The 279,922-nt window shown below is 47.0% G+C and overlaps 2 protein-coding genes across 5 annotated transcripts; both read right to left on the minus strand.

Moving 5' to 3' along the window:
• Nucleotides 1-29,797: 29,797 nt before the first annotated feature.
• Nucleotides 29,798-61,528, minus strand: OLFM1 (olfactomedin 1). 3 transcript variants are annotated; one of them, XM_079324163.1, is made up of 6 exons: nucleotides 60,983-61,526; nucleotides 49,164-49,313; nucleotides 43,601-43,756; nucleotides 41,101-41,320; nucleotides 35,214-35,320; nucleotides 29,798-31,703 (listed from the first exon to the last, which is right to left on the minus strand). In XM_079324163.1, exons 1-6 carry the CDS (start codon nucleotides 61,046-61,048, stop codon nucleotides 31,029-31,031), a joined length of 1,374 nt encoding a protein of 457 aa, XP_079180289.1. In that variant the 5' UTR covers nucleotides 61,049-61,526; the 3' UTR covers nucleotides 29,798-31,028. The 3 variants fall into 3 exon arrangements, with proteins under 3 accessions (XP_079180289.1, XP_079180288.1, XP_079180290.1); XM_079324162.1 differs by lacking the exon at nucleotides 60,983-61,526 and adding an exon at nucleotides 51,077-51,587; XM_079324164.1 differs by lacking the exons at nucleotides 29,798-31,703; nucleotides 35,214-35,320; nucleotides 41,101-41,320 and adding an exon at nucleotides 41,519-41,905 and having other exon boundaries at nucleotides 60,983-61,528.
• A 41,000-nt stretch (nucleotides 61,529-102,528) lies between these two features.
• On the minus strand, nucleotides 102,529-223,317 carry COL5A1 (collagen type V alpha 1 chain). Of its 2 annotated transcripts, none has more exons than XM_079323889.1 (66): nucleotides 223,152-223,317; nucleotides 197,998-198,165; nucleotides 193,261-193,474; nucleotides 192,228-192,390; nucleotides 170,807-170,938; nucleotides 169,295-169,441; nucleotides 167,951-168,199; nucleotides 165,737-165,889; nucleotides 165,405-165,461; nucleotides 161,598-161,639; nucleotides 161,326-161,388; nucleotides 157,872-157,946; nucleotides 157,108-157,200; nucleotides 154,308-154,364; nucleotides 153,324-153,377; nucleotides 152,865-152,918; nucleotides 151,478-151,531; nucleotides 150,502-150,555; nucleotides 149,961-150,014; nucleotides 148,949-148,993; nucleotides 146,512-146,565; nucleotides 145,231-145,275; nucleotides 144,528-144,581; nucleotides 143,691-143,735; nucleotides 142,793-142,846; nucleotides 140,267-140,311; nucleotides 139,267-139,320; nucleotides 139,014-139,058; nucleotides 138,312-138,365; nucleotides 137,717-137,824; nucleotides 137,373-137,426; nucleotides 135,719-135,772; nucleotides 132,128-132,172; nucleotides 131,880-131,933; nucleotides 131,083-131,127; nucleotides 130,391-130,444; nucleotides 129,832-129,885; nucleotides 127,927-127,980; nucleotides 126,287-126,394; nucleotides 125,540-125,629; nucleotides 125,407-125,460; nucleotides 124,717-124,824; nucleotides 123,454-123,561; nucleotides 122,923-122,976; nucleotides 122,203-122,256; nucleotides 121,949-122,056; nucleotides 121,802-121,855; nucleotides 121,612-121,719; nucleotides 121,459-121,512; nucleotides 121,042-121,149; nucleotides 119,722-119,775; nucleotides 119,521-119,574; nucleotides 119,303-119,356; nucleotides 118,803-118,856; nucleotides 118,060-118,167; nucleotides 117,617-117,670; nucleotides 117,466-117,519; nucleotides 116,957-117,064; nucleotides 116,454-116,507; nucleotides 115,828-115,863; nucleotides 115,040-115,093; nucleotides 114,440-114,698; nucleotides 114,024-114,136; nucleotides 112,043-112,111; nucleotides 107,617-107,850; nucleotides 102,529-104,897 (listed from the first exon to the last, which is right to left on the minus strand). In XM_079323889.1, exons 1-66 carry the CDS (start codon nucleotides 223,249-223,251, stop codon nucleotides 104,751-104,753), a joined length of 5,514 nt encoding a protein of 1,837 aa, XP_079180015.1. In that variant the 5' UTR covers nucleotides 223,252-223,317; the 3' UTR covers nucleotides 102,529-104,750. The 2 variants fall into 2 exon arrangements, with proteins under 2 accessions (XP_079180015.1, XP_079180014.1); XM_079323888.1 differs by lacking the exon at nucleotides 112,043-112,111 and adding an exon at nucleotides 112,167-112,235.
• Nucleotides 223,318-279,922: the final 56,605 nt, after the last annotated feature.

Below are 279,922 nucleotides of genomic sequence, written 5' to 3' on the forward strand. Positions count from 1 at the left end.
AAGCCAGGCACAGGGATGATGAAATCCTTGAGGTCCACCCTCAGCAGGAAGGTGCTGATGGAGGGAAATATTATTTTTCAATATTAAACCAATCTGGAAGTGACTCAGAATCCGGTGACAGTGGCTAATTGAATCAACCAGCTCCAAATCATTTCACCTTTGGAATAAGAAAATGCACTAGTGGGGAAAAAAAAAATCACAAAAGAAATGTTCCAGGGCGCCTGAAATCTGGTTTTGGGGTATTTTTACATCCCATCCTCTGAGATGTTATGACACAATGGCAAAATGTGAAAACACAGGGATTTTCTGAGAGATAAAAAATTGAAATTTTGCTCACTCCTCAGCAGGCGTGAGCTCAATGTTATGAAGGAGGTTTTAAAGCCGTGGAGAAGGTGATGAAAGAATATTAATGATATTCTTAGATGAGCAGTAAAATACACTGATGCTGCTAATAAATTGTAGCTGCTTCCGTGGCCCTTGGGATTTGGGATGGATACAAGCTGATCTGAGAGATAATTTTGGTTGTGCTTTGCTGAAACGGGGGTGGAGGAGAAAGGTTAAAATTGGGGACAGTGGCTGGGAGGACAGAAGGAAACCTGGAGTGATTCATCACCTTAGAACAAAGCAGCCCAGGAGTGAAAGGACCATTAGAAACAGAGCTAAAACCTCCAAATTATTCATCAGTCCCCAAGCTGGGCCTGCTTTTTATCTTGCAAATAAGATGTCAGATCCCAGGAGCCTTAATTCAGTCCCTGCTTCCCCAATTTGGTGGCCCATCCATAACGATTTGCTGTTAAATACCCCACATTCACAAATTCCTCCTTTTATTGGCTTCATTTGAAACCATCCTGGCCATCTTTTCCCGTGCCAGGAGATATGACAGAGCCCTTCCACGGAGAGAATTGACTATAAAAGGTGCTAATAAAGGAATCAATCTAACATTATAGCACATATTTAGAATTAATTCTACCTATTCCCCCCCACCCCCCACCTTGAGCAAGAGATGGCACCTAATAAAAGCAGGAATTATCTGGAAAGGTGCAGCCCTTGATTTAAAAACTGATGTGTGGCAGGGTAATGGGATTAAAAATGAATTGCCATTCCTAATGGTTTCCCACAGCATCCATCTCTCTGCCAGGGCTTCCCAAACAACACAGCCTGAAATTATTCTGGCTTGTTTTAAGACTCTTCCTAATGATGCACGGAATGAATCTCTGCGATTTGGCAACGTCATTTTGGAGTTGAATATCAGCTCTTTTTTAATTTATTTTTATTTTTATTTGTGTGTGTGTGTTGATGGCACACAAGGGGTTCTTCACTTTGCAGTGAATAAAATAAAGTGAATTATTGCAGGTTTTGTTGCTCTGTCACCATCAGCACCCCAGCTTGGTGGGTTCTAAAGTAGCTCTGATTGGGAAATGGGTTTTTTTTTCCCCTTGCTGAGGGCTAGGTGCAGGTTCCTCAGCAAATGGATATTCCCAGTTTTTTCAGCCTGCTGCACACCCTGACAATCCTATTTAAATGTAGCCCTGACCCCTCCCTGTTCCTCACAGGGATGCTGGCTGAGGCAGCACATTAAAACATTTTTTTCCTTTATTTCCCCGAAGTTTTCCATATCCCAAGGGAAACAAAAACCAAGGATGCTTTGCTATTCCCTGGCACATCTCTGGGATTCTTTGTGGTGCCACCACCATCCCTGGCACGGGGGCAGCTCTGCCTCAGCTCCCTGGCACAGATGCCTCAAAAAAGGTGTGGAAGGAGAGACACCACAAATAAACTCGTGGCTTTCCCTTTTTTCCCTGCAGGGGGGTTTATTCCCAGCCTGTGGGTGCCCATACAGGTGTCACAATGTCCTCATCTCCCAAAGAGGTGCCACAAATCACATCCAGAACCAATGCAGCATTCCCAGTCCTGGGTGCAGCCTGGGATTCCTCTGATTTTCAAGCACCATCCCTCAAGGTACCAGAGACATTAAAGAGCTGCTTTCATTTCCCATCTTCTGAGGGGTTTATTAATAAACACTGTGGGTAAATATCCTCCATGCAATTATGACAAACACCTTGAAGGTACAGTGTCCTTTTAAACAAACATTAGATGCCTTATTAAATCCAAATTAAAAGCTCACTGAGGGCCACTCATTGACAAAAAGCTGTTTCCCAGAGTAATGAGCAGGTCACCTCGCCCGGGGATTTCTGCCCGACCTTGGCTCCTGAGGGACAGCAGAATGCACCAAAAGCTGGGCTGATGAATGGCTCTGGCAAAATGCTCTTGACCTTAGGAGACACTCCAAAGTGATGAACACTTAATGATGAAAAGGCTTCAGCCAGAGGTTTGTTTTAATTCCTGGCCGGAACGTGCAATTTTCCGGCTGCAGGTGGAGGAGGGAGGGATGGAGAGGGGAGGGTGGATGTCAGTGTTGGACAAAACTGGTTTGACAGCATCGCTGGAAGGATGTGGGGGATGTGCAGGGCTTCCCTCAGCCCCCCTAAATCCAGGACAGATGGAAGAACTGGGCTTTTCCTTGGGGTCTTTGGGGGTGCCACTCCTAACACCCCCCACCCTCCTGGGCTCACAGCGAGAGGAATGTTGGATTTGTCTTTACAAATGAGCTGCTGGTAGATAAAACCAACACTCAGAGATAAAAGAAACAATGGGAGGGATTCCACTGATGGATGAGTGGAAAAAGATGTTTGCCTTTACAAACAAACTGTAAGTTTGCTGAGAAATGAAATTGGATATTGGAAGATGAAAGAAGCAATGGGGAAAAACTATGAATTCTATAAGAATTAAAAATTAAAAGGGAGGTTGTACATTAAAGGGGAATCTCAGGTGCTTGGGAAGTCTGTGCCTCTCAAATATCTCAGTCAGTATCTCAAGTATCTCAGTGGGGAAAGAGAGAGGGAAATTGGGATAAAATGGAGGCTGCATCCTCCAAAAATTGGAGAGATCCCAGGGCAATGCCCCATGGCCTCTCCCTTTATTCAAATAAAGCAAAGAGGATTCTTCTGTCTCCTTTTTGGACATAAACCTCAGGTGTTTGTGGATTAATTTTCCTGACAACAGCATCCTCTGGGTTTTTATCTTCCAGCCCTTCCTGTCCAAGGGGATGCCAGCTGCAGCCCCACATCCCCTCATCCCTCTGAGTTCTGCCTCTCCTGATCCCTTCTCCCCAAAATTCCAGCACGAGCCCAGGTGTCAGGGACAGCCCAGCCCCTCCTCTGCCCCTGAAGCCTTTGCTTTCCTCCCTTCTGAAGGCAATAAAGGTAATGAGAGGAATGATGGTGCCATCTGCTCCCTGCTCTGACAGGGCCATTTGTTTGTGACTCTGTCACACACATCCCCTGGGCAGCCCTGCAGTTTCACTGCCTTTTCCCTGGCACTCTCAGGAAGGTGGGAGAAGAAGCCTCAAGGTGCATCCCTGCACTTGGAGGGGCACAGGAGAGGATTTTTCTGAGCTGGAGATCAGACAAGCCTTGGCTCAGAACACCTTCAGGGTTTGGAGCCAGGCTGAGACCAGCCAGGGATTCTGTGGACCCCAAAAACATGTCAGGGTGGTGACAATAATGACATCACTGGGGTGGCCAGAAAAAGATGTGGAGATTTCACTTTCCAAATTGAAAGGATGAAAAAAAAATAAACAAGAATTAAAGGAAGGGAGAGGATGGTTTCAGTCACCAGGATGTTGACCTCTGAGGATTGGCTGGGAAATCAGTTGAGGAGGTTAAAAAAGGGAAAAATAAATATTTATCTGGAAAATTCACTTGGAATCACATATCAAATCCCCACTGAGGCTTGAGCAAGACTTGCCAGCAGAGCTGCAGGTCCCTGTGAGGCTGAGCTTGGTGACAATGGCAATTTGTGTGTCCAGAGCATTTTATATCAAAGTGCCCATCAGAAAATGACACCAGAAATTCCCCCTGGAATGAAAACCTGCACTCCTGACCCTTGGGCAGCCTCTGGTGCTGGGGGTGTCACCTCAGGGACTGGTTGATGCTGGTGTGACCCTCTGAGAGAGCCACCAGCAGCTCCCCATCCCTCTCTCCAAGGAGAGGAGAGAGATTTTTTCCCTGAGTGCAGAAGATGTATTGTTTCAATCTAAATCACAGCAAACACTCACATGGCCTGGGCTCCAGAGGGATTCTCCTGCTCTTTCTTTTTTTTTTTTTTTTTCTTTTTTTTCTCACCAACTAATTACATTTAAACAAATTCTCACTCTTGAGCTTGTTGGGAAGTGTCAGCTCCTGTTTTTGTCATCTGGCCTCTCTCTGGCTGAGCTTGCCTGGCACTTCCATTAACCTTTCAGGGCATTTTGCTTATGAAACAGCTGAACAAATGAACAATGTGCCACTTGGCCTGGAGTTTCAGTCCAGCTGCTACTTAATTGGCCTGTGGCCTGAGTTTTAAAGTGGCCCAGCCTCCATCCTGCAGGTTCCTCTCTGCCCTCACCACAGAGATAACCCCAAAGAAAGATAAGATGCAGCACAGATAAAATATGAAGGGCTCCATCCCTGTGGATGTTGATAAAATTAATCTCCTACACTTGCAGTGAGAGGCAGAGCTTCACCTTACCCCAAGGCATTGCTCTTTTGTCATGGGCAAAGTGAAGCTGCCAAGTTTTTTGGGGATATTTCATACTTCTGAACTGGAGGATTCTGACTAAAAAGCTTCAGTGAAGACCTTGAGCATCTCAAAAGAGAGAACAGGAGGGCAAGAGAGAAGGAAATGGCTCCAGAGTCACAGGAGGCTGGAAAGACCTTGAAAAATTACTGAGCTCATTTCCCAACCCTCCAGGCAAGATCAGTTCACCAAACCCTCTCCTGACAGAGCTTTATCTGATCTCACCCCCACAATTTCCTGCTGATACTTTTATCCCATGATTTCTTGCTACAAGAGCAGTGAAATCGTAAAATATAAACTATTGAAGGCTCTTTCTCTCTGAGGAAAACACGAACATCCAGAATTATCTTTGCTTCTATAGAAGAATCTCCGTGACACATATTATCTGCTAATGGGCCATCTTTAAACCAGCTGGGCAATCATCTTTGTCTTTCCCCAGCCCATCCTCCCTCCAGGAGATATCTCCTGTTCATGGCCATTGAGTCCCAGTGCATGACTGATAAAATTCCATCATCCCACTGGGAGATGCTCCAGCCAGGGGAGGAGCCAAGCCTTTCCTACCCAGATAAAAACTGAGATTTTGGACACCAAGGAACCTTCTTTCCACTGGATTCCAGAGGAAAGCCAGACCCTTCCACATCATCCTTGGAGCTTCAGAGGAAACTGCACCTTCTCCAGGAGCACTGCTCCAGCTGAGCCACATCTGCCCCTGCAGGAGGATGCAGCACCATGGAATGGGACTGTGCCACCACCCTGACTGACTGACGGGTGTCAGCTTGGATTCTGACTCTGGCAGGGTTTGGGATTGTTCTTTGTAATACTGCATTTCTATTTTAATTTTCCTAGTAAAGAACTGTTATTCCTAACTCCCATCTCTTTGGCTGAGAGCCCCTTAATTTCAAAACGATAGTAATTTGAAGGGAGGGGGTTTACATTCTCCATTTCAAAGAGAGTCTTCTGCCATTCTTAGCAGACACCTATCCTTCAAATCAGGACAGCCCCTCATCCTGCTCACTGCTTTCTTCCACCCCTTCCTAATCCTGCTCCCTGCCTTGCATGCTCTTGGCTGATTTTATATAAGGAGAGAGGGACAGAACTGACAACCCCAAAAGAGGGGCTTAAGCCTTGGAGCAAACCTGGAGGTCACCTAAATCTTCATTTCAGCTGCCCAAAATCTGCAAGAGCTACGTTTGTCCTGCTGTGCTTAAGGCACAACCCCTGCTGTTAATGGCTCATGACCTTCCTGCAATTCCTGGTGGCAAAAAAAAAAAAAAAAAAAAAAAGAAAAAGGAAATCTCACAGGGAGAAGGAGCTGACTCCTGATTTTGTTCCTGCAGGTGGGAAACCTTATCCCTGAGAGCTGGAGCTGGGCAGCATCAGTGCTTTGTACCTGGAGGAGAGGGGATGGAGCTGCAGGAAAGGAAGGATAAAGCTGCACAGTGGGAATTGCTGACTGTAAGGCTGAGCTCAGCAGTGCCCTGACCCACCCCTGACCCTGGCAGGGATGCTCCCAAAACCTTTTCCCCCCAGATTCAGCCATCCAGTGCCAGGCACAGAAGGATGAGCTAGAAGTGATCTACTCCAGCAAGATCTGGAGGCAGACTTGTGGCCAGAATCCAGAGTTTTATTAATATCCCAGGCTGGGGGATGGGAAAATTGTTCCTCCCTCAGTACAGAAAGTGCTGAGAGGAGGAACATTTCAGTTCCAGCCTCCAGGATCCTGCTGCCACAGGGGTTCCTTGGGGGTGTTTGCAGGTCAGGCTGTTGTGGTTGGACATCTCTGTGAAAATCTTTTTTCCTCCTTGACATGGGGAGGGGGACAGAGAGGAAAGGGAACTTTGTTGTTTGCTCAATAATTTGTTTTTAATCCCGGCTGGAGGAGACACCAATCTCTGGGACAGCAAATTCTCCAGCCAGAATTGAGGAAGGGCAAATTCAGGCTGGTTTGGGGAGGTTGAGGATTCTGCCATCCCTGTTCTGCCCACAGGGACATCACAGGTTGTCCTTTTCAGAGATTTCATCCCCAAAACCTCTCAGTCCAGAGCAGTGACCAAGTTGGGCATCTGAGCTTTGTCCACAGCAAACATCACACCCAGTTTGCTGGGAATTTGTCTTAGGGCAGCCAAGAACCTCTCTAAAAAATCCTAGAAGCGAAACTACTTAAAAGGAGGAATGTGGGGATCATCCTACATTAACAGCAGTGGAGAGTGCAATCACAGATCTCAAATTCTTTATTTTTAAGTCTTTTTCTTTAACCTTTTCTTTTTCACAGGTGTTGGAGGGAAGGCTCTGCACTGTCACAGATGACATCATTAATTTGGATTTCAGAGAGCCTCCAGGAAGATCTCTGCTGTCAGCTCTACTATTTTAATTTTATTTATTTTTTTATTTTAGCTACTAGACAAGCTAAGGAGATTTAGAAAAGCCCTGAGGGCATGGCAGGAGGACAGACCCTGCAAGATGAAGAGTTTGGCAGCCAGCTTGGGATGGGTGAGCTCACGTGCCTCTCATACAGAGAGAACTCAGCCCTGCTGTGTCTCCAAGGAGCAGAAATCAGCCTGACACTGGGAGCAGGATCCATCCTCTGGGAAAAGTCACCCATTCAGCTTTCCCTGATCTTTCCCTCTCTGATGATCCCATCCAGCTTTTCCTGGTCCTTCCCTCTCTGCTCATCCCATATCCAGCTTTTCCTGGTCTTTCCCTCTATGCTCAACCCAGATCCAGCTTTCCTTGATCTTTCCCTCTCTGCTCACCCCATTCCAGCTTTCCCTCATCCTTCCTACCTTCTCACCCATATCCAGCTTTCCCTGATCCTTCTGCTCACCCCATCCTCATCCTTTCCTCTCTGTTCACCCCATATCCAGCTCTCCCTCATCTTTCCCTCTCTACTCACCCCATATCCAGCTTTTCCTGGTCCTTCCCTCTCTGCTCACCCCATATCCAGCTTTCCCTGATCCCTCTGCTCACCCCATATCCACCTTTCCCTGAGCCCTCCCTGTCTCCTCCACCACCCTGCAGGTCTCCAGGCACTTTCCAGATTTGTCTCTTCCTTCTACACTGCCCCAAGATGATTCAGCCCCCTGGTCTTTATTCAGAGCCACTTCTGGCAGTGGCTGGGTTATTTATTTCCTCCTGTCCCCAAAGAATTGCTCCTCTGCTGTCTCCTCTGACAGGGTTAAGCCTTTTCCTCTGTGAAATAAAGGAGCCTCTTTTCCTGTCCTGGGAAAATAACACTGATGGCACCAGGAAAAAGTGGCAGTAGATCAGATCAAGCCATAATACACAGAACTTAAAATGGGCTGCAAGTGAGGGAAAAGCTGCCAGAATTCAAGGAGCACTTGGACAAGGCTCCCAGGCACAAGGGATGATTTTTAAGGTGTTGTGTGCAGGGCCAGGGGTTGGATTTGATGATTCTTGTTGGTCCCTTCCAGCTCAGAACAGTCCATGATTCTAAACAAAGCCAGGAGTTGGCTTCAAAAACACCAACAAAACAGCAAATTACATCCACAACCGTGTGGTCAGACCTGCCAGATCAGGGATTTCATTTTAAAATCAGGCAAGGCTGAGGGGGAGAAGAGAGTCCATGGGAAAAATGAGTGTGGTGATTCTCTGGGATCTCAGGAAAATCTCACAAAAAAAATCCCACAGTGAGCAATCCAAAATGAGCACTGTGATGCTCCAGTACAAACCAGTTTGGTTCCACAGGAGCACAAATCATCCATCACCTGCTCCTCAGAGCATCAGCTTCTGTACCAGAGCACCAGTACAGACCAGTAGTTTGCCAAAAAATATTGCCCAGTTTGAATCCTTCTCCTTTGGAATAATCCCATAGCTGGGTCCTGACACTGCTGTTAAATGCTCTGGAAAGCAGCACTACTAAAAACAAAATACAAAAGCCAAGAGAGAGACTAGGAGAAAAATGTGCAAGAACAGTCTATTAATACCTGCCTGCAGTGCCAATGTCTTTAATCAGCACTAACAATCCCTCACTGTCAGCAGCATTTCCATTCACCCTCTAATTTTAAATAATTATTATAATAAAGATTCTATTACCAAATGCTGGAAACAGCGTCCTTGTCACTAAAACTGTACCTGGTAATTGAAAAACAAACCAGCAGAGGATCTATCAAGCACACACCCCAAAGAAAAAGAGAATTAAGTGCTGCAGAGCCCTTTGCTTGCCATAACCCATGAGGGGTTTTCATTCCACATCCTGGGAATGCAGGGAAAGGTCTGGGAAGACCCAAAGGGGCAGAAAATATTCCAGGGAAATGAGGTTTGTGTCAATATTGTTCTGCTGGAAGCAAACATCTGGCAGGGGGATTGGCCTTGGCTCCTGTGGGTGGAAAATCTCACACCCACATCAGCACCAGCCACATCCCAGAGTGTTTTCTGCATTGATTTTTTTATTTTTTTCCATCTTGTGCAGGAAAATCCTGGAATCACAGGCTGCTTTGGATTGGAAGGGAGCTTAAAAATCATCCAGTTCCACCCCCTGCCATGGGGACACCTCCCACTATCCCACATCCAACCTGGGACACTGGGGCTGCAAATTCCCTCTAAACAATCCTGCAAACCTCAAAGAAATCCTACCAAAAATTCCTTTTCCTTTGAAGCCAGTGCAGCTCCAAGGTTCCTGTGCTGGAATCTCCACTGCAGGACTCTAATTAAGCCATGCAGGAAGAGAAACCATTATCTGGCCAGCCAATTAATCAATTCCCCAATTAGGCAGCCCATTGATGAGTGTGGAGGGAGTTGTGCAGCCCAGGGAAGTGCAGGAGGAGCTCCAGGCCTGCAGTGCTCCATCCTCAGGGCAGCAGCTCTGGGAGAATGTTGCTTTACCTGGGAAAAGGAATATTTTACAATCCTAAAAACAGGCAGAGCTGAAGTGGAAGGAGTGGTTTGCCTCTCCCCCTGTTCCAAGAAGCCTGGATGGAAAATTAATCCGATTAAATGCACAAAAACTCTTCTCTGGTATAAATGTAAATAATTAAAAACTAGAAAAAAAGATCAGAGGAAAGAGAGCAGTGGCTGAAATTTGCTCTCTGCAGGAAAACACTGGCACAGAGTGCCCAGAGCAGCTGTTCTGGATCCCTGGCAATGTCCAAGGGACAATGGGAGGTGTCCCTGCCATGGCACTGGAGTCCCTTCCAACCCAAACACTTGTGCAAAAAAAAAAAAAAAATTCATTAAAAATAACAACAGAGCCACATTTCCAACCACTACCAACTTCCCCTCACAGCATAGCAATATCCACCCTATGTAAAAAAACTTAATTCCCTTCCTTTGGAGCAGCTCTGGAGAGACAAATTTCCCTTTAAAAGAGAAAGATTTTGGGGGAAGAACCCAGAAATCTCAGCTCAGTTCCTTTTTCATAAGAGCTGCTCTTCATGTGCCACCAGCTGCTTCTCTTCTGCCTTTTTACTGTCCTTGAAAGTGGAAGCTTCTTGCTTTGGGTTGAAATTTATTATTGATAATAAAATAAATAAGCAATCATTGCAAAAAGCCCTAAAACACTTTCATGCTTAATTTAAATGCACCAATATAACATTTGGAATAATCTCATGAATAGATGCAGGGACTAAGATCACATAAAACAACATCAGCAAATTATCCAGTTGCCAACACAACTTCCTGATAATAAAAGGCAGCTCAGGACAATTTACCATTGTTTAACCAAATTTATTTATCTCCACATAATGGCAGCACAGCCCTGGGGGAAGCAGCTGGGGGGAAATAATTGGGAGTTGATTTATTTTGTATTTGTTGACTTGAAATTGGAAGAGAAAATAAAAAAGGTGGAATATTTTGCAGGAAAAAAAAAATAATTCCAGGATAATTAAATCTCTTTGGAGGAAAGCAGTTTACTGCTTCAAGGTGCCCAACTGGTTGGGGAGCCAATATTCCCATTCCCCCCAATGGAAAAATCAATTCTTTTCTTCAATAAATCCATAGTTGCTGCTGAAAATCACCAATTTTTATGGGAAGGCTATTTCCCTGTGAAAATGCCAACTCGATGTGGAAATAACAGAGCCAACCCTGCTAGTGAGGAGTTTGAAAAGGTTAAAGAAAATCTGAAAGATGTTTGGGAAACACAGGGAACAGAAAATGTGTCATTCCAGAAGCTGGAACACCTGGAATTTTCCTTCCTTGTTGTGGAAGAGAACTGGTGGTAGGCTTGGCAGGAAAACAAAATATTTGGGGGGGAAGAACAAAAAAAAAAAAAAGCTCAGAATTTATCAGAGATTTGTGTGTTCCCACAACTGGAAGGGAAGCAGAGGAAAGGCTGGGTTAAGGCAGGTTTGGAGCTTTGGAATCCTTTGGTGTCCCAGATTTTGGGAGGATAGAAGGTGCCAGAGGGTCACCAAGGCAAAGTCTCACCTGGGAGCTCCCAAATCCTGCACACACCTTGGTGTTGAACCAAATTCCTCAGGCAGAGTCCAGGATCACTTCAGGATATTTTTTTTTTTCTAGACCCAGACTAGCTTTAGGCTGAGCAAGAAGTCCCAGCAAAGCAGAAGGCAAAGCAAGGTGCAAACAGCAGAGGAAAATGGAAATATGACCTGGAAATTTGGGATTAGAGTTTCTCCTGAGCTCCTTCTCCTCTGTCCTTGAATCTGGAGGTGACATTGAAAGACAAGGTGACACTGCCAAAAAAACCAGGGCAGGACAATCCCTCTCCCACCTGGGACACCTGGGCTCTCCCAAACCCCTCCAGGATTCCCAAAATCCCCACGTGCACAACCAAGGAGGACTTTGGGAGAAGCATTTTGCTTCCCACACCAAAATGAATCATCTTAAAACTCTAAATTTCTTTTAAATCACACTTGAACCTCAAAATATTTTGCTAGAGATTGCTCACACCGAGATTCCAACCCAGAGGGAAGTTTCTTTCCCCAAAATTCCTGCCCTTCCCTCCATCCCACATCCCAGGTGAGGAGCAGAGGAATTCTCTCCAAGCACTTCACCTCCCTGCAGCATCACCCAGCCCTGCCTCGAGGAGCTCCAAGCTGTAAATATTTATTGTTTTCCCTCCTTTTGTGACCCATTTAACATCTTCACACATCAGAACAGTTTATTTTATGTCACCTCCCGGTAGCCACTGGCCACCTCCAGCAAACACACCCCGAGATTTCTCTTTGTGCTGCAAATTGTGCTGCCCTTGCCTGCAGCAGGAACAAGGAGCCAAATTCTCCCGAGGATTCCCCACCCCGCACGTGAAAATTGAAATTTCTTTGCATTTCCTTGCACGTGAAAATTGAAATTTCTTTGCATTTCCTTGTGTTACATCCAACTTCAGCTCGTCCTTGGGCAGAAATGGGAAGGAGCATCTCATGGCCAGGCTGAAATGGCAATTAAGGACTTAATTTGTTGATGGTTTCTCACATTGCTGGGGAGTAATTAATGCACTAGATGGACCCAGGGGCATTGGCAGTGTCCTGTGCCCCCCGGGGAAGGTCTGAGCCAGGAGACATCGATTGCTCAGCACAGTCCTTGCAGAGAGGATTGCAGCATCCCAAGGTGGAAATCTCATTACAACTCCTTCCTTTGTCCCACATCAACGCCAAATCCACAGGGAAACAGTTTCCTCTGCTTCTGTGCTTTAATTAAGAGTGTAACAACAATCTATTTAAATGAAGTTACAGCCATACTGCAGAGCTCTGCTCCACTTCCACAGCCAGTGCTGGGAGTTCCCACCTCTCTACACTTTATTGAGTGTGAAAGCGCCAAAAAAAAATGGGGGAATAAAGGATGTATTTGCTAGCAAACCGTGCCATCTGTCAGCCTGGCCACTTTTGCTGGAGGGTGGGTGTCCATCAGGCCGGGCCAGCAGCTCCTCCTGCTCCTGCCCAGTTGGTGTTTGTGCTCCCCAGCCCATGCAGCAGTTACAGATGGTCTGGCTCTTCAATATTTTATCAGCCTCTGCCACCACTGAAAATCCCCAAAGCAGCTTCATTTCTGCTTCCCTCAATCTACTGGAACGGAAAGTTTACCCAGAGTGATTTTTTCAGCCAAGATGACTCAAGCCAGAGTCCTCAACTGAACTCACCTCACTCTGCAGCAGCAGAGCCATCCTGAGCTCTCTCTACCTTCAAACAGAGATGGGATGAAAGGATTCTGCTCTCAGAGGGCTCAGCTGAGCTCAGCTCATCCCTGCCAGTGCCTGGCCACAGCCGTGGAGCTGCTGAAGCTCTGCCAAAATTCCTCATGCCAAAAATCCTCATTCCCACAGCCCAGCAAGGACAGCAGTGGTCCAGGGAGGATCAGTGACCTCGCTGGCAGTCTCACTCCAAAGTGTCCTAGAGAGCCCCTGGAAAAGCAGCAGCCTCAGGGAAAACACAGCCCTGCAGCTACTGCCTGATCCTCTGTCCTGAGCAAGAGGTAAAATGTTCATAATTAACCACATTGAAAGGGAAAGCAACTTTAATATCCAGGCTGGGTTTAGCCAAGGGAAGCTGGCACTGCAGGTGTGGAATCGCAGCATCATTTAGGCTGGAAAAGACTTCTAAAGTCACTGAGTCCAACCAGTAAACCACATCCTGAAGAGCCACATCCATGGGATTTTTGGGAAGGATGGAATTCACTTCCTTGTGAATCCCAAGGATTCCAGCACTTCCCTGGGCACCTGCTCCAAACCTGGGTGAACTGAGAACTCAACAGTTTTTTCCTCAGAGGAGATGCTCAGACAAACACGGGAGTTACACAGCACCACTAAACTCACCTTGATTCATCTCAGCCTGACTTTAGTGAGCCCGGCTTTTCCTTGCTGGTGCTGTCACCACCTGGTGTGTCCCTCCTTAGTGACTAAGGCACACCCAAACTGGAATGCCACCACTCCAAGGGAATTGTGGAGGGATGTGCTCACTCCAGATTTCCTCTGCCAGCTCACAAACTGAATAAAAATGTCCCAAATTTGTTCCCAGGCAGCTTCCTGGCCAAAATCCCACCAGGAGGAAGGTGCTGCTCACCCGGGGGGAATTCAGGTTTGGGGCACCTGGAAGCCAATTATCCCTTTCCTCATTTCTCAATTCATTTTCACTTGTTTCTCCTGCTAATCCCTGGGACTTTCAGTTCAATTAGCACCCTCTCCTCAAGGGATGAGGAACAAGCCTGGGCAGATTTAACCCTTCCCAAGGCAGAGGAGATGGGATGGAACCCCAGGCAAGGAAATGTCCTCTGCCCTGGCTCTGGGGACACTCATGGCATTGCTGCCATGAACTTCCAGCTGGCATTCCCTGCTCAAGGAACACTGATTTTCTTACAGATTTAATCCCCCAGCTGACAGGAGCAATTACCTGCTCTGCTTTGTCAGATTTGTGTTATGGCAAACAGAGGTTTTGATCCAGGAGCTGGGGAATTGCTGCACCATCCAGATTTTCCTGAGATGACTGGAAAAGAAAGGAATTTTTTTGGTTTTTTGTTTTTTCTTTTTATTTAATTTCTTAAAATGTATTTTGGTTTAAGGTTCTGCATCGTTGCTGCTGATAAATGGTAATTCAGTCACCTCCCATAACTCAATTTCCTGCAACAATTATCCCCTATCTTGGGAAACAGGAAAAAGATTGTTTGGGAAAACAGTAATTCTTAGAAATGCTTGGATTCCTACCTAGGGCACCCCAAATCACCTAAACTGTAGAGGTAATTTACATAAATGTACCTATACAACACTTTTGTCTCTTCAGCTGGATGTTAAACTGACCAGAGCCACAAACACAGCACAAAGCAGCAGAATTCCCTGGTTCTCCTTCCAGCTCCTGGATATTTCCATTTATTTGTGTATTTGCAAAGTCTCCAGTGCTGATGTTTCCACTGGCTCCCAAGGGAATTAACTGAGATCCCCTGGGCAGGCTCAGCAATCCCCATTACCATCCCAGAGCAGCTCCACTCATCAGATTTTCCCTGGAATAATCATCCAGAATCTAGAACTGCTCAAAGAGTGGGTGACATGGCCCAAGAGAAATAAAAATAAAATTCCCCAGCTGGAGATGCAGCAGTGTGGCTGAATTTCTCCAAGCTGTATTATAATCCTCCATCAGAGTTTCTAATGATGATCCCAGTGCTGGCTGGGTTTGCACTCCTGGAATATATTAATGTCAGCTGCTCTGCCCCATTCCAGGCATTAAAAGCCCTGCTGGATTTGAGCTGTAATCCTTGAAAAGTGTAATCCAAGCAGGACTGGTACATGTGTGCATAACTGGCCAAAAAATCAGATTAAAGCAGCAGCATCTGCCTGGGAGCAGCCCTTGGAATTCCTGTGCTGCTCAGTGCAAGGAAATGAAACCATGCACTGCTTTAATTTTCATTCCTAACACAAATCCTCGTTTCTCATCTTCTCCCTGAGTTTTGGGGAGGATTACAGGGAAGGATTTGGGTTTTCTCCCCCTTCCCAGCACAGATACTCACTCACTCACTCTCCTGGGATTGCTCTGCAGGGTGACACAGAGGATCCACACGAGTCTCCCTCCTCAGCCCTGCTCTCCTGGAATAATACAGTGAAATCCAGCAAAAATCAGGGATTGTTTTCTTGGTACCCCCACACTGCTGCCAGGATTTGGGCTGGCAGCAGGAAGGACACAGGAGAGGCAGCAGGACCAGCAGAACAGCTTTCAATTATCACGAGCCCCAGCCCTGGGGATGAAAATAGCATCACCCTGCCGTGCTGCAGGGGCTGCCAGCTTCCCAAAGCTCTGCTCTGCCTCTCCTGCCTCATCCAAACCACCTTGGAAACAGGGATGAGAGAGGACAAACTCCTGGGAGCAGGAGGAGCAGGATGAATTTGAGCTGCAGGATCTGGACAGTCCAGAGAAGGTGGAGGAATTCACCCAGAGAATGGGGAGCTCACCTGGGCAGTGACAGGGATTGTGAACCTGCTGCAGGTTTTGCTTTTCCCAGGTTAGAGGTGCTGAGCTGGAGCCCTGCAGTGAGGCTGGATGGTCTGAGTGACAGTGAGTGGGACCAGGAGCCATCTGCACATCCTCATCACAATGCTCCTTGCTTTTCCCCCTGCTCCTCCCAGCACCCTCATTTGCAATTTTTGCCGTGTTTCTCCTCTGACAAACTCCTGGGAGCAGAAGGAACAGGATGAATTGGAGCTGCTGGATCTGGGCAGCCCAGAGCACATGGAGGAATTCACCCAGAGAATGGGGAGCTCACCTGGGCAGTGACAGGGATTATGAACCTGCTGCAGGTTTTGCTCTCCCAGCCCTGCAGGGAGGCTGCTGGGTGGTCTGAGTGTCCCCAACCCCATCCCCTGTCACTAAAAGTGGAACCAGGACCCATCTGCACATCCTCATCACAATGCTCCTTGCTTTTCCCCCTGCTCCTCCCAGCACCCTCATTTGCAATTTTTGCAGTGTTTCTGCTCTGCCTCCCTGGCCCATAAATCACATCACCAAGAGAGTCAAGCTGGGCTGACAGGAGACATCAGCAATAAGTCAGACAAGGGAAGAGATACCATGGCAGCAGCAAACAGGAGAGGGCTGCAATAATAGCATCTATTTTATTTATCTTGCCATCTCAAAGTTCTCACTGTCTGTGTCTCAGTGCTCTGTGCCAGGGGACAGCAGGGACAGCTGAAGGTAATAAGAGCTGACCTGAGCTGTTGTGGAGAGCTTAAAAAAAAAAAAAAAAAAAAGAAGACAACCAAGAAAGAACCCAAAATATTCTCACTAACACAATTGTGCTCTTGCTGCCTTGTTTTTCTGAGATCTGCTGGATCTGTCCCTCCTTTTGGGTTGGGATTTTGTGATTAACACCTGGGATGGGGTTATTGTTGGTTCCCTGTTACACCTGGTGCTGTTTGCACAGTTCAAGAGGGTGTGAAATGCCACCAGCACCATCAGGAGTGCCTGGGACTGGTTTTGGCAGGGAAAAACCCCCTCCCAAAATGCCATGAGATAAACACCAGGCTCCCAAAGCTTCCTGGAAAGATGCTCCATGTGTTGACCTGGCCATACTCATCCTACTCACTGCCCTTCCCCAGGCTGTGCTGCTGTTTTGGCAAAGTGGGACAGGACCTTCTAAATATAAACCTTTCCTAATGGCTGTGTGGGGGGTGAAAAATCTCCTGGATCCATTTATCTTTCCCAGGGAGCACCGTGGGGATTTCATAATTAAACTGTGCACATCCAGTTGCTATGGAGCTTTTCCCAGTGCCTGTATCCATCAGCCAGAGGAAAATGGGTCAGTGAAGCTCTCTGCACTCACCAGGTCCCAAATCTGGTTCCTGCCTTGCAGAACAGGCTCTGAGCTGCTGGTGTTGGTGTTGGTTTGCACCAGATGCTGAGCCAGGACCTGCCAGGGGCATTTTGGAGTTTTTAAATTCATTCCTGAACAGTGGCCAAGCCCTTGGGAATCTCCACCAGGTCACAGCAATGGCTTTGTAAGGACATGTTGGAAAATTTGGTTTAATTTTTCATTCCTTCAGCAGAGTCAGCCCCAACCTGAAAAAAAAAAAAAATATAGGAGAACAACACCCAGCCTTGTGAACCAGAACAAGCTGGTTGCTGTTTCTGTCTTTCCTTTTCTAGCCATAAAATTCCAATTTTAGCCAATTTCTTCCTGCAGGTTGTCTATCCCTACTCACCTTAATTTTCTGTGAAAAGCACTCAGAGCTCTGCCCCTGTGACTGATCCTTTGGGACACCTGGCATGGCAAACAAAATACAGCCAAACCACTTCCTTCCAACTGCTCTGGGGGATACATTTTGTGCATTTCTTGGCCACCTTTAAGGAGGTTTAAATAAAAGGTCAGAGCAGCTGCATCCTCTGTGGATCCCAAAGAGGAAAAGACAGCAGAGCAGCTGTCCTCAAGGTGGGCTTGACCTTATCAGATGGAGGAAATGTAGGACAAAATTAAATAAAAAAACATTGCTGGTGCAATTAGGCAGCTGCTTCTGATGCTGGGAGTGTGACAATTCCTGCATAGCCAGCATGGGATTGGGCTGGAGCAACATCCCCCCTAAAAAAGCAGCAGGGGGTGTGCATAGATTATGGATTTAATTAATTAATTTAATTAATAAATTCCCAGCCCACCATTTGGAGCGGCCAGAGGGAGAGCTGATTATTTTTATTATTATTATTATTATACTCACTTGCAAGAACTTTGAGATCTTCTCACTTTTAATCAGTCCAACTCATGGAGATAATTTGTGCTTTGCTGCCTCAATAAGAAAAGATCCTTGGCAAAAAAAAAATCATCCTGCTTGAATTCTCTGCCCTCAGCAAGGGACAGTCACCTCCTCCTGGGCAAGGGCAGCAGGGTGGGCAAGAATTATTCCCATTATTCCTGGGGTTAGAAAAGATCTTAAAAATCATCTCCTGTCCCTGGGAAGGGACACCTCCTGTGATTTTTCCTGCTGTCACCCTCGAGGCACCATAAAAAAAAACCTCAGGGCACCGAGGGATTTCTTTGCTCACAAACACCCAAAGCTCCTGGCCAAGGTGGTGATTTCTCAGCCTCGTTATGCCATCAAAATTAATTGCACAAACACAACAAAGGCTCCTCTCTGCACGTTAACAGCGAGGGCTGGAGGAGGGAAAATAAAATAAAATAACAATGAACGTGTTTATGGGAACCACTTCCATGGGGACACTCGTGCAGAGAAAACTCAGGAAAACTCAGCTGAAAAATCTGAAAAAACTGGAACAGAGGGATGTGCAGGAGGAACCCCCAGAGCTGCCCCACCAAGATGGGGATTTCAGGGAAAAAAAACCAAATAATTCCCAATTCCCACTGTGGACTGTGCAGGGTCTCACCCTTTTCTGAGCCAAATGAAAGGGCTTTAATGAGGTTAATTAGCAGACAGAGCCGGTGCTGTCCCGCAGCTGCCTGCACATCAGCCTGGCCATCAGTGCAGCAATTAGAGCAGCAGGTAATTGCTCCCTGTTTTTCTTGGTCTTGCTGTTGTTTTTCTCTCTCGCCCAAAATAGGGTTACACACCCCACACACCCTTGGATGGAGTTGGGAATTGAACTCTGCTGGGAATATTTGGAGGGTTATCAAAGTCTTGGTGTGCCTGAGACTCAGCTGAACTGAAGGGAAAGAGGAAATTACTGAATTTTGATGTAAAAAACTAATACTGCAGCAGAAAAAACTATTAAAAAAATCTCATTCTTTGATATTTCTAAACAAAAGGATGGTCCCAGAGGTGAGCTGCAGCCCTGGCAGAGAGAGGAAAAGCACATTGTGCATTTCTGAGATTTTCCAGTGCTGTTCTGTGCTCCCGAGGTTGTACCTTGTACGTTTATTTATCCACGGGTGACTTAATGAGATGTTCTGTTGTCTCCAGTGGCAGGAAGATGAATCAGCACTCTCTGTACACATGCAAGGTCTCTGTCAGGACCAGCTCCTCCAAAACTCCCATTCCCAACCTTCCAAAAAAACCCTGGCAGGTGAAGGGGGCTGTGTTTGCCCTGCCCTGAAGCTCCCAGAGCTTTGATAACACAACCAGGGAGGTTAAAAGCAAAGGCAACGCTTTAAAGGGCAAAGAAATCCTGAGGAATGACCCCATTCCCAGGAATGATCCCATTTCCAGGAAGGATGGGCTCACTCAGGGCAGCACAAATGGAACTGCTCCTGCCTCTCCCTCTCTCCCACCATAAATCACCTGGAGTTTGTGTTGCTCCAACTTGTCAGGCACAGGAGGCAAAAAGAGCTGATGGAAAGGATTTCTGTGATTAACTGTTTTTTGTTGGTTTTTTTTCTTGCCTCTGGTGGTTGTCCCCAGTCTTGTTCACCACCCCAAATCCCGTGGGATTGCTCTCACCTTCCAGTCCAAGCCAGGTGTCCTGATGGCTGATGGAGAGCTGAAGTGATTTATCCAACCTCCTTTTAACAGACCCACACCAGCAGCTGCAAATCTGGGGTTTAGTGGGGATGTCACCACCTGCTCACCAACCTCACCCAGATCACAGCAAAGCCACCCAAAGGACCTGGGCAGGAGGAGCCTGGGGACACTGGAGCTCTGGGAGGGGCTGATCTGCCCCAAACAGGATTTGGGGGTGGTCCCACCCCCCCTGGAGCAGCCACAGCTGTGTCAGTGCAGCTGCTATGAAGGACCCTGATTCATACATTGATTTTTGCTGATTTTCCCCACCAGCAGAACATTGCTGTTTTATACTCCAAACCCACTCAGTCATGTTCAAAGCAACACAAGACTGAATTCCAAAGTTTTACACATTTTTTCCCCCCCTCCCAGTGTCTGGCTTCATTTTCCACCAATGTTTTCACACAACACTGCCAACAATGTATTATGAAGCAAAGCCTGGCGGTGTCAGCCAGATGTCTGCATTCCAGCACTTCCATTTGCAACCAGCAATTCATCCTGGCTGCTGGAAAAGCTCTGCTGGAGAGTGGAGCAGGTGCTGATGCCCAGGGGAGGATGCAGGATGAGGCTTCACTCAGATTTTTGCTCTGGCAGATGGGGAGTGGGCTGCAGCATTCATTATTTGATTGCCACCTATTCCTGGCAGCCTCAGCATCTTCTGCTCCACCAGGAGCTGTTTGGGGTGGGTTGGATGTGTGAGTGGGAGGTTTTATCAGGTGCTTTTTCGCCCCTCAGCTCGGTGATTATGCAAGAGGAGGAGGAGGAGGAGCTGCAGCTTTGGCTGGAGCTCTGTCCTGCAGGGCTGGTGGGAGGGTCTCGACCTCTGGTGCCAAATCTGGAGCTCTCAGGCTCCTACTTCATCTTAAAAAAGCAAGCAGCTAATAGTTAAAAAGGTTATTTATTACAAAGCACATTAGTCTCACAAGGCAACGGCACAAAACAATGGCAAATGCAGTGGCAATAAGTGAATGGCTAAAAGCAAAAACTCTCCCCAGTAGAAACTCTTATACAGGATTTTTCCAACAAGCTCAGACACAAACTCAGACCACCACTCCTTAATCTATTAGAATTCCAGTTTCTTAGCACACCAGGTTATGTATAGAACTACTCATACACTCCATCTTGTTCTATCTAAAAAATGTCAGCAATATTCTTGCTATAGCTCTGTTATGTCTAAGTCCTGTCTACAGCTGTGGGCCTGGAGCCTCTTGCTGAAGATATCAGTGAGTTTGAACCTTCACTAGAACTGGAACTGCTACTGTGGCATTTGAAACCTTTCACTTACTAAAAGCATCAGAGCTCACCCTAAAATTACTGACTTACTTCTACTTAAATGTCACCTTTATGTGTGAGTGGCTTAATGCACTTGAACCCATCCACAGGCTTTAATTCAACCCCTGCACTCTGATTTCTCTGTGAAGAATCCAGAGAGATCCCTGACTCACTGACTCCAACAGGTTGAAGGGCTCTTGGTGACATTCCCCAGGGTGAGGTGACAATTCACCCTGCTCCCATCTCCTTCAGCTCAGTGCTCCTCCAAAAGCAGTTTTATTTGAGGGTTTGGAGTCTCTCAGCACCTGTTTTTTTTCCATGAGAAATGATGGATGTGTAACTGTATGAGGCTGTAGAGTGATGAATGGTCACAGTAATATGACCCCTCTTGCATGGTGCAAGAAAGAGCAATTTATTGAAGAAAACCATGGCTTTAAATAAAAGAGATAATGCAAAACAAAATAGAAAAGACTCACTGGTCAGAAAAACAACACCCCTTGTGCCAGGCTTTCTCACAGATCCAGCAGGTGTTTAGGTTTTATTATAATTCTTTATGTTTATATTAGAGAAAGGTCCCTAGCTGAGCCTGAGAAAGTTAGACTAGAAAAATCCTCAAGATTTTTCCCTGTGGAACAGCCACGTGGATGAGTGAGGAAAACCAGGCTGCTCCTGCTGCCCACTGAATTCTGCTTTAAACAGCTTTCCTCAACAGCCCCCTGCCAGAGCTACAGCCATTGCCAGGGCAGAAGGGAAATATCCTGAAGTGTGGATATCCCAAAGGTGTGGAGAGCAGCCCACACTTCAGCACAGGAGTGAATTCAGTGGCAATGAGGCTTCCCAGGACTGGGTGTCTCCCACATTCCCAAGCCCTGCTGTTCCATGGAGCTGATGGAATTTGCCCAGCTCCCAGTCCCAGGAACAGGAGTCACAGCAAACTCCCCCCTCCACCTGCTGCTGTTATTGCTTCCACAACAGGGACAATTTGATTTCTTGGAGCTTTTTTTTTTTTTTTTAATTTCCCAGTGTTTTCCTCAGTGTTGTCTCATTACTGCTCTGCTCTCTGACCACATCACATTTCCAGTTGCTCTGCTGTGATGATAACACACCCTGACCCCAAAATAAAACCAAAAAAGAGGGGAAAGAGGAAGGGATGGAAGTGCAAGTGTGATGTTAGCTCCAAAATCCCATTATCTTGGCTTTTCCTGGGAAATCAGCATGTGCAAACTCGACTCTGTTTGTCTGGGGTGTGATACCTGCATGCAGGTAGGAAATTTTGGGATTTCCAAAAATAATCGGTGACCTCCCAGCTGTGCCTGTGAGGGGCTGTGTGCCCAGAATGAGGGGGATGGATTTCCCAGAGAGAGGGGGGATGGATTTCCCAGAACTGAGATGGATTTCCCAGAATTGAAATGGATTTCCCACACCAGAGACCTTTGCTGCTCAAAGTATCCACCCTAGGACACCCTAAAGCAGAGCCAGCACAGGCTTGTAAAGGCTCCAGGATTTTTATTCCAGTTCATAAAAGAAAAATGGGATTTTTTTATCCCTCCACACAGCACAGTAATACATAAAAAGCAGGGGAAACCAGCTGGACTTGAAGTTTGAAGGGTGCTTGCAGAGAGGCCATGGGGTCTAAAGAGAGGTTACCTGCCTAAAATGTGAAATGTAGGGCAAAAGCTCCACAGAACTGTTGGAGTATTTTAGGATACAAAATGCAAAATGATAACATGACCAGATGCTCTGCAAGAGCAATGTCAGTGAACAACAGAGACACCAAATCATTAAACTTATTAGATACTGGAAGACAACAGAGATTAATTTCAGCACTTAATTAGAATCCCTCTCATCTCCCCCTTCATCCCTATTTTCCTTCCCTGGCTTGTCCACATGTGTTTCCAGGGAGCATCCTTCAGGGAAGGGGGAGGTGTGAGATATGCCAATGTTTATTTTAACAGCTCCTTTTTTAGGGCTCTGCTGTGAACATGCTCCTCCTGTTGCTATGGGATGAAGTGATCCAAGTCCTTTTCTCCCTTCCATGTCCAGGCAGTTCTTGTTCCTCATGTTTTTTGGGGGTGTTCTCACGGAGTGTCCTTCTTTTCCTTCGTTAGGAAGGAGGTAATTAATGACCCACCACAGTTTGATTTCCCCATCCTGTTTTCATGCAGCTGGGCTGAGCCTGGCTGAGCTGAGCTTGGTTGAGCCTGGCTGAGCTGAGCTGAGCTGGACAGGGCTTGGAGCAACCTGGGCAAGGGAAAAGTGTCTGGGGTGGAAGGAGATGATTTGCTGATTTTTTCCACCAGCAGAACCAGTCCCTTGCTGTTTTATACTCCAAACCCACTTGGTCATGTTCAAAGCAACACAAGACTGAAATCCAAAGTTTTCCACTATTTTTTTTTTCCCCTTTCCAGTGTCTGGCTTCATTTTTCATCAACGTTTTCATTTAACATTGCCAACCTTCAAACCCAAACCAACCCAGGAATCCACAAACCCAAATCCAACCCAAATCAGGAGTTTCTGTGATTCTTGAGGACTCCTGTGAGGCTCCAGGTGGGTGCTTGACCTGGCAGAGCACCTACAACACCTCTCAGAACACCCCCAAAAACCTTTCCTGGCAATCCCAGTATCCACACTTCATTTATTATTTAAATAAACCATGTTAGAGCTCTGGTGGCCTCATTCCAGCAGCAGCCTCTGCTTCCAGCAGAGCATTTCAGCTGCTCACACAGCCCATTAGACACCACCACCCCCAGGACAAATTTCCTGCTGACCCTTCACTGGTTGCTTTGCCTCGGGTTTTCTCCCATCTGCTCCAGCTGCACAGGGCTGGAACATTTCCCTGCTCTTTATCCCAGCTCTGTGCATGCCTGGGGAGGGGCTCCAGCCCTGGCTCCCCCCTGGGAGGAGTGGGGATGTGAACATCTGGCAGCATCTCTCATTATGGTAACGCACTAACGAGGGTTGGTAATTAAACGGCTGACAGGTTTGTTGGTTTTTTTTGGTTTTTTTTTTTTTTTTTTTCCTGTGCAAAAATCCCCTCTGGTTTATTGAGTTTTCCAAAGCAAGTGTTGATGATGGGATCTGGGCACGGAGTCCTGTTGGTTCAGAGGGCAGTGCTGGGAATGCAGGAAACAGCTACAAAACCACCCCAAACCATCCCAAACACCTGCAAAACTACCACACTGCACTGCCACACCCAGTTTTTAACAATGGCCCATTAACAGGAGATATCTCCCACAGGGACAAGAGTCACTGCCACACCCAGTTTTTAACAATGGCCCATTAACAGGAGATATCTCCTACAGGGATAAGAGTCACTGACACACCCAGTTTTAACAATGGCCCATTAACAGGAGATATCTCCCACAGTGACAAGAGTCACTGCCACACCCAGTTTTAAACAATGGCCCATTAACAGGAGATATCTCCTGGAGGGAGGATGGGCTGTGGGAAAGATAAAGATGATTGCCCCAGCTCGTTTAAAGATGGCCCATTAGCAGAGAATATGTGCCAGGAGATCAGGGTCACTGCCACACCTGGTTTAACAGATGGGGACAGAATCCACATTGCTGGGCACATCCTGGATTGCAGCCCAAGACAGATGGGAATGGGATTCTGCTCAGGCCACGGAGAGCAGGAGCTCAAACACTCACTCAGAGTGACAGGACCCTGGTGCAGCATGACTGGTGAATGTCAAATTGTCACAGATGGCAGATTTGTGTTTCCTGTCCCCAAGGTCTCTGGTGCTGGGGGCCCATGGTGCTGCTCTGCCTGCAGACTCCTTTTCTCAGCTCAGAAAGTGCCAAAATGAGATAAATGGGGAAATTCTTCTCGAGGTGGGGAGGTTCTCTAAAAGCCAGGTCAGAAAGGCAGAAGGAGGGTGGGAGAAAGCTCAGCTGCCAAAACTGGGAGGATGCTGTAGGGAACAAACCTGTGGGGATGGTGCTGAGCCCCTGTGGGGTTCCAGCTGCTCTGGGATGCTGCTCCCTGTCCCACCCCTGCTCCTCAGGGTCACTTCTGCCTCCTCTCCAAGGACACCAAAGCCACCAAGCCATCAGTGACCACAGCTGCATGCCCAGGCAATTCCTTATGCAATCCCTCCTCTTTTCATTCCTTTTTTTTTTTTTGTTTAATTTGACAGATTTGCTTCAAAACCAGCGTGGGAATACAAATGACATGTTCAATCCAGATCAGCTCCTGGTTTTACAACATCCCAGAGAAGATAAATGTATCAGCACAAGTGCTGAGAACAAAAGCCCAGCTCAGGTTGTGGCTCCTGGGGCTGTCACACCCCAAAAACACTCCTCCCGTGTCCTCCTGTGCTGGTTACACAACAGCTGTGGATTTCTTCTTCCTGGCTCTGTTTTTCAGGAGGAAGAAGTCGTTTGGGGTGAGTTCAACCCCTGAGGGCTGGTGCCTGTTCTGCTGCATCCCTCCTTTACCCTCAGGATGTGATGGGAGCGTGGCCATCCCTTCCAAAATGTTTGGGAGGTTTGCAGCACATCCCTTCATCCCTCTCCACGTCAGCAGAGCCACTGCTGCTCCCCTGCCCTGCACATTTTAGGAACAGCTCATCCCTGGGCTTGTCAAGTAGTCACTCACCTCTCCAAATTTTTGGCCATCACAATAAATCTGTCCATGGACCCATCTGTGCTTTGCAGGAGACTGAATTTTCCTCCTGTGTTTCCTCCAGCTCCCAGTTTGTGTGATCCATTGAATATAATCCATGCCCAGCTGGCTTTTATTTATTCCTGATGATCCTGAGGCTGCAGAAACTGAGGGTCTCAGGACCTGTCAGCAGGCAGGAGCACATCCAAGGTAAATTAATATAGAGGGGGATGTGTACATTTGTTTTTACAGTGCTGTAAAAGTGGAGTTATTAGGAAATCAGCCTCTAATTGCCCTCTTAATGATTCTAACTCCTCTGCACTCATTCAGAGTCATCTCTATTGTATCAGGTATGAAAAGAGCAGCCTCATTGACATGGTTTATGGCTTTATTAAAACCTGGGGTTTCATATAAATAACGAGCAGCTCCTCAGTTGTATTTCCCCAGTGAAGGAGATGTGTGTGTTGGTGTGGGTCCAAGGCCATTTGTAAACACAAAGTATTAAAAGGCTCAACAATTCTCAAAAAAAAGTTTTAATTGGAAACTCAACAAATTGCTTCTCGAGTTCTTAATGCTCCAATATGGAGCTCTTCGATAATGAGCAGCTAATTAAGGGGCCAGGATTCAGTTTTTTATGATAACTGTCTCCATATGGGCTCAGCACTCGCTGCTTGCAGGACTAATGAAGGTCAGGGAAGTAGCAGCAAAGGAAGAAAGGGAAATTTTTAGCTCTCGGAGTTGTGATGATGCTAAACACCAGCCAGGGTTTGTGCCTGGCTTCCAGGGCAGCTGCTGAGTGATTTAATCCTGGGACAGGCTGGGGGGCATTGCACAGCTCCTGGAAATGCATTTCACTGCCCAAAGATGAGTTTCACAGCCCTGAGTTGCATTTCACTGCCCAAAACTGTATTTCACAGCTCCAAGATGGGTTTTACAGCCCTGAGCTGCGTTTCACAGCCCAAAGATACATTTCAAAACCCAAAGATGCATTTCAAAACCCAAAGTTGTATTTTGCAGCCCAAAGCTGCATTTCACTGCCCAAAGATGGGTTTTAGAGCCCTGAGCTGCATTTCACTGCTCAAAGCTGCATTTCACAGCCCCAGGACTGAATTTCCCAGCCCAGAGCTGGGCAGGATCCCCTGGGATGGGCTCCAGGGAAGGGGGATGGGTCAGAGCCAAGGGCAGGGGAGGATCATGGCTTGGTGAAGTGCAGGAATGAGAGCAAATCCCACCAGGTGCCCCCTTCATCCCAGGGCAGGAGTGCCCCAGCTGGAGGGCACTGGTCCCTCTGGCTCAGGATGAAGGCAAAATTAAATCATGGAATGGTTTGGGTTGGATGGGACCTTATAGAGCATCTCATCCCACACCTCCCACTGTCCCAGGGTGTTCCAGCACCCATCCAACCTGGCCTTGGACACTTCAGGGATCCAGGGGCAGCCACAGATTTCCTGGGTACCTGTGCCAGGGCCTCCCCACCCTCACAGGAAAAAATTATCCAAATATCTCATGTAAATCTCCCTTATTTCAGTTTAAGCCATTCATAAAAACTCCCTTTCCATCAAATCTGCCCCAGTTATGGACTCTGCTGGTGGGGCTGGGAGCAGCTTGGCCTCTGCAGATTCCCAAGCCCAGAGCTTCCCAAGGAACACCTGGGCAAATGTGAACAGCACAAAAACACACACAGAACTGTGGTCAGATGCTCCTCTGAGGCAGCTCACTCACTCCCAGGACTAAATTTGGACCAACAAGCCTCGTGCATCAAATAATTAAGTCACAGGCTATAGAAAGCAATCCTCTGGGACATTCTTGTCTTTGAGTGGCTCATCCACTTCCAATCTAATCCATACCATTAAGTGCATGGCCATATGGCATCCATTTATAGAATATTGCACTACAGGCAAATAGGACAAAGGTACACCCCTCAAAGCTCTTCTCTCATCTCATTAACTTTGGGTACATGTTACACAGGAGCTGCTCTGGCTCTGCTGTGTTCAAGGACATTTTGTGCTCTGGAGCCTTTGTCTTAAATGAATTGTACTCGGAAAATTAGAATCTAAATGTAGCCGTGCCCTAAAGCAAACAGCATTATTTTGCCTTTCTGTAATTTGATTTATTTTTGCAGATCGATGTTTTGAAGCAGGTGTGTTCTTTTGTCCTCAGCTCCTGTCCAATGCCCACGCTGGCTGTGGGGAATTTGGCACAGGATGTTTGTGGTGGGGCAGGGGGCCTGGGTGGGCTCTGCAGGGTTCAGTGGTGCCCTGCCACGTGCTGTGCTCTGCTCAAAACCTCTCCCCAAAACTGGACACTTTGGCTGGGACAAGCTCTTCAAAACCTGCAGAGGTCTTGCTGTAAGATGTGAGGTCCCATTTCCCTCTGCTGTGAGGTTTGGGGTCCCATTTCTCTCTGTGTTAGATTTGGGGTCCTGTCTTTCTCTGGCGTCAGGTTTGGGCTCCCATCTCTCTCTGTATGAGATTTGGGGTCCCATCTCTCCCTGGTATGAAGTTTGGGGTCCCAACTCTCTCTCTGTGAGGTTTGGGGTCCCATCTCTCCCTGGTGTAAGATTTGGGGTCCTATCTCTCCATGGCATATGGTTTGGGGTCCCATCTCTCTCTGTGTGAGATTGGGGGTCCCATCTCTCTAAGTCTTGGAGAGGAACTACCTCCTCATTAAACATGTTCTAGGATGGAGGACACAAGGCCTGGCTGCTGGGACAATAACCCACACCAAAAAGCAATCCAGCACGTGGTACAGCCAGGGTTCCCACACACTTTTCCACCCTGAGGCCCTGGAGGAGCTGGGCAGGAGCAGCTCCAGTGCAAAGCCCAGCCCTGGTGCCATCATCAGCCTCTGTCCCATGGGTTGCAGCACCCCTGGATCCAGCCTAACCCTGTAATAACAGTGTGCTGCCCTACAATGAGTTTGCACTGAAGAAATAATTAAATAGAAATGGCTGCAGGTGCCTTTCTGCTTTTTTGGCTTAACAGATTTCTCCTGCACATCGAGGATCAATACTGCTGCCAATTACACGATGGGGTCTCCAGGTCCCCTTTTTGAGCATCTTTGAGGGAAAACCACTGCTAAATAACAAAGTTCTCCACAAACCTGGCAGTCCAGAGAGCTGGAATTGCAGAGTGCAGCAGAGGAATGAGTCCTCAGAGAGCTGTCCCCATTCTGCATCCAGCCAAGGCTTCAGCGAGAGCAGCAGTGCTGACACAGGGCAGCCTCAGCCCCTGCAACATCTTCACAGGGAGGGAGGATTGCTCGGTGCTTGTGGTTTAATCCAGCCCTGAGAAACCACATTACACTGTTTTGTTGTTTTCCTTTTCCCTCCTCCTGCTGGAGAGCCCAGCAGGGAGCTGCTGCAAAGGCTGAGAGGTTGAAATCCATTTGTGCAGCTTGCGGCAAACAGCGATTGCTGATATTCAATTTCCTGACCTTGGTGATCCCTGCTCCTTCCCAGGGCCCTAAACCATCCATCTGCTGAGCCCAAAGGCTCAGCCTCACTGGGCCACTTGCCTGAAAAATTGGCATTCCTGGTGGTGCTAAATATGGCCAGTCTGTGGGGGAAGAGGCAACAAAGCCCCAGTGCCACCCCAGCGAGCCCTTTGCAGCTGGCACAGGGACTGTGCCCCAGCTGCCCCTGAGATCCAGCTCAGGGGGCTCCCTGGATGGCTGGGAAAGGTGCTGTCCCTTCACCCAGAGCTGGCTGGAGGGGGAATTGCTCAATATTGTTCTTCTGGGGGTGCAGGGGAGAGATGGGACCCCCCATTTTAGAGTAGAGAGAGATAGGACCTCAAATTTCACAGAGAGAGAGATGGGACCCCAAATTTCACAGCAGAGAGAGATGGGACCTTAAATATCACACAGAGAGAGAGATGGGATCCCAAATCTCACACCTGAGGGAAACAGGACCTCACATCTCACTCCAAAGAGAGATGGGACTCCAAATTTCACACCAGAGGGAGATGGGCATCCTGTGAGGGTCAACCAACAGGGTTGATGGTGCTGGTGCCCAGCCCCCAGCAGTGGCACTTTAGAACAGTCACTCTTTACAACAAGTTAAATAAAGGAGATTTTTACCTGCACAAGCCTGTAGCACACTCAGGGTGGGGACAATTCCAAGAACCCAAGAAGGAATGGGATCCAGTTGTCCAAAGCAGTGTCTGCAGCTCCAGTAAAGGTGGCACAGGGTGAGATTTCCTCCTGTTGTGGCACCAACACCAGGCACTGTCAGTCCCTGAGGGGTGGCTGGACCCTGCCCACAGCAGGATTTTATCTCCTGCTCCAGATGAAAATGGGTAGGGAATCCCCACAGAGCTGAGAGCCAACCCTCCACCCTCCCAGCCCCAGATACACATCAGGGAATATTCCCTGGAAGGAAATTCGAGATGGCTGCTCAGCTTTTACCCCCCAAAATTCCTGTTCTTCCCCCTGCACTCCCTCACTCACACAGAGAGAAGAAACAAACAAAGCAGCGAAGTCTCCTAATAGTTTTATTGTTCCTTAGATAACTGTGGATAGTACAAAGTTTTCCTCTTAAAAAAAAAATTTAATTACCTTCACACTTCCATAAACAACGCTTCCCATGGGAATCTGCTGCCACAGAATCTCCATGGAAGTGATTTCCAACCACCATAATTCTATGCAGATAGTATAACAGTAAGAGAATATTCCTGTAATTATCAACATGAACTTGGTTACCTGTGTATAAGGGTGAACACTGACCTTTTTATTTATTTTTTTTTGCCTTTTTAGAAACGAAAAAACCATCATTTATTAAATCCAAACTACATCATTGCATTTACAACATTCATTGCATAAACTGGACATACAAAGTTTTGCCACCTCTGGTAAATAACAGACATACATTATACAATATAGTTGCTGAATACATAAGTTCAAACAATATGGGTACAACAACTTGTTCATAATACATACTTAAACCATCGTGTTTAATAAGTTACTAAGACACAGATCCATGAGCTACTTCGGGTCTCAGCACAGTTAATCTAAGTGACAAGAACACAGTTGAGAGAGACAGTAGCTGCAATGGAAGGCAAAGAAAACTAACCTGTGATAGGTCTTGTTGAGACAGCCAGAGCTCCTCACGGGTCAGCTTTTCCTGCTTTTCCTGCTTTTCCTGCTTTTTCTGCTTTTCCTTTCCACACATCCATCACAGCTGCCCGTGACGCCGGGGGGAATGTCCATGCAACCCACACACGGAGGAGAGCGAGGCTCCCGAGGGTGAACTTCCAACAGTCATTGCCTTACTGCTTGAGGATGTTCTCTAGGTTTGCTATCGGAACAGAAACAAAACAAAACCCCAAACTGAAGTGGTTCTCTGAGTGCAGTTCCAGCTGCAGGTACGCGGTTACTCGTGAGTCTATAACACAGGGCCAGACTTCTAGAAATGTAGAGGTAATGCTGATCTGTCAGGTTTATGCTGAATAATCCTCCATGACGTTGGTCTTGATTTTGGCAGCTGTTTGTACGTTTATTTATTTAAAGTATGTTTTTAAAGTGTGTTTTTAAAGTATGTTTCTTTATTAGCGTTTTTTTTTTAAATTAGTTTCTCCCTTTTTTCGCCTTTCAATTACTTATACATTTTTTTAAATTTTCACATTTATTTATTTATTTATTTGTTTGTTTTTTTTTTTTTTTTTGTTTTCTCCCTCCCCAAACCCAAGTTCCTAACCAAAAAACCGGGCTACAACTCATCGGAGCGGATGACGTGGAAGAGGGTGACGTTGTACAGGATTTGATGCCCGTTGTTCCAGGCGTAGAGAGCCCGATCCTTGGGGTTGTAGTCCAACATGGAGATGTGGGAGTACTTGTTCTGGAAGGGGATGTCAATGTACTCGTAGGTGGAGGCGTTGGTCTGGTAGGCATAGTGCACCTTGGTGCCGCCCGAGTAGCCGTTGGTGACGTAGAGCGTGCCGCAGATGATGAAGGCTTCACCAGCGCTGCGTTTGGGGTAGCTGGTGTTCCAGGTCTGCAGGCTCTGCAGTGTGTTGGGGTCCAGCTTGCTGATGACGATGTTGCCAGCGTTCTGGTTGGTGGCATAGACGGCCCAGAGCCCGTTCTCATCCACCATGAGGTCGATGTCCGAGTGGCCGCCCCAGGCGTAGTGGTACATGTTGTTGTAGCCGGCGTAGTCCAGGCTGCGCGTCTTGAGGATGGTCTCCGTTTTCAAGTCGAACCTGATGATGATGTGGCTTTGGTATTTGTTGAAGTAGATGGAGCCGTTGTAGACGACCTGGCCCGTGCCCGACCACGGGTGGGGGAGGCGGTGGGAGGTGAAGTTGTCGGTGTTCATGAAATCTGCCATGGATTTGTACTCGCGCACGAAGCGGTTGTTGTGGTAGCTGTCCATGTACCAGACCTGTGCCACACAAACACAGCGGGGTCAGGGATCGCCTCAGGGACTGGGCTGGGACAGAAATCCACAGCCAGGGATCATGGAATTGTCATAAAATGGTTTGGAATTGAGATTGAAACTCTTGATAGCCAGGGATCATGGAATTGTCATAAAATGGTTTGGAATGGAACTTAAAACTCTTGATCACCTTGAGAACAGGGCTGGGACAGAAATCCACAGCCAGGGACTGTGAAATTGTCATTAAATGGTTTGGAATGGTGTGTGATACTCTTGGTCACCTTGAGAACAGGGCTGGGACAGAAATCCACAGCCAGGGACTGTGAAATTGTCATTAAATGGTTTGGAATGGTGTGTGATACTCTTGGCCACCTCAAGAACAGGGCTGGGACAGAAATCCACAGCCAGGGACTGTGAAATCATCATTAAATGGTTTGGAATTGAGATTAAAACTCTTGATAGTCAGGGATCGTGCAATTGTCATAAAATTGTTTGGAATGGTCTTGGTCACCTCAAGAACTGGGCAGGGAGAGAAATCCACAGCCAGGGATCATGGAATTGTCATAAAATGGTTTGGAATGGTGTGTGAAACTCTTGGTCATCTCAAGAACACAGCTGGGAGAGAAATCTGCAGCCAGGGATCGTGGAATCATCATAAAATGGTTTGGAATGGAGCTTAAGACTCATCCCTGCCAAGGACACCTTCCACCAGACCAGGCTGCTCCAAATCCCGTCCAACCTGGCCTTGAATCCAGCCTGCATCTGTCACCTACATCCAGAAATAACCCGAATTTCTGAGCCCCCCAAATCAGCCAAGAAATCCAGGGAACAGCAAAGCTTTCCCTGGGGGATAACCTGCTATCTCCTTGGCTTTAGTGCTCCCCAGGGAGTGCTGGTGGCTGGCACCACCCTCCCTTCCCCAGGGCAATTAGCAGCTTTTCCCTGGCTAAACCCAGCATTTTCTGTGGCTGCTGCTTTTTGCTTCCCCCGGTAGCACTCAGTAAATTACAGCAGCTGCTGTGCACAACTCCATTAATTTGGAATGCAGGAGCGAGGGATGCAATCACTCATTGTCAGGCAAATTCAGGCAAAAAGTCCATATTGGTTTAAAAATCATACTCTGCTGCATCAAAAGCTTAAAGCGAGGCTGCTGAAATATAAGAGGCAAAGACATCTAAATCTTGCTCTGGGTAGGTTGGGGAGAGATTTTAGATCATCATTTAAGTGCCAGTTCGCTGGGGACACTGTCTAGACTCCTTAAAAAAAAAAATAGCTTTTGTTATATGAAACCAATTCCGAGGCAAATGACCAAGCTGTGCAGTTAATATCCACAAGAAATATCCAGCCAGCCACTGACATTCTGGATGCAGTTGCTGCCTGAAAATGAGAGAGCTACTTTCTGTAAGAGCCATTTAGGAAGGAGAAAAGGTAAATTTAGGAAGGAGAAAAAGTAAATTTAGGAAGGAGAAAAGGTAAATTTAGGAAGGAGAAAAGGTAAATTTAGCAAGAGGGAAGCCTTTAAGGCTGCAGATTTGGGTGATGTATTGCAGATTTCTTCTGCAAACCCCTTGCAAAATCTGACAGCTCTGTGTCTGGAGTGTGATCATCAGTCTTTGAGAAGGGCAGCCCAACATTTGCCTGCTGCCTTGGGGAAGTCAATTGGGGTTTCCAAAAACTTTGCAGGGAATTTCAGCCTTGCAGCATTACCTCCCTGCAAAGCCTGCAGAGGTGGGGAAAAAGGTTCTGACCCTCAGCCCCCAACCTTGGTGGGCTTGGGGTTGGCTGCAAAAGCACCAGAGAACACCCAGAGCTGGAAATGAAATTTCAGCTGGACCAGTTGGGGAAGTTGTAGGGGAAAAAAATCATCCCAAATATGACTCTGTCTTTGCTGCTCCCATTTCATTATCCGGTATTAAAAATTCAACATGCAAATGTGTTGTGCTCAGTTTTTAAAGCCCAGCAGTGTCACCAGGCAGGGGCTGCAGGAACCTGGAGCATTCCAAGCTCTGGAAAAGCAGAGATTGATGGATGAGCAATGTCCCATCACAGCAGCTGGCTCTGAACAGCCTCCTCCTGTCCATGCACAGCAAGCCCAGCTCTCAGCATCCCACAGGAGTCACAAATCTCCCCCAGCTGTGTTCCATGGTTTCATGACATGAACAAATGATCACAAGAACACCAAACACCTCCTGGGGCTCGGGGACAGGGGCTGGGATGATGAACTGCTCCTCTCTCTGTCCTCACTCTGCTGAGCAGCCAGTGAAGTTCACTTAATGGTGTGTTCCTAATAAAATTCCCAGCAGGTTTTATATATTAAATACACAGAGAGGCTTGGGAAGCTCCAGCTCCAGTTTGCAGCCTACTTGTACAACAAAAATACACTGCAGAAAAAGGCATGGCTAAAAAAAAAATCAAAAAATAGCAGTTTAAGACAAAACTCTCTGAAGACATGGGAGGATCTGTAGCATCTGAAGCACCAGCTTCAGCTGAAAATCATCTTAGTGCCAAGGGAAGCAGCAAACACAGCCTGAAAGGGACAATTCTGTCCCCTCTCTTGAGCAAAATGAGATGTGATGTGGGCAAAACCTTCCCATCTCACCTCTAAGCAAGATTTTATTTGGGCTGGAGGTGAAATTTTGCTTAATAACTGTGAAATATGAAGGTGTTGAATTGGGGAACCAGTGCCAACCACTTGGCTGCAGGAGGGAATGAGCCCAACAACTCAAGTCACCTCCAAAGAAACCACCCAGGGGTGACTTCTCCAGAGCATCCCTTGTCCTCTCTGAGCTCCAGAGCTGATGCCAGGGCACAGATCCCAAAATAGGTGCCCTGATCCAGCCCTTGCTGGTGCCTTTATCCTTTGAAGGATGCTGCATGCAGAAGGGAATTACAGGCAGCCAAGCTTTGTGCTTTTCGTTTTGTTTTGCTGCCTGCAAATCCTCGGCAAACACTCGAGATATTTTCCATTCCATCAGTCATGGGGAGCTGGGATTGATTTTCAGCCAGTTATTGGCCTCCTACCTCCTCAGGATCAAAATTGAATGGTCTGAATGGAAAAAAAAAAAAGACCAAAACAAAGCAAAACAAATCTCTCTCTGGCTGCAGTCAGTTAATTCCTCACAACAATGAAGGTGGAGGATGGAGGGCAAATGCAGGCAGATGAAATTATCAGAGGTGCTGGCAGCACAAGAGCAGCAGGGAGCAGCACCATGGATCCCTCTGCTCAGCCCCAGCTCCCTCCTGCCTGCAAAACACAGATTAGAAACCCAATACTTGTTTTGTTTTTTTTTTTTCATTTTCCACACAGACCTCGTGGTGATAATTGTGAGCCTCTGCTGCAGTGAGTTTCACCTGGCCAGGGAAGGGACCAGGGCAGGGGCTGCTGAGCTTCTCCTCATCCTCCTCATCCTCCCTGGGATGCTCAGCCCTGTGGGATGGGTGAAGACATTCCCCAGGTTCCCCGGGATGAGCATCCACTGTCCTCAGCCATCAGGGGTGATGCTGTCACACTCTTACCTTGTTCTCTCCCTCAGGAGCCAGGGGATCCGTCATCCACGATCCAAAGCGGGACCCAGAGGTTTTAATTGTGATCGGGTCACTGATTCCCGTCAGCTTCCCGCAGGCTGGAAAAGAGGGGAAGGCTGGTGAGCACCACGAGTCCCATCCACCCCTCTGTGCCCACCCTCTGCCCTGCTGAGGGTTGGTTTAATTACAGGCAACCAGCTCAGGAACAAGTGTCGGGTGCTTGTGTTTGTCTCACACCTCTTAATGACAATTGTCCTCATCGCTGTCCCCAAGAAAAGGAGCTTTGCTGAGCTGTGAAAGGCACAGAATTGAGAATGAGAGCTGCAGCCAGGTGGAGGAAGGAGCTGAAAGAGCTGCTCTGATCCAGCCAAGACAAAAGAGCAGCCCTGGCTACCCCAGCCCTGCTGGAAACCTGCGTTTGTTACAGGTTTATGCAGAGGAGAAAAAAGAGGAAGGTGGAAAATAGTACACAATATAAACCTCCTCCCCGCAAAGATCATTTCCCAGCTGCTTCCCCTGTTCACTGATGGAGCCTACAGCTCTGGGACTGGAAGCCAAAGGCAGCAGGATGAAGGTGGGAGCATCCCGAGCATCCCTCAGGAGCTGCCCCGGGAATCCTGCCCAGCTCAGGGATGGGCAGGGGCAGAGCCAGCTCTGGGCTCATAACCCGCTCAGTTCAGGGAGCCTTGCTGGGTTTTCAAGCCCTAAACATGAGGGGAAGCAGCAGCAGCTCTCCTCCTGCTCATTTGCCAGCCCTGGCTCTGTCCCCCATGGATTTGGGATGCTGCAGCCACATCCAAGCTCCTTTTCCCAACAATATCCCCGAGTTTCAGCAAAGCTGCTGCTCTGATTCCCTACCTCACCAAGGTTTGGATGTGTGTGCAGTGAGGAGGGACAGGGAGGAGATGAAGGTGCCTCAGGAGGGATTTGGGATGGTGGGGACGTGCTCTTGGGCAGGGAGAGCTCATTTAGAACCCAGACACACCCAGGGCAGAGGCAGTGGGGGACAGCCAGCATCTGAAGCTCAGGAGGTGTTTCCTGAGTTCTTTTTGGTGTGGGAGCCTCTGGCAGGCTGGGGAAGGGGAAGGTGGCAGTGCTGGGGTGGAGAAGCTGCTCTGGAGCTGCACTGCAGAACCACCAGGGCTGGGCTGCAGGTGGGAGCCCCTGCAGGTGCTGCTGGAACACGGGGAGAGCTCTGCCAGCTCAGGACAAGGACAGCCTGCTCCACATTACCAAGTAAAATCATGGGGTGGTTTGTTATTAGGGACCATTAAAGGTCGTTTGGTCCAGCCCCCTGCAATGAGCAGTGATGTCTTCAACCAGATCAGGTTGCTCAGAGCTCTGTCCAACCTGACCTTCATAGAATCATGGATTTTACACCCTGAGCATTTCAACTCTGCAATCCCTCTCAGTTCTCTCTCTCCCTGGCCTGTTCTCACTTGCATTTTAATTCCTTATCAGACACATCCACCAGCCTCAGCTCTGAGCTGTGGCCAGAGGGATCCCCTTAGCCCAGGGCAGGGAATAGAGGAAGATATTCCTGATGCGCAGCAGCAGGACATGCCCAAGGGCACCATCAGTGCCCCCACAGCAGACAAAGAGAAATGCCACCAAAAAGCAGAGCTCTCCTGAGACACAAGCACAGGAATTTGCCCTGCTGCACCCCAAACCTCTCAGCTCAGAGGGAGAGCAGAGCACTGGAAAAGAGATGCAAAGGGTTAAAATAACAAATGTTAATGTCTTGCAGGGGTCCAGATTTCCCCTAATCCCAGATCTGCTCAGTGCTGTCTTCCATTATCACAGCCCTACATTGTTGTCACTTTATCTCTTCCTCCCATTTCCCTGGAGAGGAGCGTGGTATAAAAGCTCATTGATTGAAAAAAAAACACAGTTAAAAAAAAAAAAAAAAAAGCAGAAGCAGCTGATAAGGGTAAACTAGTGTTGTTTGCAACATCTCCTACACGTTTAGCTAGAGGCACACACAGCCCAGCTCCTCAGCAGTGCAGGAGAGCTGTTCCTACACCCTGTTCTCTCTCCTGCTGTAAACCCATCCCAAGCCTCAGCTGCTGGGGAATTTAACACAGGTTTTTAAGATCCCCAGTTAGTTTTGCTGGGTTTGCCACGGACAGCTGCAGCCCCTGGGATCCTCACCCACCTGAGGAGATCCACAGCACCCTTGGAATATCAGCAGCTGAGCCTTTTGCAAACCCCTCCTCTGGTTGGGATGGCAGGAGTATGGGATGTTGTGGGAATTCCAGGGACAATTGTGCCACAGAAAAGCACATCCTGGTGCTCACCCAGGACTCCAGGACAGGACAAAACTGTGAGGAGCAGATTTTTGGGCCTCACAGAGGAGCTGCTTTCACTCCTCTTTGCCCAGCACTATTCAGGTCCTTTTTCCTGGACACAGATCAGCCTCTTCCCCAGTGTCCCTCCATCCCTCTGTCCTGCACTCTGCCACAAAATGCATCCCCACACAGCCCCTTCCTTCACTGCAGCAAGAATTTTCCAGCAGGGAAGTGAAAGCCCTGCCAGGATGGCACCACCTCCGCTCCAGAGCCGGATGCTGCCCACAGCTCCTGCTTGGAGCTGCCAGCAGATTCCCCACAGCCACAGGCACAGGGCACCAGCTCCTGCTGGGCTCTGAGCCCTGCTGCTAGGGCCTTTCCCTGCTCTGGCTTCCCAGCAAACCAAGGGCTGATCCTCCATCCCAAACCAGCAAGACAAGGATTGATCCTCCATCCCAATCCAACAAAACACAAGGGCTGATCCTCCATCCCAATCCAGCAAGACAATGATTGATCCTCCATCCCAATCTAGCAAGACAATGATTGATCCCTCATCCCAATCCAGCAAGACAATGATTGATCCTCCATCCCAGTCCAGCAACCCAATGATTGATCCCTCATCCCAATCCAGCAAACCAAAGATTGATCCTCCATCCCAGTCCAGCAACCCAATGATTGATCCCTGCATCCCAATCCAGCAAATCAAGGATTGATCCTTCATCCCAATCCAGCAAACCAAGGATTAATCCCCCATCCCAATCCAGCAACCCAATGATTGATCCTCCATCCCAATCCAGCAACCCAATGATTGATCCCTCATCCCAATCAAACATTGCCCCGGTACCTCCAGAGCAGGGATGGGGCTGGATTTTGCCTCTGTTGCCCCAAACCATCAGGGATGTGGCTCCATCCTCATTCCCACACCAGGATTTTTCCCAAGGAAATCTTGTCCTGCCTGAGTTAAATTCCTCCTTAATCCAAGGAGTGACAACCCCTGCACTTCCTCTTAGGAACATTAATGCAAAAGCTAAAATCCCTGTATAAATAGGGATCTTTAGGAGTGTAAACAGAAACTCAGATTGGAGCTGCCATCATTGATTTTTTTTTTTCCCCTCCACACACATGCCAGGGTCAGGAAGTGTTTTCACTATTGATCCATCAATAATGCTTAGGAAACCCAAAATGCAAAGCAGGGCCTGGTTAAGGAAAATGCTGCTGCACTGACAAGGTTCAGTTTCCTGAGAGCAGAACTGGTGGGAATGTGGCACATCCCTCCCTCCCTCCCCTTGGCCTGTGCCTGTTGCAGCAGCTCCCTGGCCCTGTTTGGGGCACACACACACTGCAGGGCAGCAGCAAATCCCAGCTAAAACCTTCTCCTTGAGACATCAGTGAGCCCAGCTGAGCAGAAAACCTGCAGCAGGGTGAAATCCTCAGCAATCAGGACCTCATTGTGTGGCAGCAAAGCATTTGTAAGGCTGTTACCTGAATTTAACTCAATTAGCAACCATTTCCAGTGGCTGGCACGACAGAGAGATAAACAGCATTGGAAATTCAATCCCTGCTGTTTCTTTTAAGTGACCAAATAAATCACCATCCTGAGTGAGCAGCAAATCCTCTGGGATGAGCTTCTGGGAGGCACAGAATCCAACTCTGTGAGACCCAGGGCTGCTGCAAAAGAGCTGCCCTGACTCCAGAGTGACAGCAAGGGCAGGAAGAAGCCAAAAAGCCCAACTAAAGATTCAAAAAGTTAAAAAAAAAACACCCAAAAGCTTCTAGACAAGGTTACCTGCAAGAGCTCAGCATCCCTACCTGCCTCATTCTTACCTGGGCCACTGGTCCTGAGTGGGAGGGGATTGAATGAGCAGAAAGGGTTAATTTTATTTTTTTGGAGCCCTGTATGGTTTGGGAGCTACTCCTTAAAGCCTGCCCAGGGTCAGTGGGAGGATTCTGGGGGCCAGGATGGCTTTGTTTAAAGAACTGTCCCCAAGTTTAAAGTCCCAAATCCCAGTTCCTGCTGCTGCTCCCTGTCCCTGTGACCCACAGCTGCTCCACATCCTCAGGGGATGGGCTGAAGGCTCTGAGAACACCATGGCACCTTCTCCTCCTGGATCAGAAGATCACAGCTGCCCTTGCTGGGATGTGGGGCTGCCAGGAGGTCTCTGTGTGCCCTTGGTCCACCCCACCCTCCTGGGGGTTTGCTCTCCTTTCTCATCTTTCCTTCTAATCTGTTCATCCCTCCTCATCTTCCCACTGCACGGTGCCCACCTGATAAAACTCCAGCAATTAGGGATTAAATCATTCCAGCCCTGCTCATCCCTGTCCCCATTAGGCTTTAGGGGGAAGGAGGGCAAGGTCAGAACTTGCCTCCACGCCCAACCCTGTGACCATCATGGGGTGAGGGTAGGGACAGCAGAAAGGGGTAGAAAACCCAGCCTGTCCTGCTCTCAAACCAGCCCTGGGGCACCAGCACTTGTTAATTAATGAGAAATCAAACTCTGATCTCTCATGGCCAGGGGGGTTTTACCTGTCCCAAGGGCACCTTGGTGCCTGACTTCAAATACTCTGAGCATCCACATTTAAATGGGAATTTTGCTGTCTGAGTGAGATGGAACCAGAGGATGGAAATACAGAGGGAATGGAGGGGAGGAGGCTGCTCAGAGTGTGGAGGCATCTACAAACAGGCAAAAGCAACCCCAGCAGCAGAGCCAAGAGAGAAACAAAACATTACCTTGCCAAGGATATAAAGTGCTCAGAAGAGATCTGATCCTCCATGAAGTTACCTGAGAGTGTAATTTCGTATGTGCTACCAAAATAGACTGCAGAGCAGTTAATGTGTTTGGATTATCTAAATGGCGTGGCAAGGAAGTCAATAATGGAAGGAGAAATTAAATCAAGTCAGAGCTGGCCCAACAAATGGTGCAGAGAGTCCTTGCAGCTGTGGAAGGCAGCGCTCTCCTCCTTCCCCTGAGTTTGGGGTTGCACGTTGGGTTTGGCGACAGCTGAGCCTCCCCACAACAGCCCCACGAGTTCTCAGGCAATTCCACATCTCTGGCCGAGGTCAGAGATGAATCCCTGGTGGTTTGGCAGCAGCCTGGTGGGAATGGCTCCCTGCTCCCTGGGGAGTGGGACAGGGAGGATCCGCGCGCCAGCTCCGTCATGCTCTGCTCCGGGGGCATTGGCAAGATGCAAAAATAAAAAAAAAAAAAAAACCAAAAAAACCACGAGGGGAAACCGAGGCACAGCCCCACACCCCCCACCACGAGCAGAGCCCTTTGCTGACGGGCCAGGTCCAGGGATGCAGAAGCAAAAGGGGGAGTGCAAGTGCTGGCTTTGCATAAGCCTGAGCTGCCACTTATGCAAGCGCCGGGCGGGGCGGCATCCTGAAGCGCTCACACCACGAGCAGCATCGCCCCTGCCAGCATCCCTGGGCAGGATACAGCCAGGAGAGATGCTGCTGGTGGCTGAACTCTTGGCAGGATGGCCCCTGGCTGTGTGGAGCTCATCCCTCGAGGCACCAGATGTCCAGCGGGGCATCTCTGCCTCCGGCCGGGATGCGTGCGCTGGAGCCACCAGGGTGGTTCTGAGCCTACCTAATTTTTGCATGCATGCACGAAGCCTTTCTTCAAGATTTGACACTCTGTTCTGAAGCTCTTCGTAGTCATAGGCGCCAATCTCCTCCTGGAGTTCGTTTAGAACTGACGTCAGATTCTGGACCTCCTCTTTAAACTGCAATACCAATTTGGCATCGGCTTTGTACTCTTCCAACACTGGTATCAAAGGCCTAAGTTCCTCCATTTTCGCTTTTATTGCCTGCAAGGTTAAAATAAGCTCGGTTCAGTGCTATGCGTGCAAAAATCTGCAACACTCTGCCTTGACCTGGGTGCTTCCTATGGGAGCGAAATGTTCACATTTCCCACAATTATTAGCATTAAAATTAGCTCAATTAATAGTTTTGGTCCGAATGATGTCTTGGCAAGAACATATTAAACAGGCTGCAGAACACCAAAATATTTGGGAAAGGCCTTTATTTGTCATTTTTAGAATGCAACATCTTAGGGTTACATGCTTCAGATCACATACACAAAGAGTTGTTGTTTGTTTTTTTTTTTTTCTTTTTTTTTCTTTCAAAAAAAAAAATAAAAGAAAGTAAAGATATATATGCATTGACAAGGGTTTCAAACTATTCATGAAATGCATCTACAATTGCATGCAAAGGAAGATCTCGGTTGTGTGGTTCAAGGTTCCTTAGTGAGATATGGTGCTAATTTGGAAAATAATAAAAATAAAATCAATGCATGGTGCAAAATGCTCTGTGGCCCTCTTTTCATGGTTACATGGGAGTGAACTGCTTCTTCAGTCACTGCAGCATTGAAAAAACTTGCTTTTTAGTTAGCCCTGTAAGCAAGAAAATGAAATACTGTTGAGGATCTAGCTCACTAACCTGCCTTATATAGATAGCCATTCATAGACAAATACTCTTTGCACTAAAGAGAGAAAAAAACCAACACAAGAGCTCCAAAGCACTCACAGTTTAATGCTGGCATTAGCAGGAACAAAATGCTGTGGCTGTTCTTTCAAATGCTGCTTTGGCAGCAAATTAGACAAAAAAATTCCTCACTGGTTTCAAGCACGGAACAGAAAAATTCATTATCAGATGGATTTTGCACAAATGATTTTTTTTTCTTTTTTTCTTTTTTTAATTTTTTTTTTCTTTTGGTTTTTATTTTTTTGCTCATTTAAAGGTTCAGAATGCAGCATTTTGTTGCAGATGCTTTGCTCCAGCAGTTAATGAGTAGACATTAATATGCATGCACCTACCCGTTAATGAAGTGTTAGAACACCCAAAATCCCTGGTGCTGCTCAAATTACAGTGGCCAAGCTCCAGCACCCAGGGCTGGCACATCTGCCTCTGTCCTGAAGTTTTTTTGGGGCTGAACAGGATCAGAAATTCCTCCTCAGCCTCCATCCCATCCATCCCCTCCTATTTAATCCATGAGTTATTTTTTTCCCCTCCTCTGTTTGCATGTGGGGCAATGCTTTAATTTTATTTCATTTTAACTTCCTTGGCAGGCAATGGGGAGAGTTGAACTCATCAGAATGGTGGGGGGACAATAATAAATGAGATAAGGAAATAATTAAATAAAAGAAACTCATGTTCAAGTCTTTCCAACCAGACTGCAGAGCTAAATTTAGGGTCCTGCAGTAACTGGAGATGGGGAGCGGAGGAGGTGGAGTTGGTGAAAAGTTTTAAGAACCATCTTCCCAGCTTTTTATGAGATAATCATGGTATTTCAGTATTTAGCATTTAAAAAATCTGCTTTAAAATACCAGCTGCCTGCAATGAGGGTGGGGATCAGCTGGGTGGCTGCTCAGAAAAATCCCCAAATTCCACCAGAAATCTTTTCAGTTTGATTTTTTATATCCATTAACTCACAGAACTGCTAAAAATTGAAGATCCCAGCATTGCTCAGAACATCTTTTTGGCAATTTAATTCACCCTTAAGCAAATTCCTGAGGGTTTGGCCACTGCTCCCAGTGCCAGCTGCATCCCAGGGGCTGCAGCTCCACTCCCCCTCTGCCCAGCACCAGACACCACACAAAACCCATCAGAAGGTGCTGCCTCTGCTGCCAGCACCCAAAATTGGGCAAAACCCTGGAGATGTGCAGTGGACAGCAGTAATAATTGTAATTTTGGGGGGTTTTTTTGTTTGTTTTTTTGTCAGGGGGATGGTGTTTGATTGATGAATCCTTTCTCCCAGGGGAGATGTGGTTTGGTGCCTGTGGTTTGCCACCAGCTGCAGGAATGGGAAGGGAGCCCCAGTTCCTGGGTTTTCCCCAGAAATGGGTGCTGGGATGGCCACAGAGAGGAACACACCTCACCCCCTGATGGGATCACCCTGCACTGCCCTACTGAGGGCACCCAAGTGGGTGTGGGGACACAAATTTGTGCTTTCACCCTATAACAAGATGCAGGATATGCCAGGAAAGACCCCACAGCTCTTCCCCTGAAGGGCACCAAGGCCACAATGCCCTTCCCATCCCAAAAATTCCCTGGCTCAGCTCCTGGAGCAGTTTGGAATTCACACCTACCTTAAACTGCCTTGCCAGGTGCTGCTTGTGGCTTTCTTCCACTTGCTTAAATTTGGATTCCAGTCCCCTCATCTGGTTTTCCATCTTCTCCACGTACTGTAGGTCTCTCTGAGTCCTCCTGTCCAACACCTCTATCGACTGGGACATGTTTTGCACCTGCCAAACGAGAAGGGACTCATTAAGAAGGTGCTGCCAGCTGTGAGCAGCCCCCCTTGCATCCCAAGGCTGACCTTTTCCACACACTCAGCACAGCTAAAGGGCAATCAGCCCATGCATTATTTACTGCTTCATCAACAGCAGCTCCCAGGTTACAACCCTGTGCTCTAAAACATGGCAAAAATGGTTTCATAAACACTTTTTTTTTTTCCTCTCTGCTGAAAAAATCAGCAATCCGACATGGAAATGAGGGGTGTAGTTGGGGTTAAAATGCGTTTCTCAGGCTGGGCTCTCTGCCAGTGGCATGGGGACAGCTCAGAGGTGACAGCAGCACACCTGGCTGGGAGGAAAAGCTTCAGCACAGGTGCACATTTCCATCTCCTCATGAGTGCAAACCTCATTCCCTGCCACCAGAACTTCCTTATCCACCCAAACAGCACCTGCCACAACAAACCCAGGGCAGGGAGGGCATCCTGGAGCCAGGGAGGGCATCCTGGAGCTGGGGAGGATATCCTGGTACCAGGGACAGCATCCTGGAGCTGGGGAGGGTATACTAGAGCTGGGGAGGGTATCCTGAAGCCAGGAAGGGTATCCTGGAGTCTGGGAAGGTATCTGGAGCTGGGGAAGACATCCTGCAGTTGGAAAGGGTATTCTGGAGCTGGGGAGGGCACCCTGGAACTGGGGAGGGTATCCTGGAGCTAGGGAAGTTATTCAGGAGCTGGGGAGGTTATTCATGAGCAGGGGAGGTTATTCATGAGCAGGGGAGATTATTCTGGAGCAGGGGAGATTATTCTGGAGCAGGGGAGGCTTTTCTGGAGCTAGGGAAATTATTCAGGAGCTGGGGAGGTTATTCTGGAGCAGGGGAGGTTATTCAGGAGATGGGGAGGTTATTCTGGAGCAGGGGAGGTTATTCAGGAGTTGGGGAGGGTATCCTGGAGCTGGGGAGGTTATTCAGGAGATGGGGAGATTATTCTGGAGCAGGGGAGATTATTCTGGAGCTGGGGAGGTTATTCATGAGCAGGGGAGGTTATTCTGGAGCAGGGAGGGCACTCTGGAGCCCCAGGGATGGTTGGCACCCCAGCAGTGCCCTCCTGCCCAGGAGGTTGAGCTGCCAGAGCTGCTCCCAGCCCGAGCCCATCTGCCTGGAGCAGGGAGTGATGCAAGGAGCTTGGCTGGGCTCACAGTGAGAAAAGGAGCTGGAGGTGTGAGGAGGGGAGGGGAACACTGGCGAGGCCTGACCTGATTTTGAAGGTTGGCTGCCATGTGATTGATGAAGACATCCCCTCCTGTTTGCAGGGAGAGGGGGAGCAGAGCCCTGAGTCAGAGCTCAGCACTGAGCTGTGTCCCAGCCTTCTTGTCCCACGGGGGGATGTGACAGGCTCAGCCCACGGCTCCTGTCACCCCCCAGCAGTGCCACCACCCTGCTGACGTCCCTGGGGAAGGTGAGTCAGGCTCCTGCCTGCTGCTGCTGCCTGGCTCCAGATCAGCCTGCCCACAGCTCACAGCACTGGGCCAAACCTCAGCCAGCTCTGTCCCCAAATGTCACAGCCCCTCCTGTCTGTGTCCTCACCACAGCCAAGCTGGAACGGGGATGGCAGGGAGGGAGGGAGGGAGGGAGGATTCCAGGAAAGATTCCAGGAGGAAGGGAGGGAGGATTCCAGGATTCCAGGAAGGAAGGAAGGAGTGGTGCAGGTGCCACATTTCCCCTGGCAAATCCCAGTGTGAGGATCTGGGACTTACCTGGAGTGGCAGAGTGAGGGCATGGCAGGACACCTGTGCCACAAATGCCAACTGTGGCAGCTCCAGCTTGGAAAAAACATCCAAAAGCCCCCTGCTCATGCAGGATGGCACTGAAACTATCACAGGGATCTACTAAAAATGTATGGATGACCTGTATGGCAAAGGCCAGCAGGCTTTGGAGTGTTCTGTACAGCTGCTCCTCAGCAAAGGTGAAGCTGTTTGCAGTCTCTGAGCCTCAGCACCACCCTGACCCCTTCCAGGACCTGCTCAGGGAGGTGTGAGGAGCAGGGAAGTGCGAGGAGCAGGGAAGTGCAGAACAAGCTTTGGAGGAGAAAAGAGCAAACCTGAGCTCAGCCTGGTCAGCTCCCATTAAGCTGTGCCTCCCGCAGGGAATATGAGCTCTCAGTGGGTGTTAAATCACCTGGGCTGGATGTGGAGGAGTTTGAAGCCCTCTCTGTGCCCTGAGGCAGGAGAAGGGAAGCTTTAGACAAGCCTGACTGGGCTGCCAAGCTCCTTTTATCCCAGTTCTCCAGCCTATCCTTGGAGTGGAGCAGAATTGTTCCAAGGAGCAGACAGAGGGATGACTCGCAGGGCTCCTGCAAAATTAATCCCATTTATTCCACTAGCGCCTAACCCCTGCTGCAAATAATCAGGAAAGAGCATTTCTGTGATGACAGATCAATATCTGAGTCTGCTGAGTGGGATTTTGGGGGGCTCTTTCTCGGGGGGTGGGGAGGGAGAGATGCTCTGCTCTCTCAGCATCTCGCCCTCAAACACCTCTGCAATGTTTCTGCTCCTCCCTGAAGCAGAGGAAAATAACCTCCTCACGTGCCTCTGCACAGAGATGCCTAAAATTAGCTGCTGTGCTATTCTGGGGTGGATTTTACAAGCCCAGAGTGGGTATTTGTTGCCTGTGCTGTTTTCCATCAGGCAAGATCCGGGCCAGATTTGTAGGGAATGAGTGTGAGATCCCTGACAGCCCCTGTGCTCCAGCAGCTGAGGATCTGCTTGTTTTCCCTCATTAGCATATTATGCCCTTGATCCAGCAGAAGTGCTTTGGCACATGATTAGGTTTCAATGAGCCTGTTGGAGCTCAGGCTGAAGCATGTTCAGAAGTGCTCTAATGAACTCAGGCCCAAGGATAGTGCCTCTGAAATTCCCTCAGCTCCATCCATCAGCTGCAGCCCTCAAACATTGCCTGGAAATGCCTTTTCTGCCTCCTCTCTCAGCCTGAAACCTCATTTTCACTGAGATAATGTGAGACAGATACCTGTGGCTGTCTGGGGGAAAAGAGTTATTTTTAGCAGTTGAAATAGGAAATTAATACAAATGAAGCTTGCAGTGCTGCTCTTGTCATCCTGTTTGACGAGTTGATTCACAATTAAAGCAGAGTAGCAGGGAGTCAGTATTGGCCTGGTGACCTCAGTGAGGTTTTTAGGGTCAAATCTATGGTTTAAACCCTGCTCAAGCTTCCCTGTGGGTCAGCTTTTCCTGTTCTGAGCCCAGCTTGGGGAACTGCACAAAGGTGATGCAGCAAAAGCAAGAGGAATCTTGAGGGAGATTTTCAAGGGGAAAAAATCAGCAGAGAAATGGACTCAGCTGATGGTTCAGGGTGTGAAAAGTTCATCAGATAAGGTTTGCAGGAGGCACTGAGATGTCCCCCTATACACACCTGGGAGCGACCATCAGAGGAAGAAAAATAAAAATAAATTAAATCTGGAAATCAGCACTGGCTGAGAGGAAGGATTGGCAGGAAACCAGAAACAGTTTCACCATCAGAGGAGGAAGTTGTCCCTGATAACAGGGCCAGGACAAATAAACAAATAAATCAAACTCTGTCTGGAGATCAAACATAATGTGATGAGGAGCAGGGCTGAGGTGATGTCTTGGTTTGGGTGCAGTCCAAGCTCTGCACTCAGCACCTGCCACATGTAAGGCTGGAAGGACTCAGTGCAGCCAAGGATGAGCTCAGAGAGCCAAACCTGGGCTGAACACTCTGTGCAGCCCTGCCTGCCCTCCCTCTCCTCCTCCACCTGCCAGGATCCCCACCCAGACCCTCATCCTCACCAACTCAGCATGGATGGATGGCACCTCTGAACAACAAAATTCCAAAATCTCCTGCATGGAGATTTTCCCTGAAGATGCTGTAATTGCTTTGTGTGCACATCTCATCATTTCCATAGGTGAATTCCACACCTTGGAAAATCCAAGCTCAATTCCCTCCTTGACACATTGTGCTGCTTCCTCTGCTGCCAGGCAGAAAGCAGGAGCTGCAATTTTTTTTTCCCCCCCATCACAAAGCCAGGGTTAGAATGCCAACTGAGGGAAGGAGGTTTTCAGGGTTGAAATCCTTCCTGGGAAGCTTTGGAAGCTCTGCTCTGCAGTTGTTTTCACCTCCAGGGATTATGAGTTCAGCCTCCATCAAGCTCAGATGTCTGGCACTAATCCTTATTTTGGGGTTTTTCATATAGGTTAGCGTGGGAGTGAGATGCAGCCAGATTAGCAGGCAGGTAACATATCCCACAACACATGCCCAGAAATCCTGCTCCTCCCTCACTTTTTACCCATTGGCAGCCAGAGAGCTGCATTAAAAAAAAAAAAAACCAAAAAACCCACTGAGCATTTCCACCCTCCTGATGTTATCCCAGCTCTTCCATTCCCAACTCCTGCCCATCAGCAGAGGGCACTGGGTCAAATCCTGATTTTTAGAGTGGATGGAGAGTTCTGAGCTGTTCATAAATCCTGCTGCATCTCAGGAGCAAATGCACCCAGGGCATTATTGCTGTGAGAAAGAAAACTTGAGTTGGGATTATTTTTAGCAGCTTCTGACAACCCAAAGAATTGTTTTAGGGCTGAATGTTTCCTGGCTGGCTTTATTGTCCTCAGCACATGGGGAAATCAGTAAAGTGGAGGTTTAATATTGTTAGAGGGAATTAATACAGCAGCTTCCCCCAAAGCAGCAGGATGAAAATTCTTTTGTCATGCACGGCACAGGCCAATATAGCATTAGGGGATGGGGTTTAATTATATATCCAGCACAGGAGCCAGCTCATATTTGCAAGAGGAGAGCACAATTTCACATGAAACAGCATTTCTTCACTGAAATCTATTATCTGGAAAATTTCTTGTTATTGGGGATGTTTCCCTAATGAGATTCTTTGATCTTTTTGGACAGCAGACTATTAAAAACTAATCAAGAGGATGTCAACGTTAGGAAGAAAACCACTGAGTGTCATCTCTGTGCTACCTGCTGGTGACAGCTTGCAGGGTTTTTACTTGACCTTTTTAATGCCACCTTTCCTAGCAAAGCTTGGCTTTGGGCTTTTAATTCTCTCTCCTGTTGCTGAGTCTCCTTTGAAACCGCTTGTGCCAACGCAATGAAAAAAGGGGGATTTTTAAATTTTATTTTTTTAGATTTTTTTTTTTTTTTCAGAGATATGGTTCAATATTGGTGCTTTGATCTCAGCAGTTTTCCCTCGACCTTAGGGCAGCTTTTCCTCTCAGAAAACACTTAAGAGATTTCTCCTCCTGCCTGCAGCTGCACACACAGGGACAACTACAGCATGGCAAAGCCACCCCAAGGGGTCTTCCCTTAAAAACCAAGGCTCAGCTCAGTTTTTTACCCCACCAAACCAAACCATTTCTGCCAGAAGGGGCCAGGAATTACCTTTTCTAGGAGTTGTCTCAGCTGCTTTGTCCTGGCATCACGCGAGCACATCGTCTGCTGAGGTGCCACCACTGTGCATATACAACGTCCCTCGCTGTCCTGGGCAGAGCTGTACACCTGCCAGCTTTCCTCTGGGTTGGTAGGCAACACCTAATTAACACAGGGAAAGATGGGTTAATTAAACAGCCTGGCAGGGCTGTGGCAGGTGAAGGAGTGCAGGGAGCAGGATGGACGTGGCAGAGCTGTGCTGGAGGCTCCTCCGAGGGCACAGCTGGAAAAAAATTCACTTGGAATGTGAAAATATGGATGGGGGATGAATCAAAGAAAGGTCTGAAAGGGAGAGCAAGGGCTGAAAAGGTGAAGGTAACACAAGTGGGGAAGTGTGGGCACGTGGAAAGGCAGAATTGTGAGAATTCCGGGTGCTGAGCACATCGGGGCAGGGACTCCGAGCCCTGCTGTGGTGACAGAGAGCTTGGAGTGTCCTTAACATGGGGACAGGGACGTGCCCGAGCCCCCGGGGAGGGAACAGGCTCCTGCTGGGGGCTGAGCACTGCTCCGTGCCCCGGAGCTGAGTGCACGGACACCCCTTTCCACCCCTTTTCTGAGCCACAATTCCCCCATTTCCCTGTCAGATCCCCCGGGCACCAGGAGCTCCCCAAACAGCCACTTCCCTCCGTTCAGTTCAGAATTCCAGCAGGGATGGGATGCGGTCCAGGGCAGCACATCCCCCTCGGGTCCCCCGTGCTCTCCAAACCCCTCCGCTCTTAATTTTCCTTTGATCTCACAGCATAATCCATTATTTAATCCCAACCCAGCCTCGGAGCACTTTGAAGGTGTCCCCAAGCAGAAGTGGAAATGTTCTTTCCACCGCCTCACTCCAGAACAAATCACCTTGCAAATGCCCACGTTGACAGACATGCCCAGGCAAACGCGCAATTGGATTCCCTGGCTAAACCAACCGGGGGGGAAAAAAAATAGTAATAAATGGATCTCATAAACCCTGACAACGTGGAAAAAAAAATAAATAAATGCCAGCTTCATTCACTCAGCAGCACAAGCACTACACGGAACAGTCTAAGAGCAGAGCTGCAGCAGAGCTCCGTCAGAAGCGTGCAGCCTGCTGGAGAAAGGTGCCCGATTTTCCAGCTCAGGGCAGACAAACAGACGGACTGGAATGAATTTCCGAGCCCCCCCGCGGAGCAGGGACAGGGGGTGTCCAGCCCCACACACGGCGATTTCCCGGCTCCATCCCCATCGCAGCGAGGGCGGCTCGGGAGGGAGCGCAGCGCAGGAACCTCCCGGGACCCGCACCCGCTCTCCCCGCGGCTTCGGAGCGGCCACCAGGGAAACTTTGCATCCCTGTGGCTACGGAGGGGTACCCGAGTCTCCCCCAGGCACGAACGAGGGGAGGGGAGAGGGAGAGATGCACCCTGCCAGCACCCCCTGTCCCCATCCCCGCCGCATCCCCGCTCCCGCAGCACCGCGGGGACACTCGGCGCGATGTCCCCGAGGGGCGGCGATCCTGCGGCTCCGGCAGCGGGGACCCTGCTGGCCACGGGGACAACTGGGCGAGGAGAGGGGGGACAGGGGGGCGGGGAGGGACAGGGCGGCGGCGGGGAGCGACCGCGGGGATGCTCCGGAAACCTGGGATGTTCCGGGAGCTTGAGATGCTCCGGGATGCGGGGATGCTCCGGGAGCTTGAGATGCTCCGGGATGCGGGGATGCTCTGAGATGCGGGGATGATCCGGGATGCGGAGATACTCCAGGAACCTGGGATGCTCCGAGACTGGGATGCTCCTGGACCCGGGGATGCTTCAGGAACCTGGGATGCTCCTGGATGTTCCGGGATGCGGGGATGCTCCGGGATGCTCCGGGCATCCCTCCCCGTGCCCCGCCGCCCCTCCCGCACTTACTCCCGTGCTGCGGTCCAAGGTGCCGCCCGTGGCCGCCGTGAGTTTGGTGGTGTTGAGCCCCACGAGGGAGGGCAGCGTCTGCGACATCCAGTTGGTGATCATGGCCATGGTGCTGAGGACGACTCCAATCTTGAGTAAAGGCACAGACATGTCTGCGGGGGGGGGGCGGCAGGCACCCTTCATTCTGCACCGGCGCCGGGCTCCATGCCGCTGGGTTCGGGCTGCGCCAGCCGCCCGGCCGCCGCCGCCGCTCGCCGCCGGCCCATCCTCCTCCTCCTCCTCCTCCTCCTCCTCCTCTTCCTCCTCCCTGCCGCCCTGCCCGGCGCTGTGCCCGCTGTGCCCGAACCGAAGCGGGTCCCTCGCCCGCCGCCGCCGGGCGCGCCCCAGCCGGAGCGAGCGGCTGCAGGAGGCGGCACCGGAGAGGGGCGGGGAGCGCCCAACCCAGCCGGGGACACTGCGGTGGGCGAGAGAGGGAGAGGGAGGGGACAGCGGAGTGCGGGGAGGGAGGTTTGGGGATGGGGGGAGCGCAGGGAGGGGAGGGAGGGAGGGGAGGAAAGGTTTGGGGAGAAGAGAGTGGGAGGAGTGGTTTGGGGAAAGGGGAGTGGAGGGATGGAAGGAAGGAGAGATACGGGGAGAAAAGATTGGTGGAGAAAAGATTTGGAGAGATAAGGTCTCCAAATAAAAGATCTTGGGCGTAAAAGATCTCGGGAAAGAGGAGTGAAGGGAAGAAGAGAAGGAGAAATTATGAGGAGAAAAGATTTGGGGACAGGGAAGTGGAGGGAAGGAGAGGAAAGCAAAAGATGTGGGGAGAAAAGATTTGGGGAGAAAAGGTTTGTGGAGAGGGGGAAGAAGTGGGGATAAAAGGTTTCTGGAGAAGCGGTTTGGGGAGAGGTAAAAGAATTAGGGAGAAAAGATTTGGGGTGAAAGAAAAGAATTGGAGAGAGGGAGAGAGACTGAGCAGAGGCGTGGGAAAGGGAGAGAGAGGTTTGGGGACAGAGAAGAAGATTTGAGGAGATGAATTGGGTGGGGGAGAGGAATGAGGAGAGGGGGGGAAATTGTAGAAGGAAGTGGAAGGGGTTTGGGGAGGTGGAAGGGATTTTGGGGAGGTAATGTAAAGAATTTTGAGGATGTTGAAAGATTTTGGGGGGTGTAAGGGATTTTGTGGGGTGTAAGGTATTTTGGGGAGGTTGAAGGATTTTGGGGGGCGCGGCTCCCCCGCTGCGGGGCTGTGTCGCCCTCTGGCGGCTGCAGGCAGTGCTGCGGGCCAGGAGCGCTCGGTGACCGCGGGGACACGAAGGGGACAGGACGGGGACAGAGCGGGGAGAGAGCGGGGATAGAGCGGGGATAGAGCGGGGACAGAGCGGGGAGAGAGCGGGGATAGAGCGGGGATAGAACGGGGATAGAACGGGGATAGAACGGGGACAAAGCGGGGAGAGAGCGGGGATAGAGCGGGGATGGAGCGGGGATGGAGCGGGGACAAAGCGGGGAGAGAGCGGGGATAGAGCGGGGATGGAGCGGGGATAGAGCGGGGATGGAGCGGGGATGGAGCGGGGATGGAGCGGGGATGGAGCGGGGATAGAACGGGGACAAAGCGGGGAGAGAGCGGGGATAGAGCGGGGATGGAGCGGGGATACAGCGGGGATGGAGCGGGGACAGAGAGGGGATAGAGCGGGGACACAGTGGTGACACAGCGGGGACACAGCGGGGACACAGCGGGGATAGAGCGGGGACAGGACGGGAACAGGACAGGGACACGGCGGTGACACAGCGGCCGTGCCGGGACCAAGCCGCCGGAGCAGTTCACACGGTGCCACCCGCACTCCTCCCGCACAGAGCCGGGGGTGGGGACCCCTGAGTGTCCCCGGTGGTCGCCAGGTCCCAGCGGGCTGTCAGAGCATCCCCCACACCCCATTGTCACCTCCTGCCACCACCGCAGCCCCTCAGCACGGAGCTGCCAGCCCTGCCCGCCCTGTCCCTGCTCCCGCCTCATCCCCAGCGCAGGGATTCCCTGCCCAGGGATGCAAAGGACACACAGTCTGTCCAGCCAGCCTGGGATGTCACTCAAGTGTCCCCAAGATATTTGCAGAACTGCCCCGGTGATTTCAGAGCCAAAATCTCAGACCAGCAGAACTCCACAGCGTGGAGCTCCATGTGCAAAGCGAGGCAGGAATGGATCCCCTGTCCCTCTCCAGGGGACAGCAGTGCCACCCCCGGCTCTGTGGCACAGCCTCGACTGCTCCAGGCCTGGCCCTGGAGCCACCACAGTCCCACTGCAGTCAGCCCAGCCCCAAAGTTGAGCCCTCCAGAGCTGCTGTCCCCATGCTGAGGAGGCTTTGTTGCCCCAAAACCTTGATCCACCAGTGCCTGCTCACCTCCAGCACCCAGGTGATGTGCAGAGCACATCCCAGCAGGAAACCCCAAAATGCAAAACCTGCTGAGCTGGTCTGTCCCACCTCCTTATCCCTCACTGGGGGTGTGGGATCCTCCCAGCACAGCCAGGCTGGGCAGGGGGAGCAGGAGCAGCACAGCCCAGAGGAGCTGCTCCTGCAGGGATCTCTGAAATAAAGCACATTCAGCAGCTCCAGCAGGTGGAGAAGTGGAGATGAGTTTGAGCAGGAGCGCTGCTGCCAGGTCAGATCCTGTCCCTGTGACAAACCCCTGGCAGCTGAAATCCCATCCCTCCCCTTGCTTCCCATCCCTCCCCTTGCTTCCCATCCCTGCCACCCTGCCCAGCTCCAATCCAACTGCTGGAGTCAGGAGGTGAACCCTGCTGCCCTCAGGATCCCACATTTTGTCCTGTTTGGGATTGCACAAACTGCTCCCACTGTGTGGAATCAGCTTCTCCCAGCCCAGGCATCCAAATTCCTTCCTCAGCAAAACTGCAGGGGGGGATCTGTGGGGTCAGCACCCAGCTGCTGCTTCAGGATCAGGGCAGGAACAGAAAAACCTTGGATGGCTTCCATATTTTAGGACAAATCCCAGCTCCCTGCTCTCCCAGGTGCTTCTGCTGTGCTCAGCATCAAACAACAAACTCCCCAGTGCTGCACTTAAACCATCCCAAGGTTCATTTGGGAATGGAGTTTGTCAGTGGAGTTTATCCCTCATATTTATCTCCTCCAGACACATACATGGGAATCAGCCCTATGGATGCTTCACTATTTAAATAAGAATCTCTCCTGTGCCTTGTTCTGGATTTGGTGGGATGAAAAAACATCACTCCTGTGCCTTGCCCTGCATCCCACCTGGGCTAAAAGCTCATTTCCCAGTGGTGCATGCAGGTGATTTCATTCACATTCCCTGCCAGTGCTTTGCCCATGATTAAAGCTCCAAAGAGCAAAGCACAGAGAGAGGAGCAGCAGCCACAGGTCCCTGCTAAGGGGGGCCCATTACTGGGAATTTTTCCCAGGGTTTGTGCAGGGGGAGGGAGGCAGAGCTGCTCTGTTTCCCTGGAGAAAACCCCTTCATGTCAGTTGAAAGAGGAGCTGTACCTGTAATAATGGGGGGAAAAGAGAATTCCTGGGGGATTTTCTTTCTTTCTTTTCTCCTGCCTTCAGTGTTTCTGAAAGAATCAAAAGCAGCACTTTGGGTGTTTTTTTTTTTTTTTTTTTTTTTTTTTTTTTTTTTTTTTGTTGCTGCCAAGATTAAGGGAGTTAAGGAAAGGACATCAAAACCTCCTTCCAGACCTTTTTAAAAAAAATCTTGATGCATTAAGAACCTACCAGGAGCTGGGAGGGTCACAACCCTTCCCCAAGGCACGACCATGGAAGCTGAACCCATCCCAGCTGCTACAAAAAAGAGATCTGATGGGAAAAGAGGCTCCCAGGAGCTGCTGTTTCCCTTTTTTTGGGGAGCAGTTTGTGCTTGCTGGTGTGTGATGAGGTGCATGGGGCAGGAAAATGACTTTTGTCACTCAGTGCTTGACACAGGTGATGTGCCAGCACAGAAACTCTGCCTCACCCTCATCATCTGCCTGGTTTTAAAAGCCCAGCGTGGTTAAAAAATAAATAAACTGACAAAAAAATCCAATGTATTTCATGTGGGACACCTGCCTTTGCTGCTGCTGGAGCACAGCACAGAAACCAGCATGAAACCAGTCAGGAGGAAACTCTGCTGGCCCTGTCTGACCTGAGGCATTCCCTGATGGGGCTTCCCAGAGCACAGCTGGTCCTCAAAAACAAAAACTGGATACTGGTCCTTAAAATGAAAAACTGGGTACTGGTCCTCAAAAAGAAAAACTGGGTACTGGTCCTTAAAAAGAAAAACTGGATATTGGTCCTTAAAAAGAAAAACTGGATACTGGTCCTTAAAAAGAAAAACTGGATATTGGTCCTTAAAAAGAAAAACTGGATACTGGTCCTCAAAAAGAAAAATCCTTAAAAATCACCACATCTGCAGGAAGCCCTGAACTGGTGGAGCTCACTTTTCTCCAGGTCACTTGGGGGTTTCTGCACAAAAAAACCCCTCCTGCTGTCACTTTTTGTTGTCCCACAAGAGCAGGGGGTGTCCCCCCAAAAAAAGAGAGGTTCCAAGATTGTCCCCTCCATTCCTCTCCTACAAAAACAAACAAAAAAAAAAAACCTGCTCGAGGAACAAAAGACCTTTTATTATTATTTTTTTTTTCTTTTGCATTCAGGTGTTCCTAGCAGAGAAAGGGAGATAAAAAGCAGAGAACAGGGTCTTCCAAAAGAGCTGCTGGGTGGGAAATTCCTCTGCTGGGAGGGGACAGCGCAGAATTCCGTGCCAAAGGAGGGTCGGGGTGACAATCCCCGGGTGGCAGCGCGGGGACACGGCGGTCACTGTCTCCCTCTCCTGGCTGGCTCCGAGAAGAGGTGCCCGAGCCCCTCCTGCTCCCGAGTTTTGCTGGGGATGATGCCCAGGGATCCCAAACAGGGAATTTGCTCCTGGCTGAATGGTGGGAGATGCTCCAAACCACACCCGGCTGGGTTTAACAGCCCAAACCTCGCTGGTGACACCTGAGGTGACACCTGAGGTGACACCAGCACAGGAGGGTCCCATGAGCTCAGTCCCAGGGATTTGGGGATTTAAGTGTTGCTCTGTGGGGTGTGACAGCCCAAATCCTGCTTTTGTCAGCTTCTCCTCTCCATCCTGGCAAGCTGTGGGATGGGCTGGACACTTTGGGGTCTGGCTGTGGAATTTCAGGAATCCTCCCCAAAAGCTTGGGTTGAGATTTCCCTCCCTGATGGAGGGGTTCTGCACACTCCAGGGACTCTTCCCATCCCTCCTGCATCCCTGAGTGATGCCAGGGATGCACACAGGAGAGCTGTGGGGAGGAGAGAACCCCAAAAATCCCCTAAAAACCAGTCTGAAACCCTGCCTAAAACCCTGGTACCACACAGCTCCTGTGGCTGCTGATGCTCAAGGCTGAGCCCACTCTGTGCCCAGAACCAGTCCAGAACTGGACTCTGCTCTGGGCAGAAGGAGATTTCCCATCCCTCTCTCAACAAACCCTCCCTTGCAAAAAACCCCTAAAATTCCTGCAGCCTGTCCTGGGGGAGCAAACGCTTTGTACCCATCCCCTCTGGGCACAGCACAGCCTCCTGCTGCCCCTCAGAAGATCACAGCAAGAAATGGCACTGAGATTCCTTCAGTTTTGGGTCACAATTCCAAATATTCCGAGGTTTTTGCCTGGTTTTTGTCACTTTTTTGCCACCACCACTTGCACAAACCTCACTCCAGGAGATGGATGCTGTCACATCATGGAGCAAGTTTTCCTCTCACCATGAAAAGGCAGAAAATAACAGTGAAGGGAGGAAGGAAAGTGGCAATTTAAGAGCTCAAAGAGTGGCCAGGATGAAGGGGATCACTGTCAGCTCCTGGTAAAGCTCTGTGTGAAAATTTGGGCTGACTCCAGAGACATTTTGGGATCAGGCAGCTCAAGGTGATCTGGAAAAAGATCTCCCAGCTCTGGACACTGCCTAGTCCTGTATGAAAAACACTCTGAAACCTCTCCTTTCCTCTGGGAGGAAGAACTCTGGAAGGAAACATCCCCTTCATGGGGCTTCAGGTGCCAAAATCTGTGTTTGGCTAAAGCTACTCTGTCATTAAGCCCAGGATTTCCAAGCAAAGCCTCTTCAAACCAGCCCAGGTTCCGCAGGTTCCTGGTTTTGGATGCTCTGGTGGGGATGAGGATTATTATTTTTTTTTTTTTTGGCACATTTCCCTGGGTCAGGCACACACCTCCATTGCCAGGGTGACAGAATTGCTTTGTGTGCTGCTTTCTAGCAAACACAGCTTTGCTCCTGACCAGTATTGTTCCCCTGTCATCCTTCCAGCATGGGGAGGGTGGGCTGGGAACAGGACTGGGGTACTGAGCAGGAAAAAAGGGTCCTGAGCAGAGAAAAGGGGATCCTGGGCAGGGAAAAGGGTTATGAGCAGGGAAAAGGGGTCTTGAGCAGGGAAAAAGGGTCTTGAGCAGGGAGAAGGGTCTTGAGTAGAGAAAAAGGGTCCTGAGAAGGGAAAAAGGGTCAGGACTCCAGCTGGAAGTGGGAGCAGGGCTCAGCTCCAGGGGACCAGTGACAACCAACAGCTACTGTCCACAAAAACAGGAAAATCAGGATTTCCAGCTGCTCCTGCCCCACATTTGGGATTTGCTGGCACCAAGGCACATCTCTGAGTCTCTGTTTCTGCAAGCCCACCTTCCCCTGCCTGACTGAGCCATCCTCTCAGGTATCCCAAAAAAATCCCAGATGGGCACCCCTGGGCTGTCCCAGCTTTGTTGGCAGCTCCAGCGCAGCAGAGCAAAGGTGACAATTCCCTCTCCCAGCTCCAGAAGGAGCTTTCCCCTCTGCCAGCACCTCTGTTTAATTCCCTCTGATAGTAATTACTTTTGTATTACGTATGGTGCTAATACTGATTACAAGGACTGATAACTCCAGCAATAAATACAACCCAGGGCTGGAAATTACCTCTTTTTTTTATTGGCTGGAGCTGAAGTTAGTGAGATGAGACACAAATTGGTTTATGAGACAGCTGCCTCCTGTTCCAGGCTGCAGATTTGCAGCTTAATCCTGCCCCTTTTCCACGTGTCTCCCTGGCAGGGGAAGGAAGAGCCTGGGCACCAAATTGGGCACTGGGAAGTTCTCCATGGGCAGAAGGAGCTGGGCTGGGCATCACTGAGCCCTGGCAGGGCTCTCCCTTCCCCTGCAAACAGGGGACTTAAGGTTCTTTTAGGAAAATCAATGGGGAAATTAATAGATTTTTTTTTTTTAATCCTCTTGCAGAAGCCCTAAATGTTTCAGACCCACCTGCTCCAGGAAGGTGTTGCTTCCTGTGTGGTTCCCAAAATTACTGGTGGGGTTGGAGGGGGGTGGATGTGGGAGCACCAGAGCTCCTGAGGAAACTTTGAGGAGGTTTTCACTGAAAAACCCAGCAAAAGGCCCAGAGGACAGATAGACAGACAGACAGACAGACAGACAGACAGCAGCCCCTCTCTGCTGACAGTCCTGGCTGTCCCACAGCAGCCCCAAGCTCTGCCCTCCTGGCAGAACCCCCAGAGCAGAACTGGCTCTGCCCCTCCATGGGCAGCAGGAGAGCTGCCCTGGGTGTCCCCAAAAACAGGACAGGGACAGGAGCCCCCACACTTCCCCAGGAAGACCCAGTCCAGGGCTCAGTGCCCAGCCAGAGCCAAGGGCTGCACCCCGGGGTGCCAGAGCACCTCTGCCCCATCCCAGCACCCCAAACCCTGCCCCAAAACCAGGGTTTGGCTCTGACCCGTGCAGAGCTGGGGCAAGGCACGAAGCAACTCAGGGAGAGAAAATCCCAGAGCCCTGTGCAGGTCCAGCCCTGCCCTTGGGGGACAGCACGAAGAACTGGGGGGGTTCAGGGGCAGGTGAGACCACCCCCACCTCAGCCAGGTGCCCTCAGCATCCTTCCTCCCTCCCGGGGGAACCGAGGATGCTGCAGCACCCACACCTGGCAGACAGCTCCCCCAGCCCCCTGCTGACCCCCAGCCCCATTTCACAGCCAGCTCTGTCCCCATCCTGCCTTCCCTGGGAGCTGTCACTGCAGCCAGGGAGAGGAGGGCACAGCAGCACCTGCACCGGCAGGGACAGCTGCACAAATCAGATCCCCTGCTCCCAAATCAACATCCCCTGCTGCCCAAATCAGATTCCCTGCTCCCAAATCAGCATCCCCTGCACCCCAAAGCAGCATCCCCCTATCCCCAAAGCAGCATTCCCCGCTGCCCACCCCTCCCCGGGCAGGGGGCTGTGCGGCGCCCGGGAGGGGCTCCCCAGAGCCGGGAGCAGCGATCCGGGCAGGGGACGCAGCCCGGAGCACTCGGAGCTGGGCGGTGCCCGGCGGATTTGGGGATTGCATCTGGCAGCTGTGCCGTGGGAATGAGCAACTCTGCAGTGCCAGGAGAGCCAGCAGGGCAGGGCAGGAGCAGGAGCGGGAGCAGGAGCAGGAGCAGGAGCAGGGCCACCTGCCCAGGTGGGCACTGCAGCACTGAGAGCGGCCCCAGCAGGGCGGCTCAGCTAAGCCAGGCTTTAGCAGGGGCTCAGGGCTCTGCCCCGTGCCCACCCCACCCAAAGTTGCTGCCAAAGTTGAGGTGCTGCAGCCCCAGAGGGAGCAGCACATTTGCTTTTCCTTTGTTCTCTCCTTACTTTACGTTGGAAAACCCTCCCAGAACGGAGCAATGCTGGCAAGGCCGAGCAGGGGGTGCCAGCAGCCAGCTGTGTGCAGCTGCAGGGACACTGAGGTGACATCCCCAGCATCCCCTGGCACTGTGGCCACCACCAGCCCTGCCCTGCTGGTCCTGGCTCTTTGTCCAGCGCGGCGCATGCGCCGCCTCAGCATCCTCACACACAATGGGCTTCTCCTTCCTCCCCACCATCCTCATCCTCGCCTTCACCTCCCAGCTTCCCTCCCCCCCTTTCCCAGCCCCTCATTCCTGATCTGCTTTTGGAGCAGCTCTCTGCTCCCTTGCTGGGGGCAGCAGGAATCCTCCAAAAAGGCTCCAGCGGCTCCAACTTCAGCACCAGGGCAGTGATAGCCAGAGCTTTGTCACTGGAGAAAGGGAGAAATGATCTCCATAGAGCATCCAGGATGAGAGCCCAGCTGCTAATTGCTCCTACACTAAGAAGCCTCCATTCCCCTCCTATTTATAGCTGCTTTTTCTTTCTTTCCTTTTTTTTTTTTTTTGTGTGCTTCCAGTCAGCACCACGATTAACCCCACAATCTAGAGCATCCTTTTGCAATTACTTTTTTTCTTCCTTTCCTCAGCGATTGGTGAAAAAAAAGCCAAAAAACCCAACAAAAGACAATCCACCCTGCCTGCTTTTCCCCAGCCAGCCTCAAGAAGTCAAATGGAGTTTTAATTCCACTTGCAAGAGATGGTTTTTGGGTGCCTCCTTTCCTCCCCCCACGACTCACTCAGCACAGGGGCTGGGACGGGAAAGCAAAGCATGAAAATCCAGCCAAAAAAAAAAAAAAAAAAAAAAAAAAATCAGGTGGAGTGGAGAGAAGGGGGAGAAATAAGCTGCTCCCGTCTCCCAGCAGGCTGTCACAGATGGAAACATCAAGGGACATTTAAATGTCACCCCGAAGCAGCACAGCTACCCCCACACGAGCAGCAGCAGGGACAACACTCACACCCGGGACAGCAGCTCCCAACTCGGGCCAGCCCCAAACCCCCAGGTGTGACCAGGAGAGGTGTCCCCAACACCCACCCCAACTTCCCCAGCCATCCCGGGGGTCCCCCCACCCCAGGTGACGCCCAGGTGATGCCCAGGTGGGGCTGGCACAGGTGATGGCCGGAGGAAGGGGCTCGGCAGGTGCAGCATCCCAGATTCCCACGCTGCTCTGGAGCTTTAGCAGAAAATGGCGTTGGGGAGAAAAGGGAGAGGAGGAGGAGGAGGAGTGGGGGAAAGGAAGATCTGGACCTACTTGGGTGAGTTCTGTGCCCATCAGGATGAGGAAGAAGAGGGTCAGCAGCTTGCTTGCCGGTTGCATCTCTCGCAGCCCGTTCTAGGCAGCTCGCATACAGATCACCGCCGGGCGAGCCTCCCCCGCGCCGTGCCCGAGCCTCGCTGCCTCCTCGCTCCTTTAGTCTTGTTAATATTTTAATTTATGTATAAAAAAAAAAAAATTAAAAAAAAAAAAAAAGGCAACAAAACGCTACGGGAAAAAAAAAAAAAAATCAATGAAAGCAAAACAAAATAAACCCCAGCCTGATTTTGCGGGTGGCTCTCAGCACCCTCGGGAAGCGATGCCAGAAATCTGCTCAGCAGAGCCTTCACTTTGCATATTTATTGGGATCCCAGTTTCTCTCCTCTGCTCTCGGTGCTGGCTGTCTGGTAATTTATTTAATTTTTTTTTTTTTTTTTTTTTTTTTAATGGCTCCCCTGCTCCAAAGACATCAGCGAAGAGAAATTTCAGCGGAGCACGCAGTGATTATCTCTGCTATTGCCAAAAGTTTGCCTGGAAAAGGGGGGTGATGGGGAGAGGACAGGGGATTTAAAAAAAAAAAAAAAAAAAAAAAAAAGAAAAAGAAAGGAATTGGTAGGGCTGGCTACTAGCAGGGGATGGCTGTGGAACAGGATGTGACATCAAGTGAGGCGGGGGAAATTTAACTAAACACGGCAAAGGGAGAGGGGGAAAAGCAGGAGCGGGAGCGTGGGATGCTGCGGGGACCCCGCGGGGAGCAGGGGGTTAAAACCAGCCTGAACCCCTTCCTTAATTCCTGCCTTTAACCCTTCCTTAATCCCTTCCTTAACCCCATCCTTAATCCCATCCTTAACCCCCTCCTTGTGCTCCCCCGATCTCCAAGGACCCCCCTGGTGCCCTCTGCTCCCCCCAAACCCCAAAACCCATACCCCAAACCCCAAACCCAGCCCCAGGGGAGGCTCTGAGCTCCATCCTCTGCCAGGCTCAGCTCCAAAGGAATTGCAGGCAGCAGGAGGATGTGGGAATCCTTTTTTCTCACAGCATCCTCTCTGCAGGTGCCCCAGGGATGCAGGCTCAGGTTCTTCCCCTCTTTTCTCTCTAAATCTCCTTCCAAACCCCAGTTTCATTCAGGACCTCATAAATATTATGGGATATTTTAGTGTGTGGTGCTGCAAGTGAAAAGCATCACCCCCCCCCCCCCCCCCCCCCACTTGCTCCAGAGATCATCTCTTGGTGATTATTTAATAACACAACAGAAATTCCTTGGTCACTCTTAGCAGAGGGCCCCAGCAGAGGATTTTCCTCCTTGATTTCTCCAGGTTTCTTCACCCTGAGCCCTTGGAAGAGGAGCAGGGTCTGTGTGGGGATGAGCTGATGCTTTCCAGATTCTGGGATCAGCAGAATTCAGCAAGAACTGGAACATTTTCAGCGTTGTGACTGAGCCTCAGTGGGGACAAAAGCTGAGAACAAACTGGGAAAAGCTTTCTGTTTCCATCAGCAGATATTTAAGGGAAAGTTGTCCCAGTGCTCCTAGGAAGGGTTTAGCAGTTCAGAATCATCCCATCCCCTTCTCAGCCATAAAAGCTGAGGGTTTTTAAAAAAAGCATCAAACTCCTCTTGACTTTATCAAGAGCAGCACAACGAGGCCAAAAGCATCAGTGGAGCTCCAGGGTTTGAACTCCTCCTCCCCTGGCACCTCAGGAGGTGTTGGATTGCCACAGGCACCACCTTCCCCCTGGCAGGGATCACAGCAGGGCCAAAAAAAAACCCCCAAATTCAGAGGGAGGAGGAGGAGCAGCAAGTTCCCCATGGCTCTGGGGGAATTTCACTGTTTAAAGGACCTTCAAAAGCAGCTCCTCATCAACCCTGGGCCACAGGGCTGATGCAGCTCAGGTGCAGCTGGAGCTCCCAGGGCTTAAAATAGCTTGGAGAGAGGCAGAACCCAGCAATGAGAGCTCCTTTCACACAAAAATGTTCAGCAAACCAGCTCAACTTCACCTGGAAAGTTGCTGTGCCCATAGAGGGTGATTTAAAAGAAGAAGAAACCCCAGCTTGTTTTACACAGACAAGATTCTGAAATGGATTTTTCCCAAGGCACCAAAGGGAAATCTCTTTTTTCCCCTCCTCCTTTGGTTTTATACACATCCAGTTTTATTGACCTTCCTGGCTTGGGCAAAGCATCAGCCCTGCAATTGGTTTAATTTAATCTTCTTTTGAAGTATTTCTGAATTAGTATCCACAGCCTCATTATTGAGCTGGGAGAGGGGGAGGCCCTGCATGGTCCCTGCCCCAGGGAGCTCCACTCCCAGGACAGAAATCAGAGAAACCAAGAGAAATAAAAGGAAAAAGAAAAAAAAAAATCACCCAGTGGGAACACAGCTCACAGATCTTTTGATTCCCATGGTGTCTTTCTGAGACTTTGAAAAACACCTCCTCGAAATTTGGAAGGAGTTCAAGGTCTGGAGAACCTCTGCCCATGGAGTGCTACTGAAGAGGCTCCAGTTTTTCCTTGGGAAAAGGGAGGGCTGGGAGGAGGCTGCCTGAGGGAAGCTTTTTGTACATGAAAGCTCTTTCATCTTCTTTTAAAAAAAAAAAAAAGGCAAAGCAAGAGTCCACAATTTGGAGTAGAAATAGGGCCTGGTATGGGTTTTAGTTTTTTAATTTTTTTTTTCCTTCAGGAGAGGAAAACCAGGCAGTGAAATAACTCAGCTGAAGGCACAGTGCCCTCTGCACCAGTTAAACCAGAGCCCTGCCCAGAGCAGCATCCCTGCTCCTCCAGAAATGAGAGGAGAGGGTTTTATCCATGAAATTCCTGCTGTGTGATGGAGGAGAGGAGAGAAAACCACATCTGCTTCCTCTTCTTGATGGATAGCATGAGATGGAAACCAGGACTGGGCTCTCCAGATCCTGCTGTCCTCTGGAGCAGCTGCCAGGGATGGACAGCAGGGGATGGCAGAGAAGGACAGGGGACATCAGGGGACATCAGGATGTGGCAGGGGACATCAGGGGATGGCAGAGAAGGGCAAAGCTGCCTCAGGATCCACCCATACCCTGAAATTCAGCAATTTCAGCTGATTTCAGGCAAATTCCATGGATTTATCACCTTCTCTTAGGACCTGATCTCTTGGTTTGGAGTCAAAGTCACCTCCATGCATTTTCACCCAGTCCCTCAGCACTGGGAATTCAAACTGCCCCAAAGGGCAGAGGGGATGAAAAGCAAAGTTCATACACAGATCTGGAAACATGGGAAGGTTTTTGGTTTTTTTTTTAAAGCCAACATCTCTCATTCTTTGCAGCTCTTCACCTCCCTGCTCAGGAGTGAGCTGAGGAGCAGACACTGCCAGACTTCAATTCATCCACAAAAGCTTCAGGGAGAGCAGGTCAGGATCCAGGAGTGTGCACAAGGAATGGTAAAAGGAAAACAGAGGAAACAGGAGAGACAAAGAGCAGGGAAAGAGCTGGAGAAAACAGAACTGAAGGAGGGGGAAAAACCAAACCCTGCCCAGAGCTGTCTCTGTTTGCTGCACTGAAACTCAGAGTGGCTGCTGGGGGGGATGGTGAATGGGACAGCCTTGGTGACACCCAGACTTGGGGACACACAGGTGTGGTGACAAGATTGGGCGAAATCCAGCCTTGGTGACATCCAGATTTGGTGACAACAAGTTTGGGTGAAATCCAGCCTTGGTGACATCCAGATTTGGTGACAAGATTGGGTGACACTCAGTTTTGGTGACACCCAGTCTTGGTGACATCCAGATTTGGTGATACCCAGATTTGGTGACACCCATCCATGGTGACATCCAGCCATGGTGACACCCAAATTTGGTGACACCCAGATTTGGTGAAACCCAGTCTTGGTGACACCCAAATTTGGTGATGTCCAGCCTTGATGACAACCAGGTTGGGTGACACCCAGATTTGATGACAACTAGATTGGGTGACACCCAGATTTGGTGAAATCCAGATTGGGTGACACTAAGATTTGGTAACACCCAGCCTTGGTGACACCCAGATTTGGTGACACCCAGATTTGGTGACAATCAGATTTGGTGAAATCCAGATTGGGTGACACCCAGCCTTGGTGACACCCAGATTTGGTGACATCCAGCCCTGGCACTGCAGCCAAGCATTTCTGGGAATCCCAAATTTCTGGGAATGCTGAATCCTTTCCCTTTGCCACAGAAGCCTCAGCCACCCCCTGCTCCCAGCAGGGACAGATTTGTCACACTCCTCCCCCTGTCATCTCCCTCAAATTCCCTTTTTTTGTGCACACAGATCCTCCCTTGTGTCCCAGTGCCATCCCAGCCCTTCCCAGGTGCATCCTGCATTTCCAGATGGTTTCACAGCCAGTTCCACCAGCCCTGCTGTGTTTCCCTTTGCTTCCTGCTGCACTTGTGCTTCTCCCCCTCATCAAATGCTTCAGTCCGAGCCTCACAGCTGGAAATCTTGTTTTTGCTGCTTCTGAAGAGCAGAACTCCTCTTTTCCTGGGCTTTTCATTATCCAAATAATTCAAAAGCAAAAGAGATAAACCCCCACACCAGGCAGACCTGACCTGTCTGAGGCAGCTCCTCTACAAACATCCCCTCCCAGCCCGGCACTTTAAGTTGGTTTTTTTGCCCATTGGAAAGGAAATTAATTCCACGTTAGCAGCTCTTAAAGGGTTTGCATCTTCCCAGCAGCCCTGAAGGAACACGGGGATCATCATCACCACCACAAACTCTGCTTCCCTAACAGCACCACCAGCGAATTCCCCGTGTTTTGGGAGGGAATCCACACATTTTTTTTGTATTTATAAATGGGGTCAAGGAGGATCAGAACCACCAGCAGAACCCCAGAGAGCCCAGAGCCACCCAGGGAATTTGGGCTGTGCACCTCAGCTCCCCTGATCTCTTCTAAAATAGCATCTCTTTTGTTTGGGAGAGATTTCAGTGAGGGAAAAAAAAAAAAAAAAAAAAAAAAAAAAAAAAAAGAGGTGGGAAAGGGGACACACGAGTGGTTTAGCAGAATTTACCTCTTTATTTGTGGTGCACAGATAAGAGGCTGAGAGCTTGCTGAGCTCTCTGAGTTTCCATGGTATTTCTGGAGGGCAGCTCTTGGGTGCAAAGCAGGATTTGCTGCCACCTCAGAGATTTTCCAAGTAGTGGAAAGGTGCAAAAAAGCCACAGCTTAAAAAGAAAATTAAATATATATATATATGACCAATAATTCCTGGATTTTGGCTCAGAGGGAAGAAAGTGCAGAGAGCAGCCTCTGTTGATGAAAACCCAAGTTTGCCCTGGTTTGGGTTCAGCTTTTCAGCCACCTGCTGAGAACTTTGGAGTAAATCTCAGCCTTTCCCAGGGCCCAGATTGCAGATTGGACCATATAGCCCGAAATGTTTTTATTTAATTTGAGTCCACATTATGCTGCCTGCATATGGTGACACACACATTTCATTTTATGGAGCAGATGCTGCTTTGCTGTTGAGGATGTAATATACTGAGTACATCAAGCATCGTTTGGGCTGGGGGAACTGCAGTGTTTTTTAACTCTGATTAGCCTTAATTTGAAACCTGATTTCCTGAGGAAATGAAGCCTGTGACATCCCACTCTGGATGCTTGCCCATGGATGCTGGGTGTCCATTTGCCTGGCCATCATTCTCCTATATTTTTTTTTTCAGAGTTCCAGGGTCTGTTTCAACAGAATGGGGGAAAATCCACTATTTTTCCCTCCCCAAATAATTTCATGTGGGAGATTAATTTATAACACAAATTCATGAGTCCAGGGAAAACTGAGCTGACCCAGCACTTACCCCTAAACCACTCCTGGAAAATGAAAGAGATAAGGGTAGGAAGCACCAAAAATCAGCCAGGCTGCATTCTGCTCTACCCAAGGACAAAACCCATCTCAGTTTTAATTACAAAGTCCAGGAGGGATTTCAGCTTTGCTGACCTCCCTGCTGGCTCATCCTCTGCTTCCCACTCCATTCCCCAGACTCCAGTGATGATGCTGCTCCCAGGCAATCCCAAATCCTGGCATTTGTTGTTTACCCCCAGTCCTGCCCCCACACACAGATTGCAGGGAATCAGCAGAGCTCTGCCAGGAGCCAGCAGGGCACAGCTGGGCTGGAACAAATATTGGGAGCAGAATTCCTGCAGCTGGTGCTGCTGGGGCTCTGCACTCCCCTGAAGCTTCACAGCCAAAAATCTGGAGAGAAGAGGCAGCAGCCATCCCCCAGCTGGCACCAGCCACTTTTTAAAGTCACCAGCCATGGTGGCATCTTCACAGACCAACAGAGCTTGGGGCAAGCTCTTAAAATCTCAAGTTTTGGGAAGATTTTTGTGGCAAAAGCCACCCCAGGGTGATGCCAACAGCTCTGCCCAGCTCCAGATTCATGAACTCTGCTGGGATCCAGTACCAAAAATGGCCATAAACAGCACTTAGTGATGCATAATATATGAAAATGGCTCATGCTGAGCTTTTAGATGGAGAAGGGTTTTTTTTCCCCCCCTCTTAATACTATTATAACATTCTCCTGCAGCCATGGAAGCACTGTCATAAATATTTAAAAGGAGGTTGAAAAGACCCAGCCTGTGAGGTTTGAATATTTATGGCCACCAAACCCTTGACCTTTAGATTTAGGGTGCAGCATACATAAACCAGCCTTATTTAACTGTACACCACAGGTCACCTGGGGATCAAATCTGAGCTGAAACCTTGGAAGCATTTAGCACTTTTAAGGTTTCTAGTGGTAAACAGAGTGCCATAAATAGGGAATTCAGGCAGGGAGAGGAGGGGTGGGCAAGGCTGGAGCTCCCAAGGCACAAATTCCCCACGAGCCTCAATTTTTCACCATCTACAGCAGAGTGAAAAACAACGAGATAAATGAACAAAAGCTGGCTGAGGTGGAAAATGCAGAGAAAAATGAAATAACAGGAATCACTCGGTTTTGGGGTTTCCTCCAGCCAGTTCTGCTGCTGTGGATTTGTCCCACCACGGTGCTGGGTGCCTGTCTCAGCTTGGTGTGCTCAGCCAAACCCTCAGCTCCTTCATTCAGGATTTTCCAGCAGCCCTGGTGCTGCTGAATGCTTCAATCAGAGCCAATCAGAGATTTTCAGCATCCCTGTGCTTCCCAGCTGGTGTGGAGTTGTTATTTGTCCCATTTTTATTTGGGAGAATTATGACTCACGCTCGGTGCTGTCGAGTTAAAGCCTCACGTTCCCTCTGCTCATCATCCTCAAAACCTCAGTCTGAAACAGAGCTGATCCCACCCTGGATGGGATAAAAATGGGAATCTCACTCCTCTGCACCCCAGAAAATTGCCAGATTCACAAAGTGGGTGATGCTGGGGCTGGGAGGACAAAGGAGCTGCTGTGAGCCAGGGCTGGGCTGACACAGATCCATGAGCATCCAGGAGTTTGGGCTGTTTGTTTGGTTAGGGAAAGGCAGGAGCCTCTCAGAAGCTCCAAAGCTCTTCAGATCTATTTGCAGTCAGGAATTTGAAAGGCTCCTCTGAGGCATTTGCATATTTAAAAATAAGAGGGAGGCGAGGAGATGAAAGGGAGGAGCTGGTGCAAGGCAAGGGCTGCCCTGCAGACCCCACAAAGGTGAAATCCCATCACCCTACAGAAAAACGCAAAATCTCTGGATTTTTAATCCATTTTACTCACTTTTGACCTTCTCCTGCCCCTTTTTAAATTTTTCCTCCAGATTTTGGTTGTTTTTCCTCCCGGAGCATGCAGCAGGGCTGGCAGTGCAGGTGTGAGTGGTGGGATTTTGGCAGCTCCTGCTTTATCTCCAATCTGTGTGTGGGACAGCCAGGGATGAGCAGGGAGCAAAGTCCAGAGCTGGTCACAGCTCCATTTGGACTTTCACTCTGAACTCAGGGACACCTGACAGTGATGTCACCTGCAGCTGAATTTTTGTGTGTTTTGTTTTGCCCTCTTTCCAATTTTCCCACCCAGCCAGCAGCCAGGGACAATCAAAGGGGCAAATGGGCTTTTTAGGGCTTTGCTGCTGCTGAGATTTTCCATGCCTGGATTAATTACAGTGCTAACCACTGTCTACCAGGTGCCTGTCACAAATTATCAGTGGGAGCAGGACAGAGCTTTCCTGACATTCCCAGTTTCCCTCTCTGGAGCTGCTCCTGCTGCTCCATTAGCTGGAAAATAAACAAACCCAGAGCCAAGCTGGCTGTGTGCCTGCTGCTGGGAACCTGCTGGAAAAGGAGGAAGATCCAATATTGCAATTAATAGGTCCACTGGGGTGGTGGAAGAAGTGTCTGCAATGGGCTCAGTGCTGCTTTTCAGAGCCAGCCAAGAGCTGCTGGGGATGATCCCAAACTCAGTCCAGACCCACCAGGATGTGAATTTTTCCTGCTGTTAACATCCTCCCAGGGCTGCTGACAGCTCAGGGGGAAGCAGGGACAGCTGGCTCCACTCTCCCCATCTCATTTCCTCGTGAGAAGCTTTTGCCATCCCAAACCCAGAATGAAAATCCCTTGATGTGCACAACCAGGTTGCACCTTTGGGTGCTGAAAGAATGGAACCTTTCACTTGGGGCTTTCAATCCAACCCCAAGGGGTTGGGTTTTTTGGTTTTTTTTTTTGGTTTTTTTTTTTTTTTTTTTTTAGGAAATAACCTCAGAATCCCTCTCCAGCTCAGATGGTGCCAGGGCTCCTGGGGGTACAGCTGGCACAGAGGTGAAATCTCCTTGTCCTTGTTTCCCCAGGAAATTCCTGCCTGCCAAAGCAGCCAGCCATGGTTCCTGCAGCCTGGGGAGCCACAAACATGGACTGGAATGATGAGGTTTGTGTGGAAATAATCAGGAGATGCCCAGATGGGAAAAGCTGTGTGGATCATTAAAGGATTTAGGGGTGTGAGAAGGATTAATGCAGGAGGTGCTGTAGGATGTAAAGAAACAAGTTCTGACTTTTGGGGGATTCAAATTGTTGAGGTCCAGCTCTAATTTGGGGTGGAAAAGGCAAAGAGAACAAATGAATATGTGGAACCAGAGGTGCTGATGTCCCCAAGGGACCTGTCCCTCTCCTGCTGCTTTTAGGAGCCTCTTCAATGAACTTTGAGGAGGGAAATGTTTCCTCAGAGCCTCCCAAGCTGTGCCTGGGAGAATTTGGGAATGTTCTCATCATTCCCTGTTGTGTTCAGCAGTCCTGGGTCCTGTACAGGATTTCTTGTGCTGGTTTGGCATTGAAGGCAACCTGAAGTGGAGGGAACACTCAGAAGTTTTTCCATGAGAACTTCCTCTGTGAGTTAATTGGAGATTGATATAGTAATTGACAGCCTAGAACTTTATTTTCTTCTTGGAAAAAAATCCCTGCAGCCACACAAGAAAAAACTCCTCTCCCTGAAGCAAAGTGAAAAAAAAAACTTAAGTAAAAAACTGGCTGAAGTGTCTCTGTATGTTGTTGTTAAGAAAATGTGGGAGGTGGGAGTGAAGAAATAGTGGCCTGAAAATCTTATCCTGAATTTCTTATTTTCTCCGTGTTGTTAATAAAATTTTTCTTTGTACCCTTTTGAGTTTTAAGCCTGCCTTGTTTTTGCTCCTAATCCATCTCACAACAGAAATTGAGTATATTAAAATTGGCAAACCTAAACTAAACCAAAACAGAGCTGCTGCTGTTTATGGTGCAATCATCACTTCAAACAATCTCCTTTTCCTCTTCTCATTGCTCACCAATAACCCAAAAGAAGCAATAAAAAATCCAGCCTGAGTGGGACAAATAATTCCATCAATGATGGTTTATCCCTGGGAGCAATTTTCATGGGAGCATCACAATTTCTCTACAGTGTCTGAGGAGGGGGAACAGCCCAAAACAACCCCCAGGGTGGCACCTGAAGAGTTTCCAGAGTTTCCAGAGCAATCCCAGCCAAGCCACCTGCCAAAACCTCTCCAGTTTTTCACTGGGCCTGCTTCCCTTCCCCATCCTCAGGGAGAATAAAGAGCTGAGGCCACAAAGGGAGCTAAACTGTTTCCACTGCCTCAAAGGCACTGCGAAGAGCCCTGCTTTTTAAAAATTAAATGCTTGCATCCAGTTGTATTTGCACTGAGCAATGTCCTCATCCCATGCAATCACTTCAAATCACTGTTTTTCAAATCCTCTGGGGCATCTGCAGTGAGCAGAGGGCCCAGGTCAAACATGAACCTCCTGGCTGGTTTGGGAATGGCTGTGGCAGTGCTACCATTGCATTAATGAAGAGTGGAAACCACAGACAATTGTTAAATAACGGCAGGGGGGAGAAGCAGGAGGAGGATTTTCCACCCTCTCTCCACATTTGCAGAAATGTGTGTCAGTGCTGGGGCTCACCAGCTTGGAGGACATGAGCTTCCCATCCAAATATTGCTTCTTGCTGCTCCCCAGAGATTTTTAGGGAAATTTGTAAAGCCTGGACTCAGCTTGCCTTTGGAAGGCAAATGGGAATATTTTTAGCTATTAAAAAAAAAAAAATCAAAAATAGGCAAGGAGAAGGTGGAGGGAGGCAGGTTGCTGTGGATGCTCCCTGCAGGGCTGGGATGGAGGGGACAGGCTCTGCTGTCTGTCACCCTCTCCCAAAAGCACAGGGACGTGTCTTGGTGTGTCACTCACCCTTCAGACTGCACAGGGTGAAATCCCAGCCCTGGGAGGGTTTTCTCAGCTCCACAGAACGTGCTGCTATGGCATTAATGCCAGAGGGAGGCAGGCTGGGGAGCTGGCCATATGGCTTGGCTGCAGTTGTGGGTTTTTCCTGCTGCCTCCCTTTCCTCTCCATCTGTCCCAAGAGGCAGTGGCCTCTCCTTTGCACAGCCCTGCACTGAAGAATTCCTGGATTTGCCATTCCATCAGCTCCTTTCCCTTGCAGGCTGGGGCTGGCTGGTCCTGGGTCACTCCATGGTTATTTAGCAGCTGGGGAAGTGTCAGATATCCCAACCAGAGCAGGACACAGCTCCTGCCCAGGATCTCCTGTGCTGGACAAGCCCCCACTGCTAATCCACAGGCAAAAAGTTCCTGGATCAGCAATGATTTGGGGGTTATTCTCTGATTTTCATGCAAAATATTTATATTTCTTATCCATTTCACCCTTGATTGCTACTGCTTGTCCTTGTAGAATTTTGGCACTGACCTGTCCAGCTGAAATCTCTATTTACTGCAGATGGCTTGAAACCCCAACCCAGCTTCCTGCCCCACTCCTGAAAACACAAACCAGGAGGTGCAAGGCAGAATTATTACCCCAGTTATCATTTTCCTGAATTTTGCAGAATTATTGCAATCATGGAATGGTTTGGGTTGGAAGGGACCTTAAAAAATCCTTGTTCCAACCCCTGCCATGGGCATGGATACTTCCCACTATCCCAGGCTGCTCCAAATTCTGTCCAGCCTGGTCTTGGACACTTCCAGGGATCCAGGGGCAGCCACAGATTCCCTGGGCACTTGTACCAGGGCTTGCCCACCCTCCCAGGGAAGGGAAACATCCTCATGATGTCCCTCCCTGCAGTTTCCCCATGGGCAGAGATGTCTTGGGACCCCAAAATTACTGGTCCATGATGGAGATATTGGCTTGGCCACCAAGTTTGGGGTGGTTAGAGCTGCACCAGGGCAGCAGCTTCTCATTCTCAATCCTCATTTTCCAATCAGCCCCACACCAGGAGCCCCTCACTTTGTGTCAATTAAGGGGATGCAGGCAGGGAGGGCATGGCCCATTTTCTATGGGGTTGTCCATAAAAAAAAAACAAACAAAAAAACCCAAGATATTGGAAAAGCTCTGTTTAATTCAGAGAGCTCAGGTGAAAACAAAAGTCCTGCTCAAATCTCCTTGCCTTGCTCCTCACCCCTGCATCCCTGGAGCTCTGCTAATCCTTTCCATCACCATCCATTTCCCTGAACAAGATGGATTGGTGGCTTAGGAAGGAGGGGAAGGGCTCCCTCAGGAGCTGCCAAAGGCAGTGCTTTTGCTGCTGCAGCCCTTGCTGACTAAAGCTCCTGCACACTTGTTCCCTGCTCTGAAGCCTGATGGAATGTGCTGGCACCTGGGCTGTGATTTGACTTCCCTAATTTTCTCCATCACCAAAAACCCCACAGCAAACCCCATTTGTTCCTCTGAGCTCAGTATGGAACAAATCCCTCCCCATCCCTGCCAGGCTCCCAAGTTCTCCTCCTCCTCCTCTCCAGGCTGACATTTGCAAATCTCTTCATTTCCAGCCCATCCCTGATTTGCTGAGGTGTTTTTTATTTAAACCAGGCTGGGGTGAAGCAGACACACATTTCATTTTCCAGCTGCACCTTTGGGTTTTGGTGTTTCTGTGCTGGAATCAGCTGAGGCCTGCAGAGGGATTCTGCAGAGGACAACAGGTCCAAGCAATAAAAAAAAAAGTTGTTTTTTTTTCAGGAGGACAAACCCTATTGAAAACTGAGATTTTCAAATAAATATGGGGTTGGGTAAATCTGGGCAATAGCACAGGGTGAGCTTGGGATGTTGGAAATAATCAATGATCAGTTGATTGCTGCTCCTCTAGCACCTGAGAAAAGGAATAACAGCACAAAATTCTGTTTTCTCTGCTGGCATCAGTGGCTTTGAAACTCCATTACCCCTCCTCTGCCTGGGAATTTGTTTTAGGGATGTTTTAACTTTGGTTGATGCTAACTTGAGTGATTCCATCCCTTCCAGAGAAGGAAGCACAGAGCCAAGCAGAAGGGGAGTACAGGGGTTAATAAAAGCAGCAGCAATGAAATGTTTGAAATGTTTGATAAGGAACTGTTCCTTGCTCCCAGGCTTGCAGCTCCCCTTATTTTCTCCTTCTTTGAAAGATCTTGGAGCGGTGAGGATTTGAAATACATCCATATAATGCAGCTTCAGACAGCAAACAGGATTAAAAGCTGGCTCCAGAAAAGGAAAAGAAGTCAGATTACTTGTCAAAATTAAATTTGCCTTTGGATGCCATTACTTTCTACATTAAAAAGCTCTGGGGATTAGAAGATAAAAGAGCTAAATCCAATCTGGAGACAGGCTCAGAGGAAAATGTCAGCCAGCCAGTAATCCAGGCTCTGTGCTCTAATAGGATCTTCCTGGAGTCAAAGAAAGTGAGAATAATTATTTAATTCCATTTTTGGAGCCTGGCTTCTTTATGGACCTGGCTCAGCAGCTGTGAATCAACTGGTGGCACAGAATTCCCAGCTCCAGGAGCAGCTTCCTTCTCCCCCTCTGTGCCAAGTGGGATTTGTGTCACTCAGGGATGGGTTTAATCGGACAAGCAAGGTTCCAAGTGGGTCATTTGGGTGTAATTCCCCATCAGAGCACATGGCCACCAGGAAAAGTCCTCTTTTGAGCATTTAAGGGTGATCAATAAACAAAAAAGTAATTTATGCTGGGCACCAAGACGCCGTTCACAGATTTTTGGAACCATAAACCCCAACACCTTCCTCTCCCAAACCCCCAGAGGAAGAGCCTCTCCCAGCAGATCCCCCTTTATCTCTTGGAGATGACAAAATTACATCCTGCCCCAAATATCCCAGCACCTCCACACCTGTCACCATGGATGCAGAGCTCTGGCATGTGTTGGACTGCAATACAGGATGTGTCCAGCAATGTGGATTCTGTCCCCATCTGTTAAACCAGGTGTGGCAGTGACCCTGATCTCCTGGCACATATTCTCTGCTAATGGGCCATCTTTAAACCAGCTGGACAATCATCTTTATCTTTCCACAGCCCATCCTCCCTCCAGGAGATATCTCCTGTTCATGGCCAGTGAGTCCCAGTGCATGACTGATAAAATTCCATCATCCCACTGGGAGATGCTCCAGCCAGGGCAGGAGCCAAGCCTTTCCTACCCAGATAAAAACTGAGATTTTGGACACCAAGGCACCTTCTTTCCACTGTAATCCAGAGGAAAACCAGACCTTTCCACATCATCCCTGGACCTTCAGAGGAAACTGCACCTTCTCCAGGAGCACTGCTCCAGCTGAACCACATCTGCCCCTGCAGGAGGATGCAGCCACCATTGAATGGGACTGTGCCACCACCCTGACTGACTGACGGGTGTCAGCTTGGATTCTGACTCTGGCAGGGTTTGGGATTGTTCTTTGTAATATTGTATTTCTATTTAATTTTCCTAGTAAATAACTGTTATTCCTAATTCCCATATCTTTGCCTGAGAGCCCCTTAATTTCAAAATTATAATAATTTGGAGGGAGGGGATTTACATTTTCCATTTCAAAGAGAAGCTCCTGCATTTGTTGGCACCTGTCCTTCAAACCAAGACACCAGCAGATCCCCCTCCATCTCTTGGAGATGCCAAAATTACATCCTGCCCCAAATATCCCAGCACCTCCACGCTGTCACCATGGTTGCAGAGCTCTGGCAGCCACGCCTGGCCTGACTCAGAGGATGAGTTCATCCTCCAGCGTGGTGCAGGAGCCACGAGACACTCTGTGCCATCTGATGGAGCCCTGCCAACCCCCTGCCTCCACCTGAGAGAGCTATCCTGCCAACCTGCATGGAAATGAGTGATGGAGAGACACCCAAAATGTCAGGGCTGAGGGAACATCCACGAACAGGAGAGCAGGAATGGGATGTGCTGCCTTCAGTGAGGTGATCCAGGCAGTTCAGAGTGAAGGTGGAGTTGAAAATGGGGATTTTTAATAGCAGGTGGCTCTGGAGGGCTCAAAGTTGCGCACTGGGGTTCAGCTGGGTGTCAAGCTGCAGGTGTAGAATTATTTATCCAAAGAAACTGTTCTGTTCCCAAAAAAGAGATAGAAAATTGCCTTGGGAAGAAGCCATAGGATTCTGACAAGCAGGAAAAAAAAACACCAACAAACAAACAAAACATTTAAGAAACCCCAATGAGTTTGGGGCTGGAAATGCTGGCTCCTGACAGCTTGGAGGTGATGCAGAAGGCAAATAAATCAAACAGGATGAAAAAAAATTGCTTGTCACCAAATTGTCACCAATGCTGGCACCCAGAAGCAGGACCTGGTCACAGGAGTCACTCCCTGCTTTTCCTTCTCCTTCTGCAGCATCTCAGACATCTGAGCCTGGGGGAAGGTGTGAATTTATCCAGAGAAAAGGGCAGTGAGGGGAAAAACGGCAGCAAAAGCAGACAAGTGGAGGCACTGGAGGGTTCTGGAGCTGGCAGAGTGGCCTTGGGGACAGAGGGTGACAGGGGCTGTGCCAGCCCTGCCCTTCCTGCCTTGGCACAGGGGACCAGCCCTTCAGGCCTGATGCATTGCCTGTTTTAATTAAACAGGCTGGAGGGAAATATAACATTTTTCTTCAGTAATTCATCCCCATGGCTTCCCTATTTTGTCATTTTAATTAAAACCAACCCCAGCCAGAGTTTGGATGTTTGCAGCCATGGGTATTAAATCAAGCCAAAGCCTTGGGGTTTGGACCCTCTTTTGCATTTTCTTGGCTTTTTACAGCAAAAAACCAACAGGTTCTGTGTGAAAAAAGTGACCCAGAGACATCTGGCTTTGCCAGGAGGAGTTTTCCCAATTTGTTGAGCTCCTGCTGGATTTGCTCATTGGGTGGGAGAGGCAGCCAGGTCCAGGATCTGATGGGGAATTTGGGAAGAAGCAGCTCCTGGGAATTTGCTGATGGAGACAGGACCAGCACTGCCCTACCAGCTCCTCCCAGGTTTCTTTAGGATGGAGAGCAGTAGTGGGGATGTGACACCCCAAAACTCAGCCTCAGGAACTGCTGAATTTTTTAACCACAAGTCTGGGCTCCATTTTGCTTTGGAGAATTGTCAATTCTATACTATTATTATTATTATTATTATTATTATTAATAATAATAATAATAATAATAATAATAATAATAATAATAATAATAATAATTAATACTACTAAAAATAATATTAGAAGTAAATCCAATGCTAACCCTCATCTCACATACACAGAGGAAAAAATCCATCCCAACCTTAAAATACAGAGGGCAAAGGAATTTTATTCCATGCCCTGGGCACATGAATTCAGTCCCATCTCCAGCCAGCCATTCCCTCCTTCCCACCTGGAATTTTCCTCAATACCTCTCCTGAATTTTCCTTTTTTCAAGGTTAAATAATCTGCCAAAGCTGCTTTGATCCCTAGTAGGGTTTATATTGTGATTTATGAGGTGTTCAGTGTTTTTTTTTTAAACCCACAGCTTCAAGGCTGGGCTGTTACCTGGGAATCACACGTTTCACTTAAAAAAAAAAAAGCTTTTCATGTTGACCTTTAGTGGAAAAACATGAGCAGTGCCACAGCTAATGGCTCAGAAACAAAGAGAAGAAGGAAAGGGAAAGGAATCCAAGAAGAATTTGTGAAATTTGATTTTTTTTTCTCATAATTACAAGTTTTCCCTGTGCCTGATTCCGAGTGTTCCTGAGGAGAAGCACAGTCCGAGGAATGGGGGGAGGAAAAGGGAAGCAGCAGCAATTCCAACCACCTGAGCAGCAGCAGATGGACACAACCAGGAGGAAGTCTTGCAGGATGAGTCAAAATTGAGATTTGCACGAAGAAGAACTGTTCTTTCCAAAAAACACAAAACCCCCACGAGCCCAGAGATGCTGTCAGCAAGTCCCTGGGATCGTGTCAACCTCACACCCAGGGAAATGGGAGCCTGAGAATCAGGGAAGCACCAGCTCAGGGCTCTTTGCTGCTCTGCTGGATGCCAAGATTGCCAGGAAAATGCAAAATCTCTGGATTTTAAAATCCATTTTAGTCACTCTTGGCTTTCTCCTGCCCCTTTTTTTTAAATTTTTCCCCTCCAGATTTTTGTCAGCAAAGCAAAAGCAGGAATGCTGAAGTTGAGGAACAGAGGGAGGGATGCAGCCCCAGGAATGCTGTGGTGGCAAGGAAATAATGAAAATTCCCTAAAATTCCCTGCCCTGACCTCAAAGCTCATGCCCATCAGCACAGCTTTATAGGAAAGTGCTGTAGGAGAGCTCCAGAAAGGCTGGAGAATAAATTAAATATAAATCATCCAAATCCCCTGGAAAAAACAAATCAATCTCGTTTGCACATCTCCCCCACAATCTCAAAATCTGGGAGAAAATTCTTCAGATTTCCTATTTTTCTTGCTGTCTGCTCTCACAGGTTGTTGTGGTTAAACCCCCAGCAGCTGGTGCTGGGTTTGAGGGGGAGCAAGGAAAAGATTTATGGATGCTCTTCTCCTTGGAGGAGATAAAACTGGATTGGAAGCCCTAGACTGAGGCACTTTGGGATGGGAAGCGTTTGTGAGATTTCCTCCTAATCACTGTCAGTGCTTTATCAACTTCCAAATTGAACCTGGCTCATGGTCAGGAAATCTTTGGTCAGAAGTGGATGAGGTCTAAATGGACCAGAGCCAGCTGGGGAAGGGCTCTGGAGCCCAGTGTGGGTTTAAAATTAAAATATTGACTGAATTAGTCTGACCTGGAGACATTCAAGGTTCCCATGGCAGGGAGTGGGGCTGGATGAGTTTTAAATCCTTTCAATCCCCAACTATTCTGTGACTCCATGAAAGGGAGGTTTGAGATAAATGTTTCATCAGCAAAGCCACTTTTGAAAAAAGGAGGATTAGAGGTGAAAGCTCAAGGCTCTGGGCACATCACCCTCCCAATTTAAATTTAACCCCCAGCAGCACATGGGGATGTTTACCCATCACTTCCCTCAGAGGGAATATTTCCAAGCCATGAATCAAAAATGATGCTGCAGGATCAGCTTTCCTGGCCTGGAGGGGAGGAAGAATCCTACAAACTCTGAGCCATCCATCCTCACCAGTGCTGGGGCAGAGCCTGCTCCTCATGAAGCTTAAGCTGAAGCCAAGGAAGTTGTACAAATGTAAAAGAGAGGGGAAAAAAAAAAACCCTAAACACAACAGGAAAACAGCAGGCCTTGTGCTTTTAAACCTTGCCTGCAGAATGGATATTAAATATTACAGATAATTTCTCACCTGCTCTCAGCAACACTGAGTGCAGCACCTGCTGGGTTTCATGTTTAGGCCCAGGAATCTGGGAATCCCAGGAAAATAGATTGGAAAACATAGATTTATATATGTTAAATAAGATAGATATCACAGCAAACCCTCTGTGTGTTGGCACAGCCTGTGGGACCCCTGTAAGGAGGAGCAGGAGGATCCTTTACTGATTTATGAATGGGGACTTTATCCACAGAGCTTGACTGCTCTTTATCAGCCTGGATCTGGCAGCTCTGGGAGGGATTTGGAAGCAGCAAATCATTTACTACAGTGCCTCTAAAAAGTGACCTAAATAAACCTTGAGCAATCAGCTGCTCCTTGGTCACTGCTTCCCTCAGCTCTTTGCTCCTGGCAGGATTTTATCTGCAGTTGTGGGAGCACTTGTCCCATTTCACTGCAGCTTGCTGATGGCGAAATCCCATTTTATATTTTTTTCCTCCTCTGAACACCAGGAGAAAGGGAGGTGCAGCATTTCCAGGGATTTGAGGAGAGGAAATGCTGTGCACTCATCCTTGTGCACACACAGCTGGAATTTGCTGGATCCCTTTTCCCAAGCCTGGCTGTGGGCTTCAAGGTGTTAATCAGCATTTCAAGCTGATTTTTCCCTCTGAGAGCTGAGCCAGGGGGTGACAAGCAGCAAATGCCTCCTGTCCCCCCAAGCTGGTGGTGCCCTGTGCCATGGGTTAGGATTCCATGGTTAGACTGGCTCAGCTGTTCTTGAGTGTCCCGGTTTGAAGGACAGGTGTGACAATAAAGGCAGGAGCTTCTCTTTAAAATGGAGAATGTAAACCCCTCATGCACTGGGACTCAATGGCCATGAACAGGAGATATCTCCTGGAGGGAGGATGGGCTGTGGAAAGGTAAAGATGATTGCCCCAGCTGGTTTGAAGATGGCCCATTAGCAGATAATATGTGCCAGGAGATCAGATCACTGCCCCACCCAGTTTAAAACAATGGCCCATTAACAGAAGATATCTCCCACAGGGATAAGAGTCACTGCCACACCCAGTTTTAAACAATGGCCCATGAACAGGAGATATCTCCTGGAGGGAGGATGGGCTGTGGAAAGATAAAGATGATTGCCCCAGCTGGTTTAAAGATGGCCCATTAGCAGAGAATATGTGCCATGGAGATCAGGGTCACTGCCCCACATGGTTTAACAGATGGGGACAGAATCCACATTTCTGGCCACATCCTGTATTGCAACCCAAGGCTCTGAGCTTTGTGAGACATGGCTGAAATCACAAAGAACTTTGCCAGCAGCTTTATTTGACTCCTAGTGGGTTTGATCAGAGCTCTCCTACCTCCTGTTTGGGTCTGATCTCACATTGAGGGGTTCCTGTGGTGCAGGAGTTTCCTATCCTGGAATCTGAGCAGGATATGGGGCCATGGAGCAGGAGGGTCTGTATAACCCCTTTTTTGGGGAGGACTTTCCCACCCAACACATCTTCTCTGACCCATTTCCTCACCTGATGAGGAGCAGTGCAATGGAAAACCCCCTGTGACAAACAGATTTTCCCCAGGAACCCCATAAAGGACTCAGAAAGGACCTTTATGGCTTCATAAAGCACTTTGCTAACGACGTGCTTCACCACTGCTAAATCTACTGGAATCATTTCACTTTGGAACTCAGAACTTTCCACATTCAGCCTGAAGGGAAAAGGGAAAAAAAAAATAAAAAAAGGAGTGCTGACATTTGCAAAATACATCTCAACCCATATTAGATGGTGTTAATTAAAATGACTTACTGGGTAATGAGCTACTTAAAAAAAAAAAATAAAAAAAAAAAAAAAGAAAGAAAAGAAAAAGGGAAATCAATGAGAGTCTGTGCTCAGTGAAAATCCCAGTACCAGGGAATGCACAGAGCCCCTCTCCTGCCCTGCCCACCCCATGTTCCTCACCCTGTGATCAAGGAGAGGTCACAGGACACCAAAAAGCAAAGCACAGAACAAGCAGTGAGAATGAAAATTCACTTTCATCCCCCAAAAATGAACCTTTCAGGTGAGTGAATTGTAGAGCACATTAACAACGGGGGAAACATTTTATGGCAGAACTGCAGGGAAAAGGAATTACATAAACTGATATGTAACCACCTCTGCAAACCAGGGAATTTCTGTGTTTTATTGTGAGACAGAGCTTGGCTGGGCATCTCAGAGCATTTTGCTCCAAAATTCATGTAAACATCTGTCTTGGTTTAAGTGCTTCCTTAACACCAGGCTTAACTGAGCAGGAGCTTATTTCAGCAAATGCACTACAAGGTTTCTGCCTGCTAAAGCTCTTATTAAGTGTCAGAAGAAAATGGGCAAAAACTCGCTGGGAAAAGGAGCCTGGCTGCCAGCAGTGGAGAAAAGTGGCCTTTATTCATCTCCTGCATTCAGCCAAGCAGCCATAAAAGCTCTGTGCTTCCCCCAGCCCTGCCCTGGAGGACAATCTGCAGAGATAGAGGGGAAGTTGAGTCTCACAGCCCAAATCCATGCAGTTTGTCATAAATAACAGAAATGGCTTTTTTTTTTTCTTTTTTTCTTCTTTTTTTTTTTTTTTAATGGGTTCTCTTGAGACCTTCAACCTGGGGAAAGGGAGCTGCAGCTCCAGCTCAGCTGGGCTGAGCAGAGGCTCCCAAAAGTCATAAATTTGGTTTAATTCCCTCTCAGTTTGAGCTGGGCTTTGCAGCAATGCTGCAGAACCACAAGTTTGTATTTCCAGCCTTGCTTACTAAATCCTTACACTCATTCTAAACATTTTAACTGGTTTTCTAAAACCCAACCTGAAAATGCATTTTTTCTCCTCTCCAGCCCTCACCACCCTCCGTGTGTTCAGACCCACCACGGAGCCAACACACCTCTCAAATATTGGAATAAATCAATTATTGCTGCCCAAGGATCCAGCAGCCTCCCCCACCTCCTCCCCCTGTTCTCTCCTCCCCAGCTGTGCACAAAGGGAGCCAAAAGCAGCAGGAGGTTAAACAGGGAGAGGGAAGAGCATCTTCTGTTCTGTGCCCAGGGAGAGAGCTCTCCTCCCATCCCTCCTGCCCATTATCCTGCCATCAGCACTAAGCACAGCTGTGGTGGCAGTGGAAAAGTGGGGCTGGATAAGAATTCAAAGGGCAGAATTCCTGCTTGGCACCAGCAGCAAGGCTGGCACAGGGCACAGAGTTATTCCTGCCTGGTGGAGTGCTGGGGTCACTGAGTCAGGGGTCTGAATTCTTCACAGAGAAATCAGAGTGCAGGGGTTGAATTAAAGCCTGTGGATGGGTTCAAGTGCATTAAGCCACTCACACATAAAGGTGACATTTCAGTAAAAGTAAATCAGTAATTTTAGGGTGAGTTCTGATGCTTTTAGTAAGTGAAAGGTTTCAAATGCCACAGTAGCAGTTCCAGTTCTAGTGAAGGTTCAAACTCACTGATATCTTCAGTAGAGGCTCCAGACCCACAGCTGTAGACAGGACAGAGACATAATAGAGCTATAGCAAGAATATTGCTGACATTTCTTAGATAGAACAAGATGGAGTGTATGAGTAGTTCTATACATAACCTGGGTGTGCTAAGAAACTGGGATTCTAAAATTCTAACAGGTTAAGGAGTGGTGGTCTGAGCTTGTGTCTGAGCTTGTTGGGAAAATCCTGTATAAGAGTTTCTACTGGGGAGAGTTTCTGCTTTTAGCCACTGCATTTGCCATTTCTTTTTGCTATTGCCTGTTGAGACTGATGTGCTTTGTAATAAATAACCTTTTAAACTATTAGCTGCTTTGCTTATTTAAGAAAACCCAATGAAATAGGAGCCAAGAGCTCCAGACTTGGTGCCTTAGAGCACCAGAGGTTTGAGTATCTCACAGTGGACACTCCAATAATTGGGAAAAGCTGTCAGGGATGGGATGAAGGCCACAGTATCCAAAAAGCCAAAGGAGAAGCTTCCATTTATTCCTGCTCCTCACTGATTTTCTTTTTTTTTTTTTGTCCAAAAATTTAACAAAACCCAATTCTCTATCCCCCAAAGAGCTGGGCACCAGTGCAGAGAGCACAACAGAAGATTTTGCCACCATGGGGTAAAGAACATCCTTTATTTCTAATAAATTTGGCAGGACTCCCTTTAGTAAAAAAGGAAATAAAAAGTGGCTTTGTCATTAAAAAAAAAAAAAAAAAAAAAAAAAAAAAGTGGGGGTTTAAGGAAATCTTCAACAGAGATAGAGAAGCCAGAAGAATCTGTTGCCTTCAGAAAAAACTTATCAGCATTTTGTCAGAAACCTGATTTCCCTCTTTCTTCATAAATTACAGAAGATGGGGGAAAGCAGGAATAAATGATGAATGAAGTACCTTAATTAAATACTAAAAAAAGGGAAGAAAAGAGGGACTTGGGGCACTGTATTTCAATTCAGTCTCTGGCAGGATTTCACAAGCCTGAGGATAATATTTTACTCTCATTTTGTGTTATAAATGAAGAGCTGCACTGGCAATCTTCACCCCCTGATAGAGAGGAGAGGTGGGAGAGTGGAAAACTTTGGAAAAAACACCTCTGAGGGGCCATTTGGGGGAAAAATCTTAAAAAAATGAGTTCTCTTGAGTTCCCAAAGCTGTGGGAGCTGTGAGTGCTCCCCTGGGTGGGATTTTCCTGGGAGCTGAAAATCAGGAAAATTCCATCACCCCAGGAGAAAATTGTGCCTTTGGACCAGAACCAGAGGTTGTGAGATGAAACATCAGGGAAAGGGGAATTTTTATCTTCATTTTTGCATCTCAGAAGGTGAACCCTCATTTTTGGGTGGGTTTGATTCCTCATCACAAGCTCAACCATTCTCCTCCTTCCCTGGCCAAGCTGGAGAAGCTGTTCCCATCTCAGTTTGAGGTTTTCTCCTCTGCCCTCATTATTTTGGACCTTTAGGTCTTAATTCCCATATCTTTGCCCAAAAAAAAATTTAATTTAAAAATTATAATAACAATAATAAAAAAAGAAGTTTGCATTCTCCATTAAAAAAAAAAAAAATCCTTTATTGGGAAACACCTTCAAATCAAAACAGGAAGATCCTGCAGGATAATTCAGGTTTATTAATACAGAAGGGAGGGCAGGGACCCCTTGAACCCCAGCAGGAAGAATTTGGGATAATTCCTTGGATCCTCCACCCAGTGGGGTTTTCCTGGGAGCTGAAAATCAGGGAAATTCTGTTTTTCAGCCCAGGAAAAAAAGAAGTTCCATGGACCAAAAGCAGAGTTTGAAACATCAGGGACCATCCCAGCTCCAGCATCAATATTAATCTGCTCATTAACAGAGCCCTGAGAAGTCAGGCCCAGGGAGAGGGGGAGGGAAAAAAAAAAAAAAAAAAAAAAGGATGGAATCAGCAAACCAATCCATCCTGGAGATTTTTAGGTTTTTGATTATGGATTTCTTTCTTCCACCCTGACTCAGCCAGAGCAGGGAGGGGGGTGAGACCTGTGCAGTTCAACAAATCAATTGATGAATTTTTCTCCCTGACATTCAGGGTCTGAGTGCTGGGCTAATCGTAAAAAAGGCACTGCCAGAGGATTTTAATAAATCCCTTTAATTAAGTGATATGTTTTAGAATTAAATTATGATGAAAACCATAAATCCTTTCCCAACAAATGGAGTTCAGTGTGCACAGAAGGAAAAGGGCATTCCTCTTCCCTCCTGCTGTTTTTTCCACCCCTTAATACAACAGGATTCAAACAATTCATTATCAAACAATGCAGGAAGCTGGGCCATTTATCACCCTGCAATCCTGGCTTTTAAATTAGTGGGATTTAGCCTTGCACTAACTAATCCTGTGCCAGCAGAATGGTTTGAAATTTATTTTTATTTTTTTTTTTACCATCTCACCTGGAGAGGTAATTCCCCACAACTGAGGCTGGGGTAGGGCTAAAAACACCTTGGAATGGAGGTGGGACAGAGCAGGAAGAATTAGAAAAAAAAATCAGTTTAATCAACCTGGAGAAATCAAACTGTGGGGAAGAAATGAGAGGAGAGAGAGGAAACTCCTTGGTCCAAACTGGGGGTTTCAGGAGGTGGGAAATGAGAATTCCAGGAGGAAAAAAAAAAAGTTTGGCTGTGCTGTTCTGGCCTGTTCCTCAATTCCTGCTTTATCCTGGACATTGCACTCAAAAGGAAACTTTGAGCCAGGGCAGCGGAGAGCATGAATTGCATAAAAAAAATTTTGGGAAGAAAAAAAAAAAACAAAAAAAACAACAAAAAACAAACAACCCAAACCACACACACAGCCCTTGCACAAAGCTTTCCCTGCTCCAGGGGCTGCTTTATCCATCACTTTATCCATCACTTTATCCATCACACTCGGGGCTGGGAAGCCAGAGCTGCCTCAATGCAGCACAAAAAGTCAATAAACGACGAGGGAAACTTAACAGCAGGAGCAGTCAGAGGCTCTTTGTTCACATATTTACCTTTCCCCACCACCATTAGAGCCTCTGCATAAATAGAAATGTTCATTTTCCCTCCCTCCTCCCCTGGGATGGAGCTGCAAACAGCTCAGGGTCCCCGGCTGCTGTCGTGCCCTCCTCCAACAAGGCTGATGGTAATCTCAGGAAGAAAGAAAATATAAAAAAAAAACCCACAAAAAACCCCGAAATCCCCCGTTAAAATCGCTGCTGAAGGTTGCAAACAAGGTGAGAAAAACTCACACCAATGAAATAATGGGGTACTGAGAAAATTGAGGCTCATAAGAGCAAATTCCTCAGCATGAACTCTGCAGGAGGAGCAGGGCTCTGCTGCTATTTCTTTTTTGCCACACTCCCTGCTTCCTTCCACTGGTAAAATTTACCCCCAAACCAAGCACTGTACAGCCACCACGATTTTTCTCATGAATCTTCACTAGTCAGGGATGTTGATAAATTCACAGAAACTGCTCGTGTTCACTAAAGAAAAATCCCAACCTCATTATTCTAATTAATTTTTTAAAACCTAAACCTCGTTCAGCTTTTTATTTTTATTTTTTTCCCTTCATTTTCCAAATGCTACCAGCACTAAACCTCCTGGCTTAGCTGCACCTGCCTCCCTGAGCATCCTCAGCTTGGAAAGGAGCACAAACCCAGCAGCTGATGGGTTTTTATGGGGGCAAAGCAACGACGAGCCTCACCTGAAAAAAACCTGATTTTGTACCAGATGTGTCTGAATAAACTCTCTCCAGTTTGGGGAATCATATAAATTTGAGTGCTTTACAAATTGATTTTTATTTTGCTTTTGCTTTATTTTGTCACAGCATCACCTCTTCCAGAGCAGGGGCATTTACATTTGTCACCTTTTTATTGCCAGCAACCCCTTGATCCCAGATTTCTGCTTCTGGCAACATAAAAAATACCTACAGGGAATCACAAGGTGAGACCAAGAGCAACAGGAGCTGCTGTTCTCCTGCTCCTCTGTGAAACCAAAGGTCATAAATCTCCCAGTTAAAATTCTCTTGATTGATGAAACACAACTTATTGCTGGTAAAACACCCTTGTTTTCAATAATTAATATACAAGATACCTCGAAGAAAGGCAGAGATCTGGCGTGGGGGGAAGGTGCAATTATTGTTTCATTAAAGATTGATTACATGAGCGGCCAGTCATTTGAATAATGGCTCTGCTGACACCTGAAATGGAATGATAAATGAGGCTTGGGCCACTGGATGCTCAGGTTGGCTCTGCAATGCCAGCGAGAAGCAGCAGCAAAAGGTCACTTGAAATATTAAAGAGCTGAAGATCAAGTAACTGTGAATAAGGTCAAACAGAGTGTTACGGCGACGGGAGAGGAATTAATTGAATGATAATTGTCCTGCGTTTATGCACTCGTTTTTATTTCACTTCTTTTTTGGTGGGAGAGAAAGGCAAAGGAACTTCAGGAATTCGGGGGGTTTGGAAGAAGGTCCAACCTTCCCAGCCCAGGGCTCTGCAGGAGGAGAAAGAGCCCTGAGTTTTCTGGAGGAGAGAAGGATCCTGAATTTTCTGGAGGAGAGAAGGATCCTGAATTTTCTGCAGGAGAGAAGAATCCTGAATTTTCTGCAGGAGGAGAAGGAGCTTTAGGTTTTCTGGAGGAGAGAAGTATCCTGAATTTTCTGGAGGAGAGAAGGAGCTTTAAGTTTTCTGCAGGAGAGAAGGATCCTGAATTTTCTGCAGAAGGAGAAGGCGCTCTGGTTGTTCTGCTGGAGGAGAAAGATCCCTGGATATTCTGCAGGAGAGAAGAATCCTGGATTTCCTGCAGAAGGGAAAGGAACCCTGGATTTTCTGCAGGAAAGAAGGATCCCTGGGTGTTCTGCAGAAAAATGAGCCCTGGGTGTTCTGTTGGAGGAGAAGGATCCTGGATTTCCTGCAGAAGGATCCTGGGTTTTCTGCAGAAGGAACCCTGGGTTTTCTGCAGAAGAAGGAGCTTTGGGTTTTCTGCAGAAGGATCGTGGGTTTTCTTCCTGCCCATCCCCACCCCTGCAGCTCCCAAGGACACAGGGAAGGGAAGCAGAGAGGGGGAGCAGGTTTGGGACAGAAAGCAGCTCCCAGTTCAGCTGAGGTGAGGGATGCTCTGTTCAGGTGCTGAGGGCTCCTGTGGCACCCAGGGCACTCCCTGAGCCCCTAAAACACCCCTGGGTGCTGCTGTGTGGGGGTGAAAGCACAAACCCCATCCCACAGCTTGTGTGAGACATCCCCTGTTTCCCACAACAAGGGTCATCCTGCAGCCAGCAGTTTGCCAGGCAGGAGTTACAGTTAAGAAGGAACAAACACTGCTGGAAGTAAATGCCTTAATTATATAATGATGGTTTTGCCTCGACTGCAGCACTGAGGAGACCCTCTTCTATCAAAGTCAATTAAAGGCTTGCTACTCTCCTAAAGCCCAGCAATAAAACAAGAGCTGTACATATCCATTAAGCTGCAGTAGACATCCATTAAACTGGCTTTTGCTGCTGCAGCTCATTTACTGCCAGGTTTGCTCTCATTTCTGTGGTTTTACCCTGGTGTAACAGCAGACACTTGGCAGGCTGAGCCCAGCTGATTTACTCCAGCCCAGTGCAGATCCAGACGTGGTTACAAAGGGGGTGAGAGTGATGCTCCCATCTTAAAGACCTGCAAATAATCCTTGTGCATCAATAAACCCTGGAGATTCAGGCTGAGCAGCCTGGGCTGCTCTGAACACACACACACACATCTGTGTGAGACTCTTGGAGGGAATTTCTCCTGGAGATGGGAATGTTTTCTCCCTCAGAAAGTTTGGGAGGAAGAGGAGCTGTGTGTGCAGTTCCTCCTGTGCCCCTGGGTGCTGGGAGGGGAGCTGGAGGTGATGCTGAGGGTGGCAATGAGCTGGGTCAGCTGCTCTGAGTTAAATTCCCTCTGGAAAAGCAGCTCCATTCCCAAATCCCTAGCTGGGAAACTCCAGACCCTCATCTGCACTCAGTTGTTAAACTAAATCACTTAAAAATGTATTTTTTTTTCTCTTTTATCACACTTGGCTGGAAGTTCCCTTGGAAGGGGAGCAAGTGTGGGGCTGAGTTTCTCCTCAGTGTTTTATCAGACACCAGGAACTTCCCTGGATCTCACTCTGCTCTCAGCCAACCTTTCAAAGATCAACCTCCACAAAGGCATTTGGAGCTTCCCTGCTGCACTCAGATTAAAATCCACTCTCACTCCCAACCCACAGAGCTCCAGTGGTGCCCTGGGAAACAGAAAATCTCTGTTCTCTCCTGTGGGCTCAGGTTTTTCCCCACAGGGAAGAAGCTGCTGTGGCAGACACAGCTCAGCCACCAGCCAGGGATGCTGCAGACACTGAAATTTCACTTTTCCTGATTAGTGTTGGTATTTCAAAGAGCTCTTGGGGAATGTGCCTGAGCAGTGCAAGACAAGGTGTTGAAATCATCAGCACTTTAAAGGTGCCTTTGCTCCCCTCAGATTTCCTTCAGAAGAAGTCTCACAGCATTTTTCATGAAAGGAGCTGGAGATTACAGGGAAGTGGTGAAAAGGCAGGAGAGGGACTGGAGAAGGCAGTGCTGGGCTGTGGGCAGAGCACAGGGGGTGCCAGGGGAGCAGGGGACAATCCCTGCACCTCTGGGGATGGCCCAGTGGTTTTCATGTCAAACTGAGCAAACAGGAGGAAGAATTCTACTCCAGACCCCAAAGCATCTGTCCCTTTATCCCATCACACAGGAGGAAGAATCCCATCCCAGAAGACTCCAAGATATCTGTCCTTTTGTCCCTCTTTCCCATCAAACAAGAGGAAAAATCCCACCCCAGCAGACCCCAAAACATCTGTCCCTTGTCCCTCTTTCCCATCAAACAAGAGGAAAAATCCTACCCCAGCAGACCCTAGAATGTCTGTCCCTTTGTCCCCTTGTCCCCTTGTCCCTCTGTCCACCCCCAGCTCCCTGTGCCTCATTCCAGGGATGCCCAGGAAGGAATTCCTGAGTGGAATCATCTCCCCTCACTCCTGCAGGATGTGTTTGTTCTGTTTTTTGGGGTTTGTGACTCTCCTTTTGCCTTGGCCACAGCTGGGAGCACAGAGCTGGAATGTCAGAGAGCCTGAGATGAGCAGGGCTGGAATGGGAAAGGAAAAAGGAAAAGGGAAAAGGGAAAAGGGAAAAGGGAAAAGGGAAAAGGGAAAAGGGAAAAGGGAAAAGGGAAAGGGAAAAGGGAAAAGGGAAAAGGGAAAAGGGAAAAGGGAAAAAGGGAAAAGGGAAAAGGGAAAGGGAAAAAAGGAAAGGAAAAGGGAAAAGGGAAAAGAGGAAAAGGGAAAGAGGGAAAAGGAAAAGGGGAAAAAGGGGAAAAGTGAAAAGGGAAAGGAAAGGAAAGGAAAGGAAAGGAAAGGAAAGAAAGGAAAGGAAAGGAAAGGAAAGGAAAGGAAAGGAAAGGAAAGGAAGGAAAGGAAAGGAAAGGAAAGGAAGGAAAGGAAAGAAGGAAAGGGAAAGGAAAGGAAAGGAAAGGAGAAAGGAAAGGAAAAGGAAGAAGGAAGGAAAAGGAAAGGAAAGGGAAAGGGAAAGGAAAGGTCAGCACACCCTTGGCTGTCAATGTGGCTCTGCAGAAAGAAAACTAATTAAGACTCCAGGCTCCACAGCCAGGAATGCAAATCCTTACATCTGTCCCTGGGCCTTCATTATCCACCTTGGAGAGCTTCTTCAGAAAAAGGGGAAAACCAGCCCATATCCAGCCTAATTGGCTTAATTTCTCTAACTGCCTTCCCCCCTGAGATCTATTTCTAAAACAATTTCCACTGTTCTTTCAATATCCTCTTCTTATCTCCTTATCATCATCTCATTCATCCCAATTTGGAAAGAGGCCCAATAAAAGAACAAAAAAAACCCCTGAGTTTCTTTTGTTTTATGCAGCACATGATGTGAATTTCCCAGCAGCAAAATTTTAGGGTCTCCTCCTAATCAATCCTTGATTTCTTTTATTCCTGACTAGGAATTAAAATTATATTTTCGAGGCAGGAGATGAATAACAACAGCAGCAGTTCGTGGTGGAATCTTCTCCATTTAAAAATTGAGACAGGCTATTTTCGTAAAGCAAAAGTTCAGCTTCAAAAATTTACTCACACACAGAAGGTCTGAGCCACCTCTCCCATCTGTCTCCAAACCCTCCCAAACCCTCCCAAACCCATGGGCTTCACAAAGGGTTTGAGCCATTTTCCTTCTCAGTTTGGCCTTTAATAATTAAAGAGAAAAGAAGGAAAAAAAAATTTAAAAATAGAGGTGAGAGCTCTGAGATTTACCTCCCCCAATAAAAGCTGTGTACACAGTGATTTACAGAGCTCTGCTGGCTGGAGCAGAGAAATGTGTGCCCCTGGTTGATTTATGAACCCACCTGGCATTTGCAGAATCCTTGAGCAGCAAACTCTGGGGTCAGTAACTGTGGCACAGCCCAAGCCCAGCACTTTGCTTGTCTTGATTTCCCCTTTATTTCCCTTTTATTTCCCTTTTATTTGCCTTTTATTTGCCTTTTAAAAACCACATTACCACCAAAGCAGAGCAAGGACACTCCAGGGCCGTGGGCACAGGGGTGGCTGTGAAGCTGCAGGTCCCTGATGGTGGATTTGGGGTGGATTTCATGGCCTGAAAACCATCAAAGGCAAATTTTTATTTTGGCTATTTCAGCTTCCCAGGGTGAATCCTCTGTGGATGCAGATTCTGAGATGGGAACTGCTGGATGATGCCAGAAAGATGATGCTACAGGTGCCTGAATTCCTTTTAAAATTCTGGTCTAAAATTAAATTAAAGGATTCATTTTTTTCTCTCTCTATTTATTAAAAACAAAACCAGCCATTTTCAGGTGTCCCCTTGAACTGGAGCCCTTCAATTCTTCAGCTTCTGAATGTTTTTGGTCCCATCTCTCTGAGGAGACAGCAAACAACCCCCAGGATGTGATTCCTGTACCAAAAATGATTTAATTTTTAATTTTTTAATTGACCCCACAGTGTTTCCACAGCCTTTCTGTACAGGAGCCCACACTGGGAGTGTCACCCTGGTAAATGAGAGTGAGGGAAAGGATAATTCAGGAGCTGGGAAAAAACCCCAAATTTCTTTTCCTCTCTGTGCTGCTGACCAGGATCTCCATTCCCTGAAAATTCACCTTTTCCTGAAGCTGGAACCACAACAAATTCCAGCATTTAAAACATTGATTTTTCCTGGAATAATTTCATTTGCAATCCATCCCAACCAGCTGAGCACTGCAATACTCTCTCCCTCTGGCTTTTTTTTTTTTTCCCCTTTTTCCACCTCATTCCCAAAACCCAGAGCACTATCCCTAAGTGCTGGAATATATTTAGCCAGCCTAAAAGCCATGGAATAAATGAGTCAGCAGCAGCCAAGCTCAGTAATGAGAGAACTCTGAGCAAACTCTGTGCCACAGTTAAACTCTGAAATATCAGCCCATCCTGCTGCTCCCTCTCCTAAAAAAACATTCCCAAAAAACAAATTTTCCTCAGGAGTGCTCAGGCGTGGGGACAGATGGAGGAAAAGCAACTCCATGGGGTGGAACTCCACCATCCCTGCCAGGGAAACTCAGGGGAATTCAGGGGAATTCAGGAAAATTCGGGGGAACTCAGGAAAACTCAGGGGAACTCAGGAAAATTCAGAAAACTCAGGGAAGGTCAGGGGAACTCAGGAAAACTCAGGGGAAATCAGAAAATTCAGGAAAATTCAGAGGAACTCAGGGAATTCAGGGAAATTCAGGGGAACTCAGGGAAATTCAGGAAAATTCAGGGGAACTCAGGAAAACTCAGGGAAATTCAGGGAAATTCCTCTAAATCCCTGGAATTCCTGTCTGTGGAACAATCCATCACTTTGCAGCTCCAGGCCCAGAAGAATCTGCATTTTGATTTCTTTCACTGCCAGCATGTCTTCATTATTTGGTGGATTTTATTTTCCCATACACAAACACAACAGGGTAAAATCTCAGCAGGGATAATAGATGCTCCATAGGTGCCAAAAATAAAATACCAGCAGATTCTAGACAGGAAACTAAAGGTGTTGAAAAACTTTCCCAACTCTCGTGCTCCTTGGAGAAGTTCTGCTCCTTCCTCCTCTCCAAACTCCAGGCATGAAAATGCATTTTTTGCTTTTTTTTCCCCCCCAGTATTTCAGTGCTGAAAACTCCAGTTATTAACCAAGGGTGTGCACTGGGGCAGAGAAGATCTATTCCCTCAGCCTGGGAGAAAAAATCACTCTGGATAAAATTGATTCCTTTGCTCCTTGAAGTCTTTTATTTCACACAGCTGGCTCTTCCAGCTTTTCCTGCAGAAAAGCAAGACACTGAGGGTGATGATGTTTCATTTCTGCTCTCTCCTCTCTTTGCCACAGGCTCAGAAATCTCTCCTGAAATGCAACACTGCTCATAAAGGGCAGAGCTGAAGCTCCATGAATCCAGCATCATCCTGCCTTGCCGGGGCTTGGAAAGCTCCAACATTTCATTTTCCTGCTGTGATTTATGGCACAGAGTGGGGGGGAAATGCCCTGCTTGGGTTATTTTGGAGGAAGGTGATGGGTTTTTGAAAAATGAAAACTGCTCTGACCCAGCAACAACAAATGGGGAGGCCCCACACAGGGAGAAAGGGTGTGGAAACTTCTTCACAAAGTTTCTCATTGGTGATGAGGAAAAAAATACTGATCTTGCCTTGATTGCCTGTCAAGGCAAAATGATTCCAATCTTGGGTGAGCAGATATTTGCAAGGCTGCTTGTGTGGTATTTAAACAGATGGGCAGAGGATCCATCACTCTGTGAAGCAATGAAGCAGGACAGAGGTTAGAAAAGCAGCTACAACCCCAAAAGCTGGGCATGAAAAAAGACTTGGAATTTTTAATTTTTTTTTTTTTTTTCCCACATTTTTTTGGAGGAGGCTGGAGCCTCTGAGCATCACCTCTAGGAGAAAGCTGTTCTGTGCAAGCAGGGAGGATGTGAGATGTAGGCGGGGAGCACAGGGACATCAGAGCTTAAGATTAAGAAATAAACCACAATATTAAGACGTGTAGAAATATGTTTGTCTCTCAACAAGCCTGAGCAATCCTGACTGATTAATAGACACCTGGGGTGGCATTACCTCTGCTCCAGGAATTCTGGCTCTGGAAATGTGGGATTGGGGGTGCTTGGGCCTCTGCCTGCACCCCAACATCCCCAAAAGAACCTGATCCCAAATGAAAACTCTGCATCCCAGAAGGAAATCCACAGATCTGATCCTGCACCTCCAGCTGGGAGGAGCCCAGGAATTGCTTTCATGGATTGCAGTCCAAAAGCAACTCCAACCCTCAATAAATCACCTGCCCAGCCCCTCTGAATCTCACCACTCAAAGGCAGCAATAGCCAAGGATTGATTTTTACAGCCAGCTGAAAAATTTCCCTCCAAGCATCTCTTTTAGGAGTAATGGCTTTTTTAACAGTATGGATACCTGGCAAAGTTGCTCGTTTGAAAAAGTTTCTCAAGCAGAAAAGAGTAATTTCTGAAGATTTCTGGAATTTTGGGTATTGAATATTTCTGTTCATAGGGTTTTCTCCCTGGAGAAAAGGATCAAATATATTTTACCCCCCGTTGAGTTTTTTCAGGTGTTAGTTATGTTTAGTTTTTTCCATGTGTTAAAGGGCATCCCCAGCATTACCTGACACAGAAAAAAATCTCTGGTGCCAACAATCCAGGCTTGAAATAATTATGGGAAAAGAGAACAGGGCTTGGAGAGGGTGATAGATTGGGATCCAGTCATGCCTTTGGTCCCTTTATCCACCTTGAACTCCTCATGCTCTTGATGGGATCACTCCAAATTCCTCCCAGCAGCTCTTCCAGGCTCCCTTTCCTGCCCCTATTTCCAGCCCAGAGCTGCTGCAATAAATGATGACACTCACTCCATAGTGAGATTCCCACTTCCCCTCACCCTTCATTGGATTTTTCAGCCTGGATTCCTCAGCTCCTCATTCCTCCAGCTCATTTACACCATCTCAGCTGCAACAAATGGGTACTTTATTATCTGCAACTGGCCCTGCCAGAGGACTGGGGTTGTTCTTGTGCTGGCTCTGAGCTCTGGTGTTTTGTTGTTTTTTTTTTTCCCTCTCTGAATGATATTTTCAAGCTCTTCCCCGGGTGAGTAGAGAGAGAGAGAGAGAACATTTGTTATTGATAGAATTTCCATTTAAATTGAGGATGTTGCTCAGTGCAACACGTGTTCAACCAAACTCTTTCCTCCTCAGCGAAAACAGCAAATTATATGAAGGAGAAAAAGAAAATAATGCTGGGAAGAGGAGAGGGAGGGGTGAAAGGGAGAAATCACAAAAGCTGCTGTGAAATCCAGCTGGAAACACGCCTGTAATGAGACATCTCGATCTTAATAAGGCAAAGCTTGGGTTCCACACCCAGCTTTGTGCAGCTGCTTCCCCTGACAGCTCCTTTCTGTGCTCGCCAATCCCATTAACTCTGCAAAACGAGAGACAAAACAACCTGAAATCTCGGGCTTTTAAAAAATCAACAGGGATTCAGCCCTGTGGAAGGTGCTGGATGAGCCCCAGCAAAGCCTTTTCCAAAGTGGGGAATGGCTCTGTGGCACTGCTGTTTTCAGGTGGGTTTGGTTTGAGCCACAAAGGGCTGGGAAATTAAAGGGAGGGATCCCAAAACAATTGGAAAATCCATCCTGATGGAACCTGGGGGTTCTCCCCATCCCTGGGCAGCAGGAGGGGAGATCTGGAGCAGGGAGAGGAGGAGGAATTGAGGCTCCTCCATGATTTCCACCAGCTCTGGGGTGATGCTGATTGAGAGGATCCTTGTGTGAAAAAGCAAGCTTGGATTTTCCTCAAGCTGCTCAAGGAAAACATGAGGAAAATAATTAAAACAATGATTAAGCAGGTGCTGGATGTGTGAGACACGTGATGTTTTCAAATCATGTTTACCAGGGGTGTCACTTTCCTTGCACCAATGAAATCACTTCTATCCTCAGTTCCATGACCTAATCTATATAAGTGTAATTTAACACCTGTTAAATCTGTAAGAAAACCTAAACCAAAAAGTGTTTCCTTCTCTAACCAATAAATCTTTTCTATTTTTTTTACACAAACTCTTTTCTTTAAAGCCATGGCTTTCTTCAATAAATACTCTAGTGCCATGTCACTGTGTCCTATGCAGTAACCCCTTTCAGTGAAGAAACCTTTCCTAATTCCCAGTCTAAGCCATTTCTGGCACCACTCAAGGCCATTTCCTCTCCCTGAGCCAAATTTATCTCAGCAGACTGAGGTCAGCAGTGGAACTGGTGACCTGGAGATGTTCCTGCTCCTGGATAACAGGGAGAGATTCTCCAAGTCATGGAAAAGAGAGTCAAGAGGTGCAAGGACCTGGTGGGGTTCATCTCCAGTGCTCTCAGGTGTTTTTCTATTTCTAATCAGACAAAAAACCCCAAAACTCTTAAAAATAAAGTTTTGCAGCGAGCCAGTCACATCTTCTCTGTTTGCTGTCACATCTCTGCTCCAGGAGGATCCAGAGGGCACATCCATGCCAGGCCAAATCCCATCATCCCAGCAAGGAGGAACAGTCATAGAAAACACATTAATCTCTAGAAAAAACATAATTCATCTTCATCTGCTCCAACAATGCCCCCAGCATGGACCAGGCTGTCTCCAGCTGGGGACAGCACAGGGACATTGAGCCCCTCTGCTGCTTTCTAGGATTAAAGTGCTGAGCCATCCTCTGCCCCAGGAAGCCCAGGATCCACCAAAAAATGTGGGTTTTTTGCTGTTTGTAGGGTCACCCCCAAGCCTAAACCTCAGGTGTGAAGGAATGGGTTCCATATTGCCCACCAATGGTTGCTACGGGGGAAAAAATAATAAATTTATCACCCCTTGCAAGAGCTGGTAAAAGAAAGATAGAAAAGGAAAGAGAGAAGGAAAAGGAATAAGAAAAAAGAAATAAAAAAAATCCAACTCTCAGAATGATTCTGCCTGAGCTGCACAGGAATATTATTTATGGTCCAAAAAGCCCCAGAAGCATCTGAATGTAAAGCAGAATCACATCATTGATAACAGTGTGCCCTGATCAGAGGGAAAAGACATCTGAGCAGGGGAGGCAGGGCAATGGCACATTTTCAGCCAGCTGGAGAAATTGCAAAGGGATTTTAATTCTGAGGATGCTGAAGAAAATTGCAGATGAGGTTCTATGAGAATAAATAGTGTCTGGTCATAGATCAGCACAACTTGATTTTCTCCCCGAGTGCCACGGTATCAATCTTGGGAAGGGAGGGAAGGGGAAAAATCAAGGTGACAATGAATTATTCCTCAAACCTTCCTCCTTAAAACAAACCCTTGCACTCTTGCTGGGCAAACTGGCATTGCTGGAAGGAGCCTGAAATGCAGATCAGGAGAGGAATGGGGGAGGTGGAAAGAATATTTATATACAATAAATATTTAATCCTGCTCATGTGTTTCCTCCTGAAGAAACTCATAGCAGGGATTAATTTGTGCATTATCTCCCCGCTCCACTGGTGCCCTTCAGCAAGGTTAATCTTTGCCTGATGCAAGTTGAGAATTAAATCCGTGGTGGTGGGACAACTTCCTGTGGGGTTGGATTGATTTCTTGCTTTTCCCCACCCAAAAATGATGGATGTGTTTGGAAGCCATGAACGCTGCCTTGTGGAGCAGATAATTCCTGAATTCCTCCTTCCTTCTCCCCTCTCTCCCTGCTGTGTGTCTTAATCAATGCCTCGAGTCTGGCAGGTTTTTGATTTCTGTTTCAACAGGGTCTTGGATTGATCTGCTGGAAGGGGAAATCCTAAAAGGGGACAATTTTGTGGTTTTTTTTTAGCTGCTGCTCCCTCCTGAAATTCAGCATCATGCTGGAACCAGGTGGAGTCCAACTTTCAGCTCTGGGGGAGGTGGGAGCTGAAGGGAGGCGATTTCCCAGCCCAGTTTTCTCATCTGGGATCCCCCAGGAAACCTTTGGATGTGAATTTGTGCTGCAATCTCAAAGAGATCAGACTCTCCACCACACCTGGGATGTGTGAGAGCACCTGTGGCAGAACCCAGCAGCTCCTGGTCCCTGCTCAGCTGAACAGGTGAAGTTTTAAACTTCAAAAGGCACAATCAGGGTATTTTCCCCCTCTGGACCCCCCAGGCAATGGCACAACCACAGGAATTCCCTTCCCTGGGCAGCATCCATCTCCTCTTGGCCCTGGGATATTCCCAAATAATCAGCACCAGCACGATGCTCTCCTGACTTGGTACTATTTTGGCACCTTGGAATGTTCATGGAGTCAGAGAATCCTGGAATGGTTTGGGTTGGAACTCATCCAGTGCCACCCCTACCATGGGCAGGGACACCTTGACTATCCCAGCTTGTTCCAAACCCCATCCAACCTGGCCTTGGACACTCCCAGGGATGTGACAAAAAAAAAAAAAAAATCCCTGAGCTGAGAAAACAGAGAAAACACAAAAATCTGCCAGCTGAGAACAGCCGGAAAATAATTTTTAAAAATTAATAATAATAATAATAAAAAAGAATCCAAGCACGGCACAGGAAATTTTCCACAAAGACCAACATCTCATTGTCAAATTAACATATTAATAATTAGGCAGGATGAGAACATGTTGTCCCAGGGCTGTGCAGCAGCAGTTCCTGGGGTGCTCTGAGTGTGACAGCTTTACAAGATGTAATTTCAATGCTCCAGTGCTCCCCTCCTTCTGCATCTGTGAAAGAACAAGCTGGCTCCTCTCTGAAGGAGAGTTTCCTGTGCTTGATTTCTTTGGGGTGTTTGTTTTTGAGGAAAGCCTGTTGATATGAGTGGGAATTGGGAGGTTTTGTTGGAGGGAAGCAGTGGAGTGTCTCTGGAGAAAATCATTTTGCTGCCACGATGGCCCAGGATGGGGAAAATCTGCAAGCAGAGAAGTTACAAGGGATAAATGAATAAATGAAATGGCAATAGGTGCTGTTAATAAAAGTACAGCACACTGAGCTCCTCCTGCTCTCAATAAAAACCAAAATGGGTTTTTAGAGCAACAGCCCCAAATCCAGCACTTCAAGAAGATGCTGGAGATCCCCTTGATGTGAAGGATTGGATTCCCCAGAGCTGGAAGTGCTGAGGGAAGGATGAATTAAGAGTCAATTATTTCCCAGGCTGTTTTTGGGTCACTGCACAATGGCAGAAGAGCAGCCCTGCCTAAACAACCCCTGGCAGATGTTGGGAACATTAGCCCAGCTTGGCCTCAAAGGTTGCTTTTGCCTTAAAGAAAAGCACATAGTTAGAAAATAAAAATGCAGGAAAAATCCAGATTATGCAGGGATACAATAATTGATGGATAATTATGATAAATCCTTGCTTCTGCTCATGACAGAGGGACTCTGGGCTTGTGGTGCCAAGTGACCCAGGCAGCGTTCTGCTGTCCTTTTAAAAATATATATTAAAAATGTGGGAATTGTGTGGCTAGAAAGCCAGAGCAGGGAATTTGCAGAGGCACAGCTCCTGGGCAAGGTGTGAAGAGAGGGGACACATTTGACTTGCACTGCCTCAGCTTTTCTGGGCACTCTGTAGATTAATTTACAGGTGGTGCTGAACTGCCAGAGGCACCTCCAGCTCACTTGTTTTTTTCACAGGAAGACATGAGAGGGTTTTTTGTGCTTTTTTCTTTTTTTCTTTTTTTCCTTTTCCCAGAGCTGTGGGTCAGATCAATTCAACTCTTTGCTTGAGACATTAATAAAAATGAACCCAAGTCAAATCCAGCCTGGCTGGGAGAAGATGCAGGACAAAAAGCAGCTGAAGGACAAGAATAGCTCCAGCTCCTTTGAATGCTGTGAGAGCCTCACTCTACACAACAATTTGCATATTTTCTCCATGCTAATTCATGCACAATCCTCTCCCTCCTCATTCCATCCTCCCACTTGGTCCTGCTGCTTCTGTCTCTCCAGCAGAGCTCTGGTGGCACTAAGGATTCTCAATCCTTTGTATAAAACATTCACAACTTCTCTTCTTATTTACCAAAACTCACCTAGACAGGGAGGGGATGCCCAGGATCTAAATTTAATCAGTGCCAACGCTCCCTTTTTGGCCATTTTTATTTTTACCAGACTGTTGCAAACACAGGATTTAAAGAGTTGGGGGAGGAACATCTCCTGGAGATCCCAACCAGAGTTGTGACATCTTGTGGAGAGCAGAAGCTGCCATCCCAGAGTGACCCTGAACTGCATCCTGGTTCCCTTTCCCAGCTCCCAGCAGGAACTGGGATGTGCTGGTCCCTGCTGGTCAAAGCAGGGCTGTGTTTGGTGAGAGACTCTTGGCTCTGTTCTCTATCCCACTCCAGCAAATCATGTAGGATGAGCTTTTTTAGGGACAGCCAGGGCTCCACCAGTTAGATCACAAAATTATTTAGGTTGAAAAAGATCTGAAGATGATTGAGTGCAAGTGGAGCAAGCCAAGGGAATGCAAAATAAAAAAGGAGAGTCACAGAGCAGCTGGGCCTCTTCCTCCAGAACAGGGCTGAAAACCAAACCAAAGAACAATTCCCATGTCACAGGCACACAGCAAATCCCACAGCAGCTGCTGGTTTACCCCTGGGAGCAGCAGGAAGCACATGGACACATCCTCGTGCCTGGGTCAGCTCAGGGAACTGCACAGGGAAAACTCTGCAGGTTGCACCAGGGCAGAAACCCCAGCTCAGAGCAGAAATCCCAGAACAGGGCAGAAATGCCAGAACAGAGCAGAAACCCCAGCTCAGGGCAGAAACCCCAGAACAGAGCAGAAACCCCAGAACAGAGCAGAAACCCCAGAACAGAGCAGAAACCCCAGCCCAGAGCAGAAATCCCAGCCCAGGGCAGAAACCCCAGCTCAGGGCAGAAACCCCAGCTCAGGGCAGAAATCCCAGAACAGGGCAGAAATGCCAGAACAGGGCAGAAATGCCAGAACAGGGCAGAAATGCCAGAACAGAGCAGAAATCCCAGCTCAGGGCAGAAATCCCAGCTCAGGACAGAAACCCCAGCCCAGAGCAGAAATCCCAGCTCAGGGCAGAAATCCCAGCCCAGAGCAGAAATCCCAGCTCAGGGCAGAAATCCCAGCCCAGGACATTTGAAATAAAACCCCACACAGTGGGTAAGGCAGAGCAGCAGTCCCAATCCCTGCAGCCTCCCCTCCCCTGATTTAAATCTGTGCAAACCTCACTGGGATCAGCTGTCCTTGGAAATTCCCATTCCCTGGGCTGGGTGCTGCTCTGATCCCCCCCAGCTGCTGAGCTTGGTGATTTTCATCCTCCCTTTGCTGCATCCCAAATTTTTGGCTCCTGGTCCTGCCCTTGTGGGATCCCTGAGGTGGAAAGGAGCTGCTGCTGGAATTTGGGATAGCATCCCCATCCTCACCCCATAACTGAGCAGTTTTGGGTGCTCACACTCTGTCTCAATAATCTGCTGCTCTTTCTGTGGCTCTTCCAAAAAATCCTCTCAGTATTTCACCTGCTGCAGTTACAGCTTTGGAGCTGGAGCACAAAATCATGGACTTTGTTCTACAGAAAGAGGTGAAAGATCTGCCATGGCTCCTGTGCCAGAAACAGTCAGATCCCTCCTCAGATCTCTGTTTTTCCCTAATAACAGATCAAAGCTTCCCTCAGCACAGAGGCATTTGCCTGCAAGCAGCAGTGATTGAGTGCAAATCACAACTGGGCTCACCTGAAGCACGATCAAGGTCCAAGTGAAGCTTTTCCAGCCAAGTTTTAAGTAAATAAACTTATTTTGCCCACGTTTTCTTCCTGCAGCTCTGTATTTCTGGGTCCAGCTGGGTGAAGATTTGGCCATAATACCCAAGATTCCCAAAACTACTCCTAGGAGTTAATGACAGATGAAATGAGTGAAGATTAAACGATTTCAAGTCCAGCTTGGACGGGCTTTGGAGCACCCTGGACTGTGGAAGGACCTGGATGATCTTTAATTTCCCTTCCAACCCAATCAGTGACTTTGGCTCCTTCTCTGGACACTTTTTAGCAAAGAACAAAGATCATCAAAGATCTTCTGCAGCCAAAGGATGAAAGGCAGAAACTTTTGGGACACAGAGCTTGGCTTGGTCACGGCAGAGCCTCGTGCAGAGCTGGGCTTGTGGCACCTGACCCACCTGCAGTGCTCCAAACGTCACCTGCTGGAGCTCCAACATCTCCTGGAGCTGCAAATCCAGCAGAAATTGTTTGGAGAAGTCCATGAGAACCAGAGTGAACAGATCCAGATTTGTGCAATTCCCCACAGTGAATTCCAGAGGATCCTGGAGTGAAACCTGCAGGGGAGGAGAGGATGAGCAAAGTGTTCCCTCCACACAACAGGCACCAAGAACAGGAATTTGGGCATTGAGAAACTCACCAAGAAGCTGGAAATTTTTTTTTTTTTCCTGAATTTGTCTTGGGATGAGAAGATCAGCAAGAGAAAAGCTCGTCTGGTGATGCTGTTGCTGCTGTGGAGAAGGTGAAGAGCTGGTGACCACACAATGTTCTCCTCCACATCCCAGCCACAAAAAAACAGGTTGGATTTTTGCACAGGAATTCCTCACTGAGAAAAAAACAAACAAACAAAGAAAAAATCAATGAAAATATTCCAGGCCTGGAAATTATCCACATGATATGTTTGGATTGTATTTTACAGTATTTTTTACCTTTTAAGCACTTCCACTGCTCCTCTGATGAACTTTCCAGGCTCCACAGGGCAGGAGGGTCCTGGGGAAATCCTGCTGCAATCAACTCCAAGACGAGATTCACATCATGGGCGTTTAGGTGGAAACAGTAACCTTGATTTATTGAAAAAAAAAAATCTATTACATTTATTCCTTTATTACACAGGTTTAAAAATATTTAAAATAAGCTCTTATGGGCATTACACTTAAATTTTATGACATGTTTATTGGACTTTGAAGAAATGTACAATATGGCATTTGACACTATATTTTAAAAAGGGCCTTATGTACTAGAAGTCGGGTTGTTTTTTTTTTTTTCCATAGGTTTTATTTTTCTCATCAACATTTGTTCAAGTCAATATATATTAAGGGAAGGAGGGAAAATAAAATTACACAAAAAGAAAGTCTGCAAATACAAGTAGTAATTTTATTGCAATATACCGTAGCTAAGTGGTCTGGGGGGGATCAGAACAGTTTGGAGCTCAGTACAATTACAACACTGTGGAATTCACAGAGGAAATTTTTATTCTCTTTCTTTTTTTTTTTTTTTTTTTTTTTTCTTTAAGCAGAGAAATCAAAAGGAAAAAAAAAAAAAAAAAAAAAAAAAAAAAAAAAATAAAGCTCCCTTGATGAGAAAATTGAGAACAGAATCCCATGACCTGGGCAGACACAGAGGTGTGGACAAATATCAGGATATGGCTTTGCTGGGATGTGCAACCTTTCCTGCCCTTCCTGCTGTTGCCACGGTGACTGAGAAGCTGAATTCTTTATTTCTTATCCTAAATTCCTTTTCACTGCTCTGCTGCTGGAGTCTGCAGTTTTTAGGGTAGCACCTTTTGGGGTTTTTTTTTTATTCCTTTAAGTGGGAGAGAGCAGGGGAGGAGAAAGGAGAGGGATGGACATGGCATTGCTGCTCCCTCCCTTCCTCGGATGCTGCTGCTCTCAATTCAGGCAGGAGGGGGGAAAAGACACCATATATAGGTTTTTTTTTCACAGTAAATGTGATGTCTTTTCCTTCTTGGTGAAAAATCCCCCTTGAGCTGAACGCTCCAGGCCAAAGAATAATAATAGTAATAATAATAATTAAAAAAAAAAAAAACCACCCCACCTTGCAACAATTATTTTCCAGCTGAGAGACCTGAAGAAGGAAAACGGGCAAGGAGGAAAAATAAATGGTAAAAGAAGAGGGTGTGAGCCGTGGAAGGAATTTAAAAAAAGCAGGAAGAGTAGGAAAATTGCAAATTGCTGGGTGGGCAGAGATCCCCACGGCTTCAGGACACCCAACATCTACATAAATTAGCACCACAAATGTGCAGCCACTGAGGACAATCTGCTCTGCTTCCCACTGGGAAAAGGCATGGATAACCTTGGGAAAACCAAAAAATAAGAATTAAAAAAAAAAAAAACAAAACAGTTATAAGGACATTTAATGTTTTTTTTCTGCATGGGCCCATCCAAGGAAGGACAGGAAGAGGAGTTGGACAGGAGAGATAAGAAGGTGCCATGCATTTATCAGCAGCCAAAATCTGCCTGAATGTGCCTAAAAAGCCAAGTGAGAGATTGGCCAGTGGCAGGGTATCCCCAGTGTTGTGTCAAAGTTATCAGATAGCACCACAGAGATATGTAAAAATAACTATAAAAAGCACCTTTTTTTCCTTCTTATTTTTTTATATATATATTTAAATATATTTTTTTTATTCTTGATATTCAGAGAGGACAATTGGATTTCCCCTGCCACTGGGAATGGATTCAGGTTTAATTCTTATAATTTTAAAGGAATGCTGAAAGAAAAAAAAAAAAAAAAAAAAGAAGAATGAATTTAAAATGAGCAAGTAGATGAAAAGGCAGAGGCTCAATACAGATCATGCTTTTAGATCAGGGGATTTGTAGGAAATTTGTTAAAAAGTGGCTTTAATTTCCTCATTTTGAATGGAATCACTCCAAAAGGCATCTGTGGCTCATCCCGGGGGTCATTCCAAGGACTCCAGATCCCAGTTTGGGACTGGGAAGAGGCAGAAGTGGGGACAGGAGCTGCTGTCTTCATTCCCAGCTGGAAGCTTGGCTGGGATGGGGTGGCTTTAATACAGACAAGGTCACTTGCATGGTTTGAAGGCAGAAACATTCCAACATTTCAAATAAAAACACGACACAAATATTTACTCACAAACATACAAAAATAGAAGCACCTTTAAGACACTGGCAAAGAGATGCCCAGTGTGACCTTGAGTCAGCACTTTGGAAAACGTGGAATGAGGCAAACTCAGTGGAGGAAACACGGAAAATTCTGGAATTGGCTGTGGCATCTCCATGCTGGAGCTGATCCAGACCTTGTGGAAGGCAACAAAACCTCCAAGGAGCTTCAGATCCAGGATTGCTGGGACTTCAATGAGGATTTTCAAGTTTTTTCCATTTTTTTTTTAATTTCCTTAGGAACAAATGCTTCCTGGCGAGAAGAAGAAGAAGAGGAGGAAGAAAGGAGGAGTTTGCTGGAGGTGGGCTCAGCTTGGTGGCAGCAGGGACAGGGCCAGGTCTCCGTGTGTGGCTGCTGGTCATGAGATTCCATATCCATCCTGGGAATGGCTGAGGGGGCACAGAGGGGCTGGGACACAACAAAATAGGTGGGGAGAGGGGGAAAAAAAAAACAATAACCCATCGCTGTCCAGTTTCAGACCGTGCACGTGACGAGGAATTCTTTTTTTTCTCCGTTTTTTTTTCTTTTTTCTCTTTTTTTGTTTTTAATTAAATGGCGCAATGAGGTTACGAGGTTGCTCATTTGGAGACTAGGTTCAGGTGGCTCTTTTAGCCCAGGAAGCAAGCTGGTCCCACCTCGAATCCAAATTTCTGTGCTGCTTCTCCGAAGTCATTGAACATGATGTCGACTATGGGGACCTGCTCCACTTTGGGCGTGTTGATTTCCAGGATGGTTTTCTGGTAGCCTTTCCTTGCCTGGAATAAGGGATGGAATAATGAGGATGCCTCCAAAAAAACATCAGCACAACTGAATAATCACCACTCTGCTGGGAACAGAGTGTTGATTTTTGCCAGGAATTTTTGGACCCAAATCCGAGTCACCACCACCTAAACAAATTCATTTGTAGGTTTAATCCATGTGCCTTCAGGTGACCACTGAAAAACACTCCAGACGTTGGAGCAGAAGCAGATCATGACACTCTAACTCTGCTCCAGCACATTTCCAAGCTGGAATGGGAGCCTGGAGAAAATGTGGCTGTGGAAGGGTTGTTTTCCCTCCTCCAGGACCTGCCTGGCTTGTTGAGCAAATGGGAGCAATTTAATTTGAATATATTAGTGAAAAGATCACATTGAAAGTTTGATGGAATTCACAAGGTGCTGCTGTCTTTTTATCATGCCTGGTGGCCACAAAGTTCTTTCCAAAATATAAATAATTATTAGAGGAGCAGAAGTGCCCCCCAAGGGCGTACAAAGCTGCACAAACAAGACAATTTATGGAGCAGCTTTGGGCTCTGCCTTTCCCTGTGATTTGTGTGGTTCAGAAGAACAGGCTGGAGAAAAAGGGCTGAAAGTTCAGGAAAAACATATTGAAATTATGGGAAGAACATCAACCCTGGAGCTCCTCTGGCTTCAGCAGCCTCTCCACTACAGCAGGACCTCTGTGTGGGGCAGCCCAACCTCAAATCCAGAGTAGGGCTCAGTCCTGGAATCACTTAGGATGGGAAAGACCTTTAGGATCATCGAGTCCAACCATGAACCCAGCAATTGGATGGGTTGTAGCACTCACTCCCCAAAAAAGAAGCAAAAGCACCTCTAAACTCCTGGTGGAATTCTCTAAGTTCCTAATGGCCATTTTATGGGGTCTGAGAGTCAGGCTAAAATCATCTTTAATGTAGAGAATCTATTCTAAACTCCAAACTCCTTTAATCAACAGATGAATCTCAGATATCCTGCCTGTGCTTTGGGCACCACCATCTGCCAGGGCAGCACATTAATCCAATTTATCTGCCCAAAAGGTAAAGGTTTTCAAGAGGCTCATCCACTTAAAAAGTGTAACTCATGGTCCTTCAGCAACCCTGAGATTCAGAAGGGGAAGGGAGGGGAAGGCCCTTTTCCCCCAAGGATGTTTTGTCAGCAGGAGACAAGAAAAACTTGAGGATAGACTTGGATAGACTTCTCCTGAGTGTTTCCAGAAGGGGGCTGGATGACCTTTCCCTCCCCAGAAATGTGTTAAAAGTTTTAATCTGATTTTCCTCATTGCTCCATCAGTAAAAATTCTGTCTGTGCCAGAACAGAAGCATTTCAATCTCAAATTACATGAGGAGTTTTTTCTGTCAAACATCTCAATCTTTCTGTCCCGTGGGCTCCAAGTGCTGCAGTTCCAGAGGGTGGGAATTATGCATGTTTTTACACCAGCAAGCTGGGGCCCAAAATAAACACAGACAGCACCTGCTTTGCCAAATTTTTATCTCCTGAGGGCAGAATTTTCAGAGTTTAAACCCAAATCAAGCATCCAAGAGGAATTAGATGAAAAGGGAGGATGTGAGACACCTTTGGAAATCGTGGCTGTGCTTGTACAACCCATGAGCAGCACAGCCCAGAACCTTCCTGGGCTGCAAGAACAAAAATTCCAACCAAACCCTTCCTGCTTTGCCTCTGAGAATTTCTGACAGCAGTTTAAAAGATTCTTATCAAACCCTGCACATTTCCCACCCGACCGGGCGCCATCGCTCGCCTCTCCCCTCGCGAGGAATTGGGCAAGAGCAAAAGCAGGGAGGCTTTTAAAAGCAGCATTTTTAGGCAGATAAATTGGATTAATCAGATTAATTTGACTCCTGAAGGTGTTGCAGCTTCCTTTGACTTCGAGTAGGATCAGGGATTGCCATGGAATAATTTCTTTCCAACTTAGCAAGGTGATGTCTCCCATGTTCAGGACAACCACGAAGCACTGGAAATTTGGGGGTGATCTGCTCTGGGGAAGATGGTGCTGGCCAATCAGGGGAGGGGACAGAGGTGTCCCCAAAGTGTCCCTGTCCTAGGTTACAACGTAAAGATATGCCCAGATATGTAATCTATCACCATCTGAAACCAGGTGGGGCAGTGATCCTTATCTCTGTGGGAGATATCTCCTGTTAATGGGCCATCTGTTAAAAACCAGGAGGGGCAGTGATCTTTATCTTTTCCATGATCCACCCTTCCTCCAGGAGATATCTCCTGTTAATGGGCCAGTTGTTAAAAACCAGATAAAACAGTCATCTTTATCTTCCCACAGCCCATCCTCTCTCCATGAGATATCTCCTGTTAATGGTCATTGAGTCCCAGTGCATGACTGATAAAATTCCAAAATCCCACTGGGAGATGCTCCAGCCAGGGGAGGAGCCAAGCCTTTCTTACCCAGATAAAAACTGAGATTTGGAACAGCAAGGCACCTTCTTTCCACTGGATTTCAGAGGACAAGAACTACCAGACCTTTCTACAGGATCACTTCAACAAAACCACTTCATCTGGACTGCTACCACCACCCTAACTAACAGGATGTCAGGTTGCATTCTGACTCTGCCAGTAGTTTTTCTTTAGTACTACTGCATATATTTTATTTTCCACTTTTTTCCTATTAAACTGTCCTTCTGACTTTGGTCTCACTGGTTTTGCTTTCAAACCATTGCAGTCCCCAGGGCCAGGAGTGCCCACGTACCGCGCAGCCATCGAGGGCAGCTCGGATGTAGGGGTTGTTGTCGTAGGACATCTCCTCATCATTGGAGCCCAGGAAACGGATGGCCTTGTCATAGCTGTTGGTGGTGGCATCGTGCCAGGCCACTGACTGGTAGCAGTTGTAGGTGATGTTCTGGCGAGCAGAGGCGCTCAGCAGCCGCAGGAAGGTCATCTGCACCACCCCGATGGGGTTCCCGTCCGAGTCCACGTACGAGAGCTGCGAGAGGGGCAGAGGGGACAACTGGGCAGTGAGGGACAGGGAAACACAGCCAGGGGCTCTGGGGGACACCAGTGTCACCACAGCACTGCTCCTGAGCTAGGGACACCAGTGTCACCAGAACACACTGCTCCTGAGCTGGGGGACACCAGTGTCACCACAGCACTGCTCCTGAGCTAGGGACACCAGTGTCACCACAGGAACTGCTCCTGAGCTGGGGGACACCAGTGCCACCAGCACACACTGCTCCTGAGCTGTGGGACACCAGTGCCACCAGCACACACTGCTCCTGAGCTGGGGGACACCAGTGCCACCAGCACACACTGCTCCTGAGCTGGGGGACACCGATGTCACCACAGACACTTCTCTGCTCACCCAGGAACTTTTTCTTCTCCTGCAATATGGGGTGAGGGTGGGAGCAAAAAATTAAATCTAAGGAGGGCAGGAAAATCAAAATAATAAAAGGCAAGAGGATTTCAGCCCGGGTTGCAAGAGGGTGGAAATTTGGCAATATGTCGCAAGTTTAAGCCAATATTGAACATATTTCTCCAGCTTTTGGATATGAGAGAAGGTGAATTTCTGTGAGGGTTCAGGGCTTTATTTTCCTGCCCTGACAAATTTCTGACTGCTGGGAGTATTTTGTTCTGCACGCCCTGGGGTATTCCCCATTCGTTTTTTTGGGCACTAAACCCTGGAGTTTGAAGCAATCTTTGCACTGCCTCTGCAAATCCTGGTCCTGCTGGTGAGGACTGGAGGCTGCTCTGATTGGAAAAGCTCTGCTCAGGTAAAGGGAAAATAGATTTGCTGCCCTGCTGTGAACACAGATTGTGAATCCCAGTCTTGCACACTGAGATTTGCTCCATTCTGCCCACCAGGCTCCTTGTTCTCCCATGCAGGAGAATATATTCCTACAAAAAAAAAAATTATTGAAACCCAATCCCAGGACTTGGGGGATTCAGGACTTTGTGGGACTTTCACAACCCACAAAATGAGTTTTTGCAGGTATGAACTGACTGTGCTTGAGATGGCACCTCCAAAATACTGCCCTGGATGGACTGAGGGTTCCTTTAGAAACAATCAGGAGAAAAACACAGACACCCAACCAGTGTGGATTTCCTCCAGGTACCACGAACCCTTGAGCTGTGGTGCAGGCTGCAAACAGTAGAAGAGATTCATAACCACAATAAATCATTGAATTAAAAGAGATAATCCAAATAAATAAAGATACCAACCGGTTGTCAGGATGCTGCTGCACTGTCCTCCTGAGAGTTAAATGTGACTGACCAGGAGAGAGCCACGCATGCCAGGAGGAGCTACCAGAAAACCACCAGCACGTGGAAGGAAGGGGACAAAAAATGCCAAGAGCTTGTCACACACCTGGTGTGGCACAACTGATCTGCAGGGCCTTCTCTTATTTGGTTTTATTTCAAAGCAGTGCTTGCTTTGCAGCCTGGCTGCCTTTTAAGGGGTGTTTTGTTGATCAGTGTGCAGATTTTGCGAAGCTCTGGCCCAGTTTTGCAACTGGAGCCACTGGGAGCTGGTTTTGTGCACAATGTTGGCTCAATTTTGGAAAATCCAATCCTTTCCTCTTTTCTCTGTGCTGGCAGGGGCCTTATGGCTGGGATGGATGATGGGATGGGATGGATGATGGGATGGGATGGATGATGGGATGGGATAGATGATGGGATGGGATGGATGGCAGACCTCGTTAGAGCTGTTGGGAATTGTGTGTAACAAACACAGAAGGGAAGCAGAGAAAACATCTACAAGCCTCTTATCCCTCAGAACACAGAGGAAAGGTAAGGAATTGGCTCCAAGTGCTCTGCAGCATTGATTAATGATTGTGTGGGAGCATCAAATCCAGCTGGTTTGGTTGTATTTCATATTTACTGCATCCCTCTTATTCAGGTGTCTGCAGAAGAATAGCAGCATCTGCCCAGCTGTGCAATCCCAGGATTTATAGGGGCAGCACTGCAAATCTTCCCCTCAGCTTTGGGGTTCCCTCAGGGTTCAGCCCCTCAAGACAGCAGGACCTTCTCCATGGAATGACAAGAGCAGAGTTACACCCAGAGGGGAGCTCAAACTCCTCTTGATTTTGCCCATCCACACACAAATTTCAGCTGATTTTGGATTCATCAGGCAAATATCTCCTCAATGGTTCCAAGCACTGACCGAGGCAAAATCAGAGCTAATCTTAAAATAAATAAAAACTAAATAAAACTTTCATGGCCCATGTGTTAGATTGTTTTGTGTTTTGCTTAGGTAGGTCTTCCACATACTGGTGGCTTTTTTTAAATGTTTCCAAATAGAAAAAGCAGGACAGGTAAAAAAAAAAAATACAAAAAAAGCAAGAAAACGACAACACAAAAAGATGGAACAAAGAGCTCCAAATAGCACCAGAAATGTTTTTATCTAAAAAAGAATAAGCCCTAAGCTCTAGGCTGGCAACTGAGCCTCTAACAGAGCTGGGAAAAGAGCAGCAGGGGAGATGGAGAAGTGGAGGTACTTGGAACGTGAACTGATGAAGTGCTCTGTAATTAAGCTATGAGTAGCTGCCCTCCAAGGAGCCAGGAGGCTGAAGCCTTGGCTTTGCAGCCTGGTTTGATGGTGCAGAGAAGCCCCAGCAGACGTGTCCTCCTCGAGGGCAGAGCCAGAGCAAAACGTGTTTTAGTGGCGATGGAATGCGGCAAACGTGGGAAACAACGCAGGGCCTTGGGTTGTTTGCCCTTTAAGGTGGAAGTTGGGGCACTGCAAGGTCCCCCTGCCCTGGAGAGGGGACAACTCAGTGGGACATAGCAGAGCATCTCCTGCCCCTGGGCAGGTTTTTTGTCCATGGAATGTTTGCCTGTTCCCATATTCTCCTGGTTTGGCTGAGCTCGTTACGTGCATCCTGTTAATTCTGCAGGAATGATGCACCAAGGGGACATTGTGACATCCCTGCCCAGGACTGGTCATTGTGGGAATGATCCCACAATGTGGATGTCCTAGTACAAGACAAGAAACCAGAGCCTTGCCTGGTTTATGCCTTGTTGGCATCAACTTGTTTGACCTTAAAACAGCTTTTCCCCCATGAAAAAATCCTTAATTGTGACTCAGTCAAATTCCTTTCCACTAGGCTGGGCTGGAAATGTTCCTTTAAATAAATGACTTTGGTTCTTCCAAGCTCTGAGGTCAGCATGGGAGTCCCCATTTTGATTCATTTCCATATGGGAAACAAAATCCTCTGGGAAAACCTGTCCTGGAGATGCCAGGGATGTGCAGCTCCTGGGTGACAGCACCGTGCCCAGCTCTGGGCTGGAGCATCATTAGGGGGATCTCTTGGGTAAGGCTGCACTGCTGGGGGACAGCAACGTGGGGACATCCAAAAATGGGCACTGAGGAGGAGACAGCACCAGCTCTCCTGTGGGATGGAGCATTCCCTGTGGGATGGAGCATTTGCTGTGGGATGGAGAACTCCCTGTGGGATGGAGCATTTGCTGTGGGATGGAGAACTCCCTGTGGGATGGAGCATTCCCTGTGGGATGGAGAACTCCCTGTGGGATGGAGAACTCCCTGTGGGATGCAGAACTCCCTGTGGGATGCAGAATTCCCTGTGGGATGCAAAACTCCCTGTGGGATGCAGAACTCCCTGTGGAGTGGAGCATTCCCTATGGGATGCAGAATTCCCTGTGGGATGCAGAATTCCCTGTGGAATGCAGAACTCCCTGTGGAGTGGAGCATTCCCTGTGGGATACAGAACTCCCTGTGGGATGGAACATTCCCTATGGGATGGAACATTCCCTGTGGGATACAGAACTCCCTGTGGGATACAGAACTCCCTGTGGGATGGAGCATTCCTTGTGGGATGCAGAATTCCCTATGGGATGCAGCACTCCCTGTGTGGGATGCAGAACTCCCTGTATGGGATGCACAGCTCCTGCAGGGCTCTGTGACACTAAACCTGCCCCAGGGTCCCCCAGGACCCCACTGTGTCCCCTTCTAACACCAAGTAAAGCTCAGCTCCCACACTCCCAGTCAGGCAGACTGGAATAAAGCACTCCAGTGGCTTTGGGGGGGGGGTCTCTGTCAAAATTCCACCTTAAACATTGCCATGTGCCTGGCAGGGGGGTTAGTCCAGCATGCAAAGGGCAGCAGTGTGGCCATACCAAAGCAGGTGACAAGCTCTGATTCAAGGCCAGGGTTAGCCACTTACCAAGGACCCCCGCTTGTATTGACTATACCATGTGGAAGGCTGCTCTTTGGGCCAACGAGCCATTTTACTCTGTAAAATATGACAGGGGGTTAAAGGAAACTGCAAGCACCAGGATGTTTCTTACCAGTTTACCCCGCTTGAATTCACTGAACCACGAGCCTGGGTTTTCCTTGGGCCAGGAAGTAATTCTAGCCTAGTTTGTGGACGGCAAGGAGGGAAGAGAGAAAGAAAAAAAAAAATCAAAATTAAAAACTACTTTCATTCCAGAGTCTGTATGTCTTATTGAAACTGTCCAATTTGCTTTAATTTTTTTTTTTTTTTTTTAGTCTTTATACAATAGTAATGAGAGCAGAAGGTGGCTGTGAAGCAGAGGAGGAGTGATGCTGCTCTGGCACCAGCCTTTGCTAAGGGATATCTCTGCCTCCAAGGAACTTGGGATGCAAATCCAGCAGTGGCAGGAAAATTCAAAGGAAAGACAGAGAGGGAAGAAGGAAGAGGTGCATGGATCTTCATGTGGAGGGCAGTGCTGCTGCTGGAGAAGCCTGGTGCCTCTCTAATGCCAAATCCAGGTGCTGTGGGGCTGGGAAAGGAGGTGATTAAGGAAAAACCTCTGCCTGCCTGCTGTGTTTGAGGTGCTGGACACACAGGATGGAGCTCCAGGTACCCAGAGTGACATTCCTGCACAAGGAATCAGAGCATCCTTAAGGCAGCCCCAGCTCAGCAGCTGAAGCAGTTTTTTTTGAGCACAAGGAAGGAGTGTGGCTGCTCCCTCAGCCTCCCACAACACCCTCATTTGTGCTGGAAATCTCACCAAAAGCAACAGCCCAGCTGCAGGTGCCTGGGGATTGTCCTTCCCTTTGCACAGCAAACCCCAGGTTTGTGCTGGGGGAGGGATGAGCTGAGAGGAGCCTGAAACTCTGCTGTGGCTCACCACAAACCCACTGAGTCACCATCAGGGCTGGGGTGGTGGCTGCTTGCATCCCTCTGGATGGGAGAAGCTTTTTCCTTATGGATTCCAGCATGGAATTTGTATTTGAGGAGTGCTGCAGCTCCACAGAGCCCCTCACTGAACCAGCACAGCAGGAGCTCAAGCCCCTGCAAGATCATGGCCAGACTCTGCTTTTGGAGCTGTCAAATTTTGAGGAAAAACACAGCACACTGATGCAAAGGAAGAGGAAATCCATCTCCTCTTTAAACAGCCCCAAGAAAAACTCAGGGAGGATTTATGTGGAGTGTGATTTGTCCAGTGCTGACACACATTTCTGGTAGATGAAATGCAGCAGGAGAATGGCTCAGCTTTGTCACAGCTGGAGCACAACTGTGACACTGGCACAGCTCCCCCAGGCTGAATTGTTGTGTTTCTGCTTGGCCAGTGCCACAGCTGGTCCCCAGGCAGCAGGAAGAGCAGCTCTGGAAAACAGAGTGCAGGGATACAGGACAAAAATGATGGGTATGGCTGAGCTAAGAGCATCATTACACAAATAACTTCATCAACCTTGAGCTCTCAGCCTGCTTGCAATCATTTAGGATCATTTACCCACAAGGAACAGCAGGAAAAAATGACAGGAGGTAAATATTTATCTGCTCTGCTTGCAGATACAGGGAGGGGAGGGGAATCAGTGGTGCTTGGGCATGCAGGCAGTGGAGCAGGGCTGTGGGAGGGAATGAGTTAAACAGAGCTCCCAATTCCTGCACCAACACTCACCCCTGCTTTGGACAGCAAAGTTTAAAAAATTTAAGATATTAGCATTTTTTTATGCCTGGGAAATCATTAGTGTTTGTCCCAAAATGCAGTTTAAATCTGATTTTCTCTTTGTCAACATATTCCATGTTATTTTAAAAGGTAATGTTGTGTGACAAAGGAACAGTCTGGATCTCTGATCCTGTTCAATCCTCCTGAAATTGGCTTTTTATGAATATCCATATCAGGAACCCATCTATCACCAGGATAGAGGGGAAAGCAAAGGTGGTGTGGACTTACCCCTTCAGATTTCTTATCAGGGAAGATGCAGGTCTCTCCTCCAGCTGTGAAATTACAGTAAACTTTGAAAGAGTCCCTGGAACACCCTTGGTTGGGATCAACCCAGTATTCACCTGGATGAGGGGAGAGAAGGGAAGAAAGGATCAGGTCAGAGGGCACTTCAGCCACCTCCTCACCTGTCTCACCTCTCATGGGTTATTATTTATCTGCAGTTTTCAAAACTGCTCATGTTCTGGTGCCAGCTGAAGAAAATTTTTTCATCCCTTACACCCATTTTTAGAACTGAACATTTCAGCTGGAAGGGCTGTCCAATGACATCCAGCCCAGCTCTACACATTCCTTCTCCACCATGGACTCCCCAAATTCCTCATTTCTGCACCCAAAACCCCCCAAATTCCCTCTCTCCCAGGACACACCATCTGGGAAATCAGGGTGGCAGAGCTGCAGGTCCTTGCAGGTGCGTGCTGGGTTGTGCTGAGTGCCCAAGGGATGTTTCATCTGCTCAATTTCCAGTTTCAAGGAATTCAAGGAGCCAAAAATCTCCTCCATGCCATCAGCATAGTCCATGTAGTTGTCAGCATTGCCATCATCCAGCAGCTGGCTGGCATCAATGTTCCTCCTGGTCCTCTTGGCAGCCTGGATGGGCAGGGGCTGGATGACTTCTCCAGGAGGACCCTGATTTTTTGGGGGGAAAAAAGGACACAATTTCTCATTCCATTGGAAAAAAAAAACAGGAGAGATGGACAAAGCAGCAACATCCCAAAATACACTTTGGGCATGGAGAACACTCATGGATGGTGCTGAGAAAACATCTGGATTTAACATTTTTTCCATCTCTTCCCATTTATAATTCCTTCCTTCCCATCGTGCTTTCTCCCCCAGTGTCTCCAAGAGATCCCAACCCATTGCTAGCATTGGCAAGGAATCTTTGCCCAGAGATTTTTCTGCTTCCCCAAATTCCAGCACCCACAAAGTCTGAACCTCATTTCATGCTTCATCTCATGAGTTTTACTTACAGGAGGTCCTGGAGGCCCAGGAAGACCTGATTCACCCTTTGGACCTGTGGGACCCTGGATGGAAAAACAAGGGAAAAATCAGGAGTCACTTCAAAGAATTCACCTGGTATTTCTGTCACACCCCAAACATTATTTTAACTAAGCCTGAAACTTCATTTTTGTCCCTTCAGGCACACAAAAGGAGTCTCCCTGTACCCACATCCCAAGAAAATGGTATTTTTGACTATTTTGGGTGTTTTGGTAAAGATCGAACACCTGGAGTTACAGTCAGATTTTTCTTATGCTTCCTACAGAATGCATAAAATGCATAAAATCTTTAACTCTCTGAACCAATCCAACCGTTTTGCAAGTCAAATAAAATCTTCAAATTAATAAAACATCAAATTCTGGATGGCAAAAAGACTCTAAGAAGTTGCCCAAAAGAGGAATTTTTAGCTGCCTGCTCAGCAGGTCTGCACCACAAAATTCCAGAGTTTCATTTCTCACTGAGTTCTTCACTTTCCAGCTTCCCACCTCCTGCTTTTCTCAGGTTATTTTTAATCCCCTCCACTCTCCAGCAGCAGCTTTTCTCCTCAGGACTAAGCACTGGATTGTGATCTCTGCTGCTCTGCTCTTCAGGGAAGTGCAGTGGTGGCACAGAAACCTTCCCCAATTATCATTCTTGGGAAGGCAGAGTTCGTTAAGCCCTCTCTGCTAATTGCACTCATTGTACTGATGAGGGGAGTCTCAGTGTTCCTACACTCAATAAAAACCCCTCAGCCCCTTCCTTGAGCTGTGCCCATACTCACTGATGAGCCTTTAGCACCTTTGGGACCAGGTGGACCCTGTGGAGAGACAAATACAAAAAGGAGTCAGCTCTTTTCCAAGCAGAGAACTCAGTAAGGGAATTAAAAAGAAATTTGCTCCCTTTCTGTTTCCATTTTCCCCATCCACTTGAGCTGGGTGTTGTTTTTATTTGCCAAGAGATAAAAAGGTTTTGTGGCAGAGCTCCACACTCTGCCCCAGCGGGGACTGGGAAAACTGCTGGAATGTGGGGCTGATCCCAGCTCTGTGTTCAGGACACTCAGCTGGGCACCCCAGGGTGCAGAACGAGGCCTTTGAGCACCCAAAAAAGTGATAAAAATCACCAAAATGGCCAAGGAATTCCTGTAGGATTGTGGATATTCCAAAAGAAAGGGGGAGAGAAACAGGGTGGGAGAATTTCCCTGTTCCCATCTCCCACATCATTTCCAGATCCTTCCACTGGGAGGGATAATGGGATGGGAACTCCTGGAATTCATCCAGCTGAAAAAAAAAACAAACCCAACATCTTCCTACAGCCAGGGCTGTGCTGGGAATTCCTGGGAGCACCAGAGTGGCTCCTGAGAGCCTGTGCAGCTCCCAGGGAATTCCAAGGTCAGGGATTGTCACCTACCGGCAATCCTGGGGGTCCTGGAGGTCCAATGGGTCCAGAAGGACCTGTGATACCCTAAAAAATAACAGCAAAATAAAATTGATCTGCAATTCTGGCCTAAAATGACACACCCAATCCATGCTCACAGGTGATCACTCAGTTTTGGAGGATTCCAGTCCAATCTGGAGCTTTACCTGGTTTTTAGAGCATGGACAAGGGATTCCTATCTCATTTAGGTTCACACTTTTAAAAACCAGCCCTTGAGATGAATATTTAATGGCATCATCCTTATTCAACTCTTGCATACATCCCTTGAGAATCTGCTTCCCACTAAAATGGCTCATTTTGGAGCAGATCCATATTTCACACATAGAATAAACCACATGAATACAGAAAATATCCTTCACAAACTGCCAAGAATCTCCTGCCCATCTCTGCTGTGCTGCACCTCCTCGAGGGTGCAGTGCTCCAAAGCACATTCCCAGGAAGGAATCTGATGGGATTTTATTTTATGGAATATTTACCTGCTCTCCTTTGGGTCCTGCTGAGCCCTGGGGGCCTGGCAGACCTCTGTCACCTTTTTCTCCCTGTTCTCCTGGTGGCCCAATAAGACCAATTAAACCTGGGTGACCCTGGGGGAAAACAGCAGATGTTAATTAGGATTTTTGACAGAAAAGAGCAAAGATATTTCTAGATCCAACCCCAAATATCTGAGTGAGGTGAGAGGAGTTTGTAGCAATCCCTGACATGTGGAAGGGGCAGAGTGGAGCAAAATGGGAGATTTTTACAGCAGAACATGCTGCAAACACAGAAAGAAGCTCTGCACTGGAGCAGCTGCTCATTCCCTGGGGTTAGATAAATATATATATGACAGAAATGTTTATAGGGTGGAGAATCACCCCAAAAATGGGCCAGGGTGCTGCAGCTCCCCTCTAAAGCTGTCACTGGGACTGGTGACAGTACCCAGGACCCCCCTGCAGTGTCCCCACACCCCAGCAGGGACCAGGCAATGGGATCCTGGGTGGATTCTCACCTTCTCTCCTTTAGGACCAGAGTCTCCTTTCAGACCAGGCAAACCAGGAGGGCCCTTTGGGACACAGGAGGGAAACAAAAGAGGGAATGAATTCATGTCACACTCATTCATCCAGTGCAGAAACTCCTGGAATTGGATGTTCTGGACATACCATTGGGCCTGGAGGACCATCTGGGCCAGGGGATCCTGGGAGACCTTGTTCACCCTGGGAAAAAAAAAAATACAATTCCCTCATTCCCAGTGACAGCAGTGCTCCCAGCTGGGAATATTCTGATTATTCACCTGTGCCAGGGAATGTTAGTCCTGGCTTTTCACAGATGGCAAAAGCAAAAGGATTTATGTTCCTTCCATGCTCAAATCTCTCCTGGAAAAGGGACTTTGAGGGTCAAGGAAAATCATTCCTGGAGAGTGGCTGAAGAACCAAGACTCAAATGAAACATGTGGGAGATGATATTCACCATTCCATTATTGCCATGAAATAATTTTTATCTGCTGTCAGGCATTCCAGCATGGACAGAGCACTGGGAAAAGACATTTTCCAAGCAGGTGGGATACAGGAACAAACCTGAGCTTTCCCAAACTGGGAATACTCACAACTGGACCAGGGATCCCACGGAGGCCATCAGGGCCAGGCTTCCCTGGAGCACCTTGGGGACCAATGGGCCCAGTCTTCCCTGGAGGTCCTTCCAAACCAGCTTCCCCCTGGATGAAGAGGCAGGGTGTTGGATTTGTGCTGGGACATCAGATGATTTTGTGGGATGGTGCCAGGATGTCATGGAGTGGATGCAGATCCATGCAAAGCACATGAAACTTTCTGCTCCTTGATTTTCCTGCTGCTCCCTCCATCTCATTCTCCAAACTCCTTCAGTTTCCAGGAGATTGCAATTCCTTGCCTGAATTCCAGCAGGAACCACCCTTTGGCTCTGAGCTCTCCTGGGACACCCATCCTCCCTCCCCTGTGCTGCCACAACAGGATCTGTAATTTCCAATCCCATCTCCATTTCCCCAGCACTCCCACCCAACCAATTAATGCCATGTCTGCCCTGGGAAAGGACACGGGGCTGTGCACACCCCATTATTTACAACACATTAAATTGCCAAATATAGCACTTGGATGTTTCAAACGAAGGAAAACATTCCCATGACCTTACCAAGCCCTAATTATCTCCACAGAGCTTGTTAAGGGCTGAAACATAAACTCAGATTTGAGGCCAGTGGCTCCAAACTTGGGCTAATTTGTTGTAACACGCAGCAAAATCAACTCCCTGCCTTGGCAGAGGGAGATGCTCTTGGCATAGCAAGGACATAGCACAAGTGAAACTCCACTCAGCTCTCACCTTGGCTCCTTTCTCTCCTTGCCTTCCTTCAGGACCAGCTGGACCAGGAGGGCCCTAAAGAAAGCCCAGAATAGATGGAAAACACAATTAGATCCTGCTGATCTGCAACGGTCCATTGGAATTAGCAAAATGATGCTGCAGCCCCAGGGAAGGAGACAAAATGGAGACAAATATCCCTAAAAAGCTTTTTAAATTAGCTCCTTGCTAAATGAATCCCTGGGTTCTGCCAGCAAGGCAGGAAGAGCAGGAAAATCCTCATCCTTGGATTTTCTTTGGGCTGTTAACATCTTTAAAAAAAAAAAAAAAATCCATGGGATTTGCCTGGCAGCTTCCCATCAATTTCCAACGGCTGTGGATGGTGCATAATTTTATTTTTTTTTAATTATCACATATTTTGTACAGTATTTACACAGCATTTATTGCAGGCTTAGTAACAATATGAGTTTTTAAAAAGTTAATAGAAATGCATTTGGGAAAATCTTCCTAAATAACCAACTCACCCTTTTTCCAGGGGGTCCAGAGGGGCCTGGCTCTCCTGTGGGCCCAGGGGAACCCTGCAGGGAGAGAGGGGAGGGGAAAGAGCCATGAGTGCCCATGGATGGATGGATGGATAACATCATCAGTGGGCAATTCCCACTGAGAAATTCCAGAGGGAATGAGGGGCTGACACAGAGCCATGAGCATTGTGGGGACAGCTCCCATCTCTCCAGGTACTCACAGTCTGTCCAGGTTCACCATCATCACCTTTGTCACCAGGGGGACCATCTTGACCCTAAAAAGCAGGGGAAAAGGAACAAGGAGATGTTTTTAGGGTGTTTTGATCTGAGCAGAGGAAGTTCCAAGGGAGCTGCTGGGAATGAGCAGCACAGTTGGGTTCCACCACAGCAGGAGGAGGAAGATCTGTGAGACCAACACTTACAGCTGGGCCAGGCTCTCCAGGAGGACCAGGGTCACCAGGGAAACCAACTGGACCCTGCAAAGAGACAAGAATATTCCCAAGTCAGAGATGCTGCACCTGGAGAGCACCACTGACACCACGGGGAGTAAAATCCCAATTTCTACAATCACAACCCATCTTTGCATTTTGGTGTTTCCACCCTGCCCTGTTGCATTTTAGGCTATAGGTGAGCAGCAAAAAGGATAATGCAACATGATTCCTCATGCAATGGAGAAGCAGAAAGAAGGTTTTATTTAAAGAAACACTGCACTTTCTAGGGTAGTTTGTGCAAAAGAAAGTAGAAAAGACTCATTGGTCCAGGAAGGCAAAACCTCTTTGAAAACATCCTTTGTGCAAAATATCACCAGCCCTCACACACCTTGCAGGTGCACAATCATTGTGATAATTTATCCTTGTGAAGGCTGAGAAGGGCAAGGCTTCAAGGCTGCTTTTCCCCTGGTTCCCAGGACCATCCAACAACACTGACCCAGCCAGTCCAGATCTGCATCCTGACTCCCAAAACTCCAAAGGCAATGCTGGGACTTCCATCCCAGTTTTTTTCAGAAATCCTTCAGCTGGGTGACAGCAGCTTTGGGAATGTGCAAATTGGAAGGTTTTTGCTTTTGCAAATGTGTGACATTTTGCACAGGAGGAGCCTCTCAGAGCATTTAATGACTGAAACATTTCACCATTCTTCCCCATACAATGTCTGTCGGGTGCTTCACATGATTCCAGGAGCAGCCTGCAACCCATCACAGATATCCCAAATCCCATCTGTTAGGGATGACTAAACCCCTCTGCCTCCTCTGCTTCTTCGTGCCCATCTTGTCTTATCTCATCATAAAATTCAGGCATCAGAGGAGCCTGCAAGATAAACCCTGTACAACAGTCCCCTGGAAAAATCAGCAGAGCTCCACTGGCTTCACCAGAGCTGTAGAAATTAGCAGCAGCAGGGAGTTGGGTGTGCAGGTACAGCTCCCAAATCCAAGAAATCTCCTTGATCCTGTTTTGGAAGCTCTGCTCTAATGAAGAAGATCTTGTAAAGCCATAAACACAAAGTGACCCCAATGCAGCTCCTCTCCATGGGGTGAGATTCCTGACAGCCTGAAAAAAGCACTGAAAATTCCAGTATTTCTGGGAAATATTGGGTCTTTCCCTCATCAGCATCCTAAAGAAGGACTAAGATCATGGATCACCAGAGGAGCAATTCCATGGTTAGGAAACTATTTTAAATTTTCACAGATACCTCTGGGAATATCTTTTCATGCTATCAAGGCAAGGAGAGATGGAGGGGGTACTTACAGGGCTGCCTTTGGGGCCATCATCACCTGGTGGACCTTTGGGGCCAGGTGGACCAGCAGCACCAGAGGGACCTGCTTCCCCCTTTTCACCTCTTTCACCTTTAGGGCCCTGTAAAGGGAAAAAAAACCCCCTTTTATTATCCAGGGAAAAAAACCACCCTACTGATCTGTAATTATCCTTTAATCAATTCTGAGCAAGAAGCTCTATTTGTGTCTCCAAACACAAGGACATGATTTAACAGTCCCTTCCCACAAGGGCTGAGTGGTGTTCATGGTGTTCAGCCGTGGGTAGCCCAGCTTTGGTGACTAAACGTGATCCTATAAATACCCAGGAACGTGGCAATGTGTCATCAATACCCAAATCCAGGGCAGGGCTGCTTCAGTCCCTGCAGTGCCATCCACATCCCAGCACACTCACCGGCAGGCCAACCTCACCAGGGAGACCAGGCTCACCAGATTCCCCAGGTTCACCCTGCACAGGGAAAAAGAAGATGGAAATATTCACATTTCTGCAGTTTTCTGTTGGCACAGCAAAGCCACTGCACGAGTGCTGCAGCAAACTCTGCTTTACCTTCTCTCCTACTGCTCCAGGATTTCCTATTCCCCCAGGAGGACCCTGTGGACCATCTGCTCCTGGTGGCCCAGATGGACCTCTGGGTCCTGGTGGGCCTGGTGGACCCTGAGAGGAAAGGAGGACAAATTTCAGATGGGTTTCTCAGAGCAATGTCAGCAAGGAAAAAAGCAATATGGAAGCCCCTTACCATCTGCCCAACGTCACCTGTTTCTCCCTTCTCCCCAGGTGGTCCAGGCAGGCCCTGTGGAGGTGCAGGGGGTGAATTTTAGCTGTGAAATCTCAGGTCAGCCCCAGCTCTCATCACCCCAAACCCTCCCTGGATGCTGTGAATTACCTGCAAGCCTACAGGGCCAGGGGGACCAGGGAAACCTCGGGGTCCTTCATCACCTTTCTGACCAAAGAGCCCTTGCTGGCCTCGGGGCCCAGGCTCTCCATCAGCTCCCTGCAAGGAAAGGCTCTGATCAGCCCAGGACAGATGTGGGGTCACACAAACCCCATCCCAGCACCCCCTGTACTAGGCAGGAATCATTCCAGTGGTTTTTGGGGGGAAAAATAAAAGGATTTCTGCTAATAGTGGGTGATACTCACAGCTGGGCCAGGCTGACCAATTGGACCCTGGGGACCTGTGGGGCCTGGGGGACCCTGTGCAAAAAATAAATGTCAGTGTTAGGAGCAGAGTGATAAATTCACCTGGAAGAGGTGAATTCCTTCAACATACTCTCCACTAAAATTGCATTAATTCCCAAAAGAGGGGTGGAGTCAGGTCTCCCTGGACACCCCAGCACTCCTCAGCCCTGGTGCCAGTGTGGAGCAGACAATCCAAACACATTTTTGTGCAGCAAAGCCATGTCAGCACTCAGCCCTAACTCCTGGGTACCTCACATTCCTCAGGCTCTGGGCAGTGCATAAAGGGTGTGGAACTGGAATTACCACAGAATTACAGGATGGTTTGGGTTGGAAGGGACCTTTAAAAATCTCCTGGTCCACCCCTCTGTTATGAGCAAAGTCATCTCCAACTAAATCACAGAGGGAACTTCAGCCAAAGACCCAACTCTGATGACAGCACTGCCCATGTTTCACAGATATTTCCATGCTAAGTGGGTGATGTGGAAATATCTCAGTGTTCCTGGGAGATGGAGGCTCCCACTTGAGCCTCTCACTCTTTATTTTTTTAAATCATGTGGGTATCTGATGAAGCAGAGATGAATCAACATTAGAAAATGATATAAATTTCATTTCTATTTCCAGCAAGTCACACCATGAGCCACATTGCAGAGCAGCAGCTCCAGCAGAGTCCCTTCCACTCACCTGCTCCCCTTTGTCACCTTTGCTGCCCTTCTGTCCAGGCTCCCCAATCTCACCCTGCCAGGAACAAAGGGACAACATTAATCCCTCACCACTTCCACATCCCAACATCAGCCCTGTGTGTCTGCACCCTCATCACAAATCCACAGTGGGCTGGATCATTCCAGAGATTTGGCCACTCCAGGTCCAACCAAACCCTTTTCCATCCCACAGCTCCTCAGCTTGCAGACCCTTTGAGCAGCCATGAGGGGTTTGTCCCAGCTGATATTTCCTGGGAATCCTCCACTCCTGAGGGGCTTAATGAGAGAGGGAGTTAATTTGGAGAGGCTGGGCATTTGTGGGCTACCTGCTACAGGTTTGGGGCAGGCAAAATGGATTTCAGGGAATTTTGTGGCTGGAAGAGCACACAGAGCTCCATCTGCTGCTGCTCATCCCATGGGACTGTGAGTTCCATAAAAATCCTCCAGCAGCACGTCCCACCCAACTGTGGGATGCAAACATCACCCAGTTCCCTGGCAGAGGAGCTGTCCCCACCTTGTCTCCATCCTCTCCAGGAGGTCCCACAGGACCTGCTGGGCCTGGCAGTCCCACGGGGCCCTGGATGCCATCCCGGCCAGCTGGTCCCTGGGGACCCTTCTCCCCCTGGAAGCACAAAAACAGGCAGGTCACACCCAGAGATCCCCAACCCAGCCATCCCAGCCCTTTCAGGTTTTATTCACTCCTGGCTGGATGGGCAGGAAAAGCAAAGCCTGTTCCAGCTGATAGTTCATCTGTGCTCCTTGTCTGAAATGAGACAAAACTTCTGTCTTGAGGGATAATGAAAAGAACAAACAAATGTAAGCACTGAATACCCAGATCACAGCTGCAATTTCACTGCTACAGCAACATAATCTGATTTCATCTGAACCCTCTGCCATCTCTGTCTGGATGACAAACAAGACCCCAAGTAATTTTTACTCCCACGAGGCAGTTTTTGCTGATTCTGGTCCTGGCTGTCCCAGCACTCTGCTGCTCCCTCCCTGGCTGACCCCCAACTAAGGGGGGTTCTCAGGAGCCCCATCTTGAGATTCTGGACAAATAAAACCACCTGAAGTAAATAAAACAATCTCTGTGTCAACATCTTCTTGTACTCCTTTGAGCAGGAGCCTCCAATCAAATTTGTTTGTTTACAGGAACTGAACAGTGAATATTTTCCAGTTTCCTCATCCATAATTGAATTGCATCTGAATCCTGGGTTCTCTCCTCTAAATAAATTAGATGCCACATAAATTTCCTATTCATCCCTGCCCTGACACATTGTGTAGATACTCAGCAGGACAGATGTTCCTAAAACTGATTCACCAGGAAATTCTCACCTCTGGATTCCTGCTGGAGTTTCTAACAAAGCAGCAAGTGTGGCTGATAAACACTCCTGCTATCAATCAACCACCACCAGAGTGGTGGCATCACCAAAGCCACCTCTGGCTGGTTTTGCTGATGGGGCTGGCTCAGTTCTCTGCCCACAGACCTTTGGCTTTGTCACCAGGAGGTGACACAGGCTGTGTGTCACCTTTTCACCTCTTGCTATCTCCTTGCTTGGGGTCACAGCCATGCTTGATAACAGAGGTGCCACCACTGGGGCACTGAGCAGCTGATATTCAATGGTTTGATGTGCTCAGGATGAGAAAATTCCTTTCTAATCAAATTCTGAATTGAATTCCTTATTTTTTATCGTTTGAATCTCCCTGAGGACTGCTTCCATGCTCAGCTCACATCTCCAGCTGTCCCACAACTGTTCATCCTCCTGCTGGTACTTACTGGAGCTCCCTTTTCACCTGCAGGTCCTGGAGGTCCCTGGGGGCCAGGTCTCCCTGGCAATCCTATGGGGCCAGCTGATCCTGCAGGGCCACGCTCCCCAGGAGAGCCCTGTTGGGAGGAGGAGCAGGAAAAGAGAATTAATTGCAGTATCAAGCTTCACCATGCCCAGACAGAGAGAAATCCAAGCTCTTCATCCATCATTTGATGGGATAACTGCCACGTGAAGAGTTGGTACCATCAGCCTAAGGGGCTCTGCAGATTATTATTTTTTTTTAAATTAAAATCCATGGAAGGGCTGGATTCTTCTCTGGATGGTGCAGAGAGCTCAGTTCCTGGGGACACATAAACATCCTGGAACAAGAGCAAGAGCCACTTGCCAGCCAGCAGGGAGCCTTGGATGATGGATGTTTCCTTCCAGAAGAGCAGCCCTGAGCAGGGAACTCAAGTGGAGACAACTTCCAGAGGGAAAGCAGGTGGATTAGAAACAAAATCCTGCATGTCCTGAACCCTGCCTGTCACAGCTGACCCCACAAAATGACTGAGCTGTTCCACCAGTGGCTTGTAAAGAAAAGGAACATCCAGGGGAATGGGATTAAAAGAACAGCAGGAAAATGGGGTAAAACCTGGAGCTGTGACTAACCCAGGCCTGGCTTGGAAATAAATGGTGCCTGCAAGGACAGGGATACTCACAGCTGGGCCTGGAGGGCCTGGGGGACCTTCATTGCCTTTCAGCCCTGGAGAGCCCTGCAGGAGGAAAACAAAGTTACTGGGGGAAGAGGGAAAGGGGGGAATTCTCAGCCAGGGGAGGTGGCGCTGTACTCACGATGGGACCAGGGAGGCCGCGCTCCCCGGGGAAGCCGCGCAGCCCGGGGGGCCCGTCCTTGCCCGGGAGGCCGGCGGGGCCAGGGTCCCCCTGCAGGGACAGGACAGGACAGGGCTGAGATCTGCAGGGCACAGGAGCCCCAGCCCGTCCCTCAGCCCCGAGAGACTCCATTTCTGTTCTGAGTCATCCCATGGAGTCCCAGCCCTCAGCCCCGAGAGACTCCATTTCTGTTCTGGACCATCCCATGGAGTCCCAGCCCTCAGCTTCCAGAGCCTCCATTTCTGTTCTGAGCCATCCATTGGAATCCCAGCCCTCAGCCCCGAGAACCTCCATTTCTGTTCTGGACCATCCCATGGAGTCCCAGCCCTCAGCTTCCAGAGCCTCCATTTCTTCTCTGAGCCATCCCATGGAATCCCAGCCCTCAGCTTCCAGAGCCTCCATTTCTTCTCTGGACCATTCCATGGAGTCCCAGCCCATCCCCTCACCCTCCAGAGACTCCATTATTTCTCTGGACCATCCCATGGAGTACCAGCTCATCCCTCACCCTCCAGAACCTCAATTTCTCTCCTGAATCATCCTATGGAGTCCCAGCCCATCCCTCAGCCTCCAGAACCACCATTTCTTTTCTGGACCATCCTATGGAGTCCCAGCACATCCCTCAGCCTCCAGAACCCCCATTTCTCTTCTGGACCATCCTCTCCATCCCCAGGGAGGAAGGCAGTGAGGAGGGTGGATTCCAGTCCCTACCTTGGTCCCTTCTTTTCCAGTGAGGCCAGGAAGGCCTTGTTCACCTGGGGGCCCTGGAGGGCCTGGGTGGCCCCGCTCGCCCATGGGTCCAGTCTCACCAGTTGGACCCTGGAAAAAAAACAGTCCAAGGAAATGGGGTGAGTATTGGCAAAACAACTGAGGAATCAAAAAGTGCAGGGTGTCAACTGAGTTTTTGGGGTGTCATGGGATGGAAGAGGTGCCTTTCAGTGCCACCAGCAATCCCTGCAGAGATTCCCCCTCTGATGTCTCCAACACCTTGTTCTGGAAGTGGCCAACATCACCCTGGAGGCACTGGGAACCTCTGGGGGAGAGCAAATTTCACCCAGATGAGTTGTTAACACTCCCACTATTTGCTTAGCTTTCCCTTTTTAATTGAAAACTTCCTAAGCACTCTCCAACCCTGCTGATTCCTGCATGAATAATGCATGAGGCTCACACTCCCTGCAATTAGCGCTGCCTCTGTGCCCTCCCAGGGCACTCAGGGTGACACCAGTGCCACCCAGGGCTCCCCAGAGACTCGTTTTTAGGACAAAATCCACATGTACAAAACCCACCACGTCCCTGCCCCTTGGTGGCTTTGGGGACAGCGCTGTAACTCATGTCCTGCAGCAGCCACACATCTGAGCCCAGCAAAGCCACACCAAATTGCCACCGATCCTAATTTGCACTTGAGAAGACAGACACAGCCATCAGGGAATTGCCCCTAATCAGGGAATTTACAAATCAGGGACTTAATGCTGTCATTAAAGAGGACAAATTAATTACTTTCTAATTACAGGCTCGACCCTAAGCCAGTCCTGCTCAGTGTGGGCTCACTGAAAGCTGGGCTTGTTCCCACATTGCACAGAGTTCTGGAAATGTTCTGCCAGGGCTGGGCTGGTTCACTTCCAGTCCCACTTCAGATGAGAGAGGGATGATTTTCCTCACACTGACACAGAAGAGCACTCTGGCATCACATTTGCTCTGCCCTGACCACCAGCAGCTGCACAGCCCTTGGAGATCTCATTTAACTCCCTTCTGCTTAAGGGTTGTGCTTCCAGCTGCTTTGTGCTTTTTAGCTGGGGTTTTTAGTGTTTTTTATCTACTTTTCATTTATTTTTTATCTATTTTTACTATTTAATTTTTGTGGGTTTTTTATCTGGTTTGTGCTCTCTAGCTGGGTTTTTTAGTATTTTTTATTTCTTTTTATCTATTTTTTAGTGGTTTTTATCTGGTTTGTGCTCTTTAGTTGCTTTGTGGTTTTCAGCTAGTTTGTGATTTTTAGCTAACCTGTGCTTTTTAGTTGGTTTGTTCTTTTCATCCATTTTGTTCTTTTTAGCTGCCTTGTGCTTTTTTTTTTTTTTTTTTTTTTTGCTGGTTTCTCACCCTACACCAGTTTTACACCACGGTGGTTGTGCTGAGTTCACAGGAACCACCACATTTATATTTGTCTAAACCCCATCCCAACCCTTCAGCAAGGTGAGCTGGGGCCATGGAGGGGATTTCACACCTGCCTCAGGAATTTCAAAACCACCTGACAAGGCTTTGCCTTCCCTGGAAAAGGAGTCCCTGCTGCACAAGCAGCTCCAGTTGAACCAGTGAAGACCAGTTGCAGATGTGGGTGAGCATTTGCTCCTTACCTGAGGGCCCACAACACCAGGGGGGCCTGGAGGGCCAGTCTTGCCTTGGAAACCCTGTTAGAGAAAGGGAAAAGACAAAAAGGTGACATTTCTGCCAAGGACTCCTCTGTGAGGGTCACACTGCCACCTGCTTGGTGACACCCCTGGCCAAGGTGGGCACTCGAAGGAAAAGGAAATAAGAAATCAAACAGAAAGTGGGAAAAATGCATTTATACATTTATAAAGGGTGAAACAGAGGAAGAAGAAGGGATTCTTAAAGCTCAGTTTGGATGGAGCTGTTTATATATATATCTATAAAAATCTGTTACACTCATAAAACCATAGAGCAAAAGGCAATTAAAAATACCATTAATGGCTATTAAAAATCAGTGTACAATTCTCAAAAGCTATTCCCCTTATCCTGCTCCCTGTTCTGCTGCTGCTTTAGGCTCAGCTCCCAGAAGCTCAAGGGGCTGAGTGAAGCTTTATCTCCTCCATCAACATTTGCTGAAAGGAGCCACAGCCCTGCTTGTCTCCAAAGGCTGATGAGCAGGGAAGTCTCCATGACAGCTCCTTCCAATGGCATTTTGAAGAGTGACAACAGAGGAACTCTCAATTGTTTGGCTCTCTGAGGCTACTCTTTAAAAAGCACATTAATTAGGGTTGTTACTCCAGCCTGCTGACAAGCTTGAGGAATGGCATTTAGGGCACAGGGGCTATTTTCTGCTTGCCACAAAAGAGGATCAGATAAATCCCATGCCAACGCTAGCCTGTCATGTTTAAATAACTCCTCCATGCTATTCTGGCTGCCTGCAGATCAGAAAATATCCTGTCACTGATGGGGAAATGGTAAAAGATCCTTGGGAAATGAAGGCACAATTTAAACTCTTATCACAGACAAATATTTAGAGCATTTCTGTGCAGGGCTTTCCTTATTAACCTGAAGGAAGGGGTTTCCTTTTGTACTCTTGGAGCTTTGGGCACAGAGGTTTTAAAATCTATCATGGATTTTTTTCAGAGCCAATCTTTGCAAATCTAATATGGCCAAATATCTCAGCATGCCTCTGCTGCTGAATGGGAACTTCAATAAAGGGAAGTGTTTGACACAGAGATTTCAATCTTGCAAGAAGATACACTGCACTGACCAGGCTGCTGATGTAGAAAGAGCTTTTAATTCATTTTTATGCTCCTCTCCTTGCTTTTTGGCACTGTGAGGGGAAAGAGAATCAGTAAAGGGACTTCTGCTGCCTGGGTCTGCAGGGGAAGTGATCTCTGCAAGGTTAACAAAAATTCTGTTTCCTGGGAGAGGCAAATTGAGGAGGGATATTAGGGAGAGCTTTTAGACCCCAAAATAATTAAAAGACCATTCTCCATTCATTCCTGCAGACTTGATGCTTTTGATTGCAGGCTCAGAAGCTGATGACAGCAGATACTGTCAAAGTTCCCACCTTGGCTGGAGGTGTCCTTGGATGTCATGGAAAACTCAAGGAAGACTCAATGTCAGTCAGGTTCTGACAGGTGAAATCTCATCACCTTTAAGTTAATCCTGACCTGAGGACTTGGCTCAAAAACACCTCCAACCCCTTGTTTTAAAATCAACCTTATGGTGTGTAAATAAATATCTGTGCTGGGCTGAGCAATGTTTGCACTGCCTTGCTTAGCAAATGCCAGGCAAGTTAATTAAATTGTGTGGTAAATCGAGGGGATAAAAATACTTAATGTGCAAAACCTTTTTAATGCTCATTTGCTGGGGAAGGCAGTGGGGGAAAATGGGTTTCCCACAGATTCCCCCTGAGCAGCTGGAGGGACACAGACTCAAACAACCCAAAGGTGGGGCTGCACCTCCCCAGGAGCACAGCAGGGCTTAGACAAACCAAAAGGAGGCTCTGGAGTAATGACCAGCCCAAGATTTTTTTGGCTACTTACAGTTTCTCCTCTCTGTCCAGGGTGCCCAGGCAATCCATCCTTCCCAGGAGGACCCTGTGGCAGAAAGGGGGAGAAGCAGCATCACCAAGGGCTCGGTGATAAAACTGTGACAAGCAGCTCCCAGCTGTTTCACAGGGACATGGAGCTGCAGAACCCTAAAAGCTGCACCCCTATCCTTCCCACACACCCCCCCCAAAGGATTTCTCTTACAGGAGTTGCTCACCACACCCAGAAAATCACTCCCAAACCATTTCTGAGGTTCCCCCCCAGGGTACAACTGCAGAGACAGCAGTGTTGTGCTGTCCTCCACGTCCACAGAGGGAAAATAAAACACTGAACAACCACAAAAGATCCCAGAGATCTTGAGTCAGTAGGAAATGAACATTTATAATCAGCTGCAATTTGCTTGGCTATTTAAAAATCTGAGACCATCGGGTTGTTATCAGCATGTCTCAGTAATGCCTTTTATTGGAATGTCACCACTTGTCAGGGAATCAGCTCAGGGTGGGTGGGAAAGACTGGATTATTCCTTTGGATGTTTTAGGTTTGAGTTACTTACAGGGGGGCCTTTTGGTCCAGGAAATCCAGTTGGTCCTTGAGGTCCTGGTGGACCCTGAGATGAAAGACAAAGCAGAGAACTCAGTTAAGGAACCTGGAGCACTTGATATGAAAACTTAGCCCTGAGTGAGCAGCAGGTAAGCACAAAGGTGTGGAAAGCCAAATGCTGGGTGATTGTGGAGAAAAAAATTACAAACAGAACAAAACCCAGTGAGGGAAAAGAAAAGCAGAAATTGAGGTTAAAATCATGAAAGTCCCATTGTTTCAGGATTTCCCACCTGACTGTGGTCTGGAGAAAGCAGCAGGAGGTCCTAGAGAACCACATTCTCCAGAAATTCCTGAAATTCTGGCTGCCTGCAGTCACCCAGGGGTGACTTCTCTCTTCTCCCACAAGTGATGCTTCCACAGGACACCCAAAATCCCTGAGCCTTCCCTGGAGAGCTCAGGCAGCACCTAAAGGCTGGAGGTGGCTTAGGGGGGACCTTTCCCCACACCAGCACCTTTCACCTTGGATTTCTAACCAGATTTTTTTTTTTTTTTCCTTTTGCTGAGCTGCATCCTGGCTCCTCTCTGCTAACAGTGCACCCAGGAGGATCCTCCTTGCCAAAAACTCCTCAAAACTTCAGCCCTGCAACCCCAGCTCCTCTGCCAGAGCCCTGGACTGAGTCCTGCTTCACCCTCAGCTCATCTTACCCTTTCTCCAGGAGGACCAGGGGGGCCATCACCACCAGAGTTGCCCTTTTAGGAAGAAGAAAAATGAGAAAGCTTTTAAAAAAAAAATACCCAAATCAGCACCACAGCTTCAGATGGCACCAAGCCCACGGTGACACCAAGCCCAGCAACTCCCCCAGCCCTCTCTAATAATAACAATTCTGTGGCAGGAGCAGCAGCCAGTGACAAATGAGCAGCTGCTTGTTCCCCCCACATCCCATCATAAAAATCCAGGGGAGACTGAGATATTTCCACCACACTGTGGCCTCCCTCAGAGAGATAAATGTCACCCCTAAAGAAGAGGGATTTATCAAAAATTCCTGCCAACACAAAGCCCAGACTTTTGTTTTTAGACTTGGTGCAGGGTGGTGACAACATCTCCCAACCAAAGCTTTGCTTCTATCAATGCTCAGGTAATCTGAATTGGCTGGGTGAAAAATCCCAAATTTTGCCTGGTGGCCAATCCTGGCTCAGCCAGGTTCTGGGGACCAAGAGCATCACATCCCCTGACTCACAGCACAGCCTGAGGGCTCTGAGGGGGGTTAAACTCAATTTAAACCCCAAATTGAGGGGTTGGGGAGGTTTAGGGGCTGTAGGTTGTGCTGATGTCAGAGCTCTGCTGGCTCCTGGGTCAGCAATTTACAGAACCTGGGAACAAATTCTGCAGTTGGATCAGGAACCCCTGAGCTGGGAATGAACCTCAGGAGGGTTCAGCTTTCCAAATCCAACAGAAAAGGAAAGGAGGGACATCAGACCCCAAAGGCTCCCCCAAGCCTTACCTTTGGGCCAGGTTTCCCAGTGCTTCCCCTGGGGCCTCTTTCCCCACGTGGACCCTTGAAAAGACACAAAAAGTGACATTTGAGCTAAGTGAGGTCAACAAATCATCCCAGGAAAAGTCATCAGAAAGTTCTAAAAAAGATTTTAAGCGGTGAGACCCTTCCCAGTGAGGACACAAAGCACATCCCAGTTTCCCTTTGGCCAGGACAGGGTTTGGAGAGGCACAAGGATGAAGAATTTGGCTCGTTACCGTTGGACCACGCTGTCCCCTCGGACCTGGTTTGCCAGGAGTGCCCTGGAATGGAAAAGGAGAAGGGATTAGGGAGCAGAGCCTGGCACACACAAACTGCCTCAGAACCTCTCTGCTTCTCCTCTGCAAGAGGAAAAGTCAGCAGCAGGTTCACATCCATCTCCTGATTCTTGTATTTATCTGAATTTATAGCACTTGGGCAGGTCTGGATAGTGAACCCAACACCCAGACAACATCTCTGAGGGAATGAATCTCTTCAGGAGCAGCATCCAAAGTCCTTTAAAAGCCCAAAATGCTTTCCAAGGTGAGGCCACCCCCTCAGACCATGCAGAATTCCAAAAACCCAGCCAAAAACTCTTCAGCTCTGCCACCCCAACACCTGCAATCCCTTTTTTCCTCACTGATGCTGATGTGGGGCAAGATCCTCACCCAGCTGCTCCCACTGTGGGATATGGAAGGTGTGAGAGCAGATTCCAGCTCCTTCCTGCACACAGGCCCTAAATAATTCCAAAACTTCCCTAACTGGGAGCTAAACAAGGAATTCCAGGTGTTGTTTGGCAGCAGCTCCTGAGATCTGAGATCTGGGATTAATCCTGCCATGGAAAAGGCACAACCTGCTGGACCTAAACCTGCCAGTGCTTTAAGCTGAGCCTGAAAGAAAAGGAATGGCCTAAAAGGAAAGGAATGGCCTAAAAGAAAAAGAATGGCCTAAAAGCCCAGTTTTTGGTCAAAAAAACCACAGAGAGGTTTGACTTTTCCCCTTGGTTCCATTAATGGCACCAAGCACCTGAGAAAGGGAAAAAAATGAAGCCTCAATTCCCATGGAAGGAACACTGGGTGCTTAAAATATCCTTTTGCCATTTTGTGCCCCAAATCCATCACCTCTCTGTGCTGCCTGCTCAGCTCTGACACTCATTAACCAGCAGAACATAAAACAGGAGCTGGAAAAAAAACTTCACCATCAACTTTCTTCCAGCTGCTAAAATTAGCCCTGCTGAATCTTCCTTGTTCTGCAGCTCCATTTATTAAAGCCTGCTGGCATTTTATTTTTTTTTAATTAATTACAAAATTCACTTTAAAGTACTCCAGCTGGTTTTTGTTTTTTTTTTTTTTTTTTGGAGCTCTGGGAGGTTAAATTGGGAGGAGGGAGTACTGCCTCCCCTCAGGTAGACCCCACACTTCTCTTCTTCTCCCTAAATTCTATTTTTAAGCCAAATTTCCCCCCTTTCTTACTGCTGTCATTAATCATGCATTCAGTGTACGGTTGCAAAGAATTTATATTCCCTGTAAATATACACAGACCTATATTTTTCCAAACAAGGATTTTGACATGAAGCCAGCAAAATTCAAGATTATTTTTGAGGCACACCAAGGAACAGTTGGATTTGGGGATCTCTACACCCCCTCCCCAGGCTCTGTCAGATTGGGCAAGCAGACAGAAAATAACCCTTAAAATAAGATTTATGATTAATATTTAACTATTGATTTTTGTGGTTTGGGATGTTCAGCACTAAAATCCAGCTGCCTGTGCAGGTCCTGCCCTTCCACCTTTGATTTTTCCCTTTTTTTTAATTATTTAAGAATTTGGGAAGACTCTTCGTGTTCCATTTTGGGAGAGAAATGTGAAATTTGCATTATTTTAGCCCCATAAACCAGGGAATTGAAGAGCAAAATGGGGATATTGTAATAAAGAAAAGACAAACAAATGATTTGGGGCTGTTGTAGCTGCAAATTGAGTTATTGTCCAATGAACTGGAGGAAAAAAAATCCTGGAAATTTTCTTTTTTGACTCCATGTGAACACACTCATAAACTCAACAAATTGAGTGGCCTTAGGAGAAGCAGAGGGGGATTTATCAAGCCTGACTCAATGAGGCTTAAATTAAGATGAGGACTGGAGCAGAGTGACCCCAGCTCAGCCTATAATTCTGTGTATAATTGCTTTTCTCTTATTTCAAATAGGATACTTGGGAGAAAAAAAAAAAAAATATATATATATATATATATTTATATATATATATATGGATAGCAAAGCTGTTAGTGAAAAAATCAGTATTTCTGCTACTTTTAAATTTCCAAGCTGAGCTCCTGTTTCTAATGGAAAGATTTGCCCCTGAAAATCTCTCTCTGTACTGATAAAGTGAATGCAGCTTGATGAACTGGGTATAAAATGGTAGAAATGATCTAATCACCTACTGAAAATGAAAAAAAAAAAAAAAAATTGGAATTACCATGAAATAATTCAATGTTTGAAAGGTGAAAAAACCCTTTTTTAATTCCTCAACTGAAGAAATGTGAGGCATGCCAAGGGTGTAACTAAATATCCTCACTACAGGCACAAAGCTCATTTGGGATACAAGTGAGCAAAATGCTGATTTTTTTTTTGTTGTTGTCTTTTCTTCTTTTCTCATGGTTTGGTTCCCATCAGATCTGCTCCCTCCCCAGTCCCTTTCAGGGATTGATGCCAAAATTTCAACCTAAACTACCTCAGGGTTGTTCCTGGTACCTTCTCCACTCCCTGGAAGGTTTTCCATCCCATGGATGGATTTGGGATTTAATTCCATCCCAGAATAAAATCATTAATGCTGTGCAGGGATTCAAACAGCACATCCCCCCCCCCCTTGCTGTTCTACACCCCAAAAAAATCCAGCCCAGGGATTTTATTTTATTTTATTTTATTTCATTTTATTTTCATGCTGGATATTTGATAAGGAGGGGGCAAATTCCAAGCTGAATTTCCTGGCCTCCCCCCTCCTGCCCAGTCAGAGCAGAGGGAAGGGTGAGGATGAGGATTTGTAGCTCCAAATGAAATGAAATCATAAAAAAAAAGGGAGGGTGGATAGGAGACTTAAATTGCAGTGGCAGGATATTAATGCAGTGCAAAGTGATTTATATTTGCTGGGCTCCTCTCAAAGCTGCCTGTTAGAAGTCATTTCTATTTAAATGAGAGTAAAAAAGAAACTAATTCCACTTGCTGTCCTCACTCCCCCTTCTTGTCACTGTGACCCGAGCTGGTGCAGAAAATGACTTTGTTTGTACTCTGAATCCTTTAATTTGAGCTTGTTCTGCAGCAGATAAAAAATAAATCAGTATATTTAGAACAATCCCTATTCTGAGAGGAGGCTGTGGAGGTGGAGTGAGAGGCACAGACAAGGCTGGGGGATGGAACCCCCTGATTTTTCAGGGTTTCTCTGAATTTTGAGCAGCTTATTAAAAGCACTGAGAGTGTTCTCAGCCATGCATTTAGAATTTCAAGTCAGGTGAAAGATGGTTCTGGCTGCTTCTGAGCAGGCTCAGCCATCTCTAATAATTACTGTTAATTAAAGAGCTCTTTGTGCCCTGAGCAAAGTCTGACAGTGCAGGAAGGATTCAGCTTCAGAGAAACCTCTTAAAATATCCTGGGGGGGGGGGGGGGGGGGGGGGGAATTCTCAGGGTTTAATTGGGAATCTGCTGCTCCCCAAGTCCTGCAGCAAGAACCCCATCCTGGGATGAGAATTTTTGGGCAACCCCTAAGTGAAAAAACCTATGGAGCATCAGGAATGATCCCCATATCTCTTTGGAGAGAAACAAATGGCTGGAAGCAGCTCTTACCCGAGTGCCCTTCTCCCCGTTGGCTCCTGGAAATCCTGGGAAGCCGATGGAGCCCTTGGGGGGAGCAAACAGAGAGGGAGAGGCTCAGGACACAGCAGGGACAGCACTGGAGTGACCCAGAGCTCCCACCCTGTGCCTGGAACCTCCCCAGAACAACAGCAAAACCTGATGTGACCTCAGAAATTCAATTTTCTCCAAATACAACACCAAAAAACCCCAAAATCCAAAGCTCATTAGCAGTCACTGCAAAGCCCCAAGTCCGTGGTTGTGATGGAAGCCCAGGCAGGATTTGGGATTTTAGCTCCTGTGGTGCACATGAACATTGAACTTGTTCTTTTCTGATGTCACAGCCTGGAGAATTGCTGCTGCTGCTTTTAAAATATGGATTAGTTAAAAAAAAAAGCAAAAAACCCGCCCCTCCCAATCTTACTCCAGATATAAAATGCAAATTAAAAAATAAACCAGCCCCACCACGAGCAGGAAACAATCTCTTGCAGATAATTATGTCTCCAGAATGAAACAAGGCTGGGTTGATTCTTTTTTTTTTTTTTTTAAGCAGTGAACATGAATAATAAAACACGATTCTTACAAAAAAGTTAACAAAAACAGAAGTTCCCAAAGCCTCCAGGGCATGTGAAAGCTGGGCTGGAGCCTAAATCTATGGATGGAATTCACAGTTTTAATTTAAAAAAAAAACAAAAAAGCCTTGAAAATGCCCTGAGGTGGGCGTGGAGAGAAGCTACAAAGGCTGTTTGCAAATATGCAAATGGCAAGTTTCTTTTCATTTCAGGGAGACCCTGAGTCATGAGCTTTTCTCTTTAATTAATGAGATAATTCTTGATAAAACCCTAAAGCAAGGAGAAGGGTTGGAATGCCTGGGAGGAGCTCCCAGGGAGCCTCCCTGGCTCCATCCCTGCCCATCCAGCCCTTCCCCAGCTCTTCCCTCCACTCTGGGACCCGAGCCATGCACAAGCAGCCCTGAGTTCCCCCAGCTCGGGCCTGGCAGCTCTTTGTGTCCATCCCTATTTTTGTCCTGCCTGAGGGGGAAGGAGGAGCTCATCCCATAAGTGGGGGCTGAGCTGGGCTGTGTCCCTGGGCTGCCCATCCAATCCTAAACCTCCTCATTCCATCCTAAACCTCCTCATTCCATCCCAAACCTCCCCATCCCATCCCAACCCGTCCCATTGCATCTTATCCCAAACTCCCTCATCCCATTGAAACCTCCCCATCCCATCCCAAACCTTTTAATCCCATCCCAAACCTCCTCATTCCATTCCATTCCATTCCATTCCATCCCATCCCATCCCATCCCATCCCATCCCATCCCATCCCATCCCATCCCATCCCATCCCATCCCATCCCATCCCATCCCATCCCATCCCATCCCATCCCATCCCTATTTAATCTCATCTCATCTGTTTCCATCCTCTCACATTCAATCATCTTCCATCCCATCCCAAACTCCCCATTCCATCAAAAACTCCTAATCACATCCCAAACTTCTCCATCCCATCCAATCCCAAACCTCCTCATCCCATTTCAAACCTCTTCATCCCATATCATCCCTTATCATCCCAAACTCCCTCATCCCATTGAAACCTCCCCATCCCATCCCAAACTTCCCCATCCCATTATCCCATTATCCCATCATCACCTTGGGTCCCTGCCTGCCCGGGTATCCTGGCAGTCCTGGCACTCCGAGTTTTCCCTGGAACACAAGGAGAGCTGAGTCAGCACTGTGGGAACCAGTTAGGAATACTTGGGGGGTTTTATTTTAATTAGATTACAGTTTTATTGAAATTTATTTAAATTCAACTTTCAATTGATTTTTTTTTTCTTTCTGTACCCAAATAACCCCAAAAAGAGCAAAGCCTCCATGTGGCTGCCCTAAACCCACCTCCCCTCACACAAACCCCCCACATCTCCTCTTCACCCCTCTGCCCTAGAACTGCCCCAAACCTGTGGGCTTTGGTGGAAAACACAGAATTCCCTGCTCACCTTCTCTCCTGCAGGCCCCAGAGGACCTGGGTCTCCATTGGGGCCAGAACGACCTTTGGGACCTTCAGGTCCATCCTCACCCCGAGGGCCAGGAGGGCCAATTTCCCCCTGTTAATTACAAGAGAAGTGTTAATTAGACAGGCAGCTCCCAGATCCTGTTCCATGGTGTTGCTCTGGGGAAAGCTGGGCTTCACCAGGAGAGATTCAGGGGAGATTAAATTGTGGGGTGTGAGAAAACACTGGGGTTTTATCCCCACTAAATCCAGGTGTTATCCCATCCACGCTGGGAATATCTGCACAAAACCAGCCCTCATTAGCTGTCATTGCTAATTAACCCTTTCACCTTCCTCCCACTTCCTAAATTGTGGCTGGATGTGCAAAGGGAGCCCTGGGAAGTGTTTGATTGAGGGCTGAGCTGGGTAACTGCAGGATAATTACGGGAATTATTGGCAAATTGGAGCTGTTGACACAGATTGTGGCACTGCCAGCTCCACTCTGTCCCACAGGGGAGCAGGAGATGGTTCCATGTTGGGAATAACCTAATCCTGGCTCAGCAGGAGCTGCAGGATTGATCCCACACATCCCAGACTCTCACCCGGTCTCCTTTGATGCCCATGTCACCCTTGAAGCCAGGGAAACCATCTTCACCCTAAATTAGGAAGGAAAGAAATCACCCAAAGTGTAGAGATGGAAAAAAAAAGAATTAAAGTTTGTCAAGCCTCATTTGTCCAGGAAGGACAAGCTGAACTCCATGCATTGCCTTCTCCAAGTCCTTCCCAAGAATGGAAACCCACCCAAAATCCCCAAAAATCTCCTAAAAGAGCCCCCAAAAGTGCCCTGCACCCCATCCTGGCTGCAAGCCAGCATCACAAACAGACTCAATGTGAACAACAAGGCTTTGGCAGCACTGGGAACCAATTATTTCTGAAGCAGAAAAGGTTTTATTCTCGTGAAGGAGGTTTTTACACCTGGCTCCCAGGCAGCCTCCAGGACACTGCAATGTTTCCTTCAGCCAGGAAGGTTTAATTGCAGTTTAATCAATAATGCATCTCATCCTACAGCTATTCCCTGAGAGGCAGTGAAGACACTTCCCAGAAAGTTTTAAAATTTGGGAGATCCCCAAGCTAAAACTGCTGGATTTGCTGCTGAATTGGAATGAAGGAAAGGAGCTCAGTCCCTCATTTTTTCCCCCAAGAAAAACCCCTTGTGCAGGAAAAAAACTTCCCAGGGGAGATCCTGTGGATCCAGCTACAAAAATGCTCAGAAATTGCAGGAAAACAACCCAAAGTGAACTCACCTTTTCCCCCTTGGTGCCTTTCAACCCACGAACTCCATCTGCTCCCTTGAGAGAGAAACCAAGATGTCACCAGGGTATGGATAAAGTTTAGAGTGAAGAAATTAAAAATCATAATCCCCATGGATCAAATGCTGGCCCAAGATGAGCAGGTGGTCACTGAGGTGGCCCTGAGTGGACTTTTGTGTCCCCCAGCAATTTCCAGCACAGGGTGGAGAATTCCAGAGATGTGGACACTGCTCCTGCACCTCCTTACCTTGACTCCACGAGGTCCTGGATAACCAATGGGGCCCTGAGGACCTGGGGGACCCTGAGGGGATGAAATGCAAACAAGAAAAACACATCAAAAACCAACCCAAAGGTAAAGTGATGAGCAGAGGGTGTGGAAAATAAATTTCCTGTTTCCCACATGGGATAGGAATGGCAGCAGCCACCTGAAACCACCCAAAACAACCCAAAACAACCCAAAATAATCCAAAATAACCCAAAACAGCTCAGGGAGCTGCAGGAGCATCACCTTCAGCAGGTGTGGTGGGCTGAGCTGATGGAAAAATCCACCCAGCAGGAAAAGGAGGATGAGGAGGGTCAGGATGGCAAAAACTTGTGAGGAAAAGGGATTTCTACAGCTGGGATGATTTGTGGTTTGGGTTGAAGAACAGCAGGGAGGAAGAACATGGTGATCACGGGAGGGATCACCCCCAAACCATTTTCATTTCTCCAGGGGCAAGGTTGGAATTTTCAGCCTCCTGTGACACCAGTGGGACAAATCCAGCTGTGCTTGTGTCCAGCAGCACCAGCATTCCTGGGTGTCCACCCAAGAGCTCTGAGCAGAGGCTTTTGACAAGTGCAGTGTTTTTGGAGAGCCTGGAATGCAGCTGGCAAATCTCCTGGACAGATGGACCAGTGCATAATTCAAGGGCTTTGGCCTCTGGCAATAATCTCAAATATATTGTTAAAAGGGATTTGGAGGGGGAGGAGGGGGGAAAATCTCTTTTCTACATCCCCTGTGCCACAAAGGATCATTATTTGTGTCTGCCAAGAGCAAACTCCCCTTCCCAGGTTGTCCTGGCTGGTTTGTGGAGCACTGTTGGCCAGGAGAGCTGGGAGGAGCTCAGGAGAGAGAGCCAGAGATCAAACCTGGACTCAGCTCTCACATTTCAGCTGGGTTTGCTTCTGAGCACCCCCCTGCCCCACAGCCCTGACCCAGCTGCTCTGAGCCTGCTCTTGGTGCAGCTGAGGGTTTTTTGGACACTTACCTGACTGCCCTTCTCTCCAGGAGGACCTTCCTTGCCAGGATGACCCTATGGATAAAAGAGACAAAGAAAAGAGAATTTGAGCACACTGAATGCTTCGGTAGCTGTGATTTATTTGATCAGCTGCTCCCCAGGAAGCTCCTACTGACACATGTGACCCCCCCAAAACCACCTTGCTTTTCCCAAAGGGAAGATTTAGATCCTTGGTGTTTTTCTACTTGATTATTTCTAATTTTTCCCCTTCAGCACCTCCCAGCAGAGCAGCACAAAACATTCTGGAAAATTCTCTGCCAGCAGAACACCTGGGAGAGTTCAGCAGGAAAGCAGCAGATAAGAAAACAGATAAAAACCCTGATGGCAGGAAACTTGTGAAGGTCACAAGATGCCCAGGCTGGTCAGAGCCCCTCATTAAGTTCCTAATTCCTGGAGTCCAGCAGCAGATCCCATGACAAGTGCCCAGCTAACCTGCCCCCCTGCTGGCCAGAATTCCTCTCAGGATTTGATGCTGAATAATTCCCCATCCCAGAGTTTTACACGTGTTCTCATCACCAGCCTTTAGAGCCTTTTGCTGGGGTCACTCCAGCAAAAATCAAAGTGTGAATTGCCTCAGATAGAGTTGGGAGGGTCAGTGAGAAAGTGGTTTTGAGTGGATCCAAAATGGAGCTGGGATGGAAAAGAACTTTTGGCTTGGCAATATTTACAATATCAGTGACCCCTAAAAGGACACTCAGTGCACCCCCAGGGACTTGTGGTTTTTAAGGTTGATGGAAGCACATACAGCTGCTCTAAAGCCATTCTGCACTCACTGGTGTCTTCACTGAACTCTCTCCTTCAAAAACACAATTTTCTACCACTATAACAAAGAAAATGAAGAGCATTTCCCACCATCAGTTTGAGAAGAAAATGTCAGACAAGCCAGACTCCCTAAACCAATCTGATTTAATAAAGGAACAAAATGACAGCTGTCATTCCTACATCAGCAAAACGGGGGAGAAAACCCAAATCTCACTTTATCCCTGTGATTTTAATGGCACCAAGAGCAGCAGGGCACAAAGATCCATAAATCCACTCCAGGATGAACCTGCAGCAGGATTTCAAAACTCTGGTGGACCCTGCACTAAACCATCCCCATTTCCACCGTGCCCATCTCCCTGGCTGCTCCTGAGATCCCAAATTGATGAGCAGCTCTCACAGAGAGACCCTCAGGGATTTTTCAAGACTGATTTCTATAAATAAAACACTTTTTTTTTTTTTTTTTTGTCCTTGGAAAGAGCAACCCAAACCCTCAAACTCTGCCCACCTGTGGGAAAGGTCCCTGTTTTTGCACAGCCACCCTGCACATTTTGCAGGCTGCTTAAAAAGAGAGTTTCTCCAGCAGAGCCTCCCCGGAGGCTGCTGCAGGAATTTCACATCAAAACCTACAGATTTAGAGATGTTCTGGGCTTTGCTGGAGCTGCTCTGTTGACTCAGCTAACAATTGTGTGGATGTTCCAAGTGCCCTCTGTAGGAATGATAATCCCAGGCTGGGAAATGCAATTTTTCTTTTCCCTTTTTCTTTCTCTGCATTTGCAGAATGAAACAATTTTGTGGGTTTTTTTTTTTTTTTGTTACTCTTAAATGAAAGTCTCACAATGAGATTGGGTTGAAAGGCTGGTGATTTTTTATTTTTTAATTATTTTTTTATTTGAGGCTGATTTCTACAGCGAGGAGCAAATGATGTTTAAAGTGGAATTAGAGAGGGGGAAGCTGCGAGAATGGAACATTGACAGGTAATCTCCTCCTGCTCTTATCACCTCTGTGCAGCAGGATAAACACACCCAGGATCCATCCCTGCCTCGGGAGATCAGAACACAGGAGGGGGAAGAGAAGCTGAAGAGATGGGGAGAAGCACCCAGGGTGAGCAAAGCTGTGATGGAACTTCCCAAACTCATCCCAGCCTGCAAGGAGGGTGAACTCACCCTGCAGGATGTCATTTTCCCATATCAAACTTTAAAAAAAAATATTAAACTATCTTTTCTTCCATATTAAACTCTCTTTATCACCATTCTAAACTCTATTTCCATATTAAACCACTTTTATCCCAACTCATGACTTTTCTTGCTTTTACCTTTCCCATTCCCTCTCTTTGAGTTGTCAAGGGCTCAAATCCCAACCTGGGCTCCCCTTTCCAAGCCCAGGGTTTATCCCAGGGTGGGTGGATGCAGGAAAAGCTCAGCAGGGAAAAAGGACAGTGCAGGATGTTGGGTTTTTTCCATATTAACCTTTTTATTTCATATTAAACTTTAGTTTTCATATTAAACTATCCACTCTTCCATTCTAAACGGTCTTTATTTCCATTCTAAACTCTCTTTATTTCCATATTAGCACCTTTATCTCAAGCTTCCCTTACTTTTACCTTTCCCATTCCCTCTCTTTGAGCTGTCAGGGGCTCAGATCCCAACCTGGGCTCTCCTTTCCAAGCCCAGGGTTCATCCCAGGGTGGGTGGATGCAGGAAAAGCCCAGCAGGGAAAAAGGACAGCAGCACTTACCGGGGGTCCATCAGCACCAGGCATGCCAGGCAGACCAGGTTTGCCCAGGGGGCCCTAAAAAAATACAGAAAAATCAATCAGAGCATCAGAGATTTCCAGCCACATTTCATTTTCCAAAAGAAAAACTTCTCCCCTTTTAAATCCTGCTGGTTCCAGAGCTCTTGGAGGAAATTTCTCCTCCACTAAGTCCTGCTGGTTCAAGAACTCTTGGGGGAAACTTTTCCTTTAAATCCTGCTGGTTCCAGAGCTCTTGGAGGAAATTTTTCTTTTAAATCCTGCTGGTTCCAGAGGTCTTGGGAGAAATTTCTCCCTCTTTAAATCCTGCTGGTTCTAGAACTTTTGGGGGAATTTTCTCCTCCTCTAAATCCTGCTGGTTCCAGAGATCTTGGAGAAAATTTCTCCTTTAAATCCTGCTGATCCCAACTCTTGGGAGACATTTCTCCCCCTTTAAATCCTGTTGGTTCCAGAGCTCTTGGAGGAAACTTTTCCTTTAAATCCTGCAGGTTCCAGCTCTTGGGGGAAATTTCTCTCCCCTTTAAATCCTGCTGGTCCAAGGCCAGAAAATCAGAGGCAGAGGGAAGGGATCCATGGGCTCTTCCCATTATCATCCCACTCAGACTCCCAAAACCCACAGCAAAAGAAGATTTTTCAATCCTCTCCTCATGTTTTACCATAAGCTGCCTTCAAAATGTTTCTCCTCAGAGGGGAAATGAATGCAAATATGCTGAATTAGAGGCAAACCAAGCTGGCTTGATCTCCCCTCAGTCTGGAATGAGAGGCATTAGACTTGCATGGCCACAGCTGCAAACAGATGTTGCACATGGGGCAAAGGAGCAGCTGAAAGAGCAAAAAATGCAAATCCATGGCTAAGGGAGGCCAGAGCTGAATTTCAACTCACTTTTTCTCCTGGGGGACCGATGGCGCCTTGTGGACCTGGAAGACCCTGTGAAAAGTAAAAAAAATAAAAAATAAAAATTAAGGTTATTAAGGAGCAAGTTATTCCTTCCAAATGCATCTTGGCTGGGTGGTATTATTTCCCCAGCTCCATTCATTCCTAAAATATTTTGTGAGGGGCAATGAAAAGTCCAGAGGGGCTGTGGGAAGGATGGAAACAGGGATGCTCTGAGGAGCAGGATTCCCTGAGAGCCATGGGAAAAACCCGATTTCTGTTTTGTCCCCCTGGAACTGGATATTGGGGTGTTAAACAACACCCAGGTTGTGCCTAGAAAAGAGAATTTCTGGAGCTGCTCTGGCAGGTGGGAACTGGGGGATCCCACACTGGGAGTCTTTGCAGGAAGATTTTGGACACATCTTTGCTCCCTTTATTTTATTTTATTTTTATTAGCCTCTTGATCATGCTGCAAAGCATATTTGCCTTAATACCCCTTACAAAGGAAGTTTGCAACGTGCATTTGGAGTTTGTAGGTGTGGAAAACCCAAAGTTTGAATGTCTTGGACTGATTTGCTGAGTTGGCTGGGGTGAAAGCTCAGCCTAAATGGGTTTTCATCACTCAGCCCTGCCCTTGCACACACTGTTGTATTAAAAACTGCAGGTTTAAGCCCTTCTGCAGAAAAACTGAGCTCTGGCTCTTAGTTAAAGAGATCTTACAAGTTTGGGAGTGTAAATAAATTGAAGTTTAAGAGGGCAAAGAAATGTTTCCTCGAGCCAGATCTCTCAAAATGCTGCTCCCATTTCTGGTGCTGAGCTCTCCCCCTTCCCCAGGTTTGTTCTTACCTGAGCCCCTGGGTTCCCCTGCTGTCCTGGGGGTCCTGGCTCACCCTGGGGGCCCTGGGAGGAGAAAAAGGAGGGGAGAAGGTGGGAAAGGTGGGAAGGAGCTGGAAGCACAATTCATGTTTTCCTCCAGCTGTATCCCTGGATTCCCAGTGCCTGGATCCTCCCACAGCTCCCTGAACCCTCTCCCAGTGACCAGGAGCTCCTGGAACAGCTTTTCCCACTGGGAAAAGGAAGGGGAGAAGCGACTCCAAGGCACACCAAGGATTTCCAGTGCAAAGGAGCTGAGCAAGGCTCAAACACCAGCTGGTTCCCTTTTATTCTCCAGGGAATCCCAAACTCCCATCCCAATCCCATCCCAATCCCATCCCATCCCATCCCAATCCCAATCCCATCCCATCCACCTGAGGCTCAGAAAGGTTTTTCCCCTCTCAGTTAAATTCCTCTATTTTGACATTCATTAGCCCAGCATGCACCTCGAGGAAAATGTTTCATCTTTCATGGAGAAATAATGCTTAATTCCATCAGAAATTACAATAAATTAACATCCATTTGCTGCAGGAAGATGTTCCTGGTGTTTTTCATGGGCTTTGATAGGAATCTAGACCAGGCTAAAAAGCAATTAGCAAATGCAATCTAACAGAATTTCATATTTTTCCCTATAGAAAACCTGAACTGTCTGTAAACATCTGCAGGGAGAACTTACCACATTCCCTTTGGGACCTGTTTGTCCATCCATGCCAGCCACACCCTTTGAAAGGATTTAAAAAACACAGCAGTAAGAAAATATCACATTATTTCACACCAAAATTGCCATAAAAATAATTTAAAAATCAAGAAGCCCTTTGGACTGCATGGAAAAGGAATAATTTCCTACAGGTGTCTGGTAAAGCAACTAATTCCATGAATCCAGGTGAATTTTTAAAAGTTATTTCAGAGGGAAAAACACTGTTTAATCTGCCTGGGAGGCACAATCAGCACCAGGCTGAGGAAATCCTGGCTCCACAGGGAGCAGGGAGGGAATGGCAAAGGAAAACAGGGAAAAATACCTGGTGCAGGTGACAGAGCTGTGCTGCTTGGGCCAAAACAAAAATCAGCTGGGGTCAAACACTCCTGAGTACTTTGGAGATTCCCCCTGCCACCTTTTCAGATTCATGGAATTGTTCAGCTTGGAAAATAACTCCAAAATCTAAATAAACCTAAATAATGCAGGCACAGATTTTATTCCTTGGATTTTAACAAATCCAGGGATGGGGACTCCACCATTCCTTGATTTTTTTTCCAGGTAGAAGTTTTTCCTAATACCCACCCCTAAACCTCCCCTGGCACAACTTTTCCTCTCATCCTGTCACTTGTTACTTGTGAAAAGAGACTGATCCCCCTGGCCACAGCCTCCTGCCAGGGATTTGTGGAGAATAAGATTTCCCTGAGCCTCCTTTGCTCCAGGATAATCTTTTGCTGTGGGAGATGAGACAGCTTGGGAGCAAATCCTGAATTCAATCCCTCCTCATTAAATTCCAGCAGCACCAGGAGCTCACTGCAAAGTTGTCTTCACATCCCAGGAGGGGGTGAAAGGCCACAAAATGTTCCCCATTAAACACTGACCCCTTTAGCTGTGGGGTTGTGTTTTTAAGGTCTGGGGTTCCAGAGAGCAGGGACAGCTCCTGCATCAGCACTTGCAGGGATGGGATCTGAATAAAATCCCTCAGCTCTGGGCTGGAATATGAAGGAGCTGCTCCAGAGCCCTGAGGCAGCAGTTAATAGCAAAGGCTCTGTGTTAATAACTCTCATTCCTCCCTTCCAGCCCTTGTATTTACTCAGGTGGGGCAAATCTGCTGCTGTGCATGGACGTGACACCACTGAGAAAGGGGCAGAAGGCAGAGACTGAGCCAGGATTTCTTTTTGGGATCTTTGCATCGCCCAGATGTGGCAAATTGCACAGCTGGGTGATCTGGAATGGCTGAGGGGGTTTTTGTCTGGAGCTCACCGGTGGCCCTGGGGGTCCTGGGGGTCCCTTAGGGCCCAGAAGTCCTCGGGGTCCCTGTGGGGGGAGAAAACAGGGTGAGAATTCCCATTTCAGGATGAGCAGGGTCTGAAAGGACCTTGCAGGTGCTGCAGCAGCTTCCCTGAGTCACAATCTGTGACAGAAATCCTGTGGGCACAAACCCTCCAGTTATAAACCTAAATAATGGCACAGACATTGGAACAGATTCCCCTGTTACATTTTGGATACAGGAGCAGCAGAAAGGATAATGCAGCATAATTCCTTGTGCAAGGGAGAAACAGAAAGAGCTTTATTTAAAGCACTTATACAGGGCAGTTTGTGCAAAACAAAATGGAAAAGACTTATTGGTCCAAGAAGGCAACACCTCTTTGAAAACATGCTTTGTGCAAAATATCACTCACACAGCTCTAACCACCCTGCACAATCATTGTGATAATTTCTTGTCCTTGTGAAGGTTGAGAACCCCAAGGTTTCAACCAGCAGTGTCCTAACAACATGAACCAACTTTTCTCCTAAATTAATTTAATCCTATTCCTGGGTTCCCCTGTAACCCACACTCTTTGCAGCCTCACCATTCCAGCTGGGAAGTTCTGAAGGTTGACACCAATGGATCATCCCAAAAATCCCTCCAGACTGAGATTTTATCATGGACAATCCACACAACTCAGCAAGGCTGGGAAAGCTTTCCATAAATGAACATTTTTAAAGGCATTGGGTTCTCCAGCATTAACATTCTGCTCTCCTGGTGTTTTCCATCCATTCCTGCCTTTCTCACCAGATTTAACCTTGCATTGGGAATTGAGGGATGGGAGCATCACATCAAATAAGGAAAACGCAGCAGAATTTGTGTTCCAGCAAAGGGAATTTTTGGAAATCCCAACCCAGCCCCTCCTGGAGTTTTCAGGAAAATTTGGAGGGGAAGGAAAGGGATGAGCACTCACTGAGAGCTCAGCTTTTAATCACAGCCCCTTCCTGAAATGAGGGGAACACTGGGAATTTGTATGGATGGAGCTCCTTCCCTGCCATGGAGGAAAGAAAATCGTTCTTGATTGATGGGCAGTTTTATCTGTCAGCCCAAATATTCCACAGCCTCCTTTTTATGATGCAGAGAGGGCTGAGGAATTAAAATGAAATGGTGCAGGGTGGAAGAGGTGACATTAATGAAATGTCTTGTCTTGGAGGTCGTGGGGATTCAAATCCTACAACAAATGTGCAGTTTCCAGCAAAAACTGGATGAATCCAAGGGTCTGTCCTGGGCTAAAGCCCTGCATGAATCCAGAGCTGAAACTCCACTGGGGAGGGCAACTGGAAGGAAATGGAGCAGGATAAAAAGGAAAATCAATTTTGAAGTCCCACCACTGGTTCCAGCCACGTTTGGAATGATCTTTTGGCTGAGAGGAAAAAAGACAAACCCCCAGCTTTAGGCTGTGTGTATTTATAGCAAAATTCCCTGTAATGCAACTGAATCCTTCATCCTTTATCCCAGAGATTTTCACTCGTGCTGCTGAAATAAAAATCAACTTCCCTGCTGTGTTCCCCTCATTTAAGCTCCTCTTTTGTTGCTGTGCTACCTGAGCACATAAATGCTTTAAAGAAGTTAATAAGCCATAAGTTATTGCTTGGACATGTGCTAAGGAGATAGCTGAGTTGATTAATCTTTCCCAGAAGTTAATCAGACATCTTGTCTATAATTTAGTTCCAGTGAGTCTGTAAATGCCAACCCTTCCCTCTCTCCCATGAACTGTGTCCAGCAATTCCCATCAATTAATCTCAGGCCACCACACTGGGCCCTAGCACAACAAAATCAGGGATTTTTGAAAGAAATGATAGATAATGTTCTTTTCATAACAAAGGAAATGCATTCAGCAGCCAACAACTGCACCACACACGAGCAGAGTTTGCCAATAAAGTGAAAAATACTCAGTATTAGGAGGAAAAATGTGTTGGGTTTTTTTTTTTTTTTTCAGATTATTTAATTGACTGCCCAGCTGTCTATTTTTATTTTTTAGTGGGGTTCTTCTTGAAAGCACTTCTTTGGTTTGGTCCAAAGAATTTGTCCAACACCACTGAGATCTGGAAGTCCCAGCTCCTCAGGTGACATTAATCTAAGTTTTACATTTACAGTTATGATTTTTTTCTAAGCAAGCAAAATCAACAAGAATTTTTTTTTCTCATTTAAAAAAAATTCAAACAAACAAACATAAGAACTCCCACCTTTGTGGGAGTGAAATTAAGTGAAAATTATGAATGAAAATAAGCAATTAAAGTTGTTCCAGCAGAGCCACTCTCAAATTGTTCATGTAGAGATTCAAGTTGAGTTCAATCCCTGCAGGATCTCAGGGCAAAACTGCCCCAGAGATCCCTAAAAACACTTTTTCCATCCCAAATCCATCCTGAGAAGGAGGAAGGGGATACTCACAGGTTCTCCAGGAAGACCTCTGGGTCCAACTTCTCCATCATCTCCCTGGGCAACAGCAGAGACAAAAAAACAAAAACAAAAACAAAACAAAAAGCCAGTTTTAATTCAGTCACCTCATAATTCTGTTGTTTTTTAAATAATATTCACATAGAAAAGCAGCTTCCCTGGAGGACTGACAGGGTTTTTGTGCCTGAGGAAGACCATGACTAAAACTGAGTTTACCAGGGACTAAAAGTGACTGAGGATGCTTCAGAATTCCTGCAGATGTTTAGAAAAAGGGATTTTGCCAGCAGACAAGGGGTTGTAGACAAGAACCCCAAGATTTGACACCAAACTGAAATGAAGGAGGGGTGGGAATGTGATTTCTCCTCAGCTAAACCAGGAGCAGCCAAAGGGTGATTCTTCATCTCCCAAATCCTGCTGGACACCCCAAAACCCCAAAATTAGCAAATGCTGTTTTTCCTGAGTTGCTTTTAAACCACCCCAAACCTGAGGCTCCCTCTTAGGAACCAACCCCAGCACCGAACCCTTGGAAACCTTTCTGAGCTGATCAATCCCTGCTCTTATCAAATCCTGCCCTCCCAGTTCCCAATCCCAAAACCTGGAATTGTTTCTTTTTTCCACTTTGGCTCCTTGGGCTGAACCCACAGCATTTTCCAGCTCTCCCCTAAAACCAGATCACTTAGTCTGATCTTTGTGATCACTTAGTCTGGGCTTTGCTAAACACCTTCCATTACTGACTGGAGGTAAAATTAGCAATTTAATCTTTGATTGCTGCCTCTGTCGGGAATTTCTGCTCCCCAATCCTCTGGATTTCACATAACCAGAAGTGATAATTTGCTCACTGAGAGGAAGAACGTTTTTCTTTTGTGCTATTTTTTTTTTTCTCCAATCTCCTTGCCCTGCTTCCCTCCCAGGCAAGGCTCAAGGACTGGGAGCCTCTGCCTGATGCTGCATCTGCTTCTTGTTTCCAGGGGTTCCTTTGGAATTCCCAATCCCCAAACAGACTTACCCTCTCCCCATCCTCTCCAGGAGCACCAGGGGGGCCGTGGGGGCCTGGCTCACCCTGAAAAAAAGGGCAGAAAACGTTTCAGAGAAGGTGAAAAACACTCTGGCAATGGAAACCACCAGGGAATGGTGATGAACCAAGGCATGGCTTTAATTTTTCTGTCTGTGCTGCTCCAGGGGAGGGGAGGGACACCCAACCTACAATATAAACAGATTTCCCCCCCATTTTTTAATTATAAAGCAAAGAGTTTGAACCCAAGGTAATTTCAAGCAATTCCCACCCCTAACTGCACTGTCCAACAGCAGGTTTTGCCTCTTGCTTTGTTTTTTGTTTTGTATTGAGGTCATTTCTGCCTCCCCATTCTGATTTGGAGCAGCCCCAGAAGGATTTTTTAGAGGGATTTTGTAGCTCCCTGTGGGATGTGAGTGCTGGGACATCCCACAGGCTCTTAGGGAGCCTCATCCTCTGCTGAGCATCACCCCAGCCCCTCCTTCCACCTCCTCCTTTCAGGGATCCATCCCTCCAGAATTGGGGCAGAACTTACCCTGTTTCCCTTCTCGCCAGGCAAACCAGCCAAGCCATCAAAGCCTCGGTCACCCTGAAAGCAAAACCAGTTTAAAACACATTTCCAGCTGGATTTGAGCACCTTTCCCATTTATTTCCTTCCTGTGCCAAGCAGGTTTTGTCCCTTCAGCCTTCACCTTCCATCAGACCAGAAGTTATAGATTAAAACAAAGAAAAACCCAAAACACACCTCCAAGTCATTTGGGATTAAAGTCTTCCCTCTTCCCCCAGTTTGAAATGTTTTTCCATGTGGATTTCAGAGTTTCTCTGGGTTTTTTCACCTCCCTTCTAGGTAGGTTCTCCTAACCCAATGATTTATTTTGTTTTAATTCTGTGGAATTATGGACTGCAATGACCCCACACCTGCCAACAGAGCCCCTGAGCTTTCCCACCACCCCATAGACCCTTTGTAACCCTCCAAGGAAAGAAATACAGATAAATAAATTCTGGACAATATCTTAATGCAACTAGGACAGGAAATTTGTTCCCTAAATGCCTCAGCTGCTTGGAGAAGAAAGAGGACACAGAGGGGTTGCAATCCTGGGTGAGTCCCAGTGCCCAGAGTGCATTAAAATTCCTCACCACTCCTCCATTTCCAAGAGGTGTTTTTTTGGTGGTTCTACTCTAGAGGCTTTCCAGCCACTCATTCATGTTTGTTTTTTGTAATTGGGATTCTAAAGTATTTGTTCTACAACTGCAGCAGATTTCATCCAGCAATTTTAAAAAGCGGCATTAAAAAAAAAAAAAAAAGACAGGAAAAGAGAAGAAAAAAATTGTTCTTCTGCCTTCCAGGAGTGTTTTTAACTTCTCTCTCAACTTCCATGAGCTCACAGGAGCCTCTGCACCACTTCACAATCTCCTCCAGGCAAACTGGGCTCCTTCTCCATGTGTCCCTCAGCTCATTCCTGCTAAAAAGAAGGTGCAGATTCCCCAAATCTGTAAAAATCTGGCTCTACCTTTGGTCCTGTCTGGCCTGGCATTCCCCGGGCACCGTCACTGCCAGCTCGTCCCTGCAACAGAGAGCAGCAAAGTCACATCCAAAGGGCCTGAGACAGGGTTTAGTTAAGCCAGGGTGAGGGTTTATTTAAATCAGGCATCCTTGAAATCCCTGCTCTGTGTTTGAAGCAACATCCTGGGGGTGATGAGAGGTGGGAGATAAATGGCAGCAAAGCCACTTCAGGGCATTGGGGCATGACTGTTGGTTTTTATGGGGAAAAAAAGATCTCCCAGCACATTTCCAGAGATGTCAGTGGGGATGGCTGCAAATGGAAATGAGAGTTTTTCTGGGACAAGGAAGGCACAAGTGGGTCACACACAAGATTTGCTCCTTCCTCCCTCTGGCAAGTCGAATTATGGTGAGGGTGGTGTGGGATAAAAATCAGGATTTGGGATGGAAACAGGATTTACAGCTGATCCATTCTTGGGATTCTCCTTACACACTGCCAGGAGTGGGGACTCCAAGGCAGTTCAAAGCTACAACCCCAACAGCAGGGAGCCAAAAAACCCTGGGATAAAAGAGAGGGATGAGCAGCCTTGAATTCCCCCACACTGCTCAGATTTGAACTCCCATTCTCATCTGTATCCCAAATTTTAATTCCCATCCTTGTGTCGTCCCAAATTTTAACTCCTATCCTGTTTGTCTTGTCTCAGTTTTCAGCTCCCATCCTCATTTCTGTCCTCCCAAATTTTAACTCTCCTCCTCATTTGTGTCCTCCCAGATTTCAACTCCCATTCTCATTTGTGTCCCACATTTTAACTCCCATCCTGATTTCTGTCCTCCCAAATTTTAACTCCCATCTTTGTGTCCTCCCAGATTTCAACTCCCATCCTTGTGCCCTCCCAAATTTTAACTCCCACCCTTCTGTCCTCTTAGATTTTAACTCTCATCCTTGTGCCCTTCCAGATTTAACTCCTATCCTGATTTGTATTTTCCCAGTTTCCAGCTCCCATCCTGTTTTTTTCCTCCCAGTTTCCAGCTCCCATCCTGGTTTTTTCCTCCCAGTTTCCAGCTCCCATCCTGGTTGTATTTTCCCAGTTTCCAGCTCCCATCCTGGTTGCATTTTCCCAGTTTCCAGCTCCCATCCTGGTCTGTATTTTCCCAGTTTCCAGCTCCCATCCTGGTTGCATTTTCCCAGTTTCCAGCTCCCATCCTGGTCTGTATTTTCCCAGTTTCCAGCTCCCATCCTGGTTGTATTTTCCCAGTTTCCAGCTCCCATCCTGGCTGTCTCCTGGCCTGCAGCCATCCCTTGTGCAATGCCCTTGGTGCTGGGGGATTGTTTGGCAGGGACAGTTTCCAGCAGAAGTGCAGCTCCTGCTGCCCAGTACAGCTGCCAGGACACTCACCCTGCGGCCTGGCTTCCCTGCTGGACCAGGAGGACCTTGGATGCCTCGTGGACCCTGCAAGGAATCAGGGAGAGAGGAAGAAATGTCACCTCAAGGGACCACGAGCTGAGCCAGAGATCCCACAAATCATAAATCATTCCCTTGCCACCAGAAAATGGGAGCTTTCCCTTAATGGGGGATTTAAGGCTTGGAAGAGCAATATCCTGAGCATTTCTCCACACTTAAAATTATCATTTATGTCCAGGACTCCTCCATGGGTGTTTTTCCAGTTTTACTCTGCTGGTTTAAAACCACATCCAGAGCCTACATTTGGATATTTGGGAGACATTTCCATGTCAAAAACCTTCCCACACCTTCCTGCTCCCAGCTGGCTCAGGGTGATCCCATCCCTGCTGCTTCCCAGCAGGCAGGACTGGCTGCTCCACTCTGGTTCTGCAGCTCCCCCAGTTCCACACTCACCTGAGGTCCCATTTCTCCAGCTTCTCCCTTCAGTCCTCCACTGCCCGGGGGTCCCTTTGGACAGAGAAGAGGATTTGTTGTACTTTTCCTCAAGAGGGAATATTCCACATTAAGGAAAAGCCATTCATGGATCCAGAGCCCACAGGGAGCTGGATCCGCTGGGTGGGCTCCATCCTCACCATCTCCATGCTCAGCAATTCCATCACTACCAGTTCCATCCTCACCATCTCCGTCATTTCCCATCTCCATCCTCCCCAGTTCCAGCACTCCATCCTCCCCACAATTCCATCCCCCAATTCCATCCCCCAATTCCATCTCCCCAATTTCATCTCCTCAATTCCATCCCCCAATTCCATCCTCCAATTACATCACTCCCCAATTCCATCCCCCCAATTCCATCTCTCCCAATTCCATTCCCCAATTCCTTCCCTCAATCCCATCCCACAATTCCATCACCCCCCAATTCCACCCCCCAATTCCATTGCCCTGATTCCATCCCCCAATTCCATCACTCCCCAATTCCATCCCCCAATTCCATCACTCCCCAATTCCATTCCCCAATTCCACCCCCCAATTCCATCACTCCCCAATTCCATCCCCCCAATTCCATCTCTCCCAATTCCATTCCCCAATTCCATCACTCACCAATTCCACCCCCCAATTCCATTGCCCTGATTCCATCCCCTAATTCCATCACTCCCCAATTCCACCCCCAATTCCATCACTCCCCAATTCCATCCCCCTGATTCCACCCCCCAATTCCATCTCTCCCAATTCCACCCCACTGATTCTACCCCCCAATTTCATCACTCCCCAATTCCATCCCACTGATTCCACCCCCCAATTCCATCACTCCCCAATTCCATCCCCCTGATTCCACCCCCAATTCCATCACTCCCCAATTCCACCCCCCAATTCCACCCCCCAATTCCATCCCCCCGATTCCACCCCCCAATTCCCCCCATTCCCCCTTTCCCCACTCACCATGGGGCCTGGTCTCCCTGTCAGTCCCATGGGTCCTGCAGGTCCCCTCAGTGCCAGCTGCAGCACAAGCACAAACATTTGCTGTCACTTTGTGGCTGCACTGGGACAGAGCCACCCCTGTGCCACCAGCTGTCCCCACACCCTGGCAGCAATGTCCCCATCCCCAGGGAATTCCAGATTCCAAAATTCCCCTTGCCCAGCTTTGCTGTGGATTTGCCCATGGAATGAGATGGGCTTCGAGTTCCCAACCCAAACCATTCTGTAATTCCATGAAATTCCATGTGGACTATCCACAAATATTTATGACCCCACTTCAGCTCAGGAGAAATATTTTTTTCTTTATTGTCGTGGTGGATCAATTTGAGAGGAATTTTCTCCTTTTTTTTTTTTTTTTGGTGACTACTTAACATCCCCCAAACTCATCTCCAATTCCAGCTGAACACAGGGGGCTTTTAGCTCCATAATTAAAGAGTTGTGTTAACCATGCATCAACCCACTAATTTCCATGGTGGGAAATGGAGCTGGGCCATGCTTTAAAACATCCCTCAGACAATTTGTTCCCTCGTGACAATCCAACACTTCCAAAGAGTTGTAATTATCTGTGTACTCCAGTAATTAAAATCTACCCAGTGATTGAGCTTGGAATGGCAGGAATATTGCACAACTGCTGGGTTCTGTGGCATCTTTTTACAACACCCCATTAAAAGGGAGATGCTCTGAACCACTGCTGGCTGCAGCAACACTCAGTGCTTAATGAAAGCCAAATTTTAAGGGGATAAATCAACCTAATAATGCAATTAACAGCAGTGATAATGAGAAAAACAAACCCACAAAAGGAAAAGGTTATTCTTGCTGCAGGACCCTGTTTTATAATCCTGTCATATGCTGTAGTTCCTCACAAAAATGATTTTTTTTTTCCTTCTTTCTGCATCATGGTTTTCAGCTCAAATGTTGAAGTTCACAAATAAATTCATTTTTGTTCTTTCTAGAAATATTCAACTTTTCATCCACAGTCCAGAAGTTACCCAGGATTTATTTGGATTCATTTTTTTTCCCCCCCAAACCTGAAAATTTAGATTAAAAAGGGACTTTGAACTTTATATTTTGGCAAATCACAATTTTCAGCAGACAGAAGGAAAATAAAAAGAGAAAAGAGCAAAAGCAGAGAGTTGGAGAAAGCAGATGCTTGTCATGAAACGTTGATCAGGTCAAAGCCCTTATTTCCCAGGAAAATAAAATGCTGATGGAAAAATGCTGGGCAGGCTGGAAATTAAGACTGACAAGGTAACACCAGGAACATAATCCAGGATATTATTGGCAGCACAAGGTTAATGGACAGGAAAATGCAGTGGCTGGGGGGATCAGGACTCTGCCTGAATCTGTAAAAAATCCAATTTCTTCAGAAAAAGCAGAAAAAATTCCCAGCTCAGGAATGAAAAAACCCAACAGGGGCAGGTCCCACCCATGGAGGGACATCCCAATGGATTTTATCCCATCTAAGAGTGAAATAAATTGGATTTTTAGCTTATTTTAGCCCAAAAAAATTCTGTGTTAAAATCTGCAAGCAGCTCAGAGTGACAAATCAGCTCCATCCACACACTGTTGAGGTTCTGGGAGCTGGGAACAGCTTCCATCTGTGACATAAGTTTCATTATTAGGATTTTCTGGGGGGAGAACTGTACAAAAATAAGAAAATGTTTTGAGCACAGCCCCCAGCTGCTCATAGGGACCCTCAAAATACAAATATACCAAAGGCAGCAGGTCTGCAGGAAATTAAACCCAGCTTTGCATCAGCTGGAGCCTTGCTGGCTGGTAATAAAAACCCAAATTGTGCAGGTGCAATCCCATGGCAGGTGAGAGGTGCCACCATCAGCACTGGGGAGATGTGGGAATTCAGAGGATCACAGAATCAAAAAATAACAGAATCACAGAATCATAGAATAACATGAAATCACAGAATCACAGAATCATAGAATAACACAGAATAACAGAATCACAGAATCATAGAATCATAGAATAACATAGAATCACAGAATTCACAGAATCACAGAATCACAGAATCACAGAAACACAGAATAACACAGAATCAGAGAATCTAAGAATAACATAGAATCACAGAATCACAGGATCACAGAATAACATAAAATCACAGAAGCACAGAAACACAGAATCACAGAATCAAAGAATAACACAGAATAACAGGATTACAGGATTACAGAATCACAGAATCACAGAATAACAGAATCACAGAATAACACAGAATAACAGGATCACAGGATTACAGGATCACAGAATCACAGAATAACAGAATCACAGAATAACACAGAATAACAGGATCACAGGATCACAGGATTACAGAATCACAGGATCACAGAATCACAGAATTTTGGGTTGGAAGAGATCTCCAAGATCAGAGTCCAACCCATGCCCCAACACCTCAATTAAACCATGGCACTGAGTGCCACATCCAATCTTTTTTAAACACACCCAGGGACGGTGGCTCCCCCACCTCCCTGGGCAGACCATCCCATCACCCTTCATCCATTTATCACTCTTTATCTCCCATTTTTCTCAGTCCTGCTCCTGCCTGGCCACTGTCCAGCCTGTTACAGGGAGTTATTGTGGCCCAACAAGCAGCACTCAGCACTTGCATTTACCCAACTCCATCCCACCCAGCTCTCTCTGCAGGGCTCTCCTCCCTTCCAGCACATCCACAGGCACTCCCAGCTCAGTGTGGTCTGCAGCTTTGCTCATGAGGCTCAGAGGGGTTTGTCCTGCTTGCCCAGGTGGCAGCACTCACCCTGGCCTGCTGCAGGATGGCCTGGGCTTGTGCCTCCTGGGCTGACACCATGGGTCCTTTGGAGCCAGCGTCGCCTCCGCCGCTGAAGCGGAACTGGTGGGAACAAGGTGGACAAAGCAGGTCAGGGCTTCTGTCCCAGCCCTCAGCAGCCTGAGCAGCTCCATTCAGCAGGGATGAATGCCCCAAATCCATCCCAGCACACCCCTTTCACCCCACTGCCCTCCCTCGGGTCACCCAGCCCGGGGCCACCAGCAGCGCTGCCAGCTCGGGCTGGGGAACAATGGGGGATTGTGGCCTTGGGACCTCACACATCAATTCAGCGCCAGCAGGGCTCTCCCAGGCTGGCATCCCTGTTATCCCAGGCTGGCATCCCCTGCTCTCCCAGGCTGGCATCCCCTGTTATCCCAGGGCTGGCATCTCCTGTTATCTTAGGGCTGGCATCCCCTGTTATCCCAGGCTGGCATCCCTGTTATCCCAGGCTGGCATCCCTGCTCCCAGGCTGGCATCCCCTGTTATCCCAGGACTGGCATCCCCTGCTCTCTCAGGCTGGCATTCCCTGCTCTCCCAAAGCTGGCATCCCCTGTTTTCCCAGAGCTGGAACCACCGAGATCCATTTGTTATCCAAGGAAAACACGTCCTTGGGGTAAAGGAGATGGGAAATTCCTGCAAGAAGAGGCATTAAACAGCAGCAAAGCCCAGAAATCTGACTCATTTCAATATTTTTTTAATTTAAATTTTTTTTTAAATTTAATTTTTGTACTCACAGGCAACATCAGCATTGTCCCTGGTGGTCCTGGCAATCCATCTGCCCCTGGGAGACCTGGGCGTCCAGGTGGGCCCTGAAAGGAGAAGAAATTCAAATAAACATCTCAAATGTCCTTTGGTTCTGTCCACACATTAACAGCTGTGGTTATGAACAGGGATTGAGTTTGTGGGTATCCCATTTTTTTCTTAAATTAAAATCTTAATTCCCTCCTCTTCCATCCTGCCCTGCTATTTCCAAAACTGCAATTTTGGGCTGAGAAATCAAAATCCCTGCAATGCTCCAAGTTCACAGAACAAATATTTAGGTGGGATCTGTTAAAACCTATTAAAAAAACCCACCCAAAAATAGATGAAACTTCCTAACTCAGGATCAGTGAGAGAGAAATGGAGGAAAATAAATTCATTCCAAGGCCAAGAAAAGCCCCCAGTGCTCCTTTTGTGGGATTGAGGACTTGGCTACTCCTTTAGCTAGGAAACACCAAGATTAAATCAATTTATGGCAAGCAATGAACATTTTTGTAGTTCTAGATCTCCCCAACCTGCCTGCAGCCAGTTCAGACCCCAGGAGAAAAATGGAAATACAAAATTCTGCTACATATATAGCATATAAATATTAGAAATATATGTATTGTATAATAAATACATATAATTTATATATAATAAATATAATATACATAATATATAATATATAAAAATACATTATATATAGCATATAAATATAAAATATATTTAAAATATAATGAATACTAATATAATATAATATAATATAATATAATATAATATAATATAATATAATATAATATAATATAATATAATAATATGTTTTATATTATAAACTTCCTTTTTTCTCTTCTTCTCCTCCTTTAACTCCAGCCCTGCCCATGATGGAGCAGAGCTGAGCTGCTTTATCTCTCTGACAAGTGATACAATAATTTTACCCACAAATGCATCTTTTTCTTTCTGCCTGGGTGTGGGAAATCTTTTCCTGGTGGAATGGACCAGCAGGGGGTGGGGAGGGCACCAAGGAGGAAAAATCAAACCCATAAAACACTTTGGAAATTTAAATTGATGAATGCCTGGAAAAAAAAAATGCAGCTCTGGGTGCAAATGCGGGATTTGCTGAGATCAGGGATGGGAATTTCACTTTGATTTTGGGCTGAGAGCAAAGCCTGGGGAATATTTCCATGGAATGGCTCAGTGGAGTGGGAGCAGAAACCCACAGTGCTGAGACTTCAAATTCACCAAGTGTCTCCCTCTCCCTGCTTATTTTACAGCCCTGGTCAGAAAAATTACATAATAGGGAGATGTATCTTGTAGTTTTGGGGGTCTCCTAGTTAAGGTGTTTGGGAAAAGCAGCACCCTGGAAGAATTCTGAAGCCAAATAAGGATTTTTATTTCTATTTCTTGAAGGATGTTGCATTTCTGAGGTGAAATTTGCTCCTCAGGGGAGCAAATTCCTTTGGGATTTGTGACTGGGTGGTTTTGGAAGGTGAAGATATTTTGTGATGAGCCCCCCAGACACCCAAATTTCCAAACAAGCACTGTGGAGCTGCAGTTGGCTCTAATGCTGCAGTTTATTCCCTTCACAACAACACATTTTCCCACTTCCTTCCTGCCAGTCTGGAGCAGCTCTGTGCCATATTTCCTTCTTCCCACTGCTCCAGGAAAGCTGCCTGAGTCACCCCAAAGCATCCTGAGCCCCCACAGCCAGGCTGCTCCTCAGATCTCCTGAAATAAATAAATCTCTTTATTTTTTCATCCTGGATGAACCAGGGCTGAATGAGTGCTGGCCAATATTAACAGAGATGACTGTTGTTGGGCTGTTAATTCATTGCACCTGCCTGATAGCAGATTAAAAAAAAAAAATCTCTTTATCAGATGCAGAGGGAATGTTCCTCACTCTGCACGGGGGGAAGGGTCATGTAAATTCATGAGCCACACTCTCAGGGTTAATAATAAACAAATTAAGAGAGGAGCTGCTCTAATTGAAAAGGAGGGTTTAAATGCAGTTGCAGCTCCTGGCTGTGTGAGTTCATCACTTTTCTGAGTCCCCTGTGCTGTGTTACACTCTGTGCTGAAATGCAAATTATTCCTTTGACTGGAGCAGCACTGAGGACAGAGTGTCTGCTGCTGCTCTTGGCTCTGCAGCTCCAGAGGAGCTGGGCCAGCAAAGATCTGCATCTGCCTGGACAAATGACAGCAGAGAGTGCCCAGGGCCAGCACCCAGCCTGGCAGGAGAGCAGCAGAGAGGGAGAGCTGGCATCACACAGGCTCAGCACTGAGACAGGGGAGAGTGCACAGCAGCACCCTGGAAAAATCCAGAAGCCAAATAAAGATTTTATTTCACCCTGGGCCATTCAGAGATGCCCAGCTCACCCACCCTCAGTGAGTTGAGGCTGCTGGGGCAGCAGTGCAGAGCCACAAGGGTTAAGCCAGGCTCAGGGGCTGTGGGCTGAGGCTGGATTGATTCTGAGCTGGCAGGCAGCAATCGATGGAGCACGGGCAGGGCTCTGCTCCTCAGTCATGTCACAGCCACCTGAAATGTTATTGCTGCTCCACCAGTGAGCTCAGCCAGGGCAGGGTCCTGCCAGGGACAGCAGCAGCCACAGGGCTCCAGCCCAGGCCCCAGGGAGCAAAGAACCTGAGCTAAAAGAGATGCCTGTGATCTCAGCAGCTCCCAAAACACAGATCACTGCAGGTGACCCTGAGAGAACAGCAGGGCTCAGGTGGGATTTGGGGCCACCATCCCCAAAAACACTGCCTTTGAGGAGACATCCCAAAACTGGAGGCTCTTCACAAAGCAGAGGCTGCCAGGGACAAAACTGATTTACAGCAGCATCCAAAGCTGAGTTATGGCACTGCTAAAAACACAAATCAGCTGGGACAGAGCAACAACCCACCCAGGGAAAAGGTGAAGTGCTGAACAGGAGCTCCTTTCCCTCTGGCAGAGCCTGGGACATGGAAAAGCCACAGGGAAGGACCCTGGTGACACCCCAGGACCATCCTGGGCCAAAACAAAGCCAAATTCTCTGCCAGGACTCACAGCAGCAGCAGGAATGGGGGTGTAGAATCCCAGCTGAACCCTGATTTCCCTGTGCTGATGATTCCCTGTGTGTTTGTCCCTCCTGTTTTCCCAGTGTCACACTGGGAGGAGCAGCCAGAGGGCACAGGCAGAGAGCAGAGGGGTTGCATGTTTTTATATTAGGTTTAATATTGGTTTTAATTTGGAAAATGGCTTCATGTATTTGAGTAATGAGGCTGCTCCTCAACTCTTTTATCCCTGGATGAAAAGCTCTGCCCTCTATCCCAACATGAACTCCTTTAGGAATTGCTCTCACAGGATTTTAACAGGATTTTAATAGGATTTTAAGGCTCCAGAGATAACCCACAGCCCCACTCTGCCCACCCAAACCCACCCAAAACTCCAGCAAAAATGAGAAAACCACCACTCACCCTCTCCCCAGGGTCACCCATTAAACCCACAGGTCCTGTTGGTCCTGGAGGTCCTGGAAGGCCCTGGCAGTAAAAACAAAAGAGGAAAAAAATATGAAAATGAGTTATTATTTGTAGCAGATTTCTACAAGGAGCAGGAAAAGATTTTGAGCTCTCTGTTTATTTTTACACCAGAAAATCCACCCCAAAGCTCTCTCTGTTCACGTGTGTGGCAGATGGGAGCAACAGAGCCCAGCATCCCCCATCTGGAGCAGGGGGAAAATTCCACTTACTGCTGGGCCTTCAGGACCAGGGGGACCTTCCACCAGCATTCCCTGGGCAGGAGGAAGGAAAAAAAGTGATTAGACACATCCTCAAAGTCATTTGGAGCACAGGGAAAAGCCCAGTGCTTGGTCTGTGCTTAAATATTTCAGCTCTTGTTGTTGCATGGAGACATCTCAGAGCTGGAGGGTTTCCACTCCCTCTGGATGACTTCTCCCAGATCATGGAAAAACCAATTAATATATTTAATATATTTAATTGAATGTATTTAAACCCCACAGAACAGCCCTTACTCGCAGCACAGTATCACCTTCCCCACCACAACCTTGTCCCTTTTGCTCAGGCAAAAAGCAAAAATTCTGGATTTTGTTCAGCCTTGATGGTGCTGGAGCTTGAGGAAAAAGCTTTTCCCAGCTCTAAAAAGCTTAAGAAGAAGTTAGCAATCAAATTGCAAGGTGGTTTTTAAATTATTTTATTTTCTTTTTTCCAGAGTGCACACAGTGATTTCCTCTGTGAATGTAGGAAATCACTGTGTGGGAAAAATTCTGGGATATTGTTACTCCAGCCTCTTCAGTCTAAATATTTTGTCATCACTTTAGATCAGATCTATCATGCAGTCAGGAAAATTAAAGTTTGGGAGGTTTTTTTTCCCCCTCCTTCATGAGTATGTAAGAAACCTCCTAATCCACCTGGGAAATGCTTTCCTGAAGGTGTCAGGATAATATTTTAGGAGGAGCTCTGTCCCTTTTATGTCTGGATCAGAAATAAAACAGCAGCCAGGCTGAGTCAGCAATTCCCAGCTCACCTGTGGCAAACAGGGACATTTTTCCTAAGGGATGAAATTTTATAAAAATCAGTGCATGAGCAGTTGGTTCCTGTGGGAGAAGCTGTGCAGGGGCTGCTTTGGGGTCACCCTAAACAATTCTCAGGCTCTGGTGCCAAAAAACCTCAGCTGACCCCACTCCAGCAGAGCTGAACGAATTTGAAATGTCTGCAGGAAAATCCAGGCATTCCTACCCCAAAAAACCACACTCCCCCTAAGCCCAGAGCAGCAAAAATAACCTAAATCAGCCTGTCCATGAGCCAGCCCTGCTTCCTGCAGGGTTTCTGCACCAAAAAAATGCGTGGCCAGCTCTATTTTCTGCTTTTCCTGGTGTCCACACTCATTAATCACCACGGAATTTCAAATCCCAGGGAGGATCTGGCTCCCACTCCAGCTGGATGTGAGAGGGGAATTTGCTCTGGAGCTCCTCAGCAGGAGGAACCCAGGCCATGGGTTCATCCCTGGCAGGTTCAGCCATGGAAATGTTTTACTGGTGGGGATTGGGAGTGAATTCCTGCAAGCTGCAGGGAAATCCCAGCACATGGACACCCCAAAATCCATCCTTGTTGAGATCCCAGCACATGGACACTCCAAAATCTGTTCTTGTTGAGATCCCAGCACATGGACACCCCAAAATTCCTCCTTGTTGAGCTCCCAGCACATGAATACCCTAAAATCCATCCTTGTTGATATCTCTGCATATAGACACCCCAAAATCCATCCTTATTGAGATCTCAACATATGAATACCCCAAAATTCCTCCTTGTTGGGATTCCAGCACATGAATACCCTAAAATCCATCCTTGTTGATATCTCTGCATATGGACACCCTAAAATCCATCCTCCCTGAGATCCCAGCACATGAATACCCCAAAATCCATCCCAGCACATGGATACCCCAAAATCCATCCCAGCACATGGATACCCCGAAATCCTTGTTGAGCTCCCAGCACATGGACACCCCAAAATCCATCCTTTCTGGGACCAGTGATGGCCCATTCTGGTGTGCCAGGTTCTCAAACAGGGATTAATCAGAGTGCAGAGAGCCCCAGCCCACAGAGGAGGTTTTTGGGTTGCTGCTGTGAGCCCCAAGAGCTCTGCTCCTCCCCAGGGGAAGGGTCAGGGATAATTGGCCCATTTGGGATGTGAACATCCTGGGCATGTTCCCATATTTATCTGCTGGTTTGTGTCAGCTCTGGCCTTGGGGACATCTGGAGATTGTCCTTGGCAAGAAAGCTCCTGTGTTTCATCAATGGAAACGTGGGAGGGTTTTAGGGACAGCACCAGTGGGGTGACCCCACTGAAGGGGACAAGCCAACCATGGATTTGGGATTGTCCCAGGAGAAAACAGGGCAAGGCTTCTGCTTCAGGCACCACCCCCAAGTGAAGCCAACATCCCAAAACCAGCCCCAAAATCCTGTTCCACTTCAGAGGTGCTGAGCAAACCCTCCCTAAAGGTGAGAATCAGGGTCCTTCTAAAAGGACTGAGGGGATATTTGGGATCCTGCATCCCTCCTTCCATCCCTCCTGCCCCTGCCCTGCTCTGCTGCCTCCAGCAAGTGTCAGCACAGAGCAAGGATTGAAGGACAGCTGGGTTTGAAAAGGAAGGAGTAAAAACCCAGCAGAATCCAACTTTCTGCTTGGGTTTTGTTTCCCTTCTCCACTCCCATCAGAAACTAAAAAAAAAAAAAAAATAAATTAAAAATAAAGTGCTAAAGAGCACAGCAAATCCGAATTTCCCTGCTCAGGAGGAGCTGCACGGAAAAGGACAAGGCAGCATTTGGTCTTGTTTACTTTCTGGCAAAAGCCATCCATGCTCCAGTGTTTTGAAATAGCAAAGGCTGCCAAATTCTTTCTGGATGATTAAACTTAACTATTTTGTTCTCTTTGTAGCTTTTCAAGCTGGGTTTCTGCCATCATCTTCGTGGGGTTTGGCTGCCCCCCTTCCCTTCCCACCCCTGTGATAAGGAAATCGTTGGCTCCTCCTTTTGTTTGCAGAGTGAGAGACCCAGAAAGGAAGAGAAGGAAGGAAAGGTCAGAAATGGTTTTTTTTTAAGGGTTTTAATTGGAGTTTTGAAGCTTTGCTACTGCACCCCGGCTTGTGCCTGGCTCCCCTCCCTACCAGCCACAGAAATTTCAGGTGGAAGAGGAAAAGGAGGAGAAATTAAAAGGGAAATGATGGTCTCAGAGTGATGGGAAGGGTTGGGTGCTGTGCTGGCCCTCTGCCAAGGAAAATGAGGTTAATGGAGCTGGGGGTGTGCAGAGAGCAGCTCAGGGACAAGGATCCCCAATTCCAGCCTGGGGAGATGCAGGAATGGGGGTACCTGGGCATCCTGGCTCACAGAGAGGGAGAAAATTGGGAATTAACCAAAAGCATCTTGTTCTGTCACAGGAACCCTGAGCCAGCCCCAGCCATCCCCACCATGAGGATCCTTCCCAGCTCAGGGTGCTGGGCTGGGCACCCACAGCTTTTGCAGGATGCAGGGGGCACAGACAGCTTGGGATTGTCCTTTAGATGGAAAACAACCTCAAAATCAGGCCAGAAATGTAAAGGGAAGCTCCACCCTGAGGAGGACACAAAAGGAAAATCTGGTGGTACTGTGGAGATGGTGCACAACTGTGGATTTATTTTATATCCCTTTGGTGGCCCAGTTAATGCCAGCCCAAATCTGGGAGTTCAGGGCAGGGTCTGACCTGGATGCTCCAGGGGCATCCCCAAACTCCTGAGGGATGGTTTCTGCCCCTGCTTAATGCTTCAGCCTTTATTTTGCTAAATGAGAGATTTCATGGAAATTCTTGCACTTCCTTCGTGATTTAGGTCGCTCCTTGAAGCTTTAAAAAAAATTTGTTTAATTACAGTGTTTTAGATTAAATGAAGCAAGGGATTCTTTCATGGGAATTTCCCTCCCAGCTGTCCCACTGAGAATAAACTCTCTACACCTTTTTCCATGGTGGGGAAAAACCCAACAAAACCCCAAATTCAGGTGCTCCTTACCGGCTCAATAATGGCAGGTTCCCCCTTCTGCCCCTTCTCACCACGGGGGCCACCAATCTGTGGGACACAGGGAGACACAAAGCCAGGCAGTCAGAGAGGACATTGCCACCACTACCACCATCATCATCATCATCACCATCACCATCATCATCATCACCAATCCCACCAGGATCTGGAGATCCTGCCCCAATTCCTGCAACAAACACCCAGAGCAGCTCCTCCTTGTTTAAGCACAAATTACAATGGGTGAATCCTTGGTTTTTTTGCATTAATTCTGTTCTAAATCACATTTTGAAGCAGAATTCTGCTGGATGGAGCAGAAAGTCTCTCACCCCTCCATAGACAGTGTCCTGGTTGGCTGGCATGCCTGGGCCAATGTCAGGAGAGGCTGTCCTGTCATAATAATTGTCATAATAATTCCCATCATACTCCTTTATGGTTTCCTCAGTGAAATCTTTATCCAGGTCGTCCCCTCCTTGAGCAGCCTGGAGAGAAAAGAGCAGCAATGGGTCAGGAATTCTCTCCCAGCACGCTGGAATATTAAAGTGTTGTTATATTAAGGGGGGTGAATTTTTGCACAATGAGGATGCTTTATAATAATAGTGACAAGGGAAAAACCTGGGAAAAAGTTAAATTCTGGAATTTTTAAAGTTTTCATTGGCTTCTCCAACAGCAGGAAAACAGATGGGAGAAGCTTCATGTCAAAATATACACCCTGGATTTCTTTGCTGATCCCCAATAAAACAATGAGAGTGGAAAATTTGGAGTGAGAAGAAAACACAGCACAACTCTCGTGTCAGGAGGATCCTGCAAACTCCAAATGCCTGAGGAAGGATGTAATGGAAGCTCCAAGCTGCAAATCCTCCTCATCTCTCACAGCCTTGGTGCTGGAGCTCTGCATTATCAAGGCCAAGGAGCCCCACATCCATTCCCAGATTTCAGATGCACCAAACCCACAATGTGTCACTGCCAGTGTCCAACTGCAGCAGGAAATGTGGAAAAACCCGAGTTCACTTCTGTGGAAACCTCCTGTTTGTTTAGTCTGGGATCCAGCCTGTGCCTGGGCTCGTCCCAGGAGCAGGAGCTGTTACAAATCTGCTGCCTCAGTCCCTGAATCCTCCCTGAGAACTTTCAGAGCACAGCAAGGACATCCAGACAGGGCTCAGAATTTCCTTGCTGCTCTCCCAGCAGCCTGGCAGGCACAGCCCCTCGCTCTGAGCAGCCCTGCAAAGAACAACATGTGCTGCTGAGATTGATTGGGGTTCTTTCTTGTCCAGGTAATGACCAAAATAGTCCAGAAATTGAATTATTTCCAGTGCTTCCTGGAGAAATAGCTCCTCACTACTACAAATTCAAAGGCACTTCTGTGCCATCACTATATCCAGGCTTTTTTTCTGTGCCAGAAGTGCTCAGAAATTATAAACATGAGCATCTGGGTCTAAATTCAGGAGGTTTTAAACTAAGTCTAAGGCTAAAACTAAGGCAATCACCTTCTCTTACCTCTGCAAACACCAACTGGCCTTGGCAGAAATTACAGTTTGGCAATTATTCCATTAGAAAACTTGGAAAAGTCAGGGTTATTTTTCCTTTGGGCTGGTTCAAATGGATCTGTTGTTATCACACCTCCCCCTTTTATCCTGGCTGAAATATTCCACCTGGTTTTGCACTTTAAAACCTCAAAACCCAAATCTAAAAAATCTCATCCGGCTCTAAGTGTTTGGGGATAACAGCAAATGGCATGGAATGAATATCAAAAATGTCTGGTTTGACATTTTAATTGAGGTCCTCAGGTCTATTTGCATGGAAAGATGATATTTGGAATAAATGGGCAGTTCCCAGCCTTAACTTTCCTTCTCTATTTTCAATAACTGGGCAAGTCTTAAGCACAGGAGAGTCTTGAGTACAACATTTCAGCTGGAGGATGTTGAAGTGTGGGGAGGTAAAAGTTAAAATATTCCAACAGAAAAAGCTGTGGGGTCTGGGCTGATCCCAGTTCTGAGCAGATCCATGCACAGAATAAAGAGGTTCACACCAGGTGGATGCAGCAGTTTTGGAATCAAGGCTTTGTCCCAGTGTTGAAATGTTTAAAAAATAAAAAAAAACAACAAAAAAAAAAAAAAACCCTGAAAAAATTGAAGATGCTTTTCAGTGGAAATGGCAAAATGAAAAATATTGATGTTCTCCAGCAAATCAACATTTTAAGGATTTATATTAATAACTTTAGGATAAAAGGCTTTTGCTGAGATTTTAACAGCAATCCTCATTTCTCTTTTTTGTCAGACTTCACCCGAGGAAATGCAGATGTCAATATGAGCAGCTTTTTCCAGGGGAATAATCCTTAACCAAATTCTAAATAACTGCATTCCCCACCCTGAAAAATCTGGAGTGAAAACATTTTACAAGAAACTTCCTCTGCCTGCAGCTGCCTGAACCACTTATGGATTTACCATCTGGCTGCTCCCGTCTCCTTTGCTTCCAGGGCTATGAAACAGCAGAATTAATTAAAAAAAAATAAGGAAAAATTAAAATTAATGAATTGAAATTACATCAGTCTCGTTGTAGGTGACGACAGTGCTCGTGGGGAGTTCAGCTTCCACTGCATTTTCAGTGAGGCCACCCTGGGGATCAATTTCCTCGTTGTAGTTGAGATCCTCGTAGGGCATGGGGGTGAAATATTCCTCGTTGATGGTCTCGTAGTTGTACTCATCAACCAGGGGATCATCCACTGCTCCGTCCTCCTTGGGCTGCTTCCCGGGGTTCCCTCTCTCAGGGGGTGCAGTGGGAGCTGGATAATCCTGTGGGAAATATAACATGATCAGAGAAACAAAAACGTTCTGTATCATCCTCTCCTTTGATAAGGGTTCATCAATGTCTTGGGTTGCAATACAAGATGTGTCCAAAAGTTTGTATTCTATCACCCTCTGTTAAACCAGGTGGGGCAGTGACCCTGATCTCCTGGCACATATTCTCTGCTAATGGGCCATCTTTAAACCAGCTGGGCAATCATCTTTATCTTCCCACAGCCCATCCTCCCTCCAGGAGATATCTCCTGTTAATGGGCCATTGTTAAAAACTGGGTGTGACAGTGAATCTTATCCCTCCAGGAGATATCTCCTGTTAATGGGCCATTGTTTAAACAGGGTGTGGCAGTGACTCTTATCCCTGTGGGAGATATCTCCTGTTAATGGGCCATTGTTTAAAACTGGGTGTGGCAGTGATCTTTATCTCCTGGCACACATTATCTGCTAATGGGCCATCTTCAAACCAGCTGGGGCAATCATCTTCATCTTTCCACAGCCCATCCTCCCTCCAGGAGATATCTCCTGTTCATGGCCATTGAGTCCCAGTGCATGACTGATAAAATTCCATCATCCCACTGGGAGATGCTCCAGCCAGGGCAGGAGCCAAGCCTTTCCTACCCAGATAAAAACTGACATTTTGGACACCAAGGCACCTTCTTTCCACTGGATTCCAGAGGAAAGCCAGACCCTTCCACATCATCCCTGGAGCTTCAGAGGAAACTGCACCTTCTCCAGGAGCACTGCTCCAGCTGAACCACATCTGCCCCTGCAGGAGGATGCAGCCACCATGGAATGGGACTGTGCCACCACCCTGACTGACTGACGGGTGTCAGCTTGGATTCTGACTCTGGCAGGGTTTGGGACTGTTCTTTGTAATACTGCATTTCTATTTTAATTTTCCTAGTGAAGAACTGTTATTCCTAATTTCCATCTCTTTGGCTGAGAGCCCCTTAATTTCAAAATTATAATAATTTGGAGGGAGTGGTTTACATTCTCCATTTCAAAGAGAGGCTCCTGCCTTTCTTAGCAGACTCCTGTCCTCCAAACCAGGACAATCACCTTCACCCCTGCCAGAACCTGCCTCAGTACCTGCTTGGTTTCAGGTCTCTCTCCAGCAGCCACCTCAGGAGGGCTGGGTTTAGTGGTGGGGGTCTCTGGTTTGACAGCTTCATCCACATCCTCGTAGTAGGGGTACTCATAGTAGTAAGTGTCACCTTCTCCTTCCCCATCTGTGTACTGCAAGGAGAGAAGAAGTGTTGGAACACTGGAAACAGAGAGTTTGGAATTTTCTGACTCCAAAAGGAACACTGCTTTCAACATAAGACCATAGAGAAGACTTCCAAAATTGAGTGATATAACTAAAATCACTGGTCTGGAGTTTAAATACAAGTGTGTGCTATCACATGGTGAAGAGTTTGGGGTTTTGGAATACTCCTGCACTAACAGCATCTCTGTGACTTCCCACACACCCCCATCCTGCAGGCAGGAGGGCTTGGAAAAGCAGATCCTCACATCCTTTTCCACATGGAATCAGTCATTGTTCAGCAAGAAACCCAAAGAGAGGCGCTGGTTCCAGCCGGGCACAGCCCTGCTCCTCCCTGGCAGGAGCTGCTCCTACATGGAGCAACACAGCCTCGGGACAAGCCAGCTCTTGTTGGCTTCAAAATAGAGGAGTTTTATTTTCCTGCTGCCCCAGATTTCCACCAAAGTGCTGTTTTATTTGTCTTATTTATTGTTTCTGCAGAAGCGCTGGCGGTGCTTCCCTGGGGCTGCTCCTAACGGTGAGCATTGCAAAGCCCTGCTTAGGGGCTGGATTAATTTAATCCCAAAGATAAACTGGGAGGGCTGATGGCATTACTGGTTCATGGGGATTCCCTGACCCTGCAGGTTTGAAAGCAAATCAGCCCAAGAGAGCAGCTCTGGATGCCAGACAGCAATTGGGAACTGGGACCTCTTTAAAAAGGGCAAAATTTGGGTGATGGTCATTAAAAATCAGCCACACCCAGACATTTATGACTGGGCAGCAAACACACAAATGCATCCCCAGCCTTTTTTATTGTGTTTCCTTGCTTTAAAGAAAAGGCCTGGGGTGAGCTCTTCATATAAAAATTATTGGGCACAGCAGCCCTGAGGGATGACTCCGGAGCTCATTTAATTTCTGCCAAAATGAAATTCAAAGCAAATCCAGGGGAAAAATGGTTCTCCCCCCTTTAACACCTGTTGTTTTACAGAATATGGAGAAAGAACTGTTTAATCCTTTTACAAGTCCAACAGTATAACTTGAAATTTAGGAACAGGTGCTGGTCTGGACAGGATTGGAGCTGCCTGGAAGGTCAATAATCCACACTTGGCTCACATTGTCTCTCCCGTGTTTCTGAGCTCCACAAGGATGTTCCTCTCAGTCTTTGGAAATGGGAGGAGCTCAGAAAGAAGGGGAAACTCCCAAGAACCTGCAAATCCTGAAAACAAGCTCAGTCTTGGATGTTGGAGATGAGGAAATGGAGCGGGGATGCTGAGCAGGAGGAAGGAGCCATGTGTTTGCAAGGGTGACACAGACCCAAATTTTGGTGATTATGGCCCAAAGCAGCCCGAGAGACTCACGTATTCATCCTGGTTGGGGTCCTGGGACTGGGGGGAGTCGGGGATGGCCGTGTCACAGTCGGGGCTGTAGTGCTCACAGTACTCCAGGGCTGCCCGTGGGTCCGCCACGATCAGGAGCTGCTGGATGTCACCCTGCAGGGAGGGGAGCACACAGGGTCAGGGGTGGCTGCAGACACCATCCCAAGGCTGGGATCAAAGGAGGAAACACAAAGAAACGAAAAGCAAAATGCTCCAGGGCCACCACCCTAGTGTGGGTGCATTCCCTGCCAAGGGAAAAAACTCCATGTTCAGGGAGCAGCTGCTCCTCTTGGGCTGCTCCACGAGGTGTGAACCCACAGAGCTTCCCCTCCAGCCCCAAATCCAACTCCCCAAAAGACAAATCACCCAGTGCAGCAGCACTGACAACCCCAAACAAGGAAGGTGCAGGAGAAAGGAGAGAAAAGAGCTTTGAACCCCCCAAATCAGCAATAAAACAACTCCTTTCCACTTGGTCCTGTGCAGAGCTGCAGAGTCACCCTGTCCAGTCCCAAAAACTGCTTATTGCCCTCAAAACTTCTCCCATCCCACCAGCTGGTCCCATATCACCCCCACCCCTTTTTTTACATCTTGCCTCACCTCAACATTCCACCTGCAACAGACACAACGAGAGGTTGGAAATGATAAACCCAGAAAAAGAACCAAAGGGAGGCTTTTTTTTGGACTAAAAACCAGGTGCAGAGGAAGCTCATTAGGCAGCAGGGCTGGTTAATGGAGCAGCTGCTCCCTGAAGCCCGAAGGTCAGAGCAGAAATTGCTCTTGAGTTTCCTAAAGAGCCACCACGCCGCTCGACCACGATGCCAAAATCCAGTTCATTCAGCAGACAGTTACATAAGGCTTTACTACTTGGATGCTTACAGATGATGCTTTAATTAGAGGAGAGAAAATAAAAAAATTCTTATTTATAATACCAGACAAACATGGCTAAAGCATCAGGGGGAAAAGTAGGAGCGTTACAGCAAAGCTGGGAGGATGATTTGGGCAGTAATAGGAACCTGAAGCTCCAAAGGGAGCCTGGCCAGACTGGCAAAGAGCCCTGTGGAAAAGGATATTTTTGAAATTATGGGCCAAATCTGCCTTGGTGTTGTTGGATCATGGATATGTCCCACTGACTTCCCCCCAAAAAAAGGGAAAGCTGCTCCCATTTTGGGCAGAGACCCACTGGGGAAGGGTTGGCACATCAGCTCTGGGGGGAAGGAGCAGCTCAGAGCAGCCTGGAGCTCCCCCCTCCAGCCCCAGGTTGTCTCTTCCCTCCCTGCAGCAGCTCAGGAACATCTGGGCACCTCTCAGACCTACCCCAGCCACCCTTCAAGGAGCACTCACTGAGCTCATTAGTCATTGTTTCCAGTGAATAACTTTTACAAAATTAACAGGAACGTCTGCAAAGTGAGTTTGAATTTTCCATTTTTAAAACGAGAAACATCTTCCCTTTCCTTTCCCTTTTCTTCTTTTTTTTTTTTTTTAATATAAATCTAATCCTGCCATTACTATTCCAGCTTTTTCTTTTGCAATGTAACCACCAAAACTGGGCTTAGAGTAGTGGGAAAATAAAAAAAAATCAGAGTTTTTTTGCCTTGTAGAATATTTCCCTTTTCCAAGCAGCTCTGGCTGTCACCTGCCCATGGGACCTGGACCATGGTGGGACTTCCAGGACACCCCAGGGGTGTTATGGGGTTATTCAGGCCATAAATCATAACCATCCCTGTCTCCAAAGGCACTCCAGAGCTCCTTTGGAATCCCCTCCAGCAGGGAATACCCAACCTGGCCAAGGTTGATGTGAAAACCCTTCCAGCTGCTATTTCTGCCCTCCCTGACACCTCAGCTAAGCCATTTGTGCCCTTCTCTCCCTCAGGTGCTTAAATCTCCCTGTTTTCCATGGGAAGTGCCTGGAATTGTTGGGATAAGCTGAAAGAAGCCAGGCCCAGAGCAGAGCTGGGACTTGTCTCCAAGAGGCAGGGGAGGCTGAAAAAGCTTTTTCTCCCTGATAAGGTTGGATTTACACCTCGTGGAGAGCTGATAGGCTGCATCCCATAAGTGACCAGGGCTGGAACTGTGTTTCCTCAAGGAAGAGATAAAGCAAGGAAAGGAATCTTGGCTAAACGCAGTGCCAAAGGTTAAGCAGAAGAGAATTTGCTAAAGCTGGGTTTGTTTTTAGTCTCAGCTGATGGCAGCTCATGGGGAGAAAACCTTGATCCCACCCTGCTTCACTGTAGGAGCTTGGGCATCCTCAGCCTTGGAGAAGATGGGGAATAAAAAATCTGCAAATTCCTGGAGCCAGAGCAGAAAAAAATGAACCTCAAAATTCAAAGAAAAAAAAAAAAAAATGAACACAGCAAAGGACAGCGTGGGCCCCATGGTTTCTGCTGAGTGAGAGGGGGAGGCTGAGCAGGGGAAGCTTCCTGCTCATTCTGGGTCAAGAACTTGGGAAAATCAGTGAGTAATTGAATAAATTTGGGCTGTGGGGAGCACCAGGAAAAAGCATCAGAGAGCTCAGCAGCTCCACCAGCACTGCTGGGTCCCCTTTCCTTTTCAAACCCAACCAACCACCCTGCCCAAAGTTCATCCTTGTCTCCTTCCAGCATGCAAAACCCAGTTTGCCAAATGAAAAATAAAAATTTGAATTTGGGATGAATGAGAGCAGCCAAGCTCAGAGGCAGGAGCTGAGCAGCTCAGCAGAGAGGGAAGGAGAAAAGTTCATTCCATTCATCTTTGTTTCATACCCAGCACTGGGGGATACCCCGTGCTAACACTTGTAAAAAGCAGACAGGAGTAAAAACCTTGTTAGCAAGATTCCCACTCAATTGACCTCATCCCTCAGCAGCAAACAATCAAATGGGCTAATTTAGGCTGCAATAAAAAAGCCCCACTATCTGCACCTCACAAAAGCTGCACAAAGCTCTGCTGTCAAGAGCCCCATTTCTGGGATTTAAAAAGCCAAACTTTAAATAGAGCAAACCACACTGGGAGGTTCAGAGTCTTTTGTGTCCTCTCCAGTGTGCTGCTGCTAATAAATCCTGCCCAGGGATCCTGGCTGCCACAGAGGAGCCAGCCCTGCTCCTCTCCCTCCCTCAACTGTCCCTATTTTGGTCCCAAACCACCCCAAAAATCCCTTTCCCACCTGGATTTTTGCAGCACTGTTAATCTAAAACAAGGTTTTTCCAAGAGAGACAACTTAAAAATGCACCAGTGAAGTGGTTTAAAGAGCTGAGCAGCCAAATAAAAGATGTATTTTCAAGTATTGAGTTATTTCAGACAGAAATGCTCTGGTGTTGTTTTGTAGAAGTCACCAGCAGCATCCTGCAGCCACCCACACAATGGGTAAAACTCTTTTTTGGCCTGGCAATGAGTTGGGCACAAGCTTCAAGTAAATTCTGCAGTGACTTAGTAGCACCCAGAGGCTGAGCTCAGTTGTGTTTTGCCTGTTTAACCAAAAAAAAATGAAGCAGAGAATAAAAAAAGTCAATTTTTTTTGCCTGCAAATAACCACGATTTCATACATTAAGGGAGGCAGTGCTTAAAAAAGGGGATAAATCACATTTTGGCCTTTATTCCTAAAACTCCTGGTGAAGAGGAGGAGGCAGGACAGCACATTTCTGAGCAGGGCTGTGAGTTGAGAGGGTTTCATTTGCTCCAGCAGACAGATGGAAGTGAGAACTGTCAGGACCAGTCAGGCTCTGCCTGACATTTATGGTAAAGCCATTTATGCCTGATGACTCATTTGCTTTATGGATTAAGTTCCATCAAAGCCAGTTTAGCTCAACTCCCCAGCCAGCTCCCAGACAAGGCTGGAAAAGCTCTTTCTGGAGCATTTTTTAGCACTTATTCTACACTCGTGTAAAAAATGTCACATCACTTCCAATGACATCAGCTTCAGGAACTCGGAGGAATCGTTGTGGTTCAGTGAAAAAAAAAAAACAAAAAAAAACCAGCTGGAGAGGAGGATCAGAGTGACTTCATCTGGCACTGGCAGCAGCTCCCTAAATCCTGGGATTTTTCAGGGCTCTCACTGATCATTAATTGGAGTCTGGTTAGGGCATCACCCCAAAAGTCTGAGATTCAGCATCCCTAAGAGTAAATCCTGCTGGATGTGCTTTTGGAAACTCCTGCATTGAAACTGGACAGACACAGACCCAGGGTGTGCAATGGGAACAGAAAATCTTCACAATTATTGGGAATCACTGGGATTTTATCCTGACAAACCTGGCTCCACAACCCCAAACCCAGCCAGAGGCTGAAGAGGTGCAAAGGTTCAGTGCAGCTCTGGGATGAAGTGGAAGCTCAGCCTTCAAAAACCCCAAATCCCTGTCCTGGAGCCAGCCTGGCAGCCCTCAGATGTTCCACTTGATAAATCCTCTCACCAGCCCTTCCATGGATTCTCACTGCTGTGCCCACAGGAATCACCACAGCCCCAGTCCTGCTGCATGGAAACCCAAAAATCAGAGATGCTGGAGGTGCTCAGAGCATCCTTTGAGCACAGCAGCTCCCGAAGAGCAGCAAAACTGCAGCAATGGGGTCAAAAAAAGACTCATCACCCCCCCAGTCCCACAGCAGCACAAAGTGGGAAGGCAGTTGTTGAAAGTTTGGCTAAATAGCAATAAATAATAATAAATAAAAGCTTGGCTCCCACACAGCTGTGACTCAGGACAAGTTCCTGGTGGTTTGGTTAAACCCAGCTGGATGCTGATGTGTCCCCATCCTGCTCTAGGGGCTGCAGGGTTGGATGGGGCTGCTCTGGAGTTACCCAAAACCAGCTCCTGTGCTTTGGGCACTCAGAGAGGAGCCTCTGCCCAACCCTCTTTGAAAAAAAAAACAAACAAAAAACAGGTTTAATTAAGCAGAGCAAGGAGAGAAGTGTCACCAGAATGAAATGTGGCTCCAAACCATCTGGAGGGCTGGGGAAATTTTCTCTTTTTTCACTCTGTGTGGGGACTCCAAGGAACCCTCAGCCCCAGGTCAGCCAGAGACTGAACCTCAGATGCTGAGACTGAGCTTGCAGAGCACAGACACAGCAATTATCACAGCCCACGAGCCTCCTCCCCTGACCACAGCAGAGGGGCAAGCAGCCCTCTGACTGCTAATTAACCTCTCTGCTAATTCCTCAACCTTTCTATTTTACAATCCCAGGGCAGAAGCCAATTTCCCATCATGTGAGGATCTGTGGTCTCGCTGCTCCTGGATCTGCAGCAGATTTGATTTAGGATTTTTTGCTGGATTTTACATTACATTGCAAGGGGGGACTGTGGTCCCCTCCTTGTCCCCTCCCCTGAACCCTGGGACTTCTCTGTGCTGTCCCCAACACAACAGCAAATCCTATTTCCTCCACCCAAAACTTCTGGATCCTTGGATCAGCAACCTTGTGGCTGTTGTTTAAAATTAAATCAAGACTCATGCCTTAAAATTAAGAGTTTTTTTGGAGCAAGGAGCTGCTTGCAGAGCCCACAGAAGGTCTGTGTGTGTGTGAGCTATCCCAAATCCAGTTTGGAGCAGTTTAGCAAGGACTCCTCAGTACAAGGGAAGGACAAGCCATTCCCTCAGAGGGGAACAAAAGCCAGATGGCTTTGCTAATTCTGGAAAACAATCCTGAAGAAGCTCTGTGGCTCTGCCAACACCCAAATACCAGTCAAGGACTCCAAGGCAGGGCAGGAGGCTCCACACAAGGTTCATTTGCAGGTGGACACTTCCCACCCCAATCCCAGAGTGAATAAACCTGCCCTAAAGCAAACACTCCCCAGCAGGCACAACCTCTGAGCAGCTGTGGAGCCACAGCTGATGCCAAAGTTCCTTTTCTTTGTGAGCTCAGAGCTCATTTCCCCAAGTTATCACCCCCAGGGTTCACCACAGTGTGGATTATTTACATGGCAGTGCTTCCCACCCTCAATGGGGGAAAGATTTCCTTGCCTTCCCAAGTTTGTCAGAGCAATTAATCACCAAATCCTCACCACATCATCACCAAATCCTGCCAAACCCTCTGCTCTCTGCAGTGCCCTGTGATACCTCTGAATTCCCCCTTTCCTCATGACCAGACTCAAATGGGCATTTAATGATTTAATTATTTAATGATTTAATGATGGAGCATTTAATGATTTAATAAAGGGGCAAAAGCTGCAGACTGCCCTTCCCTCCACCTGAGCTCTCCATCCTTTCAGACAGACATCAAATCACCCCTTGGAAGGTCCCCAAAATCCCTGGGGCTGCTCCAGGCTCTGCATTTCACCTTCCTCAGCTTTTCCTGCCTGCCTGAGGGGCTGGGATGAGCATTGCTCCCCCAGGAAATCCACCTTCACCAAAAGAATGGAAAAATTCACCAAAAGAGTGGGGGAAAGCCCAGCTTAGTCAAATTAGCAATGAGACATTTAATTAAAATCCAGGAATTTGGGGACATGGGGCAGAGAGCAAAACAATCCTTGAGGCAGCTCAGAAAACAGGGGGTGCTGGCAGAGGCACAGAAAGCTGCAAACCATAAAAAAAAAACAAAACAAAAAGCCCAGGAAGCTGCAAAACTACTAAGGATTTATTACAAGGTCATGCTGGCACTGCATTTTTCCAGGTTTTTTTGGTTTTCCAAGGTGGGAAAGACACTGTGGGAAGGGCAGAGCATCTCTCAGCACCCTGCCTGGCACAGTGGGACAGAGGCACAGCTGGGATTTCCTGGGGAAAATGGGAAGGTTGAAGGTAGAAAAGCACAAGGTTTGAGTGCCCTGTCCCTTCATGCCAGGCCAGGCAGCTCCAGCTGCGCCCTGACTCATGTCTGGGGCTCCAAACCACCAGACATGGGCTGTGTGCTCCCCTTCAGAGCACAAAAGTGTATTTTTTAAATGTTTTTTTTAAGTGTTTGCTGCAGGGAATTCCAGCAGAGAGCAGGACCCACCCTGAGGAAAAATGATTCTGTGGCTTCTGGTTTTGCTCTTGCCTGACATCACCAGTGGTGGCATCACCACTGCAGCCCAAATCTTGGCAACATTTGGGTTTTCACTTCACTTTCCCTGCTCTGCCAGGCCCTTCTTGAAACTGGGTTTGTCTGTATTTTTCCTCCCAGACCCCACAAGCTCCTCTGTGAGATGGGGAGGCACAGCCAGAGAAAAGCCAAGCAGTGGGGACTGCAGGAAAGGGGAAAAACAGCCAAGGTGCCTTTAAAATATAATAAAAGCTGCTAAAAACACCCAGAGAGAGATATCCTTAAATCAACAACCTGCTCAGCCACTCTGCTTGGCTATTTTTATATATTTCTGTCTGTTGAACAAACCACAATTTATCTCCCGGGGTTTTTGGGTGCAAAACAATCAGTTCTGGCCACAGAAAGCAGGATGGGGCTGAATGGATTCTGCAGCCCCAGTCTGGAAGGGTGGGTGGACTGGGACAGGGCTGCTGGGACAAAAGGCTGCTTTATTTTCCCTCTTTCTCTCCATCCTGGCCAAGCACAGGCAAAAAAAAATCATATGAGAGGCAAAAATAATACCAGAGGTTTCTGCAGCTCTTTTTGCAAAAAGGGGGGAAAAAAATAATGGCACAGTTTAAGTTTTTAAAGTGCAAAGAATAGAAAGAAAGGAAAGAAGAAGCCCCTGACAGTCCCACTTCTCTCCACCCCAATAAAGAGAGAACATCACAATGGGGAGATGAAACTCGAGAGCAAAGTCACTCTTTATAATTGCAAAACGAGCGTTTTTCAAGTTTTCTTTTTCAATTGTGTGCTCTGAGCAGATGCTCTGAGCTCCCCCCTGCAGATCAGGAGCACTTGTGAAGAGGCAGGAACCTGAAGCACAGGTTTTTATTAAGCTGCAGGTCAAATTTCATCCCTCTGAAGGGAAGATTTTCTCCCCAAAGCAGCAGCTGCATGGTGGGTGAGCCCTCAGAGGTTTCAGAAATATCCCTGCCTGGCTGCTGATAACCCTGGGATATCCCAGAGCTGATTTTGGGGCTCTAAATAAGGCAAAACCTGCCAGGTTTGGGTCATTCTGGAAGATTTCTGTCACTCCTGCAGGACAGGAGTCAGCAGAGGTTCTCATTGCCCTGGGATGGAAATCTTGCACTGGATCTAATTTGGATCCAATGCAGCCATGCCACAAACATGAAGGAATAAATCTGAAGGAATTTAATAAATATATATAATATATATTATATATGTAATATATATAATATATTGTATTTATTTTATATATATTATATATAATATATAGTATATATCATATATATTATATGTATGTGTATAATATATAATGTATGTAATATATAATGCATAATATATAATGTATGTAATTTATAATATATAATATGATATATATAATATATCATATATAAAGTATAATATATAAAATTATATAAAAATAAAATTTTATATATACTATATATATATATATATATATAAATAAAATATATATATACAAATACAATGGAAGGAATAAATCCTCTTCTGGCTTAGTTTGGAGCTGCTGGGCAAGGTGTGCCTTCAATTTTAGGAGGAGAAAAAGAAAAAAAAAGGTAAAAAACCAAAAAACTGCCTGCAGAAAACCCTCCCAGAGTGACTCAGGTTTTGTTGGCTGCTCCCACGAACTCACCAAAATTCTGACCTGGTGTCCCCCTGTCCAGTTTTGGCTGAAAAGGAGGAAAGTGGGTTCTGAGAAGAGCTGGGAGGAGAGGAAAGCAGCTCTGGAGTGTGCTTGGCACAGCCAGGGAATTGGGAATTCCAGCAGAAAAATGGGAATTCCAGCAGAAAATTGGGAATTCCAGCAGAAAATTGGGATGTTGAGGTCATACCTGGGCTGGGTTCTCCTGTGTGGGGCTTTAATGGGGTCTCCAGTCCCCACCAATTCATTTTTTATCCCCCACAAGTTGCTCAGGATCTCTCCCTACAAGGATCCTACTCAGAGGAAAGATTTGGAGTAAATCTGTTGTAAGCATTTCCTACAGGGAAACACCTCCACCAAAGGAACAACTCTCTGTATTTACAAACTCTCCATCCCAAAATATTCACCTTGTTGGCACCAGAAATCTCATGGAGTGATTTAATCTGAAGGTTTAAACCAGCCATGAGGAAACTCTCTCCTCTCATGGGTTCATTTGGATAACTCTGCATTTTTTTGGCTGCTTCCCCCCCCCAAAAAAAAATCAAGCCCTGGGTGATCCCTTCATGCAGCTGCAGGTGTTTTGTCTGTCCCAATAATTCTCCCATCTGATGGTTGATTTCAATCACTCCTGACAGGGAAAAGAGGCTCAGGATAATTAAACTGCTATAAATGTCATGGAAACAGACAGCTCAGGAAAAGAAATCATCCCAGAGCATTGTCTGTGGTGAGCTCTCATCTGATCAGATCCAAACATCTCTTTAATGTCCCCACCACCCCTCTCATGTCCCCACCAGAGGCTGAGACACAAATTAGAAGGAATTTAGGTCTGAGTGATCCCAGAGCATCTCTGAGCTCCCCAATCCCCACAGCAGCTGGAAAAAAATCAGCTGAGGCACCACAAAATGAGCAGGTTTCCTTTTCCCAAAAAAAAACCAAAACCCAAAACCCAACATTCTCCTCAATTTTCCAGCCCCAAGACAGATGGAGGAGGAAAAGGAGTCTGAGCTAAGATTCCAGAGGGATTTTGGGAGCAGACCCCAAAGGTTTGTGGATACCTGTCAGCAGCTCCACCTCCAACACACTTGGAGCCATCCCTGCCCCTCCAAACACTCCTTGCAGTTATTTTTTTTCCCCTCTCCATGACCACACAGCAGCCTGTGTGATCACTCTGTGATTTTTGCCTTCAAACTCCTCATTTGGTGGCTCCAAATCAGCATTTCTGTCCTTCTGCACCCAAATTACAGCCCTAAAAATAGAGAGGCTCCTCAATCACCATGTGCTGTGCTGGCACTGCTGGACACCCAGAACCTTCTGAGCAGCTGCTTTTTCCTTCTCCTCCTCCAGAGGATAAATTCCTGCTGCAAATCCAAAAGATAACTTTGAAAGGGATCCTTGAAAAGCTGCTCAAATATGAGTTTTCAGGTATTTTTAAATCAAGGCACCCTTTATCTGTTTATAATATTAATCCTACTTCCTAAGAGGGAGTTTATAGCAAGAGATCCCTCAAAACCCCCAAAACTATCCTCAGGTATTTCTCCAGAATCCAAACTTTTTTTTTTTTTCTCCTTTTTTTAAAAATTATTCTCTATTCCAGAGCTTTCACAAAGCCACCAGTGTGAAAAACTCCCTCAGCAGCAGTTTTTCCAGCAGTTCCTTCCCATTATTTTCCAACAGGAGCTGATTTGGCTCAGGTACATTCACAGGGACTGGTTTTGTTCCCTAATTGAAGCATCAAGTCAGATTATGCTTCTGAAGCAGCAAATGAGACTATTCACTAAAAAAAAAAAAAAAAAAAAAAAAAAAAAAATTTAAAAAAAAAATCTCTTTATCCTTGCTCAAAACCTTTGCTTGCCTGGATATGTTTGTGCAGGATAACTCAGGGAGCACCTAAAAATGGGATTTTTTTGCAATTTTAGCCTCATTTTGACAGTCAGAAAAAGAAATTTCCATGCAGGGACAAAGCAATGGGACAGGGTGACATGGTGGTGCTGTCCCCAAGAGTGTCCCATTGTCCCAAGGCTCAATCCCATGGACAGCATCCCAAAATCCTCATTTAGACCCTCTGGAAAGCTGCATTAAATCATGGCCTGCACATTGTGGGAAGAATTTATATAAAGGGGGAGAGGGTCAGCCTGACCTTGGTGGAAGGTCCAGCGTGGAAATTTCATATAAAAAAAAAGAAAAAGAAAAGAAAAATCCCACAAAAGCCCATCCCAGGGCTGTGGGAACTGAATGGGGCAAATGAATGGGTGGCATTGTGTGCCCTGCTGTGCCAGCCCTGGAACTGGCACTGAAAAATGCTGGGATGGGCACAGGATGGGGCCAGGAGCAGTTCTGAAAGAATCCCCTGGTTGTGTGAGGGGTACCCCGAATACACTCAATGCTCCACAGCCTCTAAAAGAGATTTTTTCTCCGTTTTCCTCATTAGGAATCCCTGGGAAAAAAAAAACCAAACCCTTTTTCCCCTGTCCTCCACTGCTCTCTGAGCACCAGGTAGCCCAAGCTGGGCTGTGCCACCACCCTGCTGTCCCTTGTCCCCATGCTCAGCCCAACAGTGCCCTCTCAGCAAAATGAGTTTTTTTCCCTGCAGAGGAGCCACAGCCTCCAAAAACTCCTCACAATCCCGAATTTGAGGCTGCCCATCCTTCACTTTGCTGCTCCAAATTCCAAATTTTTTTCACCACTCCATTCTCTCCATCCCCCTGATGTCACCTCCTCACCCAGACCCTGCTCACCCCACTCCAAATTCAAATAATCAGCCAATAACCTGAAGCTCCAGGGCTGCTTTTTTTCCTGGTGGAATTATTATTTTTTTTTTATTCCATGACATATGTGTGAACCATCAGGGATGGTTTAAAACCAGATTCCCCCTCATCACAAGCACAGCACAAAGCTGCTCCTTTGTGTCTTCCCCCCCTTTCTCTGGTTTCACCTTGATTTATTTCCATTTCATCTCTGGAAAATGAGGAATTCTGCTGCCCACAGGAGGATGGATTGTGAGGGGGTCTCACAGTGGAAAATACAGAGTAAAGCAAAGATTTGGGATTGAGTTACTCATCTGAGAGCTCACAGAGCCAAAGTGGAGGCACTCACTCAGGTTTTAGGGTAAAAAAGGGGTCTCAGAACCTGCCTGGGAGGTGTTGATCCCAAAATCCAGAGGGTTTCACTCCCACCTCTGGGGTGCAAAGAGGAAGAGAGGATTTGGGGAAGGTGGTGAACAGGAGAGGCTGGAAAAGCATCTCCTTGGGCAGAAAGGGAAGAAATGCTGAGAGCCAGAGTGGATTGGGATGGAAGGGAACTCCAGGATGAGCCAGTCCCACCCCAGTGCCCATTCCAGAGCAGCTGGAGCCTCCTGAGGCACCCCAAACTTGATTCCACCCCCCTTCTCTTCCCTCAGAGCCAAATAAATCTGGTGGAGCTGCTGTTTCCTCAGCCCCACAGACAGGATTTCCACCCCTAAAATCCACCCTGAGCTTTCCTGCTCAGCATCAAGGGGGTTCTGTGTGCACAGAGGATTTTAATCAGCACTTGGAACCTTTTCTGTCCCAGCAGCTGAGCACAGAAATCCAGGTTTTTATGGATTAAAGGCAATGGGGGGAAAAACAGAGCTGGCTGCCAAAATTATCTCAGGCTACAAGTGGGATTACACCCCTGAGCTCGGGGAGATCTGCTGACACACTCAGAAAATGGAACTCAACACCAAATTTGGGCTGGAAAAAAAAAGATTTTCCTGCATCTGGCTGGCAAGAATCACCCAAGCAATGAACATGGAGCTGCTGGGACCACCCCAGGAGGAGGCTTTGTGCAGGTTCCTGCTGCTAATTCCCACCCCTGCTGGAAATTTGGCTGCTCAGGAAAGAAAGGAAAGCTGAGCTGGTGTGCAAGCAGAGGTGTGAACATCTCATCCACACACCTTTCTGCCTCTTTTTTTTTTCCAGGAAAAATTAAAATGTGCCCTTTGCTAATGTTCACACCCCAAAGCATTTCTTCAATTGGGGCTTTGTTATTTGAGAAATTGGGTTTCATTTCTTTCCATGCAGCATCTGCCACTTGAAATTCAGCACTAAAAAAATAAAAATAAAATCTTGCTTTGGGGTTGGATGATCTTTAGAGAAATCTGATCTTTCCAGCTCAAGGTATTCCATGGTTTTTAAAGCATAAAACCTGCATAGTTCCATGAAATAGTGCCCCAAATTGTCATCCCAAGGAGGGGCCTGAGAATCAAGAGTGAAATTAATCTCAGAAATTAGGTTCTCCAAAGCAAACCCAAATGAAGGAACAGGGCTGGATGCAGTGGAGGCTGAGCATCCCCAGAGCTGAGATTTCACCTTTCTGAGCATCCCTGGATCTTAGATTCCATTGCTCTGAGCATCCCTAGCTTGGATTCCACCATTCTGAGCATTTCCAGCCTGAATTTCCCCTTTCTGAGCATCACCAGAATTTTAATTCCACCATTCTGAGCATCCTCAGAGCTGAGATTTCACCTTTCTGAGCATCCCTAGCCCAGATTTCAGCATTCTGAACATCCCCAGCTTGGATTTTACCTTTCTGAGCATCCCCAAATCTCGGATTCCACCATTCTGAACATCCTCAGAACTTGAATTTCACCATTCTGAACATCCCCAGAACGTGAATTTCACTGTTCTGAACATCTTCAGAGCTTGGATTTCACCATTCTGAGCATCTCCAGCCCAGATTTGACCCCTCTGAGCAGCAAGCTGGGAGAGGGGCAAGCAAAACCCACAGATAAATTTGCTCCTGTGAGGCACCAAACCCTCAGGAGAGCCCTGCAGTGTTTGCAGCCCTTCCAGAGCAGAGAACAGCACCCCAAAAATCACCTCCAGCTCTGATTCCCCCAAACTTTCCCCTGCAGTGGCCAAAACTCTTTTTATTCCAGCAGCTCTGACCTGCTGAGCCCCGGCCAGGGGTGCAGAACAACGAGCCCAAAGTCAGGGATTTTTATTTTCCATGTTCTTGCAGGGGATAGAAAACTCCCAGACACCCCAATCCCCATCCAATCTTCTGCAGAAATCATTAGGAATCCCCTTTTCCAGCTGCCACCCTGGGGAATGGGTTTATTGGGAACATTTCCATTTCAGCTCTGTCAGAGTGAGGGTTACACCTGCACTCTGGGGATGTCTGGAGTGGGCTTGGATTTTCCTCTGGGTTTTGGCAGGCAGCCCAGACTGCTTCCAAAAAGAAGAAGAAAAAAAAAAGGAATGGAAAGACCTCAGCATGTGTGAGGAACATGTGTTTCATTTGTTCAGGCATGAGTGGTGAGGGAAGGGGGTGAACAGGGAGTCAGCCCAGAGGTTTTGAGGTTGGGAAGGGATTTTAATCTGTCCTGGTGCAGGAAAACCTCCCTCAGAGAAGTGGAAAAAAAGCAGGAAAATAGCAAAAAAAAAAAAAAAAAAAAAAGGGAAATTGCAGAGAAGCAGCAGCTTGAGCACCACCAAGGACACAAACCCTGAGCAGCCTCATCATCCTCTTCCTCCAACTCCTGGGGTTTGGCTCAGATGAGCCTTTGCTACCTAAGAATTCACTGCAGCAATCCAAACCCACCCACACTTTTGTAAATAGAAAAAAAATAATTCTTATTTACAGACTTCTGCTGAAAAAAAAAAAAAAGAGACCAAAATAAATAACTTTTATGTAAATAGGATTAATTGGTGAATAACCTCCCACATAGAACAAGTGAGCAGGGAAGGGGAACACAGCCCCTGTTCCCAAAAATCCCTTTTCCATCTTGCTCAGGGGATGCTGCCAAAAACTTTCAGCTGGAAACTTCTCCCCCAAGTCATTTGGCTTTCGGCTGCTCAAGCTGAGGAAAATCATCTTTCCCAAGCACATCCATTTGCTGTTCCTCCCCAAACCCCTTTGTGGTGCTTCCCCTGTCCCTGCAGATCCCCCTGCCCAGAGAGGAGCAGCTCTCCAGCATTACCTCAGCCTGTCTGGCCCCAGCAACCAGCCTGCTGCTCCTCACACTTGCCAAAAAAATAAAAAAATCCACCCCCCTCTCCCTCCTCCCATCCAAAAAGGGGGAGAACAAACCCCAAAAGGAGCCCAGAGCTGGAGGAGCAATGAGCTCTGAGCATCCTTCACCCCAAAACCAGCCTGGGGATGCTGTGCCAGCCCTGGAGCAGAGAATTCTGTTCCCCAAATCCCACAGAGTCCCTGGGGGATGGAAATCACCCCAAAGGAGGGGTTTGGCTGCCCAGAGATTTTACTCAGATTTTTTTTTTTGTTCTGTTCTGCAGGAGGGACAGTGGGACAGGGAAATAGGTCTCAATTTCCCTTCAGAATCCCTGAAAATTGGGCAAATCCCAATTTCCCCTCAGCACCCCAAAAAATGGGCAAATCCCAATTTCCCCTCAGATCCCTGAAAATGGCAAATCCAAATTTCTCCTCAGTATTCCTGAAAATGGCAAATCCCAATTTCCCTTCAGAATCCCTGAAAATGGGCAAATCCAAATTTCTGCTCATCATCCCTTCCCATCCCATTTGGAAAATGTTCCTCCAAACCAAGTCCTTATAGGAACAAGCAACCAGCAGGTTACAAATGGCTTATTTGAGGAATAATATCCCCCAAAAAATGTTGATTTTCCACTGGAGCAGCAGGATGTCACTGGTTCCTCCACCAGGAATAAATCCTGGATTTTCAGCTCTGTGCCCCATTTCCTCAGCATTTCCCACCCTTTGCCAACAAAACCCTCATCAATGCCATCCTGGGCCAAAAAAAAATGCCCAAATCACAAAATTCCAGCCTGGTTTGGGTTGGGAGGAACATGAAAAATTCATTTTTTCCACCCCCAGTGGTGGTGGCTGCACCTCCTAAATAAAACTGGACCTTAAATCTGGATTAACTGAGACCCTGCAGCTTCCTGAGGCTGCTGTGGAAAGATAAATGATGGACTGCAGGAGTGTTTGGAACATCAATAAAAGCATTTTATGATCTGTTTGAACAATAAAGTGCTTTGGAAGCTATCAGAGCCTGCAGGCACTTGATAGCAGCAAACTGCACTAATTACCCACACATGCCAGCACAGTTGCTTTGACAGCTGATGAAATGGAATTTACCACTGACCAAACAAAAAAAAAATTTAAAAACTGGGAAAAAATCATGGAAAAACCAACCTAAAAACTAAAAAAAAAAAAAAAAAAAATTAAAAATAAGTGAATTTAGTAATCATGACTAAGCAAGGCTGACCCAGTGACTGAGCTGGAGCTGCAATTACCCAGAGAATGGGAATGGAAAAGAAGAGTTTCAGCAGAGTGTGTGCAAACAGCCTGGCTGATGTTTGGGCTCAGAGGAGCCAGAGCCACTCAGGGGTGCAAATGTCACTTTTACAAATTGCTTTGCAATTCTTATTTCCCTCCCTGATAAAACCAGGTGACGTCCCTGGACACCTTTGTAAGGTGATGCTGAGGCTGAGTTGTTGCCAAACGAGGCCAAATTTCACATTTTTGATCAGATCTCTTCAAGGCTCTGGCACCAAAAATCCTCCCTGTTAATTGCAAACCCATCCAGAATAACCTCAATAATTGCAGACATTTTCTAGGCTCTCCTGGAAGAGCCCAGAGCTGTGATTTAATCCATATGCACTGTTTTTAAAGAGAATCTTTGGAAAAAAAAAAAAAAATTAAAATCAAGAAATGACGAGAAAACCAGCAAGCAAAAAAGAGAATTATTAGGAGGCTGGGGAAAGCTACAGACATCTTCAATAAAGATCCCTAAATGCTGGCTCAGGAGGTTTTATTTTCCATGCTCTCACACTGTGCTATATGGTGGTGGTGTAAAACATCCCCTCTCTGCACTCCCTGCAGCAAAGGAGGTGAAATCAGATTTGGCAGGGCCAGCAGAGCAGGCAGCCAGCTCTGTCAGCTCCAGGGAGAAATGGGAACAGGGATCTGACACACAGATCCAGGTTAGGGAAAAACATTCGTTTTTTAAAAAGGTTTTTTGGGTTTTTCCTGCTCTTTGCTGAGCCTCTGGGTTGGGCTCAGATCTTGCTGAGTCCAGCTTTGAGCTCAGGGGGTGTTGCTGGTTGGAAGATCCCAGGATTTCAGGATTATTGAGGTGGGAAAAGGCTCCAAGTCCAACCTTGTCACAAATTTTAGTGTCGTATCTGATTTTTGGACACCTCCAGGGATGGGGACTCCAAACCTGCCATTCCCAACTCCTGAGCCTCCTTCCCATGAAGAAATCCCTCCAAAATTGGGGAATTTCTCATTTTTCCTCTATCAGAATTGACCCTCCTGCCACCAGAACAGCCAAGACAGAGTCACTGAGGCAAAACTGAGATTAAATGTGAATTAAATGTGGATTTAGATACCTGAGGCTCCCATGATTTGTCCCTGAGAGCTGAGAAAGTCTAATTTAAATTATTACAAATTTCTCCAAGTTCACTGCACCATCATCAATCAGTCCTGGAGAGGATTGATGCAATTGATTGATAGAATTGATTGATTGATTGATTGATTGATTGAACATCAATCCTGGGAGGAGAGGCAGAATAAATCTCCTGCTGGAGCAGACAGAGTTTGATGTTTAACAGAAAAGACACTCTGAAACTTCTCCATCCCCAAAAACCATATAAAATGCACCCACATGTAGAAAAAATGCACTTTTAATTCCACCCCTTCCACTAAAGCAAAAAACTCAGAGTGAAACAACCTCCAAAACTCTGAATTTCCCAGAGATGGAAACAGCAGAGCCAACATGGGGAAGGAAGGAGAGAGTGAAATGAAATCTGGGATTATCAACCATTGGGATAATTGTTTTTTTAAGTGTAAACTTAAAAAAAAAAAAAGAAGTTTTTACAGCCCAGGAGCACCTGCAGGGCCCCAAATGTCTGTCCTGCTTTGTCCTAAGAGCACCTCTGGCTCCCTGCCCAGCCTCTCTGGCTCATCCCAAATTGCTTTCCCTCCGTTTCTGGTGGTTTGATTTCACTCGTGGTCTTCAAAAATAAAACAAAAAACAAAAAACAACAACAACAAAAAAAAAAATCACAAAGGGAGTGAAGAAATCAAAAGCAGCAGCTTTCACCTGTGTCCCATGCCAGGACAGGCTTTGGCAGGATTTTTGTCAGGTGCTGAGATCAGAGGAATCCACTTTTTGGGGGGGGTTTTACACCAGTTATGGCACAAAATTAACTGTTCTTGTTTTCTAAAGGAGCCAAAAGTGACCTTAAAAAACAAAATATTCATGCCCTGAATGGGGAAAGTCAGTTCAGCCACTGCAGGCACTGCTGCAAATCAAGAAGGGTCAAAACCTCATTTAAATCGTGAGACAAGGCTGCAAAATTTTATAAAAATAATATTTATAATAATATAATATTATAATGATAATATTATAATTCATATTTTACTTATTTAATATTTAAACTTATTTTAATTTATAATATTCTAATTTATATTTTTAATGTTTTAATAATACTTTATTAAAAATAAAATAATAAATAAATAAATAATATATAAAGATAGAATATTAAAAAATAAATGATAATAAAATAATAAATAAATACAAAACATAATAAAATAAATTAAAGAATTGGAAGTGAAAGAAGTGACTCCTTCCTCAGTGATTTTGCCAAAAAGCTGCTCAATTTTTTACCTCTATCCACACCACAATTTCATGATGCCAAATCCAGCTCTGGAGCCAGGGGCTGTACAAGACTTTTATCAGCACACAAAAAATCCCTGAGTGGAAAATCAGGAGACAAAATGGGAAATCCAGCAGGGAAATGAAACAACAAAGTGGAAACATTTCCCTGGCACAGACTTGGGGCAGCACTTTCCCCACAGCAAGATCCCCCATGGGCAGAAAATGGGAAAAAAATGGGTAAAAATGGGCAAAAATGGGGAAAAAATGGGCAAAAATTTGGCAAAAATGGGCAAAAAATGGGCAAAAAATAAGCAAAAAATGGGTAAAAATGGGGAAAAAATTGGCAAAAAATTGGCAAAAAATGGGTAAAAAATGGGGAAAAAATGGACAAAAAATGGGTAAAAAATGGGCAAAAAATGGCATCACCAGGATGGTCTGGGAAGTTTTCCTGCATTTCAGGCTGAAGATGTTTTGGGTATTTTGGGGTTTTTTTTGGGGTTTTTTTTTCTGCAAAAGAGCCATTCCCAAGCTTCCCCTTCTCTCTATCCCCACACTCAACCACCAGATTTTGATTTCTGATTTATATTTCAAGAAAATCACATTAAAAGGAGCAGTCCTCCCTAAAACTGAGACACAGTCACAAGTCTTGACTCCTGCCAGTGCTGCTGGGAAAGTTTATCCCTCACCACAGGCTGGATTTTTATCCTTCCCTCTCTCCCTGCAGAAAAATAATAAAATAAAAAAATAAAAAATCCCTTTGCATTTTCACCCCTTCCCCCCCCAGGCACAGCTTGAAACCTCCCAACCCTGCAAAACTCAAGCACAAAACTCAATTTGTACAACCTGGGTTTGGCCCCTTTTCAACCAGTGCTGCCCAGAGACCCTCAGAGCCTCCCAGCTAATTGAATTTTAATGAGAGAGGAAGTCATTTTTCCACTGGAAGAATGTTTTGCTAGAGAAATATTTTGAGACTCCACTAACTTTTCCTGCCAGGCTTTTTTAAAAGTTTTTTTTAATTTTTTATTTTTGCAGCAGAACATGAGTGAGAAGTTGCCATCCAGGCTCTTGAGCTGCTCCCATCACAATCCCCTTTCAATAATTACAACTTCCAAAACAAAAAAAAAGTAAAAAAAAAAAAAAAAAAAAGTTTGGGGTTGGTTTGATTTCAGCCTTGACAAAGAGGATGTGAATTTATGAATTCCCATTTTTTAAATTTAATTTAATTTAATGAATTCCCATTTTTTTAAATTTGTGAATTCTCAGCTCTTGTGCTGAGACAGAGCCTGTCTCCACTCCCACATCTCTGAGTTATTTTAATTCCCAGCAAATTCACCTCCTCATCTTTCCAGGAATCCAGGAGCTGAACAGTTTGCACCCTCTGCCCATTGTTCTGTTTCTGCTTAGCCTTGCAGAAAGGAGGGGCCAAAGGAAATGGAGTTGCTGAGATATGAAGGAAATTAGGTTCTAGTCCACTGGCTTCAGAAAAACTTCTTAAAGTTAAAACAAAAAACAACAAAAAAAAAAGCTGTTAAAGATGGTTTCAGTGATGTGTGAGGAGGGTGACCAAAAAAAAGATAAATATCAGAACTGAGGGGGTTTATATCCATCTTGTACATGTAAGGCAAAGAAAAAGAAGATTTTTCTGATTATTCAGCTCTCCTAAATGCCAACTCACAGCCAGAACAGGCAAAAATTCCTTTTGCCCCAAAACTGAGCAGGTCCCACAGCCCCTCAGGGTTCAAATCTTTGCAGCAAGGGAGAAATGGCCACAGAAAGGGTTAAAAGAGGAGCAGGGAGAGCCCATGAAAAGCTGGGTTCAGTTCCCTCCCTGGCAGAGGGATCAGCTGTCCCAAAATCAGGGGAGCCCTAAAATCCACCTGGGAATCCCCCAAATTCCAGGGGCAGTTGTGGAAATCCTGTTATTGCACAGAATGGAAATTCAGGATTTGAATTTGGTGTGACACCAAATCCTTGCAGGATCTGAGCTGGAGAAGAACTCACATTTTTATTTAACAACTCCAAACACATCAGCAGAGCTGAAATATTTGGCAGAACATCCCACACTTGCAAAAGTCACTCCAGTGCCCCTTAAATCCACTTTTTACTTCCTATTTTAATTGTCCAACTTCTCAGGGAACATCTCTTCATTTAACACAATTTTGATACCCAGTCCTCACTCTATAACTGGGATTTTGGCATTCCAAAATATGAATATTCAGCCTGGATATCCAGGAATTCCTGTTTACAGCAGATCAGCTCCCAGATATTGATAATATTAAACAGGCTGGAACCTTCCCTGTGAGTGACAGCAAAATGCAGGATTTGCTATGGCTTTAATTAGCCTGGATATTAAATATTCCCCATCCTTTGCTGGGCTGGGGGGCCCCAGGAGATCCAGCTCTTCCTCTAAATAAATCCCATAAAAATAAGGAGCTGGAGACCAACAGGGCTTGTTTTACACCCCAGTGCTGATTTTAGGAATCAATTCCAGCTCACAAGGAAGATCAGGAATGGAATTCTCATCCCCAGGCACAGCAGAGAACAGAAGTTGATTTTCTAGGGAAATGCAGACATGGAACAAGCTGCTGAACTGGGGGGGAAAAGCTTCTCCCATCTGTAGCTTGTAAATAATGTAATATAATTCTGTAAATAATGTAATATAATGCTGTAAATAATGTCATATAATGCTGTAAATAATGTCATATAATGCTGTAAATAATGCTGTGCCTCTCTGCTCCCATCCCAGCCCAGCCCTGGGAATTTGCTGTGCCTTGGGTAGCAGAGTGTGGGAGGTGACAACCAAGCTGTCAAGGACAGTCCCCTCATGTCATGGAGCAAAGGAATCCATGGCCAATGAGTGGGAAAAGAGGAAATTCCTGCAGCCCCAGGGTGAGCAGGGATTTGGGAGGGAGCTGCTCTAAATCCCAGCACAGGGAGGGATGAAACCCTTCCCAGCTTAAATGTGCCAAAAGCTACAAAATCCCATAGTGGAGATGATCTAGAACCCCAGCAAGGGTTTGAAACCAGAGAAGCAGAGGAGCTCACTCCACCAAGTTCACCCAGTTTTCACCATTATTACAAAAAAATTAAAAACTCAATAATCCCAAACAGCAGCGCTCTACTATGTAAAAAAAAAAAAAAAAACAAAACCCAAAAAATTAAAAAATGAGCTGGAAGCATCTCATCCTGCCTGTGGAAGCTGCTCCTGGCTGTGGCTCACCTCAAAAACCTCCTCATCCAGAATCCTGGTGCCAAACACGATGATGCCGTTGACGTCGATGATGGGATGCTCGCTCCGGTCCAGGAATTTGGTGATTTTCTTTTTACAGTCCAGAACCAAGGTGACATTTTTTTTCTGCACACTCAGAGCCACTCGGTGCCACCTGGGAGAACACAGCCCACAGATGGGTCAGGCACAGCCCTGATGGTGATTATTGTATAAAAAAGTTATTTCTGTGATTTTTTTTTAAAATTTTTATTTTATGTGACCATTGATGTGAATCCTCCCTGGGCAGAGCCTGAATTCAGGATTTGCTTGGCAGGAGAAATTTTTCTTGCCAGCTTTCCTCCCCCCAAATCAGGCAGGAAAAATCAGGAATAAAACTACCCTGTTGATTCCCCTTTCCACCCTCTTTTTCAGCCTCAACATGGACTTTGCAAGACAAATTGATTTTTTTTTTTTTTTAAGGCCCTTCACAGCAAAATCAACATTCTTATCCCCACAGGTACCAGGCAGCAGCACTGACTGCTCACTTACAATTCTTACAGATGTCAAATTGATAATATTAAACAGGCTGGAACCTTCCCTGTGAGTGACAGCAAAATGCAGGATTTGCTATGGCTTTAATTAGCCTGGATATTAAATATTCCCCATCCTTTGCTGGGCTGGGGGGGGCCCAGGAGATCCAGCTCTTCCTCTAAATAAAACCCATAAAAATAAGGAGCTGGAGATCAACAGGGCTTGTTTTACACCCCAGTGCTGATTTTAGGAATCAATTCCAGCTCACAAGGAAGATCAGGAGTAGGATTCTCATCCCCAGGCACAGCAGAGAGCAGAAGTTGATTTTCCAGGGCCAAAATATATATATTTTTTTATACCAAACAAAGGCCAAAATGACAGGCTGACAGCTGCCAAACACATTCCTATATTACAGATATTCCTATTTTATACATTCAACACGCTGGCACGGATACAAACAACGAACTTGGTTTTTGCTTTTTATTTTTTCCTTGGTGCACAAAATGTCACTTACTTGCCATCTGCTAGGTTAATGCCTCTAAAGAGAGGATAGTCTTCTGGGCCTGGCTTTCCTGTATGGTCTTCATACAGGAATACAGGAGATCTACCCAACTCCACACCAATTTGCTGGATCCCTTGCTCATTGTAAATTGAGATCAAGAAGGACTGACCTCCTTTCTTCGCTTTTACAGTGGTTAGAATGGAGAAGTCCTCTGGGAAGGGGGAAGCTGGAGTGGAAAAGCAAAGAGGTTAGTGAGGTTTCCTCAAAAATAAGGGATCAGCAGCCCTAAAAGTTCACACAGGGCCAGGTGACAACGTGGCTTTTCCCCAAATGCTCTGGGGTAGAAGCCCTGTGCTGGGGAAACAAAAGTTGTTGGCTTAAATTTGTAATTTTTGCACCCAATTCTTCCAAAAGAGGCTCCCTTAAAGATTTTTAGGACACAAGGTTCATGGTCCCCATGAAATGAGTTTAAGTTCTTGAAGGGACAGAGGAAATCAAGCAACAGTCTTGAAGGGTTTTATTGAAGGGAGCAGAGAATTGCATCAGGATTTGTTCATTCCAGATGGGAACAGAGGATTTCGTGGGTTTGGCCTTCAGGGTTGCTGCAGACACACACACAAAATGTGAAAAAGGAGATAAATCTGGCAATCAATAGAAAATGCTAATTTGTCTGCTAATTAAACAGCATCTCGTTTCCTGTCTTCTTCTCCTCTCAGGAAAGAGCTGTGTGTGATCACAGGTGATTTCTGCATTTCTGCAAGGTCTGGAGCATCAAAACCATTAAAATCTGTCAGTACAGGGTTAACCTGCAAGGCCAGGCAAACATTTAAAGTTTTATTCCCCCTCTTTTTGCCTTTCAGACTTAAAAAAACTGAGCCCAAACTGAAAATCCTGGCTGCACATCCCAAACAGGGCAGCTTGAAAACCACCAGGAGCATCCATAATGAAGATTTCTAGATCAAATTACACCCACAGCCCCCTCAGATGCTGCATTTCAGACTCTGGGGATTTTTGTCCAGGCTTTCCAAATCAAGGATTGCTTTGTGGCTCTGGAGGAATCAAGCACAGCAGGGCAGGGCAAGGTGGGGTTTGTGACATGTGTGGCACTGGTGGCACCCAGGGGACACAGGGATGCTGTTTGAAGGGCAGATGTGCAGCCAAATAAACCACAAAAACCATCCAGATCAGTGCCCAGAAGCTTCAAATAGATTTCCTTCAGTGCTTGAGGTTTTTCCTAGTTGGTGTCCCAGGGGGTTCTGCCCCAGGGAGGGGATAAGGAACGTGGCACTGGGGAGTTTTTGCCACCAAACACAAGCCCTGAGCTCTTCTCTTCCTCCTCTGATTGAGAGATGCTTTAATTTTTAGCAACAAAGTGTTTTTCATGTATTTAGCTGCCTGCAGCATGGAAGGGGATGAAGCAGGAGCTGTATCAAAACCAGAATTCCTACAGAGCAAAGGGAGAATTCCAGAGGTGATAACTGAGGGTACCTATGAAAAACCACTTTGTACCAACTCAATCCCCATCACTTTGGGTAAATAATTTGTGAAGCAGCAGAGAGACCTCCCAGACAGGAATTAAATCCCATTCTAGCCTGATTTACCCCCAGGAGTCAGGCCAAAAGCAGCAGCTGAATTTGGTGCCTCCCACAGGATGCCCTGAGCTCTGTCTCCCTCCTCCTGCAGGGCTGAGCCAGGACCATGTGCCTTCCTGGCTCCAATTACAGCCTCCAGATTTGGGCCTTTTATGTAAAATAGTTCATGTCCAAAATTTCATTATGAACCCACAATACAGTACCTTTCAACTGGGACAAGCTGCCAACTCATTAAAAAGCTGCTTTTAATTTTTTTTTTTCGCGATTATCAAAATGTCTCCATGGTGATGCGAGTTTCTCAACCCAAATAATCATAATGGATGAATTATAGCTGACATTACTCTGTTACTGCTCTGCTGTCCTGGCAAAATAACAATGCCTGCACTGTCAGAGGCAGAAATGACCCAGGCTGCTGAACCAGGGATGAAAACACATCCCCACACACACACACACCAATACTGAGAAATGCAGAAATGCACCAAGCACAGAGAAATTGACCCAAATCTCTCCAAAACAATGAGCCACCCCTCCCACCAAGGCTTTGGGGTGTGGGCTGAGGTTTTGCCTGGTCCCCAGACCAGGAGCAGCTACAGCTGGAGCTGCAGGAGCAGGGTGGGCACGGCTGAGCCCAGGGGATGCTCCCATGGATTAACCAGGGTCAGGCTGAGCATCCTCAGTGAAAAGCTGCTCCTGGTCCTTCCTCCTCATCCAGGTGTTCCCAAACACACCTTGAAACACACCTGGACAGGGCAGGAAAGCTGGAGATAAAATCAGAAAAGCAGAGAGCTGGTCCTGCTCCTGACACACACACACACACAAATGTGGCATTTCCTGAGCCTTGGCTCTCTTGCTCCCCAAAGCAGAGCTGGTTTCCAATGGTGTCACCAATTTTCCTTCCTCTGAGGGGACTCAGCTCTGCAATGACTTGTTTTTCTCAGGGGTGACTGTTCAAGCCCCAACAGATTTCTGAGAAGGCAAATGACAATTGCAAATTTGATGGAAGCACACAAATGACATTTTGCTGGCTGCCACTGATAGCATTGCACTTCTTGCTTTTCTTTCTGGAAAAGCACAGATTTTCTTGGGAAGCAGGACTTCTTCAAGGAGCCAGGACAAAAAGCATCTCAGCAGGTTGTTTTTTTCACCCTTTGAGCATGAAAAAACAAGTTTTTTATATATAGATATACACACATACATCTTGCTTTGCTGGCTGTGGCAGCAGAATGCAAAGCCCATGAAATTACATCTTTGGAAAGCACCAACTTCTAATTAGCACAAAATCTTCTGTACAGAGCAGGTTTGCCAAGGGTGCTGTGGAGCAGAGAGGGAGAGCTCAGCTCCAACCCACCCTCCTGGAGACACAAAAATCCTAAAACCACATTCCCCTGGGACACTGCCCTGCAATTACTTTATCTTTATCCCCTCTCTCATTTGGGGATGGGAGCTGAAGTCACATCTCATTAAAGAGATGAGGAAACATTTATGGATCTGCTGGAAAACACTGGGAGTTCTTCATTTGGCTCTTCCCTGTTTCCTGAGCAAGCAGCAGAGAAGCCTCAAAGGGCTTTGGAAGTTTTCAAATTGCTTCAAACCCCCCATGGTTGTCCAGCTGATGAAATGATGGAAAAAAGTTTCTCCAGAGCTCCATCCTGATCTTCTCACTTGAGGAAGATGCAAACCAAGAACTCAGTGAGGGTGAGGATATAAAAGGAATAATATATAAAAGAGCCAAGAAAATCTTCTACAACACTGAGTTCTCTCTTGAGACCAGGATTCAGTTCTATCCAAGGACCAGAATTCAATTTTCTCCAGGATCCTGGACTCAGTTCTACCCAGGGACCAGAATTCAATTTTTTCAGGATCCTGGACTCAGTTCTCCCCTGGGACCAGAACTCTGCTCTGCATGTTTGTGTTCCCTAAGTCAGAACTGCTGTGATCCAACCCCCTTGTTAAATAATTCAATATATTCATTAAACAATCAGCCAGAATTTTCCAGCCATATTTTTACACCTTCAGTTCTCCACCATCCACTCCAGTTGGAAGTTAAAACTGGAATAATTTCCTTCAAACACTTTTGAGTTTGTTACACCAGGTCTAAAATTTTAAGTCTTTTCAGGAAGATGACATGAAAGGCCAGAAAGTCTCAGCCTGTGCAGTTGGGCACACAATGACTTCATCTGTCATCAGAAAGGACTTTCCTGCCCTGGGCAGCAATCAAGACAAATTTAGGGTCTGGTTTGTCCTTCTGCAGATATTTAAGCTCAGCTTTAGGCCAGATTTAGCAGCTCCTTTTCTCCATGCAGTGATGTCCAGCCTGTCCCATCAACTGTCCTCACATCAGGCTCAGTTTGTGCTCCTGCTCACCACAATGAAATGGAATTATTGTCACAGCAGGATGACAATGAGGGCTGGAAATGCCCTCAGCAAGGAGGGGAGGGCTGGCAGCACATCCCCAGCCTCCCATTGCCATTTGTGCCTCTGCCAGGCTGGGCTGAGGGAAGCCCTGGTTAATTAAGCAGCATTGCTGGTGGCACAGCCCATTAGCTCTGATTTAGCCAATCAATCATTCATCCCCTCCCAAACACAGGGAGGATGTGTGTGCCTGCTCTGCTCCAATCCCTCCTGCCAAACTCTCATCCCATGCCCAATTCCAGCAGCCCCAGGTGACACAGGGACACCTGGGGAAGGAGCAGTTCTGGTGGTGGCTGCAACTCTCAGGCAGGGAGGAAGTTGGGTCCATAACTTCTTCTTAAAACACATTTGACTCTGTGCTGATTATGCCTTGGCCTGAAAACATCAACTCAGGCAGGAATAAAATGGTCAGTGCTCTTCAAGGCATCCATCCCTTCACCCATCCATTCATCCATCCATCCATCCATCCATCCATCCATCCATCCATCCATCCATCCATCCCTTCATCCATCCATCACTTCATCCATCCTTCATCCATCCCTTCATCCATCCATCCATCCATCCATCCATCCATCCATCCATCCATCCATCCATCCATCCATCCTTCATCCATCCTTCATCCATCCCTTCATCCATCCCTTCATCCATCCATCCCTTCATCCATCCCTTCTCAGGACATCTGGACCAGCCTGTTCTTTTTATCTGATGATAATAAAATAAAAATAAAGTTAGAAGCTGGACTCACCAGGATACAGCTGCTTTGTTGGGGCACTGAGCTGAGCATCTTTTGTTACTCTGTAAGCAACATCTGCTTCTTTTGAAGATCTTCTGCTTGTGCAAAACCCCGTGGTTTTTGTGATACCATCAGGTAAATTATGAAAATCTAACACCTTCAAGAGGTCTGCAGGTTCAGCTGTAAAAAAAAAAAGGAGAAGAGGAATTAGGAGACAGCAGGACTGGGCTCCTTGAGATGCTCAAATCAATCATCACAACTTTAAACCCAGCTGAAATTTGCTTTTAGTCCAAGGTTAGTCCCTCTCCCCTGGCTCAGGGCAGGATCCACTGCCCTGCTTGTCCCAGGAGCTGCAATTCCCTGTGTCTTCACCCAGCCTCCATCACTGGAGATAAAGCACCAGGCAGGAAATTCCTGATCTGACAGAAAAGTTTTAAATCTTCCCACCACACCAATGCAAACATTCCCATTCTTTGGTTGAGGCAAAAAAAAAAAAAACAAAAAAAAAACAAAATTAAATTTGGAAGCAAACAAAGCAAGCTTCCCTGAGAGGCAGAGACCATGCAGAATAATCACACACAGAGTGGCTGAGGAATTCCATGAGGAATATTTTGGGATAGGAAGCAAGGTGAGGAGTCAAAGATGCTGCACAAGTCTCCTCAAGCAGCTCAAATCCAGGCAATTCCCACTAAATCACTCCCCAGGTATCCCATGGCATTCACCAGGATTCCTGCACAGCCACCAGCTCACCCAAAAGTGCCAAAAATCCACGGGTGCTTCACAGAAAAGGGGGAAAATCTGAATTTTGACCAAATGCAAGCAGCAAAAGGCTCCTTCCCTCACTGACATCCCATCCTGAGGAGACCTTGCCTGACATCCAGCACAGCCAGGGCAGCTTCACCTCCAGATGGTCAGGGCTCTGGGACATCCATAAAGTCATGCAGCTCATTAATTTATTTCCTAATCTGCATCTCATTAATTTCCTAATCTGCATCTCATTAATTTCCTAATCTGCATCTCATTAAAATTTCTTAATCTGCTCTTGCCACATCACCAGAAGCTCCAGAAAGGGAAGAGCCAGACCTGACTTTACACTTTTAAATGAAATTATTGTGAATTTTGATTCAGGAGTTGGAGTCCAATGGTGTCAGAAATATGAACCAGCCAAGCCAAACCCCAGCAGAGCCCAAAGCAAACAGGGCTGGGCTGGTTTTGGCTGGGAGAGGGTTAAATCTCATCCCAGCAGCTGATGTGGGGCTGCATTTGGGATTTGGGCTGGGCACAGGGCTGATACCACCGGGGTGTTCTCATCTCTGCTGGGCAGGGCTTGCACAGACTCAAAGGATTTTCTGCTCCCCTTTCATCAGCTGATCCTTGGGATGTTTCATTTTCTAGGGAATCACGGCCAGGATGGTGGGAAGTGGGAAAAAAAGGGGTGCACTTGAAGGGATGGTGTTTGTATTCCCCAAAAAAAAAAAAAAAAAAAAATCATGATCTGTGATGAAGCCCTGCTTGCCATGCCCATAGGAGAAATAATTCCTTGCTTTACTTTCCTTTCTTCACCTATTAAACCACCTTTATTTCAACCCACAATTATTTGTCCCTCACTTCTTCTGATTCTCTTGCTTTACCAATTAAATTGTCTTTATCTCAACCCAAAATTATTTTTTCAAGCACTTTTTCTGATTCTCTACCCCATCCCACCTGCATCACATCCATCAGCACAGAAACCTTGGGACAGACCTTTTGTAACATCAGAAATTTTGGATACCAAGCATAACATCAGAAATTTTGGTTACCAATGTTAGCACAGAAAAATCCACGTCCATTGTTAGGCAGCTCTTAAAAATTTCCACAATCCTACAAAAATTGGCCCCTCAATGGGAGATTACAAACATCTGGCAGAGCCAAGGGAACAGTGCAGATAATAAATGAGCAGCAAACAGCTGGAATATCTCCTCATCCCTCACTGACACGTTTGTCTGAGCTCTCCTTGCCATCTGGATCTTCCCCCTGCCCTCAGCCACGTTTTATTCCACACCAAATATCTGCACATCCACAGTCCAGGCTGTGTTAAACACCCAAAATGCAGCAAAGCTCCATCTCTGCACATCCCTGTGCTGAGCAGCCTCCAGATTATCCAGGGAGGGGAAAGGCAACCCATCCCCAGAGCCCTGGTGGGACATTTCCCATCCCTAAAGGATGATCCGAGCACCTCAAACACTGCACCTCATCTTCTGTGCCCAGGGGCATCCTCAGAAAACAGAAAATCAGCTGGAACCTGTGCCCCAACCTCCTGGAAATCAGAGGGGAGCAGTGTCAGGTTCTCAGGTTATCTTCTAAATAAGCAAAGCAGCTAATAGTTAAAAAGGTTATTTATTGCCAAGCACATCAGTCTCAACAGGCAATGGCAACTGCAGTGGCAATGAGTGAATGGCTAAAAGCAAAAACTCTTCCCAATACAAACTCTTACATAGGATTTTTTTAACAAGCTAAGACACAAACTCAGACCACCACTTCTTAACCTATCAGAATTCCAGTTTCTCCACTTCTCCTTAACCTATTAGAATTCCAGTTTCTCCACCTCTCCTTAACCTGTTAGAATTCCAGTTTCTTACCACACCAGGTTACGTATAGACTATGCATACAATTTATCTTGTTCTATCTAAAAAATGTCAGCAATATTCTTGCTATAGCTCTATTATGTCTCACTCCTGCCCCAGTGCCCCAATCTCCTGGAAATCTCCTGGAAATCACCTGGAAATCCAAGAGGAGCAGGCACAGCCCCTCCCCAGTGAGCAGGAACAGCCCAGCTCTGCCCCAGTGCCCCAATATCCTGGAAATTTCCTGGAAATCTGCTGGAAATCTCCTGGAAATTTCCTGGAAATCTCCTGGAAATCAGAGAGGAGCATGCACAGCCCCTCCCCAGCAGCAGGACCAGCCCAGCTCTGCCCCAGTGCCCCAGCTCCTGGAAATCTCCTGGAAATTTCCTGGAAATCCGCTGGAAATCTCCTGGAAATCTGGAAATCCCCTGGAAATTTCCTGGAAATCTCCTAGAAATTTCCTGGAAATCAGAGAGGAGCAGGCCCAGCCCCTCCCCAGCAGCAGGACCAGCCCAGCTCTGCCCACAGCAGCAGCTCCATTCCTGTCCAGCCCAGTCATTTCCTCAGGATTTTCCAGCCCCATCCAAGCTCAGCAATTCCCTGGAGCAGCAGGACAGAGACCTGACTGACAGAATTCCAGGGTGTTTGCTCTGGCTTGGCTCTGGTTCCTCATGAAAGCTGCTTTTCAGTGTGTGTGTGATGAATGCACATCCCTGTGCACATCACACTGTCCCCAAAGGGACCAGCCCAGCCCCTGCTGCCTCCACAAACCCCAAACATCCCAAACGAGACCAAAATCACACCACAGGCTGCACCAAAAAACATGCAAAGCCCTGGAATAAAACCAAAAAGGAGCTTGGCTTCTCATTTTTATTCAGCAGAGGTGGTAGGGTCTAAACTCACTCTGCAATGTCCAGAGAATATATATAATAAATAAAATAAAATTTTTAAATATAATAAATAATAATACAAAACATTGCAGAACGTCAGAGGAAGGGATAGAGGGATAAAAATTAATGCCAGATTTTTTTTTTAATTATTTGCAGGGAAATGTGAAATAAAGGGATTGTCCCATCCCTGGGAGTGTCCAAGGCCAGGCTGGGCAGGGTTTGGAGCACCCTGGGGTAGGGGAAGGAGTCCTTGCCATGGGATTTTCACCACTCCATGATTCAATCATGGCAAAAAGAGGAATTAAATCCCCAATTTCTCCATCACCACAATTAATCACAACTTTTCTCTGATCACCTGACTCCCAATTGCTTAAACACTTGTTAAAACCTGGATCAGAGGCTCTGACCCAACAGTGGCCAACAGAGATTTTTTTTCTTTCTCTCATTTCCATATTAGAGCAAACCAAGCAGGATTCTTTGGGAAAAAAAAAACCAAAAAACCTGATTTTGGGCTGGACATCCACCTGCCACCACCAACACAGCCAAAAAACCCTCTTGGACTCAGCCAGGGTCCAAATTCCCCCCAGAACTCCCAAGAAAATGGAATTTAAACCATCATTAACACCCAGCAGTGAATATCTGAGCCACCAACCCCCCCCCTGCCTGGGGGCAAAGCCCATTCCCAACTCTCCTTCCCCTGACTGTTCCTTAAAACAAATTTTTAGAGGAAAAGATGCCTTAAATCCTGCTGATCCTCCAGGACATGTGCAATAACAAACCAGGATTTTATTTCAATCCATTACACTTGTCAGTCACAGGGCTCAGCCCTGCAGGTCAGGGAAACACTTTCTCCACTCAATTATTATCCAGAGTTTCATTTCCCCATCCTAATTTTTGGTTTTTTCCTTCCTATATCCATCTTCCCTGGCCAAGGGAAAACAAGGAAAAGAATTAAATATTATTATGCCCTCAAAAAAAACCAAAAAAAACCAAACAAAAAAAAAAATAAAACAAACCAAACCAACAAAACAACATCAAACCAAACAAATCAACTTCCAACAAACCAAAACACCAAATAAAAATTTAAATAAAAAAAACCAAATCAAAACCAAAATAAACCTACAGAAAACCCCAAGAACCCAATGGAATTGTTGCTCTGGAAATTCAGTGCACACTGCAAATCCCAGCCTCAGCCAGAAATCATTAATCTAAGCCATATTTATGCCTGTAATAATAATTTTTAACACCTTGAACAACCCCAAAGCACTCCCATAAGTCACTTTTTGAGTTCCTTGTGCATATCCTTGCTCCCAGCATCTGAAAAATTACAAATTGCAGGCAACAGACCTCAAAACAAATCTCATTTTTCAAGGTCTTTCATTAAATCCTGAGCCCTGAGGAAATTAAGGTGTTTAAAGTTGTCACAGAGCTGAGGGCTGGGGACAGACATTCCCTATGTTTTCCCAGTTCTCCCAGTGCAGGGAACTGGGCAGCACTGGGCAAAAGGAAAAAAAATCAGGTTTTTAGGAAGAGCACAATGTGGATTGCAGGGAATTCTAAAGCTGAGCTGCTCCAGGCACCCATGAGCCAAACCAGTGACAAAATTCAGGAGATTTCCTGGAACTTTTCTCCAAAATTTTTTCCTTTCAAGGTGGAAAAAAAAACCCATCTGGAGGCACAAATTCCCTGGTGTTGTTTTAATCCCCCAGCTGAGACATCTGAGGGTTTGCAGGAGGGGTGGGAAACCTGCAACAGGAGAATTTTCTTCCAAATTGGGATTTGGAGCAGGTGAAAAAGCATTTCCAGCTCATTCTGTGTGCCCTCTGCAGCTCCCTCGTCCTTTACCAGTCTCACCAGGATGGGCTTTGCTTCCAGAGATGGAGATTAAAGCTTTTCTTTATGGACAACAAAAAAAAAAAAAAAAAATATTGTCATTTATCTCCCAGCAAATAAATCCAACAAGGATCATTTCAGGAGTAACATCTCCTTGAAAAGAATTTCAGGGATAAATTCAAGTTCTGTCCAGCCTGGTTTGGGCAATTCCAGGGATGAGGAATCCACAATTTCTCACACAGAAGCTGTTCCATATTTTAAATGATTTTATTTTTATTTTTTTTTCCAGCTGAAGCCCAAACCATGAAGAGTCACCCCACAAATCTTCAATCCCAACCTGCAAAATCCAAAGTTGGGGTTCCTCCAGAGAATCCCCATGGCAGAGGGACTGATGCTGCACTTTCCTCCAAATAAACCCTTCCCCTTCCAGCTTTAGCAGCCTTTAAATCCTTTTCCAAGATATTCTTAGCCCTAAATAAACACTCAATTATTGCCTGGGCAGGGCAGGGCTCTTTCCCTGGGCTCTGGGTTTCTCACTCCCCAGAGGTTGCCTTGAACATCTGGGCTCACATTTGGAATTCAAACCAAGAGGTATTTATAGATTAGATCCTAACTTAGGGCTATTAAATTATTCCTAGAGTTCCTGTGTCAGATCCAGGAGAAATAAAAGCAAGTGAGGACTGGAAGTTGCTTCCCCTTAGTGATAATATTTTATTTTTTTTTAAATGAAGGGAGTCTCCTTTTCAGGCTTCTGGGATTTCAACAATTTTGCCTCCTTATCTAAACACTTTTCACCACAGCTGACCCAGCTGCAGCCCTGGGATAAGTGACTAAAACAGGGTGGCAGAGGCTAAAATAAAACAGGGTTTAAAATAAGAATATCAAGCCCCAGCTGCTGCTGCTCCAGCATCCTCTGGATGGGATTAACAGATCCTTTTAAATTCTTCAGCATGCCAGCAGCCCAATAAAACACAATTATTTATTTGGGCAAAGAGAAAAGGCATTTTAAAGAGGAGAAGTGAGGAATGTGAGGATTGAAGATATTAAAGGTTGTTCCTTAGGAAGGGGTAGAACAGAGAGAATTAAAAATAAAAAAAAAAAAAAATCAGCTATGGGAAGGGTCAGAACTCATCTGCTCCTCCCAAGAGCTGCCACAGAGCTGTGTCAATTCACACAGCTCCAGATTGCAGAATGTTTCACCAATGACTCATGACATCCCCTCATTTATTTATTTTTTTCTTTTTAAAAAAAGCCCAAATAGTCCCAACTGGGAACAAAGGAAACCATTATGCAGAGTCAGATCCTACATCTAATCCCAAAAGGAAAAAGAAAGAAACCCAGAGCTGACACTGGAGCAGCTCAGAGACTCCATGAAATTCAAAGAATCAAATAATCCCTGTTCCTTTGAGCAGAAATCCTTTTTGGTTTTTTTAATTAAATAATCGATTATTTGGGTTTGTGACAAGCCATGGTGTTAGCAGCTAACAGTGAGCAAAGACAAGGTTTTCCTTTATGGAATGGAATTAAACAATCTACTGCAAATTCCCTGCAAAACTTACAGACTCAACACCCAGAAATCAGCAAAAATCGAGGATTTGGGGTGAAATCCCAGCCCTGTTCAAGGGCAAAAAATCCTGCTCATTTTAAGAGGGGGAAAAATGAATCCAGCAGTAAAGGGATGGCACAGAGGAGGGGGAGGATGGGATTTCCCAGGATTTCCCAGGATTTCCCAGGATTTTCCCTGCACAGCCAAGGGACAAATCCAGCCTGGACACTTGGGGACAGCAGCACCCACAGCAGGGATTTCATCACTTCCCCCCATCACCATAAATCCTGGAAAAAGGGATTAAAAACCCCCAGGGAACAGGGAAAGGGGGAGTCCTGATCCTGTTTTAGGGTTCTGGAGTCCCTAAAGGAGCAGCTCCTTAAAACCAGCCCTAAATGGATGCAAATTTTGTCCCGTTCATCCCCAAACTCTGTTTTTTTGTTGGTTTTTTGGGGTTTTTTACACAAAATCCCATTTTTAAATTACTGCAAAACCCCTGGATTGCCTCAGCCCTGGAGGAGCAGCAGGACATGGAAATCACACCCAAAATTCCCTTTCCCTGCCCCACATCCCAGCAGGGGCCTGTGGGATTCTCCCTGCCTGTCCCCATCTGTCCCCAGGCAGGTGCAGGGGGCAAATCCTTCCTCCCTGCAGGGAAAATCCCATCCCTGGAGCAAAACCCACAAAGTTTTCAGGGCAGAGCCTGGGTGAAGCCTCTGCCCCACATCACTGCTCAGTGCCCAGGGAATTTTTGGGGAGCTCGTGCTGACAGTGGGGGCAGAGGAATGAGGGGGATCAGCAGCTCCAGGGGCTGATCCCATCCCATAGATCCTATAGATCCCATTGATCCCATCCCATAGATCTCATTGATCTCATTAATCCCATCCCATAGATCTCATTGATCCTATAGATGCCATTGATCTTATAGATCCCATAGATCCCATCCCATTGATCCCACAGATCCCATCCAATCGATCCCATCCCATAGATCTCATTGATCCTATAGATCCCATTGATCCAATCGATCCCATCCCATAGATCCCATTCCATAGATCCCATCCCATCGATCCCATTGATGCCATCCCAAAGATCCCATCCCATAGATCTCATTGATCCCATCCCATAGATCCCATCCCATTGATCCCATTGATCCCATCCCATAGATCCCATCGATCCCATCCCATTGATCCCATAGATCCCATTGATCCCATAGATCCTATTGATCCCATAGATCCCATCCCACTGATCCCATTGATCCCATCCCATAGATCCTATTGATCTCATCCCATTGATCCCATCCCATTGATCCTATTGATCCTATAGATCCCATTGATCTCATTGATCCTATAGATGCCATTGATCCTATAGATCCCATCGATCCCATCCCATAGATCCCACCCCATTGATCCCATTGATCCCATCCAATTGATCCCATCCCATAGATCTCATTGATCCTAAAAATCCCATTGATCCCATAGATCACATTCCATAGATCCCATCCCATAGATCCCTTTCCATAAATCCCATCCCATCCCATTGATCCCATTGATGCCATCCCAAAGATCCCATCCCATAGATCTCATTGATCCCATCCCATAGATCCCATCCCACTGATCCCATAGATCCCATCCCACTGATCCCATAGATCCTATTGATCCCATAGATCCCATCCCACTGATCCCACTGATCCCATCCCATAGATCCCATCCCAGACCCAGGAGAGCTTTCCAAGCTCCCCCTCCAGACAGAGCAGGAATTTCTGGGTCACTCTGACATTTTGGGAAGTGCTCCAGCCCGAGTTTCATTCCTGGCAGGAGCTCTGCCCTTTGAGCCACTGAGGCTGAGTGGGGGCCAGAATTTTGGGATCTGTGGGAGCTCCAAACTCAGCAGATCCACAGATGGGAAAGTTGATGGGGCAGGACCCCAAATTCAGAATGACTCAATGAGGAGCAGCTCCTTAAAACCAGCCCTAAATGGATGCAAGTTTTGTCCCCCCTCACCCCAAACTCTGGTTTTTAACACAAAATCCCATTTTTAAATCACTGCAAACCGCTGCACTGAGCACCTGGAGATGGAAATCACACCCAAGGAATGGTTTGGGTACCATTCTCCCCCCCCAAAATAAAACCTCAGCACCTCCTCTGCAGGTGGAGCAGTGAGATTTTCCAAATTTTCTGACAAAGCTTAGAACCCACAGAGGGCAGTTAAAATGGGAAATTAGGAATTAATCATTCCCTGAGACCATGGGGAGACCTCTCCCAATTTCCTGCACTTCCATGGGATTCATTCCCAAGCAAATCCTCTCACACAGGTGAACTTGAAGGTGGAAAAGAAAATTTCAACCTTTTCTCTTTGCTCTGAAGAGTCCCAGTGCTCCCAGACAATCTGGCACTGGGACAGCAGCTACATTTTCAAAGCAATTTGTAATAATCAACCACTTAAAACCCTGCAAAGCTTAATTAGGGCCCGAGCTTGCAGCACATTAAAATCAACAAGAAGCTTTTGCAAGCAGCTTTGGGGTGCAGAACAATTATTCCTGCAAGGAAACAACCAAAACTGGCAGGATCATCTGGAAAAAGGAAAAAAAAATAAAGATATGGCCTAAAAGCAGCCTCCTCCTCATGGCCTCTCTGAAAACCTCCCAAAAAAGAGCAAAATCCAGCAGCTAAATTGGGATTTTTCCCTGTAAAATTGATTTCTCTGGGTTGTTTTGTGGGGGTGATGGTGTTCCTGTACCCCAAGGGTGTCACTGGAATGGGAATTATTGCACCAGACACTCAGAGTGGTGCCCACCCAGGAAATCCCAGCCCATGCCTGTGGGACTTATATGGGATTTATATGGGATTTATATGGGATTTTTATGGGATTTTTAATGGGATTTTTATGGGATTTTTATGGGATTTACATGTAGCCAGCAGCCTCTATGGGTGTCAGGGCACTTTGAGAACAGAGTGACCAAAATTTCATTTTTTTTCCCCATCCTGAGCCAGTGAAAGCCCAGCAGGACACACCCAGCTTTACAGCACAACCTAAACCACATCTCTCAACACTTGAGGGGTACCAAAAATGATCAGAAAACCAAATTTAAATGGGATTTGGTGCCCAGGAAAGGATTCTGTTCCCTCTCAGCCTCTTCCAGCAGCACTCAGAGAAATTGGGAGATGCTGGAGAAATTGGAGCAGGTGAGAACACAGGGGATGAGAAGGAAAAATCTTTTTCCTAAATCAACAAACATGGAAAAATCAGCCAAAATGGGCAAATTTGGGGGGAACAGGAGCTAATCCAGAATAATTTTTTTCTCTCCAACCTTGCCAGAGCTGAGTGAATGGCCCAGCCTTGTGTTTAATTAAACAAATTAACACAGAATTAGCATCATTTCCAGGCTGAGACTCAGCCTCCAACATCACATCACCACAGCAAACCCCCAGGTAAACTGGGATGCTCCCAAAAAAACCAAGAATTCAGCAGCTAAAAATTGATTTTCATGCACTGCAGGTTTTTCAGTTGTCTGCAAAGTTAATGGCAGCAGGCGGAAGTAATTTCATTTTTAAATATTTCATTGGCTGATCAAAAAAAAAAAAAATTAATTTAAAAAGAAGCCCAATATTGAATTATTTCCAGCCTTACTCCACACTCCACTATTTCAACACAGGGAGAGAAATGTAAAACCAATTATTTCCCTCAGATGCTCAAACCAACCAACTCTGAGCAATTTAATTCAGATCTGATTCTTCTCAAAAAATTACAGCCAGCAGGCAAATTTCCAATTAATACCTGCTTGACTTGATGAGAAGTGTTCCTCAAGCTTGCTTCCCAAAGTTTTCTCTGGAGCATTAATTCCTGATTTTATATAACCCACACAGGTGCTGCTTTCACAAAAAAAGCAGGAGCAAAAAACCAAAAAAACAAAAAAACCACAGAATTAACTGAATTTAAAAACAAGTAAAAAGGAAAAAAAAAAAAAAACAGAAAAAAAAAAAACTGAATTAAAAACAGAATTAACTTCTCAAACCCCAAGGGACTAAAATTCCCTCAAGGGACATCTTAGAGCAGGGAAAAATTAAAATTCACCCTTTAAATTCCCCATTCCCAGTGATTTTCTCACTTCTAATTCACATTTATCCAGCAGGTCTTGCTCCCAATTAGATGTTTAGATTTTAGATTTTCCTTGTGAAATGTTATTTTTCTATAGGCCAGAGGATGTTTTTTATGATAATACAGAATTTGGGGATTTCAAACATCCAGCTCCTACTCATTTCCCATTATAAATAAACCAGGGGTACAGGGTGTATTTCCAATCCAGAAATGGCACTTTTGGGGTGGATTTTTTGGTTGGTTTTTTTTTTTGTGTGTGTGGTTTTGTTTGGTTGGTTTTTGTTTTGGTTTATTTGGGGGGTTTTTGTTGTTTTTATGGGTTGTTTGGTTTTTTGGGTTTTTTTTGTTGGTTGTTTTTTTTTTTGTTTTGGTTTGGATCCAAACCCTTCATGGGGATAGAAACCCCAAAACAGGATCCAAACCCCAAAACTGGGATCCAAACCCCAAAACAGAGATAGAAAAAATCTCCATGAGATCCAAACCCCAAAAACAATCAGGGATCCAAACCCATCATGGGGATAGAAACCCCAAAAACAGGATCCAAACCCCAAAACTGGGATCCAAACCTCTCCATGAGATCCAAACCCCCAAAACAAACAGGGATCCAAACCCTTCATGGGGATAGAAATCCCAAAAACAAGATCCAAACCCCAAAAAACAGGGATCCAAAATCTCCATGAGATCCAAACCCCAAAACAAACAGGGATCCAAACCCTTCATGGGGATAGAAATCCCAAAACCAGGATCCAAACCCCAAAACTGCAATCCAAATTCTCTGTGGGATCCAAACCCAAAACAGGATCCAAACCCCAAAACAGGGATAGAAAAATCTCCATGAGATCCAAACCCCAAAACCAAACAGGGATCCAAACCCATCATGGGGATAGAAACCCCAAAAACAAGATCCAAACCCCAAAACAGAGATAGAAAAAATCTCCATGAGATCCAAACCCCAAAACCAAACAGGGATCCAAACCCTTCATGGGGATAAAAACCCCTCAAAAACAGGGAACCAAACCCCAAAAACAGGGATCCAAACCCTTCATGGGGATAGAAACCCCAAAACAGGGATCCTCCCCAATATTCCCATAAAATCCAGGTTTCACCTGCCTGCAGCCCCCAGCTGCCCCTCTGGGGTGATTTTAGGAAATCTGGGTCACAGCTGCACCTTCTCTCCCTTCCCTCCTTTCAGATATTCAGATATTTCCCCTATTAAACATCTTACAAGGTGCCATTGGAAATATCTGCTGCATTTAAGAGCTGAGATGTCATTTCAGGTCTTCCATTCTCCACACATGAGTTCAACCCAAAGATAGCATTGAAAAAAAAAAAATAAAAAAAAAAAAAAAAAAAATTGAAATACGCTCCTAGAAAAGCCAACAAGAAATATCCAAGATCTTCATCCAAAAATCTTTCCCAGGACTCAACCCAAGGCTGGCCCAGACAAATATTTACATAATTATTCACATGGGTTTGTTTGAAATAAAGAGCCTTTTATGATCATTACTTTGGCATCAAACATTTAATTAGGGGCCAATGACAGTTCTAAAAATTGCTGAGATTTTGTCAGTGCAGTGATGTCCCAGCCCTGCTGCTCCCCTGGGAAAATCCCAAAGGATTGGGGTGGAGCCTCCCCTGGGAAATGGAAAATAGGAAATGGGAAAAAAATGCCCAATCAGGCAGGAAAAATTGGCATTTTTAGGTCTCTCTGCCCCACACAGCAGCTTTTGGGATCTCCAAGCTTTTCCAGCTCTCCTGGAATTCCTGCAGGGCACCCAAAGCAGACCTGGGCTCTGCACAAAATGTGACAAATGTCACCAATCTGAGCAAATCTTCAACATTAAATCCCTTTGTGCTGAGTCTCCAGAGAGGAATTTCCCTTCCTGCCTTGGTCCAGTGAGTCCCTGAAAATTCACCCTCCAAACCCCATCCCTGCTTCAGGTGCTGGGCCCTAAACCCCCTCCAATTCTGCCAAATCTATAAAAAAAAAAAAAATAAAATTCAACATCTCATTATTGCTTCAATACTGGTTCCTAAACTCCCTCCAATTCTGTCAAATCTATTAAAAAAATTAAAACTCAATATCCCATTATTGCTTCAAATGCTGGTTCCTAAACTCCTTCCAATTTTGTCAAATCTATTAAAAAAAAAACAAACCTCAACATTCCCATCGTTGTTTCAGGTGTTAGTTCCTAAATTCCCTCAAATTTTGTCAAATCTATTTAAAAAAAAAAATAAAACTCAACATCCCATTGTTGCTTCAACTGCTGGTTCCTAAACTCCTCCCAATTTTGCCAATTCTATTAAAAAAGAGATAAAACTCAACATTCCCATCCTTGTTTCAGGTGCAGGTTCCTAAACCCCTCCCAATTTTTTAGAATCTATTAAATTCTATTAAAAAGAGATAAAACTAAACTTTCCCATCACTGCTTCAAATGCTGGCTCCTAAATCCATGTGCTTTATAAACCTGAAATTTGAGTTTTTCTCACCCCAAAAGCAGCATCACTTTCCCCAAAACACCAGAACCTGCCTCAGTTTCAGTGAAGAGAGAATTCCTGAGCACCAAAAAAAAAATCTTTAATCACCCAAATTCGTCTTTAATTGAGCTTTAATTCAACATGTGCTTTATAAATCTGAAATTGGAATTTTTCTCACTCCAAAAGCAGCATCACTTTCCCCAAAACACCAAAACCTGCCTCAGTTTCAGTGAATATTTTATCCTGGATTTTAGGAAGATTGATTCCTACATTGGAGCATTTTGATGTTCTTCTCATCACTAAATAAACAATATATGAAAAACTTAGTACTGGGCTTAAAAGTGATATGAATACAATTTTCTGTGCACTCATTTTTAACTCATGGCTACAAGAAAATAAATATTGTCCTTATTAATGCAGAGTGGTATTTTCATGGGATTATTCTAGAGCAAGGAGTAGGGAGAAATCATCCCAAAAAATGCAAAAATGAATGCAGGACTCCAAACTGTGATTCTGCCTTTTCCTCCTGCCCAAACCCACCAGGACATGGATGCAGAAAAGATCCAGCTGCAAGCCCATCACAAATAATGGAATAATTTAATATAAATTAAATATATTAGAGGTCAAAAGCAGCTCCTGCCTCACACTTTTACAGGTTAATTCATCTCCAGGGTTCCTCAATGATTATTCCCAAGCAGGTCTGACTTCCCAGAAGAATTTCCCACATTTTCTTGTCTCAGTTGACACTGCACAGCCTGGCCCATCTGTCTGCACCAACATTCCTCTCACTGTCACCCCTGGCTCAGAAAAACAGGAAGGAAAGTGTGGAAATTTCCCCCAAATTAATTTATTGAGGCATTTTCAATACTCAGCATCACAGAACCCAGTTGAGTTTCACTGGAGCGCCCTCTCATCTCTCACAACTATTTTTAAATTTTTATTGATTAAAAATTGAGTTTTGTCACCATCAGAATAATCATCCTGACCCCAGCAAAACCCCAAATCCCACCTTGGGCAGCAGCAGGATGAAAAAAAGAAAAGTTTTTTAATTTGGGAGTGATGCTGCTGTGCAGACTCAGGCTCTGCCTCTGAGCATCCCAGGGTTTTTGGGGTAGATTTTGAAGTCACTTTGACTGAAGAACCCAAAGTTCTTTATGGGACTTCCACACCCAAACCAAGCTCTGGTTCCTATTTCACAGGAAAAATCTGGATTAATTTGGATCAGTTTTCCATAAGTAATCCCACTGTGTTTTCCTGCCCTGAATCCAACTCAGGACTGTAAAATTCTGAAAAAAAACTCCCAAAAACTCCTGTGGGCAGCAAAGAGCAGCAGCAGGAAGAGAAGAAGGGAAGTTTTGTAATTTGGGATGGATGCTGCTGTGCTCCTTCCCTGCCCAAATTCCCAAAATCACCAGGGGCTGCTCCCAGCCCTGGATCCTCCCCCAGCTCCACGTAGACCAGAGCAGTGCTGCAAGAGGCACAGCCAGGGAGCCAAAAAAATCCAAATTTCTGCCCAGCCACGGGGCTCTGGGCCAGGACAGAGCTCAGCCTCAGCATCAGAGCAGAGCCCTGGAGTGATTTGGAAATTGGGAAAAGCTTGAAGGATCAGAATTCCCAGCACAGAGAGTGTTGTGTTGATTTGGGGGTGAAAGGCACATCCAGCATCTTTGGGATGGTTTTGGATCCCTCACTGGATTCCCTGCTCTGGGAATGTCTGTGCTTGCTCCTTCCAACCTCACAGCTTCTTGATACACCCCCTGAATTGCAGAGCAACGGGGAAAAATTGATTTTTCCAGAGCTGATATTGCCCTTGGTTTGCTCTCATCCTGCAGGGAATTCAGGATTTGAAGGGGAAAAAAAAATTTAAAAAATTAAAAAGCCAGAGCCCGTTCGGGTCCGTTGGCTCCTCCTCCCATCCCAGCTCCTGAGGTCAGCAGGGAAAGCATCCAAGAGCTGCAGAAAAGGCAGATTGTTTTAATTTAAACATTTGAGAGAGGCAGGCAGAGGGACTCCGAGTGCACAGGACGTGATAATGTGCCTGCCCCAGAACATTCCTCCCTCTCCTCCATCCCATCCCGCCTGCCAGGAGGGAAAATCCGATTTTTTCTCCCTCCCTGCTGGAGCACAAACACCTGGAGGGACCCTCGGGGACCCGGCAGGAGGGAGGAAAATATGGGATGGGCGTTTGCTGATCCTTCAAGGAGATCCCGGGTTTGAGCCACGGGAATTTTCCAAAAATCCCTCCAAGGGGCATTAACAGGGAGGTTTGTGCCTTGTCTGCATGGAATCACAGCCCAGCTCTGCTCCCAGCACCTTCCCTCTGCAGAAATCCCAAATTTCCTTAGAATATTGTGCAGAAATCTAAAATTTCCATTGAATATTGTGCAGAAATCTAAAATTTCCATAGAATGTTATGCAAAAATCAAAAAATTCCATTGAATGTCGTGCAGAAATCCTAATTTTCCATGGAATATCATGCAGAAATCCTAAATTTCCATAGAATATTATGCAGAAAACCTAAATTTCCATGGAATATCATGCAGAAATCCTAAATTTCCATGGAATAAAATTTCTTTTCCAGCACGCAGGTTATAATCACAATATTTCACCCCAAACCAGGCTCAGGTCCCCAAAATCAGCTCCAGCCCTTGGTCAGCTCTGCTCCCACCATCTCCCACCTTCCTCATCCTTCTGCAGAAATCCAAAATTTCCATGGAATATCACACAGAAATCCTAAATTTCCATAGAATATCACACAGAAATCCTAAATTTCCATAGAATATCACACAGAAATCCTAAATTTCCATGGAATACCAGCACAAAGTTTATAATCCCAATGTTTCAGCCTCCCAAAATCAGCTCCAGCCCTTGGCCAGATCTGCTCCCACCATCTCCCACCCTCCTCATCCTCCTGCAGAAATCCAAAATTTCCATGGAATATCACACAGAAATCCTAAATTTCCATAGAGTATCACACAGAAATCCTAAATTTCCATGGAATACCAGCACAAAGTTTATAATCCCAATGTTTCAGCCTCCCAAAATCAGCTCCAGCCCTTGGTCAGCTCTGCTCCCACCATCTCCCACCCTCCTCATCCTCCTGCAGAAATCCTAAATTTCCATGGAATATCACACAGAAATCCTAAATTTCCATGGAATACCAGCACAAATCCCAATATTTCACCCCAAACCAGGCACAGCCCCCCCAAAAATCAGCCTTTAGCCAGCCCCACCCCCTCACCCTCCCAGCCCAAACCATTCCATGACTCGATTGCATCAGCACCAAACCAGTCCCAGCTCCCAGACACTCGATATCCACTGGAATTCTGGTGGAATTTTTGCCCACCTGGGATCAAAGCTGAGCTGGCAAATTCATTTATTTATGGGAATTAGCCCTGATCAGAGGGACAGGGAAAAGGCTTGGCTTGGGTTCCCTGCTGAAGGTGTGTTTTGAATGTGCAGAATAAATCAGAATTCTCTTTTACTCCAGCACAGTGAGTTCAGAACTGAAAAAAATCCAATGGTTAGAAATCAAAAATTTCAATATTCTTGTGTATTTTCAGGGCTCAAATGCTGCCCAAACCCCAAAGGAGTGCTGGACAATGCCCTCCAAATGCACTGGGGCTGTTTCCTTGCCAGGACAGGGAAAAGCAAAGAGCCAAACTGATAAACCCAGAGGAGGGTGTAAAGAAGGAAACTCACAGGTACAGGAGGCCAGGATTTAAATTCTACTCTATTAAAAAAAAAAACAACAAAATTAATGAGCTCTGAACTCCTTCTGTGCCCTGTTGCAGTGCAATTTCCACAGAATATCATGCAGAAATCCTAAATTTCCATAGAATAAAATTTCCTTTCCAGCACAAAGGTTAGAATCCCAATGTTTCACCCCGGATCAGGCTCAGGTCCCCAAAATCAGCTCCAGCCCTTGGTCAGCTCTGCTCTCACCATCTCCCACCCTCCTCATCCCGCAGAAATCCTAAATTTCCATGGAATATCATGCAGAAATCCTAAATTCCCATAGAGTATCATGCAGAAATCCTAAATTTCCAGAGAATAAAATTTCCTTTCCAGCACAAAGGTTGTAATCCCAATATTTCACCCCAAAACAGGCTCAGCTACCCAAAAACAGCTCCTGCAGGTTTTGGATCACTCCAGCCCCTCTCTGATGTTTTAAGGTGATCCTAAAACAACTTGAACATTCCAGCCCCTCTCTGCTGTTGTGTTTTTGGGTTCTGGAACTCTCCAGCCCCTCTTTACTATTTTTAGGTGATCCTAAAACACCTTGAACCCTCCATCCCCTCTCTACTGTTGTGTTTTAGGTGCCTGAACCCCCCCAACCCCTCTTTGCTGTTTTTTTTAGGTTCTGGAACCCCCCATCCCCTCTCTGCTGTTGTGTTTTAGGTGTTTGAACCCCCAGCCCCTCTCTGATGTTTTTTTAGGTTCTGGAACCCCCCAGCCCCTCTCTGATGTTTTTTTAGGTTCTGGAACCCCCCAGCCCCTCTCTGATGTTGTGTTTTAGGTGTTTGAATCCCCCAGCCCATCTCTGCTGTTTATTTAGGTTCAGAACCCCCCAATCCCTCTCTGCTGTTGTATTTTAGGCGTTTGAATCCCCCATCCCCTCTCTGCTGTTTTATTTTTTAGGTTCAGAACCCCCCCAGCAGACCCAGCCACCATCTCCTCTCCCAGCAGCAGATCTGGCACCAGCTGAGACACCTCTCCTGGCATCTCCTTTTTTTCCCGATTCTCCTGAGCAGAATGACACTTGTGTTCACTGTGACTCATCTCCTTGACCTTTCCATTCACTTTTAATGGTGCAAGCTGGAAATAAGGGCACCCAAACAATGCTTGCATTATTCAGCTGATGAACCACAGCCCTGCAGCACACAAGAGCACACACAGTAGGTATCTCATTCCAGCACGAAAAAATAAAAAATAAAATAAAATGAAAATCCCACCAAACTCGCTGCTTAATATTTAGGAGCTGAATGAGGTGTGCTATAAAAAAATAAAGTTAAAAAATCGCTGTGTAAAACGCTGCAGGAGGATGAAAGATCCTGGGAAACTGGCAGTGTCATCCCCAGGAATTCGGCTGCAGTGAATTCTTACTCCAGTATTGTCTTGGAAACAAAAAAAAAAAAAAAAAAAAAAAAAAAAAAAAAAAAAAAAGGGGGTGGAGGGAGGAGAAGCAGAGGAGGAGAGGCCAGCCAGGCTCCTTCCTGGATTTCCTCACTCAGAACCAGCAGCAACAGCTGATGGAAACCAAATCTGCCCCCTAAATCTGACAGTGCTCCTTTCCCAGCTGAGAGCTGCAAACTCCCCTCCTTTGCAAGCTGGGGCAGAAAGAGAATTTTAATTATTTTTAAAATTTTTTTTTAAAGGTTTTTTCAGTTTGCTGAAAAGCTGAGCCCTGGAAACACTTTTGGTTTTATTTATTTATTCTGAAAGAATTCCTGTGGTCCTGGCTGCAGATGCACAGTTGGGTTGGCACACAGGGTCACCCCCAGCTGACAGAGAGGTTTAGAAAAATATTTGTTAATGATTGATATAATAAATAAATTCCATAATCAATGTATAAAATATGAAGCTAAGATAATTCAAGTGTTCATAGAGCTGGAGGAGAGCAAGAGGCTCCATCCCATCCCTCTTTAGGAAAACTCCAAATTTCCTTTACACATCTAATTCAAAATATTCTTAGAGCAGCCAATGGAACAGCATGGTTTAAAAAATCTGTAAAAAAACCTGTCCCAAATCTAAAGAAAAAATCCAAATAACCTCCTGGATTTGCCATGTGAGGGGCACTGGTGTGGCCCAACAGGAAGAAAAGTATTTTTAAAGTTAAAAAACCCCACAAAAACTATTAAAGATGAACTGGGGTTCATAATTATCCAGCACATCCCATTCACATCTGCACCCAAAAAGGGATTTTTTTCCCAGTAAACTGAAGGATTTTTGTGGCTGCCCAAGGGATTTTCTGCTCCAAATTTCCTTTCTAGATCTAATTCAAAAGATTCTGAGAGCAGCCAATAGAACAGCACCATTCTCTTAGTATAATCTGTAAAAAAACCTGTCCCAAATCTAAATTAAAAAATCCAAATAACCTCAGGATTTGCTGTGAGAGGGGCAACAGGGAAAAAAAACAAACAAGGAGGAAAAGCATTTTTAAATTAGAAAGAATCAATCAGCAACACAAGCTGAGGGCCAGGGGTGAAAGGAGATTCCTGGAGCTGCTGCAAACTCAGATTTTATTGGCACATCAGCAATAAAATCATGTTCAGCACCCCCAGGGCCAGGCTCCACACAGGGATCAGCCCCAGGACATGGAAAATTCAGGGATCTGCCTGGGAGAAAACCCACAGCAGAGCTCAGGAATGAGCCTGATGCAGCTTTTTCCACAAACTCTCCTTTTTCTCTCAGCTTATTACACAAACTTCAAGAAAAACTCTGCTGTAAATACATTAATCCAACTTTCCTCCTTTAAAAAAAAAAAAAAAAATGACATCTCATCATTGTGAAAACTTCCAGATGATGTTAAGAATCTGGAAAGCAAAAAAAAAAAAAAAAAAAAAAAAAAACAACAGAGCCCAGACTTGGAGCAACCGACCTCAAAAATGCCTTTTGTGTAGTTCCTTCATGTATTTATTTTAGTTCCACAGATTTTCCAGACACGTCCACAGAGAAACCACGACATCATTTGGATGCTTCAGCCAGTGCTAGGCTGAATTTCAAGAGCTTTGGGACTTGCCAGCAGTAACCAGTGGTTAATTATACCACGTTGCCAACCCAATTTTTTCCATATAACATTAGATTTCAACAAAATGTTTCCATTCTTTCATGTCTCAACCTTTTTAAAATTTTTTTTTTTTTTTTGCTCCCCTGGTTTTCATCATTCTTCCCAGTCTCAGCGTTGCTTTGTTTCACACAAAGGTTTTATTGTTGTTTTGAAGGGGTGAAAATTCAGTCCCTATCATATCAGATTTTGTAGGAAGAGTGAAATGTTTGATATGAAGCTAAGCCAGGGTGGAAGTGAAGAAAATTCTCTGAAGGAAGAGAAGAGGGAAAATGGAAGGGAAAGGGAAAAAAAAAAAAAAAGGAGGAAAAGAAAAAGGAGGGAAAAAAAGGAGAGATAAAAGGGAGAGAAAAAGGAGGGAAAATAAGGAAAAGGGGGGGAAAAAGGGAAAGGAAATGGAAATTTCTTTGATGGCATCAGCATCCCTCAGGCTGCTGATCCAAGGGGAAATCCTCTTTTTTTTTGGGAACATCTCCCACAGCATCCAGTGCTGCTTATATCAACCAGCCTTGCCATATATCCACGAGAATGGGCACATTCCACCCAAACAGAGGCTGAAATCCCAGAATTTCCATGAGCAGATCACCCTGAAATCCCAGAATTTCCACAGCCAGAAGCTCAGGTGTTCATATCCCCCTGACACTGATTTTTCTGTGGGACCAATCCTGCAAATCAAGCCCAAACCTGACCAAACTCAAGGACTCAGCATTCCCAAAAAAATCCTGGACAGCAGCAACTCACAGTCCTAAATATGGGATGGGAAGTCTGTGCTGGATAAAAAACATGGAATACAGGGGAAGAATTCTTCAGGTGTGTTTTGGGATTTAGTCCTGGTTTATTTCCCAGAGAATTCTTCTTATTTAACCAGCACTTGTGGGTATTGCAAACTGACAACCACCTTTTCCACAGGAGACAAACAATATTTTACACCCTTCTCTGCTAAATGATCCAATTTATGGAACAGTGGCTGAATCCTGAGGATCAAACTCCAGAGGGGATGAAATTCCAGATTTATCATGAGCTCCCATGTCCTAGGGCTGCTCATTTCCAGGTGAATTCCCATAGCACAGAGCACCAGCTCTGCATGGAGCTGCTCATCCCAAAGAGTCTGCACAGAGTTCAGAGATCTTCAAATGTCAAAACAAAATTTGTGGGGGGCTTTGGATGAGGGGAAATGGCTTTAAACTGAGAGAAAGCAGCTTCAGAGTGGATTTTATTGGGAAGAAATTCCTCTTGGGAGGGTGCTCAGAGCAGCTGTGGCTGCCCCTGGATCCCTGGAAGGACCAGAAAATCCCAAAATTTCTGTGGCAGCATTCCCAGCTCTTTGCTCCCTGCAGTTTTCCCAAGATTTCCTGCCACCACTTAGGGAAGGGCAGCACCCAGATCCAGCAGGTCCAGGAGTCAGGACACGAGACAAAAAGTGATTACTGAGAGAATCAAAAGCCAATTTTAACTCCCCAGCAGAAAAACCCTTTGGAGTGAAGAGTTTCCTGGAAAGCACTCCCAGATTTTTCCTGAAGTCCAGGCAGAACTCAAAACATCTCTAAATGGCATTTCAGACTGGGCACAGCAATTCCTCCTGCTCCTTGTGTTAGAAACCAGATCTGACTCAAAGCAGGAGTGAGAATGCAGCTCCTGAGCCCCTGCCCTGGGACAGACAGATGGACAGGTGTCAGATGGACAGACAGGTGTCAGGTGGACAGACAGCACCAGGAGATGACACAGGGCAGAGGAAAAGCAGCCAAGCACTGCCCAGGCTGGTGGGGACACTCAGGACCTCTGGGACAGACAAAAGGACAGAAATGGAAAATCTCCAGAATTAAATTTGTGATTTACTGGGTTTAATTGACAAGGTGGTGGCCAAAGGTTGAGCTCAATGATCTTGGGAGTGTCTCCCAACCCCAGGGATTCTGTGCTGAGCAGGGAAAAGGAGCCTAAATGAGCTGCCCAGGTGAATCAGGGGTGTCTCACCCCCACACCTTCATCACCCAGAGGTGGCACAGCAAATATTTGTGTCCCCAAAAATTCTGGGAGATGTCAGCACAACCCCTGCAGTGCTGCCACCAGACAGGCACCCACCAGTTTGATTAAATCTCCACTTCAAAAAACAATCAACCTGAAAAATCCACCTCCAATCCCAAACCTTAAAGGGCAGGGACAGCACCTGCTTAAAATAAGGATTCACAACCCTCCTGATTTCTCCTGGGGCACAAAATGAGCACTGTAAACAACACCAAGGCAGAGTTTTCATTTAAACTTGCCATTAAAAACCTGTTCCTCACTGCTGATACTGTGTGCACACCAAAAATCAGCAACTCCCCAGCAGCTTTGCCTTAGTCACCCCAAAGAGATGAAATGGGATTTGAAGTGGGATTCCTCCCATCCCAAAATTTGGAGGAAGCTGAGAGGATCAGCACCGAGTTTTCCTCCTGGAGGAGGAGACAGGAGCTCTGCTGTCCCCTGGCCAGGGCATGTCCCACAGCTGGGTGCTTTTAATTCCAAATTCCCACTGCAGCCTGGCAGTGCACTGACAGCATCATCCAGCTTTTACAGGGGAAATTGGAGCTGCCATCGTTCCAGATTTATAAAGTCAGATTTCTTCTTGTAAAACAGTATCAACACTTTTGATTGGCAAAGTGTTTAAAAAAAATAATCTCGCTTTTAACTGGCTGGATGAAGTTTTTTGGGGTTTTTTTTTAGCTTATTTAGGTGACTGGGGAAGAGCCAAGAGGAGAAGCAACAGCTGGTAACAGGATACTGCATAATTTCCAGCGTTTTTATTTTAGTTTGGATCCTCATTACTCTTTGCCACTAAAGGAAACTGCTGCATCCAAAAAGTTTCACCCAGAAACCCGATTCGGTTTTTACAGGGATTTGTAAAAGCAGAGACGGGTTCCAGCTTTGTCTGTGGGTTTGATTTTGGTGTGACATCATCTCTGCAAATTTGGGAAAATCTGAGCTGGATGGGCAGTGGCGGGAGGCAGCTTTGACATTGTTATTTCCCTGTTATTTGCTGGATTTCCTCTGTGCCATCCCATAGATTACAGGGATGTTTCACCTCTCCACACAGAGAAAACAACAATCCCGGCACTGAGACACGCTCTGAGCTGCCATAAAACCCAAGACAACGTGGAAAAGTTTTAAAAAAAAAAAAAAAAAAGGCCACCAAGCCCATTAGTCAATGCCATCAGCAGCCCCGAGCTGGCTCCTCCCTCACCCAAATGATTTGATGTCTTATTAGGCGGCTCATTAGGAAAACTCAAAGCCTTTCACCACAAGAGTCATTCCTCAGAGCTGGCCCCACCGAGCTCCCGGCCATCCCCTGCTCCAAAACCTGTCCCCAAATTCACCTGGGAGCTTTAAAAAGCGCTTTTTGGGAGGGTGAACCCAGCCAGGGGATGCTCTGGGAGGGTTAAACGTCAGCACGGGCAAAAGTGAAAGGAAGAAAAAAAGTGTTGTTTTTTCTTTGAAACAGAAATTATCTGGTGGTAATTGAATTTTCAGTTGATACAAAGTACCCGAGCGGGAGGCCTGACAAGAGGAGCTGGTGTCATTCCATCCCAATTCCATCCCCATTCCATCCCAATTCCTGGGCAGGACAAACTCTGGGATGTCCCACTGCCCTCCTTTCCCTGCAGAAATGTTCAGGACATTTTATTCATTGAGTTTTCCACCCTGCTCAGCCTCCACAAGCAGAGCCTTAATGGAAGCATTCCTCCAACGCCCACCTCTTCTTCCTTAAGGTCATTTGAAGAGCCCAGAAATTAAAATAATTCTCAATTATTCCCATTGCTTTACTCAGAGAAACCCACTGGTGTTTGCGCTGGGAACACTGGAACAAACCCTGTATAACCACCCCAAAAACCACCCCGAGAACACAAAATTCGGGCAGGGAAGGGAATCCCAGACAACCCAAAGTCTTTTTAAGTTCTCAAAAACTCGAGCTTAACTTTGAAAATTTCAAAAACTCAGCCCTGCCAACAAAACCCTGGTTCCCCCGAAATCCAACACAAACAGAGCTCGGCGGTCTCCACTCCAAATGGGGAAAAGGTTCTGCAAACACCCAAAAAAAAACCAGCAGCAGCCCCCCAAAAACCTCCCTCTGCCCTGGCATTTCCCAGCCCACCCGGGGAAAGCAGAAATTTGGGAAGCAGAGCTCTGGAAACAAACCACACGTTTCTAAAGGGAAGCAGAAATGCGTTTAGTCCCTCTTCTGCACGATTAGGGGAGGGAAGATGAAAAAAAAAAAAAAAGAAGAAGAAGAAAAAAAAAAAAGACATTCCAGTGGTTTTCTGTGCTGCTGCACATCTGGAAGTTCTGAGCTTCCTCCTGCTGCAGTTTTAGGGAGAAACCCTGCGGGATTGGGGTTGGCTTTGGGGTCCCCCAGCAGCTCCAAAGCTTTTGTGTCCCGAGCTTTGATGTGAGGAGGGAGAGCAGATTCCAGCGGGACAAAAAAAAAAAAAAAAAAAAAAAAAAATATCCTAAAAACTTTCTGCTCCTCAAGGAGGAGGAACTACGCAAGCCCGGAGGTTTCCAGGGGACTAAATATACATTCACATATATATCCACGGCGAGATTGAGCGAACCAGAGCCTCCAGAAACTCATCCCCGACTTTTCCTCCCGAAAAAAGCAGCCCGGCAAGAGGCAGCTCTTGCTCCAAGAAAGGCGAATAAAGAATTGTTTTAAGTTTTTTCCCCTTTTACGGGCCCCCTGACAAATGGCATTCAGAGACTCGGGCAGCTAAAGGAGGTTGGGTGGGTTTTGTTGGGTGGTTTTTTTCCTTTTTTTTTTTTTTTTTCTTTTTGCTGGAATGCTGGAGGAAGGAAAGTTTTTTTTTTACCCCCGCACTAAAACCCGCTTCTCTCCCGCTCCCCCCACCACGACCCCGCAGCATCTCCCACGAGTTTTGGGGGGGCTCGGGGACCCCCCTTACCTGCCCGGCCGAGGGACAGGGCACCCAACAGCACCAGCGCAGCGGGCACCGAGCAGCTCCGTATCCAACTGCGCCTTTTCCACCGCGTGTGCGTATCCATGCTCCCCAAAAAAACGGGGCACCAGCTCGGGACAGCTCGAAAAGTGGTGTGGGGAGGGATTAAAAACAACGAAAAAAAATTTTAAAAAATTAAAATAAAATGTAAAAAATTCAAATAAAGGCAATCCAAGCTGTGTGGAAGCGCGGAGCAGCGCTCAGCCCCCCCCCGGCAGCCCCCCCCCGGGGAGCAGCCCTTTATAAAGCCATGGGGCGGGCGGAGGGTGCGGGGGCTCCGCCGCGCTCAGCTCCGGCCCTGCCTCGCTCCCGGGGCTGCCGCAAAGTTTTTCCCTTCTCTCCTTCTCCCTCTCTCTCCCCACACCGCCCTTTTTTCCCCCTTCTTTTAAACGCCAGGCAGGAGTTTGTCAATCTCGGAGCGGAGCAGCAAATCAGGGCCGGGCGGTGCAGCCCCCCCAGCCCAGCCCCCGCCCCCGCCGCCGCTTCCAGCGGGATGTCCCGGCCCCCAAAAGCGTTTTTCCTCCTTTTTCCCCCCCGCTGGAATAGCAGCAGAAGGAGTTTTTCCCGTTTCTTCCCCCCTCTCCTGTCTCCTCGCTTTTTCCTGGGTTTTTTTTGGGGAGGGCAGCGCTGATGTCCCCTCTGCTTGCTGGAGCTGTGACAGGAGTTTGGGTGGGAATCGGGATGAGGTTTCACACCCAGGAGGTGGCCGGGCACTGGGCAGGTTCCCCAGGGAATGATCCCAGCCCCAAACCTCAATAACTCCTGCACAGGGTGGGATTTTTGGATCAGGACTGGGCTCGAGCCTTGTGGGTCCCTTCCAGCTCAAGATATTCAGAGATTCCATCAGATGGGGCTGGTGGAGGTGTGGAAAATGCAAGGATTTGGCAAATATAAGCACATGCAAAGGGTGAAAGTGCAAACAAGGATAGGTGGGAGCAGGGGTGACAAAATCCAGCTCTGTCAGGAAAGGGATGGAAGGGATGGAGGGGATGGAAGGGATGGAGGGGATGGAAATCCATCCCTTTCCCTTAAATAAAAGCCTTGAAGATGCTTGCTGGTATCAACACTGCCAGTGCCACCAAAGACCTGAGCATCACTGCTGGCAGCACTGATGTCACACCCAGGTGACAATCCCAGCTCCTTTGGTGCTCATTTTCCCCAGAGCAGGGATGTCACCTCCCTAGGCCACACCAGAGTGTCCCAGCCCTCTCCTCTCTCCCTGCACAGCCTCAAGGCCACAGGGGGAAAAAAACCAACAAAAAGCACTTCCAAGACCTGAATTCCCACACTCTGCCTGCCCTGGACTCCAATCCCTTGGAGGTTTTGGCCAGCCAGGTCCATGCCAGGCCAGTGGAGGAGTTGGGGGTGGCTCATCCTGTCCCTGAATTTGGCTGTTGGGTGGAAGAACCCAGCACCACCATGAGTTTTAGCCATAACCCCTTGACCTGGTGGAACGAGAGTTACTTGGATGGATGATCAACATCAAACACGTCCAAATCTAAAAGGACAGGAGGCCAAACCCCCTGGTTCAAGCAGTGGGAAAGGGATGCTCCCATTCCACTGTAAGGATTCAGTAGGGAAGAACTGCAGGAAATCCCTCCCTTTCCCTCTGAAGCTACTGGGATTCCTTCCCCCAGCTCCCAGCCTGGCTGTGGGACTGGAAAAAGCCTGGAAAAAGTGGGACTGAAGGAAGAGACTCTGACAGAGGCTTTCAGCAGGCGCAGGTGAGAGGCTGCGAGCCCCGGGCAGGGGCGGGAGCGGCGCAGCTCGGGCGGGGACGGTGCCAGAGGCACCGGGCAGATCCCGCCCAGGGAAACCCCTTCCAGCTCTGCCTTTTGTGAGGAACACGGGCACTGCGGCAGGAAAATCGCAGCGTGTTCGTCTCCAGCAGGAGCCTGCAGGGGAAATCTGCCAGGGCAGCACCTGCACAGCCCTGCAGCCACCTGTGCTGAGCATCCGCGGGGTGGAGCCCGGGGCTGGCACTGTCTGTCCTTCCCCTGCTCCAAAATATCCTGGGATAGACACCACCCATCCTTCCCCTGCTCCAGAGTATCCTGGGATAGACACCATCCATCCTTCCTCTGTTCCAGAGTATCCCAGGGATTGGCACCACCCATCCTTCTCCCTGCTCCAAATTATCCTGGGATAAACACCATCCATCCTTCCCCTGCTCCAGAGTATCCTGGGATAGACACCATCCATCCTTCCCCTGCTCCAGAGTATCCTGAGATAGACACCACCCATCCTTCCCCCTGCTCCAAATTATCCTGGGATAGACACCATCCATCCTTTCCCTGCTCCAGAGTATCCTGGGATAGACACCATCCATCCTTCCCCATGCTCCAAAATATCCCAAGATTGGCACCATCCATTCTCCCTCCACCTCCAAAATATCCCAGAATTGACACTGTCCATCCTCCCTCCAGCTCCAAAATATCCTGGGATAGACACCATCCATCTTCTCTCCTGCTCCAAAATATCCCAGGATTGATATCATCCATCCTCCCTCCTTCTCCAGAATATCCCAGGATTAACAACATCCATCCTCTCTCCTGCTCCAAAATAACTCGGGATTGACACCATCCATCCTCTCTCCTGCTCCAAAATATCCCAGGATTGACACATTCCATCCTTTCTCTTGTTCCAAAATATCCTGGGACTGGCACCATCCATCCTCCCTCCTGTCCATCCTCTCTCTTACTCCAAAATATCCTGGGATTGGCACCATCCATCCTCTCTCCTGCTCTAAAATATCCCAGGATTGACACATTCCATCCTTTCTCTTGCTCCAAAATATCCTGGGATTGGCACCATCCATCCTCTCTCCTGCTCCAAAACGTCCCAGTATTCCCAGCTGGCCTCCCCACAGCTCCCAGTGCCTCTGTGGAGCAGCTGCTGTTCCCCACCATGGTCTGGTGTGCTCCTTTCTCTCTCCCCTCCATGTGTTCAGACTGTGAAGTATCCCAAGAATTTGGGCTTTGAAGGAGGGTGGTGAAAGCACCAGCAGGGCCTGTGGGCTGCAAATCCCCTCCCCTGTCCCTTGGGCTTGGAATTTGATGATTTTTAAGGTCCCTTCCTGTCCAAATCATTCTATAATCTTGTGATTCCAAATAATCCCTGATTGTGGCACCAAAATGTTCACTCAGTCCAGGATTTCCCTGGATTTCTGCTCACCCTGCCAGGTGTGGGGGCTCATTTTGGGTTCCTGGCTCTTCCCTTCCCATATTTTTGGTCATACAAACAGCCTGGAAATCCCAAACCCCTGGACACCATCCCCAGCCATGGGAAGGGGGGCACCTAAAGAACCTCAACCACCCAAAACACAGCAGAGAAGGAAATGGGAGCAGCTCAGAGCAGTGAACTCCCACTCCTCCCTTTTTCCTGCTCCAGACTGACACCAGATCATCCAAACCTGGACCTGGATCAGATGCAGAGCAGAAAACCTGGCCCAGGGAGCTTGTGCAGAGCTGAGCTCCCAGTTGCTTCCCAGGTGATTTGGGAGCTTGCACAGACCTGTTTGCCCCTCCTCAACAGCAACAGAAACACAGAAATCAGGAATTCCAGCAGCCACGTGCCAAGTTTTGGGAGCCAACCCCAAAATGGGAGAGGAGCAGATGATGTGGGAGCTCCAGGAGCTGGGAGGGGCTGATGCCAACCCCAAACCCAGCCAGGGTCACACAGAGGAACACACCAGTGCCTGGGGGCCAAATTTCTTTAAGGAGCAGCAGTTTATGGAAGTGTTTTCTTGCCCAAATGCATCTTGAGCCCAGCTGGATGTTGTTTATAGGATGGTGGATATGTTTGTGAGCTCTCCAAAGAAAGAGAAAGGCTTAAGGGATGTAGGTAATGTAAAAAACCACAATCATTTATTTGCCATGAAATCATCAGCAGTGTTCAGCCCAAAGGCCATTGTTGTGTGGTTTGAAAGAATTGGGATGAGTTTGAAAGAATTATTGATAACCAGTTACACCCCATGGGCAGCTGAGGGGAAGAGGCTAAAATGAGGAATTAAAATTACCTGAGCTGTTGTATAAATAATTAGGACAGGCAGCTGCTCTCAGGAATGATTTCCAATACCATTTCTGAGGAGAGCACATCTATAAAATACACATTTTCCCTCCACAATCTTAATGCCAGCCTTTACTCCTTGCAAATTTATAAACACAATTGCATTTCTGCCATCAATTGTTCTGTGTCCAAATGAGATCCTGAATCACAATCCTGATTTATAATCCCACACCTGCTGGCCTGGAAAGGATTGTTCCCAAATTCAGCTTTTAAAAAATCGTGGATTTAGCCCTAAAGAGAGATTTTGGATGGAGAGGCTTGGCAAATGAAATTCTCCATTTATCCACAGAGGAAACTTCACATCTGGAATCCCAGAGCTCAACACTGCCCCAAACTCAGAGCTCTGGGTGGTCTTTAATTTGAACAAGGAGTTCAGTGCTTTATCCAGGACTGTTCCCACCCATTCCCACCCTGCAGAGTGGCAGCATTTTCCCCAAAACCTTCCTGAAAACGCTGGTTTGAATCCCAAATCCACATTTTTAGGGGATGCTGATGGGCAGCCCATCATCACAGAATGCCACAATACCACTTTCAGATAATTAATGCTCTAATTAGAACCCAGGCACGATGAAAATATTCAACAGGTACCTCCCAAGCAGCAAAAAAAAAAAAAAAAAAAAAGAAAAAAATAAAGTAGAACTCCCTCAATAGTTCAATTTTCCCCCCAGAAAGAGAAATCACAACACCCAGAAATACAAACTCCCACCCCCCTGAGGCTCAGCACCTGTTTGGGCTTTGCAGACCAAAAAAAAGCAGGAGCTGGGCAGCCAATTCTTCCAAATCCCAGTGGTCCAGTGGGAATTCAAATCTGATTTTTTGCCATGAGGTGGCACCAGGACCAGCCCCATCCATGGAAAGAGCAGCAGCACAAGGTGGGGTTTGTTTTTGTGCATGTTTGGATGTTTCACAGCTCTGTTTAACAGAGGAAATAACTTTATAAAGGGAACAGACTTTCCACTCCTCCTCTTTTTCCAGCCTTGTCGCCTCCTCTCCAGCTCCAGGGTAATGAGGCCAAGCCCTGGATGTGTTTGAGCCATCCCAAGGCATGAAAATTGAGAATAAATGTCTTTATCCTGCTGAGGAGGCTGAGCCCTGCCCCTCTCTGTGCCCAGTGCCAGCCTGGGGGGCAGGAGGAGCTGAATTCCCCCTCTGCCCTGCAGTGGCTCAGCCTAAACCCAGATAATCTGTCTGGACTCCAGCAGATAATCCCTGGACACACAAAGTGTGCTGTGAAACCAGGAGCTGCCCAGCAGCAGGAGCTGCCACTTCCCTCTGACCTGCACAACCCTGAAGAAGTTCCTAAATTCCTCCCCAAACCCTGGAGAAGTTCCTAAATCCCTCCAAGCACTGGAGAAGTTCCTAAATTATCCCCCAAGAACTGAAAAAGTTATTAATTCTCCCCCAAATCCTGAAGAAGTTCCTAAATTCCCCCTGACCCCACAAAGGCTCCACTGAACTCCACAATCTTAATTTTCCAGCTCCAGTTCGTCCATCATCATAAAGACTGAAGAGTAAAAGTCACAAATTTACAGAGTCAAATCACCCAGCAGCAGCTCCAGAGGTTCAACTGGGGCTCCTGATCCCAAAATTTTCCTCCACACCCCTGTGGTGCTAATTTTGATTGATAAGAGGTGTTATCAGAATAAGTAAAAAATTAGATAAGGAAGGGCAAGGCCCATCTGCAATTAAATCTGGTTAAGAACAGCAGAAAAAGCTTCTTCAAATGCATCAATAACCAAAGCCAAGAAAAATGTTCATCCAAGCACACCCAAAATCATAATTTCAGGATTATTCCCAGCTCTAGGAATGGATTGAAGCATCCCAAGGCATTCTGGCATCATCCTTTAGTTGCCCTTAAAAAAAAAAAATAAAAACAAACCCAACTAATGCTTGCAGATTTTCCTTCAGCAAACATTTCCCACTCCTGTTTTCCCATCCCTAATATTCCTGCCAATTAACCATGGCACACAAATTGCAGGCAGCTCTTTCCATTCCTAAATGTTGTGGCAAACCGAAAAAATGCCCATTCTGTGGGTTCCCCTTTGATTCCCAGGTTCATTCCACCCTTCTGGAGTGACAATCCCTTCTATTTGTTGGTTTTGCTGCTCTGCCTGGAGAAATGAGGAGAATTCAGGGAGCTGTGGGCACCACCCAGCCCTGCCGAGCACTCCAGACAAGAGCCCACAGTCTGAGCTGCTCCCTAAAAACAGAGAGGAACAAAAATTCCATCCTTTTGGGGGATGAATCACTCCAGGAGCCCAATCCAGCTCCGAGTGGGCTCTGCCCTGACTCACTTTCATTTCTCAGTCCAGTGTTTCCAGTGAGGCACTGTCCTGGTTTGAAGGGCAGGTATCTGCCAGTAAAGGCAGGAGCTTCTCTTTGAAATGGAAAATGTACCCCCTCCCCATGAATTATTATGGTTTTGAAATTAAGGGGCTCTCAGGCAAAGATAGGAGAATAGGAATAACAGTTCTTTATTAGGAAAATTAAAATAGAAATGCAGTATTACAAAGAACAATCCCAAACCCTGCCAGAGTCAGAATCCAAGCTGACACCCGTCAGTCAGTCAGGGTGGTGGCACAGTCCCATTCAATGGTGGCTGCATCCTCCTGCAGTGGCAGATGTGGCTCAGCTGGAGCAGTGCTCCTGGAGAAGGTGCAGTTTCCTCTGAAGGTCCAGGGATGATGTGGAAGGGTCTGGCTTTCCTCTGGAATCCAGTGGAAAGAAGGTGCCTTGGTGTCCAAAATGTCAGTTTTTATCTGGGTAGGAAAGGCTTGGCTCCTGCCCTGGCTGGAGCATCTCCCAGTGGGATGATGGAATTTTATCAGTCATGCACTGGGACTCACTGGCCATGAACAGGAGATATCTCCTGGAGGGAGGATGGGCTGTGGGAAGATAAAGATGATTGCCCAGCTGGTTTAAAGATGGCCCATTAGCAGATAATGTGTGCCAGGAGATAAAGATCACTGCCACACCCAGTTTAAACAATGGCCCATTAACAGGAGATATCTCCCACAGGGATAAGAGTCACTGCCACACCCAGTTTTAAACAATGGCCCATTAACAGGAGATATCTCCTGGAGGGAGGATGGGCTGTGGGAAAGATAAAGATGATTGCCCAGCTGGTTTAAAGATGGCCCATTAGCAGAGAATATGTGCCAGGAGATCAGGGTCACTGCCCCACCTGGTTTAACAGATGGGGACAGAATTCACATTGCTGGGCACATCCTGTATTGCAGCCCAAGACAGGCACCTTCACCCAAACTGGGTGAAGTCCCTTCCTAAATCAGAGAAAAGGAGTTTCTGCTGAGTTCATTCCACCTCTGGAAAACACAAAACACCCTCAAAATGCTGCTGGAGATTTCTTCTTCCAAGTCTATCCACAAATTCACAGCCTGGGGTTACCTTGGTCCTGTCCTAAATCCTCTGCTAAACTCCAGACTCTCCCTGTGAGCCAGCAGAGCCTTTGCTTCCATCCCATCCCTGTCCTTCCCCATTTCTGGGTGTTTTTCCCCCTTTTCCTGCCTGTCCTTTACTGTCCCCCAGCTCCTTTCCCCGTGGCTCAGTGTCCATAAATCAGGAGCCCACAGGGGTTTGTATTTCACAGAGGCCACGGGGCTTCTGTTTGAACTGGAGGATGGTTTTAGTAAACCAAACAAACTCCTTGACCTGACTTGTACTGCAGCAGAACGAGCCCTGGCTGCAGCAGGAAGGTATTTTGTTCAATAAAAAGTGAAACAGCTTCTTGTGGCACTGCTGAGGGAATGGAAGCTCTGAGGAGACACCCTGAGCTCAGACATTCTCCAATTCTCATCTCTGTGAGGGCTCTTTATGCAATCCTGGCAGCCCCTAAATTGCCATTTTGCACTTTAAGATGCTTTTCTTGGTGTCATGTTTGGTCCCACTGAGCAGCTTTTCCTCTCCTTTTGGTGCCTGGCCTCAGCAACAGGATTTTATGGGTATTTTTTAATTGTATTTCAGCCAGCTGAGATGTTCAGCTGATTGAATTTGGTTCCACCAGAGGCCAGGAGGCTTCAGCCATTCCTGCTCCCAGCACCTCTGCACCATCCCTTCCCTTGAAATGTCAACTCTTAATCACCAAACATGACAGGTTTCACTGCCAGGACACCATAAATCCTCTTGCTAACTGGCCTTTCACTCCGCAGCCTCCAAGACCCACAGAAAATCCCATCCCTCTCCAGAAATGCTTTTCCATTTGATTCATTCCCAGTCCTGCAGAGCCCTCAGGATTTGTCACAGGCAGTTCCATAAATGGGACTCAACTCCATGTCCAACCCAAGACCAGAAATTCTGGGACTCTTTGCCCCAGTTCTGTGCTCAGCTCTTCAGGGATATTTTAGCTCATATCCCACTTTTTTTTTCTTTTTTTTCTTTTTTTCTTTTTTTTTTTTTTAAGGAGCTGTGTATTTTTAAAAGCCAGGCGAGGAGCTCCAGCTGAAGGATCCAATTGACAAAGGTCAGCAGCAAACATGACTAATCCATTATGCTGTTAAACAACTCAACATGCAGGGGTTAATCAATGCTAGCCCAAGGTCTAATCCCTCTTTCTGCTAAATAACTCACTGAAAACAAACTCTGCCTGCTAATGTCCTGCAAAGGAAGATAAATGCACACCAGGCTCCAGGAGGTTCAGTTTTCAGGGCTCTCAGCTCCTCCAAAAACCTGACTACTGTCAGCCTGGCCAGATGTTATTCCCATCCTTGCAAGGAGAAGGATTAGGGGAAGGTTTGGTGGAATCCTGCCAGCTTAAAAAAAAATAATAAAAAAATAATAATTGAGAGTGCTGGATTGCTCCCCAAGCTGGGTTAGCTGTCCTGCACAGACAAAGCCAGGCCTTATTCCCAGGGGATATTCCTTATTCCTGTGCTTATTCCACCCCCCTCCCTATTTATAGCCCTGATTTGGGCTTTTCCAGGATGGTAATTTCATGCTGCTCATAAATCTCTCTCTGCACAGCAATATTTGTGGGTCAGCAAGGAGAGGCAGGAGCTCTGCAGTGCACAGAGCCTGAAATTCAGTCAGAGCCCCCTTGAGCTGCCTCTCCCTTTTGGGAGGATCAGAAGGAGGATTTGGGGGATCTGAGGTTTCCTCTGGCAATTGTAGCAGTGGTGTCTCCTGGTTTTCCCTGCTTTTCTCACTTTTTGGGATGGAATTTTCCCCTCCAAAGGGAGCAGAACCTTTCCTGTGGCATTTAAAGATGTTGGGAGGACACAAATCCTAGTTCAGGATTGGAAACACAAAAGTGAATTTAAGTCCTTCTGTGTCCCACTGATTTTAGTTTCCCAAAACTCCTTGGAATTCCTGCAGGTGATTCCAGCTTTGAACAAACTTCACAAGTAGGGCTCAGATGCCACATTTTCCTTTTTTTTTTTTTTTTTTTCCTGGCTGTGCTTCCACCACCAATAACTCGGGAAAGCCTTTGGGCTGTGCCCATCCTTGTGTTTGTCACACCCAGTGCTGCATCACTGCAGTAAAACAACTTTTTCTCCAAATTCCTCACTGTCAAAGATCAACAGCTTCTTTATGCTTAGAAATTGTGTTCAATTCCCGAGGAAAAAATGATTAAAACAAACCATTTTCTCCGCTTGCTTCCATTGCAAGGGCCCCTCAACTTCCAAATAATTTCACTTTTCATCAGGATTCCTTCTCCTGCCTCTGCTCAGTGCTGGCATTGACCCCCAGGTGACACACTGCTGTTGACTTGAAGACTTGGAGAAGCTCCCAAAAACTAAGTGATGGAGTTAAAATCAATAGCAGTGTGTAATTTCACACGGTGAAGGGTTTGGAATTTCGGGATTTGGAATATAGTGGGACAAGATGGAAGTTTTTGGGTGTTGTCTCTTCTTCCTTCTTGTTCCTTCTTCTCTTTCATGATTTCAGGGAGTAGTTTTTGGTTGGTTTAGAAAATCCTGCAGTGCAGCTCACAACTGTTTGGTTATTTGGTCAAAAGTATAAATAATTTAGATGCTAGCTTTTAATTAGATATCCTTTAAAGACATTGTAGCTAGTTAGATACATCTCCATTTTCTCACTTTCAGCTTGTTAGATAAAAATAATAAAAAACTCTCTGTATTAGAAAAAAGATTCAATAAACAACCAAGCCCAAATGAGAAAAATAATCTCTTGAGTTTCAATTCTGACTCTGAATAAAGGGAGAAAAAAAAAGCCCCTAAAATGTGGTGCTAATAATAAGGGGGTGCAGGTGAATGAATCCCTGAAGCTGAGCTGCAGTTCCTGCAAATGTTCTGTTGAGGAAAACCCTGAGTTTGGGTGTTTTGAGCTGCAGAGCCCAGATTTCCACCTGGCCTCCCCCTCCTGCCCAGCCAGAGCAGAGAAATGAGGAATTTCCACAAGGTTCAGCCCCAGAGAGCAGAGCTTGCCAACCCCAAAGGAAGCAAACATGTCAAAATCATCCTCAGACAGCTCTGAAAAAAAAATATCCTGCAAATCTTCCACCTGTGGTTTCCTCTTGGTCCAAGGCAGGATGGAGGGAAAAACTCAGGAGTGTTTTTTGTTTTTTGGTTTTTTTTTCAGGTATAATTCAGCTTTAATTCAGTGCTAATTTTGGGGGGTGGGATTTGGGTGCCTGGGCAGTGTTGAATTAAAATTGTTCAATCCTAGAGAATTTTAGGGGGTTTTGGCCCATTTTGTGCTGGCTGAGCTGTGGTTTAGTGTGAGGAACATCCCAGATGTGCTGGTCCAGCCCTTCCCCAATTTGCTGGGCCTCTCCAGCACCTGCATTTTTGCATCCCCCAGTGAATAACTAAAAACCTCTGAATCTTTGTGTTCCTCAAGCACAGCCTGAGCAAATTCCTCACCCAGGCTGGAAAAAAAAAAAAATCCACCAAAACCTCAGCCCTGTAAAATCAGTGGGAATCAAGGCAGCCCAGCCCAGTGCTGCTCTGCTCTCCTTGCTGCATCCCAAATCCTGACACTGCAGGAATTTCAATTTATTTATTTATATGTACATATTTATGCATTAATCCATTTATTCATCAATATATTTCATATATATATTTATACCTATTTATACTTTCTATATATATTTATATGGATTTTTAAAATATTATTATATTATTTTGTGATTTTATTTTTCTCAGCTGTCCCAGGGGCTGCAACAGCTTTTGGGGCCAAGCAGAAATTTAGAAATTCATCAGTGCCAGGGGAGCAGCAGCAACCCAACTTTTGCTGCCACAAATCCTGAAATAAATCAGATTTGTCACCTTTGCCTGGTGGCACTGCCACTGTCTCTTCCCAGAGTTTTGGAAGTGTCTCTTCCCTGGATTTAGTCTGGAAAAATCCCCATATTCAGAGGTGAGAGACAAAAATCCTGCCACACTTCAGGGAAAGGTTGAAAGATGAGGTGAGTGCCATAAAAAATGTTTTTCTCTGGAACTTGTTAAAATCCTGCATGAAAATTTGTAACTTCTGGAGAGCAGGCAGCATGAATAATGATTAAAAAAAAAATACAAATATTTCTGTTTTACATCTGTGGAAGAGCCAAACATGAGCATTTTCAGGATATTTAGGAAGGTTTAATTAATTTTTTTTTCCAAGGAAAAAACAGCACAGCACATCAGTCTCCTCCAAGAGCTGAATTACTCCTGGACTTACAATTTCCATCACTGATTCTTCCAGAGTTTTGACAACACTGCAGCTCAATCCCACCCTGGGGAATTCACCCCATCCCCTTCCCTGCCTTCCAAAATTATCCAAGAAATTTGCATTTCTCACAGCTTTTGAGACAAGGAGAAAAAAAATAAAAAGGGAATTTTCACCTTGCCAAGCACATCCTGCAGCTCCAAGACACCATAATGAATCCAGCAGCCCTCTGAGATATCCTATGGAAAAAGCTCCAGCCCTCCAGGCTCTTGGACAAAATTCCCTTTTTCCCCTTGTTAGAGCTGGGATGGACACAGGGAACAGCTGGGGTGTTGTTTGGGTTTTTAACATTTCGTGAAATGGGAAATTTATGAGCTGCTCAGCCTTGGGAATGGTGAAGTTCAGGGATCTCAGCAATGGAAAATTTGTCTTCTCCAGGATCTGTGAGCTGCAAGGAACAAATTCTGAAGCCCTCAGGGGTTGATGTCCCACCATGAGACAGAGGGACATCCCAGACCTGGAATATCCCACTGCCAGCTGGGATTTGAATTTTTTTCTGGGCTTTTAATTCCCAGCAACACGAGCCTGCAGTTCTGGGGATCAAAGCTGCAGCCCCAATCCCAAATTTCAGCCCAGAGATTGCAAATCCATGAGCAGAATTACTCCTAGAGTGGGAAAAGCAACTTCCCTTGGGAGCTGGGAATGGGGGATGAGCAGCTCCCACAAACCTTGGAGAAACAAATCCCGTGGAAATGTCACAAAAATTGAATACCTGGTGTTAGGAAGGAGCTGCCAAGACACTGATGTGAGACAGAAACCAGCCTGCTCAGAAATCCCAGGGCAGGAAATCCATCCCAGGAGGTTCCAGACACAGCCTTTGCTACTGTAAATAGACCTTTTCATTCTTCTGGGGAATTTGGAGGCCAAAACCCTGTCCCAGCCTGCTGGAAAGTGTAAGTCAGTGTCTGCACAGGAGGAACATCCAGCAGGGCAGCACAGATGGACCCATTCTTGCAGGGAGGGAGGACACACATCCCAAAATCCCCTCGTGGGGTGGAAATTGCTGGCACTGAGGAGCAGAGGTCCAGGATGTGCCTCTCCTGGCTGAACTCTGCAAGGTGACACTTTTGTAGGCTGGGAGGGGGGTTAGAAATGGGGTTCAAAGCTGATGATGCTTTTTTTGTGTATTTGTGAAGTTGGGAGGTCTCTGTGCCTCTGTACAGCAGGGGTGGCACAGGGTTTGTCCTGGGCAGGAAATTATTTAGGGGAGCTCTAAGGAAGAAAATTCTCCTTTTGCCTCCATTCCCAGGCTGGGAGCCCTGAATTCCTCTGAATGAGGAGCTGATCCCAGAATTTCCCAAAACACCTCCAGAGGGATTCATTCTCCACAGGATTTTCCTGAGGAAATCCCAGTTTTAAGAGAGGAGGGAAGCACCCACAGTCCCACCATGGAGCAGGGCCTGGCTGGAGCAGCTGTGGGCAGAAAAAAGGAGAATTCTGTCCTGTAAAAACATCCCTCACCCCCTCCAGTTGCTCTGGCAAATGCTGAGAGCAGGATTTGCATTTTGGTACCCAGAGCCTGCAGCCAGATGTGCTCTAAGCTGATGTTTGTGCTCAGAGCCAAACCCACCACAGCACAATGCATTATTAGCAATTTATTAATTTAAAACTAAAAAAAAAAAAAAAGAAAGAGAAATAAGGGGAATAACTCTTCAGGGAGAGGTAGAAATTTTAATTTAGAAAAAACTTGGCTGGAGATTCATGGAGTTATGAACATGAGGTAATTCTGATGTGGGTGAGAGTGAAGGTGGAGTTTGTCCTTGCAGGAGGGAGGAAAGAGGGAGAGGGAGAGGGAGAGGGAGAGGGAGAGGGAGAGGGAGAGGGAGAGGGAGAGGGAGAGGGAGAGGGAGAGAGAGGAGAAGAGAAGAGAAGAGAAGAGAAGAGAAGAGAAGAGAAGAGAAGAGAAGAGAAGAGAAGAGAAGAGAAGAGAAGAGAAGAGAAGAGAAGAGAAGAGAAGAGAAGAGAAGAGAAGAGAAGAGAAGAGAAGAGAAGAGAAGAGAAGAGAAGAGAAGAGAAGAGAAGAGAAGAGGCTCATCCCTGCTGGGACAGGACACACAGATATTTGTGCTGTTCCCTGGATGGTGACTCGTGGGACAGCAGCCTTGGGGTCGAGGCTTTAGGTCTGGATTTCATCTCAGCTCTGCTCTGTGTTCTTCACATGACCTTTGGCAGACTCATTGCTCTGTGCCTGGGCTGTTCAGAAAACAAGAAAAAGGCTCTTTTCTCTTTTCTACCATCCCTTAATCGTCTGGGTAACTCCCCTGGAATTTTGCTCTGGCTGCTCCCTCTGACTGTGCTGGGAGTCCACAAGGAATCCCCAAAAAAACTCCTTTAAGAAGGATGTGAACAGCTGGATCAGCTGCAGGTGAAGATTTGCCCTCCCTGGGGCAGCTCAGCTTGTTCAGCCCAGCAGGAATTTGTGTCTCTGGTGGGACAAAAAGTGACAACATTCCCTAAAATCATCCCCCACTCTGCAGCCAGAGCTGGGGCTTGACTGGGACTTCCTCAGCAAAGATTTCCATTCCCTGCTTCAGCAAGGAAATGCCATTCCTGCTCATTCCAATTTGGGAGCAGCTAAATAAGAAGGAACTCGAGTGAGGATAATTGCTGGCTGGTAAATAGAGGAGGCAGAACTGTTCCAGCAGACAGGGCCTTTACAAATTGAGCCCTTCATGGTCATTATATGATGATTTTATGGGAACTTCCCATTTTCAGCTGGGTTTTGTACTTAAACCTCCCCAGGAGGAGATCCAAGCACACCTGGGATTGAATCTGAGAAAGCAGCACAAATTCCTCCAGTTTGGGGTGCTGGGGAGGAATTTTCTTTTTAACCTGGAGAGATGGAAATGGAGAGGGAGCTTGGGAGTCCCATCAGAAAATTATGGGATTGGGAAATAAAACTCCTGCACAGGGTCTGCAGGCGTAGGAAAAGGTTGGACACAGCTGGGGCACCCAGGGCAGGAATTCCTGCCTGAGGATTTGGGATTGGTAGAGTCCAAGCTGGGGTCAGGGAGCATTTCCATGTGTCACTCAGCCCCAGTGAGATGCTGGCATGGGAAGGAAAGATTCTCATTTCCTTTAACAATTGGGATTGCATTTTAATGTTCCTCTGGGATTCAGCAATCTTCCTGGAATTTTGTACACCCAAAAATAATTTTTTTAGGTGAAATCCCCAAACCCATGTCCCTGGGTGCCAGTCTGTGGCCATGAGTGTTAAATCAGAATGGATTTGCTGACCAAGCAGAGGAACCTGAGAAATCCCTGCCCCAGGACAAACCCTGGGTGTGGAATTTGCTTCCAGGACAGTGGAGGAGCCAGATTCTCCTTTAAATGGATTTTCTTGTTGTGGGATTCCTCTTCTGTGCCAACCAACCCTGAAACTCAATTGAAGCAGAGGGGGCTGTTCCAGCCAGCAACCCTAAAAAATCAGTGGCATCTAATTCACTTCTCCAGGAAGATTTTTGGAGCCCTGGCATATGGAAGGGGCTGTAAAAATCCATCTCCTGCTCCATAACCCCTGTCAGTGCACCAGCTAATTGCCCATCAATATGCCAGGGTTTTATAGGGCAATTCCTTCTCCTGCACTCCAAGGAGCAGGCTGTGGAAGGAGAAAATGGAAGAAAGTTTCTTTGTTGTTTTCTGGCTTGTTTTAAGCTTTCCCTGAATTGGTGTTTGCTTGTTTTAAAGCCCCCCTTGGTCCAGGTGGCATCTTGGTACAACATTCAGCTTTGGAGGAGAAATGTGGCTGCTCTGGGGCTGAGGAGCTGCTGAAGGAATCAGGGACAGATGAAAAAACTACAACTGTGCTCCTTCAGAAGAAAAAGAATTCTTTTTTTTATGTGCTCAAATGCACCAGCACAAGCAGGCAGTGCTAGATTCTGATTTTGATTAATAGTTGGCTGGAGATAATCTGCAACTATTGGGGATTAGGGAAACAGTCCTCTGACATGGAAATCTTGGAAGGGAAAATCTGCCTGCCAGCCAAAAAAGCTCCAGCACCAGCCTAGAAGCAAAACAAGAGAGCAAAATTGCTGTGGACAGATCCTCAGCAATGACAGCAATGCTGGGACCTGTGGAGCTCTGAGCCATCCATGGGCTTGGGAATTCTGAGAGCTGGTGAAATTGGAAGTAGGGAAGGGAATAGGAAGATCAGGTGGTGTCTCCTCATGCTGTTCTAAGGGGATTTGAAATTATTTTACTCACATCAAAGGTTAAAAACAAATCCACAGCAGTGCCCCCCATGCCCCCTGTGCTGCTGGAGCTGCTGGAGAGGAGCCTGGGCTGCCCCCAGGTGATTCCCAATCCCACACAGGTGGGATTAAACAGGCCAGGAAAAGCTGCAAGTGGGTTTGGTTACCTGCATTCATGGTCAGGCGTCACTGATTTGGCCATACAACAAAATTTGTCACACTGGAAGCTGGATTGGGATCACTGGAAGCTGGACTGGGATAAACTGAGCCTCTTAACCCCACAGAGAGACCCCAAACCTGCAGGGGATTCAGAGTTACTCTGAGCAAAGCATCTCCTCCCATCTGGGTTTCAATTCTCCAAGAGTTCTGGGTGATTTATATCCCAAAGTTTAATTACACCCCCTGCAAGGAAAGCAAGGCTTATTTCCCCTTTTTATTTCCTTTGGATGAGTTTTGCAGGGAGGAGGAGGAGCTGGATCAGGTGCTGGGAAGATCATTAGGAATCTGCACACAGCCAGGGCTGATTTCTTCCCTTTGATACAAAAAAAACCCCACAAACTCTCTGAGGAATATTTAGGAGCTTTGCTCAGGTCTCTGAGAGCAGGGCTGACCTCAGCTGATTGCATTCTCAGACAAAAAATCATCTGAAAACCACGTGGTTCTTCTCCAGCAAGAATTTGGACAATCATTTCCTGGTTGGTGTCTGAAATCAGCCAGGGGATGCATTTCTGCACAATCCCAGGCTGTGACAGCAGCAAGTCTTTCCCAAATTTAGGAATATGATCACCAGGGATCAGGAGTGGGGCTGGTTTCAGCAGTTTCTTGAGAAATCCTCCAGTTTGTGCCTAAATCTCCTCAGATGTGCCCAGACACCTAAACACGTTTGATTTAATGAAATCCCAAACTGCTCTCAGGGAAATTCCCTTATTTGTCTCCATTTCTGAATGTTGTTTGTTATAAAGTGACAAATGATGGTTTCTCTGTTTCATTAGTGTGTGTTTGATGACAGATAATTGTCATTATGATTTTATATATTTGTGGGTTCTAGTTTAAGAAGAGATCCCTCATAGATTATTTTTTCTTCAGGCTTTAAAGACATCTGCTTTATGAATGTCTTTTAATAAACCAGGAACTGGATTTAATAGCAGAGGTTTTATAGATTTCTTAAAAAATATTAGCCAATTATTGAAACCATACCTGCTGAAACACAGCAAGACTGTAAGGAGGTTGTACCTACAGCCCAGCAAATCCTCAATAAATATTGATTTATTAATTTCATTGAATATAAAAATAAATATCTATTTAATAACATGGATTTGTGGTCCTACACCCACCTTGCTCAGGACAGGAGGCTTTCCAGTGCTTGGCAAAGATCAGAGAGGAGAAAGGATCTGCCTCCACATCAGAAATGAAGTTCCTTGTTCCACATCCCATCAGGAATTCAGGGACACCCCTCTGGACCACCAGCATCCCTCCAGATCTTCCCTTTGGATTCCAGCTCAGTTCAGTGCCAAAATGAGCTCTGGCTGCTCCTTCCCCTCCCCAGCATCAGCACCAGAGGATCTTCCACTCCCAAATGCCATCCTGAGGGAATTCCTGGCTCTGGGTATCCCAAACTCTGTCCTGACCTGCACAGAGGGGAAAAGACAATGAAATAAATAAAGCAGCAGCAGCAGTGCCAGGCAGGGGACAGGGGCTGGATTTGCTGGATCATCCCTGGATCATCCCTCACAGCTCTGAGTCCAGCATGTGCTCCTCAGCCTTGGCTGCTTCCTGGAAAAACACCCCACAAATCCAAACTCAAACCCCAATTTTCCCATCCTGCTGTCCCAGCTGGTGGTGTCCTGGCTCCTCAGACCCACAGAGCAGAACCAGGACAGGGATTTTGGGAGCCATTCCCCACCCTGAGCCCTGAGCCCAGAGTTGCTGTGGTGCACACACACAGGTTTGTGTTGGCCTGCTGCACGTGAGCTGCCAGGGCCAAGGCAAACAGAGGGGCAGAAGTGATTCCAATTATTGGCTGCATTAAAGGCACTGCCACTTCCAGGGAAAACACAGGAGGTGAGATGAGGCTTTTCCCTTTTGTGTGGCAGAGCACGGGGCTTTCATATTTTCCAGCTCTGGCACAAAGCATCACTTGTGAGCTCTGCTCAGGGATGCAGAGGATGAAAGGCAGCAGCAGCAGAGCTCAGGCACATGTGGGTGCAGCCTCCAGGACAAGAGTGAGAGGTGAATTCATGGAAAACCTGCTGGGCTGGTGGGGAAAATGCTGCTCCTGGTGCTGGGAGTGGGATCTACACTGACTTCCTTTCATTTCTCATCCCAGTGTTTCCAGTGAGGCACTGTCCTGGTTTGAAGGACAAGTATCTGCCAATAAAGGCAGGAGCTTCTCTTTGAAATGGAGATTGTAACCCCGCTCCCTCCAAATTATTTTGAAATTAAGGGGCTCTTGGGTAAAGGTACAGAAATTAGGAATAACAGTTCTTTACTAGGAAAATTAAAATAGAAATGCAGTATTACAAAGAACAATCCCAAACCCTGCCAGAGTCAGAATCCAAGCTGACACCCGTCAGTCAGTCAGGGTGGTGGCAGCAGTCCCATTCAATGGTGGCTGCATCCTCCTGCAGTGGCAGATGTGGCTCAGCTGGAGCAGTGCTCCTGGAGAAGGTGCAGTTTCCTCTGAAGCTCCAGGGATGATGTGGAAGGGTCTGGCTTTCCTCTGGAATCCAGTGGAAAGAAGGTGCCTTGGTGTCCAAAATCTCAGTTTTTATCTGGGTAGGAAAGGCTTGGCTCCTGCCCTGGGTGGAGCATCTCCCAGTGGGATGATGGAATTTTATCAGCCATGCACTGGGACTCACTGGCCATGAACAGGAGATATCTCCTGGAGGGAGGATGGGCTGTGGGAAGATAAAGATGATTGCCCCAGCTGGTTTAAAGATGGCCCATTAGCAGATGATGTGTGCGAGGAGATAAAGATCACTGCCACACCCAGTTTTAAACAATGGCCCATTAACAGGAGATATCTCCTGGAGGGAGGATGGGCTGTGGAAAGATAAAGATGATTGCCCCAGCTGCTTTAAAGATGGCCCATTAACAGATAATATGTGCCAGGAGATCAGGGTCACTGCCACACCTGGTTTAACAGATGGGGACAGAATCCACATTGCTGGGCACATCCTGACCCAAGACAGAGCATCACCAGCCCCACAGTGAGGATTCAGACCCTTCTTCCTTCTTTTCCTTGGGAATTTCAGCAGCTTTTAACAACACCAGGATGCTCAACCCAGTGATTCCAACTTGGAGACCTCCCCCTGTCCCAGGCCCTGGATTCTCTGCAGAATCAATTTTGCAACTCAAACCTGTTCTGCACTCAACCTGTGACATGTTGGCAGCACCAGTGGCCACTGGGAGGGGGGTGGCACCTGCCCAGACCCTGCTGGCATTGGGGGCAGGTGTGGGGAAGAAAAATCTCCAAATCCAGCAGGTTCCTGCCTGTCCTGCTCCTCCCAAGGCTGTCAAAAGGCATTAGCAGCAGCACTCAGCTCCACTGCCTCGATGCATCCTCCTCCTTCCAGCTCATTTGCATCTCCCAAGTGGATCTCACACTGCAGCAATTACTTAGCAATGAAAAAAAAAGGACACTAATTAAAAGGCTCGTTAATGGGGTTACTGCAAGAACCACTTCAGGCAGAGATCTCCCTTTGAGCAGCTAACACAGAACAAACAGGGAAGTGGCCTGGGAGTACTGAGCTTGTCCCTGACTTTCCAGGAGGGAATTCCATGGTGGGGTTTGCCTGGTGAGGTTTGGGATCCCCTGTGAATGCTGGTGGCCCCAGGAACAAAGCTGAGGTTGCTGTGAAATTCAATTACAGCTTCGTGCAGATCCTCAGTGCTGGAATTTGAAATATCAGCATGAAGTGCCTTAGGCTGGGGTAGATCACACTGGTTTGAGCTGGGACTTGCTGGGTCCATCTCCAGCCCAAGCTGGACCCCAGCCAGCAATCCAACCCCAGCTGCTGCCAGGGGAGGGACAAGAATCACCCCAAAAACGAGGGAGATGGGTGAAAATACCACTAAAACATGGAGAGGGAAGACAAGGAAAGAAGAAAAGGAAAAAGGAGAAATCCTCCACGAAGTTGTGTTGTTTTTAGGAGAACCCCCACAGTGGGGAAGCTGGGCATGAGCCAGCTGACCCCAAATCCCAAAGAATGATCCCAAAGGGTTGCACAGGCCACTGGTGGAGCCAGGCAGCAGCAGGAGGATGCTGGAAGAGCTGTTGGGGACACAGCTGGCACAGTCCCCTGCAGGCTGACACATTTTCCATCCTCCAGGTCCAGACAGTGCTGCCTGCATGGAGCTGGGCAGAGGAGAAAATAACCCTGAGGTTCAGGAGAAGGTCAAGTTTCTGGAGCTCTCTCTGGCATGGGCTTTCCAGTGGTGCCTCCAAGGGAGCCAGGAACATGTGCTGGAGCTTAAGTGGAGGAGACAAGCCCTAATCCTACCACAACCTGCAAAATCACACGGATATAAAAGCACATCCTCACAAATGAGCTCTTTGCAGGGCTTGTTCCCTTCCCTTTAGGCCACCACAGGGTGACCCTTTCATGAGATTCTTCAAAGTTTGGTAGCTGGAAAATGGAAAGACATGAAAGAAATAAAGCTTGCATGGGAAAAGAGAAAACAAGGGTTTTCTGACCCTTCCCAGGCATGATTTGTCCTGTTAGATTTGGTTGGTGCTGCTATTTTTATTTGCATGGCTTGCAATTGCTTCCTCATTCATGAAAAACGTGCTCCCTCCTCGCTTCAGGGAGCAGGGGAAGTGGTGGGAGAAAATCCATCAGCTCTGTGTGCTCCCATCCCTGCTGCCAGCACAGCAGGGAGATGGGGCTGGATCCCAGGGGAACTGGCCAAGGAGATGTCAAGAGAAAAAGGAAATTTGGCATGGTGGGGTTGGAGGAGGAGAAGGAGAAGCACCAGGAAAATTCCCCTGGGACAGGAGATCTTCAGGGACAGCTTGATGTGCAACAGAGGCTTTTAACTACAGAGAAATCCAGGCTTCCTTTGGTGTTAATTCAGCCTTGAGAGCAGGAAAAGCACGTCAGGAAAATGAAGGTGGCTTTTTGACACGAGCCCTGCAGGGAGGGCACTGCACTGGGGCTGTGCTGGGGACGGGGGACAGGCTGGGTTTGCTCCAGGATGGTTCTGGAGCACTGGCTGGGGATTTGGGGAGGATTTGCTTTTTGCATGATCAGGAAAGTCCTCCTTGAGACATTAAATCCACTCTGTAAAAATTGTGGTCTTTTACAGCCCAGCCTCCTCCTCTCTTTGCACCTGCAGCTCTCTGGACATGCCAAACCTGAGTTTGGGAGAGGGATTAATCCAGAGGATTAACAAAGGAAGAGCTCACAGGGTCACCAGCCTCTCCTCAGCAGGAGGGGAGATGCCTGAATCCAGAGTTTCTGACTCCAAAGTTCTGCTTATAAAACCTTATAAAAAATGGTGGGGTTGGAGGAGGAGAAGGAGAAGCACCAGGAAAATTCCCCTGGGACAGGAGATCTTCAGGGACAGCTTGATGTGCAACAGAGGCTTTTAACTACAGAGAAATCCAGGCTTCCTTTGGTGTTAATTCAGCCTTGAGAGCAGGAAAAGCACGTCAGGAAAATGAAGGTGGCTTTTTGACACGAGCCCTGCAGGGAGGGCACTGCACTGGGGCTGTGCTGGGGACGGGGGACAGGCTGGGTTTGCTCCAGGATGGTTCTGGAGCACTGGCTGGGGATTTGGGGAGGATTTGCTTTTTGCATGATCAGGAAAGTCCTCCTTGAGACATTAAATCCACTCTGTAAAAATTGTGGTCTTTTACAGCCCAGCCTCCTCCTCTCTTTGCACCTGCAGCTCTCTGGACATGCCAAACCTGAGTTTGGGAGAGGGATTAATCCAGAGGATTAACAAAGGAAGAGCTCACAGGGTCACCAGCCTCTCCTCAGCAGGAGGGGAGATGCCTGAATCCAGAGTTTCTGACTCCAAAGTTCTGCTTATAAAACCTTATAAAAAGTGGGAGTGAGGGTGGAGTGGCTCATGGGATCCCAGACTGGTTTGGGATGGAAGAGACCTTAAAATTTATCCCATTTCACCCCCTGCCATGGGCAGGGACACCTTTCACCATCCCTGGTTACTCCCAGCCCTGTCCAACCCTGCCTTGGACACTTCTAGGGAAGAATTTCTTCCCAATATCCAATTTAAACCAGACCAGATGTGAGACTCCCCATCTGGCCCAACTGGTTTAGGACAAACCTGAAGAAGAAGTGCAGGAAGGGCTGGTTCAGAGGTTCCCACCTCTCTCCTGGACAGGAATTGTTGAAGAGCAGCTACCAAGCTCTCAGCTGGTGTCACTCCATGGGTGACATCGAATTTTGGAGACATCCTTTGCCTCAGGGCACAGAACTGCAGTTCCTGCAGCATCTGCAGCACCCAGTTCTGGGGAAAAGCCCCACTGCAGCCCAGCCCCAGGACTCTGAGGGACTCTGGGTCGTGCCCAAAGCAAACACTGGAAGTTGCACCAAAAAAAATCAGCCATGGAGGGTGGGACGTGGATTTTTAAAGCTTGGATCTGTCAGGGCACTCGAAGAAAACAGCACAAAGTTGGTGTTTCATTGCCTCTGCTTGACTCTTTCACCTCCACACTTTATTGATTCACCAGGACTTTCTAAATGCAGTTAATAGAGTTTCTAAATGTTTATGTTTGCAGTGCTTATGTTGATTAAGGAAAGGCTTCTTTTTAATATTGGCTTTTTCTTTTCTCTTTCAGCTGGCAAGCAGCTCCCAGAAGCTTGTGCTGATTCTGATCAGATGCCTCAGACTTTCCACGTAGGATGCCAAATTAACATCTCTGCCTGCAGAAATGGCTGGGGATAAACACATGTATATCTAGGAAAAACAAATGCTAAGCAAAGGATACACAGAGCTGTGTGTGCAATAAAAATGCCTCTCTCTTTCTCTGTTAGAGCCCTGCCAAAATGTGAGCTGGGGAGCAGGAGGGGGGGAAATGGGAGGGGAAGGATGCAGATCTTCCCTCAGTGCCCAGATCTGAGTGCCCATGGTGGTGCCAAGGGCTTGGAAAAATAGAAATTCTTGTCTAGTGCACAAAAAAAAAAAAAAAAAAAAAAAAAAAAAAAAACGGAATCAATAAAATACATCTCCATGAAGGCTGATACCACACTCCTGCTTTTCCAAGGTAATAAATAAGGGGAAAGCTCCCAGAGCAGTGGTTAAACCAGAGAGAACTGGCAGACAGCACTCTCAACATCTGCTCCCTTTAAAAACATATGTGAGTGAAACACAAGAGCTGCACGGGGCTCTGTGGGGGTCTCTGCCCAGGGAAGGGAGCTGGGAATTGCAGGGCAGGGTGGGATGGAGCCCACCCAGCTGTGCTTTACCTGGAAAAAGGGATGGAAAAGCCTCCAGGAGTTTGTCATGAGCTGCACCCAGGATAAAAGGTTGAACAGAATTGAGCAAACGCTGCCTGGTGAAGTTCGTTCCATCTCTTGCCTGACACTTGCACTTTGTCATCCCCAAATCCTGCCTCTGCCCTGGGTTCTCTGTGAGGGGCTCATTAAAGGTGTCCCTCTGTGCAGCCCTGTCCCAAATCTGCCACTGAGGGCTGAGCCAGACCCAGCAGGCTTGAGGATGAAAAGTGAGGAATTTGGAGTTTAGAGCTGTTCTCTTCCTCCTCCTTCCCCTGGTTCTCCAGGATGAGATTAAAATGTTACTCATCCCAAGCTTGGCACCTGAAAGGGAATCTGTCAAGGGGATGTGGAAGGCATCAAGGAGGACTTGATTCCCTTGTTCAGAGCAGCAGCACATCCAGAAGGAGACAAAACTCTGCTGCAGATCCATAAGGGCTCTTGCTGAAGCTGCTTCATCACCTTTAACATCCTGCTGGAAGAAAAACTGCCTGATTTTAGGGAAGGGCTCATCCCACTCTCCCAGAGCTCTTTTCCTCTTCAGATTCCATCCTCAAAGCACGTCTGGGTCTGGTGGCACCTCCATTTGTGTCATTCCCCATCCCACAGTGGCATCATAGATCTCAAAGGGTGTCCCTGTGTCACTGTAGGGGTGGGTGTGACACACAAAGGGGCACACTGCATTTCAGAAGGGTAAATTCCATTAATCACAACTGGATGTCTTTTATCTCCTCTGCAAAGTTTACACTTTATTCATTGGTTACAATAGATCAACACAGCATTCATTGGTGTAAAACCCATCTACACCTCTGTTTTTCACAAAACTTTTCTAAAAATACTTTTCCCAGCTGCAGGTTTCTTCTTGCTTCTCTCCTCTTCTCTTCTCTTCTCTTCTCTTCTCTTCTCTTCTCTTCTCTTCTCTTCTCTTCTCTTCTCTTCTCTTCTCTTCTCTTCTCTTCTCTTCTCTTCTCTTCTCTTCTCTTCTCTTCTCTTCTCTTCTCTTCTCTTCTCTTCTCTTCTCTTCTCTTCTCTTCTCTTCTCTTCTCTTCTCTTCTCTTCTCTTCTCTTCTCTTCTCTTCTCTTCTCTTCTCTTCTCTTCTCTTCTCTTCTCTTCTCTTCTCTTCTCTTCTCCTCCATACCAATGGCATTGGTAAAATTCCTTTCTGAACAAACCTTATCAATTATCTCTCTCTGGCTCACAGACCACCCTTCCACACCCCTGGGACACTCCCTGTCCTTGCCCAGACGCTCTCCCTGTCCCTGCCATGGCACCAGGGCTGGGGTCGTGGCTCGGTCACATGCAGATGAGGAGTTCCAGTGTCCATGTGGCTCCAAACCCAGCCCTGCACCCCCTGCCCTCCCCTCTGCAGCAGCAGGGACAGATTCCAGAGCTGAGGTTGCCATCTGGGTCCTGTCCATCTGTGCTGAGGAGCTCGAGCTGCAGCTGATGAAAGGCGAGGGCTGGACTTGAATTTTCCAATATCTCATAAAAGTTTCACTGAACTCTGCACTCGGTGCTGTGCATTTAATAAAGGGATTTTTGGCTATGTTCTGTATTCACAGCAATGCCTGCATAGGAGCAGGCTCTGCTTCCAGTTACTCTGGATTTCTAGAGGCCATTCCTCAATTTCTGCTTGTGGAAGGAGAAGATGGTCTGTCATTTTAATTGCTGTTTGTAATACCCGTGAAGGAAAGTGGGTTTTCTGTCTGCCTGGGAAGCTGAGCTGCTGGCAGATGTTTCCAAAAGCCTCATTATAAATGCAAACAAAACCGAGTTTTTGCACTCAGAAATTTGCCAGGGGATGCAGGAGAAAGCAATAAAAGCCTGATAGGTGATTCACAGGGCAGCCTCCCAGGAGACTGAGAAAATATATATTTACCATCTGGTGCAATCAGACGCCTTCCAAACCCATCCAAACCTTCCCATTTTCCTCAGAAATATCTTCATGAGCAAGGGACAGAGGCATCCTTGGAGGTTGCCAGAGCAGGGCCAAATCAAGGACAAATTGGGAGGAACAAGTCTTTCCTTTCCCCTCCATATTCTGTTTCTAATTTCCACTAATCATGTACATGTTATTTTTAATTTCTCCCGTGTCGGGATTCAGCCTGTCATGAGGAAAAGGTCTGTTCCTTTTCCTCAGGGAATCAGGGTCTGTCTGGGCTGTGTTTTAGGGCACATTTGTGGCTTTTTGCCTTTTTGGTGAGAAATCAGGTCAATCCCCTTTGGGCACAGCAAAGTTAATGGAACCCCAGAATGGTTTGGGTTGAGAGGGACCTTAATGCTCATCCAGTTCCAACCAGTTCCATGGGCAGGGACACCTTTCCCTGTCCCAGGTTGTTCCAAACCCCATCCAGCCTGGCCTTGGGCACTGCCAGGGATCCAGGGACAGCCACAGCTCCTCTGGGCACCCTTCACAGAGAAGGATTTCTCCCCAGCATCCCATCCAACCCAAACCTCTGTCAGTTTAAACCCTTTAAGGATTTCTTCAGACCACCTGATCCTCAGGCACTGCCATTTCCCTTCCTGCAGAACAGTGATACCCTAAAAACAAAGGGAAATATCTCTTTTTTAAGTGGCAAAGCCATTTTTTTTGGGTGTCTCCTGGCCACTGAGAGCTGTTGGGAGCAGGAAGGCGAGGCTGGCCCCAGCAGCAGCTGGGTGTGCAGGAGCAGATGTTCTGCACTGGAACATGTCAGGGCCATCCCAGGAGGAACATCTGCTTTGAGCAGGGCTGGGATGATGCTGATTCGTGTGGACAGCACCTCCTTCTCTGCAGGGGAAGCTTCAGTGCACCCAGTGCTGCTGGAGAGGATCCAGGCTGGGAGCAGGTGTGGGCAGAGCTGCCTCCCAGGACATCCAGGAAGGAATGTTCTGCCAAGAAGCTTTCAAGGAGCACGTTGTCTTAGCAGGGATTAGTTTGGAGAAGGCTGCTCACCTCAGAATATCCCAGGAGTGACAGGGAGCTGTGGCTTCCAGGGCCACACTGGGTCTCCCTTTCCCCAGTGGTCACTTAAATCCCACTGCTCAATTATCTAATTTATTCCATATCCCAGTTATCCATTTTATTCCATTCCCCAAATATCTATTTTATTCCATTCCCCAATTGCCTATTTTATCCCATTCCCCAAATATCTATTTTATTCCATTCCCTAAATGTCTTTTTTTATCCCATTCCCAAATTGTCTATTTTATTCTACTGTCCAATTGTCTGTTTTATCCCACTGCCCAATTGTCCATTATATCTCATTCCCAATCTTCCATTTTATCCCACTTCCTAATTTTTCACTATATCTCATTTGCAAATTCTCACTTATATCCCATTCCCCAACTGTCCATTATATCCCACTCCCTAATATTTCACTATATCCCACTTCCTACTTGTCACTTTTATTCCACTGCCCAGCTGTTCATTTTATCCCATTCCCAAATTGTCCATTTTATCTCACACCCTAATTTTCCACTATATCCCACTCTCAATTGTCCATTTTATCCCACCCCAAGTACCACAGCACCAGCTCTGTCTCCTGCTGAAAACCCCAGAGCACAGGACAGGTGACAAAAGCCACGCTGAGGTGCCTCAGCTCCCTTCACTCAGAGCCTCCTCCAAGCAGCCCCTGCACTTTCCAAGCACCCAGACAGCATTCCTCAGGCTCTTGGATGTAGGAAAAGCCTTTTCCAGAGGCTGTCTGCAGCCCAGATGCACTCAAGGGACAACTGGGCTCTTCTTTCCAGGAGCTCCTTTGATCTCTGAGCTTTATTATTATTTCTCTTTATTTTTTTTTTTTTTTCAGCCTGCGTTGCCATCTCCAGGAGATGCACAAGATATGGGACATTTGGTTATCATAAAGCCATGGTTTCAATTAGCTGAGCCTGCCTGTCACAGATGTGGTGGTGGCATCTGGGGCACACGTTGGGAGCTGAAGAGTTTCTCAGGAGTCTCCTCCTCCCTTTCTGTGCTGCCCATGGAAAACATGCTGGTTTAATACAACCCAAATTAAAGTGTCACTCACTCCAAGGCCTGATCCTTATGGATGGATTTTTTGGAGGCAGAAGCCACAGGAGGGTCACAGAAAATTGTGCTGTTTTGCATTTTTTTTCCCTCCTTCCTCCATTTTTTTTTCTTTCCCCCTCACTATTGTCTGCACATCATGAAGGGGCTGGGAAATGCTACAAGATGATTCCAAGAATGGACAAAATGGGAGAAATGGTAGCTGGCCATGCCATGGCCACATTCCCAAGGTGCCCAGGGATGGAATGCAGGATGCAGGAGCAGCAGGACACGCTCCAGGATATCCCCATGCAGGGTGCCCATCCCTGGAAAGCAGCTGGTTGCCTTTCTGTCCCATGGAAAGGCTGACCTGGAACAGAGCAAAAGGAATAAAAAAATAGGGATTTATTGAAAGGATTCACCTTGGGCAGTGCAAGAGGGGCTGCACCCAAACCAAATCCAAGACGGATCCTGGTCACAAATCTTTATATAAGTTTATGTAACTTTTATAAGTTTTGGTTCATCTACATATTGGGGTCAATTATCCAATGAAGTCTCAGCCCCCTGACTTGCTCCCTTTCCCTCACTGTTGTTTCTGCTTTTTGAGCACCAGTTGTCCTTGATTCTCCAGCTAGAAAGGAATGGTTTTGTTGAACTCCCCTGTGAAGAGAACTTACTAACACCTAATATAGAGTTTCAGAGTTACACACTAAACAGCAGAGATCCTGAAAAACATCAAAGCCAAACCCCAAGGCATCATTCCACTGGGTATTATTTCTTGCAGAACCCACTTTTTTTTCCCCTCCTGTATTTTCCTTGGCATCCAGGAATTCCCCTTTACCCTCCTATCAGTTATCCAGCAGGCAGTTTCCTCTCCCTGCTCCCTGGAAGTGAGGGCTGAGCTGCCACCAACCAACCTCCAGATGTTTCTCCTCTCCCTTCCCTTCTCCCACTGCAGGAATAACCCAAGAGCTGGAATTGAGCTCTTGGATCCCAGATCCTTTTGCTGCAGATTCCTGGAGATGCACTTCCAGTGTTTCCCAGTCCCTTGGAGGAGGAGATGTGTGGCAGGAAGGAGTGTGGATGAGGAGATTCCTGAATTTCTGGTCGATTTTGCAGCACCTACGTGATGCAACCACCATTCCACAGGCACATTTTTAGACTGTGAGTCAGGTTCCATGGAAGTTTTGCAATCATCCCAGGAGCACAGTGGATTTACAGCTGCTTCCCACCAGAACACAGGGAAGGAGGCTCCAGCTCTGTTAAAAAGAGCTGGAAATTATGCAGAGAGAGATTCTCACAACAAATTGAACTGGGAGGACAATTCTCCTTGTTTGTGGAAACTGCACATTGTTTGTTTTTTTTTTTCCTTGTTCCCTCAATCAATAAACCTCAGACTCGAATTAGCTTTCAGAATAAAATTGGAGATATCTGGATCCAGCCCTAATTTAACTCCAGCCTGCTCTGAATGCAATTAGGAGTTCAATGCCCATTTTTAAGGCACTCAACTATTTTGGTTGGAAGGAGGAAATGTCACCTCTTTCAAGTGACAATTCCAACAAATAAAAGCAGAATTGCTCCAGTGCAATGGGTGTGTGTGTGCTGTGTTTAATCACATCCACACACAGGATGTCCTGGGAATGTTTGCATAGCTGGAGAAATCCAAGGCTTTTTCTAGGAAATCATCTCCTCAAGGCACCAGCGATATGAAAAAATCTCCAGAGGTTTTCTGCCGTGGACTGTGCTGATCCTGAAGGTTGGATAAAAACGAAAAATTGGCCTTTAACAGCCTGGCAAAATCTGAAGTGACATCCAAGCTTTCCACAGCAGGAGAGGGAAACACCACATCCTTCAGAGGTGGGAGAGCAGAGGGATGACGTGTTTAGAGAAACATCCCCAGCCTGGCTCCTTTCCAGCACATTACTCGCAGCACAGGAATGCCTCCAACAGCTTTGGAAAATGGATGTTGCAACCTACAGCTCCATATGTCCCGTGTCACCGACTTTGGGATGCATGGCCAGCATCCCAAAAGGCTGAGGGAGACTGGGAATGCTCCCCCAACCCCTCCCCTGCCCCTCTGGGGTGTTTTGTCCCCAAATTCCCTGTGCAATCCCAGCTGTTGTCCTGTTAATGCCCAGGAGTGCAGCGAGGCACGGATGGGAATTTGTGCCTGAGGAAAACCTGCAGTTCATCAACTCTGTCCTAATCCTGTTGCAACAGGGAATAATCCAGGCTATTCCAAGGGAAGCAATGCCAGTGGAACACCTGAAATGAAGGAACACAGACCCTGAAGGGAGCTGTGGATGCAGCACAGGGACAGGGTTGGGTTCCTGCTGTCTCAGCACCTTGGGAATCTCGGGGTGAGGGTCCAGATTCCCTTATTCCTGCTGGTCAAACCTGTTAAATAACAACTCCTCTGCCTCTGTGGCTTCTCTGTTTCATTGTTTCCAGGTCCTGGCAGGGTCAGCTCAGGCCAAGCAAGTGGTGCTGGTTAAGAATTGGCACCGTCCGAGCGGCCGGAGCGAGGGACAGCCAGACCCAGCTCCTGGTGGGAACGTCTGTCTGGGTCAGGATGGGACTGCTCCCCCTGCCCTGCTCCAGGAAATCTCTTTTTTCTCTTCTTTTATTCCTCTTTCTCTGTGTTGAGTTTCCCTGGAGTGCTGGGAATGTCCAGAGCCAGCGAAACAACCGGGTTTGTGTCTCTCCCAAATCCATCCCATGGGATGGATCTGTTCTGGGGAGAGGGGTCCCTCACCAGCCAGCCAGGCTTTCATCCCAAATCCTGGGGAGAATCTGGACCTGGGGATTTGGATTCCATGAACTCAGATGTCTTTTCCAACATTAATAATTCTATGATGTTGCTTCCTGTTATTAAACAAGAGCCTCATGTTGAGAAATCCCGGATAAAGTCAAGGAGATGCTTATCCAGGCAGTGAGATAAAAGTCCCTTCCTCACTTACAACTCCTGGAATTATCTGGGGCTGCTGCAGAGCTCGAAACAACTTCAAATAGATGGAATTACAGTCGCCTTTACGAGTTATTTTTCTGTTTCTTCACTGCAGAAATAAATCTCTTTGTTGTGTCAGATAAAAATGTGCCAGAAGAGACAGTCCTTAATGCAAACTCGACTGCTGATTATTCCTTAAAATAAACAAAAAAGAGATGTTAGGGAAATAAATGGAGTTTTCTAAGGATAAATCTGAACCTCATGTGCATTTCAGGTGGCAGCTGGGGGTCATGGCCCTTTAGGGTGGCCAGTTCAGTGGGAATGGGGTGGGATTGCTGATCCCCAGGACTGGATTTGGGCTCTGATTGCCCAGCCAAGGGTGGATTAATCCTGACCCAGAGCACAGAGCTGGGAATAGGTCAGGCTGTCTGCAGGAGCCCTTTGGCTGACGTGGCCAAGGTCAGAGGTTGTGACATGAAAGCTGCCAGGAATTCTCCATCAGGGACTTCTTTTAGTTCTTCCTTTATTTCTCAGCCCAAAGCAAAAATTCTGGCAGAAAATTTCATCCTGTGCCTTTGCTCCCTTTCTCCTTTATCATCCTTTATTTCTCCCCCCTCATCACTGCAACAAAGAGCTCTTTCCACCAGGAAAAGTACAACAGAAAAATTGTGGTGAGAGAAAAGTGAAGGAAATTTGGTTTCTCCCCAGTGCCATGTTGGATCTGTGGCAGCAATTCAAGTGGCAATTCCCAAGGAACCTGTGGCATTACTTTCCAAGGAACTGAAGTGCCAAATTCCCAGAAATTCCTGAGAAAAGCACGACCCAGGTGGAACAAGAAATCACCCTGAGTTTTCCCAGCTCTCCTTTCATGTCAGCTCAAGGGTTAAGGGCGCCTTTAACTTCTCTCAACCAGACTGAGCCTCAATTTTCCATTTCATCTCCATCCCCAGAACTCCTATTGATGGCAATATCCTGTTGGGGGCTTTTCCTTCCTTTTGATGTTTGATTTTCTCCTGCTGGCTGCGTGCTTGTACACAGAGGCTGATCAGAGGAGCTGACATTTATTTGAACAAGGGACGAGGGGGGACCGGGGATGTTCTGTCTCACCCAACACGGCCCTGCTGGGGGGAAGAGGAGGGAGCTGTCACCAGATTGCAGCTGTGAATTGCAGGGAAAGGATCCTGCAGAGGGAGGGGAGGGCTGGGTGAAGGCTGAGGTGTGGGGAGGGATGCCAGCCACGTTCCCATGCCGTGGTCACTGCCGGGCACTGAGCAGGCTGTGGCCAGCTGGGGCTGCTCCCGTGGCAGGGCGGTGACAGCTGCAGACTGCCACGTTTCTTGGCTGCCTCCTGAAATCCTCCTTCCCTAAAAACGCCACCATGGGCACTCCACGTCCAGCTTGCAGCTGCTTCTGCTCCAAACGTTGTTTTGATGCCCCTTGGATGAGGATGAGAAGTTGGATTTGCTACGTGCTCTTCCTACAGATCGTTCCTGGGTAATTAATGTCCCCTTCCCCCACAGCAAAATGCCATAAAAATACCTCACAAAATCACTGTTGGTGTTGGAGCACCTGAATGCCATGAGTTGCATCCAGGCAGAAAAAATTGGTTGTGAAAATCTTCCCTAAATTTTTTCATAGTTCTTGATACAACCGTGGCCAGCTCCAGGGTTTGGAATTCAAAACCTGTGTCCAGATTTCCTTTGGCAGCGACTTCTCCAACTTAGGATGGGCTGACACAAGTGGGGAACGAAGGCAAGGATTGAAGTCTGAGACAATTTGGCCTCTGCTCAGAATGCACAAGTTCAAGCCTTGTCTTTGCAAATCATCCCTGCTGCCGAGGCTGCTCAGGCTCCTCTGCCCTGAGCAAGGGTCAGGGGCAGCTCCAGCAGCTCCTGCACCCTCTGAGTGTTGGGTTTGTTGCTGGAGGAGCTGAACCCACCTTCCCCAAGCTCAGATTTAACAACCACAAACTGCTCTGGGTTTTGGGAATATCTCCGACCACAGAGAGCACCGTGGTTTTTTTCCGTGTCCTTCACCTCACCAGGAAAAAATGCAAACCCCACCAAGAACAACTGAGCTCTGCACTTTTCCCAACCCCAGAGCATTTTGCCCAGTGGCTGGAATGTTTCTGATGTGGCATTTCCTACCATGCTGCAGGAGCACAGCTCAGGAGCAGGGATGGTGGCACTGGGCAGGTTTATCCATGAGGGAATTCCCCATCCAACACTTCACAGATGGGAAATTATCCATGGGACATTTGCCTTGAGGGCAAATCTGTCACCTTTGGGCAGCCACTGCTTGTTTTTATTAATTTTTTATAATTTTTTAATGAATTACCAGGCTCATCACTCAATCCTGAACATTTTCCTTGCTAAGCTCACACCCTATAATCAATAATCAGTCAAGGATTTGGGATTCCCCAGTGGGAAATAGGACAGATAAATAATAATTAGATCACTTTGAAACCAGTTACTTTTCTCTCTTGATCAGCACAGCAGACATGAAGGAAAAGATGATGATGATAATGATGATAATAATAATATTAATAACAATTGGTAAGATAATAAATTGCTATTCAAATCAGCCAGCAGGAAAGCATTTCCCTGGCCTCTCTCCATATTATAGGCTTTAATTAATACAATCTATGGACAAACATGTATTTTATTTCCAGAATGGGAGTTGTAATTTCCTGAGGCTTGGAAACCCAGATGGTTTTGAGTTTAGAATATATCAGGATTTGTTTTTTAAAGAGTCTTTCAGTAAAGGTTGGATGGGGAGAGGGGAGTGGGGTGTCTTTTATTTAGTTCAAAGTTTAATTTGTGTGCCTTCAGCTGAAATTCAGAGCTTCCAATGGGAGCAGGAATAGGGAAGGGCTCAAATATGCAGACAGCCACAGGACAATAGCTGTGGGAAGCCTTGTCTGCCTTTGAAATGAGCTGTCATCCAAGGCACTGGGATGGTCCTGGGCTAGGAGAAGCCTGGGATGCTGACAGGGAAAAGGAATCATGGCCTTGGAAAGCCAGACACAGCTCCCAAAATAACCCTGGCCTTGTGGCAGCAGCTTGCTGTGGCACTGGGAGGGTCCCCAGGCTGCCTTTGAATGATACCCTTGGGATGAAAGTTAGAGGGTTTACTCAGAATAAAGATCCATTTCTTCTTTCTCCTTCTTTTTCCCTGGGTTTCTCTGCCTTGGAAGGGCTGGAATTGTGACTCACATCTAAAGCACATTAAACTCTGTGGATGGAGGAATCATTAAAGGGCTTGAAGACATCTCAGCACAAGATCAGCACACACTGAGTCATTCCATGCTCCTGAGCTCTGGATAAAAACCACTTTGTGTCTCCCTGCCCCTCTTTCCCAGCCACTTTTGGAAAGCTTGGGATTCTCATTAAGGTTTTGCAGTCCCACCACCTCCACAGAGCTCAGGGAGTTTTATTCCAGATGTGCAGTGCCAGCCTCTTCCTGCTGCTGCTTCCACACTTGGGAGAGGGAGAATTTCTCAAAAAAAGAGCCACAAAGGCCAACTGAACAGAGGAACTGAAAAAGCACAGAATTCCTCATTTTTCCCTCTAATCCTGGTATTTTTAGTGCCACTGGTCAGGAGAGTAATTGCAAATCAGCTCTTCTACCAGGACTAAAAAAACTCTGATTTTCTCCTTCTAACCTTTTAAGAATTAACATAAATTTAATTACATCTCATTTAGTATCTTACTTTATTTCCCTTTCTTTAATTCACCAGATCAGAGAGTCACCATTCAAAAAAACTGCATTTTGCAGTGCTGAGCAACCCCCAGCAGCTCCTGCCTGGCTGAATCAGACTCCTCTGCAGGAGAATCAATTGTGGCAGAAGCAATTTTGTACCCAAACACTCCAGACCTTGCTTTTCTCTGCAAATACTCTCATGCCACTGTTTGTTCTTCATGGAGCCCAAAGATTTTTCAGCCAGATTAACTCTGGAGATCGACAGTGTGGTTGAGAGGCCAATAATTGTGGAGTTTGTAACCAAACAAGAGCTGAGAGCTGCAGAACCACTCACCAGGATTGTCAGGGGATGGAAAATGCAGCCTCAACTCGGGCTCTGCTCAACAACTTTAAATAATGGGGCAATTAAGTGACTTGATTTCCCAATCCCAGTGAGTACCAGTGAGAATTGCACTGGAGATGTGGCCTCCAAGTGTCCCCAAATCAGGGTTTGGAGCTGTCACTGCTGGTTGGGATCCTGATGCTTTTCCACAGGCAGAGTAAATACTCTTAGGCTGAGCCTAAAAAATGTGTCCTGCCAGCAGCAGTTCAAGGCCAGGCTGCAGGCTGGGTTTATCCTTAGGATGGGACTGGGATAAGCTCAGCTCCAAGTGGAAAGGCTCAGCTGCCACATGGACACCAGTCCTGTGTCACAGCCTTTCCCTTCAGAGGGTTTGGTGGATGCTGGGCAAGAAATTCCACAGGCAGCTGGAAGTTCTGGGCTTGGGGAGTTTCAAGCTCCATAAAATGTTAGCAGAATTTTCTCAGCCTTCAAAAGTCATGAGATGGCTCAAAATCCCATTGAATATCAGTGCTGTCCCACCTTAAAAAGCTTCCAGCTCCCAGCTCCAACTCTTCTATAATTCCATGATGAAATCCCACCTCAGTGCTCCCATCTCCCCCAAGGACTGAGCCTCTTGCCCAGAAGGGTTTCATTAACAAACAGCAGAATTCTCAGTGCTGCAAAATTCAAGAGTTGTCAGTTCCCAGCACTGGGAAAGCATCAGGCATCCCATGGCTCTTTGTTGTAGGATCTTTGGAGAGCTAATGGCCATTCATGAACTCCCAGTGTTGCAACACGATCCCCTTTTTATTTTATTTTTTTTTCAGGATGATTTAAGAAAAAGAGGAAAAGAAAAGAAGAAGAAAGGCTTTTAGCAGAGACATTTCAATAATTCCTATAATGGCTACAGAAACAGGACCAAAATCAAACAGCAACTAGCTGGAATTAGACTTTAGCCTAAGAAATCCCCCACATGTGGAATTATTTCCATGGGGAACTTCTGGGCATATTTGGCTGGCACAATTCTGAGTGTGTCCTTCAGGAGGGAGAAAATTTCTTCCCCTCCTGGATTCTGGGTTTTCCTCCTCCTCAGTGATGATTTTTTTAGTGACTGGATCTGAGCAACCTGAGTGGGGATGGCTGGAATGAGTAAAAAAAAATCAGAAAAAATAAATCAGAAAAAAAAATAAGAAAAAAAAATTAAAAATCAGAAAAAAATCTGGTTTTAAATTTTTGATTTAATTTAAACCCATCTTGTGTGTGCTGGTGGGAGTGGTGGTGATTGGAAGATCAAGCTGAGCTGGGAGGTTTTTTGCCACCTTTATATTCACACACCTGGCTGGGGCTGAAGAATCAGAAGAACATCTGATTTTTTCCTGGGAATGGCACCTCAGGCATGAGTAAAAATCCTCCCAGCAGCTGTGCCAAAATTCAGGATTTCTCACCCTGCAGGTGAGGAGCAGGAGGAGAGGTGACAATTCCAATTGTCCCCATGGAAATGGATTCTGGAGCCAGGTCAGGACCTGTGCTGGGATTTTTCTGCCTCCAGAGTCCCAGAGCAGCTCTGGCTGATTCCTATTCCAACCAGCACTGCTGCTTAATCTTGACTTATGGAGGAAACATATGGAATGGATTGAAAAAAAAATATTGCTGTACTGTGTGCAGCTCCTGTGTCCCTTTCCTTGGAGCAGGGATATGGAACATCTGGGATGGTTTAGCACAGCCTGAGTGGCTGAGCCCAGCTCTCACCCCATGGTCACTGCTCTGTCACTGCTCCCCAGGGAATGGCATCTGCCTTCCCAGCCATGGGGGCTGAAGCTGGAGGGAGTCATGTCCAAACCTTCCCAAGGTTTTCAAGGCTGAGCAAAGCCCACAGGTGACAGGATCCTGCACTGGTTTGGGTTGGAAGGGACCTTAAAGCTCCTCTTGTTGCAATCCCCACCAGGAGCAGAGACACTTCCATGAAATGCTCCTGCCATCCCAGGCCACCCATCCCAGGCTGGATGGTGTCAAGGCCAACTTTTCTGAAATCCTGGCTTTAATCAGCGCAATTTTCTATAACAATATAAAAAAAAAAATAACCAAACCAAATTGATTTTTTGTTGTTGTGCAGTGATAAATCCCCTGTTAGTGCAGCCTGTCCCGACAGCCCCACTGTCTGATGGAATTAGGTGGGATTTTGGTGCTTGGCTCTATTCAGCATGGAGCTGGAGGTTCCCTGGGGCTATCAGCACCTCCACTGTGCCCTGGGAGGGGACAGGAAATGTTTGGGTGCCCCATGCTCAGCCCAGCCAAGGGGAATTCACACCTCCTGCAGCTGCCAGCGGGCTGGGACCTGCCCCTCAGATCATCCAGGCTGCTGGAGGAGATCAAGGACCAGGAGCTGGACCCACCCTTCCTCCATCCTCACCTGTCAGAGGGAAAGGAGAGCAGGGTCAGGTGAGGACACTGTGGTTTCCAAACACACTGAGAGCTGTGGAAGCTTCTCTGGGTCTCATCCCTGCCTTGGCCCCCAGCAGCAGCTGAGACAAATATTGCTGGAACCCAAAGACCTTGGGTTTTGTTCTTCAGGATATTTTGTGAATCAGGGCTCAGCAGCATCAAGTCAGCTCCTCAGGAACATCCAGGATCTCACAGAAATCTCTGTCAGAGGCTTCCCTGAGCTGCAGAAGATGGAAAAAATCCACACTCCCCAGGAGTTGGGGTGGGGAAAAAGCCTCCCTGTCCATGGGGACACCAAAGCTCCTCCAGTCCCTCCCAGCAAGGGGCAGAGCTCAGCTCTGTCCCTTTTCCAGCCCAGATTTATGACTCCAGCACCAATTCTCCATTCCTTGAACTCACCCACCAGATCTTATGTCAACTGCACATTCCTCCAGTGCCTGCTGTGTTTATTCAGTCCAGCCCCTGGTTTATTCTCCTGAAATATCTGTTTCAATCTGAGGCAAGTTCATTGCAGGTTCCTATTTCCCCAGTGCTGAGCTTTAGGATAAAAGCCCCGCTGGACAGCTGAGTAAATGACACTAATAAAGGGCTGTGCCTGGGAGATGGAGCAGAATTGAGCTAAAGATGCTCTGATTGAAGCATTTGTTGTATTTGATGCTCTGTCTCTGCTTTCCTGTGGCTTGAACCAAGTGTCAGTCTGGGTATGGTGAAAAAAAAACCAACATTTCTCAATTGTAGCTGGGATTGCTGCTGGGAAAAGTGACTCGTTTACATCTGAGGGTTCAGCATGAGCTGTGAGACCCCTGGGATATTCCAAATGGAAAACATGTCTGTGCTGCCTCCCAAAAGGAGGAAGAACAAACTGCCAAGGCTGAGAGCACAGGCTGTTTCACGGGACCCAGAAGGTTCCTCTGTGTGTGATTGATTCTCCTGCTCAGGCATTTCTTGATGTTTTCCTGGCTTTTAATTAAAAGAGAAAAAAGAGCCCAGGCTCAGTGTTGTGGAAGGATTTCCAGTCTGCTTCATGGGACTGCCTGAGAGGTAAAACCCTGTGGTCCATGTGCAGCAGCAAAAGGATGGCAAGAAGATTTTGGGAGAGGTTTGGATTCCTCCTTTGAGCTTCCATGAGGCCCTTTGTGGGTGTGGATGTGTGTTCTTTTGGGGTCTGAGCCAGCTGAACTCAGTGGGAATCCTTTGAAAGCTCTCTCCTCTGCCCTGAGCAGACCCAGGGCTGAGCTCAGGCTGGGAATATCTCAGGGGCAGCATTTACTGGGAGGAATGTTCTGTGCAAGGAGCAGCTTTTCAGGGCCTGTTGATAGAAAGCCATTAGTGAAATCATAAATAAGAGCATTGGCACTGGCAGGGGTGAGTGGAGTGAGGAGTGCATTAGGAGCAGGGGTCACCCAGAGCCAAAAGCCAGGCAAGAAAAGCTTTTAACCCCCAGAGAGCTCTCAGTCCTCCCAGAAATTTGATTTACATCCTCTGGGCAGGCTGCTCACAGTGTGATGTGGCAGGGGGAGCAGAGAACTGCACTGAGGGAGCTTTGAGGGGTTTTTTTTTGCACAGAGGGGTAAATATTGAAATGCTGGAGCAGTGAGGGAAGTCCCCACTGGGGTGTGGTGGCAACACCTTGGGGACAGAGCCCTTGTCCTGTGCTGGGCTCCCCAGCTGCTCTCGCTGTTCCAGAGCTCTCCTGGCCTTCCCCTCACCTCAGCCCTGCCAAACCCTGAGTGGAACCAGCTGATAAAAGCTGGAATTGTGTCAGAGATAGGATTTGAGCACAGCAATTCGGGCCTCAGCTGCAGGCCAGAGCCACCATCTGCTCAGAGTGCCCCAACCTGGTCCTGGGTGATGGCACAGCATCCCTGAGTGCCCCAAAAGATGACTAAAATATCAAAAAACTGAGATATTTCCTGCTAAGGTATCACCCCTGTCCCTGCTTAGTGGGAAAGCATCTTGGAATGGGACTCTGGTCTTTTTTTGGGGTCATTCTCCATTAAAATATTTGGAGGAAATGTGACTTAAAGTGGCCCAAAAAGCCTGAACATCACAGATGAAACAGAACACAGAAAATGAACAATGGCCCAAAAAAATCCTGTAATCCATACTAAAACACCGAAACTCTGCCAAAATCCCAAGGATTGCTGGGAAAAGCATCAGGAAAAATCCAGGGAAAATTCAGCCTAACTAATTCACACTAAGAGACACAAAAATCCCCCAGAAATTGTATAAAAAAATGGCCAGAAAAACTCCTGACATCTGCACAAGGAGCCCAAAATCCTCATTTTGCCAACTCTGGGGAAAGATTCTGGGGTTTTATGGGTGTCAGGAAGAGGAGAAGGAGCTCAGGGAAATGTCAGAACATGGTCAGGGCACCAGAGGGATCCATTTATAGAGGGGAATTAGAGCTTGGATCTGCAGCTTGGCTGGGGCAGAAAATCACCCTGGAAGGATTCCAAGGGTGTGAACACAGAGAACAGAGAGGGAAAATGTGAAATTGGACTTCAGGTGTGACTGGAGCACAGGAAATATTGGGAAGAGGGAAGGTACAGCACAAAGCCAACAAGATCAACCTCTGGCCCAGTCTCATTGTTGCCATGAAAAGCCCAGAAAATAGAGATTTTAATTTAATTTACTGCTTAGTTTATTTTGTTGAAGTGCCATTAAACATCACCACTTTTTTCCAGCTGGTTGTGGAACTTCCAGAACAATCATACAGTGGTTTATTTTTTTGTACAGCACCGTGAATTGTGCAGTTTTTAGGAGTAGAAATAAATATAGATATTAAACCAGAGGATATGGAAAAATGACTGGATTTTCCACAATAAATTGGCAAGAAGGCAGGATCTGTACTCTAAGAGATTTTTAGTCTCCAACATGTGTGATTGTGGAATCTCATCTATTTTTCATTTTTGACTGCCCAAATCTCTGCTGGCATAAAAAAGAATTCTGTGAGAACAGCTACACTTTATCTTAGCCCTGAGTTATTCCTTAAAAACCTCTGCATATTCTTACATAATGGCCTGGGAAGCTGTCACTAATTAGGGACAGATGAATCAATCCAGATAAAATTAAATCCTAGTTCAACTTTTGCCCCAGTTTCTCCTTTCCTGCCGCCCACAGGAGCCTGGAGTGCCTGACTTGTTCTCACATTTTTGGTTGTGTTTTGGTGCCTGGAATTCTTTGGGAATATAGTGATGGGATGCTTTTTGTCCTATTTAAAAAATTAAAAAGAAAAAAAAAAAGAAAAAAAAGCTGTGCTTGTTTCAGCAAAGAAACCTCAAACTCAACAAGTCTCAAGGGGAGGTGAATAGAAACCAAAGCTTTACTTTGTTGCAAAAAAAAAAAAAAATCAATTTGCATTAATCAAAAACCTCTTATGAGATTTCCAACTTGGTTTTTCCAGACTCAAGGAGTCTCAGAGTCTCTTCTGGTGTCTAATCCAACAGATCTCCCACTGATACCCACCAAAACTCCTCTCTTGGAGGTTCCTTCATCAAACCCAATCACCTGCAGTCCAAGGAGCGTGTGCCTGTGCAATGACATCCAAGGGAGAGCTTGGCATGTCAGCAGAAATGCATTTAGAGCTGATTTATAGTGAGGTGTGCAGTGGAAAATCAGCTGTACAGTGTTGGGATGGACACCAGCAGCTTTTCCCTCAGCCTGGCTGAGCCCCCAAGCTTCCTGAAATTCATTTATCACCCTGCTGCCAATCTGAGAGCAATTCTGCATTCTACACACTCTGGATTCAGGCTCCAGATGCTTCCCTGACCAGGATTTGCTCCTCTACAAATCCCTCAATCAAATATCCACAGTAATTTTCCCTTTGGGAAAAGTTTGAGGAGTTCTCCTGAACAGCCAGTACAGGTGACAGTCCCATGGCAAATCCCTTTTACAGCCTGGTTTCCAACACCTTCATTTTTTAACAGGGGAAACTTGATATTTTTCCCAGAAAACATATGTGAAGCTCATTTCTGTGGTGTTTGGCTTGGTTTTTTGGTTTGTTTTTTTTTTTTTGTGGTAAAACATTTCTTTTGCTCAGAGTGTTTGCAGTTGGGACAGAGAAGTTCAGAAAAGGGTTCAGGAGAAGTTTTCTCTGTGTCCTGATGTTTATGTGAGCCAATGCTTGTGTGATGTTCACAACCAGAATGACTAAAACATCAAAAAACTGAGATATTTCCTGCCAAGGTATCATCCCTGTCCCTGCTTAGTTGGAATGGGACTCTGGTCTTGTTTTGGGGTCATTTTCCATTAAAATTTCCAGCTGGGAAAGACATTACATCCCAAATTTCCACCACTCTTGCCTCTGGGAAGAGGATCTGTTGGAGATGTGCAGGAGGCAGAGATGGTTGAGGGAATTTTCTGCTTCTCATCTTGTTTGGGTTCTGATTTTAGTGCTGGACCTCTCCCTCCTCTCCAAAGAGCTCTGCTTTTTGTAGGGAAAGGAAAATGCTTCAGTCACCACGAGCTCCAGCCAAATCTCCAAACAAATCTGTTTGAAGGTTCCTGGTCTGGGAGTGATTAATCCAAAGTGGAGGAGGAGAGAGAGAGATTTTAAAAAAAAGGGAAAATCAAGATAAGAAAACCCTTCTAGCAGGGATATTGCAATTATTCCAGGTTTAATTTATGAACTCTCTGGCTTTTTTGTGGTGTGCTCATCTTGGGTTTTCTGTGGTGAACAACGAGCCTTTCAACAAAGCCAGGAGAAGCTGAAGTTTGGGTCAGGCTGTCACAAATGTTTTCATTCTTGTGATGCCCTCAAAGACCAGCAGAAAACACCCAGTCCCCTTGGCAGCAGCCAAGAGGGAACAAGACACAATCTCCATGGGCCCAAGGCAACCAGGGATTAAAAACCATCCTGGGGACGAGTCCAGCAAGGGCTCTGGCTATGAATTAAATCAATTAAAGTGTTTTCAAAACACCCTCCACAAAATATCTTGGCTTCCCCCTTGGTGAGTCAAGTGAAGAGCAGCAGGAGCACGTGGCCACCATGACAGGGTTTCATTCATTCTGGGGATGCTTTTTTTGCATGGAAAGCCTTCCATAAAAAGCAGAGCAGCTCTGGGATGTGCAGCCTGCATCCCTGCTGGGGCAGGGAACAACTTTTCCATGGCTGGAGGGAAGAAATCCAAGCTCCAGTTCCAGCCCTGCTGGCTGCAGGAGAAGCCACAGCTCCTTACCTGCATTTCTCCCCCTCTGCCAGCACCAGGGATATGGGAATTTACACCAGAGATATGGGAATCAGCACTAGGGAATGTGAGAATCAACACATGGATGTGGGAATCATCATCAGGGATTCTGGAATCAGCACCAGGGATGCAGGAATTGGCACCAGGGATGCAAGAATTGGCACCAGGGATGCAAGAATTGGCACCAGGGATGCAGAAATTGGCACCAGGAACATGGGAATCAGCACCAGGGATGAAGGAATTGATACCAGGGATGCAGAATCAGCACCAGGGATGCAGGAATTGTGTCCCAGCCCCTGGTAAAGCCATCAGAATGGTCAGTTCAGTGCTGGGGCAGCTGTTCCAGCCTCCTGTCTCAGATGCTCCTCGTGCAGAGCTCAAATTTTCCATCCATCCCTCCAAGCTCTGCTCTCTATTTCAGGGTCTGTCCCTGCTCTGAGCATGATGTCAAACCTCTGTTTTACAAAATATTAAGGAAATCTCCAGCCAGGTTTTCTCCCTGGGTAGTTTTCTTGGTTTGGAAGGATTTTGCTGCTGTGTGTTTTGTCACCAAATCCTGTGGTGATGCCATGGGCAGGGGGCAGATTGTTCCCAGCCAAGGACAGAGGATGCAGGGACTGCACTCACACCCAGCCTGGCACATTCCTGGGCTCACAAGTAAAGCCTGGAAGGTGAATTTTGTCAGGATCCTTGCAGAGAAAGCCAGGCTCTTGAAGAGGGAGGCTTTGGGGCCATCCCTACCACCCAGGGAGAATCTGTGTGCAAAATAAATAATTCCCTTTTCTTCCATCCCTCTTAAAGTGCTGGCAGCCCACAGGGTGGTCCAGCGAGCTGGGAACACACAGGGTTAAAAGCAGCCCTGGCTCCACTAAAACTGATTTCAAAACCACTTTTGGTTGGAGTGAAGCAATTTTGCCACCACCCTGCCCAGTTCTGCCTTCCCAGAAAGGTGAAGGACACGCTGGGGAGTTGCAGGCAGAGCCGTGCAAGGAATGCAGATGGTTCATCAGGAATCTGCTCCTGCAGCAGCCTCAGTCCTCCTGCAGCCCTGCCTTGCAGCTTTGTTCTTGAGAATCCTCCAGGGAGCTCATTTATAAAGCTCACCCAAAATTCTGTCTCCTGTGAGCTGGGAAGTGGAAGGGAAAAGCAGGAGGGACCTTTGAGGAAGGCAGGGACCCATCGAGTCAGGGCACAGGGATTATTTGCTGCAGCAAAGTCAGGATTTTACCTCTGGATTTGCTGCTGGCTCTGCCCCAACACTCTCCAGAGAACACCAGTTGTCCTATTTTTGGTTTAGGCTGCAGGCTCTGCCTGCAAACCTGGGCTCAATTATTTGGGTACAGCAGGCTGGAAGTTGACCTGCAGGTGCAAAGACAAAATGTTAATAAACCAATTGTGTCTCTCCAGCAGAGAAACAAAACCTGAATCAGTCCCCAAAATTTTGCAGAGCAGAAGTGTTTGCAGAAGGACTGGGAGTAATGTGAATGATTATGAAATTAAGAGTTGTCTGTTCTGAGACAACTTAGAAATAAATGCATAAATTAATGGGAGTTTGATGAGAAGGTTTTAATCATTTTTACAGAGCTGTGCACAGACAGCAGCTCCTTTTCCTGACTGGAAAAAAACTGTGTTAGTTCTGATGTTAAGATGCCACTGAAGGGGAATCAGGGTGTGAGGGGAAGGCTCTGGAAAGTGAACACGTTTATTCAGGATGAATAAATCCCTTGTGGTAAGCAGATTTCTCTAATCCTCCTCTCTTGTGGTGTAACTCCTCCAGTGCTGTCAGATCTTTGCTAGAACCAGCGATTTTTCCTACCAATTACCCACCAGTTCCAGCCCATCTCCCTCTGAAATAACAGCAAAGACATTCATGTCAGATTCCAATCAGATGATTGGGAATTTATTGCTGAGATGATCTCTGCAGCCACGGAGATGAACTGGCTCAGAAGGATTTTAAGCCATTATTTCCCCACGCTCCTTTTTGTGCCTGTGGCTGCAGACCAGCTCCTCCACTGCCTTTTGGGGAGTTATTTCTGCACCAGGATGGACATTTTTCAGCAGGTTTTATCCCTCTTTGCTCAAAAAAACAAGAGAAGGACAATTAAATCCATCATAGGACGGCGCTTTGGATGGGGTTTGTTGTACTTGGCACCCTGTCAGCAGGATGAAAAAGGTGCATGTTTGAGGGGTTTTAATCATTGCTGAAGAGCCATGCAGGCTGTTCAAAATGAGCTGCTCTGCTGCTGGAACCACTGAGGAAATGCAGTTTGAAGATGGGCTCCCTGCTGCTGCTCAGCTCCAAGATTTGGGTTGTTCCTTTCACTTTCCTAGAAATGAGCTCTGTGGTTTTATCTGGAGCTGTTCAGTGGCAAAGGTGGATCAAAGGGGAAGATTCCCAGCCCAGTAAATTTGGCTGGTGGTAAAGTAGGTTGGAATCTGAAAGGCTCGTGGTTCAGGTCAGACTTTTTAATAATCCCAAGAATCAGGAGTCACTTTGCTTCACCCAGCCCAATTTAGACCAGTGACAGCAGCAAGAAGCAAAGCAGAGCCAGGGAAATCCCCAAATTGCTGCTTCTGCTGGAGAGGAAAAACAATCTGATGGCTTTTAGCAGCCCTACAAAGCCTGAACACCTCCAGACAGCCCCAGCAGATCTTCCCAGACAGTTTTTCTCTCCAAGCCAAACTCTTCAGTGCCCTTTTCTCATTAAGGATCATCTGTTGGATCACTCTGAGGGAGCAGTGGGATGTCCAGAGCTGTCACTCTCATCTCACACCAGCCACTGCCAGTGATGCTGTCATGCTCCAAGGGAAGAAAATAGAGCTGAGAATGCAGATTTATGGTTTATTTATGCAAAAACCTGATCTTTAAAAATCTGAGACAGCACCTTGATGGTGTCCTAACAAGGAAGGGCAGAGGGCACTTCCCAGGGTTTATAACCAGCTGGAAGTTTGAACCCTGGCTGTTTTTCCCATTCCCAGAGATGCAGTCAGGGTTACCATGTTTTTATGTCATTAAAACCTGGGTGGATTTTTGGGTTTGGGCAGAGAAAGACAATTTCCCAGTGGAAGTGCTGCTCCTTTTTTGAGCTGCCTGAAACTCAGAATACTGAAATTTAAGGATCATCATTCTCCTCCAGCTGGGCCTCATCTCCAATATCTCACTGAGAGAAAAGTTCAAGGTGTTTAAAAGCAAGATCCTTTGCTAAATTTACAGAGATGCAGATTTTACTTTATCTAAAACTGACCAGGGAGCAAATGTTTGATCTGAGTTCAGCCTTTCCCCCACTTCATTGGAAGACAGTCACATTTGGGGCTCTGCAGTCTGGATTTAATACACAGCACAGCATTAATAGATGTTGGAAAGGGCTGCTACAAGCTATTACTGAGGCAAAGTAAAAGAAATCAGATGTTTATGTACAATTATGCTTTTGTACAGAGCTGTGGCCAGGGGAGAGCAGAGACAGTAAAAAGGAAAAGTGCCTTTTTCCATTTGGGGACAGCATTGAGATGGACAGATAAGGACAAGGAGAGAAGGCACCAGGGGCTCAGGTTTCCCTCACATCCCTCTGAAACAAACAAATCCCAAATCTGCTGACTCTGCCTCAGGGAGGGCAAGAAGGGTTTTGCTGTGGTGCCCCTGCTGAGTTTCATGTCAGGAGTGGAAGTGCAAGCCCAGCCCTCACCCTGCCCAGGGTGACATCTGTGTCCCAACCATGGCTGCAGCAGCAATAAATCAATTTTCAGACACTTTGCTCTACTTCTGCACCAACCTCTGGCTCTCTAGCCCACTCTGCAGCCATTGAGATCTCCAAGGTTCATCTCCACCTTCACCCTGGGGCTGGCAACGTTTTCCTGTGGCCCAAATTTCCCTTTGCACACCTGGAGCAGCTCCATCCAAACCTCCTCACAGAGGTTCCCCAGGCAGTTTTGGTGCTGAGCCACATCCCACTGAGGTGCTGTCCATGCCCTGTGTCCCTCATGGCACCCAAATTTAGGGACAGAGCCACTTATGGCCCTTGGGAGCAGGACTGGTGTGTCATTGGGAAGGAAGGGACAAGTCACCAACAGAGAGGGACATGTCAGAGCAGAAAGAGATGAGTCACAGCAGAAAAGGACATGTCAGAGCAGAAAGGGACAGTTCACAGCACAAAGGGACATGTCAGAGCAGAAAGGGATATTCCACCAGCAGAAAGGGATATTCCACCAGCAGAAAGGGACATGCCACCACCAGAAGGGACATTTCATGGCCTGCAGTTGCCCTCCCTACTGTCCCAGCTGTAAAAACCCCTCCAGCATCCCCAGGAAAGTTCCCATGGCCAGCACCATCCACACAATCCGTGGGAGGATAAAGGCAGCGAGAGGGAGAAGGGGGAGAGATAAACAATTTCCTACACAGTTGTGGCTCAAGCCTGTCTTACAAGAAACACATGGTCCCTGACACAATATTTAGCTCTCCTGTAACATGGTCCATTTGGAGGCTGGTGGCTGTGTGGAGAGCTGTAGTAAAACTTTCCTCACTGGTAACACAGACAGAAAAACCCAACCCTAGGAGGAGTGATTGGGGTTAACTCCATAAAGGCTGGAGGAGAGGATGGAGGGAGGTCCCTCAGCATCTCCTCAGCATGAGGAAAACCCAACTCCATTGGTTTGAAAAGCTTGTCCTGATGGGTGGTGACCCCTTGGCTTTGCCCCATTAGACCCAGAGGAGAGGAGTCCTTGGGACTGGAATTTTTCCTTCACTGCACTGTTCTCCTCTCAGAAAACAGTTCTGGGGAGGATCGCTGTGTTACGCCAGAAAAAAAAAAAAAAAAAAAAAAAAAAAAAAGCCCTTTTTTATTATTATTTTTATTCAACTTTTGTGCTCATTAGCTCAGGAACTTACAGTTGGAGTTGTCACTGGGTTCCTCCTGCCAACATCTTGCAGGGCTTCACAGGAGTTACATCATTTGGCCTCGGAGGAGCAGCTAAGTGAAAACACATTTGGGTTCTCTCGTGTTGTTCAGGCTCCTTTTCCCTCTCTGCCTGGATTCCCAGGGCAGAGCAGGAGGTCAGGCAGCTCCCAGTGTCCCTGGAGCACAGGGATCCTTTGGGATACCACATCCCACGGGCCCTGCACTCCTCCAAACCATCCCAAATCCTCCTGCAGATCTGCTGCAGTCCTGGGTGAAAGAGTGAAAAGTGGGTTTTTAACTCATCCTTCCTCCTTAGGTTTTCCCTCAGATTTCTCCTGGAGCTGTGTCCTTCCCCTTCCAGCTCACCCCGAGCCAGCGTGTCCCAGCACTCTCTGCCCTTCCCACTCCTTCTCTTTCTGCTCTGCACACAGGGTTTGCTCTGCCCAGACATTTTTATTGAGAGATTGAAAACATTCCCAACACCAGCCCAGCCCTGGCATAACCAAGGGCAAATCAGATCCCAAATCAGCAGGAAATTTGTTGGTGATGTAGCCTGAATTTTTTCCTGGCCATGACAGGACAGTGTAGTCACAATTTTACCTACAATGGCTTCATTTGCTCCTCAATTATCCATTTTTAAAAATTCCAATGGTGCCTGACACCCAGCCTTGAACACCAGAACTCTTGTGTGGCTCTGGCGCTTTTCTAACCTCAAAGCCAAGGAGGAAAGGGATGAAAAAGCAAAATGAGCATCCCATTTCAGGCTGGAGAGGATTTTTAATTGTGGGTTGGCTGCCACTCTTGCTCTGCTGTGCCCAGGGAAGGGGACTTGGGGACTTGCTGGGAGCCAGAGCAGCTTTGGAGCTTCCCCACCAGTTCTGCGTGTCAGTGCAGCCCCAGCTGCTCCTCTCGCTCGTGCCTTGATGAGCTGCTGAGGAATAATTCAATATTTATACAAATAAAGCCAAGAAGCTGTCCCAGCAGAGGCCACCCCAGCGAGCTCCCTGCCACCCAGGTCATCAGCTGGACACGGGGAGCTCTTGGAAAGGAGTAGCCCTCACCAACACACCCAGCCCCTCTGCCTGCATCTGCTCCACTGCACGACACCCACACCAGCCTTTCCTCTGGGCTGGGGACTCGCTGATGGCTTTGAATTAAATTTATGGTCATGGTTCATCTTTTATTTTTTTTTTTTCTGCCTGTCCATGTTTAGTCATGAGCAAGCAGTTCCTTGTGAGGGTGCCCTGAGCGTGTCCTGCTCCTGGGTGGGTTTGTCCTGCAGGATGTGGCTGCACTGACTCACAGCCCTGGGAGCCCCAGGGAGCCGCAGGAGGCTGGGGAGAGGAGCTGATCCTTGGAAGAGCTCCGTGAGCATCCTGCAGCACCTCAACCCCGTCCCTCCACCCTGACAGCCTGGGGACAAGAGGGAGATGGGAAACATCTTCCCCATCCTTGGCACGGATGGCGATTACTCCAATTTAGCCCCCTGAGCATCCCCGGGCGCGGCTCCGCGGTGCGGGAGCTCGGGAAAAGGCAGGCGTGAGCACCACCTAGTGATGCTGGCAGTGGATCGGGGCTGTCCCCTCTGTGGGGACACCACCAGCCCCAAAAACCCCGCACGGACCGGGCTGGGCAGGGCCGGGCACGGCTGGGCTGGGTTTGGTAGCGCTGAGCTGTGCTTGGGTCCTGCCATGGGTCGGGTACCACTCTGCGGAATCAGAGCATCACTTTCCACCCCCAGGGAGGGATGAGAGGAGTGACAGGAGTGAATTTCCCCAGGGAAATTAGGGAATCCTATCCCTGGGTGGTTCCAGCCCTCCAGATTAGCTCAAGCACTGCAGCTCTTCATCCATCTCATCCCATTCTATCACATCAGCCTCTGGCACAGCCCTTCCCCGGAGCTCATCCCAGTGTTTCCAGCACCTTTTTGGCAGCAAAGGATCTGCAGGATGCTGGAAATCCCTGCCCTGGAAGTGCAGAGGATGAGGAATTCTGCAGGATGCTGGAAATCCTTGCCCTGGAAGTACAGAGGGTGAGGAATTCTGCAGGATGTTGGAAATCCCTGTCCTGGAAGTGCAGAGGATGAGGAATTCTGCAGGATGTTGGAAATCCCTGTCCTGGAAGTGCAGAGGATGAGGAATTCTGCAGGATGCTGGAAATCCTTGCCCTGGAAGTGCAGAGGATGAGGAATTCTGCAGGATGCTGGAAATCCTTGCCCTGGAAGTACAGAGGGTGAGGAATTCTGCAGGATGTTGGAAATCCCTGCCCTGGAAGTACAGAGGAGGCAGAAGGCAGCAGGGTCCTGCCTGGGCTCAGGGGACACAATGGTGTTTCCTAGGAAAGGTGGTGGTGTCACAGATGCTTTTCTTTATGATCCATTTTTCAGCATTGTTTAAATGTACAGAAATATCAGCTTTCTTTTTTTTTTTTTTTTTTTTTTTTTTCTTTTAGCAGTATTCATTTGAATCTTCTAAAAGTATGAGCTGAGAGAAGCAGGGTACAGAAACTGCAAAAGCCCAAGTGTAAGTTGCTCTGCAGACACTGAATTTTTGGGATGAGTGGGTAAAGCACAATTACACTCTGTGAAAATTTTCAGGGTACTGAGGGGAAATGTGGCCTGCTACATATTGAAAGTAGAGTGTTTACAAGTCAGGGGTTTACCTAAAAAATCAACCCTGCTGGGACAGGGATTTCTGATCCTGGGGCTTCTCCAGGCCCAGTTTTAGTAGAACCACATTTTAAGCAATGCAGAGACACCAAAAACCTGCTTTTCTCCCTCATGAGAAGAAGAGTTGTTGGTTTGTTTAAGATAAACCTTCAGCTACCAGCCTGGAATCAGAAATGATGCATTTTGCTAACAAAGCCTCATTTGACAAGCTCTGAACTCCTAACACAAAATATTCACCACATTCCTGGGTTGGTTTTTTCCCTAATTCCAGCTGAGGACATGCCACACACCTTGTCCCACATACCTGAAGTGCACCAGGGGACAAGCAGGCAATTTGTGGATTGTGGCTCTAGCACTGATCACTGGAGTTAAAATAACAGGAATTTGGGAATTTGGGAAGGGATTTTCAGGCTCTCTTCAGGGTTTTGGTGGATCTGCTATTCCTAAAGACAGGGATGAGACTCACTAGGGGCAGGAACACACAGCAGCAGAATCTGGCTGCTACCAGAGACCCAGATGGGTTTAAGGTCCCATTGAATCTGGATTTCCTGGGCAAGGTTTGGCTGTGTCCCTCAGCCCTGCTCATTTTTAGGGTGCATCTGATGCCTTCAGCTTCTCCCTCTGTGAGAAACGAGGGCTTTGAAAGGACAACAGCCAGATCCAGGGATTTCCATGTCCCAGGTGGTTTGGGGACAGTGGAGGTGGGGAATGGCTCTGTTCAAGCCTGTGAAGGGAATGGGGAATGTGCCAGGGAGGCTCCCCCAGAGCAGGGCTGCTGCCCACACCCCAAATCCCCAGCTGTGCTCCCTGCCGGCCCGGCTCCATCTCTCCCCTTTTTGAAGGAATACACAGCCTGTTCCCAGGCTGGGCTGAGGACCAGTTTTCCCTGTATCCAGAGGCCCTCTGGCCCTTTCCTAGGTGAGCTCAGCAAGCACAAATGTCCTCCCTAAACAACAGCAGAGAGGAGGCAGCTGGATGCGAACGCGCCCGTCCTGGTGCAGGCTCCCTTTCCAGTGAGTCATAAAAGTTCCTTGGCAGCTGCCTGTGTGTCTCTAACTGGGATCAGGTTAGGGGCAGAGTGGAGAGCTGAGGATGGAAAATATGTGTTGAATTTACTCCTCTGTCCCACTGCTGATCCCAGGGCTTGGGAACGCTCCTGCTGGAGCCTCTGCCACACGCCAGCTCTTCTCCGAGCTCTCTGGGGTTTCTCATCCCTCCATTCCCTGTCCTTCCATCCTTTCCTACGTGTCCCTCTGCATTCCCACCTGGAAGGAAGGCAAGAACATGTTGAGGGGGACAAAGAGGCAGCCAGAGTGTCAGTGGGGACAGCAGGCTGCAGGCACTCAGCACGTCTCACATTGTCCAGACCAAGAATAAAGCCTGAGGACTGTGGTTTTTACATCTTCTTTTTTTTGGTCTAAGCAGCACCAACAGGCAAAATTTCCCATTCCCTGCCTGCAGCACCTTCCTGTCTCTCTCCCCAGGAGCCCTGATGGGTGAAAAGTATGATGACACCTCCCAGACTATTGTTGGATGGTCCTGGGAACCAGGGGAAAAGCAGCCTGGAAGCCTTGCCCTTCTCAGCCTTCACAAGGATAAGAAATTATCACAATGATTGTGCACCTGCAGGGTGCCTGAGAGCCGTGTGAGTGTCTGGTGATATTTTGCACAAAGCATGTTTTCAAAGAGGTGTTGTCCTCTTGGACCAATGAGTCTTTTCTACTTTGTTTTTCCTGATCTATCCTATATAAATGCCATGGCTTTTCAACAAATCACTCCTTCTTGCTGCCTGGAAGGAGCTGTGTTGCTGTGCTCTTTCACCCTTCCCTTGTTTTGTCTCTGAGAAAGATCCCCAGCCTGGGAAAGGTCTGGGCTGAAGCTGAGAAGGACAACAGCCAGGGAAAAAAAACAGATTGGGTTTTTCCACGAGCCTTCAGCAGTGCCCACACCAGACCTGGCTAGGTGTTGGACCAGGGGATGCTCTCACTGCATCCTGACCCTCCCCTGCTCCATGGGTATGGAAATTGGAGCTGGATGTGCCCATCCCAATGTGAAAACACTCCCAGTCCTCTCCAGGCTTTGTTTTACCTCGGGAGAAGTGGCAGGGCTTGGTGGAAGCACAGTGTGCAGACACAGCTTGGAGGTGGTTCCAGCCCAGGAGTCCCACACTGAAGGGAGGGAGGATCAGCACAAAGCCCTTGGAAAGAGATTCCCGGGAAATGGAGTTACTGAAATCCTGGAGGAAATGGAGCTCTTGGCACGGAGCAGAGCTCTGCTTTTTCATAGATCTGTTTGGTTGGGAGGAAGAAAAGCCCCTCTAAGGAGCCTCTGCTGTCAAGGCAGAAAGCAGCACCCTGGTTTGAGCAGAGCTTGGAATAAGGAGGGAAATTCTCCCAAAAACATGAGGAGAAGCTGCCAGATCCCCTCTGCAGCCCTTCCCTTGTCACGGCATCCCAGCCCTCGGTCCCAGCAGCAGCTGTCAGGCACTGCTGTCCATGTTTGCCTCCATCCCACTCCCAAACACAATCCAGGATAAAAGAAACCTTGGGAAGCCACCCCCCAGCACCCAGAGCCACCAGGCAGATCCTCTCCAGGCCTGCAGCCAAAAAAGCTGCTGGTTCTTCTTTTCTCAGCCATTTCTCTGCCTGAAGTGGACACTGAGAAAGGAAAAAGTGAGAAATGAGCAGAGAGTGCTGGGCCTGCAAATGTCTGGGGCCTCCCTGCCAAAATCCCTGCTCGCTCCTTCCCCTGCATCCCAGCTTGAGGAAAACTTCCAGGGGCTCCTTGGGGTGTGAGGTCACATTTTCTACTTTTTCTGCTGCAAATGGGGAAGTGGCCAAGGCCAGGTTGGAAAGAGTTTGGAGCAAGCTGGGATAATGGAAAGTGGAGATGGAATGGGATGAGCTTTGAGATCCTTCCCAAAACCAGTCTGGAATTTTGTGCTGTGTCCATACAAATCCCATTTCTTGTGGGCAAGGCCACAGAAGGAGCAGGAAAGAGGAAGGAAAAGGGGGTAGGAAAAGGGGGAAGGAAAAGGGGAAGGAAAAGGGGAAGGAAAGGGGGAGGAAAAGGGGAAGGAAAGGGGGAGGAAAAGGGGAAAGGAAAAGGGGAAGGAAAAGGGGAAGGGAAAGGGGGAAAGAAAGGCTGATCCCTGCAGGGAGGATCCCTGTGGATGCTCTCTCTGGGGGATGTTTGCTGCAGCCTCCACTCCTCTGCATTATTTTTTAAGCATCCTCCTCCTGGGGTGTGAAGCAATCACCAAAGCAACTCTGCCCTCTCTCAGCTCAAATTTTTCTCTAAGAAAATAAGTTTGGCTCTCCACCAAAAAGCTGAAATTAAAAAAAAAAAAAAAATTTAAAGTTAAATTTTTCACTGATTTTTGGCATTCAGAGGAAAACTTCAAATCGAAAATATCTCTGCAGAAATCCTGAAGTCATTATTTTGACAGAAAAGTTGGTGCTGCTAAAATTCCTCGTGGGAAAAAAAAAAATTTATTGAAGAGCCATGCCAGCTGATCCTGGAGCACCACAAGAGGTTCACAGGGCTTGATCAGATTTATTTAGAATGAGAGATTTTCCCCTTCCAAGAAGAATGACTGAAACAAAACCTGTGGTTCTCTAATTTTAGGACATTTTCTCTAACAGATGAGAATTTCCCCCAGGCAGTGGGAAATCACTGCTGGGGTGGGATGTTGAGTAATGGGGACCACTGGCTTGATTTCAGATTTTCTCAGCCATTTTACAAGCCTTAAATTCCTTAAATTACTTTATTTTACCTCAAAATTACCTTTTCTATCCCCAAAATTATCTTTCCTACCCCAAAACACCCCAAGGATGATCCAGCCCTGCACCACTCAGCTGCCACACTCTGTCAGGAGCCACAAGAGGGCATTAGATTTGTATTTGTTCCCTATCCAAAAAAAAATCCAAGACATTTCCTTGATCCCACTCCATTTCCCAGTCCCCAGGTAGAATTGTGGGAATGTTTAGTGAATTTTAAAGCCTTAATAAGGCAGCTTGGCTTCCTTTCCATTCTTGCAATTTGGTTTTCGTTGCCTCTGTGGAATAAGAGGAAAGGCAGGGAGTGGGAAAAGCAGAACATTTTGAAAATAACGAAAAACACAAACAAACCCAAGACACAACATTTCCAGTTCCTGCAGGAATTGAATGACCATGAAATAAATTGAATAAATGTTAAAGAAACTTGGTAATGGAAACAGGTTCAGGGGGTTTTGGCATCCAGGGATTCCCCCTGAGCCTGGATTTCATGGAGATATTTCCTAGCCTGACAGCAGCTGTGCTCAGGCCTGGCTGGTGTCACTCCAAAGTGTCCCCTTGTCCTTAGCTGAGGTCATTCCTCCTGTGAAATGATATTTAATGGGCCAGGACCATGTCCTGGGAGTGTGAAGGGACATTTTTCAATCCTAAAGTGCCATTAGACCGCAATCTCTTAATTAAAAAAATCATTCAAAGCAGCTGCAAGCCATCAGGCTGCAGTATAAAGAAATCAGCAGAGGCCTTACTCTTCAAAGTTGAAGTTTTTCAGCAATATCAGCCCTGAAACAGGTAAAGAAATCAATGTAGAAATCAAGGTGTGTAAACATGAACCTGCCAGGCTGGTGGTTACAGGAGGAATGTGCTGTTCAAAATGTCACAGCTGCTCTGTGCATCCACAAAGGAGGGAGAACATTTGGTCTGCAAGGACCTAAAAAAAAAAAAAAAAAAACCAAAATAAAATTCAAAACTGGAAGCAATTTAAGGAAGATTTATTTGCTTTTTGTTCCATGCTCTCCTGGGCTGCCTGACACATTTGGGAGTGGGCCAGAGGGAAACTTCCCAGGGCAGGAGGGAAATGCAGATGGAGTCAGCCCTGACTTTGCTTTCCCAGCTAAAACTGAGTCCTAGGGAAGGGTGGCACCAAACCCAAGGCAGAGCTGGCCTGGATTTGGCTCGTGGTGGCCTTGACCTGGTGTCCCAATGTGAGCCAAATCCCTCATGGATTGGGGAAACTTCGAAGCTGAGCATTGTTCCACTGAGCAAATCTCTTCATCCTTAGCCCCAGGAAGGTGGAACATCAGCCCCAGTGACCAGGTTTGAAGGACAGGTGTCTGCCAATTAAAGGAGGAGCTTCTCTTTGAAATGCAGAACGTAAACCCCCTCCCTCCAAATTATTATTATAATTTTGAAATTAAGAGGCTCTCAGGCAAAGATGTGGGAATTAGGAACAACAGTTCTTTACTAGGAAAATTAAAATAGAAATGCAGTATTACAAAGAACAATCCCAAACCCTGCCAGAGTCAGAATCCAAGCTGACACCCGTCAGTCAGTCAGGGTGGTGGCATAGTCCCATTCCATGGTGGCTGCATCCTCCTGCAGGGGCAGATGTGGTTCAGCTGGAGCAGTGCTCCTGGAGAAGGTGCAGTTTCCTCTGAAGGTCCAGGAATGATGTGGAAAGGTCTGGTTTTCCTCTGGAATCCAGTGGAAAGAAGGTTCCTTGGTGTCCAAAATCACAGTTTTTATCTGGGTAGGAAAGGCTTGGCTCCTCCCCTGGCTGGAGCCTCTCCCAGTGGGATGATGGAATTTTATCAGTCATGCACTGGGACTCAATGGCCATGAGCAGGAGATATCTCCTGGAGGGAGGATGGGCTGTGGGAAGATAAAGATGATTGCCCAGCTGGTTTGAAGATGGCCCATTAGCAGATAACGTGTGCCAGGAGATAAAGATCACTGCCACACCCAGTTTTAAACAATGGCCCATTAACAGGAGATATCTCCCACAGGGACAAGCATTGCTGCCACACCCAGTTTTAAACAATGGCCCATTAACAGGAGATATCTCCCACAGGGATAAGAGTCACTGCCACACCCAGTTTTAAACAATGGCCCATTAACAAGAGATATCTCCTGGAGGGAGGATGGGCTGTGGGAAGATGATTGCCCAGCTGGTTTAAAGATGGCCCATTAGCAGATAATATGTGCCAGGAGATCAGGGTCACTGCCCCACTTGGTTTAACAGATGGGGACAGAATCCACATTGCTGGGCACATCCTGGATTGCAGCCAAACACACCCAGTTAAGTGGAACATCAGCCCAGGAGGGTGGAACATCAGCCCTGTGCTCAGGAGGAGCTCAGCCCAGCTCTGTGCTCATGCCTGACTGTGTGCAGGTGTCTGGGAGAGGAACTGCTCCAAACCCTCCCCAGCACCAGCCCTGAAGTGCTGGGGGAAGGCTGGAGCTCTGTCTCTGTTCCTTGGGGGATTTGATGTTCTTCCAAGCCATCCTGAGGCTGCCAGGCTCTCCAGCTCCAGGGGAAGCCACAACAACAACGCTCATTAATCAAACGAGATTCAGGCTCCTGCTGCCAGCACGTGGCTGCCACACATCCACTTCCCCAGCTGGCATCTGCCACCCTGGGCAAAAACGGGTGGATTGCAGCCCAGCAACACCTCCCACAGCAAAAACACCTCCCACAGCACACCCACCCCAGCCAGGCCTGCGTGGAGCCCAGGGAACTCACCCAGGATAGAAAATCCCCTGGACATCCCTGCCCTGCCTCTTCCCCTGATCCTTTCCTTTGCCAAAGCCACCCTCATCCCTTAAAACATGTTAAGCTCTGGTACCCTGGTGTCTTCTGTGCTCCTCTCCTCTCTAGTATGATTTATTTTGCAGGCCAGATAATAAGGCTGTTAATTCTTTGGCTCCTGCTGTGAGCAGTTTAATGGAACATGACAAGAAAACAGCGTTTCTTTCGTGGGAGTAATTATTGGCTGACTTTAAGTCTTTACCTACAGCAATAGCTGTGAGAATAGTCCCATTAAAGGCAAGTGGAGACATTAAATCCCTGGAAATGGTGAGTGTTTTTAAAGTTGAAAGACAGCAGAAATGACCAGAGCTGGGACAGTCACCTCATATTTTCCTGAGGGCAGAGTAGCTGCCCTGGCTGTGGCAGAGGATCCATCCTGTGCTGAAGGAGAGGATCAGGGATATCCATTTATTCCAATTATTCAAGGAGGAACTTGTTTGTGGGATGCACCCACCCTGACCATTTGGGAAAAAAAAAATCTTTAATGGAAAAAATAAACGAGGGGAGAACAGGGAAAGACAATTAGGATGGAGGAGGTGTGAGAGCCACGGGCAGACACAGCCCTGACCTCGAGGCTGCCTCA

Source organism: Erithacus rubecula (assembly GCF_903797595.1).
Source record: "Erithacus rubecula genome assembly, chromosome: 21".
Taxonomy (NCBI): Eukaryota; Metazoa; Chordata; class Aves; order Passeriformes; family Muscicapidae; genus Erithacus; species Erithacus rubecula.

What these genes read in the sequence shown, in the direction of transcription:
- OLFM1 (XM_079324162.1), bottom strand. Translation starts at nt 51,259, where the DNA reads ATGAAGGGTGCCTGCCGCCCCCCCCCCGCAGACATGTCTGTGCCTTTA. An exon ending in CCTTGGACCGCAGCACGGGA is followed by an intron (nt 49,314 to 51,076) that starts GTAAGTGCGGGA and finishes TGTGTTAATTAG; the next exon opens with GTGTTGCCTACCAACCCAGA. An exon ending in TGCATGCATGCAAAAATTAG is followed by an intron (nt 35,321 to 41,100) that starts GTAGGCTCAGAA and finishes CCTCTTTTCCAG; the next exon opens with CCTGCGGGAAGCTGACGGGA.
- COL5A1 (XM_079323889.1), bottom strand. Translation starts at nt 223,251, where the DNA reads ATGGATACGCACACGCGGTGGAAAAGGCGCAGTTGGATACGGAGCTGC. An exon ending in GGACAATGCTGATGTTGCCT is followed by an intron (nt 157,201 to 157,871) that starts GTGAGTACAAAA and finishes TGTTCCCACCAG; the next exon opens with TTCCGCTTCAGCGGCGGAGG. An exon ending in CTGGTCCTCCTGGAGAAAGG is followed by an intron (nt 130,445 to 131,082) that starts GTAAGATGAGCT and finishes CTTTCATCTCAG; the next exon opens with GGTCCACCAGGACCTCAAGG.